Here is a 288,358-nt window from a genome sequence, read left to right on the forward strand (position 1 = left end):
TGGTGAGTGAGAAGAGATTTGTGCACTGAATTACAGTGGGTGACAATTTTGAGAGGTCCGCTCTTGTCTGTGCCATAAAGGTATACGTACGCATATTTACACCTATTTAAAAGTTACGAAGGCGAACGCGGTAGCGCTGACGATTTAGAGGATGGGGGCTGAAACTCCCTTGTCACACATTTGTAAGAGCTTGCCGGGATATGCTGAACGCATAAATAAATATCATGATCAATGGTTAACAGAATTGAAAGGGGAGGGGTTGCCCCAGATTTGGCCAGAAGGAGGGTCTTTTGACAAAAGCGTTCTCGATATGGTATGTACCTGTATTCGCCTCAAGTATAAGGGGAAAAAATGGCAGACTAGGAAGGAGATATTAGATCTCTGGAGATTGTTTGAGGAAGTACCCCCACCCAAAGCCCCAGCACCAAATATTGATTTACCCTCCACCACAGACAATCCACTAATGATTCCACGAGAGGAAAAGGAACAGGTAAGCATAGAACAACCTGCGGAGGTGGTTATGTTGTACCCAATGCTACCCAAACCAGCCCCTGCAACAGGATATAGCGACCCTATTTATGTGCCTCCCCCGTCGACCAGCACACCACAGAGGCCAACTGCACCCCCACCATACGAAAACACCAGAGAGCGCGCCCAGGGAGGCCCACAGAGAGTGGATATAGAGAAGTTAACGAGTGACTTAGAGTCGAGGCTTACAGTGGCAAGAGATGAACTCTCAAGAATAAAAGACATATGTGAACGCACAGCATGCGCCCCTACACAATCTGGACGCACGTCTAGAGCGTCAAGCGAAACTAGACAAATTGAGGAGGGATGGAAAAAGGGGGAAATACTGTTCAGAATTGAGGAAGAACCGACAAGAATAATAGAAGTGGGGACAGCAGAAGGAAGCATTGGAGATGTATCACGAGAAAGAGGGATCAGAGAGGAGTTGTTATGTGATGTCAGAGGAGGGGTGGATGAGAGCGATAGATTGAGCATGGCAATAGGAGGAGAAGGCGAGGAGCTAGATGGTGCCTGTTCACTGGAAACTATAGAAGATGAATGGATGGGACGACTAAGAAATAGAGTGGGGAAGATGGCGTCATTAGAGTCAGCAGTGACTAAGGAAAAGGAAGCTGCAACGGCAAAAGGGAAATTACAACTCCCATTACTGCACAGAGGAGGTGGGAGGCCAAACTATATACCGTGGGCTCAGATGGACAAGGCTAATTTAATGAAATTACTACCACAGCTGTCGGGAGGGGCAAGCAAGTGGATATATGCATTTGAGAAACATACCGCTGGTATACCGCTGGCAGTAGGTGATGTGAAAAGCCTACTAGTGTCCGCAGTAGGGGATCAGGCAGACAGAGTATGGGCTAAGGCGGGTTTTCCAGCTGTAACTTTAGAGTGTGATCGCCATGATGGGGCTTCTTTTAACACTGTGCGAGCAAGGGTGTGGGACGCACTACGGGAAACCTTCCCGGATACCCCTGATTTGCAGTCAGTAATGCAATGTACCATGAATGACGGGGAGGACGCTATGGATTACATTCTCCGGGTGCAGGAGATGTGGAGAGCGGAAACGGGTACGCCCTGGCACCAATCCACATCTCTATTCTATTTCATCATTAAGAGAGGGCTCCCAAAGGAAGTGCAAAAGGCACTAGATAAAATAGCAGGCGTTGAGGCAAAAGGCTGGCCAGAGATCCAAAGCATAATAGTACACCATTGTAAACGGATCAAAGAAAGAGAGAGGGAAGTAGCACAGAAAAGGTTGGCGGACGAGGCGAAGTTGGTGCAATCAAAATTGGTGAAGGTCGCAGCCGCGGTAGCGGGACTCCCACTCACACGGGAGGGAGAGGAAGGAGAGGAGGGGCAAATAGCAATACAAGGAAGAATAGCAGCGAATTGGGCAGGACAAGGGCAACGACAGTGGACAGAGCAGGAGCAGAACGGAGGTCCAACGTGGCAAGAGTGGGCCCCAAGAGGAGGAAGAGGTGGGTACAGGGGTCGAAGAGGAGGACAAGGGTATGGAGGTATGGGAGGAAATGGGTGGCAGGGTCCCAGAGGTCCACAGGGGAGCTGTTGGAATTGTGGGAGATGGGGGCATTACTCAAGAGAATGTAGGAGTAGACAAAACAACGGGTTCCAAGAGATAGAACAATACGGACACCCCCACCCGGGAAGCCCCTACGGCCTCCCCATGGGACAATACCAGCAACCAGAAAATGTAGCACAAAGGAGTAACGCACAACTGCATGGACATCAGTACCGAACACAAACCAGCCCACAGAATAATGACAATGTGCACTACACGCCTGGTAACACTTTCGCAACAGTAGCTAATGGAGCACCCGCCCCCGCACCTTACAGTGGAGTGTCAGTGGTTTCGGGGAACATTTTCGATCAAGGGGGGGCAATGAGACACCCCGCATAGGACAGCCCACAGAGAGCACTTGCGTGTCCAGTACTGTCTACGACCCACAATGCATCAGAGGAACCATTGATAGGAGCGCAGATAGGAGACAAGCAATTCATTTTCATGGTGGATTCGGGAGCGGAGAAATCATGCATTAGAGAGGGCCGGTTCCCGTTATCTAATAGAACGTTAGAGACGCAGGGGTTCTCTGGGGCTGTAATTGAAGTTCCTTACACAGAGGTATTGGATGTGACAGTGGGGGGTAAAACAGTGAAAGCACCCTTACTGTACTATGAAAACTCTCCCATCAACTTACTGGGGAGAGATCTCTTGAGCAAACTAAACATGACAATATCATTCACAGGGAGCGGTATCGTATGCTCAACGCCAGGCATATGCCCCCTCCGCATATTAGCAGTAATACACGGCCACACAATCATGAAAGAGATCAGAGGGGTACCAAGAAATGAGGAGATGTTTGTCGAAGGCATGAGAACATTGGCTCTCATAGTACCAGAACTAAAAAGGGTGGAGTGGAGGATCCCAGCAGAATTCCTTTTTCGCCCCATAGCAAGCCCCGACACTGCTCTCGGGTCAGTGATATCGTTGGATTTGCATGCAATACATGTATCAACAAACAGAATATGTGTGATTGGTATGGACATGGAAGGGTGTGAGTGGCGGACAGTATTGTGTACAAATGCAAATATCCCGCTGAGAGAGCTCTCTGACGAGGAGCTATTTTCTGACACTGAGGGAGATGGTGAAATAGTGATGGAACTGGCAATGCCCTGCGACATTGTAGTTACAGCCAGACAAACTAAGGTTGAACTAATGGCGGTAATAGGAGCACCGCACACATTTTTTGATGAGGACATGAGTTCAGTACCCACTGACTTATGGACTAATGGCCCCCACGATGTAGGGTTGCTGCATGAAGTTCAGCCTGTGGTGATAAAAGTAAAACAGGGAGCAATACTACCCCGGGTGAAACAATATCCACTGTCGCGAGAAGCAGAAGAAGGGATCAGAGAGACAATAGAAGCACTGCTAGCACAGGGTATAATCGTGCCCTCAAACTCCCCATGCAACACATGCATTTACCCAATCAAAAAAGCAAAGGGGGGTTCATGGAGGATGATACAAGATTTACGCCCACTGAACGATGTGGTAATGAAGGAGTTCCCTCTAGTCCCGAACCCGGCGACAATACTGTGCAACATTCCAAAAGTAGCATCACACTTCACAGTAATTGACTTAAAAAATGCATTTTTCTCGATTCCCTTAGCAGAAGAGAGCAGGTACTTGACAGCATTCACATTGGGAGGAAGGAGGTTCGAACATTGCAGATTACCACAAGGATATTGCGAGAGCCCAAGCATATTTAACAGGGTACTACATGAAGATCTGGGGAATTTGTCTGTAGAAAGCACAGTGATTCAGTACGTTGATGATTTATTGGTTTGTGCACAGGCTGAGGAAGAGTGCAGAAAGGACTCAATAACACTCCTGACATTATTGGCCAACAAGGGGTACAAGGTGGACAAAGGGAAGTTACAGTACTGTCTGACAGAGGTCCTATACTTGGGTCAGTTGATATCAAAGGATGGCAAGCGAATTATACCAGACAGGGCACAGGCGATTAGAACAATTGGAGAGCCCAAAACAGTAAAAGAGATGCAGAAATTTCTGGGTATGTGTAACTATTGCCGAGCATGGATCTTGGACTATGCGGCGTACACAAGGCCCTTGTTACAGGCACTAAAAGAAGCACAACAAGAACACAAACACATAGAATGGACAGAGGAGATGAACACAGCATTTAACTCACTAAAAGAGCTGATATCAAGCGCTCCAGTACTAGCAAATCCAGATTATGGGCGCGAATTTTTCTTATTTTCACATTGCAAAGGAACACTGATGACAGCAGTATTGACGCAGAAAACATCTTTAGGGCACAAACCACTCGCTTACTATAGCGGCACCCTAGATGCAGTAATGCAAGGTCACTTCGCGTGCGAGCAATCCCTAGCTGCAGCCGCGTTCGCAATTGAAAAAAGTGCCACGATAGTGATGGGCTGCCCGGTGACACTGTTTGTGGAACACTCACTTTTTGCAATATTAGAGCGAACAAAGAGCACATTGACAACACAACGCGCCACAGCATATGAGATAATACTGTCCAGCGCTAACATCCATATAGTGAGATGTAAAACAGTGAACCCAGCCACATTCATCACAGAGGCATGCACTGTAGAGGACATGCAAAACCATAACTGCGCCACGTACACAGGTGACGAAGGTAAGGATGCAGTGATTTTTGAAAATGCCCTGACCGAGGGTGAGGTGTATTTTGTGGACGGGTCAGCATCAATAGACATGGAGACAGGAGAAAAGCATGTGGGTATGGCAGTGGTACGATTAGAGGAAGATGAATATGAGATACTAGTACAACACCGCCTCCCATCACACTATTCAGCGCAAGCAGCAGAACTAATAGCGCTAATAGAAGCATTGCATGCCGCCAAGGGATGCGCAGTGACCATATACACAGACTCAGCATACATGACAACAACAGTTCACGGTGGGTTGGCCCGGTGGGGGCGGAGAGGGTTCCGACGAGCAGACGGAACACCAGTCCAGCATGCAGAACTATTGAAAGAACTGATTGAGGCCCTGCAAGACCCCACGGCAGTGGCCATCGTAAAATGTCAAGCTCATACCACCAATACAGATCTTGTATCTTTGGGGAACGCGGCAGCAGACGCCGCTGCCAAAGCAGCTTCATATCTACAAAAAGGTGAAATAGGAGAGTACATGTTGCACCACACAGCAAGCCAAGAGGTCCCCACAGGATACAACATGATGTCCACACAGGAGATAATAGAGCTGCAAGAGGGAGCTAGTGCAGAGGAAAAATTGCGGTGGACTAAGAGAGGTTGCAGCAAATCATCGACTGATTTATTGTGGCGACAAGAGAGTTCAGGAAAAGTGGTAATGCCAATTACGCTGTTAGAAATAGCATTTCAACAACTACACTTTCCCGCACACAACACGAAGAAACACATAATGGCAGAGATACAAGAAGATTGGTTTGCACCTTGCCTCCAGGAACACGTCACAAGGTTAGCCCTAGAATGCACGACCTGTCAAATTTACAACTCAGGTATGACCTTGCGTACACTAAGGGGTACGATACCAAAACCAAATGGCCCATTCAGAGAGCTCCACATTGATTATGTAGACATGGGGGAAAGGTGTAATGGGGCTCGGTACATGATTGTGGTTGTATGTCCATTTTCGAGGTGGGTGGAGGCAGGCCCATGTGCCCGCCCTGACGCGAAGGGCGCCGCGAAGTTCCTAGTGCGGGAAGTGTTTCCGCGCTGGGGAATTTGCGACATTATTCGCTCAGATAACGGGACGCATTTTGTTAATGAATTATTTAAAGAAGTGACTACATTATTGGGAATAAAGCACAAATTATGTTCGATTTATCATCCTCAAAGTAATGGCGTAGTGGAAAAGATAAATGGCCTGTTAAAAAGCAGATTATCAAAACTTTGTTTTTCCCTCAAAAAGACTTGGATGTACTGCCTGCCTTTGGCCTTGTTTGAACTGCGAAACCAGCCAAGTAAGGATCACCATTTGTCCCCGCACGAGATCGTCACGGGAAGAAGAATGCATACAGCGCATTCGCCTCTCCGTGAGCGTTCTGATGCACACAGAAGCGCAGCTATATTGGGGGAGGAGTTCACAGAATATCTGCGAAAATTGACACGGGCAGCGCGCGTAATTGCAAAACAACTAGCCCCCCCCTCGACAAGAGAGGAGGGGAACGCAACTGAACCAGACAAATTGCCTGAAAAACCGCTACAACTCATGCCTGGTGACCTTATATATGTCAGAAGCTTTGTGCGGAGGTGGAATGCACCACGTTTCCATGGCCCTTATGAGGTAGTGTTTTGCACACCTACAGCAGTAAAGGTGAAGGGCCTGCGATATTGGGTGCATTTGACAGACGTACGTAAAGCTTACAGCGCTGCGGAAAGTGAGGTGCAAGACGAGGCACAGGCAACAGCGGACGATGAAGTTGTGCGGAACGAATGATTGGAATTTTTGTGCTTTATGAGATGAACGGTGAGCACAATTAGCGCGCGACAAATGTCCTGGACTAAAACATGTACATATGTATGTGTAAAATTTCTTTTTATTACAGTTTTTGAAAATTTTGCGTGGGGTTCTTTTTTTTTCCCCCACGGTGCTCTCTAAGATGTTTTTATTATTTTTGTTCTTATAATGACATGTTTCTTATTATTTATATATATATATATAAAGGTACGAATAATGATGATTGAAAAGCTACCTTGTCTGTCAACACACCCCCTCCCTCACCCAACCCTATATTTTATCATCGAAACGTTACAACGTGGAAATGCTTACATGTTTGTATTTAATGAACCTTTGTGTCTCAAACAGGATTTATCATGGCATCGAATGGGCAGCCTGCAACTAATAGATATGTTAGATTTAGAGAAATGTTAGTGGCTAAATTAACGTATTCATTTGAATGTGGTTTGTCAATGTGTGCTATCGTGTTCTTCATCTCAATGTTTTGTCTGGTATTACACTGGATTATAGCGTTCATCTCTACCGAGATGAACGAGGGGGGAGGGGGGAGCAACACCACCCTTGCCCCTGGAACGAAAACAAGTCCGACTGTAGGTATCAAAGAAGGTGATTTCTTGATCTGGGATGGATCACACTTTGTGTGGGGATACTATACTACACCACCCACTGCTGTCCTCTCACAATTGAGAACCAAAAATGTAAATAATGACACAATGTCCCAACCTGGAACATACAACAACCACACAATCCCTCCCGCCCCAATTTCAAACAACGATCTCTTGTTTATCAAGGAGGATGGAAAAGTGATTATGATGACAGAACACAAGTCCCTATATGAAGAATTAGAAAAGGGGGGTGGGGGGGAGGAAGAGGGGCCTGGTTCTTCACCTACTATAACGAGAAGGTACAGAAGAAGGGAGAAAAGTAGGCGGAAAAGAGAGACTGGTGGAAAAGGGTATGATGAGTATTATGGACTAGGGCTAGACAAAATGGAAGACCCACGACACCCACACCAAGCAAATAAATGGTATGCAGATATGAGCACAACAGCCAAACAAACAACCAATGAGAGCTGTTATGTCTGCTCACTTATCCCCCATGCATCAGGCACACCTAAAGTATTGTTGCCACGAGAATTGCCCATTGTGGATGCCCAATGTCTCCTTCATCTCACGCTGTGTAGAATAAAGAACACTTTCCAAGCACACGATGTCTCTTTCAGAATGCTACAGAACAACAAAACGTGCTATTCGCAGGCGTCTGGAGTGATCTGTCTTAAAGAACCTTTCTTTGCAATACAAGGGACACTGTTTTCCGAAAACAAATGGAAAGACGAAGAAGTGCTGTGCAAGGCAGAAGCGCTGAAAGGTGTCCAACCGGACAAGTTGCGGTGGATGGAAAGAACGTGCTTGCCAATATGGAAAGAACACATCCCTAAACTAACATGGGTAACAGCGATGGAGAAACCCTTCAAGCTACAAAGTGAAATACAAAACGAACTATGTTTCAAGGGAGAAGGAAAAATGGCAATGGGAACGAACACGAACTGTAACAAAACTCTCACCATCCCAGATATGAAAAAAGGGACAGCAGCATTAATGGACACCTACTGGGTATGCGGAAACCAGGCGTACCTGCACCTTCCCCAATCATGGAGTGGTAGCTGCTCAATGGCCACCTTGCACTCGACACTAATGGTGATTCCAGAAAGCCATATTGACAGAAGTAACATGATGAAAGGAGGCTTGAACCAGAATGCAGCTTCTCCAACTACACAAGCGCACCTTTATGTCCTGTCCTCCGGGGGGAAGGAAGAAGAGCTCTCAAGAAACAAGCGAGTCTCGAACTACATATCACAAGCATCATCTGACTTATTGGCACAGATTCCAGACAAGTATCGCCTGTTCAGCTCCGTGGAAACATTCTTTGCTTCGCTAGTGTCCAGTGTCCAAGCAAGAGCAAATGCAAAATGGCTCCAGATCACACGGTGGGAACTGATCCAGTTGGCCAATGACACTGAAGAAGGGTTCAACATAATAAAGGTGGAACTACGAGCTCTGCGACTAATGACCATGCAGAACAGGTATGTTCTAGACCTGTTAACAGCTATCGATGGAGGTGTTTGCCGAAAAATAGGAAGTGCGTGCTGCACGTTCGTACCTTCTGAAGACGCAGAAAATGGGTCCCTGTCCCACGTTATTGAAGCAGTACATAACCTGGGCGAGAAGATGAAAATGGAAGGTGGAGCTGAAGATAGCTCGTGGTTCGACAATATCTTCTCGTGGGTTCCCTCATGGCTTGGAGTGACAATAAAGTTCCTGATACCAATAGTGGTGATCATCCTTGTGATATTTTGCCTGTGCCAGGTGGGCCTCCGATGTTGTGCTAATGCAGTTCCTAACGGTGCAATGATGATGGTGACAATGGGCAACTCTGGTGGTACAATTAAAACAACACAAGAAGTACATGTGCAGACAGGAGCAGACAACACCCCCAAGTACCAGTTAGTGCCTATGTGCCGTGATAAGTACATAGTAGATAAACTATGGCACACCACTATCAAAGAACCACGAGACGTAGAACTGGAATGGTATGAGGAGGTCTGGGTAGATCTGGAAGAAACTGGCGACTGTATATATTTAACATGTACACCAGATGAGTATGCTAGGAGAGGTGAGAGTTTAAGGGGGGTGTGCAGAGCATGGATGCCTATAAAAGGAACCCCTGCATGGGATGGTGCAGTGTTAGAGGAACAAGAATGTAGGAGATTGGAAGAGCTAAAGAAATTCGTTACTTTAAGTAACGAAAGGGGGGAAATGTAGGGGAGGACTGGCCGCGAGGCCCTCCTCACCTACAGCTTCCTCCCCAGGTGAGGACCATGACTCGGTGGACGCCCCCTCATGCCACCCGGGCCCAGGTGGAGGAGGATTCGCCCGCCGACGACATTGCCCACACGCACCTCGTCTTTGCATTTACCAAAAATCGAGTCAGGCCTAGATGCCATCTTGTCTAGCAAACACGGCGTGAGTTTAGCACACTGTAACGAGGCCCCCACCTTTGGAGGGCCTTTCATGCATCTCTGTCGCCTCAGCAGCACTGGCAGATCCGCTGCGAGCGCGTTCCCATGAGAAAGTCGGAGATGAGCTAAACCCGAGATGCCAACACGGCAACATTATATTAGTAACAATGTGATATTGCACCCCGTATGACCCGGACCACAAGGCCGGGGTAGCGAGGAAAAAAGCTGAAGCATCACTATCTGAAGAAGGTAGAAAACAATTCAAGTATTGGTACTAATGAACTACCTCTGTTTTAAAATGTGAATAAGCCATAAAAATGTAACGTTATATGATATCCCTCCAGGTCTGGACTAATGCTGCTATAACCACGGAGAAAGATGTTGACCAAACGTATAACCTCTATCTGTAAAAGTGTTTTTTCCATAGTATGTAGAAACTGGAACTCATATATGTTTACTGAACCACCCAAAGTGGCAAGCATCAATCTCTGTAGGCCATAACCTAGATATCCCTCGTATAACGTCTAAATGTACATACAATACGCACACAATGTAATGAATGTAATGTTAGGCAATGAAAAGGTACTGGAATCGACTGTCTTAAAGAAATGTGTAATGAAATTGAAATATATATGTGTGTCTAAATAACGTCAAAATAAGGCAGAACAGTATAAAACTTCTGCATTTACTGATCAGCAACGCACGAGGAAAATACCTTTGTGGATATGCAAGGCCATTCCCTCTCCCACCCTACCAAGCCTGCAAGATAAAAAAGCTAAGACTTGTGCCGCGCTCCCTCACCTCCCCCAACCAAGCTGGCGTTACTTCAGAGGCCCCGGCGCCGCAACCAAGGCCATAGCCTGCCACCTGTGTTATTTACAGCACGGTAATAAACCCACAGATGAACCCACTGATCTACCAGCACCCTTTCATAAATCCCACGAACCCCCCAAGAATCCTGACCCCGTGTAAGGACGACCCCCATCATTGAGACAAGACACAGAGACCCATCTATATAATAACTTCTAACGCAGCAGACAGACATGTATCATTCGGCCCAGGCCCCAGAGCCCCGTCCTACGACCTAAAGTACCGGTCAATAGGACACAGGTAAATCTCACCCCAACCGATAACCACCAGACCTCTCACGAGGTGCATTCCTCATGTGTTGCGTTTATTTTATAAGATAAGCTACGGAACAATTTATTAGTGAACGTAAATGTCATTTTCTGAATAACTGCAGTGTGCATGGCCTAGGGCAACTAAGACAGGAAAGGTATTCATCATTGTCACAGGCTGCCCCAGCGCACCAACACCGCACGGATGACCTCAAGCCGGCCTGCCAGGCCCAACCCAACCCACGAGGCTGACCAGTGACGTCGTCTTGCCAAGACCAACCATGCTGCAGCAACACCTATAGTTAGTCGACGATACCCAATCCCAATTAACTTGTGCCCCCTATAGTGTTTAGGTGTTGATGACGTTTTCTGTATTAGAAATACGCCTGTCTTTGCTATTGTCAGACAGAGCGCTCTCGTAGGTTGCAGAGTTCTTTGCATGCCTTATCCTTGGATAAACTCCCACTTACGCTCACCCGCACTCTGTCTTGGTCTTATTCCCACTACGGGAGAGTCCCTTATTGTCTCTCATTGCGGGGAAGATCGTGCTGAATTGGGGGCGCTTCCCTTCAAACACCACATTTTCAATTGGAGTGCCACCATGGGCTGTCCTCACTGGCTTATCTACGGCAGCGAGCTAACATGTGGTATTCATCACCAACTTATCTACATCGGTGAACTATGTCCAGGGCCTCCCTTTCTGTTGACTCATGTACCTCCAGCAGCAGTCTATTTCATTATGTTATTATTATGTTCCGTTCAGAAAACATACACTTATATACTGAATGGAATCATGCACACAGCTACCGCTAAGTCTTATTTTTAGCTAGCTTAAAGATGACAATTGCACTGTCTAAACCACTCCCCATATTATCAGTACTGTAATGGTAGATGCATAAATAAAAGAGAAAAATAAAACACACTATCCGTCTGCTTTCAAATATTTTTTGTGTATTATAAAAAATTGCATTTCAACACGATCTTACTCTTTTTACAGAAATAAATGGAAATTGCACAGTAACAACCTTATCTGTAACAAAATGAGAAGAGAGCGGCGAGAACATATTCAATTCGCAACATTAAACATGTTGATAAAACACTGGAGTTCCCTCTTCCACGCTGACTGAATAGTTTCGCACACATACACACTGCCCCCACACTCTGTAATATAATTACCAGGCCTGTTCAGCATGTGAAATTCATCGGCTGGTCGCCTTCTGGAAGTGGTTCAATGAATTCTTCTTAAATCACCCCAGCAAGGACGAGCATCTGTCGTCACTCAAACGGGGCTTATTGACTGGAATTCCCAGTCTCTGCAGCAGTGCAGTGGGATCTGCTTTTTCAATTAGGAAAATCCCCAGCCACCAGCCAGGTCTTTCTCCCAGCTGTGTAAAATGTCTTCTCCTCTCTTCTTCCCCAAGATTCATTAGCACAGCTCTGTTACAGCCTGCCAAACGAGTTCAACCAATGAAATTCTATCATGTCCTACCCTCCTTCTCTTTAACAATGGCTTGGCTTATACAATTGCAACTGTAACCAAACTGATTTCCTGCTTATTTGAGTCTTTGCTTCCTGCAAATACTGTGGACAGAGTGCAGATAGAAGCAAAGAAAAAAAAATCTGGATGCGCGTTTAAAATGACTTTCAGAGCCTGTCATTTTCCATCTCATTTTGTACTGGAGAACACATGATATTATTAATGAGTTAGAATCGTTAGTATTGTTAATGAGGTTAGTTCATTAATCCTCAAATGTGTCTCCTGCAACAGAGGAATTTCAGGTGAGAAAAAAAAATATATGCTTTTAACTGTGAAAAAAAAAATATTTGCATTTTAGATATAGAAATCGTTTTTGACTGAATAGCCTGTTTTCATTTACATGTCCATGTCACACTGGCAACACATGCCTTGCTGTACCATATTATAGCAATGCACCAAACCCATGCAGTGGTGCTGCATGAAAAAAAATGCTAAATACTCTTACATATTCCCTCCTTTTTTCTGAGAATTTGGCAGTCCAAGCCATAATTAGAGGAAAATCAACTTGCTCCCTTCCTTCTTTTAAAATGTATGCGTATTGGGATATCTTTCTCTTCCTGATGTAGTTACTAAGATTAAAAACATTTTCATTTTTACTGATAGCACAATCAACCATCCACCCATGATTAGCACCAGGACAGCTAAACCCACTATTGAACGCTCCCCCATGTTCCCCAATTAAATCTTTCCACCTCCATTATACCCAGGTTACTAACTGTAATATTGTTTTTTTTTCAGATTCATTTTCATTACATGTCTTTCTTTATGATTCAATAAAAACTCCACATCCGGATCTATTGGAAATGTGTCCCTTTGAAAAAAATCGATATTTTCTACTTGGCTTTCCCAAATATTTTTTGTTACGTGAAACAATGATAACCCTCCAATTGATAAAATTGTATCCTTCGGAACCTGTAAGTAAAAGACATTATATTTCACCTGTTTAACCACATATGTTTCATGATTCAAATGTACTATTGTTATGTTCTTTAAATAGGTGCTGACCAACCATTTACCTCTGACCATCTTAGCCTGTGCCAGTTCTTCACTCCCCATACTGCTAATGATCACTTCACATCCTTCTGATATACTTGGGTCAGATTTCAAACCACAAATAGCATCTGTGGCATCAGGAACAAACGGTTTACCTGGACACATATAATTTTGTTCTTTAAATTTGACACACGTTTCCAAGTTTGGTATTAAGTAAATTTCAGGCTCCCATGACTGAAATGCCACCACTTTTGGAGTAATAATCTTAATAAATTTGTCCTCTTGCCAAAACCCCACTTCGTGTACCCACTTGGTTTGATAAATAAGTTCAGGAGCTACATATGGGATGCATAATAACAAACCAATCTCCAACCTTTCCAGGTCCACACATAATGGCATTGCATTACCCATTTCAAATGCAATTTTTACCTCTACCACATCAATTTCCCTCCTGGTCAATCTTTCTATCATTTGATGAATAATATCCTGCGAAACAAAATACAAGGGAACATGTCCTAGAATCAATTGTGAAACTGCAGTTTGAACTTCTCTCATATAATTCGTTAATAGTCTATCAACAGGACTCATTATATTCAATATTTCATTTAAAGTTCTGTCATGCTTCATAATTAGCTTAGTCGCCCGTTGCATCACATCCGCGTGTTCATTTAGAATGATTGCAGTTTCATTTATGAATCTTACTTGTTCATCCAATCCCCCTCTAATCCCATCTAATGTTTTTTGTATTATTTCTAGGTCAACACTCAGTTGTTGCGATTTAGTACTCAGCGTTCCTACCGAAATGGCATTGGCTGTTGATATTGTGGTACCTATTATGGCTCCAACTATAGACAGTACCAATGATATCGCAAGCATCACCGCTCCTCTTGTTCCTCTCCTCTTCTTAATGTCTGCTGAATTCACAAATCATTTTTCCCATTGCATCAATATATCTCTTATTGACTGCTTAGAGTCCTCTTTTCTTGTTTCCAACCACTCTTTAGTGTGTTCAATCTTAATTCCGGTATGGTTCAAATGCTTTTCAATCAAAATCTCAGGGTTCAATGGTATATAGATATTCTGGAAAATCATCCTTCTATCACTCATGATGAATCCTGGTGCCTCTTCTACCGCGATACCAGATGCTGGTCCAGGTTCAATGACAACCTGTGCTTCTGAATTTTTGAAGATTCCTCCGAATATCATCATCATTAACCATATTGTTGATGTCATCTTCAACGCTGACCGCTTTGCAGCCTTGGTCTTCGCCCCCCTTCGGGGCTTTTCCGGGATCCGTCCACGTGGGCTCCAGGACTCCATCGTCTCCCGTGACCTCCGGTACAAATATGTTAATATTCTAAATCAAATAGAAAAGAAACAGATTAAGAATATAGCACAATACTAACTTCACACATTTGCCAAAAATAAAACATGCTTTGTAAAACATTTCGCCCTTTTTCTTTCACCTTCTGAAATTAAGTACAGGTTATAGAGGACAAGCATACATAAAACAACATTCAATATTTAATGCATTTTCATTCTGCACACCGACTCCATAAACTTCAGCTTCTTTTTTATATTATATATATATTTACATATATTACAGTGTTTATGTGCCAATATAATCAACCATCTTTATTTAACTTCTCTGTCACTGCCTCCTGACTGTACCCATTTATTTTACCTTTTTGTGTTCAAGGGACTTTATCTGTTTCTACACGCTCCAGATTTTTTATCTGATGTCTTGGATGACATGGCTTGATTTGGTTTACATGCACAAACTGTTCTGTTGCTGTTTCACTTTCAGTCTTTAATATTTTGTAAACTACAGGAGAGACTTTATCTACAATTCGGAAAGGCCCCTGCCAGGCTTCTAGGAATTTGGAATTTTTCTGTTTACTTTTTCCAAAATGGAATTTATACACCTGATCCCCTACACAATACTCCTTTACTGTTGACTTTTTATCATAATATGTTTTAGCACCATCAGCAGCCCTTTCCAGATTTCTCTGTACAAAAGCAAATGCATGTTGTAAATGCTTCCTCAGCTCATTAATGTATTCATGAACTGTAGATGCGCTTACAAGTGTTTGCTCATGTATTCAGTATAGCAGGTGTTGCGGCAACACCATTTTCCTACCTGTCAAGACCTCATGTGGGCTAATACCTGTTGCTTTGACAGGAGTTGATCTGATTGCCATCAAAACCAACGGTAAATGTAAATCCCAGCTGGAACATGCTCCAGCTACAAATTTCTTTAAAATGTCCACAACAGACCTATTACCCCGTTCAACTCCACCTGAAGAAGCCGCCCGATATGCGATATGTAGTTTCCTTTTCACACCCAGTATTTGCCATACCTTACTCATTAGAGCACTTGTGAAATGACTTCCTCTGTCTGACTCAATTCTTTGTGGCAACCCAAACCTTGAGAACACATGATTCACTAGCAATGTGGCTGCTGTTTGCGCACTACAATCTGGTGCAGGAATACATTCAATCCACTTCGACATCAAACATACCACACTCAAAATATAACGGTTTCCTCTGCCCGACCTTTTTAAAGGCCCTACTATTTGCAAATCTGACCATAAAGGGTTAGGCCTCTTTTCATTAGTGGAGCTCTGTGCATTGGGGAAGCAGGTTTAAATTGGGCACATACTAGACATCCTCTAGTATACAATTCCACATCTTGGGACATATGTGGCCAATAAGCATAATCTTTTAGTATTTCCAATGTTTTTTGTGAACCTCTGTGGCCTGCAGTTATGGCATCATGTGCATGGTGTAGCATTAGCCCTCTAAATGAAAGCGGTACCACCCATTGTATGTGTCCTATTATAGACTCTCTAACCATGAGGCCATCCTGTAGTCTAATTTGTTTTTTATTCTTTAATAGCACCCTCAATTCCTCTTTTCCCACACAATCATCTTCTGTTAAAGGGTTTTGTCCAGGATCTATCAAATGGTTATAATAGATTCCCAAAATTCGATCATTCTTTTGTGCCTCAATCAAATCTTTTTCTGGAGTGTTGTAACTCCATTGTACCACTGATTGTTCTGTCTCCTTTGGTGCTTTAGAACATGTTACTGCATCAATCTGTATTTCACCCAGTAAATGTTCAATAGGTAGCAATTATCCCATCACAGCCCCAATTTTAGCCAGATGGTCTGCCTTATCATTCCCCTCTTTATCCTCTCTTGGAGTTTTTAAATGCCCACAAATATTTCTCCAGTATATTGTCAAATTATTTTCTGACACTAATTTTTCTATTGCTTGTATCATTTTTCCATGTTTAAGTGGCTTTTTGTTGTATGTAATCATGCCTCTCGCTTTCAAGCCAGGTAGATATTCCACAAAGCTGTTTCGTGCATATTCAGAATCAGTCACCAGGACAATTTCACTGAATTTATTATCAATTGCAGTAGCAATGGCTTTAAAAATGGCTGCCAATTCCGCTACTTGACTGCTTCTAGCTCCAATTCTCATCCCTATGCTGGGGATACCTTCACATTTCAACCAGACATTTCCTATTCCTGACACTAATTGTTTATTACTGTCATTTTCAATGTGAAAAGCACAACCATCGACATATACAGTTGGCAAGTCCTTGCATGTTTTTTCATCAAAAGCGTTGTGTGGTGATTGTTCAAACTCCTGTAAATTAGGTTCTATTTCCATTTCGTTTGATGCTTGTTCAGCTGCACAGTCGTGTAAATCTGCTAAACTTTGAGCAATAGGGCTCTTTTTATTTTGGCCATATCTCACTTCTACAGGAAAACCTTGTAATGCTAGCGTCCATGAAGTGATTCTGGACTGCGTTAGATTACCTGACCTAATTCTTTTACTCTCTAAGAATTGCAAAGGTTGATGATTTGTTTCAATAATCACCTTTTCTCCCTGAACAATAGGGCGGAAATATTGTAGCGGCCACACAGTGGTTAATAGGGCCTTTTCACATTCATTGAATTGCATTTTAACTTGGGAAAATGCTTTACTTGCATAAGCAATGGTTTTGTGATTCACATCATGTTTTTGTGATAACACTGCTGACATACAGTGTTCAGAGAAACCTATTTCTATAAAGAAATCTCTATCCTTTATGGGGTATGCTAAACATGGTGCCTTTCCAAGACATTCCTTCAATTTGGCTACTGCCTCAGACTGCTCTTTCTCCCATTTCCAGGGCGTATTTAGTTTTAGCAGTTTAGTCAATGGTTGAGTGATTTCAGCATAATTTTTAATGAACTTTCTGTTATAGCCTGTCATTCCTAATAAACCTTTCACCCCTTTCACATTTTTAGGGTATTTTAGTTTTTGTATGGCCTCTATTTTCTTCTTTTTTGGATTTAGTCCATGTTCAGTTACTTCATGGCCTAGAAAATTCACTTTTTTCTTGCACCATTGTGCTTTTTGTAAAGACACTTTGGCGCCTGCTTTCTGCAATTGGCCAAGCACATGCCTTGTTCCATCAAAATGGTTTTTTAAGCTTTCATTTTTTATCAGGACATCATCCACATAAACTATGGTTCCTCTTTCCGCTGCATCAGGCATGGCCTTCCTCAAAAATATTCCAAATTCACTCCCACTATTAACGTACCCAAACGGAGTTCTAACCCATGCGTATTGAGTCCTGTCAAATGTAAAGGAAAATAAATTCTGTATCTCCTCTGCCAATGGCACGCACCAATATCCAGAGGTGAGATCTAATGTGGTAAACACTTTTGAACCATGTACCTGAGCTAGGCCCTGATCAATGAATGGCAGTGGCCATCTGGACACTGGTACTCTTTTATTTAACTCCCTCAAATCTGCACAAAGCTGCCATTGACCATTTGGCTTTAACACACCTAAAATGGGAGTGTTGGATGTGCTATGGATAGGGCTGATGATTCCTCGCGATTCTACATTTTTAATAATCTCTGCCAATGATTCTAAACATGCCAGCGGTAGTCTATACTGGCGTACAAATACTGGACTTCTGCTACACCCTTCCGAAAGTGTGGCCACATGTAAATTAGTTAACCCGCAATCATAGGCATCTTTTGCAAATACATCTTTAAATTCCATTAATATCTTCCTCAATTAGTTTCTATCCTCATCGTTGTCACACGCATCCGCTAAGGAGATCTGCTCTTCTACCATTTTGGAAAATTCCGGAAAATGTTCTGGTAGTGGAATCCCGGCGCTTTCCTCTGGCTGTGTGGCTGTGTCTCTTTGTAATGCTGCCACTTTTAAATGTTTTGTCATGTCAGCTTCCATTTCAATGTGCTGATTTTCCATTTCATTTTCACTTAAATCAAATGTTATACAACTCTCTTGATAACAGCACACTGTCTCACTTGAATCATAAGGGTACACAGAATGAATTTTAAATATTCCTTTGGGCTGAGAGTCCAGGTATTCTGGCAACTCACCCTTGGCATCTACATACTTTTCAGGGATATATCCAATCACCATGTTATTTAGATCTGCAGTATAATGTGATTTTTGTATGGCCATTCCTAGTGGGGAGTTTTCCTCTAAGTGAATATCTTGACAACCCTTATTATTTACCATAATTCTTACAGGCCCTTCACCAATATCTACCAATGGAATGTATTCATAATCCAGGCCTTGCTGTTTTATGGATTCATTCAGGCACACAAATGCATCAGAGTCTTTCATCTGCTGTCCATTTTTGCATTTCAGTGTTATTGCAAACTGTTTTGTAAATGCAGGAATAATAGTATCTTTCCTCATTTGTAATTCGATTGCATAAGGAACCAGTTGTGCACAATGATAAGCCCTTCTTTTGTCTTCAAATTCAGGTGCCGGCCCACCTAGGCGTGACCATATTTTATGATTAAGGAAATCTAACACCATACACATTCTGTGCATGATGTCATTGCCCATGTAAAAATCATTTTGTGCTCCACTCACTATCCATACATTATGGTAAATTGTTTTCTGCCCAATGCTAATTTTAAGCATGCATCTGCCTGCAATTCAGTTTTCAAAGTCTGGACTGTCCAACCCTGAAACACATTGGTTTTTAATCCTAAATTTCGGGATTTCCTCCCTCTCCATTATTTTTTGCAACAATTTCTCATTAATGAAGCTCCTCTCCTGTTCAAGCGCTAAAGTGGCTTTTATTGTTTTAAAACAGTCATTTATACCAACATGAACCCATGGTTGCTCACCTTCCATGTGTATTTCAGCAAGAGTGGTAATGTGTTTTTCTGAATCTGCTTTAGGAGTAATATTTTGTTTGCATATCTTTTCTTTTAAATAAAATCGTAATGTGTGCTCATCTATGGCGGTCTGCCAATTTTTCCTTGGGTCCAAGTATATTTGTACAGGTAGTTTTTCATTGTCGCTCTGCATTTTGTCTTGACACATTAATATAACAGTGACACTAGGTATGCAACTATTCTGGAGATATACCTCCACAGCATCATTTGTTTTGGCAACGGCGTGACATTAATTTATGTTGCTGTTCTGTGATTTTAGTTTCTTAGGTCTCAATGGTTTTTTGGTTAAGGACCACAGCACTCCATTCACCCCATCTATGAGATGAGATAATCTTTTCAGGCAATCTGTCCCCATCAGAAATGGAATTTCACAAATAGATGTGATCAATACCTCTCGTTTCATTCTGTGCTTTTGTATTTTTATGTCAACTTCAGTTACACCTATGATGGGCACCTCCTCCCCATTAAAGTTATGCACTGGACCTTGATTTTCCTTCACTGTGATCTGATTCTGTGGGGATCTCCCTTCATTGATACTCTTTACCAGCTCCTAGGACATAATTGTGGCCTGTGTGCCAGTGTCAATCATTGCAAATGTTTGGCATTTTTCTTCTACAGTGATGGGAGCATAATACTTGTCCTCAACTTCCTCTAATACACATAAGAAGTGTGAATTCTTACTGATTTCAGGACTCACCTTTCTCAGGCCTTTTTCACTTTTGGCTAAGCACATTGGTAAATGGAAAGACATGTTTCCCTCCTTTTTACCCATTTCTGCGCGAGAGACTTTATTCATTTCTCCATGTTCAGAGGTTTTTTGGAGTGTGGCCACTGTTCGCCTATCCATCCAGGTATCATCAGAGGCCACATTACAACCCTCCAACTGAACATGTGTAACAACATCATTCAGCAATCTGTCATTCTTTAATTCTGTGCATTTGTGATCATTTATTGTGGTACCAGCCCTTTCAGCCTCTTCAAAAATATGTGGCTCAAAGAATTCTTCAGGTGATTGGCATGTACCCTCCTTTGGAGTATTTCCTTTTTCTGCCTGTGTTTGGTCATTGTTTTGACTGCCCAGGGAAGAAATCATAGCATCCCCACTTACTCCCTGTTTACTGGTATTCCCCATGCATCAGTCATTTTCTTAAATCTGTCTCTTTGTTCTCTAGGAGTTTCAGGTTTTCTTATTTCATTTGTACAAATCTCCAATGTTTGATTTAGCTCTAGGTTAAACCGTACCTCTCTTTTAGAAGTATTTTCACTTTCTGTTACATGTTCATTTACTGGCATTTTCACTTTTAAATCATTAGACATCTCAGAGTCATTATGCGAAATTACATCAGAGCAATCTGTCTTTTCGGCGCTGTAGGTATCATGAGTACTTAGACACTTTTCAGAAGAAGCCCCTCGGTCATTGCTATGGCCATCAGACCCCTCCTTTGATGACTGTTTTTGTGCTGTACAAAGCTTCCCTATTTGTTCAGCTAACATTTTCACTTGGGCCTCAAGGCACTGGAACCTTTCTATCTCTGTAGAATCCTCCCTCTGTGGCCTAGATCGATATTGGTTGCTTTCTCCCTGATTGGATCTATTCTGATACCTCTCAGGTGAGTGATTTCTATTGGGATAGTTTCTGAACTCTTGCTTCATTTGTGGAGGGGAGCGGGGTGCACCCACCCTTTGGTTGTAGTCCCCTGGTGGGGAATCATTGTACTGACGTGGAGTATAATTCATGTTCTGTCTCATGTCCTGTCTCTCATGTTTTGGGTACTGACCCCTATGTTGATTCCCATTATCAGCAAATCGATCCACATATCAGGGTCTATCTTGATTACCATATATCATGGTGTTGGGATCAAATTTGCTCTGTGTCCTCAATGTCTGGTAGGGACCATCATTTTTTTTATCTTGATTTTGTCTCTGATTATAGTTCATATCTGACATATCAGGCTTATAGCCTGCCCGGGGCCTATCTCCTAAATACCTAGGACTGATGTAGCTCTCCCTATTACTGGGATCATGTGATTGAAAAATTGGTGCATAGTGTGATGACTTTTGTTGATTAACCCTTTGTTCAGGTGCCGAATTATTTTTACCTGGACTTTGAGCAGACTCAAGGGACATCTTGGCTGACCTGATTTCCATCACTGTTGCTGAGGGTTCTTTATATTTAGGTCTAGTATCTTTCATTTTATCACTTTCTCTACCCTGACAATAGAGTACCTCATATAGTTTTGTGCTTTGATGCACAATCCACTCAAGGGACTTGTCACGATCAAATTCACGAACCAATTGGGATATGATGTCTTTCTGTAGCCCATAGAAGTAGGCGGTTTTAAATTCATTAGAATTGGGGTCAAAAGATACATCAAAGCGAGAAAATGCTCTTTTTAAGTCTTGTAAAAACTGGCGAGGGGATGTATTAGGCCCAGCAGTAAGTGTGTAAGCAACTTTCTTTGCCTCCTGTAATGACTGGAAAGGAGAAAAATGACGCCTAATTTCTTTTTCAAACTCCACCCATGTCATATCTGTTCATTTAATCCCCTTATGATGCTGGCCGTCGGAGCATCTAAAGTTAAATGAAAATATTGTCTGTACTGTTCCTTAGGTATCTGGAGTGCTTTAAACATGTCATGAACCGCTTCTAAGTGATCCTCAATGCAGCATTCCCCTCCTTTTTTAAATGGTTTGATCAGAGCTTTAATAGATTTCATTATTTTTATGGGGCTACTTGTTGCAATGCATGGAATTGCACTACTTGGTGACTCAATCCTGGTTGAGGTGTATGGGATTGGTGGCTGCCCCCAATGGGAGTATCAAATCCCCCAAGGGCGCTGCAACCAAGTTCAGTCACCAGCCCAGTCACTGGAGCTCTAGCTCTTTGGGCAGAACTAGAATTCACATCCACTCCATTGAATGTAGTACCCTGCCGCCTCTCCTGGGACCTGGGAATGCACATTTGTTGTTCTAAGTTTTTGCACTTTTTAAGGAGCCTGTGTGCTTCATTTTGCAGATAGTTGTTTTCATCACTCATTTTATTTATTACCTCCTGCATGTCTCACATTTGCATTTGGCATTCATTGAATTATATGTTTCTCTTGTCTCTTTCTTGAATCATTTTAACCATTTCTTGCTCTGCACCTTGGAGAGCACTTTCTTTTTCAAAATTTTCTTTTTGTAAAATCTGCATTTCTGAAACAATCTCATCTTTATCCTGTCTAATGTGATCCACTAAGGCTTTTAAGTGTACCAATTCTTGCTCACTGTCTTCAAACTGTTTCTTGCTTTTGGACAACTGAATATCAAAATCTCTGCATTTTAATTGCATGTCTTTCTGACATCCTTCTAATTCTGTCTTAACATCTCCTCTTTTTTACTTGCCCCATCTAAGTCAGTCTTTAACCTGTTAATTAGCTGGGTATCATTTTCTTGCATTCACAGGGACCTATTCAAAATAAACCATATTTTGGCACATAGCCGTATTAAACAGTCTTTCTCTGCACTTTTATCGGCTGCATTCAATAACCTTGTAAGGCGGACCTGAATTATGCTGCCTTCTGCAAAAATATTGTCTAGGTTTTCTTTCTGCACCTCACCCTGAATGCGGTCATGCCATTCTGAGGTACTGTTTGATGACCACGTCCCATGTGCAAACAACTTTGCCTCTAAATATTGCACTAAGTCTGAGAATGTGGTTTCCCTTTAGAAATCGTTTTTGACTGAATAGCCTGTTTTCATTTACATGTCCATGTCACACTGGCAACACATGCCTTGCTGTACCATATTATAGCAATGCACCAAACCCATTCAGTGGTGCTGCATGAAAAATGAAAAAAAATGCTAAATACTCTTACAGCTAAGAGGAAGGACGCTGATATGCTACCAGACGGACAGCGAGGATATGTTGAAAAAGAGTGCATCCAAGTCCTCTGCTGAAATCTGGAATGTTTTGAACAAGTCCACATACAAAGACCAGACTTCTGTTCAGGTTAACTCTATTCCAGCCAAAACCTGGTGCGATTACTTTCAGAAAACATGGCATACTCCAATATTGAATTACAATGTGTCCATTAAGAGTGAAAACTGGGATCACGTGATAAAATTTGATCAAGAAGATGTGCTATTTTACATCTCAAAACTGAACTCTTCAAGGGCCCCAGGCCCGGATGGACTTGATAACAGAATGATCAAGGAAAATGCAGGAGTCTAGGCATCAATACTAATGAAACTATTTGAGGAAGTGATGCGTGCAGGAGAGTTACCTGAATCATGGAAAAAGTCTATACTGATCCCGCTCTTCAAGAAAGGGAATAGACTCGATCCTGTTTCCTATAGGACGATTGCTCTCCTAGACTGTCCGGGGAAGATATTTGCCCGATTGCTTCTCTGTGAGTTTAATGCCTGGCTTGATGGAGAGAACTTGAGGGATCCATGGCAGACGGGTTTTCTTAAAGGCTTGGGCATTGGCATTAATGTATTGATGATATATGCGATTATTGCAAAACAATCAAGCAAGAAACTACCCTTGTATGTCGCGTTTGTCGACTTTAAAACTGCATTCGACTCTATCCTAACAGAACTACTCTTCATGAAACTAATGAGAAGCAATTGTCCCTGGAACATCTTAAAGTGGATTATTGAGTTTCATGAAAATACTTCTTTGCAGATAAGGCTAGATAGTGATGGTTCGTTGACAGATCCCATTGACACATCGAGGGAACTTAAAGAGGGATGTATACTTGCTTCAGCAATCTTCAACTTTTTTTATTTTGGGCATGGGCAAATAATTTCTTGATGTCATAACTGATTCACCTAAACTTGGGCATCAGGAGATCAAATGGCTATTATATGCCGATGACCTCCTTTTGCTATCTAATACACCAATGGGGTTGCGTAATATGCTCCAAGCATTGGAGAAATATGCCAAGCACAATCGAATGACCATAAACATCAAGAAAATAAAGGTGATTCAGTTTGGAAATTGTCAACAAAGAAATAAAAAATATGGGTGGTTATTAGATAATCAACAGCTAGAATCGGTGTGCGAGTATACCTATTTGGGTGTAAACATTAATAATATTTCAAATGACATACCGTATGAGACCACTATGATGTTGAAATGGAATAGCTTGACATCACATTCTAGGATTACTAGTGGTAAATAGTGCAAAATCACCATTGCACCTCTGGTAACATATTATAAGCAAAAGGCTCTCCCCATGTTGCTATACAGAGTTGAAACAAGAGCAAGCAAACCAAGCAATTACTGGGATAAAAAAGAAGGGGCTTATTGGAGAAACCTTCTGAAGCTCCCTATATCTACACCTGTGGCCCTCATAAGGCACAAACTAGGGCTCATATCAATACATGCCATTTATAAATGGAAGGTATGCATGCTGTTTAGGAAATGTGCTCTGGAAAATCATCAGAATGGGTTGGTTACGCAGATAGCAAATTATGTGAGGGAGTCAAGGGACAGCTTTATCAAGTCGCAGGCACAGGATTTCATGCAGGAGCCGGGCATAGAGGTTGATTCGCTGTTACAAAATCCAGACAAAGCGAAGCAAAAAATGTGGGAAATGGACTGGATTAGGACTAGGGAATTGTTTCACCTTTATAAAAGCTTTAAACAAAATCCTTTCGCTTTTAAGTCTTTTGGAACCCCTGAAGCGTATTTCTTAAAATCACCAAATGTCATGCATCGGGGAGGACTCCTGCGCTTGAGGCTAACTCAGTGGAAAACTAGAGAAGTTACATTGAAATGGGTTGTTGATAATGAAGGAAACAACATTTGTCGGTTTTGCAATACACACAAGGAATCTTTGGAACATATCATTAGTGTTTGCTCGGAATTGGAGCCCCTAGGAATCAAATACTTTAAAAATCTCTTTAAACATCTACTACACATGGGGCCGAAAGATCTATGGAAATATGTATTTCATGTGCATTCGAGAACAGTAGGTTATGCAACTATGAATTTTTTGAATGAACTAAAAATTGAGATTGACGATAAGCAAGAGGGAAAAAGCTAAAATTGCAATGGTATAATTACGATGTAAGCTGCCTTCTATGTTAGGTTCGAGGTTCATTTTCATGTACTCTGTTGATTGCACTTGTCCATTGCCTATTCTCATCTTTTTAGGCCATCTCTTTTTTTATTTATTTTAATTTTTATTTTTCATTTAGGATACAAATGAATGTGTATGTAGATGTTGTTAATTGATTTTAAGGAATATGTAATTTTTGTTTAAATATTTTGCCCATATATGCTTATATATGTTTTATATGTATGAATAACAGTAGAAATTAAGTAGATTTATTTTGTTTTGAAAAGTTGAATTTTTCAGCCAAATCAAAAAAAAAGAAATCATCAGAAAATCAATTTATGTCATCTGTCATAAAATGTTGGCACCTTCTCACAAACACTGAATGCACTCTCCTGCCCACAACAGTTGTAAGCCTTTTTCTTAACAACTAATATGTTCTCATACCCATGAAAACATTTAGAGATACCCAATACAACTGCTGTATGTACTCGTTTTTCCTGCAAACATCCAATTACTTTTTTTCTTAGCAACTTTTATTTGGACTCCTAAGAAATCTTCACAAAATCAAGTCCAACCCCCTGTCATAAAATGTTGGCACACGCTGTACAACAACTGAATGTACTTTCCTTCCAAATACAAATTCTAAATCATTTTCTACACAGCTATTACTTTATTTGGCCACATCACAAATCATTGACACACAGTTACATTCTCTGAATATAATCTTGTGCATTCCTCCAATCAATTCTGGGATTTTCTTCTCACCCATTTCTAGTCAATGACATGCAATGTCACGGGTGTGTATGTCGTGCAAGGTGGCAAATATGATTCTCACCTCCCCTGATAGTCACTAAAATATGGTGTATCCTGTTAAAGCCAATTTTACGTTTCTAACTCTCCCTCAACTAAATCTTGTTTAAATGTTTTACCTCACCCTCAACAAAATCATATTTGAATACTCTGTCTCTCCTTCAATGAAGTCTATTTTAATGTAATACCTTTTTTCCCTTAACTAAATCATATTTCAACTTCATGCCTCTGTCTCAAATAAAACTTATTTTAAATGTCTACCTCTCCTCCGACGAGCAAGCTGGTGACGCCACCTACAAGGGCGGATAACATATTCAAAGAATTCATGCCCTATTTCTATCAACCTAACCCAACCATTGTTTGAATTTCTTGAACCAAACCTTGTATGATTTACAAGAATGTTCTACTTATGCAAATCTGTCAATATTGTCAATATCGAGTGATTCAGGACTTGCAGAAATGAGGCCTCTCGAGCTTAAGTGCTAACAAGTACATGTCATCATAACTGTGTTGGATCTACCAACGCGCCACTGAAAAATATAATGTTGCAACATTTAAACACTCTGTCCAGCTAGGATTGAACATATTCAAGGGGCATAATGAAAAATCGGAAATACAAATGATGCAATAAAAGGTATTTCATTCAAAATAATTCATCATAAACCTACCTGGTATAATGGAAAATCACACATGCAAGTGATTAACTAAAAGGCAATTTATTCAGAGGAATTGATCATAAACCGTCCTTGAAAAGCAAGACTAAGAGAAACTGGCTTCTAGGAAAATGAGAAACAAGCTGTATCTATTGTCTCGAAGAACCACTCAGGGTTTTAATTCAAACAATAACATGCAAGTCATTTTAACATAAAGTATTATTCGGTCACTTCATATTACTTCATTCAGGGAGCTCATAATGTTCTATAGATCCAACTACCTACTGTTCAGCAAGATTCTCTCAGGACATAATATTTAATTTAGGCTAGGCAAACATTAACCCAGAGTTGCTCATGGCTGAATCCAAAGACACAACTCAAAATAGGGAGTTCACGCAAGATACTGTGACACTCGCTGGCAGCCAAAAATGTGATTTCTGGTCGTGTGCCATACACTTTATTGGATTCTGTTCAGTGAGTCTATCAAAACCCTTAATCACCCTGCAACATTTGGTGTGGTCTGGGAGGTTTTTGTTAGGGAATCCTAGCAAGGGTTTAGAGAGCAAGCCCACAACATGTGAGGCTAAGGTGCAGATAAGATGCAGTATCTAGATTCCAAGTTTACACATCGGGCTAAAATGCAGCTAAAATGCAGTGCTTAGGTTCAGAATTACATGTGATGCTAAGATATGATAAAATGCAATACCTAGATCCCAAATTTACACATAGGGCTAAAATGCAGCTAAAATGCAGTGCCTAGATTCAAAATTACACGTTTAGGCTAGAATGCAACATGGGCAGTACCTGGATTCCAAGTTACACGTGAGGCTAGGATGCAGGTAAGATGCAGTGCCTAGATTCCAAATGTACACATAGGGCTAAAATGCAGCTAAAATGCAGTCCCTAGATTCAGAATGAAAAGTGAAGACAGTGCTGTATAAAACATACCCCGACTGGGCAAATCAAATAAATGCATTGCGATTCCACTGCTAAGAGCTGGTAAATCCCAAGGTGGAATTTTGGGGCACACAGCACAAAGGATGCTGATAGTTGGAAAAATAAACAGCAAGATTTTTGCAGCATGGTGGAGCACTTCAAGCCATGCGGGGCTTACCTAGTAGGGTTCTGTCATAACTTGTGGTTGTCACCCTGGTGGGACTTCATGTGGGTGGCCTGATTCTGTGTCGAGGTGAAGGAAGAACTGAGTGTTTCTGCATCTTATATGTAAATCATTCTAGATTTCACATGATATATGATATGATTTGATATGATATGATATGGCATTTATAACGTGCCTATACACAAGTGTTTCAAGGCGTGACGAGGCACGGGAGGGGGCACAGAGGGAAGACAGACAGCGATCCTACTAGGCCAGGTGTCATTCAGATCACGCAAGTGCATGGGAAGGGGGAAAGGGAAAAGTGTGAGGATGCAGGGAGAGGGGAAAGTGCAGTACATGGGATAGAAGGATAAGAATTAATAACGGCCAGCTAGTGGCAAGTGCAAGGTAAGTGCAGGCATTAGTGCAAGTAGGCGGACTGTAGGGATACAGAAACAGTCTCCAAGTGCAGGGTTGCCAGGGAGGCAGTGCAGGTGAGCAACTGGCAGGGCCTGGCCTGTGAGCAGAGAGGGAGGCCATGTAACCAGAGCAGTTTCAGCCAGGAATCAGCAGGGGAGAGGAAGAGAGAAAGCAGAAGCAAAGAGGAAGGTTTTGAGGTGCTTCCGGAACCGGAGATGGTTCTCCTCAAGTTTCAGGGAGGCAGGAAGGCTGTTCCAGAGGGAGGCCCCTGCCGAAGAGAGAGATCTACCACCAACTCGTTGATTGGAGAAGCGACTAACCCTGGGGGAGTTGGAGGCGGATGAGCAAAGAGCTCGGGAAGGAAGATATTTAGGAAGAGAGAGTTGAAGGTATTTCAGCCCCAGCCCCCAGAAGGCCTTGTGGACAATGCAAAGGGTTTTGAACATAATCCTCGCATCCACTGGGAGCCAGTGCAGATATTTCACTCCTGGAGAGATACGATCCCTGGGCTTGAGGCCAAGGACACGTCTTGCAGTCCTGTTCTGGATAATTTGCAGAGGGCGGAGAGTAGAGGCAGGCAGATTTAGATAGAGGCTGTTACAATAGTCCAGCATAGAGAGAACCAGGGCTCTGGAGACAGTAAGCTTCTGGGGGAAGGTGAGGAAAGGAAGAATACCTCTGAGGAGGTGCAGGTGGTAGTGGGACTTCTTAGAGACGTCAGAGATGTGAGGACAGAAGGAGAGTGTGGAGTTGAAGATGACCCCAAGGTTTTTTGCCTTACAGGTGGGAGCAGGAAGAGGGCCAAGAGAGGCAGGCCAGAGAGCTGCAGGGAAGGAGGGAGTGGGTGTGCCGATGAGTACTCAGTCTTACTGGCATTAAGGCAGAGGTCATTGGCTGCACACCACGCCTGGAGAGCAGACAGACAGTCACAGATGAGGGAAGGAGAGGAGGAGGCCGAAAGTAGCCTGAAAATGAGCTGGGTGTCATCCACATAGCACTGAAAATTGGGGCAGAGAGCAGCGATGCAGTGGGCAAGGAGTGCCAGGTATTGGTTGAACAGCCAGGGAGAGAGGTTAGATCCCTAGGGGACACCGCAGGTAGAGAAAAAGATATCAGAGAGGAAGGACCCAAGTTGGACCTGGGAGGGTCAATCGGAGAGGAAGGAAGTCAGCCAAGCCAGAGCCTGACCAGTGATACCCAGGTTATCACGGAGGCGGTTGAGCAGGATGGCATGGTTGACAGTGTCAGAGGCAGAATAGAGATCAAGCAAGATGAGGACGCAGGGGGTGTTGGAGTTGAGGTTGGAGAGCAGGTCTTCACGGATGTTCAGGAGAGCAGTTTCCGTGCTTCTGGCGGCTCTGAAGCCAGACTGATGGTCACGGAGACATCCAACAGATTCAGTGTGGAGATTAAGCTGGGAGATGGCCAGTTTCTCCAGGAAGGGAGTGATGGAGATTGGGCGATAGTTAGCCGGGCAAGAGGGGTCAGCAGACGGCTTCTTAAGAAGAGGGTGCACAAGGGAGTGCTTCAGGGGGGATGGGAAGACTCCCGTGGTGAAAGAGTGATTGCAGAAATCCGCCAGGGCAGGAGCCAGGGAGTCGATGTGGTCCTTGATGGTTTTGGGCGAACAGGGGTGAACCTGTTTCGACGAGACTTTAATAGATCGGACTTGTCTAGAAACATTGTCTGCGGAGAAAAGGGGGAAGGAAGAGAAGGAGGGAGGGGGGATGGCTGCAGAAGGGCCAGAGGAGGAGCAGGCGATAGGGGGAGGGAGGCAATAGGAGGAGAGTGAGGACAGGATGTCCTGAGTTTTAGAAATGAAGTGAGAAGCCAGAGCCATGCAGAGGGCCTGGGAGGAGACAGAAGAGGTAGAGACTGCGGCGGGATTGGCCAGATCCTTGCAGATTTTAAAGAGTTCAGCCAAGTTGTTTGATGCCGCAGAGATGCAGGCTTGGATATGAGCTCTCTTCTTGGTGAGGACGGAGAGCCGGTATTGCCTTTGTAGCAGGCGGCAGGCCAGTTTGTCAGAGGATGAACATGAAGCACGCCATCTCCTCTTGGCCACCCTGCACTTGCGTTTTAGGGTGACAAGGTCTGAGTCATTACACTTGGCTTTGGGCTTCAGGCGGATTCTCATGACAGGGGCAAGGATATCAAGAGTATCAGATATAGAAAAGTGGAGCGTGTCAGGGTCACAGTCAGCCAAAGGCAGAGGAGGGGTGAGAAGGTGGAAGCGAAAGCCTCAACTGACACGCGATTCATGGGTCGGATGACAGAGAAGGTGGGTGGCAGTGATGGAGGTGGCTTGGCATGAGGGACGGGAAGGGTGAGGTGGGAGGATAGGAGAAAGTGATCACTTCAGGAGAGAGAAGTGGAGAGGGGGACAGAGAGGGGAAGGTCTAAGCAGATCAGAGCATCGAGAGTGTGCCCTGCAGAATGAGTCCAGCCTGAGGGGAGAATGGTGAGTGAGAGAGAGTCACAGAGGTTGCGAAAGAGTGCAGAGGGGGGACAGGAGGCATCCAGGTGGATGTTGAAATCTCCAAGAAGGAGGAGTTGAGTGGTTGAGGCCAGGAGTGAGGAGACGAGGTCCGCCCACTCAGAGAGGAAGGAAGAAATCTGACCAGGTGGCCGATAGATAGTAGCCACAGTAATGGAATGGCTAGGGGAGAGAGAGAGCCTGCAGACGAGGTATTCAAAAGAGGAGTGGGTCTGCGTAGGAATGACAGAGGAAGGAAACAACTTGGGGAAGATAAGGGCAATACTCCCACCAGAGCGGAAAGGCCTGGGAGCAGAGAGGATCTTGTAGCCGTCAGGTAGGAGTGTGTCAAAGCTGGTGACAGAGCTGGCCGTGAACCATGTCTCGGTGAGACCGATGACATTGGGGTCAAGTTCTTCAAGGAGGCGGCAGATATCAGAGGAATACTTGACAGCAGAGCGAGAGTTTAGAGTGGCAGTGTGGAGAAGGTTGACATCCTTGAATGACTTCCAGGGAGGGGTATAGATCAGAGGTACGCCCTGTGGAGGTTTAGAAGGAGCCAGAGAGGGGGCAGAGAGGGAGGGGCAGGGCAAGGTAGCCAAGGAAAGTGGAGGGGGGACAGCCGGAGAAGAAAGGAAGTTGATGAGGCGCAGGAAGCGTCTATCAAAGAGGTGAAGGTTGGCCTGAGGGCCTTGGACCAAGACGGTCCCATTTGAGTAAACATTAATGATGACCTTAGAGGAAAGGAAGGGGGCAAGGAGGGCGTCCTAGCAGGTGCCACCATTAATGGGAGAAGAGGAGAAAGGAGAGAGCACAGAGACCATATGAAGGGTCCATAAGTCAGGAGAAGCCACAACAAAGAGGATGTCGGTGAGAGTTTCCTTGGAGGAGGCACTGGTGTAGGTGTCAGCGATAGGGAGGCCTGGGTTGGAGACCAGGATGTCCTTTTTAAACTTCTTCCTACCAGATTTAGTGAGGAGAGCAGGATAGTCAATAGAGAAGCAGTTTGAGAAGATAGGAGAGACAGAGAGCACCATAGAGTAGGTGGGAGAGGAGAGAGGTGAAGGTACTGGAGGAGGGCACTAGAGTAGGCAGACAAGATCGAGAGGCAGGCAAGTTGCACAATAGGACAGGATGACGCCACTCAGACTTACAGAGCTAACATATTGCGCAGTAAGATAGGAGAGACGACACATCGAAAACGAGAGCGGGGATCCTGAATAGGGGGAGAAAGGCCTATGTTCCACAATGCAATTTAAATACTTAGCCAGTGCATATTATACAGAATAGGAGACACCTAGATTTGAGAATCCTGCACTAGCAATGGTACATTTAAAATGTATTGCACATGCCTCCTATTTTACAAAATGTTTTCACTTTGAATGTGTTTGTGGGGCACAAGAAAAGGGAGAATTGCTTGGATTTACACCTCAAGGCATAAGTAACAATATTATGTTGATGCCCCCTTCAATGAATGGGTTAAATCATTTAACTTCCCTCTGGTTTTGTTTCTGGAAAGTGGATTAAAACATTGAAAAGTCTTCCTATAGTGCAACCATTGTCTATGGTTATTGGAGCTATATAATTGTCATGTTGTTGCAAAGGTTGTTTCACTTTTTTGCTGTCTGTCATATGCATGTCCAATGCGGCTGGCTAGTGCTTGCATGTTCTCCATTGAAATAAACAGTTATTCACCTGTCATGGATATTGATTAAAAAAATGACAATTTAAAAAATATGTCTTCAGATTGTACCATGTGGTGACAATGTGTTGTGTATGTGACAGCTTGGCTTGCAAACTTGAGTGGAACAGTCCTGAACACCAAATGGCGTCCTTAGCACCTGTCTGCATTGGGTGAGTAAACTTAGTACACCCTGTTCTAATTTGAGCCTACTTGGTTGTATATCGATACTGATGTCTGATGCTATCACTCAACTGCCGGACATATCTTAAGAGGCGATTTATTATTCTGCCTTCCTTATGCTGTGTAGCATGATTTCAAAGGGCTATTTAACAAGTTCTATTTAGTTCCATATATCAATAGACTCTATTGGTTTGTCTTCACATCAGTTCCATGTGTTATGTACAATGATATGAGTTCCTAGAGTTGCTTCGAAGTGGGAGCATATCTTTATGATATGCCCATTTGCACTGCATCTCTGAATGCAGGCCGATGCGTGCACAATTTGGCTGAAAATATATTCACACACAACTATTCGCTTAGCATAGCTTTGCTTTGCTATTTGACTTCATGCTATGTTTTAGTATGGCTTGCTATGTTATGACTATGTTATGATGTTATAGGTTATTTATAACTCGTTAATACCCAGATGTTTCTAAGCGCGGACCCGGGGATCGAATCTGTGTTGCTCTGTGTCATCTTGCTTACAAGGCGAGCATGATGCCGCTGAGCTATCCTCCCGAGACTATATTATGTTATGGCTGGTTGCTAATTGCAAGGGGTTATACTGCTGTTGAATGGGTATAAGCACGCTGCGCATAATGGCATACGCTGAATAACTGTTCTGCTTTGCACATTGCCAGATCATATTTAATGGACTGAATGAGCCCATTTTAAATCTAACAGTTCTGGGATCTAGACTCAGTACATGAATATTCTAGATTGTACCAAGAACGTTGGTTACCAGCCCATGTTCTCGATTCAAGGTCTGTTTGTTAGACCATGGCTCCATTCTATGGGTGCAGGATGTCAGCCTCATGTTTCCATTATTGAAATGTATGTTTCCTAATTCATCCTGCGTTTATGATGTGTAACTTATGTTAATTAGCAGTGCCTTATTGTACACATTTGTATGTCTCTGGGTCTGCACTAGAACACAACGAATGCATGGCTGTCTTTCTCCGTATTTGAAAATGGGAGAGGCACCCCTGCTCTCCCGTTTCTCTCTGTCTGCCCGCAAGCTATGTGTCCTTCCCTCCCAGAGCTGCACTCACCTTTTTCCTTGAATTATTCTCAGACTTGGCTTCTGTCTGTAGCACAAAGGTCTCGAATGTGTAAACATTGTCTGCCAGCAGGTTTTAGCATTGCGCATAATTTACGGTTTGGCTTCAGCAAAAGCCATGTTCTCCCACTATAATCTAATGTGTAATTCTGGTTGAATTATGAATGTGTAGCCATTCCAGCATAATTCATGCTAATGCTTTCAAGATCATGTTTTAAAAGTGCGTGTTCATCTTGTGATGCAACATCCTTTTCAAAGGCATTTTAAGTGGCATTTTCAGCACTATGTTTTATCACTGTTAAATCAAGTGATTAACCCGGCCTTGCACTATTGCAAATGCTACACAGGTTTGACTATCAATGGACCACATTTTGTGTAAATTCCTAATGTAGGATGAATGCACTCTGCATGTTTTAGAATGCTTTGGAATACCATTTCATTTTGGAGGCTAGACTTCAGTTATTTAAAGGTACCCATGATTTTTATGTGTAGTTTTTGGTTGCATGTTATCAGAGTTTGAATGTGGACAGCCTTCAAAGGACTTTTTTCTGGTAATCTTTTAGGGAAAATGTTGAAGCAAAACTGAGGACTTTTTGCACCATATGCTGTTACCGAGGAGCAGCTTGACGGTGCTTGCTTCCGAGTTTGATCTAACACCTTCTGTTTAGAGGATTGTTTAATCATCAATAAGACCATTCTAGACACTGCTCACTGCACATGAACCAGCTTGCCTTTATACCTTTTTTGAGGAACTATTTTACCTGATGATGATGCGTGTAACCCTAAGTCAGCTTGTATTGACTCATATGTTATCTCCTGATCTTAAGATTGTAGCATAGAACTATGCTGCCTGTCAGCTTTCTGTTTCAGTGTCCACCTGTTCAGCTTATCATATTGATGGTTTAGGAGGAGGTATTCTCTAGCATCTATTGGTATGGTTAACTCTCTGATGGAAAGAAACCCCAGGGTACCATTATCAGGAGAGTATTGCAGTCCATTCGGCAACCAGGTTATACACCTTTCTTTTGACCCCCAGAGTTCTGGCCCAGTATCAGCTACATTACTAATTTTCACTGAGGGTGTTTTCACAAATGCATATAGTACTGCTGTAGGTAATGAGATCTGTGTTTTTGACTGTTGCACCCGGATCATGAAATCCTGATTGATCTTGCAAATATTATGTGCACACAACCAGGAGTTTACCTGGCCAATGAATAGCAAAGGAATGTACTTGTCATCTGGAAATGACAAATATGTCCCATCCTTTGTCTGTACCTTCCAGACATATTTCTGTGAGATTAATCTATCCCCCATCCAAGCAAGTGCCTAAATGCTTGAATTGCCAACCTTGTATGTATCAGCCGATTCTGTTCCCAGCGATTGTTGTCTCCTTGGAACAGTCTGTCTAAGTGAATCTATCCCCCACCCCACTATAGTAAAGGTTCTGCACAATGTTCTAGGTGACCTGCCATATGAAGCCTGCCTGGATCCTCGCCATGCAATCTACTCACCTGTTCTTTTCACTGAATTCGAACGGTGCTATATAATTGTACAATCCTACACATTGCAAGCTCCCATATGCCTCCCTGAGTACCTCTACCCCCCTTCAGTCTCCTAGTGCCTCGGGCTGCATGCGTGCTCAAGGCACCTAGTGTGCAGCTGTCAATGATGCTCTGTCTCCAGCTGGGGGTGTATCCTCCATCTCCCACGATCCCAGCAACTAGTAGATGTGCCCCCCTGGACAGCGCTGTATCAGCACTTTCATCGCAGAATTGTAAATATGAATTTGTAATGGAAAAACTTTTTTAAAAGAAAAGAGACACACACAACATTCATTATCATATCACCATCACATTGAACAATGTTTAATTTACTCCTGTCCATCAACAGATGTTTAATTCAGCAGCATCTTGTTCACTTGGTCCAGGAATAACGTTAGAGCAAAGGTCAGTGTTTTGTTGACTCCTTCTGACTTCAGCAGCCACCACTCCTCTCCACATTTGTTATTTCTGGACCAAGATGTGTTGTTCTCAACGTTTTTAGCCCTACATAAAATAGGATCAAATGTTTCAAAGTCTCATTAGCATTTGTGCATAATCTGCATCTACGATCCAGAGATACATTATTTTTTCTAAGTCCTTGGCTTTATTAATTTGAAGAGATTTAACTGGAACTTCATGAAGATTGATCTGTGGTATTTACTGGGAAAATGTTCCAAATGGTTTGGTAGCTTATTATAAGCCTTGCATTCCAGGGGCAGCATGTTGCATGCATCTGTCTTGTGCTCGCTGTTTCTACCCTGAACTTGATGGGCTCATGTTGCCAGATATGAGGCAAAATAAGAGTTTGAATTAATCTAACAGTGAACCCTAAATCATGCACTACAGAGAATTAAAATAAATGAAGGTGTAAAGGATGGACATGTGAGGGTGCATGGGATAGAGGGGTAGGTTTATCTTTGTATTCATTTTCAAATCTGCATACAAGTCAAAGAACAGAGCAACCATTTTCTTAAACACACTTGTGAAGAACAATGTTTTCATCATACACATTTCAAGAACGTCCTCGGTAAAAATATAAAGTTTGCATAAGTCGATAAGTGTACTGTTAAATACATTCTGGAACCCTGAAAAAGAGCTGGATATTTAATTTAATGGGAATTAGGGATCCCAAATCACAGACATAACTCTGTTATTCTTTAACTAAACTGTAAAATCAAATGTTGCTGAAAACTTTGATTATGGGAATAGCAGTGACCTTTCCTTGGTCCATTTCCCAATAGAATTTGCACAGACCAATAGATGAAGTCAGGTCATTGTATTATAAGACGCATGCTGAGCAAGTAGTCCATTCAGATTTATTTTTGCCAAGATGCTAACTGACATTTTTCAGCACACTATCTTCAGGAATCCAATAATTGAACCCAAATTGCTGTATTTAAAACACATTGTGGGTCATTATGAGGTGACTGGTAAGCTGCTGGTAGTACCGGCAGACTACCGGAAACCGCAGTTTACCGTTTCTGCTGCCCGATATCCTGGTGTTACTGGGATAGTATATGGGCAGTGGCGGAACAGTATTTCCCATTTCCATGGAGACCCATGAGGCTCCATGGGAATGGGAACAGTGCAGTACTGACACTATTGTTAATGGTGCCGGTGCTTCAATGATGTACCTGCCGGTAGGGGCCTGATCTATCAGCAGGTCAGGCCGGCCGGTTGTTCATTGCCCCTACTGGCAAACCTGGTCCAGAAACAATGCTGGAGTGGGTAGTAACAACTGTTTCACAGGCATTTTTTCTGGACCAGGTTACTCGTAATGAGACATTGTCCATTAAATAATTAATTATTATGGGGTATATATCATATGACTTATTTCAGGTTTGATCATCTTCAGGTATGACCATTTCTGAAAATGTCCACTAGTCAATTTAAAGCAGGATTCACTGTGTAGCAAGGTTAGTGCTAACCTCTATTGGCCCATTCCATTGGGCCTCATTACGAGGTTGCCGGTCCTGTAACAATGGTACTGGTATGCTTGCCGGTACCATTGTTACTGGACCAGAAAACTCTGAGTTGTGCTCGTGGGTGCCTTTCATTCTGCCAGGTCTGCCCTGGCAGAATGAAAGGCACCCGCGAGCACAGCAAGCCTGTAGCACCGGCACCGTTATGAACGGTGCCTGTACTACAGGCATCACCATTCCCATTGAGCCCTATGGGGCTGAACTGGGAATGGAGACATACTGGCACCCGCGAAAGGGCAATAACCAGTTCCAGCAGGGCCAGACTACCCCAGTAATTGCCCATTCGTGGGTGCTGGATTTTCATGCCGGTATGGAGGTAGCCTTGCCAGTAAAACCGGCAAGGCTACCTCCAACCTCGTAATGAGGCCCATTTTAATGTTTAATGATCCCTTAAAAGAGAACATTATTTCCAGTGTCAGAAATCAGAATAAATAGGATTTTACTGAAATCTCTAAAGCCTACTTACCATAAACCAGCCTGCTGGAATGGGGGAGGTAGAACTAGGTGGTTATTCATTTAGATTTCAATAGAATTACCAGCAACGGTCTTAATTATACCAATTGAATAAATAGATATAATGGGCTTAGAGATTGTGGTAAATGGCCAAATAACAATTTAACGTTTATTTGAGGCTAGGGTCTTACACTTTCTCTTACCTGAATGAGGTATTAGATTCCTTAACGTTTGAGAGCATGAGAGATGATCACTCACATTTTACTGTGGTTGTGGATGTCAATACCCAGTGTGTATTCCTATCAACATGAAACTTGGTCCAGTAGGAAGACAATACTGCATATTGAGTTCTTAAAATACAATCTGCTTACCCTATTAGACCCCATGAAAATGGACCAAAACTAGCAGCTAGCTTGAAGTATGCAGGTATTATAGCATGTTATGTACATCTAAGTGGAGTTATCCCAATGAAGTAGATTTTTAGATAAGGTCATACATTTTATATCATATACATTTTGTTTTTGTAGATTTTCCAAGTGTGTCTTTTATGAGTGGATTAGAGGTTGTCAAGCTAATAGAGAACAACTAGATCTGCTTGGGCAAAAATGGCTATGTTTCTGGAACCATCTCCAGGTAATTCACTAGTGATAGCACCCAGCATCAAAAGGTTACCCTGGCTAAAAATAAACCATGTGGTTATTACATTACATTACATTATATTTATAAAGCACACTATGAGCCCATAAGCATGAAGGCACTCACAGGACAAGACAACAGATATGAAACAAACATGATCTCCTATACTATCCTACAAAGGTCCTATCTCAGGCGGTCAAAGAGAAAACCATACCTATTGGTAATATGGTGCTGACCCAAAATGTCAGATGATGAAAAAAGAAAGGTTTTAAGTACTTTCTTGAAGCTGTCCAGGAGTTTATGTTTGCGCAAGTGATCTGGAAGTAAATTCCACAAGATGGGGGCTTTAAAAGAAAAGGCCCCATTCTCCGCTTTTTAGGTTTTCAGTCTGAGTTGCTCCAGAAAATTATGAACTCCAGATCTTAGCGCTCTAGTGTTTACTTTGTCCTTGATATAGCATTGGAGATATGGAGGCATCATTAGCATTCTACACTTGAATGTTATAACCAATGTTCTAAATTTGATTCTAGCCTCCACTGTAAGCCAGTGCAGACCCCGCCTGGCCTCCGAAACATGTTCGCATCTGGCAAGCCCCACTACAACTCTCACAGCCCAATTCTGAACCTTTTGGAGTTTCTGTAGAGCCAGCTTGCTGATGCCTAGTAAGAGACTGCAACAATAATCTAATTAGGCTCTTGCTATAGTTTCAGCACTTTTCTGATATATAAGAGGTATCAGATGTGATAACAGTTTAACATAATAAACTGATGAAGACATGACCGAGGACACATGTGCTTTTATATTGAGGGACTGGTCAAGGGTAACGCCCAGTATTTTTGTTTTTAGAAGTGGGCATATGATATCAACCCCCAATGTGAAGGAGCTGTAGGCATGATCTAAAACCTTCAATGAATGTGGAGAACCCACAACCATGAGCTCGGTCTTAGCTCCGTTAAGAGCCAAATAGTTATTCAGCATCTAGTTTTCAAATAAGCTGAAAATTCTGTTCACTTCTAGCTCATCTAGTTCATGGGAAACGGTTAGATGCACCACACATTGGGTGTCATAAGTGTAATTTGAGAAAGTTACACCCTCCTGCTCCAGCATATAAAAAAATGGGGCCATAAAAAGGTTGTATATACACAGTGAGGTGCTAGCCCCCTGTGGAACTCCAAAGAAAACTAGAATTGGATCAGCTTCAGCAATGTCCGAACAAACACTACTGTGTCTGTGTTCAAGAAAAGAAGCGATCCGAGCAGCAGCCTGGTTAGAGAAATTGGCCACTTCCTTCAACCTGTTATTCAGTATGGCGTGTTCGATTAAATCGAAGGCAGCAGATTGATCCAGGGATATAATCAAAGAGAGGCCGCTCTTGTCCATTTGTGTTAATAGCCTGGATTTTAATTTCAGATGAGAGGTCTCCGTTCCGAAATGTTTTCTGAAGCCTGATTGATGAGAGTACAATATTGGATGTTGATTCAAATGTTCGGCAATTTGCTGGTAAACAACTCTATCGAGAATTTTCAAAAAAAATGGAGTGTTTAAGATTGGACAGAAATTCAAAGAATTATCTCTTGACAAACCTGGTTTCTTGATGATAGGGGTAACTTTAGTTTGTCTAAGTTGCAAGGGAACTTTCTCTTCTTAAGTGAGGCGTTACAAATATACAGATTGCTTTGACTAGGGACGGAGCACACGATTTAATGATCGTGGAAGCACAAGCACCACGTCTGCAATGAGATTTCATCTGACCTATTATTTTTTCTAGTTCACATTTGCTTATTGGATGGAAGTTACAAATGGGGATGTCCGGATTCCTTAAAAAAGCATTCGGTGAGATAGCATCCGAAGAGACCGGAATTAGTTTATTTTTTTCAAGAATAGTGCTCGGATGTTATTCCGCTTAATTTCCAAGCCATTTTGGATTAGTTGACACCAGTCCTTATCATTTGTTTCCACTAAACCATGGGGAGTAGGCGTAGTTTCCTGTTCCTTTAGAATTCTAAACAGTTCTTTAGTATCAGAAACAGCATTATTGATACAAGTGTTATGGACATTTCTTTTAGCCAAGAGTATAGCATTTTTGTAATCCAGGGCATGTCTCTTATAAGAGATTAATGCAAATGGATTAGGATCACGTTTCCAGGCATAATAAGCTTTCAATGATACTGATTTAAGTGTTCTCAGTTCCTCTGAAAACCAGGTCTTTTTGTTGGTGTTACCTTTACGTAATTTTTTAAGTTTAAGAGGAGCTAATTTATCTGAAATCCTAACCAGATTGGTAGTTAGCGAGGTGACCATATCTTGAATTGTCAGAGCTTTTTCGGGTGCAAAATCAAGTGTATTATCAATCAAAGGTTCTATATTGGCAGTGGTCAGTGACTTTGTATTACGTAAAAGTCTTTCCTGCAATATGTGATTCTTTTTGGTTACAAATGGTGCATGAATGGTAAAGTTAACAAAGAAGAGATCCAACCAAGGGCAAGTATTGGAGGTAACCACACTACAGGAGGTATTAAGTACACACAAGCCAATCTAGTGTATGACCCAAGACATGAGTAGGGGACCGCATGCAATGTGAAAAACCCAAACTGCTTAAAGAACTTTGTAATTCTAAGGCCCTATGATCCCGCGCCAAACCCAACCAATAATTGAAATCTCCCAAGATTATAAATCTTGAAGTGATTGTAAGCTGTGGAATAAGGTAATTATTAATTGCTTTAGAGATGTGTACTTTATAAAGCACGTTTCACTTTTTAAGATGAGATTTCCTGTGCTTCTATTTCACATATTGTAAACTTTGGCACGTATAAGACCATGGTCCAACTCATAACTCCATTTGTGGTAAAGATAAATAAATCAATTTCAGATGGACTGCAAAAGCAAAATGGTTGCTCTGATTGTGATTAAAGAGATGCTACATTTAAGCATCTGCAGGTCCATCAAATACATACCAATTGGCCATGGTGGTGAATTACCTGAAAATAACATATAAGGAGTTTACAATTTAGAGGAAAACATCAGAACAGTGCAGTACTGACACTATTGTTAATGGTGCCGGTGCTTCAATGATGTACCTGCCGGTAGGGGCCTGATCTATCAGCAGGTCAGGCCGGCCGGTTGTTCATTGCCCCTACTGGCAAACCTGGTCCAGAAACAATGCTGGAGTGGGTAGTAACAACTGTTTCACAGGCATTTTTTCTGGACCAGGTTACTCGTAATGAGACATTGTCCATTAAATAATTAATTATTATGGGGTATATATCATATGACTTATTTCAGGTTTGATCATCTTCAGGTATGACCATTTCTGAAAATGTCCACTAGTCAATTTAAAGCAGGATTCACTGTGTAGCAAGGTTAGTGCTAACCTCTATTGGCCCATTCTTTTGGGCCTCATTACGAGGTTGCCGGTCCTGTAACAATGGTACTGGTATGCTTGCCGGTACCATTGTTACTGGACCAGAAAACTCTGAGTTGTGCTCGTGGGTGCCTTTCATTCTGCCAGGTCTGCCCTGGCAGAATGAAAGGCACCCGCGAGCACAGCAAGCCTGTAGCACCGGCACCGTTATGAACGGTGCCTGTACTACAGGCATCACCATTCCCATTGAGCCCTATGGGGCTGAACTGGGAATGGAGACATACTGGCACCCGCGAAAGGGCAATAACCAGGTCCAGCAGGGCCAGACTACCCCAGTAATTGCCCATTCGTGGGTGCTGGATTTTCATGCCGGTATGGAGGTAGCCTTGCCAGTAAAACCGGCAAGGCTACCTCCAACCTCGTAATGAGGCCCATTTTAATGTTTAATGATCCCTTAAAAGAGAACATTATTTCCAGTGTCAGAAATCAGAATAAATAGGATTTTACTGAAATCTCTAAAGCCTACTTACCATAAACCAGCCTGCTGGAATGGGGGAGGTAGAACTAGGTGGTTATTCATTTAGATTTCAATAGAATTACCAGCAACGGTCTTAATTATACCAATTGAATAAATAGATATAATGGGCTTAGAGATTGTGGTAAATGGCCAAATAACAATTTAACGTTTATTTGAGGCTAGGGTCTTACACTTTCTCTTACCTGAATGAGGTATTAGATTCCTTAACGTTTGAGAGCATGAGAGATGATCACTCACATTTTACTGTGGTTGTGGATGTCAATACCCAGTGTGTATTCCTATCAGCATGAAACTTGGTCCAGTAGGAAGACAATACTGCATATTGAGTTCTTAAAATACAATCTGCTTACCCTATTAGACCCCATGAAAATGGACCAAAACTAGCAGCTAGCTTTAAGTATGCAGGTATTATAGCATGTTATGTACATCTAAGTGGAGTTATCCCAATGAAGTAGATTTTTAGATAAGGTCATACATTTTATATCATATACATTTTGTTTTTGTAGATTTTCCAAGTGTGTCTTTTATGAGTGGATTAGAGGTTGTCAAGCTAATAGAGAACAACTAGATCTGCTTGGGCAAAAATGGCTATGTTTCTGGAACCATCTCCACGTAATTCACTAGTGATAGCACCCAGCATCAAAAGGTTACCCTGGCTAAAAATAAACCATGTGGTTATTACATTACATTACATTATATTTATAAAGCACACTATGAGCCCATAAGCATGAAGGCACTAACAGGACAAGACAACAGATATGAAACAAACATGATCTCCTATACTATCCTACAAAGGTCCTATCTCAGGCGGTCAAAGAGAAAACCATACCTATTGGTAATATGGTGCTGACCCAAAATGTCAGATGATGAAAAAAGAAAGGTTTTAAGTACTTTCTTGAAGCTGTCCAGGAGTTTATGTTTGCGCAAGTGATCTGGAAGTAAATTCCACAAGATGGGGGCTTTAAAAGAAAAGGCCCCATTCTCCGCTTTTTAGGTTTTCAGTCTGAGTTGCTCCAGAAAATTATGAACTCCAGATCTTAGCGCTCTAGTGTTTACTTTGTCCTTGATATAGCATTGGAGATATGGAGGCATCATTAGCATTCTACACTTGAATGTTATAACCAATGTTCTAAATTTGATTCTAGCCTCCACTGTAAGCCAGTGCAGACCCCGCCTGGCCTCCGAAACATGTTCGCATCTGGCAAGCCCCACTACAACTCTCACAGCCCAATTCTGAACCTTTTGGAGTTTCTGTAGAGCCAGCTTGCTGATGCCTAGTAAGAGACTGCAACAATAATCTAATTAGGCTCTTGCTATAGTTTCAGCACTTTTCTGATATATAAGAGGTATCAGATGTGATAACAGTTTAACATAATAAACTGATGAAGACATGACCGAGGACACATGTGCTTTTATATTGAGGGACTGGTCAAGGGTAACGCCCAGTATTTTTGTTTTTAGAAGTGGGCATATGATATCAACCCCCAATGTGAAGGAGCTGTAGGCATGATCTAAAACCTTCAATGAATGTGGAGAACCCACAACCATGAGCTCGGTCTTAACTCCGTTAAGAGCCAAATAGTTATTCAGCATCTAGTTTTCAAATAAGCTGAAAATTCTGTTCACTTCTAGCTCATCTAGTTCATGGGAAACGGTTAGATGCACCACACATTGGGTGTCATAAGTGTAATTTGAGAAAGTTACACCCTCCTGCTCCAGCATATAAAAAAATGGGGCCATAAAAAGGTTGTATATACACAGTGAGGTGCTAGCCCCCTGTGGAACTCCAAAGAAAACTAGAATTGGATCAGCTTCAGCAATGTCCGAACAAACACTACTGTGTCTGTGTTCAAGAAAAGAAGCGATCCGAGCAGCAGCCTGGTTAGAGAAATTGGCCACTTCCTTCAACCTGTTATTCAGTATGGCGTGTTCGATTAAATCGAAGGCAGCAGATTGATCCAGGGATATAATCAAAGAGAGGCCGCTCTTGTCCATTTGTGTTAATAGCCTGGATTTTAATTTCAGATGAGAAGTCTCCGTTCCGAAATGTTTTCTGAAGCCTGATTGATGAGAGTACAATATTGGATGTTGATTCAAATGTTCGGCAATTTGCTGGTAAACAACTCTATCGAGAATTTTCAAAAAAAATGGAGTGTTTAAGATTGGACAGAAATTCAAAGAATTATCTCTTGACAAACCTGGTTTCTTGATGATAGGGGTAACTTTAGTTTGTCTAAGTTGCAAGGGAACTTTCTCTTCTTAAGTGAGGCGTTACAAATATACAGATTGCTTTGACTAGGGACGGAGCACACGATTTAATGATCGTGGAAGCACAAGCACCACGTCTGCAATGAGATTTCATCTGACCTATTATTTTTTCTAGTTCACATTTGCTTATTGGATGGAAGTTACAAATGGGGATGTCCGGATTCCTTAAAAAAGCATTCGGTGAGATAGCATCCGAAGAGACCGGAATTAGTTTATTTTTTTCAAGAATAGTGCTCGGATGTTATTCCGCTTAATTTCCAAGCCATTTTGGATTAGTTGACACCAGTCCTTATCATTTGTTTCCACTAAACCATGGGGAGTAGGCGTAGTTTCCTGTTCCTTTAGAATTCTAAACAGTTCTTTAGTATCAGAAACAGCATTATTGATACAAGTGTTATGGACATTTCTTTTAGCCAAGAGTATAGCATTTTTGTAATCCAGGGCATGTCTCTTATAAGAGATTAATGCAAATGGATTAGGATCACGTTTCCAGGCATAATAAGCTTTCAATGATACTGATTTAAGTGTTCTCAGTTCCTCTGAAAACCAGGTCTTTTTGTTGGTGTTACCTTTACGTAATTTTTTAAGTTTAAGAGGAGCTAATTTATCTGAAATCCTAACCAGATTGGTAGTTAGCGAGGTGACCATATCTTGAATTGTCAGAGCTTTTTCGGGTGCAAAATCAAGTGTATTATCAATCAAAGGTTCTATATTGGCAGTGGTCAGTGACTTTGTATTACGTAAAAGTCTTTCCTGCAATATGTGATTCTTTTTGGTTACAAATGGTGCATGAATGGTAAAGTTAACAAAGAAGAGATCCAACCAAGGGCAAGTATTGGAGGTAACCACACTACAGGAGGTATTAAGTACACACAAGCCAATCTAGTGTATGACCCAAGACATGAGTAGGGGACCGCATGCAATGTGAAAAACCCAAACTGCTTAAAGAACTTTGTAATTCTAAGGCCCTATGATCCCGCGCCAAACCCAACCAATAATTGAAATCTCCCAAGATTATAAATCTTGAAGTGATTGTAAGCTGTGGAATAAGGTAATTATTAATTGCTTTAGAGATGTGTACTTTATAAAGCACGTTTCACTTTTTAAGATGAGATTTCCTGTGCTTCTATTTCACATATTGTAAACTTTGGCACGTATAAGACCATGGTCCAACTCATAACTCCATTTGTGGTAAAGATAAATAAATCAATTTCAGATGGACTGCAAAAGCAAAATGGTTGCTCTGATTGTGATTAAAGAGATGCTACATTTAAGCATCTGCAGGTCCATCAAATACATACCAATTGGCCATGGTGGTGAATTACCTGAAAATAACATATAAGGAGTTTACAATTTAGAGGAAAACATCAGAACATGGAAAACAACCTTTAAAAACCGGTAGCACTAATAACTTGAGGGACGTTTGGCATATGGTAATAAAGAGCTTCTGGATAACCCTATTGCATATGAATACCATATTGCAAAGGGTATGTGGCATATTCATTTTAAAACACTCTGGGGGTAATTCATAGAATTCAGCGCACAAGTGGCGCACGCGGCTGGCGCACAGTGTGCGCGTGCGAATCCCTGCGCCAGCCGCGTGCGCTAAAATCCATTTCCGCGCACAGCGTATTCATGGATTCCAGCCACCAAAACCAGCCGTGGCGCACAGTGGCGCAGCGACCCTGCAGCAGCGCCAGTTACGCCCCCAAGAACGCCTCTCGCGCAGGGAAAAGCCATCAATATACCCAATCCAGCGCAAAGGGCTGCGCTAACCCTGTACCAGCACGGCAAGCGGGCTACGTGCATCACTGGGGTGCGCGGGAAGTACCTCACGCGAATGGCCCCGTGCGAGCAGGGTATGTGTATTTCAGGGGTGCGCGGGAAGTTCCACACGCGATTTCCGTAGGGTACGCGTATCTCAGGGGTGCGCGGGAATTTCCACACGCGATTGGGCCCGTGCGAGCAGGGTACGCGTATCTCAGGGGTGCGCAGGAAGTGCCACACGCGATTTCAGCAGGGTACGTGTATTTCAGGGGTAAGCGGGAATTTCCACACGCGATTGGGGGTACGCGTATCTCAGGGGTGCGCAGGAAGTGCCACACGCGATTTCAGCAGGGTACGTGTATTTCAGGGGTGCGCGGGAATTTACACATGCGATTGGGGGTACGCATATCTCAGGGGTGCGCGGGAAGTGCCATACGCGATTTCCGCAGGGTACGCGTATCTCAGGGGTGCGCGGGAATTTCCACACGCGATTGGGCCCGTGCGAGCAGGGTACGCGTATCTCAGGGGTGTGCAGGAAGTGCCACACGCGATTTCAGCAGGGTACGTGTATTCCAGGGGTGCGCGGGAAGTTCCACACGCGATTCCATCAGGTACGTGTATTACAGGGGTGCGCGGGGAGCACCACACGTGAATTGCACGTGTGGGTCCTCCCAGGTGTTCCCTCTACACCCTCCACGGCCCCTGCAGGTGGCTCACACCACAGGGGCCTACCCTGCACATGTCCTGCAGGCACACCATCCACCATGGCCATGACCCCCAGCCAACCCACATGTCAACTTGCACTACTGCCCACCAACGCATGTCCCCCTGCACCCCCAGTCACCAGGGGCACCCTCCACCAGGCCCCACCCATGTCTCCCAGCACCCCCACCCCCCAGCAGTGCAGGGGCACCCACCACCAGGCCCCCACCCATGTCTCCCACCACCGCCACCCCCCAGCCACCAGGGGCACCCACCACCAGGCCCCCACCCATGTCTCCCACCACCCCCACCCCCAGCAGTGCAGGGGCAGCCTCCACCAGGCCCCCACCCATGTCCAACTCATGTCTCCCACCACCCCCACCCCCCAGCACTGTGGGGCACCTGCCATCAGGCCCCCACCCATGTCCAACTCATGTTCCCCACCACCCCCACCCCCCAGCACTGTGGGGCACCTGCCAGCAGGCCCCCACCCATGTCCAACGCATGTACCCCACCACCCCCACCCCCCAGCAGTGCAGGGGCAGCCACCACCAGGCCCCCACCCATGTCTCCCAGCACCCCCACCCCCCACCACCAGGGGCAGCCTCCACCAGGCCCCCACCCATGTCTCCCACCACCCCCACCCCCCCAGTCACCAGGGGCAGCCTCCACCAGGCCCCCACCCATGTCTCCCACCACCCCCACCCCCCAGCAGTGCAGGGGCATCCACCACTAGGCCCCCACCCATGTCTCCCAGCAACCCCACCCCCCAGCCACCAGGGGCAGCCTCCACCAGGCCCCCACCCATGTCTCCCAGCACCCCCACCCCCCAGTCACCAGGGGCAGCCTCCACTAGGCCCCCACCCATGTCTCCCACCACCCCCACCCCCCAGTCACCAGGGGCAGCCTCCACCAGGCCCCCACCCATGTCTCGCACAACCCCCACCCCCCAGCAGTGCAGGGGCAGCCTCCACCAGGCCCCCACCCATGTCTCACACCACCCCCACCCCCCAGCCACCAGGGGCAGACTCCACCAGGCCCCCACCCATGTCTCCCACCACCACCACCCCCCAGTCACCAGGGGCAGCCTCCACCAGGCCCCCACCCATGTCTCCCACCACCCCCACCCCCCAGCAGTGCAGGGGCACCCACCACCAGGCCCCCACCCATGTCTCCCACCACTCCCACCCCCCAGCAGTGCAGGGGCAGCCTCCACCAGGCCCCCACCCATGTCTCCCACCACCCCCACCCCCCAGCACTGTGGGGCACCTGCCAGAAGGCCCCCACTCATGTCCAACTCATGTTCCCCACCACCCCCACCCCCGAGCACTGTGGGGCACCTGCCAGCAGGCCCCACCCATGTCCAACGCATGTTCCCCACCACCCCCACCCCCCAGCAGTGCAGGGGCAGCCACCACCAGGCCCCCACCCATGTCTCCCAGCACCCCCACCCCCCAGCCACCAGGGGCAGCCTCCACCAGGCCCCCACCCATGTCTCCCAGCACCCCCACACCCCCCAGTCACCAGGGGCAGCCTCCACCAGGCCCCCACCCATGTCTCCCACCACCCCCACCCCCAGCAGTGCAGGGGCAGCCTCCACCAGGCCCCCACCCATGTCTCCCACCACCCCCACCCCCCAGCAGTGCAGGGGCAGCCTCCACCAGGCCCCCACCCATGTCTCCCACCACCCCCACCCCCCAGCCACCAGGGGCAGCCTCCACCAGGCCCCCACCCATGTCTCCCACCACCCCCACCCCCCAGCACTTTGGGGCACCTGCCAGCAGGCCCCACCCATGTCCAACTCATGTTCCCCACCACCCCCACCCCCCAGCACTGTGGGGCACCTGCCAGCAGGCCCCCACCCATGTCCAACTCATGTTCCCCACCACCCCCACCCCCCAGCACTGTGGGGCACCTGCCAGCAGGCCCCCACCCATGTCCAACGCATGTTCCCCACCACCCCCACCCCCCAGCAGTGCAGGGGCAGCCACCACCAGGCCTCCACCCATGTCTCCCAGCACCCCCACCCCCCAGCCACCAGGGGCAGCCTCCACCAGGCCCCCACCCATGTCTCCCACCACCCCCACCCCCCAGCAGTGCAGGGGCACCCACCACCAGGCCCCCACCCATGTCTCCCACCACCCCCACCCACCAGCCACCAGGGGCAGCCTCCACCAGGCCCCCACCCATGTCCAACTCATGTTCCCCAGCCAACATGTCATCACAATCTAAATCCCTGGTCCCTATGGTCAGCCTCCAAATGCAAAACACCCACCCGAGTATTGCATCCACCTACTCATAATTTGCAATTACATCACAGAACACCAATTGCAAGTTCCGAAACAAACACATTTCCCTCACATACACCCAAAGGGTGTCAGTGAATCTCAAAACACATATCATGAAATGCATGAAACCAATGAGATACCACACATTGAATTTCACCAAAAAAAATATGTATTAAAGGAAACATAAATAGAAAAAAAAATGAACAGAAACGTGAATGTACAAAAATGAATAGAAGCATGTCCGTTAAAAAAAGCACAACCAAAAATAAAATTCCAAAGTAATGTTGTCCAAAGTCAATGTCCACAAAACAAAATCCAATGGGAAATAAAAAAGAAAGCCATTGCTCCATGGTCAAAAAGTGAAAAACAAATACAATCCAAATGTGAACTATGTACATGGGAACAAGCCAGGGTCCATTATCCCAACAAAATAAAGGAAACCTATCTAACTACACTAACTAATAAAATAAACTATATACAAAAATGTGGCCAATGTCCGAAAGGTCCAAATAAAATAAAAACAAAAATGAAACCTAACACTACCTACATAACTATGTACAAGGGCAGCGGGCTAGTTTCACGGCTCACTTGTGGATGTCCCGGGCCAGGGCATCATCGAACTCCTCCTCAATGTCCCGGAGGCAGTCCTCCTCCATGGCCCCGAGGGTCCGCAGGGCCGTCGACGTCTCCACCTCCAAACCCCTGCGGATTGCCTCGAGGCACTCGGCCCGCCTCAGGGCCCTCCGCATGGAGTTCTCCGCCCTGACCATTGTGAGCCGTGCCTCTTCCGCCCGCTGCCGCTCCGCATCTATGGCGTGGCCCAACCGCTGCCACACGGAAGACACTCTCTGTCCTGGGTCCTCCTGCCCTCCGGCCGATGCCTGCCCCTCCGATGTTGAAGGCCCCGAGCCTTCATGGCTCCCACCACGTTGCTGCTGCTGCTGTGCCTCTGCCCGTGCACTGCCTCCTGCTGCCTGCACATCCTCCGCCGGCTGGGGTGCAGTCGTTGATGTGGCCACCCCTGCTGGACGTCCGACTCCCGACTGAGGCAGGTATGCCTCCTCCACCAGCCTGGCCGCACCGTCAGAGGCAGCTCCACAGGGCACCCAGGTGACTGATGGGTGGGAAGATGGCACAGAGGACGACTGGCGCGTAGGGGGTCCAGTTGAGGAGGGAGTCGGAGCAAGCCCCATCAGACGGAGGAATCCGGCCTGGGTGAAGTGTCCCAGCAGGCTGACGTGGTCAATGAGCCATTCAAGATGACTTGCAGTCTCTTCATGAAAAGATTGCAGGTCACCTCGCATGGCCCGTTGACGCAACGCCACACCAGCCAGGACAGGCTCAACCCGGACCTGGATAGCCACGTCCGCAGGCAGAGGAAGGCCAGTTGACGTGAGCTCATCCCCTGCCTGAAAACGGGTCTGGACGTAGGCATCCCTGCTGGTGCAAGATGATGCAGGGACAGGATCGGGGACAGGATTGCACACAGGCACCTCCGCGGCGGCCTGTGCTGCCTCCTGTCCCTGGTCCTGCACTGCACCACTAGCACCAGTGGGATCCCCACCTCCAGAGACCCCGTCTCTGGTGCTTGCACAGCCTCCTCCTCCACCAAACCCCCCACCAACCTGGATGACTCCGTGCCATCTTCCCCTGTTGGGCCCTGTGGGGTCCCAGCTGCCCCTTCTGCTGCCGAGGAGTCCAACTCCAACCTCCGCCTCTTGGACCTCCCCCCGGCAGCTGCGGCCTGGGACGCGGCACCGGACTCCTCACTCCCCGACGAGATGACAACATGGGAGGGGAGCCGGGCCTTGCGTCTCCGGCTGGCGGTGGGATCTCTGCCGCTGTGCTCCACAGCACCTTCTCCGCCCTCTTCATCAGTTGACGCTGCAGACAAGGAGAAACAAAACACAGGCATCAGGGCACTGTACAATGGACACATACACACATGACAGTTGTACATGAGTGGCATTGGCAAACCTCAGACATGTCATCACAATCCCCAACACACATGTCATTACAACTCGCACACATGAGCCATACCACAGCCATATCGCAACTGCCACCACCATCCATACACATACAACAGCATGAGCAGCCAAAGGTGAGCCAGACATCACATGCAACACAGGAAGTCCACCACACATTTACACACACCACCACACTTGCATGCATGTCTACACCTCTGCCAAGTGTCGCAGTGTTCAGACGGGCATCCATGTCACATCAGCCAATCAGGCTTCCACATACCGCTGTCACATGCATCCATGTTGCATCACTGTTGCACCCTTGTCAAATACACACACATGCACATGTACACAGTGCTGATACATGCAGCCAAAAACAACATACATGCGTGACATCAGGGACATGTCTACTTACATACACATTCATCCAAACATGTGTGCCCACACAACTGCATTTGGCATGCAAGCCTACACACACAAGCACCATCCATGTCTCACACATTACAGCCCTCGCATGTGTCAGCCCCACGGCCCTGTACACCCCCACCCATACTCGACCCCATACAAACAGATGTGCAACCTGCACACTACTGAATAATCACCACACGCACTGCTCACAATCAGGATGCATGTACACTCACCGCTCGACTCCAGACGGGTCTGCTTCTCAAGGACCTGGACGTGGAGCGCTGGGGATATGCGTTCCAGGACCCTCATCTGTTCTTCCGACAAGTGGCCCCGGCGCCCCTTGGCATCCGCTGCCTTCAAGAGGTGCCGGGCCTTGTTCAGGGTCCTGTACCTGAAGTCCTCCCAGCGCTTCTTGACATGTTGTAAGTCGCGGACTGCCACCCCCTCCACGTTGATGGCAGTCACGATGTCAGTCCAGATCCGAGTCCGTCCTTCCTTGTCGGCGCGGGAACTTCCGAAGAGGGCATCATACTGCCCCAGGACTTGCTCCACCAGGACACCAACTTCGGTGGCACTGAAGCTGGTGCCCCTCTGCCTCTCTGGCCGGGGGTTGTCAGTGGTCCCAGATGGTGTTTGCCCTGACATGACAACCCCAGAGGCAGGAGTGGGTGGGCAACTGGGTCCTGGGGCTGGGTTGTGGAGCGATGGAATCCCAGTCGGGAGTCTTCGGTTCCAGCAGGGGTGGTCACAGCAACAGCACCCCTGGCTGATGTACAGCCAGCAAATGGCAGGGCACGTGGGCAGCAGGCAGTCAGGCAGCAGCAGATGGCAGGTGGGAGCCTGCTCGGGGCTCTGGGGGGCAGTAGTTTGGCCTTCTGGGCAGGAGCGTGGTCTTCCGTGTGCTTACGCGTGGCCAGCTTGATACGGAGTGATTTGGCACATGAAAAATCTGCACGTCAGCATGTAATTCGAGGAAAGGCCCTTAGCGCGTAAGCGCGTCTGCACGCAAACGCATTTTCATTGGACAGAAGGCCCCTCAAGCGCAAGCGCCCCTGTGACGTGACGCGTACAGACATGCATGGGCATTTCAGCGCGCGTGAAAAACTGCACGTCTGTGTGTAGTACGAGGAAAGGGCCCATGCGCGTAAGCGCGCGTGGAAACTGCACGTCCGCGTGTAATACGAGGAAAGGGCCCATGCGCATAAGCGCGGGTGAAATACTGCACGTCCGCATGTAATACGAGGAAAGGGCCCATGCGCGTAAGTGACGTGACACGCGCATGCGTTTCCCTCAGCACGGGTTAAAGGTGAGCGGGCCCAGCAGTTCGCTGTACGTGCCTTTCGTGGAGACCGACGTGTGTTGCTGCTTCCTGTTGTTTCGCGCGCCATCACAACTTCACAGCTATCAAGGACGTATCTCTTCTTTTGGCGGGGGTATTGGCTACGCGTGTTTTTCTGCATCGCGCTAGTCAGACGGTGAGTCGCACACGCTCTTTTTCCCACTGCGGGTGTCCCTGTGTATCGCACCCATTTTCGATGTCATAGTAGCCTGCGTGTCCCACGCGTACGCGTTATTCGTGTTACTGGGTGCCACCGCGTACTGCGGGAGGTTGAATCCACGCACGTAGGCTGCAGGGTTGCGTGCACGGTTTTACTGCAGTTTTGGGGTGCCTGAGCGTTGCGTTACCCGTCACCACATCACCGGGGTCACATACAGCCTTGCAGGTGCAGGGGGGCTGTTAACATCTTGCTTCCCACCCCCTTCACCCCAATTGCCCAGGTCAATTGTGGTGTACACCTCCCATTGGCACCACTCCATCTGTGCCAGCACTACTACATCTGTGCCATGGATGGGAGGCCACCAAAGGTGAGGGGCACTTCAGGTGGGCGTACTCCTCGTGGTGGGCGTGGTCGGGGACGTGGCCGTGGAGACCAGGGAGTAGGGGGACTCCAGGGTGTCCAGAGCAGCCACAGAGGGGGAAGAGGCAGGGGTGCGCCACTTGAGCACAATGTTGTGCCATGTGTCGGTGCAGCCATGCCACCACCCCCTGTGGTTCCGGGGGATGCAGCTCCTGCATCTGGCACTGGCACCCATATGACCCGGCAGTCCGTTCCATCGACTGCCACGGGCCCAAGGGTAGTGGTAGCTGCAGGTGCAGCTGTGGATGATCACTGTAATATAAGTCCTTGGTTACATACATTGCCTGCCATCTAATCAGCCTTTCCATGTCAACTGTGGCTCAGTCCTGCGTTGCACACATGTTTAGGCTCTGACAATCTGTGTGGCTCACAGGCCTCAGCCTGTTCAATGGCCAATGACTCTGTCCAACTCTTGTTGTGTCTTCTTCACACGTGGGCGGCCTCCGGAGTTTCCATCATGTGTCCTGCCCACTGTCCCAGCATCATTTGCAGTGTTGTAATTTGAATCACATTAAGCTGTTGATGCCAGTCAACACTGCCTGTCAATACACAGGTGTATGGTCAGCCTTTTGATACCATGCTAGGCATCCCTGCTTTGGTACTGGGGTGGAGGGGTGCTTGGCTTCTAGACATGGTACACATTGAATGCACAATGCACGTGATGTCTGAATTTGACATTGCACTGCCTTCACATTTCCTGGCACACACCATTTAGTGCTTGTCCATGTAGGTAGTGAGTGGCGTACACATTTTCTGCACTGCATAGACCCACTTCCATGGAAACTGCCACCTTTCAACAGGTCTGATCACAGAAGCTATTCAAAGTAGACCCAGCATGCATGCCAGGTCATATGTTGTGTGTCACATGTCTGCCGGATGCCTTTGCTGTCGGCGTGTGTGTGCGTCGTGTGCTTCTGACATGTGTATTGACCTTTTTCTCTCTATTTTTCAGGTGATGACGCAATGGAGGCGGAGGATGGTGTTGTCATGCCAGACACAGGGTTGGTAACACCACATCAACCCGGCACTAGTGGGGGTCGTGGGGTGGTAGGCCATGAAAACCCCCAAGTGCTGCAGTCCATCTTGTCTCTGGCTGCCTATGAGTCCAGCCTTGATGACGACTCTGACGTCCATGTTGAGTTGGATGAGCATCAAGTCCATGTGTCAGGGGTGAGTGATTCTGATGTGGACACTCCTGTGTCTGCGACACCTGCACTGAGGGATCAGACAGTCTTGGTTCCTCCGCCCGTGGTGGATCGGGACGCAGGGTCACCCTCCACACCAGTCACTGATGTGCCTGGGACATCACGTCGACGGGGGCATGTAGTCGTGCAGCCGCAGGCGGTGCCAACACAGCGAGGACCCCCGGTCCTTGGGTCCCGCAGGGGTCAAGCCCGGCAACGCGGTCGCCACGCGCAACCGCTGTATACTGATTGGGAGCAAGACATGACTGCCAATTCCGAACGGCAGGGGGCAGCAATGGAGAACATCGCTGAGAGCATGGAGCGTGTGGCCCGATCTGTGCTCCCCACTGCTAGGCAGGTGCTTCTCCAGCAGCAGGCGGCACGGTCCACGGCCCGCTCGCTCAGGCTGGGCATGGCGGCCTCAGACAGGGCACGCCAGGCTGAAATGTCGTCTCTGCGTCAAGCAATTGCTGCTCACGCAGAGGCGCACATGGATGCCCTGAGGGAGGAGTATGCTTCCCTCAGATCCACTCTGGGTGTCCTTATGATGTCCCAGAGGCAGCAGGCAGAGGAGAGGTTTGCACAGCTTGAGCGTACCATCTCGGCTGAGCTACAGGCTTGCCGGGAGGTGCAGCGGTTGTCCAGCCAGGCCTTGCAGGAGGAACTCGGTGTTACACATGCTACCTTGCAAGAGGAAGCACGTGTATCACGTGAGGTTCTGCATGCAGACCTACGTCACATCGCCACACAGAACCAGGCTCACCCGTCCGGCAGACTTGCTGCCGACGAGGGGCAAGCTGCGGCTAGGCGTGGCCAGGCTACTGTGCCACGTCCTCCTTTCCAGGATGAGCCAGACTCGGACGACCATCTATCTCCCACATAGGTCGTGCTGTGCAGGCGTTGAGCCGATGGAGGATTTTTTTTTTTGGCTCAGCATCATCGCATGTGGATGTTGAGCAGCACCCTGTACCTCCCCCCTCCTGGGTGCCTCCCCTCCCCCCCGGGTCGTATGTGGCCATTTTTGATTTTTCTTTTAGTTTAGTTAGTTAAGTTTCTGTTTGATAGTTAGTTTAAATAGGTAATGTAGGTTTTCCATAGTTAGTGTAATTAGTTAATAGTTGAGTTAGTTTAAAATTGCTAGTCTATTGTGCTTTCATGTGACGGTGCGGTGCTTTGTGGCTTTTGAAGGCATCCACTGTCTGTTCCATCTGGGCCCTTCATGGTTGTCTTGTGTATGTGTTTGCTGCTTGGGGTCCTTGACTCACATATGCCACTCCTGCCTCCCTTATCCATGGGCTCGCAAGGATGGTTTGGTGTTACAGCATTTTACACAAGGGCTTTGGACTGTAGTGTCACACACAAGGGCTTTGGCCTTCAGTGTGATGGGAACTCTGACATAGTAATGGTGGTATCCTATGTACATGTTGTGTTCTGCTGATCCATGCCTGTTTATGTGTTGTGTTTTCCTTTCAGGTGCGAGGGGATAGTTGTGGTTTGACATGCTGGGGTGTACACATGGTGGATGTTCACATGTGATGTGTAGGGAACACTGATGGTCACTTGAGTGCACATGCATATGTGGAGTGCATGTCCTTGCAGAACCACACACTTGCACTCTGATGCACTACATGTACTCCCACCCTTGCATATCCACGTGTACACTGTTTGCCTTCTGGTGCCCACTGTGTCCCGGCAGCACATGTTCTGTGACCGATCATGGATCCAGTACATGCCTAATTTGATGTTTGACGTGGTCTGTCACTTAGATGTGATGCTCAGGGTGTGCATCACACACAATGGCTGTTCACTGTGCTGTGCGCTGAGCAGTGTGATGCAGGAGTAGGAGACTGCACACATGAGCTGCAGTGTTGATTTTGCAATGCATAATGTGCATGTAGACAGGCATTCATTGTGATGTTACGTCTACGACTGTTGTAATGCATTTGGAAATGACTTATTTTGGGTGGGAGATTTTGTTGGTCTGTCATTTCATCTGATTCCGGGTCAGGCAGCAGTGTCCGATGCCACTGTACATTTAGGACATGGCAATGTGTACCTTATCGTTACTGCATTGGTGTATGGGTATTGCTTGCCATGTCATGTTGATGTTTGGGAGGGTTTGAGTGACATGACAGTGATGGCCATGGCCTGTTTTGCAGGTGTGTGTGATGCACACCTTGCATGTCCGGGTCATCCGCTTCTCAGAGCAACTAGCTGGGGGTAGATTTCTCTCCGCAGCAGGGCCCTCCCCCTGGAACAGACTTCCGGCCTGTCTTGAACTTGAGGGGAACTATCTCCAGTTCTGGAAGCACCTCAAGACCTTCCTCTTTGCTTCTGCTTACTCTCTGCCTCTCCCTTGCAGAATTCTCCACTGGAACTGCACAGGAGCTGCAACTGGGCCACTCTCACCGACCTCGGTCCCTGGCCCAGCCACTCTCCACTTGCACTGCCTCCCTGGCAACCCCTGCACTGCAGTACTGTCTCTCTATCCCTACAGCCCTCCCTTCCCAGCACTTGTCTGCACTTACCTTTGTAGTTGCCACCAGGCGACCTATGTATTATTTTTTTGGGCTACTTCCCCTGTACTGGACTCCCCCCCACCCTTCCCCTTGCACTTTTCCCATTCCCCCTACCCCTGCACTTGCACGATCTCAATGACACCTGGCCTAGTAGTACCGTTCTCTGTGTTCCCTTGTTCCCCCCTCCCTGCCTCATTGCGCCTTGGACTACTTGCATATGGCCCATATCATGTCATATGTCATATGTGTGCCTTTTGGTCACACAGGATAGCTTGTGTTTAAGTAGCTAGGGATGCAGACGATGTGGCACTTCCATGGCAACTATCTCAGGGTGGTAGGGTTGTGACAGTTGACTGTCTCTTTGTCATCATCGATTGTCACCTGGTATGTGCCAGGCCTGTGTGCACTCCGCAGGGGTGGGAGTTTAGGTGAAAAATGTGGCCACAAGCTGGGTCCGGGCTTCCTCGCCACATGCCCTGTCCCCTCCCATGGGCAGCGCCTGTGCCTGTGGTTGGGGATGTGGGGGCACCACCATGTCCACCGGGACGCCCTGCCGTGTTGCAACATTGTGCAGGACACATGCTGCCACAATGATCCTGCACACTACTGGTGGTGCATAGAGTAGTTGCCTACAAGAGCGGTCAAGGGAGCGGAAACGTGACTTGAGCACTCCAAATGTGCGCTCCACTATGCCCCTGGTTGCAATATGGGCGGCGTTGTATCTTACCTGGGGTGGTGTGGTGGGGTTCCGGATTGGCGTCATCAGGTGGTTGCTCAGAGGGTAGGCTCTGTCCCCTGGGGAGGTGATAATAGTTGAGATTATTAGGGTTTGGATATTTGTCTGTGTGTGACTTGCATGCATGTGCGAGGGCATTTGTACTGACCTAGGAGCCATGTGTCACCATGCTGCCCAGCTTCCAGGGCCCGGCTCAGGGCGGACATTCTGTATATGAAACTGTCATGGGTGGAGCCAGGGTAGTTTGCATAGACAGAGGTGATGATTCCCTTTGCATCACATACCACCTGTACATTGATGGAATGCCAGTGCTTGCGGTTTCGGTAGATGTGCTCAATGGCCCTAGGTGGACGTAGGGCCACATGGGTGCAATCTATGGCACCAAGCACTTTGGGTAAGTGTGCCACCCTGAAAAAATCCAGGACAACGGCCTGCCTTTCTGCGGGTGTTCTGGGCATGTATATGTGCCTGCGGACTGAGGGGCGCGCTGTCATGATTGCCAATACCTGGTGTAGGCAGCGTGACTGCGTGGCCTGTGAGACCCCCCGCACTATGGCAGTGGTCCGCTGAAATGACCCAGTGGCCAAAAAATACAGGACATTGAGCAGCTTCTCCAAGGGGCTCAATGCTTGGGAGCAAAGGGTGGAGGATGTGAGGTCATCTTCCCACACCCTGACCAGGTCTAGGATGATATGGGGTGGAAACCTATACCTGCCATAGACCTGGTCGTCAGGCATCCCAAAAAGGATTGCCCTGGCTATTCTCCTCCTCCTGCGGTGTCCCACGATCAGTGCAGCGACAAATGGGGCATTCATCGTAGCTGTATATATGCGTTTGTTGTTTGCGCGCACTTTTATGCTGTGCGCGGGGACGGCTCCGCCTGCCTTCGTGTGGGCGGACGCGTTGACGCCTGTGCACGTCTTTTGCCGTGCGCGGGTGTCCCGTATTCGGATACGGTCCCAGTGTCATCGCGTGTGATCGGAGGGGAGTGAGCGTACACGCAACTGGCCTGGGTACGTGTGTTTCGGGGTGCGTGGGTAGTTCCACACGCGATTAGCCTGGGTACGTGTGTTCCGGAGTGCCGGGAACTTTCACACGCGATTGGTGGAAATCCACGTGTGTTCTGTCATCACGTGCAATGAGGGAAACACCTGCGCGTGTCACGTCACAGACGCGCTCACGCGCTAAGGGCCTTTGGTCCAATGAAATCGCATATGTGTGCTGCCGTGCATACGCGCTAAGGGCCTTTCCTCGTATTACACGCGGACGTGCAGTTTTCCACGCGCGCTTACGCGCATGGGCCCTTTCCTCGTATTACACGCGGACGTGCAGTTTTTCACGCGCGGTGAAATGCCCATGCACGTCTGTACGCGTCACGTCACAGGGGCGCTTGCGCTTGAGGGGCCTTCTGTCCAATGAAAATGCGTTTGCGTGCAGACGCGCTTACGCGCTAAGGGCCTTTCCTCGAATTACACGCTGACGTGCAGATTTTTCACGTGCCAAATCACTCCGTATCAAGCTGGCCACGCGTAAGCACACGGAAGACCACGCTCCTGCCCAGAAGGCCGAACTACTGCCCCCCAGAGCCCCGAGCACGCTCCCAACTGCCATCTGCTGCTGCCTGACTGCCTGCTGCCCACGTGCCCTGCCATTTGCTGCCTGCACATCAGCCAGGGGTGCTGTTGCTGTGACCACCCCTGCTGGAACCGAAGACTCCCGACTGGGATTCCATCGCTCCACAGCCCAGCACCAGGACCCAGTTGCCTACCCACTCCTGCCTCTGGGGTTGTCATGTCGGGGCAAACACCATCTGGGACCACTGACAACCCCTGGCCAGAGAGGCAGAGGGGCACCAGCTTCAGTGCCACCGAAGTTGGTGTCCTGGTGGAGCAACTCATGGGGCAGTATGATGCCCTCTTCGGAAGTTCCCGCGCCGACAAGGAAGGATGGACTCGGATCTGGACTGACATCGTGACTGCCATCAACGCGGAGGGGGTGGCAGTCCGCGACTTACAACATGTCAAGAAGCTCTGGGAGGACTTCAGGTCCAGGACCCTGAACAAGGCCCGGCGCCTCTTGAAGGCAGCGGATGCCAAGGGGCTCCGGGGCCACTTGTCGGAAGAACAGATGAGGGTCCTGGAACGCATATTCCCAGCGCTCCAGGTCCAGGTCCTTGAGAAGCAGACCCGTCTGGAGTCGAGCGGTGAGTGAACATGCATCCTGATTGTGAGCAGTGCGTGTGGTGATTATTCAGTAGTGTGCAGGTTGCACATCTGTTTGTATGGGGTCGAGTATGGGTGGGGGTGTACAGGGCCGTGGGGCTGACACATGCGAGGGCTGTAATGTGTGAGACATGGATGGTGCTTGTGTGTGTAGGCTTGCATGCCAAATGCAGTTGTGTGGGCACACATTTTTGGATGAATGTGTATGTGAGTAGACATGTCCGTGATGTCACGCATGTATGTTGTTTTTGGCTGCATGTATCAGCACTGTGTACATGTGCATGTGTGTGTATTTGACAAGGGTGTAACAGTGATGCAACATGGATGCATGTGACAACGGTATGTGGAAGCCTGATTGGCAGATGTGACATGGATGCACGTCTGAACACTGCGACACTTGGCAGAGGTGTACACATGCATGCAAGTGTGGTGGTGTGTGTACATGTCTGGTGCACTTCCTGTGTTGCATGTGATGTCTGGCTCACCTTTGGCTGCTCATGCTGTTGTATGTGTATGGATGGTGGTGGCAGTTGCGATATGGCTGTGGTATGGCTCATGTGTGCGAGTTGTAATGACATGTGTGTTGGGGATTGTGATGACATGTCTGAGGTTTGCCAATGCCACTCATGTACAACTGTCATGTGTGTATGTGTCCATTGTACAGTGACCTGATGCCTGTGTTTTGTTTCTCCTTGTCTGCAGCGTCAACTGATGAAGAGGGCGGAGAAGGTGCTGTGGAGCACAGCGGCGGGGATCCCACCGCCAGCCAGAGATGCAAGGCCCGGCTCCCCTCCCATGTTGTCATCTCGTCGGGGAGTGAGGAGTCCGGTGCCGCGTCCCAGGCCGCAGCTGCCGGGGGGAGGTCCAAGAGGCGGAGGTTGGAGTTGGACTCCTCGGCAGCAGAAGGGGCAGCTGGGACCCCACAGGGCCCAACAGGGGAAGATGGCACGGAGTCATCCAGGTTGGTGGGGGGTTCGGTGGAGGAGGCCGTACAAGCACCAGAGACGGGGTCTGGAGGTGGGGATCCCACTGGTGCTAGTGGTGCAGTGCAGGACCAGGGACAGGAGGCAGCACAGGCCGCCGCGGAGGTGCCTGTGTGCAATCCTGTCCCTGATCCTGTCCCTGCATCATCTTGCACCAGCAGGGATACCTACGTCCAGACCCGTTTTCAGGCAGGGGATGAGCTCACGTCAACTGGCCTTCCTCTGCCTGCGGACGTGGCTATCCAGGTCCGGGTTGAGCCTGTCCTGGCTGATGTGGCGTTGCGTCAACGGGCCATGCGAGGTGACCTGCAGTCTTTTCATGAAGAGACTGCAAGTCATCTCGAATGGCTCGTTGACCACGTCAGCCTGCTGGGACAGGTCACCCAGGCCGGATTCCTCCGTCTGATGGGGCTTGCTCCGACCCCCTCCTCAACTGGACCCCCTACTCGCCAGTCGTCCTCTGTGCCATCTTCCCACCCATCAGTCACCTGGGTGCCCTGTGGAGCTGCCTCTGACGGTGCAGCCAGGCTGGTGGAGGAGGCATCCCTGCCACAGTCGGGAGTCGGACGTCCAGCAGGGGTGGCCACATCAACGACTGCACCCCAGCCGGCGGAGGATGTGCAGGCAGCAGGAGGCAGTGCACGGGCAGAGGCACAGCAGCAGCAGCAACGTGGTGGGAGCCATGAAGGCTCGGGGCCTTCAACATCGGAGGGGCAGGCATCGGCCGGAGGGCAGGAGGACCCAGGACAGAGAGTGTCTTCCGTGTGGCAGCGGTTGGGCCACGCCATAGATGCGGAGCGGCAGCGGGCGGAAGAGGCACGGCTCACAATGGTCAGGGCGGAGAACTCCATGCGGAGGGCCCTGAGGCGGGCCGAGTGCCTCGAGGCAATCCGCAGGGGTTTGGAGGTGGAGACGTCGACGGCCCTGCGGACCCTCGAGGCCATGGAGGAGGACCGCCTCCGGGACATTGAGGAGGAGTTTGATGATGCCCTGGCCCGGGACATCCACAAGTGAGCCGTGAAACTAGCCCGCTGCCCTTGTACATAGTTATGTAGGTAGTGTTAGGTTTCATTTTTGTTTTTATTTTATTTGGACCTTTCGGACATTGGCCACATTTTTGTATATAGTTTATTTTATTAGTTAGTGTAGTTAGATAGGTTTCCTTTATTTTGTTGGGATAATAGACCCTGGCTTGTTCCCATGTACATAGTTCACAGTTGGATTGTATTTTTTTTTCACTTTTTAACCATGGAGCAATGGCTTTCTTTTTTATTTCCCATTGGATTTTGTTTTGTGGACATTGACTTTGGACAACATTACTTTGGAATTTTATTTTTGGTTTTGCTTTTTTTAACGGACATGCTTCTTTTCATTTTTGTACATTCACATTTCTGTTTCTTCATTTTTTATTCTATTTATGTTTCCTTTAATACATATTTTTTTTGGTGAACTTCAATGTGTGGTATCTCATTGGTTTCATGCATTTCATGATATGTGTTTTGAGATTCACTGACACCCATTGGGTGTATGTGAGGGATATGTGTTTGTTTCGGAACTTGCAATTGGTGTTCTGTGATGTAATTGCAAATTATGAGTGGGTGGATGCAATACTCGGGTGGGTGTTTTGCATTTGGAGGCTGACCATAGGGACCAGGGATCTAGATTGTAATGACATGTTGGCTGGGGAACATGAGTTGCACATGGGTGGGGGCCTGCTGGCAGGTGCCCCACAGTGCTGGGGGGTGGGGGTGCTGGGGAACATGAGTTGGACATGGGTGGGGGCCTGCTGGCAGGTGCCCCACAGTGCTGGGGGGTGGGGGTGGTGGGGAACATGAGTTGGACATGCGTGGGGGCCTGCTGGCAGGTGCCCCACAGTGCTGGGGGGTGGGGGGGGTGGGGGTAGTGCGGAACATGAGTTGGACATGGGTGGGGGCCTGGTGGTGGGTGCCCCTGGTGGCTGGGGGGTAGGGGTGCTGGGAGACATGGGTGGGGGCCTGGTGGAGGCTTCCCCTGGTGACTGGGGGGGTGGGGGTGGTGGGAGACATGGGTGGGGGCCTGGTGGAGGCTGCCCCTGCACTGCTGGGGGGGTGGGGGTGGTGGGAGACATGGGTGGGGGCCTGGTGGAGGCTGCCCCTGGTGGCTGGGGGGTGGGGGTGCTGGGAGACATGGGTGGGGGCCTGCTGGCAGGTGCCCCACAGTGCTGGGGGGTGGGGGTGCTGGGGAACATGAGTTGGACATGGGTGGGGGCCTGCTGGCAGGTGCCCCACAGTGCTAGGGGGTGGGGGTGGTGGGGAACATGAGTTGGACATGGGTGGGGGCCTGCTGGCAGGTGCCCCACAGTGCTGGGGGGTGGGGGTGGTGGGAGACATGAGTTGGACATGTGTGGGGGCCTGCTGGCAGGTGCCCCACAATGCTGGGGGGTGGGGGTGGTGGGGAACATGAGTTGGACATGGGTGGGGGCCTGCTGGAAGGTGCCCCACAGTGCTGGGGGGTGGGGGTGGTGGGGAACATGAGTTGGACATGGGTGGGGGCCTGCTGGCAGGTGCCCCACAGTGCTGGGGGGTGGGGGTGGTGGGAGACATGGGTGGGGGCCTGGTGGAGGCTGCCCCTGCACTGCTGGGGGGTGGGGGTGGTGGGAGACATGGGTGGGGGCCTGGTGGAGGCTGCTCCTGGGGGGTGGGGGTGCTGGGAGACATGGGTGGGGGCCTGGTGGAGGCTGCCCCTGGTGGCTGGGGGGTGGGGGTGCTGAGAGACATGGGTGGGGGCCTGGTGGTGGGTGCCCCTGCACTGCTGGGGGGTGGGGGTGGTGGGAGACATGGGTGGGGGCCTGGTGGAGGCTGCCCCTGGTGACTGGGGGGGTGGGGGTGGTGGGAGACATGGGTGGGGGCCTGGTGGAGGCTGCCCCTGGTGGCTGGGTGGTGGGGGTGCTGGGAGACATGGGTGGGGGCCTGGTGGTGGGTGCCCCTGCCCTGCTGGGGGGTGGAGGTGGTGGGGGACATGGGTGGGGGCCTGGTGGAGGCTGCCCCTGGTGACTGGGGGGGTGGGGGTGGTGGGAGACATGGGTGGGTGCCTGGTGGAGGCTGCCCCTGGTGACTGGGGGGGTGGGGGTGGTGGGAGACATGGGTGGGGGCCTGGTGGAGGCTGCCCCTGGTGACTGGGGGGGTGGGGGTGCTGGGAGACATGGGTGGGGGCCTGGTGGAGGCTGCCCCTGCACTGCTGGGGGGGTGGGGGTGGTGGGAGACATGGGTGGGGGCCTGGTGGTGGGTGCCCCTGGTGGCTGGGGGTGCAGGGGGACATGCGTTGGTGGGCAGTAGTGCAAGTTGACATGTGGGTTGGCTGGTGGGCATGGCCATGTGGATGGGGTGCCTGCAGGACATGTGCTGGGTAGGCCCCTATGGTGTGAGCCACCTGCAGGGGCCATGGAGGGTGTAGAGGGAACACCTGGGAGGACCCACACGTGCAATTCACGTGTGCTGCTCCCGGCGCACCCCTGTAATACACGTACCCTGATGAGATCGCGTGTGGAACTTCCCGCACACCCCTGGAATACACGTACCCCGCTCAATCGCGTGTGCAACTTCCCGCGCACCCCCGAAATACACGTACCCCGCTCAATCGCGTGTGTAACTTCCCGCGCGCCCCCGAAATACACGTACCCCGCTCAATCACGTGTGTGACTTCCCGCGCACTTCGAAATACACGTACCCCGCTCAATCGCGTGTGTAACTTCCCGCGCGCCCCCGAAATACACGTACCCCGCTCAATCGCGTGTGTAACTTCCCGCGCGCCCCCGAAATACACGTACCCCGCTCAATCGCGTGTGTAACTTCCTGCTCGCCCCCGAAATACACGTACCCCGCTCGCACAGGCCCAATTGCTGTATGTTGCCACTTTTGTGATGCGCTGGGACTCTACCGCCTGCCTTCGTGTGGCGGACGTGTTTCAGCTTGTGCGTGTCTTTGGCTGTGCGTGGCTTTGCCCTATTCGATTCCATGAATACGTGTGGTTCGTGTGCGTGTGGGCGTTCCGTCTGCTTCCCTGCAGTGCATCCCCAGTTACGCCCTTATTTTCGCGCGTTGTTCCCCATTCCGCGCGTTACGCCCCGTGTCCCGCCCACTTTCTGGTGTAGGCGCCGAGGTTGTGCGCTTTCACTGTGCGCGTTGCGCATGCCTTTCGGGATGTTGCAGTGACTTGTGCGCCATGCACGGGTTTGGCGCACATCCCGAGGTGTACACGCGCAGGGACTTCCATGAATCGCACGCGTGTGCGTGCGCCTGTTTTTTTCTGCTTGCGCCTGCTTGCGCGAACATTTTCGGCGCACGTTTGTTCCATGAATTGGCCCCTCTATGTCAATAATGACTGCCTTGATAATACATCGTTTATTGGCATGCCACCATATCAAATCATTGGCAGCTTGAAGGAAAATCAAACGGTCTTTACAGTTAAAGAGGTTTAAAGTTCAAATAATGGAGAAATCTCCTTTGCTATGCCACATGCCTATTGCACTATTCAGTACAGAATCTCATCATCATACTCACTTTATTTGGATAAAGAAAGAATCTATTAAAGTATAAATTTGCAATGTGCACTGTTGCATATAACAACTCGTCTATAAAACCAACCCATGAAATAAACATACAAGTTATGGTATTCGACAAGTGTTAAAATGTTTTCAAAAAACAGCAAAAAACAGCAAAAAATTCCAATTCATTTTAGAATAAGCTCCATCAACAGATGAACAACCCTTTTTAGTTTACAGCTCATAAAATCGTCAAGAATGATTTCATCATCATTTCATTCTAATCAAGATACTCGCTAAGAAGAAAAAATGTGCGTTCTTCTTGAAACCAAGCATAACACATTAAGATACAGGCATCACAGAAAGTTCTAAAAATTATGAATCGGGTCACATTAATATATCAGGCTTTTTACATTAGATGTTAACAGACAGAACTAAAAAAGGAGTGATGCTTAGGATTGGCAGCAGAGATAAGTAAGACTGTCGCTCACAACCTACACAAGGAATCCCAGCTTTTAATAAATGTAATATGGCAATACGACGATGGCAAAAGAGGTTTTAATCGCAATTGTTCTAAGTCTAATGACGGAGCATGCCAGACAAAATAAAAGAAACATGTCCTCTCTTGGGGCCCCACACAGCCCACAACTAGTCAAATCATCTGATGTAGCCTATGATGCAGACACCACTCTCAATGGTAGCTTGATAAATTGGGCCCTTGTGATTAAGCAGATGTCTTTTGACTGGTGAGACCACAGTGAATAAGGTTGTAAGCCATGTGACACGAGCATCAGGTGATTACACTTAGAGGGTTTAACCAGTTTACAGTCTTCTCTAACAGCCTCCAGTAAGCAGTGCCTGATTTGTAAAAGAATACTTGCCAGTTCCCAGAAAATATTGGCTCACTAATGCCATCCCTGGAGGAGCCAGCGGGCTTGCTCAGTGCTAGATTGACCCAGCAGCTACGCATCCCGTGACAATAAAATACCACAAAAATTGAGGATGGTACTAACTAGAATATCCTATTTCTACTCCCAAAACATCAACACAACCAAGTACAATGCAAACCAGGGTTGGGGATCGCTCCTCATAAATTAACACAGAGATGTTGCTAAATGCGGTCTCTAAAGATGTCTGTAGAGATGCATATTCAGAAAACTTGTTATGGACCAAATTTGCCTTAACCTTGCCCATCCTCTTCGTGTCATTCATTGGTGGAAGTGCAAAAAAGGAACAACTAGTGGTACTCTGGCTGCTGCAGCCATTTTCGCATTGCTCTGTGTAAAAATGGCACATTCATAAAACAGAAAGCATAAGCTTCAGCATAAATTAATACATTAGAAGAGGCCCCATTGGCAGGATTTATCATCGTAGTTCCTTGTATAATAAAGGCCTATAAAAAATCACCGTGCTATTCAGTGAAGAAATGCTCGTCTCCCATGTACGCTATAAAGTGATCCTTGTTTACTGTTGCTTTGCTCGAGGGGGGCAGACCATAGATCCGTTTCATATACTGGGGCTGAATTTGGTTTCAACTTCTGTTGTAAAATGACATTAATGTGTCAGTGACATCTGCCTGCGAAAGCACACTATTCTTCATTCTGTGATCCAGGGGCAGGAGCTCCTTTTGACCGTGGGCTACAGGAGCAGCCCACCCATCCCACAGTGTTTAGAATATTCATAGGTAAGCCCTAGTGCTTATTTAGTGCATAAGACCTGAAACTACAACATGTCACTTTCCACTGGCCACAATCGCTGATATTGCCACATCAACAAGCACCAAGAATATTATGAGTAAAGAGAACGCCGTTCTATGAGACGTCCTTATTGCTTCCTGCAAGCCGCATAGGGAAACCGTGAGCTTTGCATGCAGTAAGATGGCCGCCGCCGTTTGAAAATGGCATCTCAACAGCAGGGAATGGCTGCTTTACTCTGATTGGTCTCCCTTCTGCCTTTATCCAATCATGGGGCACCGGAAGGCGTTAGCCGGCCCCCAACAAAGGCACCCAAACAAGGCACCTGTCCTGTGCCTGTACTATTCTTTGTTCTGTGATTCAGGAGCAGGAGCTCCTTTCGACCGTGGGCTGCAGGAGCAGCCCACCCATCCCACTGCATCTTGCAAATATTCATAGGTAAGACCTAGTGCTTTTTTAGTGCATACAACCCGAAACTACAACGTGCCATGTTCCACTGGCCACGATCACTGATAGTGCAACATTAACAAGCACCAAGAATATCATGAGTAAAGAGAACACCTTTATAGGAGACATCCTTATTGCTTCTTGCAAGCCACATCAGGAAACCGTGAGCTTTGCATGCATTAAGATGGCCACCTCCGTTTGAAATCAGCATCTCCACAGCAGGTAATGGCTGCTACACCCTGATTGGTCTCCCTTCTGCCTTTATCCAATCATGGGGCACTGGCAGGCATTAGCCGGCCCCCAACAAAGGCACCCAAACAAGGCACCTGTCCTGTGCCTGTACTATTCTTCATTCCGTGATTCAGGAGCTCCCGCCACATCTTGTAAATATTCATAGGTAAGCCCTAGTGCTTATTTAGTGCATACGACGCGAAACTGCAATGTGCCACGTTCCACTGGCCACAATCGCTGATATTGCCACATTAACAAGCACCAAGAACATCATGAGTAAAGAGAACGTTGTTCTACGAGACATCCTTATTGCTTCCTGCAAGCCGCATCAGGAACAGCAACCTTTGCATGCAGTAAGATGGCTGCCGCCATTTGAAATCGGTAACTCCACGCCTATGGCACCACCCACCGCCTGTTTTGCCAACTCATGATGTACGAGACCGATCTTCAGCTTAGCACAGTAAGACTCACCTAAAACAAGGTGCTGTGTGCTCCTTAAGGACCAGCTACCGTTGCTTGTACCGTGCACGTTGCAGGTCCCATATGCCCAGTGCCCGTTTAGAGATGCACAGATTCACTCCAACTGCAAACGCATTAATGCCCATAATTGTACGTAAGTAACCTGCATTTGCACGGGCGAGCATCCATCTTTTTATTACTGTTTACTATAATGGGGCTGTATATTTGACAAAGCCGTTTATACTTCGCATAACATAATACTCCAACTGCCTATTTCCGCCTGTCATTTGTAATCGTTACTGATGTTCGTTGTTGCCGGATTGTCCAGATGCTAAATCCACAGTGCCTCGTTTGCTATCACGTCTGATGTTCGCTATTGTAGGAATGCCGAAATGTTAAATCTATAGTGCCTCGCATTGCTCATAGTATCGATTGCCAGCTATCAACTGTAATTTGCAACCATTCACTATTGCCCATTTGCGTCTGACTACCTATCTGCCGAAGACTGCCTTGTCTTCGCACAAGCAAAGCCCTGAGTGTCATTTACATAACACTACATCACCCGTACTATTGCACTCACTAAGGCCACAAGATTTTCCTGCGTCTTCCAGACTGCTGCCCTTTGCCGTCACACTGTCCAATAGTCCACCCTCCTACAAACCTTATACTATTGTTACCATCATAAGTAAAGCATTAATTTGCCACAGCTGATCCACATCAGCAGCACTTACCTCACACCAGCCACCAACACCACTCCCAGATGGTTACACAACAAAAACACATCAGCTACACTAAAGCACCCTGCCCAGCATATTTCACTAGGCGAGCCATTCCACTTTAATATACTATCTTTAATACCTCACCTCGCTTACCAGTTCTGTTACTACAACCTTCCATACCCAACATCTTATGATGGCCATCCACCAGGATACCAACCCCCTGGACACTAGGATATGCTCTAAGGGTACATTCATCTACTTAGACCTAGGCCTCGCACGCCTACATTGCCCTAGACACCACCCACTACCATGTCCTACACCATTTCTTACCAGCACCTCAGCCTTCCCACCACTATTGCTGACCAATGCCTACCAATCCAAATTGACCACATCATCATCAGGAGCTATACGCTGCTCACGTCTTTCCACAAGAACACAAAATATGATACATCCTCTCACAAGACCTATACAAGGCCCCACAAGAAGAGTCAGACTCTCCTCACCTACTTTATTTATTTATTTATTTTACATTTATAAAGCGCTCACACAGTCCGCAGGCATCGAGGCACTTTCAAAAACTCTAAGTTTTCTAGACCCCAAACCAACACACCAGACAACAATAATCCACATAAGTGCCAAACATCCAGTGACCGTAAGCCTCTGTTTACTATCTCTTTCCCTGAGCATGACTCTCAGAAACCACAACCTAAATCGCAGAGCGACTATACAACCTACCAGTTAGTCCCACCAGCTCAAACACCATCTACACCAACACCCAAAGCACCTCTAAAGGGCGAGCTACTAAATGTAAGATCTCTAGGTGCACACGCTATATATGCGCATGACATTATCTTAGAACACCCATTAAATTTCCTAGCAGTCACTGAAACATGGCTCCACCCAGCATTCGGTCTTCTCCTCACACTAGCCATCCCTGCTGATTATACCATTCTCCAAGCAGATAGACAAGACATTTCTGGAGGAGGTGTAGCCATCATTGCCAAAACCGCCCTACAATTTAGAGAGTGCAAAACAGAGTCCTTAACAGGATTCAAACGCCTCTCCCTTAAACTAGCTACTGACCCCAAAACCACTATAAATGTCTTAATCGTGTATAGAGCCCCAAACTCAGCCAATCACCCTGACATTGACTTACCTCTACTAATCTCTCCACTCCTCAAACCCAAAACAAAATACATCATATTAGGAGACATCAATCTGGGCTTCAATGATACATTAGATCTCAAAGTCACTGCCCTACGCAATCTGTTCCTAGAAAAGCAATTCACCCAATTAGTCAATGCCCCAACTCAGTTTTAAGGCAGAATCCTAGACTGGATCCTAACTTTGAATACTACAACCACTCTGGAAGTGATCCTAGAGATATCCTGGAATGATGATTCCCTAATTTGGTTTAGCATAACATTAACCAATGATCCAACCCTTCCACACAGCTAAATATGTTACTCTCTGTGGGATGTTTTACCCATGCAACCGAGCCCTACCACAAAAAAAACTGTCCATTACTGGCATTGAAAACATCATGATGGCCAGAACTCCCCAGAAACTGCACATGGAAAACATGAAAAATAGGCTGCCACCCATTTTTGCCTATGTTGTGAGCACAGGAGGGCACTGCCTAAAACCACCATTGGGCTACACACACAGTAGCCTGAAACCATTGGGAATGGCAAGGCTGATTGCCAAAAGCAACCCAGAGCTGTTGGGAATTCATTTTCTTGATGTCAAAAAGTTGCTAAAATCATGGGGGTGCAGTACCAGCTTTGTCCACAAACCGGCGCTAGCGGTCTAAACTCTGACAGGAGAACTGCTACTTCAGAAGCTAATCAGCCTCCTGAGACAGCTGGAAACTTCAAAGGTCCGCTGGTTAATTAAAACTCTTAACCACCTGCTGTTCCCAGAGACAATCTGATTGCATTAACAGACCAAGAGGCTGGGAAACCTTCTCACCTCAGAGACCCACACAACAGCCCAGGAAATCACAGGTTTCTGTTAATCAAATGCAGAGTGCCCCCCCCCCCAATGGTCTGTTGACCTCAGCCTGGCGGACACAACACAATAGACTCTTTCCCTTGAATGGGGTGTCATGATCTCTGCTTCCAAAAGGTCAGGGTTTTCCCAACTCCCTTGGAAGCAGATCCATAACCCAGGTTCCGAGTGCCAACCAGTCCCAATTGGGACCTTTTGGACCCAGTCCTGGCGCCAGTGGCACCAGGCTCATAAATATGCCCAGTCCCAGCGCTGGAAGCGCCGGGCTCATAATGCTTGGGTGGACTTACCTGCAGCAGACCATGCTGCTTACTTGCCTGCCAGTTGAGCCTCTGATCCTCTTCTGTTTGGAACTACTTTTCCTGTTGGGTGGGGCAGGAGCCCCTCCCTAGATTCAGAACACTGGAACTCTTCTGGAAAGCAGGAACTCTTTTCTTACCTAGGCGTGGCTGTGGAAGGAGAGACCTAAGCACTACAGGAGGCTATTTAAACCACACCCGATGGATGAATCTTGCTTTGCGTTATTCTGCATCCTCTGCAGCAGAACGCTCATCGTGTCTTCTGCATCTGATCCTGGGCCTAAGGAAAAAGGCTTACCATCCTGAATCCAGTCTTCAGCAACACCTATAAAGACAAGAAAGAACAGGTTAGCATTACGGTCTTCAGTGACAGCTCTTCACTTACCTGGTCCATCGGCTGTCACCAACGCCTCGCGCTGCATTCCGGCATCTGAAAGACAAAGGCTTACCTACTCTTCGTGCGCTCCGGAGGTCTTCACACTGCATTCCGGCATCTGAAAGACAAAAGCTTACCAACTCTTCGCACGCTCCGGAGGCCTTCGGCGCTGCATCCCGCATCTGAAAGACAAAACAAGGTGCGTTTAAAGACATTGGGGAACTTTAATACTCACGTGCCATTACTCCTTTCCACATCTAACCCAGTGGGTATTCCGGCACCCTGCAGCCGCTCCGAACTTGTACCTGCAAAATAAAAAGACAGTTAGAGCTCATCGTGAAGCAGGCAACAAGCGCTTACTTACGTGCTTCCAGGCGCTTCTATTCATCACACGGGCTCCATCTTCAACTCACTTCAGCCCGTCATCCGCCATCGCCGGAACCCTGCAAAACAAGAGACATCATTACTAAAGACTTTAAAGACATTAGAATTACTCGAAACTTACCGTTCGTGCAGTAAACGACAGACAGCAGTCCTCTGAAGTCAAGAGGCCTGCTCCCCTTATCCAGTGAAGAAACTGGTTACAGCACCCTGCCCCGAGGCAGATGGAGAGCACAGCGTTCACTTACCTAAGGTGAGAGCGTTAACCTTTGGGGTTCTACAGGAGAAGAGAAAGGGAAGAAGAGAGAGACATTCAATAACCCAGTTCCTTAATCCCATATTTTCTATCTGCAGACATCTTACCCTTTGAGTCAGACATACAGTGCACAGAGGTCCAGCCCAAAGAGCCAGCCGTGTGTTACACATCACCTTTGAAGATACGGTATACGCCCAGTCAAGACCGGCGCCTCTACGGGAATCAGGTGAGCGTTACAGAACGCAAAGCCTACCACAAAACTCCCGTCCAGGCGCTATGGAAACCTCGGATACCGACCAGCTAGCCCAGTTACTTGGGGAACTAAGGGCAGAAGTGCATGCAGCCAGTCAGGAAACGAACGCTCTAAGAAGGGAACTGATTATTTCCAAGGAGCGAACAGATGATCTCGCTAGACAATTGCTACAGTCACAAGCCGGACAGACCCCGTTACCCGCATGTGGGGGAAATCTTCCTTCTACATCCTCTATGAATCCAGTGCAGATCAACCTACCTGGGAATGTACCTCTGGCTCCGCCCGAACGATTTTCTGGTGACCCAAAGAGGTTTGCAGTATTTATCGATCAGTGCCGGTTGCATTTCTTATGCTGGCCAGCAGCCTTTCCAACTGATCAAGCTAAAGTAGCTTTCGTGCTTTCGTACCTTAGTGGCAATGCGGCAGACTGGTCGATCCCTCTAGTAAATCAAGATGATCCGGTCCTCCATGATTTTCAAGCTTTTCAGCTCAGTATGGAAAAACTGTTCGCAAGACATTCACAGGGGCAGGCCTTGGACAATGAGCTTCTTTCGTTGCGACAAGGTAATCAAGACCTTTTGGCTTATATTGCGTCTTTCAACAGACTGATAGTGGAAACTCAATGGCCTGAGGACAAAAGGATTACGCTGTTTTATAGAGGTCTACGTGGAGAGCTCAAAGATGTGTTAGCCCAAGTAGTGAATCCCCCACAAGATTGTTCGGACTATATAGACTTAGTCGTTCAAATAGATCACAGACTGCAGAACAGGAAGGCCGATCGTTCCAAGTTTGATGCTCGAGTATTTTCCAAACCGCCAACTCCTTCCAAAGGAGTAGACTCCGGGGAACCCATGCAAATAGGGGGTCTGAAAGGTCCTCTAACACAAAAGGAGCGGGAAAGGAGAAAACAGTTGCAATTATGCCTCTATTGCGGAAACTCAGGGCACTTTCTTCGAGACTGTCCGGTGAAACCTGCCAAGAAGGCAGTAGGAGCTGCAGTTACCAAAGTTACAAACTCTGAGCAGGGAAACGACCTCGCCCGACAAGAATAGAGGTCCTCTTGCCGAGCGTGAAAACCAGTTCCGTGACCTCGCATTTCGTGATACCTATGGTCCTCATTAGCCCTGATAATCCGGATCGATTACATGCAATTGAAGCTTACGTCGACAGCGGTGCCATCGGCAATTATGTGGATCATGAAATGGTTTTGAGGATGAATCTAACTCTTTGTCCCAAGGCTGTAAAGGACGTCATTACTACGGTGGATGGTACGGAGATAGCCTCCGGGCCAGTAACGCATACCACTCAAGAGGTGACGCTAGTAAGTCAAGATGGACACCATGAGAAGATCGTGTTCGATGTGATCAAGGCCCCTCAGTTTCAGATTATTCTAGGAATACCTTGGTTAGAGAAACACAATCCTCTGATCGATTGGCGAGCAAGAACGGTCCAGTTTCCAGAATGTGTCTCTACTTGTCACCCTCCACCTGGTGTTGCACTGGCAGCAATTTCTTCAGAGACTCCCCAGTTACCTCCCGAATACCTAGAATACCAAGATGTTTTCCGGAAGGATCAGGCTAACTCTCTACCTCCTCATAGGTCTTATGACTGCCAGATAGACCTGATACCTGGATCTACTCCTCCTTGTAGTAGAATTTATGCCCTCACCGAGCCTGAGAACCTTCACCTTCGACAATACCTGGATCAATACCTGGCAAATGGGTTTATTCGTCCTTCCAAGTCCCCTGCTTCTTCAGCTTTGTTCTTCGTTCCAAAAAAGGAAGGAGACCTTAGAACTTGTATAGATTATCGCTCCCTGAACCAGATCACCGTTAAGAATAGATATCCGTTACCTTTGATCCCTGAACTCCTGGACCAAGTCAGAAAAGCATGCATATATACAAAGCTGGATCTTAGAGGAGCTTACCACTTGGTACGAGTAAAAGAGGGCGATGAATGGAAGACGGCCTTCCGCACCAAGTATGGGCTATTTGAATATCAGGTCATGCCCTTCGGACTTTGCAATGCCCCGGCCGCCTTTCAATATTTTATGAACGATGTCCTCAGAGAGCTCATAGATGTGTGTGTTGTTGTTTACATTGACGACATCCTCGTTTATTCTTCATCGGAATCTGAACATCGGAAACACGTGAAAATGGTCCTCGAAAGATTGCGTCAACACAAACTTTTCGCTAAGTTGGAAAAATGTGTTTTCAACGTGACTGAAGTTGAATTCTTGGGATTCATATTATCACCTGGCGGAGTGCGTATGGATTCAAAGAAGGTCGATGCAGTTCTCAAATGGCCATCACCATCCTCCGTAAAAGGTGTGCAAAGCATGTTAGGCTTCGCTAACTTTTACCGCAGGTTTATCCCCGAATTCTCTCGAATAGTCCAGCCCATCACTGCCTTGTTAAAGAAAAACAAACGTTTTGAATGGTCTACCGAGGCGGAACAAGCTTTCCAGGATTTGAAGACTAAATTTATCTCTGCACCAATCTTAAAACACCCTCGCCCCGAACTCCCCTACATCGTGGAAACTGATGCTTCAAGCCTTGCCATGGGGGCAGTTCTATCACAAAAGGACCCGCTAACCAATCAGTTGCATCCCGTGGCATTTTGGTCCCGCAAATTCTCGCCTCCTGAAATCAATTACACGATTACTGACAAGGAACTTCTGGCTATCAAGTCTGCCTTTAAGGCTTGGCGGCATTATCTGCTGGGGGCCCGACACACCGTTACTGTGATTACGGATCACCGAAACCTGCAATATTTGAAAACCGCAAAAGCCCAATCCTCTAGACAACTCCGTTGGGCATTATTCTTTGCCGAGTTTGACTTCATAATTACCTATCGACCTGGTACAAAGAACGGTAAAGCTGATGCCCTTTCTCGGATGGGAGTGGAAGAACACTTGATCAACCCTAAACCTGTACCAATCATTCCCGAACAAAGAATTCTGGGTGTAATCGCCACAGAATCCATAGAGGAAGTTAAGGATAAAGCCAGGCAACTTGTAACTCCAGCCGACATACAGAATTGGCATCTGCAGGGAAAGGACTTTGCAGTAAAGGACAACTTATTGTATTTCCAAGAACGATTATACCTACCCAGCACAGATTTACAGAAAAAAGTAATCTCTTGTTATCACGATTCTTTAATGGAAGGACATCCCGGTATGGCCAAGACCTCAGAAAAGATCAAGCGCTACTTCTGGTGGCCGTCTTGGAAAAAAAATATCAGAGACTTTATAATGTCCTGTGGAGTATGCGCCCAAAACAAGAGTCAAAAGGAAAGACCAGCAGGCCTCTTACGCCCTATTGACATCCCACCTCGCCCTTGGCATACGCTTTCTATGGACTTCATCACCGATCTACCTCCATGCTCCGGATACAATACGATTCTAGTAATCGTGGACTTATTCTCCAAGATGGCGCATTTCATTCCGCTCAAAGGCTTGCCAACAGCAGCAACTCTGGCCCGAGAATTTCTCGAAAACATCGTCCGACTGCACGGTTTTCCTTCGGTTCTAATTTCGGATCGAGGTAGTCAATTTATTTCTCATTTTTGGCGAAGTTGCTGTCGGTCGGCTCAAATTGATGTGAGACTATCGACCAGTCACCACCCTCAGACCGACGGACAAACCGAGAGGACCAATCAAACTCTGGAACAGTATTTACGCTGCATGCTGCAACAAACTGAAAAAACTTGGAAAGACATCCTTTGGATAGCCAAATATGCCTACAATAACTCTGTCCATTCGGGAACTGGGAAAACCCCGTTTTTTCTTTTGTACGGCAGTCACCCTCGAACCTCGGAGTTGGATCCCCTCCGAGATCTTGAAACACCAGCAGTAGACTACCTGCATTCTACAATCACCCAAGCCTTTAAGGAAGCTGTTTCTCACCTTCAAAGGGCTAAAGAACAATACAAGAAAGGAGCAGATCAACATCGGAAGGAAGCCCCTCAATATCAAGTAGGGGATCAAGTCTGGTTATCCACCAAATATCTACCTCTAAAAGGGCCACGCACATTCAACCCAAGATACCTTGGTCCCTATTCCATCAATACCATAGTAAACCCAGTAGCGGTCAAGTTGGACTTGCCCCCGCACATGAAGATACATCCGGTCTTCCACGTCTCTCTATTAAAACCCGTGCAACCTCAAACCCGACTAACTAAATCTCCAAAACCTATCCTACTTGATGGAGAACTCGAGTTTGAAGTCAAAAGCATTCTGGACTCCAAGATCTCCAAATCTAAACTATTTTACCTAATTGACTGGAAAGGCTACGGCCCCCAAGAGAGATCCTGGGAACCTGCTGAATATGTCCACGCTCCTCGCCTAATCAAAAGATTTCACCGAACATTTCCTGACAAGCCAAAACCCCCGGAGAAGCCCGGTTTGGGAGGGGCTTTGAGGGGGGGTACTGTCATGATCTCTGCTTCCAAAAGGTCAGGGTTTTCCCAACTCCCTTGGAAGCAGATCCATAACCCAGGTTCCGAGTGCCAACCAGTCCCAATTGGGACCTTTTCGACCCAGTCCTGGCGCCAGTGGCACCAGGCTCATAAATATGCCCAGTCCCAGCGCTGGAAGCGCCGGGCTCATAATGCTTGGGTGGACTTACCTGCAGCAGACCATGCTGCTTACTTGCCTGCCAGTTGAGCCTCTGATCCTCTTCTGTTTGGAACTACTTTTTCTGTTGGGTGGGGTAGGAGCCCCTCCCTAGATTCAGAACACTGGAACTCTTCTGGAAAGCAGGAACTCTTTTCTTACCTAGGCGTGGCTGTGGAAGGAGAGACCTAAGCACTACAGGAGGCTATTTAAACCACACCCGATGGATGAATCTTGCTTTGCGTTATTCTGCATCCTCTGCAGCAGAACGCTCATCGTGTCTTCTGCATCTGATCCTGGGCCTAAGGAAAAAGGCTTACCATCCTGAATCCAGTCTTCAGCAACACCTATAAAGACAAGAAAGAACAGGTTAGCATTACGGTCTTCAGTGACAGCTCTTCACTTACCTGGTCCATCGGCTGTCACCAACGCCTCGCGCTGCATTCCGGCATCTGAAAGACAAAGGCTTACCTACTCTTCGTGCGCTCCGGAGGTCTTCACACTGCATTCCGGCATCTGAAAGACAAAAGCTTACCAACTCTTCGCACGCTCCGGAGGCCTTCGGCGCTGCATCCCGCATCTGAAAGACAAAACAAGGTGCGTTTAAAGACATTGGGGAACTTTAATACTCACGTGCCATTACTCCTTTCCACATCTAACCCAGTGGGTATTCCGGCACCCTGCAGCCGCTCCGAACTTGTACCTGCAAAATAAAAAGACAGTTAGAGCGCATCGTGAAGCAGGCAACAAGCTCTTACTTACGTGCTTCCAGGCGCTTCTATTCATCACACGGGCTCCATCTTCAACTCACTTCAGCCCGTCATCCACCATCGCCGGAACCCTGCAAAACAAGAGACATCATTACTAAAGACTTTAAAGACATTAGAATTACTCGAAACTTACAGTTCGTGCAGTAAACGACGGACAGCAGTCCTCTGAAGTCAAGAGGCCTGCTCCCCTTATCCAGTGAAGAAACTGGTTACAGCACCCTGCCCCGAGGCAGATGGAGAGCACAGCGTTCACTTACCTAAGGTGAGAGCGTTAACCTTTGGGGTTCTACAGGAGAAGAGAAAGGGAAGAAGAGAGAGACATTCAATAACCCAGTTCCTTAATCCCATATTTTCTATCTGCAGACATCTTACCCTTTGAGTCAGACATACAGTGCACAGAGGTCCAGCCCAAAGAGCCAGCCGTGTGTTACACATCACCTTTGAAGATACGGTATACGCCCAGTCAAGACCGGCGCCTCTACGGGAATCAGGTGAGCGTTACATGGGGTATGTTGATTTTCAGTGTGGACTGTAAACAGAGCCCTGCCTTTGGAGAGGAGAGACATGTGGTACTCCCAAGTTTCTGGGGGTGGACTCAGACACTTTTGTGGAATCATATTGCAGCAAATATATGTTTAAGTTAAATGCTTCTAAAATATTGTATTAAGCTCACAAAAATGTGCAATTTGGAGAACCTTAATCTAAGAAATGTACCCACAATTCAAGACTTGATTCAACTTTGTACCATGTTCTGAGGCAAAACCCCGCTATTTATTGATATTACAGACACTGGGTTTATGCTAGAAACCTAGTAAATTACTGGAATGTTTGTAGAAGGAGGGTCTACATTTGTGTAATTTTTGATACAGATTAACATTGGTAAACCAACTAAAAACGAAAATAAGTTGTCATTTCTGAATGCAAGCCCCCAGGAAGATCAGAGTTGGGGTAGAATGTACCTTAAGTAATCTGTAATATGTACATGTAATGTCAAACAACTGTGTATCTGGGAAATATGTGTAGTTATGAAAAATGATTTCCAAAGCAAAAGTAAAGGGGCGTTCTTCAATAGATCATAAATGGCTGACATCACTCTGACACTCCATTTCCTTCCCCCAATCAAGGAAGAGAGGAGGAACTGGCTAATGATAAGTTGAGAGGGTTGGGAATGCAGAATTAGCCGACCCACCCACTTTCTAAACACATAAAAAGAGCCACTGGAAGCCAGATAGGATTTTCTTTTTCACTTTCTGCGGAGCATTTTGACAGACAACTCCACATCCTGATTTCAGACTTCACATCCAGAAATTCCAAGAACTCTAGAACCCAACAGCTGAACTCCTATCAGCAGGCCTTCAAAACCTAGCAACCAAACCAAACTATTCAGACAGCCGGGATGAGCTGTCTGATTCTGGCTAAAACCCTGTGCCAGAAACACCCAGAAAGCAGAGCTGTACCCGGAACCAGAGACCAGACCGCCGTGCAGTGCCAAGAAATTTTGTCAGAACCAGAGATCCAGACCGCTGTGCAGTGCCGCTAGCAGAGCTGACCCAGATCGCTGTGAGCAAAACCAGACAGAGATCGTCCGTGGCGAGAAAACTGCCAGGAGTCCAGTCCAACCGGTTGACCCCACAAGAAGGTCCTAAAATATTTGGAAGCCCAGACAGCAGCAAGAGCTCTATAACAGCATACCTACCCTCAGCCTCCCTGAGAACCCTGGAAGCGAAGGCAATGGGACGAAGCTCTCCGTCGACCCTTTGCTCCAACACCGCACCTATGCCGTACTCACTTGCGTCCACAGTTAGGAAAGCTTTCCTGGATGGAGAAAAGGAACTCAAGGATGGGGCTCGACTAATCTCCTCCTTCAACCTGAGGAACTCTGCCTGGCACTGGTCGGACCATGAAAAATGCGAACCCTTCCTCAGTAAGGACCTCATGCCGACTGTCTTATCGGCATGCAATGGCACAAACCTGCTATAGTACTCAGCAAGACCCATGAAGGATCTCAACTGGTCCTTGCTAGCTGCGCCGGAGCATCGCTCAACGTCTTCACCAACTCGCTCTTGGGATGAATACCCTTAACGTCCAGGGAAAGACCCAAGTACGTCACACTCGGAACACCTACTTTACATTTACTGAGTTTAAAAGTAAGTCCGCTGGCTTTCAGGACGCCCATCACTTACAGATCCCTAGCATCATGCTCAACACGAGATGTACCCCACACTAGAATGTCATCTTGGAAACATTCCACACCAGAAAGACCAGCAAAAAGTTTCTGCATTATCCTCTGAAAAACAGCCGCAGCAGAGGCCAACCCAAAGGGCATCCTACAAAAACGGAATGCCCCAAAGGGGGTAACAAAAGATGTAAGGGGGCGCGACTCTACATGCAAATCTATCTGATGATAGGCAGACGACAGGTCAAAGGTGGAAAAACAGGAAGCACCACACACCAAGGAGAGCATTTCATTGATATTGGGCAAAGGATGTCTGTAAACCCATATGCAAGAATTAAGATCCCTGAGATCTACGCACATGCTCATGCCTCCGTCACTCTTACGTGCCAAAACCACCGGGGCCAACCATTCCGAACTTTCTACCTCTTCGATGATCCCAGATTCTTTACGTTTGGAAAGCTCTTCCTTTAAAGCATCACGAGCCATAACTGGGACCCTTCTGACCTTGTGGACAATAGGCACTGAACCTTTCTTGAGAACAATCTTGTGGGCAAAGTCTTTCAACTTGCCTAACTTAGAGGTGAAAACTGAGGGGAACTTACACTCCAGGACTTCTGCCGTAATTCCCACAGACGATTCAGCTCCCCCGTTCTCGTCAGATACACTCATGACAGGGACTGGTTTCCCTGGTCTAATCTGCAGCTCTAGGGCAGCCTGCTCGTCCCACCCCAACACAGGGTCACCCTTATGGGCCACGTACAACTTTCCCTTGGCCACCCGACCCTCAAATTCTATATTGGCTCCCTCAAACCCTAGAACCTTGATGGGTACTCGCCCGTAGGCACGTGGTTTATGTCAGGCGCAACCAAATCTGACACTCTCTTATGGAACTTGGATTCATACAGCTCGGGGGAAATCATGGTATATGGAGAGCCTGTGTCCACCATCATCTCCAGTGGGACACCATTGACCAAGCTCTCTTCATACAGCTCCCCACACTCAACAGTGAACCTTCAGAAGCACCACAATCGCTCTTGTCTGAACAACCCATGTACCCCACAATGGTCACTTCTTCTGCATCATCACACAGCTCTACCATGTTCATGGATTCTTTGGTAAACACGCCACTCTTGCACATGCGGGCATAATGCCCTTTGGATTTGCATCTTCTACACTCCACGTTGGAAGCAGGACATTCCTTTGCACCTGCCACGTGGCCACGCCAACCACATCTCTTGCACTGTTCCCTTGACGAGGGTATCACCCTACTGTCTTTGTTCTTAGTCTTAGGGCCTCATTACACGGTAGGCGGTGAGCCACGGCGCTATCAGCGCCATGGCTCATGCCAGTAAAATACCAGCACCGCCTTGGCGGAAAGGGGATTTACCGCCCCATTCCAAGGTTGGAGGGGCGGTAAATCCCCTTTCCGCCATTGCCCTTCCCCATTCCCATTTCTGCCCCATAGGGCTCTATGGGAATGGGGAAGGCGCTAATTACGGCACCGCAATTTTGCGGTGCCGTAATTAGCTCCGAGGTCCCTTAGCGGGTTGGATTTTAACGCCTGCAAAAAGCAGGCGTTAAATCCCCCAACCCGCAAAGGGACCTCGTAGTAAGGCGGTAAGGATTTACCGGTACCAGTATTTTACCGGTACCGGTAAATCCTTACCGCCATCCGTGTAATGAGGCCCTTAGTATCAAAAGTTCTGCGGGGAATCACTGCATGCACCGCTTCCCCTTTATCCACTAATTCCCTAACACTTTTCCTGGACTCTTCAATAGCACGGGCAATCTCAATGACTTTTCCAGGGGAGGATTCTTTTCTATCCACAGTCTCTCCCTTATACGCACATCCGAAGTCCGCATCATAACTTGATCCCGGATATACTCATCAATGGTACCAGTGAATTTGCACGTGGCAATCAAGGTGTGTAGGGCAGTCACATAGGCGTCTATGCCCTCACAGGAGCCCTGGGCCCTTGAGAAAAAAGGATACCTTTCAAGTACAATGTTCTCTCTCTTGCCAAACTGTGCTTCCAGCTTCTCTAAAGCTGTCTCATAAGCCAACACCACTCCAGGAACAGCGTCACCACGCTCGCTACCTTCTGCGGGCGCAGTGGGAGCAGCGGGCACATTGGGGCCAGGGAGATGTCTGAATACTCTAAGACCTTCCGTTCCCAAACAATTTAGCAGGCTGCTTCCTTTTCTGTAAACTTGGAGCCACCTGCCGCCCTGATGTACAATTTGAAGGTGTCCACCCACAAGTCCCATGCAATGGCCGGCTCAACAGGGGTGGCCAAAAACGCTGGGGGCGGACGTGCATTGTTGTGCTGCATGTATGGGGTAAACAAACTAGGGGACAGTCAACTGCAATCACTTTAATGTACCTCCACTAAGTTTTTAAAACGAATTCCTGGATGCACAAGTCACTCACAGTTCTTGGGTGGTGAGTGGCAGGGGTCAACTGGCCTTTGGACAGGGAACGCAAAACAATGTCCCCCTTGAAAGGTGCCGACAGGGTTGCTTGCCAGATGATGGGCTTCCCAGATCCTTCTCCACCCCTACCCCTCCTCACCTCTCACAGCAGCAGCAGCAGAAGCGCGCTCGACCCAGACTGAGGAGCGCCAGCTGTGGATACGTAGACTCCGGTGCAGACTTGCGTAGTGGTTTGTCCTCTGGTAGACGAAAAGGGAATCAAGTTGCGAAGAGGCAATCCCGGCAGCATCAGAGGAAGAGATCCTCCCCTTGGCCCTCCTCCTTACGGCAGACACCAATCAACAGTGTGAGGAGGAGGAGCTGAAATAGGACTGGAGGCTTGCCTGTCCATGGCTTCCTCCACTCCGTAGCACTGCGCAGACGACTCCCGACTGCGCGGACTGTCGGCGTCTCTCCGGATGAACACGAACTGTGTTTCTCTCGGCCCCTCCTGCTCACAGCACTGGCTCCAAGCCGGCCTCACCGAAGATTCTCCTCTCCGGGGAACGATGAAGGTACCGGCAGCAAAGCCTCTCCCAGTGGCTCCCGGAGCAGGTCGCTCGATGCGGACGGCGTCGGCAGGGGAGGGCTTAGCTACACGTGGGTTCTCCGACTCTGCTGACCGCGAACGTGGTGCGGTACCAACGGCGCAGGCAACCAGTCTGGTGCGACAACTGGTACGCGAAGGCAACGACCGTTGGCTCACAGGATTGGGCAGCTGGAAGGAGTATAGGCAACTGCTGGGCGGTCGAGGAGGCAACGTGGGTCAAGGCTGGTTACCCTCGTCGCCAGTGTAGTAAAGAGGCGTACACGGGAGGTAAGTGAATGCCCTTTATTGGTAACCAGCCTGAGCCCAGCAGCGCCCAGCCTACACAACCTTCAACACCTCTCAACGTTTCCGAATACGGAACCCTCAAGGAATGTAAACATGGCTCAGAGCAGGAGTGGAATTCTACAAGGTAGAATTCCACTCTAGCACCAGACAGACATTACAACACTAACCTTGCGTAGTGTCCGACCTGCGTCTTGGCTCCAAAAAAGTGCATGCCCTTCAGGGGTGTTGCTAGGTCTAGAAATGATCCAGGGGTACACTAATGTTGGGACGGTCAGGATTCAGGGCTAGCTGGACTTTTGGTTGTAGCCCCCGAGCTTCTATCCGGGGCTACATCCAAAAGACTGGTGGCTAAGGTCCCCCAGCCCCTCCCTAGCAACGCCTTTGCTGCCCTTCATTCAGTGATCCCGTGGTCCTTATTCAAATGATTATATCTGACCAGAGAGAACTTTAGCTGAGCCACTGCATTAAAAAAGGAGGTAGCGAGTCGGATGGCCGGCTAGATGGGAGGGTGGAGGGGCGGTTTATAGACATAATTTCGAAATCAAAAATTTCGAAAGTCAAAAAGTCGAAAAAAAAATGTCGAAAAAAATAATGTCGAATTTATTTTTTATGACGTTTTTTTTTCGAAATGGGGGGGTCCCCCCCCCAACCCCCGTTTTTTTTTTTTTTTTTGTTTTTACCTTTTTTTTAAATATAAACTAGAGCCCAAACAAAAATATCGAAAAAAAAAATAATTCGACATTTTTTTTTTCGACATTTTTGATTCGACTTTTGACATTCAAATTTTTTTTTTCGATATTATGACTGGACACCTGGAGGAGGGGCTTAGGGGACCAGGATCACAAACCTTGGCTGAACAGCGAAGCATGGATTTTAATCCACTCCGCAGATATGAGTGCAACTGCAACCAGCATTCACAACCAGAATATTGATAACGAAACAACCAAATAGCAGCTTTAGCAAGCACATGGTAGCTCTTTCCTCTATTTTGGCGAATTAATGGAATGACAGAAGTTACCTGCTGGACTACAGATGGACGGTCACCACTAGCTCTCGAGTCCCGACACAGGCTCGCTCAACTTGCAGTTGCAAAATACGAAGGCAGCCACGTACCACAGCAGGCCTGGCCACATCTGCTGTTTCCTATGTGCTTGCCTGTGTGCACCAGCTAGGGCTTGCCCACAGCCACTACTCACTGAGCCTGTGTGCCATCCTGGGCCCTGCCTGGGCTCTGCCTGGCTGGCACACACATACACACGCATCCACGTTTGAGGCTGCTCTACTTCCTGGCCTGTCCAATGTACGTTGGCACGGCCCGGGGCACTGCACTCGCAGGCACAGGCACTGAGGCGCACCATACATCTGCAATCTGCACACACACCTGACCTGGCGTGGGTCAGTGGCAGCCTGATCCAGGCTGGGGTTTGGCCGGGTTATTATGGTATGGTAGAAAAGAAAAAGTAAGCTGCTGCGCCACTTGGAGATTGCTCCAGTGGTGCAGCAGTTTTATTAAGGCAGGAGCATGACTCTGCACCATCTGCAGAAGGACTGGCTGAAGCCGAGCACGGAGCACTGGAGGAGCGAGTGGCGAGCCCACAGCAGAAAAACCTAACAGCACCAACTTGCAGGCAAACCAGGGGCCAAGGCAGGCCAAGCACCAGTGATGCACACATCGCACGAGAGCCCTTCGTCACCACTGCTGTGCAGCAGCAGAAAAACTTAACTTGTCTTTCTTTTGGTGGCCCACTGAAAGAAAGACAAAATACGTTTTTCTGCTGCAGTGGCATGCCTGCAATTTATAATCAAGCCAGGGGCCAGGGCAGGCCCAGCACTAGTGCGCACGTCGCATAAACCACTCACCAACAAGTGGGAGTGTGGCCACTGCACTCATTAAAGTACAGGGGGCAGGCATGTACTCAGTGCTGCAGACAGAGTTGCTGTGACCTGGTCCGCAGTGCTCTGGGGACAGCATTAGAGCGGCGGAGTAGCAGCCAAAACTACAGCTTCTAAACAAATGCTAGTGCCAAAAAATCAGTGCCGGTGTTCACCACCAGCAAACACTGCCACAAATTAAGAACTGCCAGTAAGGTAGAGAGATGGGCTAGTATGCTTCTAAGACCAACATTGCCAACATAGGTCAGATCACAGAAAGGGTCTAGAGCATTTAGATATGAAAGCTGAGACTTGTGTAGGAGCCATGGAATGAAATTCGAGCCCAGTTTGTCCAGGCAAGAACGGATAATAAAATGTGTTAAACTGTGCCGAGGTTGTTCTATATCCTCAACCAAAACATGATGGGTTGGCAAGTGAAATCAACTTCCAGGTGACTGGGACTGAGTTCCTTATGTGTGGCAAAACCTGAGATATATTGGGAGAGGCACAAGTCTCTTCATGAAAATATATTTGGCTATTTGTAAACATGATAAAACAGAAATCTAGAATCCAGTCTCCTTCTTTCCAGCTCTCTCAACCCTTCTCCTTTCAAATCACTACATTCTACCTTTTCCTCATATTTTGCATCTTTACTTCAGAACCCTACTTAAACATTATAGATACTCTTATTAGCTGAAGCTGTACCTTTGTGTATTTACCACATATTCAACATTATAATACAGACCTTACTACTAACTATTATATGTAACACACTTCTTCCCCTTTGTATTTTATACATACCAATATAACATTTGACAGTTCTTCCTTTAGTTCTTCACCCATAGTACCTTTGCAACTCTTTCTTTAAGCCACAGCTCCCCATTCTCCATCCTCAGTGCATTTCCCAAATCATCTTCAACCACCATGGCTCTTGAAAAGTTCAACGTTCCCTTCTGCACATTTGGTCCCAACCGTACTTTGACTACTGTACCTTTAGAAATGAGTATGTTGCACACAAATATCAATGTGTCATATCTTTCTCTTGCTACATCACCTGAGTTTCCATCCTCCTTCTAATGTCCTCTTCATCCACCCTCACAGCACCAACCCTATTGAACCACAAAGGAAACAGCCGTGCACAAGCTTTCTGTCTCCTTAGACTCTCAAATCGAGAAATGTTTGTAGTATAATTCAGAACCAACCCATATTAGAAGACCCTCTCCATCACCATATGTACCCAATCACCACCTGTGGAGGTGGTAATTCAGACAAGGCCCATTAAAGTTATATTAAACCTTTCTACCACTGCATTTCTTAGGATGATTAAAAAAACATTGTCGAGTGATATATCCAATTCTCTTTTAAAAACTCCTCAAATTCCTTAGACACAAACTATGGCCCATTATCCGAGACACATTTTTTTGGAAATCCTTTCCTCCAAAAAACACCCTCCAAAAACTGCATTAATATCGTTCAATACGCACACCTCATGCCACCTAGACAAAACTGTTCCAATAAATAGCTTCTTTCAGCTCCCCTTACCACCAAAGATCCCCAAAATTTCAACTTTATGGGTGGTGCTCTGGTCATCAAGTCTTTATCGCTGATAATACAATTCTTTGGTTTTACACAATCCCAAATTATCCTCATGGTCAATTTCCAGAATCCCATCCGTAATACCTTCAAGCACTACTACTCTCTTTTACACTATGTCAAATGACCAGTAAATTCCCTTCCAATCCCAGTTGATTCCTCACCCTGCAAAAACTTGTGAGCTCCGCACACACCTCCTCTATTGGCCAGCCTCCACGTAAAAATGTCACCACTCTTTTATAATTTGCATCTACTTCATTGCTTTCCAACCATGTCCTCTCTTGAATTACTGCAGTGTTCACAACAATGTCTCCATCCTCCTCTTTTCCTTTATACTCTCGACCTGCATTAACCATACACCCTCCTTCCCCTGCATTCTTTGACAATGCACCAGCCACCACATTCTTTCTTACCTTTATGTACTCCATCTAAAAACTGAAATGCTGCATCTCGATTATCCAACACACAATCCTCCCAGAGATACCATTCACACCCTTTCTGATGAATATTAACACAAGAGGATTATGGTCTGTAACAATGGTGGATGGCCTACCCCACACATGAGACCTACATTTCTCAAGTCCCCACATACATGCCAATGCCTCTCTGTCCTGCACCTAATACCTTTTCTCAACATCTCTCAATGTTTGAAAATCAAACACCACTGTGTTCATTTCCCTTCCTTCTGGTTGCATCATCACACAATCTATGCCATTTCTATTAGCAAATGTATATAAATGTACACTTGCATCATGTTGTAACCCCTTCAATAAAGGGGATTTCAACAAGTCTTGATTATAACCCCATATTCTATATCACAAAACTGGTCCCAGTTAAAAATCACATTCTTTTTTATCAAGTTCCTCATACCCTGAGCTAAATACTTTATGTATTTCTTGTAATATTCTGCCATACACAGGAATGATGGCACCTCTGCTTGTTCATCAGCACCTTCATTTTTGCAACATCCTTAATGGTGTCATTCTTTGGACAAACCCCCTGCTCTGATAAGTTGCACCCTAAATAAACCACCTTACTCTTGCCAACTCTCAATCAACATAGTCAAACCTGCTTTCACAAAATCTCAAGAACCCCTTTAAGCCTTTTGACATGTTCTACCAAGTTCTTTCCCCCACAGTAGAATGTCATATTGATAGCAGTGAACACATAGTAAGCATTCTAATAACTCCAGGACCTTCTGGAAAACAGTAAACTCATCCTTTTATACCCATGCAGACCAACACGTTTTTATAAAGGTGGTCAATTTCACCAAAGATGCATGCAGCTTAACGTGGTGATATGCTGACTTCCAGTCCAGAATCGAAAACATACCTGCCCCAGAGATTACAGCAATCAGGTTGTTCATTCTGAGAAGAGGGAAACTATTGGGCACCCCATTCCTATTCAATGCTCTCAAATCTATACACAGTGTAACTACCTCACTGCTCTTCGTGACCACCACAATCCAGCTCACCCATTGTGCAGCTTTGCTACCTCAATTATACCCTCCTTCCCCAACCACATAGGGGCCGATTCATGGAACAAACGTGCGCCGAAAATCTTCGCGCAAGCAGGCGCAAGCAGGCGCAAGCGGAAAAAAACAGGCCTGTGCGAGCGGGGTACGTGTATTTCGGGGGTGCGCGGGAAGTTACACACGCAATTGAGCGGGGTACGTGTATTTCGGGGGCGCGCGGGAAGTTACACACGCGATTGAGCGGGGTACGTGTATTTCGGGGGTGCGCGGGAAGTTACACACGCGATTGAGCGGGGTACGTGTATTTCGGGGGTTTGCGGGAAGTCACACACGCAATCTCATCAGGGTACGTGTATTTCGGGGTGCGGGGGAAGTATCCCACGCAACATCAGCAGGGTACGTGTATTCCAGGGGTGCGCAGGAAGTTCCACACGCGATCTCATCAAGGTACGTGTATTACAGGGGTGCGCGGGGAGCAGCACACGTGAATTGCACGTGTGGGTCCTCCCAGGTGTTCACTCTACAGCCTCCACGGCCCCTGCAGGTGGCTCACACCACAGGGGCCTACCCAGCACATGTCCTGCAGGCACCCCATCCACCATGGCCATGCCCACCAGCCAACCCACATGTCAACTTGCACTACTGCCCACCAACGCATGTCCCCCTGCACCCCCAGCCACCAGGGGCACCCTCCACCAGGCCCCCACCCATGTCTCCCACCACCCCCACCCCGCAGCCACCAGGGGCTGCCTCCACCAGGCCCCAACCCATGTCTCCCACCACCCCCACCCCCCAGCACTGTGGGGCACCTGCCAGCAGGCCCCCACCCATGTCTCCCAGCACCCCCACCCCCCAGCACTGTGGGGCACCCTCCACCAGGCCCCCACCCATGTCTCCCACCACCCCCACCCCCCAGCAGTGCAGGGGCACCCACCACCAGGCCCCCACCCATGTCTCCCACCACCCCCACCCCCCAGCAGTGCAGGGGCAGCCTCCAACAGGCCCCCACCCATGTCTCCCAGCACCCCCACCCCCCCAGTCACCAGGGGCAGCCTCCACCAGGCCTCCACCCATGTCTCCCACCACCCCCACCCCCCAGCAGTGCAGGGGCAGCCTCCACCAGGCCCCCACCCATGTCTCCCAGCACCCCCACCCCCCAGCAGTGCAGGGGCAGCCTCCACCAGGCCCCCACCCATGTCTCCCAGCACCCCCACCCCCAAGCCACCAGGGGCAGCCTCCACCAGGCCCCCACCCATGTCTCCCACCACCCCCACCCCCCCAGTCACCAGGGGTAGCCTCCACCAGGCCCCCACCCATGTCTCCCAGCACCCCCACCCCCCAGCCACCAGGGGCAGCCTCCACCAGGCCCCCACCCATGTCTCCCACCACCCCCACTCCTCAGCAGTGCAGGGGCAGCCTCTACCAGGCCCGCACCCATGTCTCCCAGCACCCCCACCCCCCAGCCACCAGGGGCAGCCTCCACCAGGCCCCCACCCATGTCTCCCACCACCCCCACCCCCCAGGGGCAGACTCCACCAGGCCCCCACCCATGTCTCCCACCACCCCCACCCCCCAGCACTGAGGGGCACCTGCCAGCAGGCCCCCACCCATGTCTCCCAGCACCCCCACCCCCCAGCACTATGGGGCACCCTCCACCAGGCCCCCACCCATGTCTCCCACCACCCCCACCCCCCAGCAGTGCAGAGGCACCCACCACCAGGCCACCACCCATGTCTCCCACCACCCCCACCCCCCAGCAGTGCAGGGGCAGCCTCCACCAGGCCCCCACCCATGTCTCCCAGCACCCCCACCCCCCAGCCACCAGGGGCAGCCTCCACCAGGCCCCCACCCATGTCTCCCAGCACCCCCACCCCCCAGCAGTGCAGGGCAGCCTCCACCAGGCCCCCACCCATGTCTCCCAGCACCCCCACCCCCCAGCCACCAGGGGCAGCCTCCACCAGGCCCCCACCCATGTCTCCCAGCACCCCCACCCCCCAGCAGTGCAGGGGTAGCCTCCACCAGGCCCCCACCCATGTCTCCCAGCACCCCCACCCCCCAGCCACCAGGGGCAGCCTCCACCAGGCCCCCACCCATGTCTCCCACCACCCCCACCCCCCCAGTCACCAGGGGCAGCCTCCACCAGGCCTCCACCCATGTCTCCCACCACCCCCACCTCCCAGCAGTGCAGGGGCAGCCTCCACCAGGCCCCCACCCATGTCTCCCAGCAGCCCCACCCCCCAGCCACCAGGGGCAGCCTCCACCAGGGCCCCACCCATGTCTCCCAGCACCCCCACCCCCCAGCAGTGCAGGGGCAGCCTCCACCAGGCCCCCACCCATGTCTCCCAGCACCCCCACCCCCAAGCCACCAGGGGCAGCCTCCACCAGGCCCCCACCCATGTCTCCCACCACCCCCACCCCCCCAGTCACCAGGGGCAGCCTCCACCAGGCCCCCACCCATGTCTCCCAGCACCCCCACCCCCCAGCCACCAGGGGCAGCCTCCACCAGGCCCCCACCCATGTCTCCCACCACCCCCACTCCCCAGCAGTGCAGGGGCAGCCTCCACCAGGCCCCCACCCATGTCTCCCAGCACCCCCACCCCCCAGCCACCAGGGGCAGCCTCCACCAGGCCCCCACCCATGTCTCCCAACACCCCCACCCCCCAGCCACCAGGGGCAGACTCCACCAGGCCCCCACCCATGTCTCTCACCACCCCCACCCCCCAGCACTGAGGGGCACCTGCCAGCAGGCCCCCACCCATGTCTCCCAGCACCCCCACCCCCCAGCACTATGGGGCACCCTCCACCAGGCCCCCACCCATCTCTCCCACCACCCCCACCCCCCAGCAGTGCAGGAGCACCCACCACCAGGCCCCCACCCATGTCTCCCACCACCCCCACCCCCCAGCAGTGCAGGGGCAGCCTCCACCAGGCCCCCACCCATGTCTCCCAGCACCCCCACCCCCCAGCCACCAGGGGCAGCCTCCACCAGGCCCCCACCCATGTCTCCCACCACCCCCACCCCCCAGCAGTGCACGGCAGCCTCCACCATGCCCCGCCCATGTCTCCCAGCACCCCCACCCCCCAGCCACCAGGGGCAGCCTCCACCAGGCCCCCACCCATGTCTCCCAGCACCCCCACCCCCCAGCAGTGCAGGGGCAGCCTCCACCAGGCCCCCACCCATGTCTCCCAGCACCCCCAACCCCCAGCCACCAGGGGCAGCCTCCACCAGGCCCCCACCCATGTCTCCCACCACCCCCACCCCCCAGTCACCAGGGGCAGCCTCCACCAGGCCCCCACCCATGTCTCCCAGCACCCCCACCCCCTAGCCACCAGGGGCAGCCTCCACCAGGCCCCCACCCATGTCTCCCACCACCCCCACCCCCCCAGCAGTGCAGGGGCAGCCTCCACCAGGCCCCCACCCATGTCTCCCATCACCCCCACCCCCCAGCCTCCAGGGGCAGCCTCCACCAGGCCCCCACCCATGTCTCCCACCACCCCTACCCCCCAGCCACCAGGGGCAGCCTCCACCAGGCCCCCACCCATGTCTCCCACCACCCCCACCCCCCAGCACTGTGGGGCACCTGCCAGCAGGCCCCCACCCATGTCTCCCAGCACCCCCACCCCCCAGCACTGTGGGGCACCTTCCACCAGGCCCCCACCCATGTCTCCCACCACCCCCACCCCCCAGCAGTGCAGGGGCAGCCTCCACCAGGCCCCCACCCATGTCTCCCAGCACCCCGACCCCCCAGCCACCAGGGTCAGCCTCCACCAGGCCCCCACCCATGTCTCCCACCACCCCCACCCCCCAGTCACCAGGGGTAGCCTCCACCAGGCCCCCACCCATGTCTCCCAGCACCCCCACCCCCCAGCCACCAGGGGCAGCCTCCACCAGGCCCCCACCCATGTCTCCCACCACCCCCACTCCCCAGCAGTGCAGGGGCAGCCTCCACCAGGCCCGCACCCATGTCTCCCAGCACCCCCACCCCCCAGCCACCAGGGGCAGCCTCCACCAGGCCCCCACCCATGTCTCCCACCACCCCCACCCCCCAGGGGCAGACTCCACCAGGCCCCCAACCATGTCTCCCACCACCCCCACCCCCCAGCACTGAGGGGCACCTGCCAGCAGGCCCCCACCCATGTCTCCCAGCACCCCCACCCCCCAGCACTATGGGGCACCCTCCACCAGGCTCCCACCCATGTCTCCCACCACCCCCACCCCCCAGCAGTGCAGAGGCACCCACCACCAGGCCACCACCCATGTCTCCCACCACCCCCACCCCCCAGCAGTGCAGGGGCAGCCTCCACCAGGCCCCCACCCATGTCTCCCAGCACCCCCACCCCCCAGCCACCAGGGGCAGCCTCCACCAGGCCCCCACCCATGTCTCCCACCCCCCAGCAGTGCAGGGCAGCCTCCACCAGGCCCCCACCCATGTCTCCCAGCACCCCCACCCCCCAGCAGTGCAGGGGTAGCCTCCACCAGGCCCCCACCCATGTCTCCAAGCACCCCCACCCCCCAGCCACCAGGGGCAGCCTCCACCAGGCCCCCACCCATGTCTCCCACCACCCCCACCCCCCCAGTCACCAGGGGCAGCCTCCACCAGGCCTCCACCCATGTCTCCCACCACCCCCACCCCCCAGCAGTGCAGGGGCAGCCTCCACCAGGCCCCCACCCATGTCTCCCAGCAGCCCCACCCCCCAGCCACCAGGGGCAGCCTCCACCAGGTCCCCACCCATGTCTCCCAGCACCCCCACCCCCCAGCAGTGCAGGGGCAGCCTCCACCAGGCCCCCACCCATGTCTCCCAGCACCCCCACCCCCAAGCCACCAGGGGCAGCCTCCACCAGGCCCCCACCCATGTCTCCCACCACCCCCACCCCCCCAGTCACCAGGGGCAGCCTCCACCAGGCCCCCACCCATGTCTCCCAGCACCCCCACCCCCCAGCCACCAGGGGCAGCCTCCACCAGGCCCCCACCCATGTCTCCCACCACCCCCACTCCCCAGCAGTGCAGGGGCAGCCTCCACCAGGCCCCCACCCATGTCTCCCAGCACCCCCACCCCCCAGCCACCATGGGCAGCCTCCACCAGGCCCCCACCCATGTCTCCCAACACCCCCACCCCCCAGCCACCAGGGGCAGACTCCACCAGGCCCCCACCCATGTCTCTCACCACCCCCACCCCCCAGCACTGAGGGGCACCTGCCAGCAGGCCCCCACCCATGTCTCCCAGCACCCCCACCCCCCAGCACTATGGGGCACCCTCCACCAGGCCCCCACCCATCTCTCCCACCACCCTGACCCCCCAGCAGTGCAGGTGCACCCACCACCAGGCCCCCACCCATGTCTCCCACCACCCCCACCCCCCAGCAGTGCAGGGGCAGCCTCCACCAGGCCCCCACCCATGTCTCCCAGCACCCCCACCCCCAGCCACCAGGGGCAGCCTCCACCAGGCCCCCACCCATGTCTCCCACCACCCCCACCCCCCAGCAGTGCAGGGCAGCCTCCACCATGCCCCCACCCATGTCTCCCAGCACCCCCACCCCCCAGCCACCAGGGGCAGCCTCCACCAGGCCCCCACCCATGTCTCCCAGCACCCGCACCCCCCAGCAGTGCAAGGGCAGCCTCCACCAGGCCCCCACCCATGTCTCCCAGCACCCCCAACCCCCAGCCACCAGGGGCAGCCTCCACCAGGCCCCCACCCATGTCTCCCACCACCCCCACCCCCCAGTCACCAGGGGCAGCCTCCACCAGGCCCCCACCCATGTCTCCCAGCACCCCCACCCCCTAGCCACCAGGGGCAGCCTCCACCAGGCCCCCACCCATGTCTCCCACCACCCCCACCCCCCCAGCAGTGCAGGGGCAGCCTCCACCAGGCCCCCACCCATGTCTCCCATCACCCCCACCCCCCAGCCACCAGGGGCAGCCTCCACCAGGCCCCCACCCATGTCTCCCACCACCCCCTCCCCCCAGCTACCAGGGGCAGCCTCCACCAGGCCCCCACCCATGTCTCCCACCACCCCCACCCCCCAGCACTGTGGGGCACCTGCCAGCAGGCCCCCACCCATGTCTCCCAGCACCCTCACCCCCCAGCACTGTGGGGCACCTTCCACCAGGCCCCCACCCATGTCTCCCACCACCCCGACCCCCCAGCCACCAGGGTCAGCCTCCACCAGGCCCCCACCCATGTCTCCCACCACCCCCACCCCCCAGTCACCAGGGGCAGCCTCCACCAGGCCCCCACCCATGTCTCCCAGCACCCCCACCCCACAGCCACCAGGGGCAGCCTCCACCAGGCCCCCACCCATGTCTCCCACCACCCCCACCCCCCAGCAGTGCAGGGGCAGCCTCCACCAGGCCCCCACCCATTTCTCCCAGCACCCCCACCCCCCAGCCACCAGGGGCAGCCTCCACCAGGCCCCCACCCATGTCTCCCACCACCCCCACCCCCCAACCACCAGGGGCAGACTCCACCAGGCCCCCACCCATGTCTCCCACCACCCCCACCCCCCAGCACTGTGGGGCACCTGCCAGCAGGCCCCCACCCATGTCTCCCAGCACCCCCACCCCCCAGCACTATGGGGCACCCTCCACCAGGCCCCCACTCATGTCTCCCACCACCCCCACCCCCCAGCAGTGCAGGGGCACCCACCACCAGACCCCACCCATGTCTCCCACCACCCCCACCCCCCAGCAGTGCAGGGGCAGCCTCCACCAGGCCCCCACCCATGTCTCCCAGCACCCCCACCCCCCAGCCACCAGGGGCAGCCTCCACCAGGCCCCCACCCATGTCTCCCACCACCCCACCCCCCAGCAGTGCAGGGGCAGCCTCCACCAGGCCCCCACCCATGTCTCCCAGCACCCCCATCCCCCAGCCACCAGAGGCAGCCTCCACCAGGCCCCCACCCATGTCTCCCACCACCCACACACCCCCAGTCACCAGGGGCAGCCTCCACCAGGCCCCCACCTATGTCTCCCAGCACCCCCACCCCCCAGCCACCAGGGGCAGCCTCCACCAGGCCCCCACCCATGTCTCCCACCACCCCCACCCCCCAGCAGTGCAGGGGCAGCCTCCACCAGGCCCCCACCCATGTCTCCCAGCACCCCCACCCCCCAGCCACCAGGGGCAGCCTCCACCAGGCCCCCACCCATGTCTCCCACCACCCCCACCCCCCAGCCACCAGGGGCAGCCTCCACCAGGCCCCCACCCATGTCTCCCACCACCCCCACCCCCCAGCACTGTGGGGCACCTGCCAGCAGGCCCGCACCCATGTCTCCCAGCACCCCCACCCCCCAGCACTGTGGGGCACCCTCCACCAGGCCCCCACCCATGTCTCCCACCACCCCCACCCCCCAGCAGTGCAGGGGCAGCCTCCACAGGCCCCCACCCATGTCTCCCAGCACCCCCACCCCCCAGCCACCAGGGGCAGCCTCCACCAGGCACCCACCCATGTCTCCCACCAACCCCATCCCCCAGTCACCAGTGGCAGCCTCCACCAGGCCCCCACCCATGTCTCCCAGCACCCCCACCCCCCAGCCACCAGGGGCAGCCTCCACTAGGCCCCCACCCATGTCTCCCACCACCCCCACCCCCCAGCAGTGCAGGGGCAGCCTCCACCAGGCCCACACCCATGTCTCCCAGCACCCCCACCCCCCAGCCACCAGGGGCAGCCTCCACCAGGCCCCCACCCATGTCTCCCAACACCCCCACCCCCCAGCCACCAGGGGCAGACTCCACCAGGCCCCCACCCATGTCTCTCACCACCCCCACCACCCAGCACTGAGGGGCACCTGCCAGCAGGCCCCCACCCATGTCTCCCAGCACCCCCACCCCCCAGCACTATGGGGCACCCTCCACCAGGCCCCCACCCATCTCTCCCACCACCCCCACCCCCCAGCAGTGCAGGGGCACCCACCACCAGGCCCCCACCCATGTCTCCCACCACCCCCACCCCCCAGCAGTGCAGGGGCAGCCTCCACCAGGCCCCCACCCATGTCTCCCAGCACCCCCACCCCCCAGCCACCAGGGGCAGCCTCCACCAGGCCCCCACCCATGTCTCCCACCACCCCCACCCCCCAGCAGTGCAGGGCAGCCTCCACCATGCCCCCACCCATGTCTCCCAGCACCCCCACCCCCCAGCCACCAGGGGCAGCCTCCACCAGGCCCCCACCCATGTCTCCCAGCACCCCCACCCCCCAGCAGTGCAGGGGCAGCCTCCACCAGGCCCCCACCCATGTCTCCCAGCACCCCCAACCCCCAGCCACCAGGGGCAGCCTCCACCAGGCCCCCACCCATGTCTCCCACCACCCCCACCCCCCAGTCACCAGGGGCAGCCTCCACCAGGCCCCCACCCATGTCTCCCAGCACCCCCACCCCCTAGCCACCAGGGGCAGCCTCCACCAGGCCCCCACCCATGTCTCCCACCACCCCCACCCCCCCAGCAGTGCAGGGGCAGCCTCCACCAGGCCCCCACCCATGTCTCCCATCACCCCCACCCCCCAGCCACCAGGGGCAGCCTCCACCAGGCCCCCACCCATGTCGCCCACCACCCCCATCCCCCAGCCACCAGGGGCAGCCTCCACCAGGCCCCCACCCATGTCTCCCACCACCCCCACCCCCCAGCACTGTGGGGCACCTGCCAGCAGGCCCCCACCCATGTCTCCCAGCACCCCCACCCCCCAGCACTGTGGGGCACCTTCCACCAGGCCCCCACCCATGTCTCCCACCACCCCCACCCCCCAGCAGTGCAGCGGCAGCCTCCACCAGGCCCCCACCCATGTCTCCCAGCACCCCGACCCCCCAGCCACCAGGGTCAGCCTCCACCAGGCCCCCACCCATGTCTCCCACCACCCCCACCCCCCCAGTCACCAGGGGCAGCCTCCACCAGGCCCCCACCCATGTCTCCCAGCACCCCCACCCCACAGCCACCAGGGGCAGCCTCCACCAGGCCCCCACCCATGTCTCCCACCACCCCCACCCCCCAGCAGTGCAGGGGCACCCACCACCAGACCCCACCCATGTCTCCCACCACCCCCACCCCCCAGCAGTGCAGGGGCAGCCTCCACCAGGCCCCCACCCATGTCTCCCAGCACCCCCACCCCCCAGCCACCAGGGACAGCCTCCACCAGGCCCCCACCCATGTCTCCCACCACCCCCACCCCCCAGCAGTGCAGGGGCAGCCTCCTCCAGGCCCCCACCCATGTCTCCCAGCACCCCCATCCCCCAGCCACCAGGGGCAGCCTCCACCAGGCCCCCACCCATGTCTCCCACCACCCACACCCCCCCAGTCACCAGGGGCAGCCTCCACCAGGCCCCCACCTATGTCTCCCAGCACCCCCACCCCCCAGCCACCAGGGGCAGCCTCCACCAGGCCCCCACCCATGTCTCCCACCACCCCCACCCCCCAGCAGTGCAGGGACAGCATCCACCAGGCCCCCACCCATGTCTCCCAGCACCCCCACCCCCCAGCCACCAGGGGCAGCCTCCACCAGGCCCCCACCCATGTCTCCCACCACCCCCACCCCCCAGCCACCAGGGGCAGCCTCCACCAGGCCCCCACCCATGTCTCCCACCACCCCCACCCCCCAGCACTGTGGGGCACCTGCCAGCAGGCCCCCACCCATGTCTCCCAGCACCCCCACCCCCCAGCACTGTGGGGCACCCTCCACCAGGCCCCCACCCATGTCTCCCACCACCCCCACCCCCCAGCAGTGCAGGGGCAGCCTCCACAGGCCCCCACCCATGTCTCCCAGCACCCCCACCCCCCAGCCACCAGGGGCAGCCTCCACCAGGCACCCACCCATGTCTCCCACCACCGCCATCCCCCAGTCACCAGTGGCAGCCTCCACCAGGCCCCCACCCATGTCTCCCAGCACCCCCACCCCCCAGTGACCAGGGGCAGCCTCCACTAGGCCCCCACCCATGTCTCCCACCACCCCCACCCCCCAGCAGTGCAGGGGCAGCCTCCACCAGGCCCCCACCCATGTCTCCCAGCACCCCCACCCCCCAGCCACCAGGGGCAGCCTCCACCAGGCCCCCACCCATGTCTCCCACCACCCCCACCCCCCAGCCACCAGGGGCAGCCTCCACCAGGCCCCCACCCATGTCTCCCACCACCCCCACCCCCCAGCACTGTGGGGCACCTGCCAGCAGGCCCCAACCCATGTCTCCCAGCACCCCCACCCCCCAGCACTGTGGGGCACCCTCCACCAGGCCCCCACCCATGTCTCCCACCACCCCCACCCCCCAGCAGTGCAGGGGCAGCCTCCACCAGGCCCCCACCCATGTCTCCCAGCACCCCCACCCCCCAGTCACCAGGGGCAGCCTCCACCAGGCCCCCACCCATGTCTCCCACCACCCCCACCCCCCAGCCACCAGGGGCAGCCTCCACCAGGCCCCCACCCATGTCTCCCACCACCCCCACCCCCCAGCCACCAGGGGCAGCCTCCACCAGGCCCCCACCCATGTCTCCCACCACCCCCACCCCCCAGCACTGTGGGGCACCCACCACCAGGCCCCCACCCATGTCCAACTCATGTTCCCCAGCACCCCCACCCCCCAGCACTGTGGGGCACCTGCCAGCAGGCCCCCACCCATGTCCAACTCATGTTCCCCACCACCCCCACCCCCCAGCACTGTGGGGCACCTGCCAGCAGGCCCCCACCCATGTCCAACTCATGTTCCCCACCACCCCCCAGCACTGTGGGGCACCTGCCAACAGGCCCCCACCCATGTCCAACTGATGTTCCCCAGCACCCCCACCCCCCAGCACTGTGGGGCACCTGCCAGCAGGCACCCACCCATGTCCAACTCATGTTCCCACCACCCCCACCCCCCAGCAGTGCAGGGGCACCCACCACCAGGCCCCCACCCATGTCTCCCAGCACCCCCACCCCCTAGCCACCAGGGGCACCCACCACCAGGCCCCCACCCATGTCTCCCAGCACCAACACTCCCCCAGTCACCAGGGGCAGCCTCCACCAGGCCCCCACCCATGTCTCCCAGCACCCCCACCCCCCAGCCACCAGGGGCACCCACCACCAGGCCCCCACCCATGTCTCCCACCACCCCCACCCCCCAGGGGCAGACTCCACCAGGCCCCCAGCCATGTCGACCACCACCCCCACCCCCCAGCACTGAGGGGCACCTGCCAGCAGGCCCCCACCCATGTCTCCCAGCACCCCCACCCCCCAGCACTATGGGGCACCCTCCACCAGGCCCCCACCCATGTCTCCCACCACCCCCACCCCCCAGCAGTGCAGAGGCACCCACCACCAGGCCACCACCCATGTCTACCACCACCCCCACCCCCCAGCAGTGCAGGGGCAGCCTCCACCAGGCCCCCACCCATGTCTCCCACCACCCCCACCCTGCAGCCACCAGGGGCAGCCTCCACCAGGCCCCAACCCATGTCTCCCACCACCTCCACCCCCCAGCACTGTGGGGCACCTGCCAGCAGGCCCCCACCCATGTCTCCCAGCACCCCCACCCCCCAGCACTGTGGGGCACCCTCCACCAGGCCCCCACCCATGTCTCCCACCACCCCCACCCCCCAGCAGTGCAGGGGCACCCACCACCAGGCCCCCACCCATGTCTCCCACCACCCCCACCCCCCAGCAGTGCAGGGGCAGCCTCCACCAGGCCCCCACCCATGTCTCCCAGCACCCCCACCCCCCCAGTCACCAGGGGCAGCCTCCACCAGGCCTCCACCCATGTCTCCCACGACCCACACCCCCCAGCAGTGCAGGGGCAGCCTCCACCAGGCCCCCACCCATGTCTCCCAGCACCCCCACCCCCCAGCCACCAGGGGCAGCCTCCACCAGGCCCCCACCCATGTCTCCCAGCACCCCCACCCCCCAGCAGTGCAGGGCCAGCCTCCACCAGGCCCCCACCCATGTCTCCCAGCACCCCCACCCCCAAGCCACCAGGGGCAGCCTCCACCAGGCCCCCACCCATGTCTCCCACCACCCCCACCCCCCCAGTCACCAGGGGCAGCCTCCACCAGGCCCCCACCCATGTCTCCCAGCACCCCCACCCCCCAGCCACCAGGGGCAGCCTCCACCAGGCCCCCACCCATGTCTCCCACCACCCACACCCCCCCAGTCACCAGGGGCAGCCTCCACCAGGCCCCCACCTATGTCTCCCAGCACCCCCACCCCCCAGCCACCAGGGGCAGCCTCCACCAGGCCCCCACCCATGTCTCCCACCACCCCCACCCCCCAGCAGTGCAGGGGCAGCCTCCACCAGGCCCCCACACATGTCTCCCAGCACCCCCATCCCCCAGCCACCAGGGGCAGCCTCCACCAGGCCCCCACCCATGTCTCCCACCACCCACACACCCCCAGTCACCAGGGGCAGCCTCCACCAGGCCCCCACCTATGTCTCCCAGCACCCCCACCCCCCAGCCACCAGGGGCAGCCTCCACCAGGCCCCCACCCATGTCTCCCACCACCCCCACCCCCCAGCAGTGCAGGGACAGCATCCACCAGGCCCCCACCCATGTCTCCCAGCACCCCCACCCCCCAGCCACCAGGGGCAGCCTCCACCAGGCCCCCACCCATGTCTCCCACCACCCCCACCCCCCAGCCACCAGGGGCAGCCTCCACCAGGCCCCCACCCATGTCTCCCACCACCCCCACCCCCCAGCACTGTGGGGCACCTGCCAGCAGGCCCCCACCCATGTTTCCCAGCACCCCCACCCCCCAGCACTGTGGGGCACCCTCCACCAGGCCCCCACCCATGTCTCCCACCACCCCCACCCCCCAGCAGTGCAGGGGCAGCCTCCACAGGCCCCCACCCATGTCTCCCAGCACCCCCACCCCCCAGCCACCAGGGGCAGCCTCCACCAGGCACCCACCCATGTCTCCCACCACCGCCATCCCCCAGTCACCAGTGGCAGCCTCCACCAGGCCCCCACCCATGTCTCCCAGCACCCCCACCCCCCAGTGACCAGGGGCAGCCTCCACTAGGCCCCCACCCATGTCTCCCACCACCCCCACCCCCCAGCAGTGCAGGGGCAGCCTCCACCAGGCCCCCACCCATGTCTCCCAGCACCCCCACCCCCCAGCCACCAGGGGCAGCCTCCACCAGGCCCCCACCCATGTCTCCCACCACCCCCACCCCCCAGCCACCAGGGGCAGCCTCCACCAGGCCCCCACCCATGTCTCCCACCACCCCCACCCCCCAGCACTGTGGGGCACCTGCCAGCAGGCCCCAACCCATGTCTCCCAGCACCCCCACCCCCCAGCACTGTGGGGCACCCTCCACCAGGCCCCCACCCATGTCTCCCACCACCCCCACCCCCCAGCAGTGCAGGGGCAGCCTCCACCAGGCCCCCACCCATGTCTCCCAGCACCCCCACCCCCCAGTCACCAGGGGCAGCCTCCACCAGGCCCCCACCCATGTCTCCCACCACCCCCACCCCCCAGCACTGTGGGGCACCCACCACCAGGCCCCCACCCATGTCCAACTCATGTTCCCCAGCACCCCCACCCCCCAGCACTGTGGGGCACCTGCCAGCAGGCCCCCACCCATGTCCAACTCATGTTCCCCACCACCCCCACCCCCCAGCACTGTGGGGCACCTGCCAGCAGGCCCCCACCCATGTCCAACTCATGTTCCCCACCACCCCCCAACACTGTGGGGCACCTGCCAACAGGCCCCCACCCATGTCCAACTGATGTTCCCCAGCACCCCCACCCCCCAGCACTGTGGGGCACCTGCCAGCAGGCACCCACCCATGTCCAACTCATGTTCCCACCACCCCCACCCCCCAGCAGTGCAGGGGCACCCACCACCAGGCCCCCACCCATGTCTCCCAGCACCCCCACCCCCTAGCCACCAGGGGCACCCACCACCAGGCCCCCACCCATGTCTCCCAGCACCAACACTCCCCCAGTCACCAGGGGCAGCCTCCACCAGGCCCCCACCCATGTCTCCCAGCACCCCCACCCCCCAGCCACCAGGGGCACCCACCACCAGGCCCCCACCCATGTCTCCCACCACCCCCACCCCCCAGGGGCAGACTCCACCAGGCCCCCACCCATGTCGACCACCACCCCCACCCCCCAGCACTGAGGGGCACCTGCCAGCAGGCCCCCACCCATGTCTCCCAGCACCCCCACCCCCCAGCACTATGGGGCACCCTCCACCAGGCCCCCACCCATGTCTCCCACCACCCCCACCCCCCAGCAGTGCAGAGGCACCCACCACCAGGCCACCACCCATGTCTACCACCACCCCCACCCCCCAGCAGTGCAGGGGCAGCCTCCACCAGGCCCCCACCCATGTCTCCCACCACCCCCACCCCGCAGCCACCAGGGGCAGCCTCCACCAGGCCCCAACCCATGTCTCCCACCACCTCCACCCCCCAGCACTGTGGGGCACCTGCCAGCAGGCCCCCACCCATGTCTCCCAGCACCCCCACCCCCCAGCACTGTGGGGCACCCTCCACCAGGCCCCCACCCATGTCTCCCACCACCCCCACCCCCCAGCAGTGCAGGGGCACCCACCACCAGGCCCCCACCCATGTCTCCCACCACCCCCAACCCCCAGCAGTGCAGGGGCAGCCTCCACCAGGCCCCCACCCATGTCTCCCAGCACCCCCACCCCCCAGTCACCAGGGGCAGCCTCCACCAGGCCTCCACCCATGTCTCCCACCACCCACACCCCCCAGCAGTGCAGGGGCAGCCTCCACCAGGCCCCCACCCATGTCTCCCAGCACCCCCACCCCCCAGCCACCAGGGGCAGCCTCCACCAGGCCCCCACCCATGTCTCCCAGCACCCCCACCCCCCAGCAGTGCAGGGGCAGCCTCCACCAGGCCCCCACCCATGTCTCCCAGCACCCCCACCCCCAAGCCACCAGGGGCAGCCTCCACCAGGCCCCCACCCATGTCTCCCACCACCCCCACCCCCCCAGTCACCAGGGGCAGCCTCCACCAGGCCCCCACCCATGTCTCCCACCACCCCCACTCCCCAGCAGTGCAATGGCAGCCTCCACCAGGCCCGCACCCATGTCTCCCAGCACCCCCACCCCCCAGCCACCAGGGGCAGCCTCCACCAGGCCCCCACCCATGTCTCCCACCACCCCCACCCCCCAGGGGCAGACTCCACCAGGCCCCCACCCATGTCTCCCACCACCCCCACCCCCCAGCACTGAGGGGCACCTGCCAGCAGGCCCCCACCCATGTCTCCCAGCACCCCCACCCCCCAGCACTATGGGGCACCCTCCACCAAGTCCCCACCCATGTCTCCCACCACCCCCACCCCCCAGCAGTGCAGAGGCACCCACCACCAGGCCACCACCCATGTCTCCCACCACCCCCACCCCCCAGCAGTGCAGGGGCAGCCTCCACCAGGCCCCCACCCATGTCTCCCAGCACCCCCACCCCCCAGCCACCAGGGGCAGCCTCCACCAGGCCCCCACCCATGTCTTCCACCACCCCCACCCCCCAGCAGTGCAGGGCAGCCTCCACCAGGCCCCCACCCATGTCTCCCAGCACCCCCACCCCCCAGCCACCAGGGGCAGCCTCCACCAGGCCCCCACCCATGTCTCCCAGCACCCCCACCCCCCAGCAGTGCAGGGGTAGCCTCCACCAGGCCCCCACCCATGTCTCCCAGCACCCCCACCCCCCAGCCACCAGTGCAGCCTCCACCAGGCCCCCACCCATGTCTCCCACCACCTCCACCCCCCCAGTCACCAGGGGCAGCCTCCACCAGGCCTCCACCCATGTCTCCCACCACCCCCAACCCCCAGAAGTGCAGGGGCAGCCTCCACCAGGCCCCCACCCATGTCTCCCAGCAGCCCCACCCCCCAGCCACCAGGGGCAGCCTCCACCAGGCCCCACCCATGTCTCCCAGCACCCCCACCCCCCAGCAGTGCAGGGGCAGCCTCCACCAGGCCCCCACCCACGTCTCCAGCACCCCCACCCCCAAGCCACCAGGGGCAGCCTCCACCAGGCCCCACCCATGTCTCCCACCACCCCCACCCCCCCAGTCACCAGGGGCAGCCTCCACCAGGCCTCCACCCATGTCTCCCACCACCCCCACCCCCCAGCAGTGCAGGGGCAGCCTCCACCAGGCCCCCACCCATGTCTCCCAGCACCCCACCCCCCAGCCACCAGGGGCAGCCTCCACCAGGCCCCCACCCATGGTTCCCAGCACCCCCACCCCCCAGCAGTGCAGGGGCAGCCTCCACCAGGCCCCCACCCATGTCTCCCAGCACCCCCACCCCCAAGCCACCAGGGGCAGCCTCCACCAGGCCCCCACCCATGTCTCCCACCACCCCCACCCCCCAGTCACCAGGGGCAGCCTCCACCAGGCCCCCACCCATGTCTCCCAGCACCCCCACCCCCCAGCCACCAGGGGCAGCCTCCACCAGGCCCCCACCCATGTCTCCCACCACCCCCACTCCCCAGCAGTGCAGGGGCAGCCTCCACCAGGCCCGCACCCATGTCTCCCAGCACCCCCACCCCCAGCCACCAGGGGCAGCCTCCACCAGGCCCCCACCCATGTCTCCCACCACCCCCACCCCCTAGGGGCAGACTCCACCAGGCCCCCACCCATGTCTCCCACCACCCCCACCCCCCAGCACTGAGGGGCACCTGCCAGCAGGCCCCCACCCATGTCTCCCAGCACCCCCACCCCCCAGCACTATGGGGCACCCTCCACCAGGCCCCCACCCATGTCTCCCAGCACCCCCACCCCCCAGCAGTGCAGAGGCACCCACCACCAGGCCACCACCCATGTCTCCCACCACCCCCACCCCCGAGCAGTGCAGGGGCAGCCTCCACCAGGCCCCCACCCATGTCTCCCAGCACCCCCACCCCCCAGCCACCAGGGGCAGCCTCCACCAGGCCCCCACCCATGTCTCCCACCACCCCCACCCCCCAGCAGTGCAGGGCAGCCTCCACCAGGCCCCCACCCATGTCTCCCAGCACCCCCACCCCCCAGCCACCAGGGGCAGCCTCCACCAGGCCCCCACCCATGTCTCCCAGCACCCCCACCCCCCAGCAGTGCAGGGGTAGCCTCCACCAGGCCCCCACCCATGTCTCCCAGCACCCCCACCCCCCAGCCACCAGGGGCAGCCTCCACCAGGCCCCCACCCATGTCTCCCACCACCCCCACCCCCCCAGTCACCAGGGGCAGCCTCCACCAGGCCTCCACCCATGTCTCCCACCACCCCCACCCCCCAGCAGTGCAGGGGCAGCCTCCACCAGGCCCCCACCCATGTCTCCCAGCAGCACCACCCCCCAGCCACCAGGGGCAGCCTCCACCAGGCCCCCACCCATGTCTCCCAGCACCCCCACCCCCCAGCAGTGCAGGGGCAGCCTCCACCAGGCCCCCACCCATGTCTCCCAACACCCCCACCCCCAAGCCACCAGGGGCAGCCTCCACCAGGCCCCAACCCATGTCTCCCACCACCCCCACCCCCCCAGTCACCAGGGGCAGCCTCCACCAGGCCCCCACCCATGTCTCCCAGCACCCCCACCCCCCAGCCACCAGGGGGAGCCTCCACCAGGCCCCCACCCATGTCTCTCACCACCCCCACTCCCCAGCAGTGCAGGGGCAGCCTCCACCAGGCCCCCACCCATGTCTCCCAGCACCCCCACCCCCCAGCCACCAGGGGCAGCCTCCACCAGGCCCCCACCCATGTCTTCCAACACCCCCACCCCCCAGCCACCAGGGGCAGACTCCACCAGGCCCCCACCCATGTCTCTCACCACCCCCACCCCCCAGCACTGAGGGGCACCTGCCAGCAGGCCCCCACCCATGTCTCCCAGCACCCCCACCCCCAGCACTATGGGGCACCCTCCACCAGGCCCCCACCCATCTCTCCCACCACCCCCACCCCCCAGCAGTGCAGGGGCACCCACCACCAGGCCCCCACCCATGTCTCCCACCACCCCCACCCCCCAGCAGTGCAGGGGCAGCCTCCACCAGGCCCCCACCCATGTCTCCCAGCACCCCCACCCCCCAGCCACCAGGGGCCCAGGCCCCCACCCATGTCTCCCACCACTCCCACCCCCCAGCAGTGCAGGGCAGCCTCCACCAGGCCCCCACCCATGTCTCCCAGCACCCCCACCCCCCAGCCACCAGGGGCAGCCTCCACCAGGCCCCCACCCATGTCTCCCAGCACCCCCACCCCCCAGCAGTGCAGGGGCAGCCTCCACCAGGCCCCCACCCATGTCTCCCAGCACCCCCAACCCCCAGCCACCAGGGGCAGCCTCCACCAGGCCCCCACCCATGTCTCCCACCACCCCCACCCCCCCAGTCACCAGGGGCAGCCTCCACCAGGCCCCCACCCATGTCTCCCAGCACCCCCACCCCCTAGCCACCAGGGGCAGCCTCCACCAGGCCCCCACCCATGTCTCCCACCACCCCCACCCCCCCCAGCAGTGCAGGGGCAGCCTCCACCAGGCCCCCACCCATGTCTCCCATCACCCCCACCCCCAGCCACCAGGGGCAGCCTCCACCAGGCCCTCACCCATGTCTCCCACCACCCCCACTCCCCAGCAGTGCAGGGGCAGCCTCCACCAGGCCCGCACCCATGTCTCCCAGCACCCCCACCCCCAGCCACCAGGGGCAGCCTCCACCAGGCCCCCACCCATGTCTCCCACCACCCCCACCCCCTAGGGGCAGACTCCACCAGGCCCCCACCCATGTCTCCCACCACCCCCACCCCCCAGCACTGAGGGGCACCTGCCAGCAGGCCCCCACCCATGTCTCCCAGCACCCCCACCCCCAGCACTATGGGGCACCCTCCACCAGGCCCCCACCCATGTCTCCCACCACCCCCACCCCCCAGCAGTGCAGAGGCACCCACCACCAGGCCACCACCCATGTCTCCCACCACCCCCACCCCCGAGCAGTGCAGGGGCAGCCTCCACCAGGCCCCCACCCATGTCTCCCAGCACCCCCACCCCCCAGCCACCAGGGGCAGCCTCCACCAGGCCCCCACCCATGTCTCCCACCACCCCCACCCCCCAGCAGTGCAGGGCAGCCTCCACCAGGCCCCCACCCATGTCTCCCAGCACCCCCACCCCCCAGCCACCAGGGCAGCCTCCACCAGGCCCCCACCCATGTCTCCCAGCACCCCCACCCCCAGCAGTGCAGGGGTAGCCTCCACCAGGCCCCCACCCATGTCTCCCAGCACCCCCACCCCCCAGCCACCAGGGGCAGCCTCCACCAGGCCCCCACCCATGTCTCCCACCACCCCCACCCCCCCAGTCACCAGGGGCAGCCTCCACCAGGCCCCCACCCATGTCTCCCAGCACCCCCCACCCCCCAGCCACCAGGGGCAGCCTCCACCAGGCCCCCACCCATGTCTCCCAGCACCCCCACCCCCCAGCAGTGCAGGGGTAGCCTCCACCAGGCCCCCACCCATGTCTCCCAGCACCCCCACCCCAGCCACCAGGGGCAGCCACCACCAGGCCCCCACCCATGTCTCCCACCACCCCCACCCCCTAGGGGCAGACTCCACCAGGCCCCCACCCATGTCTCCCACCACCCCCCACCCCCCAGCACTGAGGGGCACCTGCCAGCAGGCCCCCACCCATGTCTCCCAGCACCCCCACCCCCCAGCACTATGGGGCACCCTCCACCAGGCCCCCACCCATGTCTCCCCACCCCACCCCCCAGCAGTGCAGAGGCACCCACCACCAGGCCACCACCCATGTCTCCACCACCCCCACCCCCGAGCAGTGCAGGGGCAGCCTCCACCAGGCCCCCACCCATGTCTCCCAGCACCCCCACCCCCCAGCCACCAGGGGCAGCCTCCACCAGGCCCCCACCCATGTCTCCCACCACCCCCACCCCCCAGCAGTGCAGGGCAGCCTCCACCGGGCCCCACCCATGTCTCCCAGCACCCCCACCCCCCAGCCACCAGGGGCAGCCTCCACCAGGCCCCCACCCATGTCTCCCAGCACCCCCACCCCCAGCAGTGCAGGGGTAGCCTCCACCAGGCCCCCACCCATGTCTCCCAGCACCCCCACCCCCCAGCCCACCAGGGGCAGCCTCCACCAGGCCCCCACCCATGTCTCCCACCCCCCCCCACCCCCCCAGTCACCAGGGGCAGCCTCCACCAGGCCTCCACCCATGTCTCCCCCACCCCCCACCCACCAGCAGTGCAGGGGCAGCCTCCACCAGGCCCCCACCCATGTCTCCCAGCAGCACCACCCCCAGCCACCAGGGGCAGCCTCCACCAGGCCCCACCCATGTCTCCCAGCACCCCCACCCCCCAGCAGTGCAGGGGCAGCCTCCACCAGGCCCCCACCCATGTCTCCAACACCCCCACCCCAAGCCACCAGGGGCAGCCTCCACCAGGCCCCAACCCATGTCTCCCACCACCCCCACCCCCCCAGTCACCAGGGCAGCCTCCACCAGGCCCCACCCATGTCTCCCAGCACCCCCACCCCCAGCACCAGGGGGAGCCTCCACCAGGCCCCCACCCATGTCTCTCACCACCCCCACTCCCCAGCAGTGCAGGGGCAGCCTCCACCAGGCCCCCACCCATGTCTCCCAGCACCCCCACCCCCAGCCACCAGGGGCAGCCTCCACCAGGCCCCCACCCATGTCTTCCAACACCCCCACCCCCCAGCCACCAGGGGCAGACTCCACCAGGCCCCCACCCATGTCTCTCACCACCCCCACCCCCCAGCACTGAGGGGCACCTGCCAGCAGGCCCCCACCCATGTCTCCCAGCACCCCCACCCCCAGCACTATGGGGCACCCTCCACCAGGCCCCCACCCATCTCTCCCACCACCCCCACCCCCAGCCAGTGCAGGGCACCCACCACCAGGCCCCCACCCATGTCTCCCACCACCCCCACCCCCCAGCAGTGCAGGGGCAGCCTCCACCAGGCCCCCACCCATGTCTCCCAGCACCCCCACCCCCCAGCCACCAGGGGCAGCCTCCACCAGGCCCCCACCCATGTCTCCCACCACTCCCACCCCCCAGCAGTGCAGGGCAGCCTCCACCAGGCCCCCACCCATGTCTCCCAGCACCCCCACCCCCAGCCACCAGGGGCAGCCTCCACCAGGCCCCCACCCATGTCTCCCAGCACCCCACCCCCCAGCAGTGCAGGGGCAGCCTCCACCAGGCCCCCACCCATGTCTCCCAGCACCCCCAACCCCCAGCCACCAGGGGCAGCCTCCACCAGGCCCCCACCCATGTCTCCCACCACCCCCACCCCCCAGTCACCAGGGGCAGCCTCCACCAGGCCCCCACCCATGTCTCCCAGCACCCCCACCCCCTAGCCACCAGGGGCAGCCTCCACCAGGCCCCCACCCATGTCTCCCACCACCCCCACCCCCCAACCACCGGGGGCAGACTCCACCAGGCCCGCACCCATGTCTCCCACCACCCCCACCCCCCCAGTCACCAGGGGCACCTTCCACCAGGCCCCCACCCATGTCTCCCAGCACCCCGACCCCCCAGCCACCAGGGTCAGCCTCCACCAGGCCCCCACCCATGTCTCCCACCACCCCCACCCCCCAGCAGTGCAAGGGCAGCCTCCACCAGGCCCCCACCCATGTCTCCCAGCACCCCCATCCCCCAGCAGTGCAGGGGCACTCACCACCAGGCCCCCACCCATGTCTCCCACAACCCCCACCCCCCAGCAGTGCAGGGGCAGCCTCCACCAGGCCCCCACCCATGTCTCCCAGCACCCCCACCCCCCAGCCACCAGGGGCAGCCTCCACCAGGCCCCCACCCATGTCTCCCACCACCCCCACCCCCCAGCAGTGCAGGGGCAGCCTCCACCAGGCCCCCACCCATGTCTCCCAGCACCCCCATCCCCCAGCCACCAGGGGCAGACTCCACCAGGCCCCCACCCATGTCTCCCACCACCCCCACCCCCCCAGTCACCAGGGGCAGCCTCCACCAGGCCCCCACCTATGTCTCCCAGCACCCCCACCCCCCAGCCACCAGGGGCAGCCTCCACCAGGCCCCCACCCATGTCTCCCACCACCCCCACCCCCCAGCAGTGCAGGGGCAGCCTCCACCAGGACCCCACCCATGTCTCCCAGCACCCCCACCCCCCAGCCACCAGGGGCAACCTCCACCAGGCCCCCACCCATGTCTCCCACCACCCCCACCCCCCAGCCACCAGGGGCAGCCTCCAACAGGCCCCCACCCATGTCTCCCACCACCCCCACCCCCCAGCACTGTGGGGCACCTGCCAGCAGGCCCCCACCCATGTCTCCCAGCACCCCCAACCCCCAGCACTGTGGGGCACCCTCCACCAGGCCCCCACCCATGTCTCCCACCACCCCCACCCCCCAGCAGTGCAGGGGCAGCCTCCACAGGCCCCCACCCATGTCTCCCAGCACCCCCACCCCCCAGCCACCAGGGGCAGCCTCCACCAGGCCCCCACCCATGTCTCCCACCACCCCCATCCCCCAGTCACCAGTGGCAGCCTCCACCAGGCCCCCACCCATGTCTCCCAGCACCCCCACCCCCCAGCCACCAGGGGCAGCCTCCACTAGGCCCCCACCCATGTCTCCCACCACCCCCATCCCCCAGTCACCAGTGGCAGCCTCCACCAGGCCCCCACCCATGTCTCCCACCACCCCCATCCCCCAGTCACCAGTGGCAGCCTCCACCAGGCCCCCACCCATGTCTCCCAGCACCCCCACCCCCCAGCCACCAGGGGCAGCCTCCACCAGGCCCCCACCCATGTCTCCCACCACCCCCACCCCCCAGCCACCAGGGGCAGCCTCCACCAGGCCCCCACCCATGTCTCCCACCACCCCCACCCCCCAGCACTGTGGGGCACCTGCCAGCAGGCCCCAACCCATGTCTCCCAGCACCCCCACCCCCCAGCACTGTGGGGCACCCTCCACCAGGCCCCCACCCATGTCTCCCACCACCCCCACCCCCCAGCAGTGCAGGGGCAGCCTCCACCAGGCCCCCACCCATGTCTCCCAGCACACCCACCCCCCAGCCACCAGGGGCAGCCTCCACCAGGCCCCCACCCATGTCTCCCACCACCCCCACCCCCCAGCACTGTGGGGCACCCACCACCAGGCCCCCACCCATGTCCAACTCATGTTCCCCAGCACCCCCACCCCCCAGCACTGTGGGGCACCTGCCAGCAGGCCCCCACCCATGTCCAACTCATGTTCCCCACCACCCCCACCCCTCAGCACTGTGGGGCACCTGCCAGCAGGCCCCCACCCATGTCCAACTCATGTTCCCCACCACCCCCCAGCACTGTGGGGCACCTGCCAATAGGCCCCCACCCATGTCCAACTGATGTTCCCCAGCACCCCCACCCCCCAGCACTGTGGGGCACCTGCCAGCAGGCACCCACCCATGTCCAACTCATGTTCCCACCACCCACACCCCCCAGCAGTGCAGGGGCACCCACCACCAGGCCCCCACCCATGTCTCCCAGCACCCCCACCCCCTAGCCACCAGGGGCACCCACCACCAGGCCCCCACCCATGTCTCCCAGCACCAACACTCCCCCAGTCACCAGGGGCAGCCTCCACCAGGCCCCCACCCATGTCTCCCAGCACCCCCACCCCCCAGCCACCAGGGGCACCCACCACCAGGCCCCCACCCATGTTTCCCACCACCCCCACCCCCCAGCAGTGCAGGGGCAGCCTCCACCAGGCCCCCACCCATGTCTCCCAGCACCCCCACCCCCCAGCCACCATGGGCAGCCTCCACCAGGCCCCCACCCATGTCTCCCACCACCCCCACCCCCCAGCAGTGCAGGGGCAACCTCCACCAGGCCCCCACCCATGTCTCCCAGCACCCCCACCCCCCAGCCACCAGGGGCAGCCTCCACCAGGCCACCACCCATGTCGACCACCACCCCCACCCCCAGCAGTGCAGGGGCAGCCTCCACCAGGCCCCCACCCATGTCTCCCAGCACCCCCACCCCCCAGCCACCAGGGGCAGCCTCCACCAGGCCCCCACCCATGTCTCCCACCACCCCCACCCCCCCAGTCACCAGGGGCAGCCTCCACTAGGCCCCCACCCATGTCTCCCAGCACCCCCACCCCCCAGCCACCAGGGGCAGCCTCCACCAGGCCCCCACCCATGTCTCACACCACCCATACCCCCCAGCAGTGCAGGGGCAGCCTCCACCAGGCCCCCACCCATGTCTCCCAGCACCCCCACCCCCCAGCCACCAGGGGCAGCCTCCACCAGGCCCCACCCATGTCTCCCAGCACCCCCACCCCCCAGCAGTGCAGGGGCAGCCTCCACCAGGCCCCCACCCATGTCTCCCAGCACCCCCACACCCCAGCCACCAGGGGCAGCCTCCACCAGGCCCCCACCCATGTCTCCCACCACCCCAACCCCCCAGCCACCAGGGGCAGCCTCCACCAGGCCCCCACCCATGTCTCCCACCACCCCCACCCCCCAGCAGTGCAGGGGCAGCCTCCACCAGGCCCCCACCCATGTCTCCCAGCACCCCCACCCCCCAGCCACCAGGGGCAGCCTCCACATGGCCCCCACCCATGTCTCCCAGCACCCCTACCCCCCAGCAGTGCAGGGGCAGCCTCCACCAGGCCCCCACCCATGTCTCCCAGCACCTCCACCCCCCAGCCACCAGGGGCAGCCTCCACCAGGCCCCACCCATGTCTCCCACCACCCCCACCCCCCAGCCACCAGGGGCAGCCTCCACCAGGCCCCCACCCATGTCTCCCACCACCCCCACCCCCCAGCAGTGCAGGGGCAGCCTCCACCAGCCACCATGGGCAGCCTCCACCAGGCCCCCACCCATGTCTCCCACCACCCCCACCCCCCAGCCACCAGGGGCAGCCTCCACCAGGCCCCCACCCATGTCTCCCACCACCCCCACCCCACCAGCAGTGCAGGGGCAGCCTCCACCAGGCCCCCACCCATGTCTCCCAGCACCCCCACCCCCCCAGACACCAGGGGCAGCCTCCACCAGGCCCCCACCCATGTCTCCCAGCACCCCCACCCCCCAGCCACCAGGGGCACCCACCACCAGGCGCACACCCATGTCCAACTCATGTTCCCCAGCACCCCCACCCCCCAGCACTGTGGGGCACCTGCCAGCAGGCCCCCGCCCATGTCCAACTCATGTTCCCCACCACCCCCACCCCCAGCAGTGCAGGGGCACCCACTACCAGGCCCCCACCCATGTCTCCCAGCACCCCCACCCCCCCAGCCACCAGGGGCAGCCTCCACCAGGCCCCTACCCATGTCTCCCAGCACCCACACCCCCCAGCCACCAGGGGCACCCACCACCAGGCCCCCACCCATGTCCAACTCATGTTCCCCAGCACCCCCACCTCCCAGCACTGTGAGGCACCTGCCAGCAGGCCCCCACCCATGTCCAACTCATGTTCCCCACCACCCCCACCCCCCAGCACTGTGGGGCACCCACCACCAGGCCCCCACCCATGTCTCCCAGCACCCCCAACCCCCAGTCACCAGGGGCAGCCTCCACCAGGCCCCCACCCATGTCTCCCAGCACCCCCACCCCCCAGCCACCAGGGGCACCCACCACCATGCCCCCACCCATGTCCAACTCATGTTCCCCAGCACCCCCACCCCCCAGCACTGTGGGGCACCTGCCAGCAGGCCCCCACCCATGTCCAACTCAGGTTCCCAACCACCCCCACCCGCCAGCACTGTGGGGCACCCACCACCAGGCCCCCACCCATGTCTCCCAGCACCCCCACCCCCCAGCACTGTGGGGCAGCCTCCACCAGGCCCCCACCCATGTCTCCCACCACCCCCACCCCCCAGCCACCAGGGGCAGCCTCCACCAGGCCCCCACCCATGTATCCCACCCCCCCCACCCCCCCAGCACTGTGGGGCACCCATCACCAGGCCCCCACACATGTCTCTCAGCACCCCCACTCCCAGCAGTGCAGGGGCAGCCTCCACCAGGCCCCCACCCATGTCCAACTCATGTCTCCCACCACCCCCACCCCCCAGCACTGTGGGGCACCTGGCGACAGGCCCCCATTCATGTCCAACTCATGTTCCCCACCCCCCAGCACTGTGGGGCACCTGCCAGCAGGCCCCCACCCATGTCTCCCAGCACCCCCACCACCCAGCCACCAGGGGCAGCCGCCACCAGGCCCCCACCCATGTCTCCCACCACCCCCACCCCCCCAGAAGTGCAGGGGCAGCCTCCACCAGGCCCCCACCCATGTCTCCCACCACCCCCACCCCCCCAGTCACCAGGGGCACCCACCACCAGGCCCCCACCCATGTCTCCCAGCACCCCCACCCCCCAGCCACCAGGGGCAGCCTCCACCAGGCCCCCACCCATGTCTCCCACCACCCCCACCCCCCCAGCAGTGCAGGGGCACCTGCCAGCAGGCCCCCACCCATGTCCAACTCATGTTCCCCACCACCCCCACCCCCCAGCACTGTGGGGCACCTGCCAGCAGGCCCCCACCCATGTCCAACTCATGTTCCCCACCACCCCCATCCCCCAGCACTGTGGGGCACCTGCCAGCAGGCCCCCACCCATGTCCAACTCATGTTCCCCACCACCCCCACCCCCCAGCACTGTGGGGCACCTGCCAGCAGGCCCCCACCCATGTCCAACTCATGTTCCCCACCACCCCCACCCCCCCAGCAGTGCAGCGGCACCCACCACCAGGCCCCCACCCATGTCTCCCAGCACCCCCACCCCCCCAGACAACAGGGGCAGCCTCCACCAGGCCCCCACCCATGTCTCCCAGCACCCCCACCCCCCAGCCACCAGGGGCACCCACCACCAGGCCCCCACCCATGTCCAACTCATGTTCCCCACCACCCCCACCCCCCAGCACTGTGGGGCACCTGCCAGCAGGCCCCCACCCATTTCCAACTCATGTTCCCCACCACCCCCACCCCCCAGCACTGTGGGGCACCTGCCAGCAGGCCCCCACCCATGTCCAACTCATGTTCCCCACCACCCCCACCCCCCAGCACTGTGGGGCACCTGCCAGCAGGCCCCCACCCATGTCCAACTCATGTTCCCCACCACCCCCACCCCCCAGCACTGTGGGGCACCTACCAGCAGGCCCCCACCCATGTGCAACTCATGTTCCCCAGCCAACATGTCATCACAATCTAGATCCCTGGTCCCTATGGTCAGCCTCCAAATGCAAAACACCCACCCGAGTATTGCATCCACCCACTCATAATTTGCAATTACATCACAGAACACCAATTGCAAGTTGCGAAACAAACACATTTCCCTCACATACACCCAATGGGTGTCAGTGAATCTCAAAACACATATCATGAAATGCATGAAACCAATGAGATACCACACATTGAAGTTCACCAAAAAAAATATGTATTAAAGGAAACATAAATAGAATAAAAAATGAAGAAACAGAAATGTGAATGTACAAAAATTAAAAGAAGCATGTCCGTGAAAAAAAGCAAAACCAAAAATAAAATTCCAAAGTAATGTTGTCCAAAGTCAATGTCCACAAAACAAAATCCAAAGGGGAAATAAAAAAGAAAGCCATTGCTCCATGGTTAAAAAGTGAAAAAAAAATACAATCCAACAGTGAACTATGTACATGGGAACAAGCCAGGGTCCATTATCCCAACAAATGAAAGGAAACCTAACTACACTAACTAATAAAATAAACTATATACAAAAATGTGGCCAATGTCCGAAAGGTCCAAATAAAATCAAAACAAAAATGAAACCTAACACTACCTACATAAGTATGTACAAGGGCCGCGGGCTAGTTTCACGGCTCACTTGTGGATGTCCCGGGCCAGGGCATCATCGAACTCCTCCTCAATGTCCCGGAGGCGGTCCTCCTCCATGGCCCCGAGGGTCCGCAGGGCCGTCGACATCTTCACCTCCAAACCCCTGCGGATTGGCCTCAGGGCCCTCCGCATGGAGTTCTCCGCCCTGACCATTGTGAGCCGTGCCTCTTCTGCCCACTGCCGCTCCGCATCTATGGCATGGCCCAACCGCTGCCACACGGAAGACACTCTCTGTCCTGGGTCCTCCTGCCGATGCCTGCCCCTCCGATGTTGAAGGCCCCGAGCCTTCATGGCTCCCACCACGTTGCTGCTGCTGCTGTGCCTCTGCCCGTGCACTGCCTCCTGCTGCCTGCACATCCTCCGCTGGCTGGGGTGCAGTCGTAGATGTGGCCACCCCTGCTGGACGTCTGACTCCCGACTGTGGCAGGGATGCCTCCTCCACCAGCCTGGCCGCACCGTCAGAGGCAGCTCCACAGGGCACCCAGGTGACTGATGGGTGGGAAGATGGCACAGAGGACGACTGGCGCGTAGGGGGTCCAGTTGAGGAGGGGGTCGTAGCAAGCCCCATCAGACGGAGGAATCCGGCATGGGTGACCTGTCCCAGCAGGCTGACGTGGTCAAAGAGCCATTCGAGATGACGTGCAGTCTCTTCATGAAAAGACTGCAGGTCACCTCGCATGGCCCGTTGACGCAACGCCACACCAGCCAGGACAGGCTCAACCCGGACCTGGATAGCCACGTCCGCAGGCAGAGGAAGGCCAGTTGACGTGAGCTCATCCCCTGCCTGAAAACGGGTCTGGATTTAGGCATCCCTGCTGGTGCAAGATGATGCAGGGACAGGATCAGGGACAGGATTGCACACAGGCACCTCCGCGGCGGCCTGTGCTGCCTCCTGTCCCTGGTCCTGCTTTGCACCACTAGCACCAGTGGGATCCCCACCTCCAGACCCCGTCTCTGGTGCTTGCACGGCCTCCTCCTCCACCAAACCCCCCACCAACCTGGATGACTCCGTGCCATCTTCCCCTGTTGGGCCCTGTGGGGTCCCAGTTGCCCCTTCTGCTGCCGAGGAGTCCAACTCCAACCTCCGCCTCTTGGACCTACCCCCGGCAGCTGCGGCCTGGGACGCGGCACCGGACTCCTCACTTCCCGACGAGATCACAACATGGGAGGGGAGCCGGGCCTTGCGTCTCCGGCTGGCGGTGGGATCCCCGCCGCTGTGCTCCACAGAACCTTCTCCGCCCTCTTCATCAGTTGACGCTGCAGACAGGGAGAAACAAAACACAGGCATCAGGGCACTGTACAATGGACACATACACACATGACAGTTGTACATGAGTGGCATTGGCAAACCTCAGACATGTCATCACAATCCCCAACACACATGTCATTACAACTCGCACACATGAGCCATACCACAGCCATATCGCAACTGCCACCACCATCCATACATATACAACAGCATGAGCAGCCAAAGGTGAGCCAGACATCACATACAACACAGGAAGTGCACCACACATGTACACACACCACCACACTTGCATGCATGTGTACACCTCTGCCAAGTGTTGCAGTGTTCAGACGGGCATCCATGTCACATCTGCCAATCAGGCTTCCACATACCGCTGTCACATGCATCCATGTTGCATCACTGTTGCACCCTTGTCAAATACACACACATGCACATGTACACAGTACTGATACATGCAGCCAAAAACAACATACATGCGTGACATCACGGACATGTCTACTTACATACACATTCATTCAAACAGGTGTGCCCACACAACTGCATTTGGCATGCAAGCCTACACACACAAGCACCATCCATGTCTCACACATTCCAGCCCTCGCATGTGTCAGCCCCACGGCCCTGTACACCCCCACACATACTCGACCCCATACAAACAGATGTGCAACCTGCACACTACTGAATAATCACCACACGCACTGCTCACAATCAGGATGCATGTACACTCACCGCTCGACTCCAGACGGGTCTGCCTCTCAAGGACCTGGACGTGAAGCGCTGGGGATATGCGTTCCAGGACCCTCATCTGTTCTTCCGACAAGTGGCCCCAGCGCCCCTTGGCATCCGCTGCCTTCAAGAGGCGCCGGGCCTTGTTCAGGGTCCTGGACCTGAAGTCCTCCCAGCGCTTCTTGACATGTTGTAAGTCGCGGACTGCCACCCCCTCCGCGTTGATGGCAGTCACGATGTCAGTCCAGATCCGAGTCCGTCCTTCCTTGTCGGCGCGGGAACTTCCGAAGAGGGCATCATACTGCCCCAGGACTTGCTCCACCAGGACACCAACTTCGGTGGCACTGAAGCTGGTGCCCCTCTGCCTCTCTGGCCGGGGGTTGTCAGTGGTCTCAGATGGTGTTTGCCCCGACATGACAACCCCAGAGGCAGGAGTGGGTGGGCAACTGGGCCCTGGGGCTGGGCTGTGGAGCGATGGAATCCCAGTCGGGAGTCTTCGGTTCCAGCAGGGGTGGTCACAGCAACAGCACCCCTGGCTGATGTGCAGGCAGCAAATGGCAGGGCACGTGGGCAGCAGGCAGCAGCAGATGGCAGGTGTGAGCGTGCTCAGGGCTCTGGGGGGCAGTAGTTCGGCCTTCTGGGCAGGAGCGTGGTCTTCCGTGTGCTTACGCGTGGCCAGCTTGATACGGAGTGATTTGGACGTGAAAAATCTGCACGTCAGCGTGTAATTCGAGGAAAGGCCCTTAGCGCATAAGCGCGTCTGCACGCATACGCATTTTCATTGGACAGAAGGCCCCTCAAGCGCAAGCGCCCCTGTGACGTGACGCGTACAGACGTGCATGGGCATTTCAGCGTGCGTGAAAAACTGCACGTCCGCGTGTAATACGAGGAAAGGGCCCATGCGCGTAAGCGCGCATGGAAAACTGCACGTCCGCGTGCAATACGAGGAAAGGGCCCATGCGCGTAAGCGCGCGTGAAAAACTGCACATCCGCATGTAATACGAGGAAAGGGCCCATGCGCGTAAGTGACGTGACGCGCGTGTGCGTTTCCCTCAGCACGGGTTACAGGTGAGCGGGCCCAGCAGTTCGCTGTACGTGCCTTTCGTGGAGACCGACTTGTGTTGCTGCTTCCTGTTGTTTCGCGCGCCATCACAACTTCACAGCTATCAAGGACGTATCTCTTCTTTTGGCGGGGGTATTGGCTACGCGTGTTTTTCTGCATCGCGCTAGTCAGACGGTGAGTCGCACACGCTCTTTTTCCCGCTGCGGGTGCCCCTGTGTATCGCACCCATTTTCGATGTCATAGTAGCCTGCGTGTCCCACGCGTACGCTTTATTCATGTTACTGGGTGCCACCGCGTACTGCGGGAGGTTGAATCCACGCATGTAGGCTGCAGGGTTGCGTGCACGGTTTTACTGCAGTTTTGGGGTGCCTGAGCGTTGCGTGACCCGTCACCACATCACTGGGGTCACATACAGCCTTGCAGGTGCAGGGGGGCTGTTAACATCTTGCTTCCCACCCCCTTCACCCCAATTGCCCAGGTCAATTGTGGTGTACACCTCCCATTGGCACCACTCCATCTGTGCCAGCACTACTACATCTGTGCCATGGTTGGGAGGCCACCAAAGGTGAGGGGCGCCTCAGCTGGGCGTACTCCTCGTGGCGGGCGTGGTCGGGGACGTGGCCGTGGTGACCAGGGAGTAGGGGGACTCCAGGGTGTCCAGGGCAGCCACAGAGGGGGAAGAGGCAGGGGTGCGCCACTTGAGCACAATGTTGTGCCATGTGTCTGTGCAGCCATGCCACCACCCCCTGTGGTTCCGGGGGATTCAGCTCCTGCATCTGGCACTGGCACCCATATGACCCGGCAGTCTGTTCCATCGACTGCCACAGGCCCAAGGGTAGTGGTAGCTGCAGGTGCAGCTGTGGACACCGCCACCCAGGCTCAGGGTCTGCCAGCGCAGGCTGCGTTGGCACTTGAAGAGCCCTTGGTAGATCTCCAACAGGCCAGGGGGGAAACCATAGGGGAAGGCTGGGCTGCTCAGACCAAGACACGTGTCCCTGGGGCAGTCATCTCATCTGCTGCCCTGAACAGCCGGGTGTTGGCAAGTGCAGGGGCAGATGCACCCAACAGCACCCCGGTTGTGAGTCTGCCAACCAGGACCGTTGCGGTCAATGACCCTGCCACAGCTGATGTTGCTGCGCAGGGTCCATTAGTGGTCACCCAGCTGCCACTGACACAAGTCAGGCCTTTGGTCATCCCTCCACCTGCCACTCCCTTGGCTCAATCCACCGAACCCACTGGCCATACTGGTCAGGGCGGCATTAGACAGCCAGGGTCTGCGCCACAGTCCAAGAGGAGGAAGGTTGCACCTGCAGCACAGGCTGGGACCCCACACACAGCCACGACCTCCTGCTCATCGAAGAAGAAGCCTTTCTGTAAGCAGGAACTGGACTTCCTCGTGGACTACGTGCGGGGCCACAGCCGTGACATGCTAGTGGGTGCCAATAGTCAGACTACGGCTGCCCAACGTGACACCCACTGGAAGCATGTTGCGGAACATGTCAGTTCATTCGGCCATGAGGTGCGCACGGCGCAGGAGTGCAAAAAGCGTTGGAATGACATCAAGCACAGCACTAAGGCCAAGCGTGCCTCAAATTACAACTTGACTCTGGTGACTGGCGGTGGGCCTGCACCAGAGGAGGAAGAACTCACTCCGCATGAGGCTCTCGTTGCGGAGTTCATACCACCTGAATTGGTCGAAGGAGTGGGAGAGATGCTGGACTTTGATGCCCAGTCCAGTGAGTGTTGATGCGTGTTTGTTGAGGACGTGTGTGTTTCACTTGTGGGATGTGTTGTGCATGATTGCTGCTACATATGACGTGTACATGGTTCTGATGTGTAAGTAATGCAATGCTACCGTCATGCATATCTCCTCCGCCTGCATGCAGGACTCCATGTGGGCATGCTCCCTTGCCCCTCCTCCGCCACTCTGCACTCCAGTTCCACCTTTGCACTGGTCTGCTCCAATCTTGCCAATGTGTAGTTTCTTGTTCATGTGTCCTGTGTAGATGCTAACTTCCAGCGTAGAAACTGCCAGACATCTGCCGTGTGGTACAGCCTTAGTACTCGATGCAGGGTATCTTACTTGTACTGTGCATGGGTCAGATGTCCCGCAGGGACATGAGTGCCCATTCATGCTCCATGTGCATTGCACGCATGCCCCTATGTGTCCTTGACTGGATGATCACTTTAATATGAGTCCTTGGTTACATACTTTGCCTGCCATCTCATCGGCCTCCCCATGTCAACTGTGGCTCAGTCCTGCGTTGCACACATGTTTAGGCCCTGACAATCTGTGTGGCTCACAGGCCTCAGCCTGTTCAATGGCCAATGACTCTGTCCAACTCTTGTGTCTTCTTCACACGTGGGCGGCCTGCAGAGTTTTCATCATGTGTCCTGCCCACTGTCCCAGCATCATTTTACAGTGTTGTAATTTGAATCACATAAAGCTGTTGATGCCAGTCAACACTGCCTGTCAATACACAGGTGTATGGTCAGCCTTTTGATACCATGCTAGGCATCCCTGCTTTGGTACTGGGGTGGAGGGGTGCTTGGCTTCTAGACATGGTACACATTGAATGCACAATGCACGTGATGTCTGAATTTGACATTGCACTGCCTTCACATTTCGTGGCACACACCATGTAGTGCTTGTACATGTAGGTAGTGAGTGGCGTACACATTTTCTGCACTGCATAGACCCACTTCCATGGAAACTGCCACCTTTCAACAGGTCTGATCACAGAAGCTATTCAAAGTAGACCCAGCATGCATGCCAGGTCATATGTTGTGTGTCACATGTCTGCCGGATGCCTTTGCTGTCGGTGTGTGTGTCTGTCGTGTGCTTCTGACATGTGTATTGACCTTTTTCTCTCTATTTTTCAGGTGATGACGCAATGGAGGCAGAGGATGGTGTTGTCATGCCAGACACAGGGTTGGTAACACCACATCAACCCGGCACTAGTGGGGGTCGTGGGGTGGTAGGCCACAAAAACCCCCAAGTGCTGCAGTCCATCTTGTCTCTGGCTGCCTATGAGTCCAGCCTTGATGACGACTCTGACATCCATGTTGAGTTGGATGAGCATCAAGTCCATGTGTCAGGGGTGAGTGATTCTGATGTGGACACTCCTCTGTCTGCGACACCTGCACTGAGGGATCAGACAGTCTTGGTTCCTCCGCCCGTGGTGGATCGGGACGCAGGGTCACCCTCCACACCAGTCACTGATGTGCCTGGGACATCACGTCGACGGGGGCATGTAGTCGTGCAGCCGCAGGCGGTGCCAACACAGCGAGGACCCCCGGTCCTTGGGTCCCGCAGGGGTCAAGCCCGGCAACGCGGTCGCCGCGCGCAACCGCTGTATACTGAGTGGGAGCAAGACATGACTGCCAATTCCGAACGGCAGGGGGCAGCAATGGAGAACATCGCTGAGAGCATGGAGCGTGTGGCCCGATCTGTGCTCCCCCCTGCTAGGCAGGTGCTTCTCCAGCAGCAGGCGGCACGGTCCACGGCCCGCTCGCTCAGGCTGGGCATGGCGGCCTCAGACAGGGCACGCCAGGCTGAAATGTCGTCTCTGCGTCAAGCAATTGCTGCTCACGCAGAGGCGCACATGGATGCCCCGAGGGAGGAGTATGCTTCCCTCAGATCCACTCTGGGTGTCCTTATGATGTCCCAGAGGCAGCAGGCAGAGGAGAGGTTTGCAGAGCTTGAGCGTACCATCTCGGCTGAGCTACAGGCTTGCCGGGAGGTGCAGCGGTTGTCCAGCCAGGTCTTGCAGGAGGAACTCCGTGTTACACGTGCTACCTTGCAAGAGGAAGCACGTGTATCACGTGAGGTTCTGCATGCAGACCTACGGCACATCGCCATACAGAACCAGGCTCACTCGTCCGGCAGACTTGCTGCCGACGAGGGGCAAGCTGCGGCTAGGCGTGACCAGGCTACTGTGCCACGTCCTCCTTTTCAGGATGAGCCAGACTCGGACGACCATCTATCTCCCACATAGGTCGTGCTGTGCAGGCGTTGAGCCCATGGAGGATTTTTTTTTGGCTCAGCATCATCGCATGTGGATGTTGAGCAGCACCCTGTACCTCCTCCCTCCTGGGTGCCTCCCCTCCCCCCCGGGTCGTATGTGGCCATTTTTGATTTTTCTTTTAGTTTAGTTAGTTAAGTTTCTGTTTGATAGTTAGTTTAAATAGGTAATGTAGGTTTTCCATAGTTAGTGTAATTAGTTAATAGTTGATTTAGTTTAAAATTGCTAGTCTATTGTGCTTTCATGTGACAGTGCGGTGCTTTGTGGCTTTTGAAGGCATCCACTGTCTGTTCCAGCTGGGCCCTTCATGGTTGTCTTGTGTATGTGTTTGCTGCTTGGGTTCCTTGACTCACATATGCCACTCCTGCCTCCCTTATCCATGGGCTTGTTACAGCATTTTACACAAGGGCATTGGACTGTCATATCTGTGGCATGTCTGGTGCTGTGTGACTTGTGTAGACACCCCTAGTGGGGATGATTTAGGTGTCATTGTCCACTGTTCAGCTTTTGCTAGATGGGGTGTGTCATGATTAATGTGGACATTGATTCCTATGCATTGTGTAGTATGTTTCTTATCTTTCCTGTACATGTGCCTGTTGCAATTCATGCTGTAGATAGTGTTCCACACTTTGGAGGTGAAAGACGGACTGATGGTGTGATTTGTGATGTGACTCTCTGACATGGTCAAGTAATGAGATGCCTGATGAGACACACACAGATGACTTTGAAGCATTAATCATGTGTTTCATGCCCTTTCTGCAGGGGGATGAGCCTCCAGAGCACCTTTGCCAGCAGACATGGCCCATTGGACGACGGAATTCTGGACCCGTTTGTTGGTGCCCACATGCACACGTGTGCACAAGCAGAGGCACAGTGATTGCAGACCCACATCCTAGAACTGCTGACATGTTCCAAGGAACTCCAGGCAAGGTGAGCATCACAGGGGGGCCACGACACAGCAAAGCTTGCACCAGGCGAGTTGCACATGCAGGCTTAGTCACAGCACTGAGGGTGAGCTTAGACGAATATTGGTGTTGAAGCACACAATGCAGCTCAGATGTGTTTGTGGACTGATGGCTGTTGATAGTAGGGTTGTCTGGGACACATGCAGGGGCAGTGGCACATACCCTCTGGTACACCAAGGTCCATTGAGGCACTTGTATCAACCATGTAGCCTTCCGAGACATGGAAAGGGGCAGCTCACAGGGACATACAGCAAGGGACATACTCGGGTGCAGTGCATGTCTTTTCCACGTACTTCATGATAAATGCACTGCCAACTTTGTTTCGGTCATGGTGGTACGCAACTTGCTCTGTAGTCATGGCTTGCTATATGGGTCTGTCTGCTTACCCAGGGAACATTGCATGTTGTGTGAATTGTGACACATTGGTGTTCCATTTGCCACGCACCCACCAGCGGCTGACTTACTGCATTGACTGTGTATGACCCGTCACAGGGGTGATGTTATATATGGGTACGAAGCATCGAGCACAGATTGTCTGTTTGTAGAGTAGTTTGTTGCTATGGGGCATGTTTGGTGTTGTGTTTTTGTGTAATTGGCACGTACAGGTTGTTGACTGTGGCTCTCTTTGCAGCATTGCAGTGCTCCTGTAACCGGACCTGAGAGTGCGCAGGCAGGAGGCCAGCACTCAGAACCAGAGCTAAGTGTCTTTTTGTTTTTCTTACGAACTGCTCTGCATAGGCTTGCTGGGGAGTGTACTGATGCATGGATGTATGTGTGGTTCAATTTGGTATGTTTTTTCTCCCTAATCACCCGTGATCCTATGCAATTTTGAAACCTGTACCCTCTACCCGGTGTTCTTGCTTCCCGTGCCTATCCAAGCAACGTTCCCTGACCCTCTTTCCCCACTGGGGTTGCGGATGCCTGTGTAAGCCCCGAACTTGCAGGCACCAAAACCCTAGAGGAGGTGGTTGGTTCATACCACACCTGAGCCTGGACTACAGAAGGCCATGACAATGATGTCCAAGTTTGTTTGGATTGTGTATGTGTTCATGCAGGTTGTACATTTTCGTGTATTCCCTAGTTTCATGTGTCATTCCTCCTCCCCTCTCCTGCCACTCATTCCAGTCATCCAGTGTGTCAACACCTGTCCCGACTGCATATCCCTGAACCTCATTCCCCACCAGGGTCTCAGGGGCCTGTGTGAGTTTGACCTTGCAGGCACCCGGGACATGGTGTGGGTGGTTGTTTCGTGACACTCCCGCGCCTGTACAGGGGACCTGTGACAGTACACATCCATTCATGGTGCATCATCCTATGTCATGTACCACACATGTCTCACATCCTGTCGTGACATTGTTTTGCTGTGCTACCTTGGTTGTTGCATCATTGTGGTAGTACTTGGCCTTTGTGAGGTACTGCTACGTCAAGTCATCTACTGGAGGGTGTTCGGGTTCGTTTTTATGGCTTGGATTTTGTGATTTTGGAAATGAGTGTGGATTCTGAGGGTTCAGGCATCTTTTTACACACAAGGTGGGAGATGGTGACGAAGGGTAAAGGTGATCCTGTGGCCAGGTGGAATTGAGGTTTGGAGGCTCCATGACCCAGGTGCAGTTGTTCAGTGGGTCATGGTCATTTGTGAGGGAGGGGGGGTTGTTGTTGATAGTTGCCTTGCCCTGCAGTGTGATGGGAACTCTGACATAGTAATGGTGGTATCCTATGTACATCTTGTGTTCTGCTGATCAATGCCTGTTCATGTGTTGTGTTTTCCTTTCCTGTGCGAGGGGATAGTTGTGGTTTGACATGCTGGGGTGTACACATGGTGGATGTTCACATGTGATGTGTAGGGAACACTGATGGTCACTTGAGTGCACATGCATATGTGGAGTGCATGTCCTTGCAGAACCACACACTTGCACTCTGATGCACTACATGTACTCCCACCCTTGCATATCCACGTGTACACTGTTTGCCTTCTGGTGCCCACTGTGTCCCGGCAGCACATGTTCTGTGACCGATTATGGATCCAGTACATGCCTAATTTGATGTTTGATGTGGTCTGTCACTTAGATGTGATGCTCAGGGTGTGCATCACACGCAATGGCTGTTCACTGTGCTGTGCGCTGAGCAGTGTGATGCAGGAGTAGGACACTGCACACATGAGCTGCAGTGTTGATTTTGCAATGCATAATGTGCATGTAGACAGGCATTCATTGTGATGTTACGTCTATGACTGTTGTAATGCATTTGGAAATGACTTATTTTGGGTAGGAGATTTTGTTGGTCTGTCATTTCATCTGATTCCGGGTCAGGCAGCAGTGTCCGATGCCACTGTACATTTAGGACATGGCAATGTGTACCTTATCGTTACTGCGTTGGTGTATGGGTATTGCTTGCCATGTCATGTTGATGTTTGGGAGGGTTTGAGTGACATGACAGTGATGACTATGGCCTGTTTTGCAGGTGTGTGTGATGCACACCTTGCATGTCCGGGTCATCCGCTTCTCAGAGCAACTAGCTAGGGGTAGATTTCTCTCCGCAGCAGGGCCCTCCCCCTGGAACAGACTTCCGGCCTGACTTGAACTTGAGGGGAACCATCTCCAGTTCTGGAAGCACCTCAAGACCTTCCTCTTTGCTTCTGCTTACTCTCTGCCTCTCCTTTGCAGAATTCTTCACTGGAACTGCACAGGAGCTGCAACTGGGCCACTCCAACCGACCTCGGTCCCTGGCCCAGCCACTCTCCACTTGCACTGCCTCCCTGGCAACCCCTGCACTGCAGTACTGTCTCTCTATCCCTACAGCCCTCCCTTCCCAGCACTTGTCTGCACTTACCTTTGTAGTTGCCACCAGGCGACCTATGTATTATTTTTTTGGGCTACTTCCCCTGTACTGGACTCCCCCCCACCCTTCCCCTTGCACTTTTCCCTTCCCCCTACCCCTGCACTTGCACGATCTCAATGACACCTGGCCTAGTAGTACCGTTCTCTGTGTTCCCTTGTTCCCCCCTCCCTGCCTCATTGCGCCTTGGAATACTTGTGTATGGCCCATATCATGTCATATGTCATATGTGTGCCTTTTGGTCACACAGGATAGCTTGTGTTTAAGTAGCTAGGGATGCAGACGATGTGGCACTTCCATGGCAACTATCTCAGGGTGGTAGGGTTGTGACAGTTGACTGTCTCTTTGTCATCATCAATTGTCACCTGGTATGTGCCAGGCCTGTGTGCACTCCGCAGGGGTGGGAGTCTAGGTGAAAAATGTGGCCACAAGCTGGGTCCGGGCTTCCTCGCCACGTGCCCTGTCCCCTCCCATGGGCAGCGCCTGTACCTGTGGTTGGGGATGTGGGGCACCACCATGTCCACCGGGACGCCCTGCCGTGTTGGAACATTGTGCAGGACACATGCTGCCACAATGATCCTGCACACTACTGGTGGTGCATAGAGTAGTTGCCCACCAGAGCGGTCAAGGGAGCGGAAACGTGACTTGAGCACTCCGAATGTGTGCTCCACTATGCCCCTGGTTGCAATATGGGCGGGGTTGTATCTTACCTGGGGTGGTGTGGTGGGGTTCCGGATTGGCGTCATCATGTGGTTGCTCAGAGGGTAGGCACTGTCCCCTGGGGAGGTGATAATAGTTGAGATTATTAGGGTTTGGATATTTGTCTGTGTGTGACTTGCATGCATGTGCAAGGGCATTTGTACTGACCTAGGAGCCATGTGTCGCCATGCTGCCCAGCTTCCAGGGCCCGGCTCAGGGCGGACATTCTGTATATGAAACTGTCATGGGTGGAGCCAGGGTAGTTTGCATAGACAGAGGTGATGATTCCCTTTGCATCACATACCACCTGTACATTGATGGTATGCCAGTGCTTGCGGTTTTGGTAGATGTGCTCAATGGCCCTAGGTGGACGTAGGGCCACATGGGTGCAATCTATGGCACCGAGCACTTTGGGGAAGTGTGCCACCCTGAAAAAATCCAGGACAACGGCCTGCCTTTCTGCGGGTGTTCTGGGCATGTATATGTGCCTGCGGACTGAGGGGCGCGCTGTCATGATTGCCAGTACCTGGTGTAGGCTGCGTGACTGCGTGGCCTGTGAGACCCCCCCCCACTATGGCAGTGGTCCGCTGAAATGACCCAGTGGCCAAAAAATGCAGGACATTGAGCAGCTTCTCCAAGGGGCTCAATGCTTGGGAGCAAAGGGTGGGGGATGTGAGGTCATCTTCCCACTCCCTGACCAGGTCTAGGATGATATGGGGTGGAAACCTATACCTGCCGTAGACCTAGTCGTCAGGCATCCCAAAAAGGCTTGTCCGTGGTGCGAAAATGCGTGCCCTGGCTATTCTCCTCCTCCTGCGGTGTCCCACGATCAGTGCAGCGACAAATGGGGCATTCATCGTAGCTGTATATACGCGTTTGTTGTTTGCGCGCACTTTTATGCTGTGTGCGGGGACGCCTCCGCCTGCCTTCGTGTGGGCGGACGCGTTGACGCCTGTGCACGTCTTTTGCCGTGCGCGGGTTTCCCGTATTTGGATACGTGGTAAGACTGTAGGTCCGAGTGTCATCGCATGTGATCGGAGGGGAGTGAGCGTACACACGATTGGCCTGGGTACGTGTGTTTTCAGGTGCGTGGGAAGTTCCACACGCGATTAGCCTCGGTACGTGTGTTCCGGGGTGCCGGGAACTTTCACACGCGATTGGTGGAAATCCACGTGTGTTCTGTCATCACGTGCAATGAGGGAAACACCTGCACGCGTCACGTCACAGACGCGCTCACGCGCTAAGGGCCTTTGGTCCAATGAAATCGCATATGCGTGCTGCCGTGCATACGCGCTAAGGGCCTTTCCTCGTATTACACGCGGACGTGCAGTTTTCCACGTGCGTTACGCGCATGGGCCCTTTCCTCGTATTACACGCGGACGTGCAGTTTTTCACGTGCGCTGAAATGCACATGCACGTCTGTACGCGTCACGTCACAGGGGCACTTGCGCTTGAGGGGCCTTCTGTCCAATGAAAATGCGTATGCGTGCAGATGCGCTTACGCGCTAAGGGCCTTTCCTCGAATTACACGCTGACGTGCAGATTTTTCACGTGCCAAATCACTCCGTATCAAGCTGGCCACGCGTAAGCACACGGAAGACCACGCTCCTGCCCAGAAGGCCGAACTACTGCCCCCCAGAGCCCCGAGCACGCTCCCACCTGCCATCTGCTGCTGCCTGACTGCCTGCTGCCCACGTGCCCTGCCATTTGCTGCCTGCACATCAGCCAGGGGTACTGTTGCTGTGACCACCCCTGCTGGAACTGAAGACTCCCGACTGGGATTCCATCGCTCCACAGCCCAGCCCCAGGACCCAGTTGCCCACCCACTCCTGCCTCTGGGGTTGTCATGTCGGGGCAAACACCATCTGAGACCACTGACAACCCCCGGCCAGAGAGGCAGAGGGGCACCAGCTTCAGTGCCACCGAAGTTGGTGTCCTGGTGGAGCAAGTCCTGGGGCAGTATGATGCCCTCTTCGGAAGTTCCCGCGCTGACAAGGAAGGACGGACTCGGATCTGGACTGACATCGTGACTGCCATCAACGCGGAGGGGGTGGCAGTCCGTGACTTACAACATGTGAAGAAGCGCTGGGAGGACTTCAGGTCCAGGACCCTGAACAAGGCCCGGCGCCTCTTGTAGGCAGCGGATGCCAAGGGGCGCCGGGGCCACTTGTCGGAAGAACAGATGAGGGTCCTGGAACGCATATCCCCAGCGCTCCACGTCCAGGTCCTTGAGAGCAGACCCGTCTGGAGTCGAGCGGTGAGTGTACATGCATCCTGATTGTGAGCAGTGCGTGTGGTGATTATTCAGTAGTGTGCAGGTTGCACATCTGTTTGTATGGGGTCGAGAATGGGTGGGGGTGTACAGGGCCGTGGGGCTGACACATGCGAGGGCTGGAACGTGTGAGACATGGATGGTGCTTGTGTGTGTAGTCTTGCATGCCAAATGCAGTTGTGTGGGCACACATGTTTGGATGAATGTGTATGTAAGTAGACATGTCCGTGATGTCACGCATGTATGTTGTTTTTGGCTACATGTATCAGCACTGTGTACATGTGCATGTGTGTGTATTTGACAAGGGTGCAACAGTGATGCAACATGGATGCATGTGACAGCGGTATGTGGAAGCCTGATTGGCAGATGTGACATGGATGCCCGTCTGAACACTGCGACACTTGGCAGAGGTGTACACATGCATGCAAGTGTGGTGGTGTGTGTACATGTGTGGTGCACTTCCTGTGTTGCATGTGATGTCTGGCTCACCTTTGGCTGCTCATGCTGTTGTATGTGTATGGATGGTGGTGGCAGTTGCGATATGGCTGTGGTATGGCTCATGTGTGCGAGTTGTAATGACATGTGTGTTGGGGATTGTGATGACATGTCTGAGGTTTGCCAATGCCACTCATGTACAACTGTCATGTGTGTATGTGTCCATTGTACAGTGCCCTGATGCCTGTGTGTTGTTTCTCCCTGTCTGCAGCGTCACTGATGAAGAGGGCGGAGAAGGTGCTGTGGAGCACAGCGGCGGGGATCCCACCGCCAGCCGGAGACGCAAGGCCCGGCTCCCCTCCCATGTTGTGATCTCGTCGGGGAGTGAGGAGTCCGGTGCCGCGTCCCAGGCCGCAGCTGCCGGGGGGAGGTCCAAGAGGCGGAGGTTGGACTTGGACTCCTCGGCAGCAGAAGGGTAGCTGGGACCCCACAGGGTCCAACAGGGGAAGATGGCACGGAGTCATCCAGGTTGGTGGGGGGTTTGGTGGAGGAGGAGGCCATGCAAGCACCAGAGATGGGGTCTGGAGGTGGGGATCCCACTGGTGCTAGTGGTGCAGTGCAGGACCAGGGACAAGAGGCAGCAGAGGCCGCCACGGAGGTGCCTGTGTGCAATCCTGTCCCTGATCCTGTCCCTGCATCATCTTGCACCAGCAGGGATGCCTACGTCCAGACCCGTTTTCAGGCAGGGGATGAGCTCACGTCAACTGGCCTTCCTCTGCCTGCGGACGTGGCTATCCAGGTCCGGGTTGAGCCTGTCCTGGCTGGTGTGGCGTTGCGTCAACGGGCCATGCGAGGTGACCTGCAGTCTTTTCATGAAGAGACTGTACGTCATCTCGAATGGCTCGTTGACCTTGTCAGCCTGCTGGGACAGGTCACCCAGGCCGGATTCCTCCGTCTGATGGGGCTTGCTACGACCCCGTCCTCAACTGGACCCCCTACGCGCCAGTCGTCCTCTGTGCCATCTTCCCACCCATCAGTCACCTGGGTGCCCTGTGGAGCTGCCTCTGACGGTGCGGCCAGGCTGGTGGAGGAGGCATCCCTGCCACAGTCGGGAGTCGGACGTCCAGCAGGGGTGGCCACATCTACGACTGCACCCCAGCCAGCGGAGGATGTGCAGGCAGCAGGAGGCAGTGCACGGGCAGAGGCACAGCAGCAGCAGCAACGTGGTGGGAGCCATGAAGGCTCGGGGCCTTCAACATCGGAGGGGCAGGCATCGGCCGGAGGGCAGGAGGACCCAGGACAGAGAGTGTCTTCATTGTGGCAGCGGTTGGGCCACGCCATAGATGCAGAGCGGCAGCGGGCAGAAGAGGCACGGCTCACAATGGTCAGGGCGGAGAACTCCATGCGGAGGGCCCTGAGGCGGGCCGAGTGCCTCGAGGCAATCCACAGGGGTTTGGAGGTGGAGACGTCGACGGCCCTGCGGACCCTCAGGACCATGGAGTAGGACCGCCTCCGGGACATTGAGGAGGAGTTCGATGATGCCCTGGCCCGGGACATCCACAAGTGAGCCGTGAAACTAGCCCGCTGCCCTTGTACATAGTTATGTAGGTAGTGTTAGGGTTCATTTTTGTTTTGATTTTATTTGGACCTTTCGGACATTGGCCACATTTTTGTATATAGTTTATTTTATTAGTTAGTGTAGTTAGATAGGTTTCCTTTCTTTTGTTGGGATAATGGACCCTGGCTTGTTCCCATGTACATAGTTCACTGTTGGATTGTATTTTTTTTCACTTTTTAACCATGGAGCAATGGCTTTCTTTTTTATTTCCCATTGTATTTTGTTTTGTGGACATTGACTTTGGACAACATTACTTTGGAATTTTATTTTTGGTTTTGCTTTTTTTCACGGACATGCTTCTTTTAATTTTTGTACATTCACATTTCTGTTTCTTCATTTTTTATTCTATTTATGTTTCCTTTAATACATATTTTTTTTGGTGAACTTCAATGTGTGGTATCTCATTGGTTTCATGCATTTCATGATATGTGTTTTGAGATTCACTGACACCCATTGGGTGTATGTGAGGGAAATGTGTTTGTTTCGGAACTTGCAATTGGTGTTCTGTGATGTAATTGCAAATTATGAGTGGGTGGATGCAATACTCGGGTGGGTGTTTTGCATTTGGAGGCTGACCATAGGGACCAGGGATCTAGATTGTGATGACATGTTGGCTGGGGAACATGAGTTGCACATGGGTGGGGGCCTGCTGGCAGGTGCCCCACAGTGCTGGGGGGTGGGGGTGCTGGGGAACATGAGTTGGACATGGGTGGGGGCCTGCTGGCAGGTGCCCCACAGTGCTGGGGGGTGGGGGTGGTGGGGAACATGAGTTGGACATGGGTGGGGGCCTGCTGGCAGGTGCCCCACAGTGCTGGGGGGTGGGGGTGGTGGGGAACATGAGTTGGACATGGGTGGGGGCCTGCTGGCAGGTGCCCCACAGTGCTGGGGGGTGGGGGGCAGTGGGGGTGGTGGGGAACATGAGTTGGACATGGGTGGGGGCCTGGTGGTGGGTGCCCCTGGTGGCTGGGGGGTGGGGGTGCTGGGAGACATGGGTGGGGGCCTAGTGGAGGCTGCCCCTGGTGACTGGGGGGTGGGGGTGGTGGGAGACATGGGTGGGGGCCTGGTGGAGGCTGCCCCTGTACTGCTGGGGGGGTGGGGGTGGTGGGAGACATGGGTGGGGGCCTGGTGGAGGCTGCCCCTGGTGGCTGGGGGGTGGGGGTGCTGGGAGACATGGGTGGGGGCCTGCTGGCAGGTGCCCCACAGTGCTGGGGGCTGGGGGTGGTGGGGAACATGAGTTGGACATGGGTGGGGGCCTGTTGCCAGGTGCCCCACAGTGCTGGGGGGTGGGGGTGGTGGGAGACATGAGTTGGACATGGGTGGGGGCCTGGTGGAGGCTGCCCCTGCACTGCTGGGGGGTGGAGGTGCTGGGAGACATGGGTGGGGGCCTGGTGGAGGGTGCCCCACAGTGCTGGGGGGTGGGGGTGCTGGGAGACATGGGTGGGGGCCTGCTGGCAGGTGCCCCACAGTGCTGGGGGGTGGGGGTGGTGGGAGACATGGGTGGGGGACTGGTGGAGGCTGCCCCTGGTGGCTGGGGGGTGGGGGTGGTGGGAGACATGGGTGGGGGCCTGGTGGAGGCTGTCCCTGGTGGCTGGGGGGTGGGGGTGCTGGGAGACATGGGTGGGGGCCTGGTGGAGGCTGCCCCTGGTGACTGGGGGGATGGGGGTGCTGGGAGACATCGGTGGGGGCCTGGTGGAGGGTGCCCCTGCACTGCTGTTGGGTGGGGGTGGTGGGGAACATGAGTTGGACATGGGTGGGGGTCTGCTGGCAGGTGCCCCACAGTGCTGGGGGGTGGGGGTGGTGGAAGACATGAGTTGGACATGGGTGGGGGCCTGGTGGAGGCTGCCCCTGCACTGCTGGGGGGTGGGGGTGCTGGGAGACATGGGTGGGGGCCTGGTGGTGGGTGCCCCTGGTGGCTGGGGGGTGGGGGTGCTGGGAGACATGGGTGGGGGCCTGGTGGTGGGTGCCCCTGCACTGCTGGGGGGTGGGGGTGGTGGGAGACATGGGTGGGGGCCTGGTGGAGGGTGCCCCTGGTGACTGGGGGTGCAGGGGGACATGCGTTGGTGGGCAGTAGTGCAAGTTGACATGTGGGTTGGCTGGGGGTCATGGCCATGGTGGATGGTGTGCCTGCAGGACATGTGCAGGGTAGTCCCCTGTGGTGTGAGCCACCTGCAGGGGCCGTGGATGGTGTAGAGGGAACACCTGGGAGGACCCACACGTGCAATTCACGTGTGGTGCTCCCCGCGCACCCCTGTAATACACGTACCCTGATGGAATCGCGTGTGGAACTTCCTGCGCACCCCTGAAATGCGCGCACCCTGCTCGCAGGCTCTAGATGACGAACTTCTATCTCTGCGACAGGGCAATCAAGACCTCCTTTCCTACATTGCAACCGTTAATAGACTAATTGTGGAAACTGGGTGGCCAGAGGATAAAAGAATCACGTTATTTTATCAAGGTCTATGCGGAGAACTTAAAGATGTCCTGGCCCAAGTTGTAAATCCGCCCCAAGAGTCCTCTGAATATATAGACTTAGTGGTCCAATTGGATCACAGACTGCAAAACAGAAAAGCAGATCGGTCCAAGTTTGAGACCCGGGTGTTAGTCAAGTCCCACGCTAACCTCAAGGGGGCTGAAGCCTCAGAGCCAATGCAAATCGGAGGAGTTAAAGGACCTTTAACGCAAAAGGAACGTGAAACAAGATGGCAGATGCACTTATGTCTTTATTGTGGATCCTCTGGACACTTTCTACGAGATTGCCCGGCAAGGCCGCCCAGGAAGGCGGTAGGAGCCGCTGAAATAATCCATGAAACCTCTGTATCGGGAAACGACCCTGTTCGACAAGCGTAGGGGTCTGCTTGCCGAGCTTGAAAACGAACTCTCAGACCTCGCATTTCACTGTGCCAATGGTCCTCGTAGATCCGGAACAGCCCAAGCGGTTGCATGCAATAAAGGCATACATCGATAGTGGGGCTATAGGAAACTACGTGGATCGTGAATTGGTCTCCAGGATTAACCTCCCCCTGCGTCCTAAAACCAGCAAAGATGTCATCACCACAGTCGATGGAACCGAAATTGCCTCGGGACCGGTAACACATTCCACAGCTGAGGTAACACTTGTAGGTCCGGACGGCCATCGGGATGCAGTTGTGTTTGATGTAATCAAGGCTCCACAGTTTCAGGTTATACTCGGAATCCCTTGGTTAGAGACACATAATCCTCGAATTGATTGGCGAGTGAAGAGAATAACCTTTCCAGAGTGTGCACGAACCTGCTACCCAGAAAATCTGAAGGTCAGTCTAGCATCAGTAACCTCTGTCTCCATGCAACTACCTCCGGAATACCAAGACTTCCAGGACGTCTTCCAAAAGGAACAGGCCAACACGTTACCTCCTCACAGATCGTACGATTGCCAAATCGATCTGGTGCCCGGTGCACAACCCCCTTGTAGCAGGATTTATGCCCTTACTGAGCCGGAGAATCTGCATTTGAGACAATATTTTAATCAATGCCTAGCCAATGGTTTCATTCGCCCTTCAAAGTCTCCGGCATCCTCGGCTTTGTTCTTCGTGCCAAAAAAAGAAGGCGACCTTAGAACTTGTATCGATTACCGCGCATTGAACCAGATAACTGTTAAAAATCGTTACCCTCTGCCTTTGATCCCTGAACTCCTTGACCAGGTGAAGGACGCTTGCATATACACCAAGTTAGATCTCCGGGGGGCTTATCATCTGGTACGAGTTAAAGACGGCGACGAATGGAAAACGGCCTTCCGTACAAAATATGGACTATTCGAATACCAGGTGATGCCTTTCGGGTTGTGCAACGCGCCATCTGCCTTCCAATTCTTCATGAACGATGTCCTTCGGGAACTCATCGACGTCTGTGTTGTCGTGTATATCGAAGACATTCTGGTGTACTCCTCTTCGGAATCTGATCACAGAAAACATGTCAGGGCCGTCCTTGAGAAATTGCGCCAGCACAAACTGTTTGCAAAGCTGGAAAAATGCGTTTTCCATACCACCGAGGTTGAATTTCTTGGATTCATCCTGACACCTAAAGGGGTCCGAATGGACTCACGGAAAGTGGATGCCATCCTCAAATGGCCATCACCTAGTTCGGTGAAAGGTGTCCAAAGCATGCTTGGTTTTGCCAATTTTTATCGCAGGTTTATCCCAGAATTTTCACGGGTGGTGCAACCCATCACTGCACTCTTGCGGAAGAATAAACGTTTTGAATGGACCGAGGAAGCTGAACAGGCCTTTCAGGAATTAAAAGCTAAATTTACGTCCGCACCTATTTTGAAACATCCGCGTCCTGATCTCCCATATATAGTTGAAACCGATGCATCCAGCTTAGCCATGGGAGCTGTCCTGTCTCAGAGAGACCCCGAAACCAACCAACTGCACCCCGTAGCATTTTGGTCCAGAAAGTTCTCGCCGCCGGAGATAAATTATGCAATCACCGATAAGGAATTATTAGCCATTAAGTCTGCCTTTAAGGCTTGGCGGCATTATCATCTTGGCGCCAGGCATACCATCACCGTGATCACTGATCACCGAAATGTACAATATTTAAAAACTGCCAAGGCTCAGTCTTCACAACAGCTCCGATGGGCTTTATTCTTTGCTGAGTTCGATTTTGTAATCACCTACCGTCCTGGCTGTAAGAATGGCAAAGCGGACGCGCTATCTCGAATTGGAATGGGAGAAATGGACACAAACTCAGAACCTGTGCCGATAATTCCTGAAAAAAGAATCTTGGGGATAACCACTTTACAAACCCTTGAAGACATTCAAGCATAGGTAAAACTATTCCTGGACTCTTCAGCCTTGCAGGATTGGATCAAAAGGGGGTCTGCCTTTTCAATCAACGATGGCTTACCTTACTTCCAAGGACGTTTATTTTTGCCAGAAAAGGAATTGCAAGAACTGGTTATTTCCCGTCATCACGATACTCTGATGGAAGGACATCCTGGCATTGCCAAAACAGAGGAAAAAATTAAACGACAATTCTGGTGGCCGTCCTGGCGAAAGGATATTAAATCTTTCGTGATGTCCTGTGGCGTTTGCGCCCAAAACAAAGGTCAAAAAACAAAATCCGCCGGTCTTCTTCAACCCTTAGACATTCCACCAGCTCCTTGGCACACCTTGTCACTAGATTTTATCACGGACCTGCCCTCTTGTAATGGATACAATACTATTCTGGTTGTGGTGGATTTATTTTCCAAGATGGCCCATTTTATTCCGTTGAAAGGAGTACCTTCAGCTTTTGTTCTTGCCAAGGAATTCCTCGAAAATGTCATCCGTCTGCATGGATTCCCGTCCATACTAATCTCTGATCGGGGAAGCCAGTTCATTTCTCGTTTTTGGAAAAAGTGTTGTCAACTGGCACAAATCGACGTAAGACTCTCAACCAGTCACCACCCACAGACCGATGGTCAGACGGAGAGAACGAACCAGACCCTTGAACAATATCTACGATGTATGTTGCACCAATCGGAGGGTAATTGGAAGGACATTTTATGGGTGGCTGAATATGCATACAATAACTCGATACACTCTGGAACTGGTCAGAGCCCCTTTTATGCCCTATATGGACATCACCCTCGTACTTCAGACCTGGACTCACCTTTGAGCCTCGAAATGCCTGCAGTCGACCATTTGCATTCTACGATTACTCAAGCCTTCAAGGATGCTACTGCACACTTACAACATGCGAAAGAGAAATACAAAAAGAATGCAGATCTGCATCGCAAGGAGGCGCCTCCATACCAAATAGGGGATCAAGTATGGTTGGCTACCAAACACTTATCACTCAAGGGACCTCGGGCTTTTAATCCAAGGTACTTAGGTCCTTACTCGATCAAAGCTATAATTAACCCAGTGGCAGTCAAACTTGATCTACCAGCTAACATGCGGATTCATCCCGTCTTTCATGTGTCGCTTTTGAAACCAGTGCAACCAGGAACCAGATTAATAAAGCCACCAGAACCAATCCAGATAGATGGGGAGCCTGAATTCGAGGTGAAGAACATTTTGGACTCTAAGAACTCAAAATCAAAACTTTTCTATCTAATTGATTGGAAGGGGTACGGGCCTCAGGAAAGATCTTGGGAACCCAACGACCACGTACATGCACCTCGGCTAGTAAAAAGGTTCCATCGGAATTTCCCGAACAAACCGAAACCTCCTGGGGAAAAGGCCTTGGGAGGGGCCTTGGGGGGGAGTGCTGTCATGATGCCTACCCCCGGAGTACCAGGCCAGGCACAGCACCCCCCGGAGCAGGTATCACGCCCCCGGATAAAAGCCCAGCGGCCCTTTATAGGGACTCTTTGGACTCTGTCCTGGCGCCGTTGGCGCCAGGCTCATGTTGGACATCAGTCCTGGCGCCATAGGCGCCAGGCTCATAAAGGGAAGTGTTTGGTGCACTTACCTGAAGCAGACCATGCTGCACACTCACCTGATGCAGACCATGCTGCATGAAGAACCAAGCCAAATGAGGCTTAGGAGGGACTATTTTTCTGAAGGAACTATTTTGTTACTTGGGTGGGGCTGTGGAAGAATACTCACCTGGAACTTCTTCCAAGGCTATTTAAGCCACACCCGGACAGCCACACGTGCTTCGCGTTGTTCTGCATCCCAGCAGCTGAACGCTCACCATGTCTGTTCCTGCACCTGGACTTCAGCCACGCCCGCCTCGAACCTGGAACACCTGTAAGGGAATAAGAGAAGAGAAAGGTGAAAACCAAGAACTATTTCAACCTTCTTACCTGCATCCGGAATCTTCACGCCAGCATTCGTGAAGGAAGACTTCCATTTAAAAGCACTGCGTTGCTCGCTGCAGCGCCGCGCTTCACTCACCTGTTCTCGAGACGCCGCCCGGCTCCATCGCGGCTCTCCGTGCCGGTCGCCACATCTCTGCACCGCACCTAAGGGAGAGAAGAAGAGACAAAAGGTGAGCCAGGGAACACAAGAGGAAAGCCGGATTTTCAGCCATATTACTTACCGGCTATTCTTGGTGAGCCATTCCACATTTCGGGTCGGCACCACATCTCTGGCAGGTACCGCACAGCGGCCCCTATGGGGAAGGACAAAAGACATTACTGGAGAATTATAAAGACATTTAGAGGGGTCGCCCTCATCACTGACTCACCTGATTTTACCCCGGCAATTTAACCCCTCAACGCATCGCCTTTGTTCTGCACCTGAAATAAAGGACAGAAAAAGACAACATAAAAGGAGGCTCACACTTGAACTTTTGCATCTTCATACTTACGGCGTATCGCTCAGTAAAGTCAAGTGGATTTGTCAGCGCCATTCTGAAAACCAGTGAAGTAACTGGACGAACGCGCGCCCCTGCATCAGAAGCAGGATGGAGAGTTCATCCTTCCAAACCATAAGGTGAGCTTAAACCGGGGGTTTTGGAGGAAGTCAGAGGAGAACGAAGGGGGAAAGGGGGGAGCAAGCACATTATTCAGCAGACAGTTAATCCCCTTTCTCATCTGCAGAAGGATATTCCTACGGGCCAGACAAGCAAGATTTGGGGGTCCTGTTCAATCGTAGGTCCGAATTCTGCGCATCACTCTTGAAGAGGCCACAGCAACCCAGACCAGACCAGCGCCTCCGTGGGAGCCAGGTGAGTGTTACACTCAGCCGAGATGGTACGCTCAAGCTGCTCAAAAATCTCCTCTGACCGCGCCCTCTGGGACATCAAGAGGACACCCACAGTGGATCTGAGGGACTCATACTCAGCCCTCAGGGCCTCCATGTGTGCCTCTGCATGATCAGCAATTGCTTGATGCAGAGACAACATTTCAGTCTGGCGTGCCCTGTCTGAGGCAGCCATGCCCAGCCTGAGCGAACAGGCCGTGGACCGTGCCGCCCGCTGCAGGAGAAGCACCTGTCTAGCAGGGGGAAGCACGGATCGGGCCACACGCTCCATGCTCACAGCGATGTTCTCCATTGCTGCCCCCTGGCATTCAGCATTGTCAGTCATGTCAGTCATGTCTTGCTCCCACTCAGTATTGACACCTGCAGGACCCAAGGATCGGGTGTCCTCATTGTGTTGACTACATGCCCCTTTCTACGTGATGGCCCAGGCACATTAGTGACTGGTGTGGAGGGTGACCCTGCGTCCCCATCCACCACAGGCAGAGGTTCCAACACTGTCTGTCCCCTTAGTGCAGGTGTCGCGGACAGAGGAGTGCCCACATCAAAATCACTCACCCCTGACATATGGACCTGATTCACATCCAACTCGACATGGATGTCAGAGTGGTCATCAGGGCTGGACTCATTGCCAGCCAAAGACAAGATGGACTGTAGCACATGTGGGTTTTCGTGGCCTACCACCCCACGACCCCCACTTGTGCCGGGTTGCTGTAGTGATAACAACCCTGTGCCTGGCATGACAACACCATCCTCTGGCTCCATTGCGTCATCATCTGAAAAGTAGAGAGAACAAAGGTCACTACACATGTTAGAAGCACACAACACACACACACATAGACATCACAAAGACACCAAACACATCAAGCAAACATGTCACACACAAAAGAGAACCTGCCATGCATGCTGGGTCAACTTGACATTGCTTCTGTGATTAGGCATGTGGAAGGGTGTTATATCGCTCAGAAGTGGGTTGATGCAGTGCAGCAAATTTTTACATTACTCACTATCTACATGTGCAAGTACTTCATGATGTGTATCAGAAAATGTGAAGGCAGTGCAAGGTCAACTTCAAGCATCACATGCAATGTGCATGCAATGGGTAGCATGGCTACAAGCAAACCAGCCCTCCCTCAAGTGCAAATGCAGGGATGCCTTGCATGGTATCAAAACGATGACCATAGACCTGTGTATTGACAGACAGTGTTGACTAGCATCAATTGCATCATGTGAGTCAAGTGACAACACAGCAGATGATGATGGGACAGTAAGCAGGACACATGATGAAACCATGTGTGAAGAAGACACTACACCAGTTGGACAGAGTCATTGGGCATGAAACAGGCTAAGGCCTGTGACCCACACAGACTGTCACACCCTAAACATGTGTGCGATGCAGGACTGAGCCACAGTGGCCATGGGAAGGCTGATGAAATGCCATGTAATGTAGGTCACCCTGGACACGTACTACAATGATCATCCAGTCAAGGACACATAGGGGCATGCATGGAATTATTAGCGAAAAGGAATTTTTATTTCTTACAGACAAGGGAACTAGAGTCCCTCTATTCTACATACTACCTAAAATACATAAAGACCCCTTTAATCCCCCTGGGCGCCCTATAGTTTCACTGCATAGCTCCATACTAGAACCATTGGGACAATTTCTCGACTATTTTTTGAAACCCTTGGCATCCCATACTGCGACTTATGTAGCAGATACTACAGATGCCATTAAACATCTTGAAAATGTACCTTTCAATCCAGAACATGAAATGATAATTACTCTAGATGTAGAGTCACTGTACTCTAATATACCACAAGATGAATCTCTAACTGTTATCAAACAATTTTTGGATACCCGCACTGAATCTCAACATATACCAAGTGAATTTTTGATCCAGCTGTTGGAATTGGCACTTACCAAAAATTATTTTAGATTCAAGAATTCCTATTATGTACAGGTGAAGGGTACAGCAATGGGGGCATCTTTTGCCCCCAACTATGCTATCCTCTACATGTGGCAATTCGAGAAATCGCTCATTTTACATGAGTCCAACCCATTTTTTACAGCTATACGTCTATATAAAAGATATATAGACAATATTATCATGATTTGGGATACTACTAAAGGGGACCATACCACCTTTCTCCCCTGGATTAATTCTCTTAATCCACATCTTAAATTTACTATGACCTCTAGCAACATCTCGCTTCCCTTTCTGGACTTAACAGTCAATACTGATGGTGAGCACATTTTTGTGGACTTATTCCGTAAAGCTACAGATCGCAATTCTATTTTGCGGTTTGATAGCTTTCATCCGAAAGCACTCAGAGAAAGTATCCCCTATGGGCAATTTCTGAGAGCAAGACGAAACTGTACCAAAGTAAGTGATTATTCTACTCAGGCTGATATCATCACTACCAGATTAAAAGCTAGAGGATATCCGGATCATTTACTCAGACAGGTTTGCAAGAGAGCTAGATATCAACATCGAGATATACTACTTACCAAACAGAATAAGCCAGATATTACTAATCAACGTATTGTCTGCGTAACTACTTTTAATTCGTATCATAAGGAGATCAAAAAAATGATTTATAAACATTGGCACCTTCTACAACTTAATAATCCAGAATTGGGACGACCTTTGTTTGCCTTCAAAAAAGGAAAAAACCTTAAAAACTGGCTGTCACAGGCAGATCGAGTTAAACCTATCTCTCGACAACCCACATTAACTACACAATGGGGTTTTCAACCCATTATGGGACATTTCCCGTGTGGGTTTTGCAATGCTTGTAAGTCTACTACAGCATGTTCTAAAATATGCCTTAATGATAAAGTCTGGTCCCTTAAACAACATACGACATGCAACTCTTCTAGTGTGATCTATGTTATAGTCTGCCCTTGTAATAAATCTTACATAGGTAAGACAGCAAGACCGGTTAAAACGAGAATTTCGGAGCATAAATCAAGAATTCGGACGAACACCCACAATGCTCCACTAGTGGCTCACTTCTTAGAATTGAATCACAACTTTAATGATTTCAAGTGGTGGGCATTGGAACGAGTTGTGGGTACTGATCGTCTCAATACTGCTACAAGATTGGCACAGAGGGAACAGTGGTGGATGTATCAGACCGACAGCTACCACAGTGGACTTAACCATCAGTAGGAATGGCTCCAGTGTGTGACTTGAGTACTATGGTTCATTTGTTCACCACCAATTATAAACAACCTCTTCCCCTCTTTTTGTACTGTCTTCATCTGTACTTATAGGATGGTCTTCCACCGTTCAATATTGGGGTAGCCATTGATGGGCATATATCATTACACGCATCAGACAGTGATGCTGTAACAATTTAGAGAGTTTTATCAACTGTTTCTCTACCATCTTTTTTTGTTACAGCACCATGGCTGGTCATTTGATGGCTTTTTTCTAATAATGGCACGCTATTGAAGGTTCATGCTTCATATCATTACTTTTGTGTGTGTTGCCCCTGTGGAGGGGATTAACTAATGAAGCACTGTTGCATGACTTTTTGTGGTGGTCTATATGCCAAATTAGAGAGATCATTTTAGCCTTACTATCGCTTGCCTTTCCCTTTTTCTGTTTGCTACTTACTTTCTCTTGTTCCTTTTGCTTCCCGGCATTGTTTCCGGTGATCTGGGGGCCTCGCTGCAATATCGGTATGACAATTGAGGTCCCTGCTATTAGGTGGCTTAAATATGCGCTCTGCCCCTTTAAAATTCACTAGACTAAGGAAACTAAGTCACATGACAATTTGCGTCAGTCACGTGGCACGATGAGGCGTTATTTCATTTAGCCAAGTGTCCTCCTTGAATTCGGAAGCAGCTGCTTTGAGCTGCGTTTCGTTACGGCGGCCATCCTGCACACGGAATTAGCTGAAGCAGCTATTTTGAGCTGCGCTTCGCTACGGCGGCCATCCTGCACACGGAATCAGTGTGAGCAGCTGTTCTGAGCTGCGCTTCGTTACGGCGGCCATTCTGCACACGGAACCGGCGTTAGCCTGAGGAATTTGGCTCCATAACGGCAACAGCTTTGCGACCGCCCGTACTACGTCTTATATGCCGACGCGGTAAGATCGTTTTTGTTTTGTTTTGTACCTTTTTTCCTGTCACTGCTTATTTGCCGACTTTATCGGATTCCGTGGCCTGTTCCCTAGTGTTTACTAGTGTAGGAGGAGGAAAGGGAGGGGGCCAGATTCCATTGTGGGTGCCCTTTCTTTTTCCTTTCCATTTTTCTTTCTCTTTCCTTGTCTCCTGGCTTTCCCGCTATATAGTGGCCTCTGGAACTATAGGAGACATATTGCTTGAGTGGAGTAGCCGGCTTCCAGGAAAATCTCCTAGAGTAGATTTGTACTACCTGAGGAGAATGAGATTTAGAGGCTCTTCCAGCATTGTACCTATTGTATCTATTATGTCTATTATTATTGCCGTTGAGACTGAGGGCCCATTTTTAGGAAGGAATGATATGTTTGAGCGCATGTGATTCTCTCATGGCTCCTTTTCATAACCCCTTCCTATTTTTCCTTGTTTATTTCTTTTCCTCTTTTCTATGCAGGATCGGATCTGCACAGGATTACCGGTTGATGGGATATTTTCCCCACTTAGCCTGAACTACTGTGCACCTGGACAAGATTCCAGGGGAGTATCATCAAGAGAAATAATAATATTTGTTCTCTCTACCCTGATGGCTATTTTTCGAATACACCTAATGGAAATTTTTCCCTTTAAAGGTATGGAAATGGTATTTATCTATGTATGGGACTGCCGGGAGGTCCCTCACTCTGCATTTTAGCTTTATTGCCACCGGGATGGTAGTGGATTCTCATATTGACTCTGGTTTCCCTCTCCCTGCTATGCCATGTTGGATTACATAATCTCTTTAGTATATTCACGGCTTTGACATAGGGACTATAAGCCCCTCTGTCACTTTTTACTAATTCAATTGGGTTCCCCTTGTCTGATTTACGTACAGTTTATGGGGCTTATCCTGGATTATTACTAAGGAACCTAGGATTTTTAACTGCGTGGAGGATGCTACATGTGGGGTTGTTAGATCGGTTCAAGGAATGTTTCAATAAAAAAAAAATTTTTGTATACATATTTTTGATTTATGTGTTACCTTACATTTGTTCTTTTCCTTTTTTTCTTTTCCCTCCTCTGGTCTTTTATATATCCACCTTCAATGTAACCCTTACTTCCGAATATCAACAAGAGGGAATATATTGAACATCTGGGTGAATTAAGGAAGAACTATTTGAAGAAGATTGGATATATGGAATAAATTCAAAAGACACTGTTTGTACTATGTGGCCCTAGAAAGACATTGTTTGTACTAGGTGGCCCCAGATGGCTCTTGACTATTTAAATGCAGAGTATTTGGATGTTTAGATTTTAGAATTTATCACCTAATCTGCCCTGTCCTGAGGAAGACGATTGTCAAGCCTTCTCTCTCCTGCTACGGCGAGAGACAGACAGCTTAGACATTGTTATTTTTATCGTCGAAACTACCTATGTTCAGATACCAGTACAGCCCACGATACGTTTGGGAGCTGCACTAGGTACCGGTTGTTGACTATTTTGGTCAGATTGGGGACAAGCACAGGTTAGCTGTTTGTTCTCTATAAAGAAATGGTGACTATTTTGGTCAGATTGGGGACAAGCACAGGTTAGCTGCTTGTTCTCTATAAAGAAATGGTGGGCTGGACTAAGGCATAACCCTTTTCATCTCGCAGACAATATTGATTATTGTTGATCTGCGTGACTTTAGTGCCTTACATAACTCCTTAAGCCTCACTAACTAACTCTTATATATATATAGAGATTGGTTATAATACATCCCCCTGGTTAAATACAGTTGGGGGTTCAATTGAGGATCTTTACTGTCCACGGAAGTTATGTACTTTTGAATTAAGCTAGGCACAATGCACTTATGCTTACATCCTAGGATGTTCAGTAAAATAATATGCATTTTAACTGGATATGCTTAGCATCAATTATGTGTTTTTATGCTGTTTTTAACTGGACGGTAATTGAATATGTGTTTATTAAAGATTGATTGAATATATCTCTATGTTCCTTGACCTGATCTGTCCCCTTATTTAGCTCCCTCACAGTGGGCAGTATATTCCATTGATTGATTCTATGGCTCTATTCCCATGAACTTCCTTTTTTCCCCCTTGGTGGGTTTGTCTTACTTTGGTTCTCCCCTGGGTTCATGGTGTTGGGGACGCCTATTTTTTTTGATTACATGAAATGCACATGGAGCATGAATGACCACACATGTCCCTGCGGAGCATCTGACATCTGCACAGTCCAAGTGAGACACCCTGCATCAAGTACAAAGGATGTACCACACAGCATATGTCTGGCAGGTTGGCTGGTGGAAGTTAGCATGTAGACAGGACGCATGAACAGGCAAGTACTTAACGGCAAAATTGATGCAGACCAGTGCAAAGGTGAAATCGGGGTGCAGAGGGGGGGTGGACGGGCAAAGGAGCATGCCTATGTGGAGTACCCGCATGCAGGCAGAGGACACATGCACGTCAGTCATGCTATGACATAGTCCCAGGGCTGAGAGGAAGGTCCCCCCAGGCTACATGCAGAAGGGCCAGTGAGCTGGAACATGGACCGGAGGGGCATCCTGGTGACCAGCATGTGAGTAGGGTGAAATAGTGGTGATGCGGACAGTCCCTGTCTGCTCCACATGTCCACCATCCTGCAGAGCAGCCATGCATCAGTGAAGCATTGCATTACTTGCACATCAGGACCATGAACACATGACATGCAGTGGCAGTCATGCACAACACATCACACAAGTAAAACACACATGTCCTCAACAAACACGCAGCAACACTCACTGGACTGGGCATCAAACTCCAGCATCTCTCCCACTCCTTCGACCGATTCAGGTGGTATGAACTCCGCAATGAGTGACTCGTGCGGAGTGAGGTCTTCCTCCTCAGGTGCAGGCCCACTGCCAGTCACCAGAGTCAAGTTGTAATTTGAGGCACGCTTAGCCTTAGCGCTCCGTTTGAGGTCATTCCAACGCTTTTTGCACTCTTACGCCGTGCGCACCTCATGGCCGAATGCACTCACATGTTCCACAACTTGCTTCCAGTGGGTATCACGGTGGGCAGCCGTAGTCTGACAATTAGGCCCCACTAGCATGTCACGGCTGTGGTCCCGCACGTAGACCACGAGGAAGTCCAGTTCCTGGTTGTAGAAAGGCTTCTTTCTCGACATGCAGGAGGTTGTGGCTGTGTGTGGGGTCCCAGCCTGTGCTGCAGGTGCAACCTTCCTCCTCTTGGATTGTGGCGCAGACCCTGGCTGGCACATGCCACCCTGATCAGTATGGCCAGTGGCACCGGTGGATTGAGCCAAGGGAGTGGCAGGTGGAGGGACGACCAAAGGCCTGACTTGCGTCAGTGGCAGCTGGGTGCCCTCTAATGGACCCTGCGCAGCAACATCCGCTGTGGCAGGGTGTTAGGGAGAATTCTCTGTTTAGGCTGAATTTCCTAACCTAGTGAGCCCCCCAGTAGCTTTGCTGGATTTCTGGAGTTTGTTTTTTTTCCATCCTGCCAAGAGTGAGACTCTTTTTCTCCCACTCTTGGACATGAATGTGTGTAATTCCTTGAATGTCAATGTGTTCTATGGGCTATGGGGTCTTTTACTCCATAGGGTCCCATATGTTTTTCTATGTGTGTTACACCGCACCCTCCGTGCCGTGGCACTGAAGCGTCCTAGCGGACCTCCATCATAGACTCCATACCCGGGGACTGACTACTGTCTCCCCGGGCATGTAAAGTCACCATTGGCTTTACTAGACCTAAATTTACTAACAGAACTAGTACAAACCATCCTATTGTGGACGTACTAATAGGGGTAATTCGATTACTCCTGGGTCTGTTATTCGAGGGGGCACTGTCCCGTCCCCCCTCGTCGAGTTTTGGCTGGTGGCAGTGGAAACTACTTGTTATATTCGACCCCGAATATAACCCTATGGGATTCTTCCCATTGTTGGAGATTAATACTTTTTCTCGTTAATCTCTAACATACCACCGGTTTACTTATCTTAAATAAGTCTATCGGATGGTATTTTCTGCCAGAACTCGGTTTTTAAAATGGCGTCTGTGCTAGTCTCTGTGACCCCTAAACCAAAGGTTGAGCCCTTTGTTCCACTTTTGGCGGGCTTCTGTACAGAGACCCTCCAAAGTGGTGCCATTCTGTCTGGGTTACCACAGGGGTGTGGCAGGGGGTTTAGGCACCCTGGACTGAGTTGCCTTGCCAACTCCGGTCACACTCTGGTGTGATTGGCCCAAGTGGTGAGCCACCCCGCTCACCACTTATCATGTTTTGAGTGACAGCTAGGTTGAATGAATGGGGGTTTTCTGCATAAAAGCAGGGCTTTTGGGACTAGATCTTCAGGAGTCGCCACAGGACCTAAGAATCCGACGAGGGTAAAGCTGAGCCGACCTGCAACTACGACACCTCCGGTGGAGCCCTGCTGAACCGACTCACCACCTCCCGACGACAGAGGAGATCTCCCTGCCGGAGAGTCTCTTCCCCTGACTGGTGGGAACAACCAGTCACCTTTGCTTTTTCTTCGCTCCAGGACGCAGTGGTCGAATTGCCCGTGCAGAGCACCTCGGCAACCGGATAGCCACTACCCCTGTAACGCAACCAAAAGGTGGTGCCTTGTGACGGAGCACTCCGCGGCTGGTCTCTTCCCTGGTGGTGCAACAATCTTCCACTTTTCTTCGACGACGACATCATCTCTTCTCTTGGCAAAGACCCGACGTGCATCCACCACCAGGAACAACTGCCCCCGCCGGAGCTGTCTCTCCACAAACAAGGTACCGTGTCCGCCTGGCTTCCCTTTCTGCCGGATAGAGTGAGGTGTCTTAATCCTCGCCTTTCCATTGGGTCACCTCCAAGCGTTCTTTAACTTTCTGTTCTGAACTGGTCCAACCTTTCCATAACAATTTGCGATAAAGACTCGGAGCGCATTTCCACTGAGACACTTTTTGGGACATATCGCTGTGCCTCTCTCCGAGTGGGCCTGGCCTCTGAACTTTGTGATCTGCAGTAGACCCTGCCTTACTTGCCTTGCATTTGTCCGTAAAGTATTGGTGCCGAGTTGATTTCATAACCTGCCTTATTTTTCTCTCCCGTCCTAACGAATACTAGAGTGCCATCTAGGTTAAAGCATATACCTCTGTCTGCAAATAAGTGATGCCGGTAAAAATAGACTTGTTGAACTATTGTTAGGGGGATTGATCTTTTTTCTTCGTATAGTAATTGTGATTGAAGTTGTTTGCGGTATTAGTGCCAGAGTGTTTTCCATAGATGTGTTGTTATAAATAAATACCTTTATATCTTTACACCGAAGCCTTGTTCCGTGTTTGCTTGTTCTACTGTGTAAATTGCCCTATCTTGTATACTCCACATACTGCCTAACTATTCTTGAGAGAAGTCTGACTGCTCAGCCACAGCTACCAAGTGAATCTGTGTGGTACAGACTGCTACCAAGTGGGTTTACTGCCGAACACCTGTAGTCCTAAATCTATTGCAGTGGTCCCAGAGAGAACTGTACAGGTTTCCGCCTAACACTGGTGTACAGCGGTGGGATTTGTATCGAGTATACAGTTTAGAGTGCTTTTCGACACTTTAGGATAACTAACCACAAAGCTTAGCACTAAAAAGCAACTTTCTAAAACTTGTCTACTATGGAAGTTTACAGTCAAGAATCCTTGTCAGGTGAAAATACTGAGAGTTTACGAGCTCTCTGTAGGCAAGAGAATCTTTCTGTAAGAGGCAAGAAGTTAGAACTGATAGCGAGATTGCTGGAAAACCAAAGTCTGGGTACTGGTTCAGAGGAACCAACTTCTCCAGCAGATGTAGATAACAGTGATGGTGATGATCTAAATCGTAATTCTGACGATAGTGATGAAGAGGATGAAGAGGAGAGAGAGGCTAACGAAACTGTCTCCCCTGCCCCTCTGTCTGCCTTACCAGCTGTACCTACTGGGCCTATAACAGGTCCCACACTAAGTCCTCAAGTCCTCGAACTAGAAAAAATGAAAATAGACTTGGAATTCAGAAGGATTACTGCTCAAACCGAACAGAAACACCAAGAAATGCAACAAATTCTTAGGCTCCGAGAAATGGAGCTCAAGCATGAGTTAGAAATGAAAACGTTGTCTGTCGAAACTGCTTCTGTCTCTGGCTCTTCTAGAAGCTCCAGTCCCAAAAGACCCCGGATGCCGAAGGAATTAATTGGTATGTATGAACCGAAGTTGGATGTATTGGATTGGCTGAGTTTGTTTGAGTACAATCATGGGTTCCCGAACATCACAGGTAACGAGTTGCTTACCTGGTTGTTCTCTAGGCTCCCCCCTGTTGCAACTGATGTGGTAATGGAGTTGGGGGAGGAGGATAGGAAAGAGTACAAAAGTGTGAAACTAGCTTTGATAGCTAGATATGGGAAGACCCCTTCCCAGTATCTTAAGAGGTTTAGAACCCTCAAAAAGCATGATGGTACCCCTTGGGCTACCTGAGTGAGTGAAGGGTTGAAAAATTTAGAGGGATGGATTAAGGGTTACAAAGTGAACACTTATGAGGGTATGAAGAATCTTTTTATGTTGGGGTCGATTTATGATGCCTGTTCTCCTGAGCTCAGACAGCACTTGGCTGATTCAAAGGAATTGGATTCCCGGAAGCTAGCTAAGGCTGCTGACTTATGGGTTGCCAACAGGGCTACTCATAAGGATTCTGGGGCAACTCAGAAAAAGGATGAGGGAAAACAGCCTAAAAAAGACTCAAAAGAGAATTTGAATAACTCAAATTCCAAAGAGGGCCCCAAGCAAAACCAGAAGGGTAAGCCACATGGAAAACCACAGCAGAATAGTGTGTCTTCTGGTGCCAAACCGGAAGGAGGGCAGAACAAGCCGCCATTCCAGAAAGCATTCGGTAAATGCTTTGTTTGTGGCTCAACTGACCACGTGAAAGGAGATCCCAGATGTAAGGGTAAACCTTCAGGGGTCCAGCTTGTCTCCTTAGCCTTCGCTCCATAGGAGGAAGTCCAAATGGCAAGTGGAAACTTTCTACTGCTAGCTGATGAACCCATTGGAGTCTCAGCCAGCGTTTCTTTAGTATCTCTGGGGTTGTGGGAACAACAGAATTTAGATGTCTATAATTCTATCCCCAATAATACTAAAGAGTATTATAAGGACAGTGTCCAGGTGAATGGTCAGGAGACTCCTGCCATTAGGGACACTGGGGCCAGCATAACTGTGGTGGATAAATCGTTTTTTCAGGCTGAGGATGTTGCTAAGGCACCCAAACGCCTCACCAAGTTAGCTGGAGGGCCTGTGCAGATGCTTCCCCAATTACCAGTTCTCATCCAGTGTAACGACATGACTGTGAAGATACCTGTCAGCATACAGAGTGAGATATCAGGACGCGTACTGTTGGGTAACGATTTGAAAACTCTCGGAGTTGTATCGCATACTCCCAGACCTCCTAGTAAACGGTTACAGGAGCTAACCAGACCCGCAAGAGAGAGGACCATGCGCGGTACTCTCCAGGAGATGATGAAGAAAGAAATCACTCCTGCTCCACTGGAATTGTCGGCAGCTGTCTCGAAGAAATCAGAAGCGAAAGGGAAACCTAAGACTTCTACCCCGAAACCAGCAGCCAGCATTTTAGTGCAGCCAACAAGGACTTCCCCGCGGTTGTCCAAAGTTACACCCGTAACTCCACCTCCAGCCGAGGCTGAGAGGGAGGTACAACCCTGTTTGGTAGAATTAGACTCTGACGAAGAGCTAATGGAAGGCCAGGAACTCATTGGAGATCTGAATCCTGTTGACCATCCTGAGCTGCAGTCTTTACTGGCAGAAGGTGGACCCAGCAGGGCAGACTTCAGTAAGGGACAGAGAGAATGTCCAACTCTGGAAGGTCTTCGCCACCAGGCAGAAGCTCAGGCTGAAGGGCAAGAGCCTGGGAAATACAGGTTGCACTGGGAAGATGGCCTCTTCTACAGTGAACCGACCGAGTCTGCACCTGGAGACTGCAAGCGGCTTGGAGTACCCCAAGAGAACAGACCACAGTTCTTGCAGTTAGCCCACGAGATTCCTTTGGCTGGTCACTTGAGTTTCAAGAAGACTAAGGAAAGGCTCTCTCTCTACTTCTATTGGCCAAAGATGGGGGCTGAAGTAGAAAAACACTGTAGGAGCTGCCACACCTGCCAGACCTCTGGTAAGGTTGGCTCCAAGAATGTGGCACCTTTAGTGCCTCTCCCAGTTGTGGGAGTCCCGTTTGAGAGAGTAGGGATTGACATTGTTGGTCCCCTTGATCCTCCAACCTCCTCAGGCAACAGGTTTATACTTGTTGTAGTAGACCATGCTACTAGGTATCCTGAGGCAATTCCTATGAGGACTGTTACAGCTCCAGCTGTGGCTAAGTGTAAGAATTCCAATCACTAACCTGATGGTGCAGCAATCAACGAGGCACTTGGGGAGCCCCCTAAGGACTCTGACACCTCCCCTCTCCTAGAAAGGGAAAAAAGGGTTGTGTGAGGGATCCCAGGGAAACCCTCCTGGTGGAGAAAACCCTGCAGGAACGAAGATGTAGCAGGATAGATCCAGTCGTCCTCGGTATGCCGCTCTTGAACGCAGGAATGATTCTATTCGCGGGACTCTGACTGCTTCTGTACTCTACTTAAACAAACAGGGTATGAGCTGAAGGATAGTCATTCGGAAAAATCAGACAGAAGTGAAAAAGAGCAGTACCCAGCGTGTTGGAAGGGATTGACTAATGAAGAGTCTTGAGGAGTCTCGGATGTCGGAAGTGGGAGGCTGGATAAGGACACAAGTCTGTAGGTAGGTAGAGAGAGAAGGTAAGTTAAAGGCGAGGACGTAGGTAACATGCACCCTAGCTGCGAACTTACGGAGCGTCTGGGGAGAGAAGCGACGCGCTGAGCTGTGGTTCCGCTGCACCATATCCGGGATCCCTGAAACAGCGTGGTGACGTCGGAGGACGTATGACTGAACACAGAAACACTGCACCGCTACCCATAGTAACAGGAGCCATGCTGGGAGAGGGAAATAAAGACTTAGTCCGCAATCTCCAGCGCCGCCAAAGGGAGTCGCGGCGCCAGCGAGACATGACAGTATGCCCCCCTTTAAGGGCCACCCCACCGGGTTTGTCGGGGTGAAACCTATGAAAGCGGCGAACAAGCAAAGGTGCGTGGACAGCAGAGGCTGGTTCCCACGAACGGTCCGCTACAGTGTACCCCTTCCAGTGGATCAGATATTGAAGCCGACCATGATGATAACGAGAATCACAAATACCGGAGACTTCGAATTCGGGACCATCATCAGTTGACACAGGTGGAGGACAGACCTTAGAACGGCCGAATCGATCTGGAACATGGAGCGTTAGTTGGGATACATGGAATACTGGGTGGATTCGAGACCATGATGGTGGAAGCTGTAATTCAAAGGTTAGAGAGCCCTTTCGACCTCAAAACTGTGAAAGGTCCAAAGAATTTAGGAGACAATTTAGACGAAATCAAGTGTATGGGAAGGAATCTTGCTGAGAGCCAAACCAAATCTCCCGGAGAAATCTCGGGAGATGGTGAACGATGCAAATCCGCAAAGCGTTTGGAGCTTTCCTGAGCTTCCAACAAAGCAGTCCTGGCCAGAAGGTGTCCCTGTTGGATGTCGCCCATAAGGGCGTCGGCATCTGGAAATGACGAGGCTTTGAGAAGGGAGGAAGGAGAACAGGAGGGATTGTATCCATAGGTACAATGGAATGGACTTGTCCTAATGGATGCATGAGGAGCGTTGTTGTAGGCAAACTCTGCCAAGGGTAACAGTTCCATCCAGTTATCTTGAGCCGCAGACGCAAAGCAACGTAGGTAAGTTTCCAGAGTCTGATTCAAGCGTTTGGTCTGTCTGTTAGTTTGAGGGTGGTAACCCGAACTTAAGGCTCTTTTAATTCCCAACGCGGAACAGACCTGCTTCCAGTATTGGGAGATGTACTGCGAACCTCGATCGGACACTATACTGTCCGGTAGACCGTGCTGAGAAAATATGGAATTGATGAAGTGTCTGGCCATTTGTGGGGCTGTCAGTATAGAGGGCAAAGCCAGAAAGTGCGCCAATTTGGTAAAATAATCGACTCTTACCATAATGGTGGTACAACCTTTTGAAGCAGGTAAGTTGACAATGAAATCTGTGGAAATCAGTTGCCAGGGACGGGTAGGTATCTGTACCAGTGCCAACTTCCCGAAAGGTTTGCTGCGAGGGGTTTTGGCTTGGAGGCAGACCATGCACGATGAAACATAGTCTTTCACATCCTTTCTCAGGGTTCCCCACCAAAAATGCCTTAATACAAGCTCCTGAGTACTGGCTATACCGCGATGTCTGGCCATGACAGAATCATGACACATATGCATCACTTTGGTACGGAGTTGGAGAGTAGGGACATAGGGCCTCATTCCGAGTACGGTGCTAACCAATGGCGCTATTAACGCCTTGGTTGACGCCGTACCCGGACCGGCAGCGCCTTGGTGGATGGCGGAATTACCGCCCCATTCCAAGGTTGGCGGGGCAGTAATTCCCCAATCCCCATTTACCCTTCCCCATTCCCATTCTTGCCCCATAGGGCATAATGGGAGTGGGGAAGGCGTTAATTACGCCACCGTAAATTACGGTGGCGTAATTAACATCAAGGTCCCTTAGCGCCATGGATTTTAACACCTGCTAAAAGCAGGTGTTAAAACCTCCATGGCGCAAAGGGAACTCGGAGTATGGCGGTAAGGGATTACCGCCACCGCTCTCGTTAGCGGTGGCCGCTATCCCTTACCGCCATACTCGGAATGAGGCCCATAGACTCGATGGCCCTGATAAAAGCATCCGTCTTCAAAGGAGAGACCCCACTTTTCCGTTTGAAGACTGATAGAATCCTTGACGAGACAAGTTTGGGATGCAATTGAGTGAAGGAAATCTTGGACTACAGCGATAATTGTAGCCCGAGGAAACAGTCTTTTCGGTCTGAAAACCAAGTTTGCAGGTTGGATCTCTGCGTGATAATGCATCGGCTTGTAGATTGGTATTACCAGGGATGATTGTGAATGTTATGTTGTAGGGAGAAAAGAAATGTGCCCATCTAGCTTGCCGACTGTTACGTGTTTCTGCGTATTGGAGGCTTTTAAGATTTTGATGATCCGTGCGTACTTCGATAGGGTGTTGGGAACCCAAAAGGAGATGTCTCCATTCCTGAAATGCTCGTTTTATGGCCAGCAGTTCCTTTTCTAAAACCGTGTAGTTGATTTCAGAGGGAGAGAAGGTTTTAGAAAGATAGGCCACAGGATGTTCTGGTCCATGTGCCTGAGCCTGTTTCAACACGGCTCCCAAGGCGAAGTGAGAGGCGTCTGTTTCAACAATAAAGGGTAGGCTCTGGTCTGGAGTTCGCAAGAGTGGAGCCGACGTAAAAAGGGCTTTCAAAGTATCGAAGGCTGACTGGGCTTCAATTGTCCATTCAAAAGTCTTCCCCTTCTTGAGCAGCCTTGTTAGTGGCAGAACAATAGAAGAAAACCCTGCAATAAACTTCCTGTAAAAGTTTGAGAATCCCAGAAAGCTTTGGAGTTCTTTGACGGTACGGGGTGGAGACCATTCCAGAATCGCTGTTACTTTGCTGGGATCCATTGAAATCCCAGAGGAGGACAGGATGAACCCCAGATAAGTAACTGTAGTCTGATGGAATTTGCACTTCTCTGGTATACAGAATAGGTGGTTGTTCCGTAATCTGTGTAATACCTGACTCACATGTTGGTGATGTTCTTTAGGGTCCTTGGAATACACCAGGATGTCGTCGAGATAGACGACTGTTGTGTGGAGAAGGAGATCAGAAAATATGTGGTCGATACATCTCTGGAAAACAGCAGGAGCATTTGATAAACCAAAGGGCATAACCCGGTACTCGAAATGTCCAAAGGGGGTGCGAAAGGCTGTTTTCCACTCATCCCCCTCCTTAATCCTGGTGAGGTGATAGGCTCTTCTGAGATCCAGTTTTGTGTAGATTGTGGCTCCCTTTACTGCCTCCAAGATATCAGGGATGAGTGGCATCGGATAACGATCGGGAATGGTAATCTTGTTAAGACCCCGATAATCGATGCAGGGCCTTAATTCGTCTGTGTCCTTCTTTGCTATGAAGAACAAAGATGCCCCTGCCGGAGAGATTGATTCCGTTATCAGTCCGTTCCTAAGATTGGTATCAAGATACTGTCTTAAGACCAATTTTTCCTTCTCCGAAAGGATGTACATTTTACCGAAGGGTATGGGCTGTGAAGATTCAAGACGAATTGAACAATCGTCTCTTCGATGAGGCGGAAGCTCCGAGAACCGAGGAGAAGAAAAAATGTCCTGGAACTCCTCATATTCGGGAGGAAGGAGGCTGATCTGGTCCACATTCTTATGGGATCTGTCAGGAGGTGAAGGAGGAGTGAAGAATCCTACAGAGCTGTCTGCAAGACAGTGTTGAACACAGTATTCTGACCCCAAGAAGATGGAACCGGCTGACCAGTTTATGAAGGGATGGTGTAGCTTTAACCAGGGCAACCCCAAAATGACGGGATAATGGGCGGCCTTAATAATGTCAAATATGATCTCTTCTCTGTGGGAACCGATTGACATTTTTAAAGCGAACGTTTGTTCCCGAATGGGTCCTCAAACCAGAGGCGTACCATCCACCCCTTCCATGGGTATAGCGAAGGCTTTGGGAGAGCGAGGTAAATTCTGTGATTTAGCCCATAAATCGTCTATGAACAGTCCCGCTGCACCGCAATCTATCAAGGCGGGTACCGTTACTACGGTTCTATCTGGTAAGGAAAGAAAGACCCATAAAACTACCATGTCTAATGATGGAGGAATCAGGGTTGGGGAGTGGGAACTAGCACCTGTTGCCCCGACCGTTGTTCCCTTTGCGGCTGGGGTCTGGCGTTTCCCGAACGGGATTGCCGACTAAGAGGAGCAATATGGCATTCTTGTACGGTATGAGAGGAAGAGCCGCAGTACATACATAGCCCTTGACTTTTCCTGCGAGCACATTCCTCTGGAGTAAGAGGTCCCCGTGTGATTCCCACTTGCATAGGTTCATCTGGAGTAGTGGTTTTGGGGACTGAAACAATGTCTGGCCCAAAGCAGTGACTTCTCCCTTTTTTCTTTTCAGCTTGCCGTTCCTGTAGCTGATAGTCCAACTGCATGGTGAGGGAGATCAATTCCACAAGTGTATTGGGCCTAGAGACCCGTGCGAGTTCGTCTTTTAACTCATCATGAAGCCCCCTTCTAAACAATGTTATCAGAGCGTCATCAGCCCATGAGGTGCCGGACGCCAGTTGTTTGAACCGAGTGATGAATTCTAGAATACCTAAAGATCCTTGCTTGATATCTAGCAGTTTCTCTTGAGTGGAGACGTGGTACTCCTTTCTTGAGAACATAGCCTTCAGGCTGGCTGTGAAAGCGGGCACTGAATCAAGAATGGCGTTATTAGAAGTGACAATAGGTGTGGCCCAGGCTAGTGCGGGTCCTGTTAGATGGGAAATCATGTATCCCACTCTGTCTCTATCTGAGAGGAAAAAAGATGTTTTAAAAGCGAATTGCACTGTGCAGGCGTCCAGAAATTCCCTTAGAGATTGAGGATTCCCATCATATTTCCCACCTGGTAATGGACCCGGAGGGATCTCAGAACTTGTGGGAGGCTTCACTGATATTTGCTGTTTCAGGTAAGCGTTTTCGTGTTTCAAGGCTTGTACCTCATGGGACAAACCTTGTACAGCGGTCGTTAATTGCTGCACCTGGGATAATGCTGCTTGCAGCGTTGTCATAATGAGATTTATTTTTTGTGCGTCGCTTGCTGTAAGAATTTCAATCACTAACCTGATGGTGCAGCAATCAACAAGGCACTTGGGGAGCCCTCTAAGGACCCTGACACCTCCCCTCTCCTAGAAAGGGAAAAAGGGGTTGTGTGAGGGATCCCAGGGAAACCCTCCTGGGGGAGAAAACCCTGCAGGAACGAAGATGTAGCAGGATAGATCCAGTCATCCTCGGTGTGCCGCTCTTCAACGCAGGAAGGATTCTATTCGCGGGACTCTGACTGCTTCTGTACTCTAATTAAACAAACAGGGTATGAGCTGAAGGATAGTCATTCGGAAAAATCAGACAGAAGTGAAAAAGAGCAGTACCCAGCGTGTTGGAAGGGAGTGACTAACGAAGAGTCTTGAGGAGTCTCGGATGTCGGAAGTGGGAGGCTGGATAAGGACACAAGTCTGTAGGTAGGTAGAGAGAGAAGGTAAGTCAAAGGCGAGGATGTAGGTAACATGCACCCTAGCTGCAAACTTACGGAGTGTCTGGGGAGAGAAGCGACGCGCTGAGCTGTGGTTCCGCTGCACCATATCCGGGATCCCTGGAACAGCATGGTGACATCAAAGGACGCCTGACTGAACACGGAAACACTGCACCGCTACTCATAGTAACAGGAGCCATGCTGGGAGAGGGAAATAAAGACATAGTCCGCAATCTCCAGCACCGCCAAAGGGAGTCGCGGCGCCAGCGAGACATGACACTAAGGCCCTCCTTGGTATTTTTACCAGGGTCGAGTTTCCTAAGGAAGTAATCTCTGACAGGGGGTCAAACTTTATGTCCCACTACATGAAAGCCATGTGGAAAACCTGTGGAGTTACTTACAAGTTCTCAACGGTTTACCACCCACAAACCAATGGGTTGGTAGAACGGTTCAACCGAACCATGAAGAGCATGATAGGTGCTTTAGAGGAACCCCTTAAGCGTAAGTAGGACCTTCTACTGCCATGCCTTCTCTTTGCTTATAGAGAAGTCCCTCAGGAGAGAGTAGGTTATTCTCCCTTCGAACTTCTCTATGGTCATCCCGTGAGAGGTGCATTGGCCCTGATTAAGGAGGGGTTGGAGAGTGCTCCTTCCCCAAAGCCAGTCAGAGTGACTGACTACGTGATAGGTCTCCGGAGGAGAATGTCACACATGATGACGGAAGCAAGCTATAACTTGAAAGCTGGACAAGCATTGGTCAAGCACTGGCACGATCAAAAGGCTAACATGGTTGAGTTCGCTCAAGACCAGCTCGTTCTCGTTATGATCCCCACAAGGCAGAGGGCCTTGCAAAACAAATGGATGGGACCCTTCAGAGTGGTGGGTAAACTCGGGGAGGTCAACTATCTGGTGGACTTGGGCAATCCCAAGGAGGCTCCGACAGTCTTCCACACCAACCGACTCAAAGCGTATGTCTCAAGACCGGATGTAGGAGCGTTGCTTCTAGCATCATCCGAGGAGGAAGAAGAGAGTGAAGCTCTTCCGGATCTCCTCAGAGGCTTACCTTTAGACGAAAAAATGGAAGGATTAAATCTCTCTTCAAATCTGACACCCGAGCAACAAGAAGAGTGCAAATCTATGTTGAATCAGTTTGCCTCTCTGTTCTCGCTCTCACCAGGCTTGACCCCTTGGGGCCAGCATGACATACTCACTGGTGACTGTCTGCCAGTAAAAAGCAGAGGATACCGAATGTCAGAACACGTACGAACCCACATCAAAGGTGAGGTCAGCAAGATGCTCTATCTCGGGATAATAGAGCCCTCTACTAGTCCAAGGTCTAGCCCAGTTGTGTTAGTACCAAAGGCCGGATCTAAAGAGCTTAGATTCTGCGTGGATTATAGAGCTATTAATGCAGTCACCAAGACTGATGCCCACCCTTTGCCAAGAACAGATGAGTTGGTGGATAAACTTGGCGCCGCCAAGTTCCTCAGCACATTTGACTTGACGTCAGGCTATTGGCAAATAGCCCTGACAGACCATGCCAATGAGAAAACTGCATTTTCTACCCCCGTTGGCTTATACCAGTTTAAGGTAATGCCTTTCGGATTGAAGAATGCACCTGCTACGTTTCAACGGATGGTAAACCAGGTTCTGAATGGGATGGAGGACTTCTGCATGGCATACTTGGATGACATAGCAGTGTTCAGCAATTCCTGGGAAGAACATGTAACCCACCTGAGAGATGTTTTGCAGGCTCTTGGACGAGCCAATCTGACCATAAAGGCGAGTAAATGCCAAATTGGACAGAGTAAGCTAGTCTATCTTGGACATGAGGTAGGAGGTGGAGAAATAAGGCCTTTGCTCAGTAAGATTGAAGCTGTGCAAAATTGGACAACACCTACTACTCAAACCCACGTGAGAGCCTTCCTAGGCCTCACTGGGTATTACAGGAATTTCATCGAGAACTATGGGACCATAGCTTCTCCACTGAATGTCATCTCCTCGCCCAAATTTCCTAAAAAGGTTAGATGGAACGAGGAGTGCAATCAGGCTTTTGAAAACCTGAAAGAGGCTCTTTGCCAAGCCCCAGTACTCAGAGCTCCTGATTACCGCCAACACTTCATTGTGCAGACAGATGCTTCAAATGTAGGAATAGGTGCCGTACTCAGTCAACTGGATGGGAAAGGTAGGGAGCACCCCGTTTGCTTCATCAGCCGCAAGCTGAAGGATCCTGAAACAAGGTGGGCAACAATCGAAATAGAGTGCTTTGCTATTGTGTGGGCTCTGAAGAAGTTTAGGCCGTACTTGTATGGTTCTACTTTTGTCATTCAGACTGACCACCAACCCTTGAGATGGTTAATGCAAATGAAAGGGGAAAACCAGAAACTATTGAGATGGTCGATCTGCCTGCAAGGGTTTGATTTCACCATTGAGCACAGGTCAGGGTATCACCACCAAAATGCTGATGGTCTCTCTAGGATGTATGTCATCGACTAGAGGTATGAGATTCATCCAGGAGTGGATTAAATCCTCCTGTCCCTTAGTCTGGGGGGGGGCGAGTGTTAGGGAGAATTCTCTGTTTAGGCTGAATTTCCTAAGCTAGTGATTCCCCCAGCAGCTCTGCTGGATTTCTGGAGTTTGTTTTTTTTCCATCCTGCCAAGAATGAGACTCTTTTTCTCCCACTCTTGGACATGAATGTGTGTAATTCCTTGAATGTCAATGTGTTCTATGGGCTCTTTTACTCCATAGGGTCTCATATGTTTTTCTATGTGTGTTACACCGCACCCTCCATGCCGTAGCACTGGAGCGTCCTAGCTGACCTCCATCATAGACTCCATACCCGGGGACTGACTACTGTCTCCCCGGGCATGTAAAGTCACCATTTGCTTTACTAGACCTAAATTTACTAACAGAACTAGTACAAACCATCCTATTGTGGACGTACTAATAGGGGTAATTAGATTACTCCTGGGTCTGTTATTCGAGGGGGCACTGTCCCGTCCCCACTTGTCGAGTTTTGGCTGGTGGCAGTGGAAACTACTTGTTATATTCGACCCCGAATATAACCCTATGGGATTCTTCCCATTGTTGGAGATTAATACTTTTTCTCGTTAATCTCTAACATACCACCGGTTTACTTATCTTAAATAAGTCTATCGGATGGTATTTTCTGCCAGAACTCGGTTTTTAAAATGGCGTCTGTGTTCGTCTCTGTGACTCCTAAACCAAAGGTTGAGCCCTTTGTTCCACTTTTGGCGGGCTTCTGTACAGAGACCCTCCAAAGTGGTGCCATTCTGTCTGGGTTACCACAGGGGTGTGGGAGGGGGTTTAGGCACCCTGGACTGAGTTGCCTTTCAAACTCCGGTCGCACTCTGGTGTTATTGGCCCAAGTGGTGAGCCACCCCACTCACCACTTAGCGTGTTTTGAGTGACAGCCTGGCTGAATGAATGGGGGTTTTCTGCATAAAAGCAGGGCTTTTGGGACTGGATCTTCAGAAGTCGCCACAGGACCTAGGAAATCCGACGAGGGTAAAGCTGAGCCGACCTGCAACGATGACACCTCCGGTGGAGCCCTGCTGAACCGACTCACCACCTCCCGACGACAGAGGAGATCTCCCTGCCGGAGAGTCTCTTCCCCTGACTGGTGGGAACAACCAGTCACCTTTGCTTTTTCTTCGCTCCAGGACGCAGTGGTCGAATTGCTCGTGCAGAGCACCTCGGCAACCGGATAGCCACTAACCCTGTACCGTGACCAAAAGGTGGTGCCTTGTGACGGAGCACTCCGCGGCTGGTCTCTTCCCTGGTGGTGCAACGATCTTCCACTTTTCTTCGACGTCGAGATCATCTCTTCTCTTGGCAAAGACCCGACGTGCATCCACCACCAGGAACAACTGCCCCCGCCGTAGCTGTCTCTCCACAAACAAGGTACCGTGTCCGCCTGGCTTCCCTTTCTGCCGGATAGAGTGAGGTGTCTTAATCCTCGCCTTTCCATTGGGTCGCCTCCAAGCGTTCTTTAACTTTCTGTTCTGAACTGGTCCAACCTTTCCATAACAATTTGCGATAAAAACTCGAAGCGCATTTCCACTGAGACACTTTTTGGGACATATCGCCGTGCCTCTCTCCGAGTGGGCCTGGCCTCTGAATTTTGTGATCTGCAGTAGACCCTGCCTTACTTGCCTTGCATTTGTCCGTAAAGTATTGGTACCGAGTTGATTTCATAACCTGCCTTATTTTTCTCTCCCGTCCTAACGAATACTAGAGTGCCATCTAGGTTAAAGCATATACCTCTGTCTGCAAATAAGTGATGCCGTTAAACCTAGACTTGTCGAACTATTGTTAGGGGGATTGATCTTTTTTCTTCGTATAGTAATTGTGATTGAAGTTGTTTGCCGTATTAGTGCCAGAGTGTTTTCCATAGATGTGTTGTTATAAATAAATACCTTTATATCTTTACACCGAAGCCTTGTTCCGTGTTTGCTTGTTCTACTGTGTAAATTGCCCTATCTTGTATACTCCACATACTGCCGAACTATTCTTGAGAGAAGTCTGACTGCTCAGCCACAGCTACCAAGTGAATCTGTGTGGTACAGACTGCTACCAAGTGGGTTTACTGCCAAACACCTGTAGTCCTAAATCTTTTGCAGTGGTCCCAGAGGGAACTGTACAGGTTTCCGCCTAACGCAGGGTCATTGACCGTGACTGTCCTGGTTGGTAGACTCACAACCGGTGCGTTGTTGGCTGCATCTGCCCCTGCACTTGCCAACACCCGGCTGGTCGGGGCAGCAGATGACATTACTGCCCCAGGGACACGTGTCTCAGTCAGGGCAGCCCTGCGTGCACCTACGGTTTGCCTCCTGCCCTGTTGGAAATCTTCCAAGGACTCTTGAGGTGCCAACACAGCCTGCGCTGGCAGAGCCTGGGTGGTGGTGTCCACAGCTGCACCTGCAGCTACCACTACCTTTGGGCCCGTGGCAGTCGGTGAAACGGACTGCTGGGTCACATGGGTGCCAGTGCCAGATGCAGAAGCTGCATCTCCCACAACCACAGGCGGTGGTGGCATGGCTGCACTGACACATGGCACAAAATTGTGCACAAGTGGCGCACCCCTGCCTCTTCCCCCTCTGCAGCCACCCTGGACACCCTGGAGTCCCCCTACTCCTTGGTCACCCCAGCCATGTCCCTGACCATGCCCGCTACGAGGAGTACGCCCAGCTGAGGCGCCCCTCACCTTTGGTGGCCTCCCAACCATGGCACAAATGGAGTAGTGCCGGCACAGATTGAGAAGTGCCAATGGGAGGTGTACACCACAATTGTCCTGGGCAATTGGGGTGAAGGGGGTGGGATGCAAGATGTTAACAGCACCCCTACACCTGCAAGGCTGTATGTGACCCCGGTGATGAAGTGACGGGTCGCGCAATGTTCCTGAACCCCAAAACTGCAGTAAAACCGTGCATGCAACCCCTGCAGCCTACGTGCATGGAATTAACCTCCCGCAGTACGCGATGATGAAAAACACACGTAGCCAATACTCCCGCCAAAATAAGAGCGCGCGAAACAACACAAAGTAGCAACACACAGGTCGGTCTCCACGAAAGGCATGTACAGCGAACTGCTGGAACCGCTCACCTTTAACCCGTGCTGAGGGAAACACCCGCGTGCGTCACGTCACTTACGCGCTTAGGCCCTTTCCTCAAATTACACACATTCACATACGGATGTGTGGTTTTTTCACGTGCTGATCCACTATGCACCCATGTTGAGGGAAACGCCTGTGCGTGCTACGTCACAGATGCGCTTACGCGCTAGGGCCCTTTCCTCAAATTACAAGCCGGCCACACGAAAACACACGGAAGACCATTTTCCTGCCCCCAAGAGCCCCGAACATGCTCCCACCTGCCATCTGCTGCTGTCTGCCTGTTGCCCACGTGCCCTGCTATTTCGTGCCTGCACGTCAGCCATCTGCAGGGGTCCAGTTGCTGTGTCCACCCCTGCTGGAACAGAAGACTCCCGACTGGGATACCATCGCTCCACAGCCCAGCCCCAGGACCCAGTTGCCCACCCACGCCTGCCTCAGGGGTCGCATGTCGGGGCAAACACCATCCGAGACCACTGGCGACCCCAAGCCAGAGAGGCAGAGGGCCACCAGCTTCAGTGAGAAGGAAATTGGTGTCCTGGTGGAGCATGTCCTGGGGCATTATGATGCCCTCTTCACACCATTGCGCGCCGACAAGGAAGGAAGGGAGAGGATCTGGGAGGACGTTGTGGTTGCCAACAACACGGAGGGGGTGGCAACCCGTGACATCAAGCACATCCCGAAGCACTGGGAGGACTTCAGGTCCAGGACCCTCAACAAGGCCCAGCGCCTCCTGAATGCAGAGGATGCAGAAGGGTGCCGGGTCCACCTGAGCAACATCCAGATGAGGTTCCTTCCTGGAACGCATAAGCCCAGAGCTCCACGCCCAGATCCTTCGGAGGAAGACCCATCCGGAGTCGAGCGGTAAGTGGCCATGCATTGCTGTGTGAAACAGGGCATGTTGCAGTGTGCTAGTAGTCAGCTACTTGCCTGTATGTGTAACATAGGCCATGTATGGATGTGTGTGCGCCGGGACATCATGGTAATGCATGTGAGACCAGTAATGCGTGAACTACATGGATGGTGCATGTGTTCCAATGAGACATGGGGAGAGGCATGCAGAATGCACACATGAATGCATGCCAGTCCCTGTTCTTGGACATGGATGGGTGGTGAGGGGTGAGGGATGGGTGCTGCTCTCATGTACATGAATGGTGTGCATGTCTTTGTGTCTGAGAAGTGTGTGTGTGACTTTGAAACGCCATGGATGCATGACACATGTCCGTTATGATGTGTAGATTCACTCATGCAGTGCGGTCACCGTTGTATCCACTGTGTCTGTGGTGTAGGAGCCATGATACATGACCCTTCGGTGATGTGTGTGCATGGGATCAGTATGAGTCATGTTGCATGTGAGTTTTAAGGCAACATTTTTGTTAACAGCGGCCCTTGTACATGGATGCTGATGTTGATTGCATGTGCCATGCCTGTTTCTGCATGTGTGTTGCGTGCATTGACCCATGTGTTGTGGAGGGACAGGATGGAAGTGACGTTTGACAGTGCCACTCATGTTTTATTGCTTCCTGTCTAGGGGACTATTGTACGGTACCCTGACGCTTGTGTTCTATGTCTCCCTCTACGCAGCGTCGAATGAAGAAGAGGGCAGAGACGGTGCTGTGGAGCTAAGCGGCGAGGATGCCTCCACCGGGCAGCGATGCAAGGCCCAGCCACACTCCCAGGAATTGCCATCATCCGGGAGAGAGGGGACTGGTGCCGCGTCTGCCACTACGGCTGTAGGGGAAGGGCCGGGTGAGCCCCATAGGGGCTTGCAATGGCGCAAGACGGTGCGGAGACATCCAGGTTGGTGGTCTCCACAGAGGAGGAGGAGCCGCTACTGAGCCGCACATGGGGCCTGGTAGGGGTAGTACCACTGGTGCGAGTGATGCAGTCCAGGGCCAGGGTCAGGAGGCAGCACAGGTCGCCACGGAAGGGCCTGTGCATGTCGCTGTCCCTGACCCTGTGACTGCACCACCATGCACCAGCAGGGATGCCCCGTCCCAGGCCTGTCCACAGGTATGGGGGAGGCCCATATCATCTGCCTCTCCACTACCTGTGGACGAGGATTCCCATGACCGTATGGGTTCAGTTTTGATTAATGTTGCTTTGCGCATGCGTGTCATTCGTGATGACGTGCATGCTTCCTGGGGGGAGCACGCACGCCATCACGAAGAGCTGCGTGGCAACGTGGCAAAGTTGGGAGGGGCCATGGTCGGTGGGTTCCTACATGTGTCGCGCACTCTGGCGGACCTCTCCTCCTCTGTGAAGACTATGCGCCAGTCATTCTCCCTGCTGTCTTCCGGCCCAGATTCCACCAGGGCCCCCTGTGGACCTGGCCCGACCAACACAGCCAGCTTGGTGGAGATCCCATCCCTGCCACAGTCAGGAGTCGGCGGTCCAGTAGGGGTGGACACCTCAACAACTGGAGACCAGCAGATGGAGGATGTGCAGGCATCATCGGACAGGGCACATGGACAGCAGCAGCAGCAGGCTCTAGGTGGGAGCAATGATGGCTCGGGGCCAACAACATCAGAGGGGCAGGCATCGGCCAGAGGGCAGGAGGACCCTGGAATGGCAGTGTCTTCCGTGTGGCTGCGGTTGGGCCAGCGGATAGAAGCGGAGCGGCGGCGGGCGGAAGAGGCGCGGCTCACCATGGTCAGGGTGGAGTTCTCCATGCGTCGGGCGTTGAGGCGGGCTGAGTGCCTCGAGGCAACTCGCAGGGAGTTGGAACAGGCCATGGATGCATCCCTGCAAGACCTCGGGGCCAGGGCAGAGGCCCGTCTCCAGGAGATAGACATGGAGTTCGATGATGCCCTGGCCCACAACATCACAGAGTGAGCCGGAGGACTTGCCCGCCGCCATTGTATATAGTTAGTTAGTGATAGGTTTCCTTTCTCTTTTTTTTTCTTTTGGGACGCTTGGACAAGGCCCACGTTTTTGTATATAGTTGTAAATTAGGTAGAGTTTTTTATATAGGTTTTATTTAATTTGTTGGGCTCATGGACCCTTGTTGCAATATTTGTACATAGTTGGACAGTGTTTTTTTAAAAAAAACATGTTTTACCCTCACCATGGATCAATGGATTTTTGAATTTTGATTCCCTTTGGATTTACTTTGTTGGACAAGGATTTTCGACAAACTTTATTTTGGATTCATTTGGATTGTGTCATCATTATTATTTTTTTTTTTTTTAGGACATGCCTTTTCTTCTTGTTTCTGATTTTTTACATGCTTTGAATTTTTTTTGATATTTTTGTGCACAATACATTTTGATTTCTTACTTCCATGTGTGGTATTTGCTCTTTGGTTTACTGCATGTCACAATGTGGGTTTACACAATCACTCGCACCCAGTGTGTGTGTGTGACGGACATGTGTTGATGTGCATATTTGACTTTTAGTTAGTGACAAGTAATAGGCCTTTCAGTGTGGGGTGGATGGGAAACTTGCTTGTGTCTGAAGACTGGGGTGGCGTGCAGTGGGATTTTGTTGGACATGAGGCCCATGAATGTGCATCTTTATGAAATGTTGGGTGGGGACCTGAGTCGGGGCCTGCTGGCAGGTGCCCGGCAATGCTAGGTGGATGGGGGTGCTGGGGGAAATGAGTCGGGGCCTGCTGGCAGGTGCCTCTCAATGCTGGGTGGGTGGGGGGCTGGGGGACCTGAGTCGGGACCTGCTGGCAGGTGCCCGGCAATGCTGGGTGGATGGGGGTCCTGGGGGACATGAGTCGGGGCCTGCTGGCAGCTGCCCGGCAATGCTGGGTGGGTGGGGTTGCTGGGGGACATGAGTCCGGGCCTGCTGGCAGGTGCCCGGCAATGCTGGGGGACATGAGTCGGGGGCTGACCCTCAATGCTGGGTGGATGGGGGTGCTAGGGGACATGAGTCGGGGCCTGACCCTCAATGCTGGGTGGGTGGGGGCGCTGGGGGGCCTGAGTCAGGGCCTGCTGGCAGGTGCCCAGCAATGCTGCGTGGATGGGGGTGCTGGGGGACATGAGTCGGGGCCTGCTGGCAGGTGCCTGGCAATGCTGAGTGGCTGGGGGTGCTGGGGGACATGAGTCGGGCCTGACTCTCAATGCTGAGTGGGTGGGGGTGCTGGGGGACCTGAGTCGGTACCTGCTGGCAGGTGCCCGTCAATGCTGGGTGGGTGGGGGTGCTCGGGGACATGAGTCGGGGCCTGCTGGCAGGTGCCCGGCAATGCTGGGTGGATGGGGTGCTGGGGGACATGTGTCAGTGCTCACTTGTGCGTGGTGACATGTGGGCTGGCTGGGGGCTTCGACAGGGTGGATGGGCTGCCCGTAGGGCATGGCCAGGGGTGCAGTGTGTTCCCCTGTGTTGTGGTCTGCATGCAGGCCCTGGGGAGGGGGGAGAGGGCACACCTGGGAGGACACACACTGGCAATTTATTGGGGCACCCCCAAAATACACATACCACGCTCGCACAGGGCTAATCGCGCGTGAAACTTCCCGCGCACCCCCGGAATACACGTACCCCTCTTGCACAAGGCAATTGCATGTAGAACTTACCGCGCACCCCCGTAATACACGTACCCCGCTTGCACAAGGCCAATTGTGTGTAGAACTTCCCGCACACCCCCGTAATACACGTACCCCGCTTGCACAAGGCCAATTGCGTGTAGAACTTCCTGCACACCCCCGAAAAACATGTACCCCACTCTCACAGGGCCAATCACGTGTAGAACTTCCCGTGCACCCCGGAAATACATATACCCCGCTCACACAGGGCCAATCGCGTGTGAAACTTCCCACACACCCCCGAAATACACGTACCCCGCTCGCACAGGCCCTATCGCGTGTGATTCTCCCAGCGCACCCCCAAAATACACGTACCCCACTCGCACAAGGCCAATCACGTGTAGAACTTCCCGCGCACCCCCGTAATACACGTACCCCGCTCGCACAGGGCCAATCGTGTGTATAACTTACTGCGCATTCCAAAAATACACATAGCCCGCTCGCACAGGGCCAATCGCGTGTGATTCTCCCCGCTCACCCCCGTAATACACGTATCTCACTCGCATTCATGGTTTGGGGGCTGTATGCTGGTCCACTGGCCTGTGCGCCATGTACGGATGTGTGCGCTGTTCATGGCGCACAGGGAGGGGTTGGGGGTGTAACTGGCGCTGCTGCAGGGTCGCTGCGCCACTCTGCACCACGGCTGGTTATGGATGTTAAAATCCATGAATACGCTGTGCGCGGAATTGGATTTGGCGTACGCAGCTGGCGCAGACTGCCAAATGTGCACACTGTGCGCCAGCCGCGTGCGCCACTTGTGCCCTGAATTCTATGAATTACCCCCTTCATGTTTTTAAAGAACACAGCATTTTCTTCATCAGTTAGGTGTACTCTGTCATGTCTATAGAAATTGGCCATGTAGAACTAAATGTCGTTGTTTGAAATCCATAATTGGTTGTGGTCTGTCACAAATGCTGGAACTGCTTTAATAACATTTCTCCGGGATTTCTCAATCTTACTATTAAACCTAGTGGTCCACCATCCATTTTTGCCTCTGTGTCAGATTGGAAAGGATAAAGATGGTGTGAGGAAATAGTTCCATTAGTTTTTCCATGTCTTGTTTCATCATTATAGTAAGGCACACACCTCACACATTCCCCAAATCATTGCCTCCACAATGAATTAGTATGACGTCTGGCTGCACTGAAGTTCTCAGACTTAACACTTTTGGAAAAACTTGGTACCAATGCATTCCCCGCAATCCAACCAAAACAGCCAACTACCTCAAATTAGCCACACAGTTTTCAAACCAGCCATGGTATCTGCAGTCTTTTTCTGTTTCCAGAAAAATTATTCCTAGTTTTAAGTTTTAATTTTCTAATAGTTTGTATTAACAGGGTGTGTTTGATGTGTGTGTTTTGAAGTTTTGGATTGGTTGATGGTACTTTTGTGCTTATCCAAGGCTATGCAGCAGCCACTCTGTGTGCTGCATTATTATACGAGGATAAATCTGGCATAGTTTTGTAGACATGTCTATTAAAAAAGCATGTTTGTAGGTGTGCCAATACTGTTTGGTGTTTTCTTAGTTGTGGCGGAACAACAGGTATATTTAAAGCTGCATCTATAAACATAAATGATCTGTGCAATAATCATATTTTTATGTGGATGCTAGAGTAAAGAATTGTATTTGGTTGTGTTATTTTATGTACTTGGTTGTTCACTTATTTGATTTGAAGGTTTGTGGGGCAATTTCGTTTGATTTTGGGCTTGCAGAAAAATGTATGAGTAGCTGCAGATACTGGTCTGATACTGATACTGGACGCAAGGTCTGTAGCCAAGTCAAATAATCACAGCTATGAAAGAGGCTGGTTGGTGAAAAAAATAGATTGATGAGAGTTTCATTGTTTTTTATTGGTTGTAGTTACTGTTCTGTTTGTGTAGCTCTTTGTGATTGGTTGTAGTGAAAATGTGACATTCATTTTAGTAGTTTTATTGGTATATATTCCTCTTTTTTGGTATTCATTTTGGAAAGTATAAAAGCCACCATTAACTGCAGTTGTATCATTTTGATTCCAGAACTCGCTCTGTGCACATGGCAGGAGTGTGGCTGATGTGAACCTAAGTGTTGATACATATGAAATGTTTGAAGGTTTATGTGCAGTGTTGTGTGTGTTATATTAATTACTTCTATCAGATGGTGTTTATTATCATTTTTTTTCATCTGCCCTGATTGTGTGGCAAGTATTGTTTAATGTATTGTTTATCTTTCACTAACATGGACCTATACAATTAGATTTGTCAATCAATGGCATTTTTATGTAGGCATATCGTTTTTGTTTTCATATTAGTGAAGTTGAAGGTTTATTTGATTGTATTTGTTGTAATTTTAATGCAGTTTGAGCTATGCAGTACTGTTAGCTGTTTTGTTAGCTCGTTTGCGTGTTTTGTGAGCTATTTGAATTGACAGTGAACATTTTTCTCAAATGTAATTTGATTTTTAGGGTAAAAATGTTATGGGAAGCCACATCTATTGGCAGTTGATTCAATCCACAGCTATGAACGCTCCAATCGTACGTCGTACTTTATGGCAGGATTTGGTAGTCATTGATGTAAACCCATAGGTTGTACCCAGAGTTGCAGCTGTTTGTATTTTGGTGCAATGAATATGTTATATTGTGAGTGTTTTAGCATAGATGTGTCCATGTGTTTCTGTTTGGATGTTCACATCTGAAGTCTAGTGTGAATTAATTTGGAAACCTTTGTAATATGTGTTTTTTGGCACATTTGAACTATGTATGTGTAACCACGTCTAAAGGTGGATTTTCGTCATTTAACCAGGGTTATAACCAGGGTTATGTAATTTGGTAAATTAGGGAGATTTTTTTTTTTATATAGTTTGTAAATGTTGTATTAAGTATTCTTAGGAAGGATTTTGTTGGGATTTATTGATTGATGTAGGTTTTAATAAAAATTGTGTTCAGCATTATACTTGTTTGCGTTCTACAGTTCTCTTTTTGTGCTATAGATTTATGAAAGATATGAAAGTGAGCTTTTGGTGAACTTGTCACATTCTGGTTCCAGAAGTGAGAGTGTGCACATGTTCTCTGTTTGGTTATTGTGAAGATCAATTTATTAATTGAAGCAGCTGAAGGTGAGTGATAGTGTTTTTTTTTATATATTTCATATATATTTTGAATTGTTGTATTTCTAAGATAAGTGAAGTATGTTTAGGTGTCTGATTTAGTCAAGTTTATAAGTATTGTTTTACTTCCGTGTTTTTCGGAGATTGGTGACGCAGTATGACATGTTTTGCTATGCTTATTTTTGACAACAAATATATTTCTGAATAAAGATAGTTTCTCACCGACATTGGAAGATGTGATATGCATGTGGGTGCATAAGAAACTCTTCTGTAAAGCAAACAATATAAGTCTACCATTGTCAAATATTGTTGCGGTGGGTGTGTTTTGTAGTTGGATATTGAGCTGTTTTTTTATTACCTTGTATTGGTGATTGTGTACTGTCTTAGAATGTTCTCAGGTTATGTATGCTATATGAGCTATATTCCACATTACTCAAGCACTTAGAAGAGAGGTGTAGATCAGGCATTTTTGTATATTGTGGAATTTCCACTCTTATTTAATTGGTTGTAGTAATTTATAAATAATAATCAACAACCACATTTGGCAGTTTAACAATTTGCTTGGAAATGGTGCGCTTTGGAAGGGCAGGACTCTATTTGTGTTTCATGGTATGTAATTCAATATGTTAGTACGCAATGCACTGACATAGTGAGATGTAACATGAATAAGGGTGCATAGTGGGTTGAGCAAAACAGTATTATAGATTAGGTTTGCTAAGATAGCCTTTTGGAACTGCCCAAGGCACTTGCCTATTAAAACCACTATTGGAGTGCGGTTGTGCAGTGAAGGGAAGACATGCATGTTGATATCTTTTGTTTAGTAGTAGTAGTAGTAGTAGTAGTAGTGATTAGTTTGTAGGTGAAATGTAGGATAGTAGGTTAGGCCATTGGCCGTATGATAGCTGAGTAGGTTGAAACAGGTGAGGCGCTTGACTTTACAAGCTATTTGATAAGGATGGCTAAGAAGGACTGACTGATTAAATGGGTGGTAGTAGAAGGAAGGCTGTGACAGGGCACAGTTATGGAGCTAGCAGTAGACTGATTGCTGTGTGTCTGGAGTTGGCCTACAGTTCTTCAAGAAAAGCTTGTAAGGTGTGAGAAGTGTAGTTGGGTGAATCAATTAAGTGGCAGTGCTTTATTTTGCAGTTCTTTCTTTCTTGTATTACATTTCTCATGATTTGGGGGGACACTAGAGATGTGTGAAAACTGGAGCTGGGTGAACCAACTATGTACATGCTGATATGTTTTGTTGAGTAGCAGTAGTACTGATTAGTTTGAAGGTCCCTTTTTGAATCACAACACCCAATATAGAACAGTTTTTTCATGGTCGCTGTCTTCCAAAATTAAGGATTTAGTAGGTGGTGGTGATTTCTTTTTTTTCTTATGGAGATGTGCAATTTCAAATAGGATATTTACCAACAGAATATATTGATGGAACCAAGAATGTTTTTCTTGAAAGTAAAAAAAAGAAAAAATGTATCAAATGTACTAAAAAAAACATTTTTAGAAGAAAAGGTAGCAAATGCGCTATCCATTTGAAACATAGGAATACAGCTATATAGAGGAAAATGTATCAATCTTCAATTTTTACAAATCTTTGGACCAGTGTAAAACCAAAATGTAGAAGTAATAATTAAGAAAGCTTTTGATATGAAAAGAAATGTTCATTTTCATATTGAATACACTTAAGAAATTACTTAGGTTGACTAGACCATTCGATACAGATATATAAACACTTAATGCACTTACATGTGATACCTTTTGTGACGTGTTTGGTGGAGCATGAAAACACACTACTCATACAGAAAGATTTTTTATGAGAGTTACATTCAAGGAAATATTGTTCCACTAGCTAGTGATGAGAGTGGACGTAGCTACGAAGTCTGAAATTGTGTGATTTCTCTCAAAAGAAGAAATTGTACAGTGTAATACTACACAAATAGAAAGTGTAGATCAGTCAAAAATAAAACCAAAGAAGGATTTTGGGGTATGGAAATGCAATCTCTTATGGAATATCAATATGTTTTCTTGTAAAGTGTTAAAGAGATTTTTGCAAGTTTTGCACAGAAATGATGATGTGAAAAGACATATCAGGATGCTGCAAAGAATAGATGACTTTGAAGTTCATTAAAAAACAGGACTTTTAGGTCACTCTCTGGCTTGTCTTGATAAAAGTCGATGTAAGAGTCAGCTTTATCATATACAAATGCTGGCTGCACATCATACTAAAATGAGAAACCTTCTAGTTAACCTGTATAAATACAAAACATGAAGTATGTCTCTTGCAGTTTTAAATCAAATACTTTTGCCTGGAACTGAAGAAAGTTTAGTTTCTACAATGCAAATGATGCATTTAAAAGAGTATGTATATGTACATGAAACACTTATGAGTAGTGGAAATGATGATCATATGATTTCAGCAGTACAACAGAAGTATTGCAATGTTTGAGTTGTCTTCTAGTGAAAGACCTGACATTGTTTGTGTATCTTGTCAATGTACTTTTTATGAGTCTCAAGTGCAGCCAGAGTACATTGATGATAACATTACACACAGTTTAGAACATGTTTGGAAATAACTTTATCTGCATTAATTTGCAGAAGAACGATTTGACACAAGAGAGGCACTATAGAAGTAATCCTCCAAGAAGTGTTGTGTATGACATAGTAGTTCCTGATATCCCTTCTGTGTTTCCAAAATGTAACATGTTTGAAGTGATTGCATTGCAACCTCTTCAACCTTTCCAAGTTATTGTTAGATTGCCAACAAAGATGTGAAATCTGCCTAAGAAATCATTAGTGCAAGGTGTGAGAGGGAAAGTTGTGTATTTACCTCTCAATTTGGAAGAAACTGTGAATACTGTAGGAGTGAAGCGTAACATTGGCGATTCTTTGTTTGTTTTAGAAAATGGTGTTGTCAGTAAAGACGAGAACATTTGGCAACTGCTTATGGATATTAGAAAAGTGAAAAACACGTTGGCGTTTCTATTGGAGCAAAATGATTTATACAAGGGTAGTACGACTGTACCAAACTTGTCTAAACTTAATGTTGAGTGAACAAACAAAAGCAGTGTAGGTCAGTTTCAGCAACTATCTGTTGCAAAAGGGAATCGTTTGTATGAACATTACATTATTCATCTTTGACACTCATGTGAAGTAATGGGCAACAGTTTACAATTGTATCGAATAAAATCAATGAAAGATGCAGCTATCAGTATCTAGCAAAATACGTTAGAACCCCTTTGTTTTCTTCCGCTTTTTCCAACTGATACAGGGAGGAGATAGGATGATTGGAAGGTGTGAATCTACTTCAGAATATCATTGTACAAGAATCTATTCAGAAGATTCACTAATCCGCACCAATGTTGAATATATTTGTCACTTATTTTATGAAAATGAATTTTCACCATTATGTTATGCTGCTGCTCATACAAGTCAGACCGGAACTAGGTTTGAAAAGCATTCTGCATGTGAGATGTTGCAACAGGTAAATAAAATGTTTCAGAGGCTAAATTTACTCATGTTCTTTCTACAATGAGAGGAACTAAATAATGTTGGTAATGGATCTCTGAGGTTAGATGCATGATTAGAAAACTTGGGCTCTCCAACTTGGTTTGTGACTTTAAGCTATACTGAGTATGGTTAGGATGATCTTGCAGAGTAGATTTGTGAAACTAATCCACAGAAAGAAAACTAAACACATGACACCAGGAGAATTGTGTTCCATGGACACTGTAAGTGTGTCGCAGTTCTTTCATCACATATTTTTAGCCGTGCTACACTTTATATGTAATAAAGAAAATGGTCCATTAGGCACTGTGAAACATTTATTTTGGAGGAAATAGTACCAGTCAAATGAAATGGGGCTATACATATACATATGCTTTTGTTTAATTAGAGATGCTCCCCAGTTTGGTTAGAAAAGTGATGGCTATGTGATTGAGGTCATTGAACAATATGCAACTTGTTCCATTCATGAATGCTGATCTACGGAATGCATTGGAAAGGTTTCAAAAGCACACCCGTGGAAAGCACTGTCAGAGAAAATACAAAAGTAAAGACAATTACTACACTAAATTCAGATTTGGCTTTCCAAGGCCTGTGACAGCAGTTGGTCGAGTGAACAGTTTAATTTCATCTGTTCGACACCATGTTAGAGGTCAGTCACCAAGAAATACATATCATTTAAAAAGAAGTTAGGAATGCTGATTCAGTAATGATTACAATCCTGTCATTGCTCAGCTATGGAATGCAAATACTGATGTACAGTTTATTGCTGATGATACAACAGCTGTTTCTCGTCATGCTACAGAATACATGACAAAAGCTGAAAAGAGCAATGCATCTGAAGATGGGAAGATTTATCAGCAGATAAAAGTCTTAGTCATAAACGTGTAAGCTTTAGTATGACAATAACATCACAATGAGAGTGTGGTAGCTACAAAGCTGCAGATTGGCTAACTAGTTTGCCTCTATATGGATATAGAATTAATTCAGTTTGGTTAAATCTTGGACCAGCTAGTATTAGAAATCGGTTACTGGAGCCTTTGAGTGAAATTGAGCAGATAGCTGAAGTACCTAACAGTACAGAGATTTTGATGTTGCAGGATTTTGTTCATATGAAGTATCCCAAAGCTTCTAATATTGAAATATTGAAGCAAACAGTGACCGAGGATGGTTTAAAGTACATGGATGTAGTGGTTGACTAGTGAAACATGAGAAGCCAAGTATCATTAACCACATGAAACTATCTTGCCAAACTACAAAGAAAAAGAAATTTTGTTATTTTTGCCCTTTTTACAGTTGTTCTTCACATGGCATGCAGAAAGTGATTTGCTTGGAAGTTTTGAAACATTTGAAGAATCCGTTTTTGCAACAACAAAAAAATCGTAACTACATATCCAACATTTGAACAGTACTTGGAGTTGCTGGAGAAAGAACTACATCAAGAAGAATGTTTGACAGCTGAATTGGCAAAGGAGACTCCAGAGGAAAGCCAAGATTCTGCAGTAGGAAGTCAAAATGTGCTTGGTGAGCCAATTATTCAAAATGATTTTGATTTTGCAATGTAGGAAGTAGAAAGTGCAATGCAATAATGTAAAGTTGAAGTTGTGAATTGTTGGTAAATTTAATGTAGAGCAAAAATAATTATATTATACAATTAAAGATAGGTTCTTACATGGTTTACTGCATGACAAGCGGGGATGTTCTTGTGTGCAATACACACCTGTATTGTTGTATGTTAGTGGACAAGCTGGAACAGGAACATATTTTTTTAATTCATGCAATAAGAGCTATGATCCAACATACTTTGTCATGTATTGTAAATGCTCCAACAGGTTTAGCAGCATTTAATGTAGGAGGTCTTAATTTACATCATTTGTTGATGTTACCAGTGGAGCATGACAACAAAATAGAGTATGGTAAACATGTATCAAGTGCAGCACAAGAAGTAGGGAACATTCTTAGATTGTTGATGAAGTAAGCATAGTGTCTAACTTGATGCTAGCTTTCATTCACTTGTGAATGGAAGAGGTTTTGAAGACTGACTTTAACATTATGTTTGGAGGTAAACATGTACTTGTTTTTGGAGACTTGTTACAATTCACTCCTGTGTACGGTCAAACAGTTTTCAAAATGCTGCAATATAAGGGTACTCCAAAACATATAGGAAGTATCGGTCATCTTAACCTTTGGAATTGTATTGAATTCCAGCAACTTACCATTAATATGAGGCAATCTGCAGACTTAGAGCATGCAGAAACACTTAATAAGATTTGTATAGGTGTTCTTGAGGAAAATGTGGAAGCAGTCTTAAAAGGAAGATTGATTTCGAACATGTTTCATGAAGATAGCAGGCTCTCTGATGCCATGTTGACTCTTGAGAAAAGAAACATTACTTTTGTTGCTTTGATATGCACACTTGCAGAGTGTAATAAGTTTAACTCTACAATGCTATTGGCAGAGAAACAAAAAATTGTGCAGATAAAATTGTGTGATGTTTTAGATGGTCATGTTATGACTTTAGAGTTGGATGAAAGAGCAAAAGCTTGATTAGGTCAACTAGAGAATTCAATTTCTAAAACAGCAAGTCTGGAAGGAGTTTTAAAACTGTGCATCAATGTACGAGTAATGTTAAAGAGGAACTTGAATGTAGGAATTGGTCTAGTCAATGGGCGATGGTAAGAGTGATGGCATTTCACACTTTTGACTACAAATATTGAACATGTTGAAGTTAAGTTTAATCATATAGAAGGAATTCATTTGATTTCTAGGACCTCTGCACATTTCATGCTTTTTAAGGATACCTTTGTGCAAAGAACACAGTTTCCATTGTGCTCTGCGTATGCAATAACTATTCATAAATCACAAGAGTTGACTTTGGAAGTAGCACTTATTGACATTGGTCATACAGTGTTTAAAGAAGGAATGTCATATGTAGTTTTGTCATGTGTGATCAATAGAGGAGGCTTATTTTTAATAAACTTTGATGAAAGAAAAGGGACACTTGACATTACTTGCGTTGAAGAATATTAAGAGTGTGTACTGTATGTTCCACACCTGAACCTTATATATGTACCTGGAAGCACTCATCCGGGGAACATAAGGATTCTGTGAAAGCACATTCAAATGAATGCAGTCCTTGTAGGACTAAAAAACAACAGAATTTAACGAAGTTGGAGAGTTGTTCAACTATAGCATACTCTCATTGCAGATTTGGTAATGAAACTGGAGTTAATTGCTATTGTAATGCAGCTTTGTGCATGTTGTTTCAAACGACTGCATTGATGCAAGAAATAGCTTCCACAGCAGATAAGTAACGATGTGTGGAACTCCCATTTTCTTAAAATATCTGATGATTAAATCACACTGTCTACATCTGGCAATGTCAATCCAAAATGTAGTAGCTGTTGCAAAATCTAGTTTTTAATAAGTATGCTTTCATTATGTTTCAAAGATACACTGTCGATGGTAGGAACATAAATACGTCAATAATTAATTTTAAATTTGGTAAATTTTCTGTTAGTATGAAAACATTTAAAACGTGTGCAATTATTTTTCATGAAGGGGCATCGGTTGAATGTGGACATTTCACAAGATGGGTGCATACAGAAGTGGATTGTCTTGTTCATAATGACTCTATAGTCGCACACAAAGCTAAATTGCAAAAGGTTTAAAGAATGCTTATCTAATGTTGTTAGAACCAAAGTTTTAAAATATATGTGTAATATTATTTGTGAATACAGACATGTAAAATAAAAGTGTAAAATGTAAGAATAAGCTAATACGTGTTTTACGTAAAGTAAGAGATGGATTTTATATGTTTGTTTGTTGTTGTTGGCTTATGTCTTCCCTTGACGCTCCATCGGTGTGCAGGAGTACTTTGCGCCATTAAGCAGGGTTCTGGCAGGGGAGCAAGAGGTGAGTGGCTGGTTTATTGTGAAGACATCCACTGTTCTCCTAGACCACCATCATATGTCTTGATAATACGTGTGACTGAATGACAATTCATACACAACCTTCCATACCACAACGCACCCTGGCACTCACCATCATTCTTATTAATTCTCTTTATTCGCACATGTCTCCACTGAAGTACTCAACCAAGTTGACAAGTACATGAAGGTGACATCCCTATTGGTGTACAGCTGCTCCTACAGAACCATCATTGCAAACTTCTCCTGTAGGTCTAATGGTTTTGCTGATCTATGCATACTCAACTTTACTGGTGTTTAGTTTCAATCCTCCATCAGGCACTCACTTCTGCACAACATTGCTAATATGACATATACACAGCCTTCTTTACCACCAACATATTTGTGAATAGCTTGATAGCCTTCCAAGAGAAAGTGCTACTGGAGTTGATCCACAAACAAATGTAAGCCCATTAGGGCATTCTTGTGGATGTACGTCAACACCAGTGTGCATTTTAACAGTCCGGAACACCATTCATAATACCCTACTGTCCCCCTCATCCTTGATGTCTCATTTGCTTTTCACACAGTGATGCATTATATCCTCATTTTGATGATCCATGAACAGACAGTGGACCTGCTTATGTCATTCCTGAAAATATATTCCATGAAAACCCCATACTGTGTCCTTTCTTCTGCCCTACTTCAGCTGCCATGATTGGAATCATGCAGGTGTCCATTCCTTTTCCATGCATCTTTGACATATACATTTGCCTGCTGCAACGCATGTTTGGAAAATGTTCATTATGATTAATGTGCTATGATGAGGACAGAGTACTCTTCAGCAGTGTTCCTAGTGACACACTGGCACCCGTATTCGCCATGTCTGCCACACAGTCATCCTGGACTGGTGCCCTCTAAATGACCTTGGTTTGTGCGCCATTTACAAATGTGCATGTCCCGATTGACTCCACTGCAGCCTATTTCTGCCATTGACTCAGTCCTTCCTACATGTTCTCACTCCCTGCACAGTCATTCCAAGGCAGGAATGTGGCCTTAATGTTCAACTACCCCCTTGCATTACTGCCACATATTCATGTGATTGTGAAGGAGTCTGACTTGCAGCTCTTGATGCACACAGTTAACGTACACTTCCACAACATCATGCAGAGGAGCAATGTTACACGTGCTGTGTTACTCTTCAGGCTTCACTACTGCTACTGCCTATTGTACCAACTCCATGCTTCTAATGCAAACTCTGTGTAATTTATTTGGGACAAGAGCGCAAGTATTATGCTTGACGTCAAGGCCAGGGACAACATCTGTCTGCCACTGATTGTCCTCCACTGGCTAGCTGTGGCTGACAGCGTCGAGTCATAGGAAATATGCATTGTGCACTGTGATTTGTGAGGCATGCTTACTCCCTATCTGCTAATGTTCATTCCTCAATGCTGTCCCTCCAGAGCCATTTTATCATGTTACTCCTACCTTCTTGAGGTGAGCCAGTTATTGATGGAGATTATTTCCAGGTGCTCTTTATCGTCAGCAGGGGCCAACCTCTGGGATACCCATCCCGCCGCCCTCTGTTACGACACTCATTTCCTTACTTTCTATTAACTACCCATGTGTTTAATCTTCTACTCTTCCTTATCTCTTCCTCTTCCCTGCTAAGTAATCGCTCTGCTCTCCCACACTCTCCATTCCTTTTGTCCTTGCTGCTTGATGACTGTCTGCTTGATGTACCTCAAGGTCTCACACGCTCCTGTCAACCCCAGATATTTGTGGGGCAGTGGCCTCCGTGACCTGGACTAGTGTCATCATCACTGCAGTTGGTGAATGAGAGAGTTGCATCTCTCTGCACTTACCCGAGCATCCACTGACTGGATGCACTTGAACCACCCCCGAATTTGTTACCACCCTCCGAATACCACACCCCTCTAAACATCTGTGCACTTGCTCCTTCTGATTGCACCATGCAGATACAGTGTCTGTCTGTTCCACTGTGTCTTAGGTCCCTGCATGATGGCACATTGATGCACTTGTGAAAATATGATGAATCACTGTCCGACATATTTGCTGTTACATCCACTGTTAATAGTATAGTATAGTATAGTATACTATACTATGCACCTACTGTTCCTATCCAGAATATTTTAGATCTCTATGACTGGGTGTTAAGTTTGTACTTGTTCCATACATCGTTGATTGCTTTAAGACAATTGTATTATGTATTTGCCATTTATCTATCTACTTTGACATTGCATACCATAGGACAGTCTGGCGATAATTGTACATGACATATGGGACGGTTTATGTGACACACAGGCGATTTGATGTCTAGCTTGGCATGGTGATAGTGGCATACTCCCTCTTCTATGTGTTTATTTTGGAAACCCAAAATTAAATTAAATTTGAATGTGTAACCATCAGCACAGGCTGCGCTTGTAACCTGGTGTAAACTCACTGGGTGTGATATTTTATAAATGGAATGGGTGGGGAATATTCACAAAAAGGCACAACTAATTTGTAATTGAACAAATTTATATGGTGCATTCACATAGATGATAGTGCATAATAAATCAATGTATCAGAAAAACCAATAGAACCATCTTGGTACATGCGGATACATGTTACATGTGAGGACCTTGATACTGAACAATACAACGAAAAGTCGAAAATATCCTCCAAATGCCAAGAAATTCAGAAAATGCCTGCATATTACATGTGAGGACCTTGATACTGAACAATACAACGAAAAGTAGAAAATAACATCCAAATGCCAAGACATTCAGAAAATGCCAACACGTGTTTCAACCTATGAGGTCGTCATCAGGGCATATGGGTACATATGAACCATTAAAATTGGATGCTGATGCTGAACCTAGACTGAATTCAAACTCGAAATCTGTCAGAGTTGGGAGAAGGGTGTCGGAGCAAGGAACGGTCGGAATTGGGAGAGAAAAGAAAAAAGAATGGTATAATGTTAGATTGCTGTGTGCACAATAGAACGTTAGAGGTAAGTGTATAGGCTATAAAGAGTAAAGCATACCGTATTGAAATATTTCTCAAAAGGCTCATGGTCAAGCTATTGGAAAATTGTGGCAGCGGATGATTCCCTTATTCATATAACTGATAGTTTCTGTATGCTGTAAAATATAAAAAGCAAATGGAGCAGATTTAGTCTATTGACGAGTGCTCTCTGACATGTTAAAAGGGTAGTTTAACAGTTTTAAATAACATATAGAGTAAACTGGAGGCAGATATTACCTTCAAACAGGACAAGTTGTGATGTATTTTGCTTTGCAGCGGTACCGTAGCTGTGGCAATGGTGCGATGCAAAAGGGCGTGTTTGATTATTTTAACCGGATATCTAGCCGCAATCTGTGAAATAAATGTCACATCGTGTTTGTATGGAATGGGTTTTGGATACAAACAGTGTAATATACCCAATGTGAAAGAGTAGGGAAAAAGAAAGAAATGCTTACCGGCTTGGTGATATAGCGCGCTCAGTGGCAGACTGTTTCTCACTGAAATCAGTCACAGTGCTAGCGGGTTACTGTAGTAACCTCGTCCGGGTCGGTCAGGTGATCGAATCACCTGACCTGGTTGCTAGGACACTTAAACCAAGCCGGAGGGCAGGGAAATGCTGATCCATTCGTGAAGTATAATGAAATTAGAAACTAGCGGTCTGGTAGGACAGGAAGACTAACATTTGTAAAAGCCAAAATTGACTTGAGCGCAATGAAAATTAGAGTCAATTGATTACATCAAGCGCGGTTATTTACCTGAAAGTTTCTATCATTGGTGTTTTTGTTAGGACTGTGGGATGTTTGGTTGTCAGCTGCCAGGGATTACTATTTACAGGGATCCAGAAATCCAGATGTGTGTTAGCTGTCGCGTGTCAAAAGGCAACAGACAGATTAATAATAGTGTGTGCTTGAGCTGGGGAGCCAATAAATTCAGTAGTGTCAATTTATCTGATAAACACCTCTCACCTCAACAACTTTCAGTCCTTAACCATGGTCTATCTTTTGCTCCAGTTACCACTACAGATATGACTGAACTCCAAATTGACCTGTACAAATTCTCAAGAAAACTCAAACTGAAAAAATTCTTTCACAATAAGGAGGAAACTTACAGACCGTTGGCACCACTCCCCCCCACTAGCTCCAAAAGCATACAAGAAATTGAAAATATCCATCTACTACATAACCTTATGGACGATGACGCAAAAAGCATGAGCGATATACAGGCAGAACTTAGTATTCATCAACGTAACTTGGACATCAAAGAACATAAAAATAGATCAAAATTCTTGCCACCCATCACGGGAGATAATGTTATTGACACGTTTTACAAGTCAATTACCAAAGAAATTCATAATCATATTGATGGTTTTCAACAAAATTGTAGCAGTAAAAAACAGAACCTAACCAAATTGGAACGACAAGCATTACAAGATATCTGTGAAGACAACACTATCATCATAAAGGAAGCAGACAAGGGTGGCAATATTGTCATCTTGAATAAATCAGATTATATTAAAATGGCAATGGAACACCTTGCAACACCAGGATGTTATGAGATGCTTACTGCTAACCCTACCACGCAAACGCTTAAAGAATTACATACCTTACTCCAATTTTGGTACAACCAAGGTTTGTTATCAGATGAGGAAAAAATGTTTCTGTTGACTACTAAACCATTTATGCCAACGATCTACTTCTTACCGAAAATTCACAAACCTTTTTCGACTCTTCCACAAGTCAGACCAATCATGAGTGGACAAGGAGGTGTCACCGAATCACTTGCAGAGTATATAGACAGCAGCATTAAGCATTTGGTACCGGAAATTCCGGCATACCTCAAGGATACAACGCACACGTTACAAATATTACAGGGGATCATTTGGAAACCCTCATATTATCTAGTGACTTTGGATGTTACATCTTTATACACCTCTATCCAACATAAACTGGCCTTGGATACCATCGACTTTACTTTCAGAACCTTTTCTGCTTCGCACTATTCACATGTTCAAATGATCAAAAGCCTCCTAGAATTCACCCTCTCACACAATCAGTTTCTTTTTAATGGCAATTATTATTCACAAAGTAGGGGGATTGCTATGGGGGCTAAATATGCGCCCTCTCTGGCCAATTTATTTATGGCCTTTTTTGAGGCTAGCTATATCTTTCAGAACAATCCTTACAAACGTCAAATTATTTGTTGGAAAAGGTACATTGATGATGTACTGGCCATCTGGGAAGGCAGTAGAGAAACTTTTGAAGCATTTATGCTCTATCTTAATGACAACACCTTTGACATCAAATTCACAGGCCACATTGATCCGCTTTCAATTACCTTTCTAGACTTACAAATCAAAATTGTCTCTGATACCATTGAAACCTGCACTTTTAGGAAAGCTACAGCAGTGAACTCCATACTACACGCTAGTAGTTGTCATAGACAGAGTGTTATCAACAATATACCTAGAGGTGAAATGCTCAGAGCCAAGAGAAACTGCAGTCAAGATGAAATGTTTGACACAGAATGTAAGTCTATAGGACACAGATTTCGGGAAAGAGGGTACCCAATTCAATTAATCAGGAATACAACAAATGCAGTAAAACAAGTACCCAGATCGCAGTTATTGACAGAGAAGACCAAAACAATTCGAGATCAATATCCGACATTTGTCAACTTTATCACTAAATTTTCCAGCGATCACAAATTCATTCAATATATACTACAAAAACACTGGTATATTTTGCACCTAGACTCTGATCTGACACCATATATCACGGATAGACCAAATATTATTTTTACAAAAGCTACCACTTTGCGAAATATCCTGAGTCCCTCTTTCCTTAAACCTGATCCTACAGGTCAAGTGAGTTGGCTTTCCACCAAGTTCAAACCGGTAGGCTTTCATAAATGTGGTTCGTGTAATTTTTGTCATCATGCCTTAGCGCCTACAAAAACCTTCAGTTGTCATAATGGCCTACAAACCAAAATTTTGGACTTCATTAACTGCCGAACGAAATATGTTGTTTATGGAATAGTATGTGTTTGCAAGAAAGTGTATATTGGCAGCACAATTAGAGAAGTACGTTTCAGGATTCGGGAACACCTTAACCATCTCAGCAGTCAAGATACGAGACTCCCACTGGCCTCCCACTGGCAGAAACATCACCAATTGGACAATACTCAAGATATTAAATTTATTGGATTACAACATATCAAACAACATCAGAGAGGTGGTAACAGAGAATTGATTCTACGGCAACAGGAAGCAAGATTAATCTGCAAACTCCGCTGCTTATCGCTTGGTTTGAACCAAGATTCTGAACTTAATGTGTTCATTTAAACAATCAGTTGGTCTGGTGGCACAGAGACCCTACTGTCTAGACTTCTTTAGATTATAGGTATGAACTGTATTATCTACATATACCTTTAATGTGATTCACTTTCAGATCCAACAGGTTCATTACTCTTGTTTTTTGACCTTGGAGCATGTCGATAAACTTCCTGGCAGGATCACAGTTGTATTTACAATACCTAATTTGACTTTGCCTCACCAAATCAGTACCATCACGCACATACGTTATGACATCCGTCCCACTACTGAATTTATTGGCTCCCCAGCTCAAGCACACACTATTATTAATCTGTCTGTTGCCTTTTGACACGCGACAGCTAACACACATCTGGATTTCTGGATCCCTGTAAATAGTAATCCCTGGCAGCTGACAACCAAACATCCCACAGTCCTAACAAAAACACCAATGATAGAAACTTTCAGGTAAATAACCGCGCTTGATGTAATCAATTGACTCTAATTTTCATTGCGCTCAAGTCAATTTTGGCTTTTACAAATGTTAGTCTTCCTGTCCTACCAGACCGCTAGTTTCTAATTTCATTATACTTCACGAATGGATCAGCATTTCCCTGCCCTCCGGCTTGGTTTAAGTGTCCTAGCAACCAGGTCAGGTGATTCGATCACCTGACCGACCCGGACGAGGTTACTACAGTAACCCGCTAGCACTGTGACTGATTTCAGTGAGAAACAGTCTGCCACTGAGCGCGCTATATCACCAAGCCGGTAAGCATTTCTTTCTTTTTCCCTACTCTTTCACATTGGGTATATTACACTGTTTGTATCCAAAACCCATTCCATACAAACACGATGTGACATTTATTTCACAGATTGCGGCTAGATATCCGGTTAAAATAATCAAACACGCCCTTTTGCATCGCACCATTGCCACAGCTACGGTACCGCTGCAAAGCAAAATACATCACAACTTGTCCTGTTTGAAGGTAATATCTGCCTCCAGTTTACTCTATATGTTATTTAAAACTGTTAAACTACCCTTTTAACATGTCAGAGAGCACTCGTCAATAGACTAAATCTGCTCCATTTGCTTTTTATATTTTACAGCATACAGAAACTATCAGTTATATGAATAAGGGAATCATCCGCTGCCACAATTTTCCAATAGCTTGACCATGAGCCTTTTGAGAAATATTTCAATACGGTATGCTTTACTCTTTATAGCCTATACACTTACCTCTAACGTTCTATTGTGCACACAGCAATCTAACATTATACCATTCTTTTTTCTTTTCTCTCCCAATTCCGACCGTTCCTTGCTCCGACACCCTTCTCCCAACTCTGACAGATTTCGAGTTTGAATTCAGTCTAGGTTCAGCATCAGCATCCAATTTTAATGCTTCATATGTACCCATATGCCCTGATGACGACCTCATAGGTTGAAACACGTGTTGGCATTTTCTGAATGTCTTGGCATTTGGATGTTATTTTCTACTTTTCGTTGTATTGTTCAGTATCAAGGTCCTCACATGTAATATGCAGGCATTTTCTGAATTTCTTGGCATTTGGAGGATATTTTCGACTTTTCGTTGTATTGTTCAGTATCAAGGTCCTCACATGTAACATGTATCCGCATGTACCAAGATGGTTCTATTGGTTTTTCTGATACATTGATTTATTATGCACTATCATCTATGTGAATGCACCATATAAATTTGTTCAATTACAAATTAGTTGTGCCTTTTTGTGAATATTCCCCACCCATTCCATTTATAAAATATCACACCCAGTGAGTTTACACCAGGTTACAAGCGCAGCCTGTGCTGATGGTTACACATTCAAATTCAATTTAGTCCAGGTGATAGTGGGAGATCACCTTACCATCCACAAGACCGCAGCTAAACCGATAACTGTGCTAATTACTTCCTGACTTTCAGGTGTGCGCTCTCCTGTTTTGGGCCCCACCCCCACAACTCTTTTGTTTTCCAAAATTAAATTAGTTTTAGTTATAAGGGATGCACACAATGTTGCACTTCTAGGGAAGTCGTGGACCATGGCCTGCCTTTCTAGAGGTTTTCTAGGCATGTAGATGTGCCTGCAGACTGAGGGGCATGCAGTCATTATTGCCAACACCTGGTGTAGGCAACATGACTGTGTGGACTGATTATGCCCCAACTATGGCAGTTGTCCACTGAAATGACCCAGTGGCCAATAAATGCAGTACATTGAGCACCTTTTCCAAGGGGCTCAGTGCTTGGGAGCACAGTGTGGGTGATTTAAGGTCATCTTCCCACTCTGTGACCAGGTCTAATATGATATGAGGTGGAAACCTATACCTGCCATAGACCTGGTCATCAGGCAACCCAAAAAGGCTGGTCTTAGGTAGAAAATTCTGGACTCTGGAAATCTTCCTCCTACTGCCCTGTCCCACGATCATTGCTGAGACAAACGGCACATTCATCGTAGCTGTATAGGATCGTTGGCTGATCGGCAGGCTTTTTATGCATTTGTTTTTGTGTGCTTTGACTTTTACGCCTCCTATGGCGTGACATAAGTGTTTCAGGATTTGCACATATTTTCTGTGCACCAGCGAACCCTGTTCAGTTCCATGAATACAGTTTTTTAGCGCATGTATGGGTGTTGCAAGGATTTTACTGTGGTGGTTCCCTCGTTACGCCCTTATTTTCGCTTGTTGTTCCCCATTCCACAGTTTCGCCCCCTTTTTAGGTGACTGCACACACATGGCGGGCCTTCGCTTGGAGTCTTGAGCAAGGCGTTCTTGGTGTCACAGTAAAGTGTTGGACCGGCGCAGATTTATCGCAAGTCCTTGGTAAGCCCCATACGCATTTTGTTCCATGAATCGACAAACAGGCGCTTGTGTGTGATTTCACGCGCAAGTCCCCTATTTTCTGCACAAATAATTCCATTAATCGGGCCCTTAGTCTTGACCGCCTGCCAAGCTACCATAGATAGGTCTGGCTTGTCTAGAAGGTTCCCCAGTTCCAAAAAACTAGGGTGGCGTCCTAAACTTCTGTTCACCAGGTCAGAGTTTAGAAATCCATCTTATCGGATATGTATTCATGGATTTGACCACGCAACCTCTCAGCAGGTGAATAGCCATTCAACGCCCTGATCTGATCCGCCACCCAAAGTCAGGCGTACAGACACTTGCGCATGGGAATCACAATGCAGATGTGAGACCAGGTCTCAGATTTAGGGCTGCGTGTATGCAGTCGGAGTTCTAAAGTAATTTATGGGTGCGCATATGCAGTGTAGTGTGGTGCAGGAACGGTTTACTTGGGTTTGCACGTGGATTATCTGAGTTTTACCTGAGTCACGATAAATCATACGCATGTTGTTGTGGTGCTGGTAACAATTACGGGTGACCGTGCAGGGTCTCCAAGATGCAGCCCTGCTTTTGGGGGACCTCACACACTGTTTGAAGGGTGCATGTATTTGTTTCCTGGGGAGCATTCAAAGGTAGCTGTTCTGGATGTCTTTTCTTTGCATGGGGGCGTGTTGGGGTAGTTCCGGCCGTGACTTGCATATACTGTTACTTTGCACAGTAAATTCCATGAATACGCAGGGCGTGCATTTTTTTAAATGCGCAGGCTCCCGCAGTGTCATTCTCGGCGTGCTGCCTTATCGGGATAAACGCGCACTTTTCGATGAATCGATGCCTATGTCTTTAGTAAAGCCTCTAGACCGAAGTAGAATATTTCACTGTTTAAGCACTTGCTAAACTCAAGATGTTTTGGCTAGTCTGAAACACTTCTGGAGCGCCATTTTGTTTGGCAGGTATAGCTCTAGGTTTCTTTAAAGAGCTTACACATTGATACATCATTTCCAATACAGAGTCTGACTGATAGTAGAACCAGATGACATCTTTGTTTTGCATTTGACACATGAGTCTAAATAGTGCTTCGTGTTTTTCCCTTTGAGTGTTATTTTAATAGATACACACCACTGTTCACCAGACGGATTCAAGACCAGTTCCTAAGAGTGTAGCTCTCACACAGGCATTGCGTCAAGTGAGATATGTCTGCTATGTAGAAACTTTAAACAACCTGAAAGTCATGCCTTTGGTGCTCGGAGTGTTACTCTCCCTTCAATTCGTTTCATGTCAGTACTGTTACAGCTGTTAGGTTGGGCAGAAGTTGCGCATAACGATTCCCGTACTTGAACAATGCACTAAAACTGCATTACCATGCACTTTGCATTCTAAAAAAAAGAACAATGATACCCTTAGTTATTGAAAAGCGAGCCAGCTACATGAAAACAAAGAGGATAAGTTAAGTTCCTTCAGCGAATATGTAAGGTCCACTTATACATTACATGATTCTCTTGAAGAGAAATGCAGTGAACATTCAATAGAGAGGATACTTTTTTGATAACTTTCTTTGATTGAGCATTGCATATTGAAGAGCAAATCTATTAATATTATAATTTCAGGTTCTATTTTAAAAACACACAAAGACCTCATAGCCCTGCATTAATGCCTGTTGTCACAGTCATAATTTCACATCTACAATTTAAATCGCAGACATAAATATCATCTAAAATCATCCCCCGCACTTTACAACATGGTAATTTGACATATAATGTACGTGATGTTTCTTGCTTTAATTTAATTTAGTCCTTTCATGAATTACAGTCATTATAACAAATTGCAAAGGTACTTACTCGGGTATCAAAGGAAATCTTTCTTCTGTTACCATAGCAACCCGTTGGGTAAAAATACCAGGTTGTGGAGGAAAAAAAACGCATCTATGATCATGCTTGAAGTGTTCTGCAAGATGAGATAATATCTACAGTAGTTAGGCACTGTGAGCAATATTTCCCATCCTCAACATAACGTTCCCTAGTTCCACTGCGATTAATGGCTGTGAAAGAAAATACAAAACTGATCGTTATCTTTCTTCATAAGAATCACGTGGTTGAATCCAATTTAAAGGGACAGTACTAACTGTGCTCTATGGATAATACATTCCCGCAATTAATAATAATGTTTGACAATAATACATGCATTCTGTGATAAGACATTCTACATTATAACACACAAGGATCGGTCCACTATGTCTGATTTTGTTGTTATGATCTTAACCATACCATTGGAGGAACATTCAAGTATGACTGCTAAACGAGCATTCGTTCCCCTCTCGGGAAGACTACAGCACTAATGCATGGCTAATTTAGCTTCAGTGGCTGCATATGAGGGCACTAACATAGCTTAATCGCCCACAACCCAAATGAATGGTCCAGTGAGCATTTAGTGCCCTCCTCACAGGCACTATCCCTCATAGCAGGGAGCCACAATGTCATGTGTTGACATGACATTCACTTTTCGCTTTCAGTGGCAAACACTAGCACCTGGTGAGGAAAATTGACAACACTGTTCCAAACATGAACAAAACTATACATTCGAGAGCCAGGAGGTGATTTAGTTATGAATTGTGAATTTCCCCAATCCATCACAAAGATGGCCCTGGGTACCCTGAAACAGTTTATCGAGAGCATTATGTACACTGCGCCATGTTATATTATGCTATATTATGTTATGTTGATTTATACCATGCACCACTATTATCCAGGTGCTGTTTCCAGGCACTCACGTGGCTCTGCAAGAAAGAGGACGGGGTTGGTCAGTGAGGGTAGAGTGATAGGATTGTCCCAAAACCAGGAGAAACTGGTGTCTGTGTGTTGGCTTGCAGGTGGTTTATTGCGTGCAGTGGCTTGTCGTATCCTTACGGGTAAGGTCCAACGCCTGGGTTGTTTTCCTATGTGAATGTTTGTTATGTTGGGGGTGTGTGTGTGTGTTTTATGTTTAGATTGTCTGGTATTTAAGGTTGTGGTTAAGTGCACTGGTTTTTTATATACATATGGGTAAGTTCCAGTGTCTGTTTTATTTGGTGTATGCAATGTATACACAAACACACAGCCAACATAAGTAACACTTATGTTGGCTGTGTGTTTGTGTATAAATTGACTAGCCCAGTGGATGTTTCTAGTACTTGGGAGGTGTATTAGAGGAAGCAGGAGCAGGGTGAATAGTACATTGGCTAGTCTCTAAATCTTTCTAGGTGGATACTCTACACAATTCCATCTAGTGATACGCATGGTTAATTTCACAATCTATCTAAGTGTGATACATGCCTAATGTTCACAAATCTAAGTGTGATGCATGGTTAATCTTCACAAATCTATCTAAATGTGATGCATAGCTAATCTTCACAATTCTATCTAAGTGTGCTGCGTGGCGAGTACTTGCAATTGCAAAATTCAGAATATTGCTACCTTACACAATCAGGCTGAGTGCAGAATATGGCTACCTTACAATATGGTAACCTTACAGTATACAGCGGAATGTAGAATATGGCTACCCTACACAATTAGGCTAAATGCAGAATATGGCTACCTTACACCATATGCCTAAATGCAGAATATAGCAACCTTACATCATAGGGCTGAACACAGTATATGGATACCTTACACAATTAGACTAAATGGAGAATATGGCTACCTTACACAATTAGGCTGAATGCTTCTCGGTATATGACATTATTTAATAACAGTGGAGGGGTTTTACTGGAGGATAGTAATGGATGAACTCTCCGCTCACACCACAATATCACTGCCTTGAATCCTTCTGTAAAGAGGATCACTTCCTAGTTCAGGCAACCAATCTTGGGCCCAGTGGGCCAGATGGGCGGGAGTGGGGAGGGAAGAGGGCAGGGGAGGGGATGGATTGGTGTAAATCGAAGGGCAGGGGAGCAGAAGCAGAAAAATAAATAACTAAAGGCTGGGGCTACAGGGAGAGGGAATTGGGTCCAGCAAAATTGAACACAAGCACTGGGGAGTATTATGAGCCTAAGAATAAAACAAAATATAACAGAAATAAAATAATAAAACCAGATTAAAAAAAAATGAGAGGACGAGCGCGAGGATGCCAGAATAGAGTAGGAAGCAGGAGAAGTGGGCACAGGGGGTAGGGAGCAGGTGAGGTGTTACTCACTGCCTTGATGGAATATTGGGCACTATGGCACAAGGAGATGACCTTTCTCACCGGCTTGCACTCCTGCACACTTCCTACGTCAGGCAACCATTTGTGGGCTAGATGAGCAGGAGTCGGGAGTGGATGAGGCGGCAGTGAAGAGGGAAGAGGGCACCGGATGGGATGGATGCGTCTAACACAGAGGGCAGGGGAAATGGGGCAGAAAAATAAATAACTATAGGCTCGGGCTGCAGGCAGAGGAAATTGAGCCCAGACAAATAGATCACAATCACTGGGAAGTATTATAAGCCCAAAATAACAACAAAACAAAATACAATGAAAATAAAATAATAAAACTGGATTCAAATAAATAAATAAATGAGAGGACGACTGTGGGTGTGCCAGAATAGAGCTGAAACAGGAGAAGTTGACACAGGGTGCGGGGAGCAGGCAAGGTGTTAATTCCTGCCTTGATAGAACGTTGGGCATTGAGGCTTGCACTCCGGCTCACTTCCTACTTTAGTCAACCAATCATAGACCAGGTGAGCAGGAGTCGGGAGGGAAGGTGCAGGGTATGGGATGGACGGGTGTAACATGAATGGCGAGCAAAGGCAGACACATAAATAACTAAAGGCTGGGACTACAGGGAAAGGAAATTGTATCACAAACACTGGGGTGTATAATGAGCCCAAAAAAACCTGCAATGAAATCCAACGGAAATAAAATAATAAAACCGGATTAAAATAAATATATAAATGAGAGGACAATCGCAGGGTTTGCCAGAAAAGAGCGGGAAGCAGGAGAAGTGGACACAGAGTGCGGGAGCAGGTGAGGGGTTACTTACTGCCTTGATGGCACATTGGCCATCAAACTTTTCTTCTACTATTATTTGATTGTGATTTAATGTGAATAGTACTTACCTTGCTTAACAGACTTGATCTTTTTGTGAATATAGTAAATGTTATTTCTATATAAACTACAAGTGGGTCAGTGTATCTTTGAAGTACCCTGTATGCTCTGAGTCCTGTGTGCCTTTCTACAGCCCTCTTCCCCCTAGGATAGGCCTGGATTCTCAGCCATTGCTACAAAAACTTTGGGTAGTTTGGGCCAAATCTAAGAATTTGAAACCTATACGTCTAAGAGTGACTCTTCTTTAGTCCTACCATAAGGGAACTTTTGTAAAAATCCCTAGAAATTTCTTTGCCCTATGTGTCTACTCTCTAGTTCTTTGTACTGCCTTCAGCCATTTAGCCCTCCCAAGATAAGCCTTGCTGTTCAACCATTGCTACCAACAAAACCTGCATGGTTCAGGTGTATGCTAAGAGTTGGAGCACTGTGTCCCAAGAGTGAGTCGTCCTACAATTGGTAGACTTTTATAAAACTCCCTAACAGAAGGCCAAATTAATATTTAGCCATATGACAAGAGAAAACCGTTTGGCACGGCCGTTTTAGGGTGCTAACCAACCTGAGTAGCCATTTAAGGTCAATGCAAAAGTGCACAAGTAAAATTACCAAAACATAGTACAAAATTAATTGCTGCCACCACCTTATCCCAGCCACATTGTAAAAGTAAGCAAAAAGCCATTACAGAAAAAGAAAGAATACAAAGTACCTAGCGACACTTCACTTTAAGATGATGTGTTCAATTGTGAAATTCACAAAGAGACAGTCTCTCAGTACTGTTAGTCTTATGGACTGACCATAACATTGTATTTGAAATGGATAGGGCGAGCATGTGTGGCTTACGGTGCCCTGGGGGAGGGAGGTGTTAAACTATTTAATTCGATGGACATATTGTTAACTAACAGCAGTTTGTGCCTTCAATCCTTTGAAGGTCATTTGTGAAGGGGCATCTAACAATCCATTGCATGTGCTAATTCCTGTTACAGCTCCAACAGATCACCACAACTGCCTATGTGAACACAGTATGTTTGTGACTGCCCATCATTCAGGACTACCCGCCATTCTCTAACTGAATGAAGAAATCACCCGATCACCCCCTACCTTCTCCTCAGGATGTTTTTCAGGGTGACCTGTTGTGTATCTGTTTAAAGGACACCTTTTCCAACAGCCATTCCTGTGGTGGCATATATTTGGGCATGTTAGGATCATGAAGGGCCAAGGATCACCAGCTCTTTACCAACAATTAATTACAGCCTCTATGTAGGTAGCAATGGATTCCTTAATTCAGTGCTCTATAAAGCTAACAGTACAGAAACACTGACATTGACCACACACTTCAAAATGTAATCTTAAAGCTTTACTTCCTGAATATTGCATACAAAAACATCACGTCTCACTGTAAATATGGCTAACTCTGCCAGTCTCTGTAACTCTCATCACAATGTAAATGATGCCAATGACTGTTATGATCACTCAACATACTTGTTACTTTGCTGTGCTATTAATGATTGGTCCACCATATGATGTGCATTTGAAGTTCATTACTCCGTAACTTAAAGAAACTTGTATTACTGATGAGGGACAAGTGGTTAACCAAAAGCACTTCTTCTGCAGAACACATCCAGAGTCATTAGGGGTTTTGAAGTAGGGTGAAGAAAGCCGTAATTCTGTTGCCGCTATTGTTGGTCAGTAGCAGAATTACTGCCATGTTTGGCAATGCACCAAAATTGGAATATGACCTTGAAATTTAGGATTTACACCCAGCAATGTGCTGAATGTATATCCTCCACTTTTATGTAAATATTTAATTAACACAGGCGAAAGTTCCACCAATATGGAGTCATATGGAGTACAACAATGGGGATTGACATATACATGCCACCTCTTGGCATATGTCATTAAATCCACTAGACCAAATGCAATAACAGTAATCATGTTTTTGTGAGGGTTATTCTACCCAATTGTAGAGTCCCACCCATGCAAAAAGACACGCTGTTCAAGATGGAGAGGTGGTCATCATTCACAAGATTCCTCTCACCATCACAGGCCTATAAAGACCTCCACCTAGTGAAATGAGTAGACACAGAGTCATCCACCCATACTATAAACAATACAAAGTCAAAGTATTGACCCGCTTCTGCTTCCTTCCCTCTCCAAATAAACCACTGACTCAGACCTGCCCCCATCAGATTGTAGCACAAAGCAGTCCTAAAACACAGATACAACCTGTCACACCCACTCAAAGGACTAAGAATGTGCAATAACTTTGGAGAACCATGTCCATCAGACATCAGTGCATTACTGCATTCCACACAGCAATCCAATTCCCCCTGTGACTTCTTTATAAACAGCTACCTTCAATCATGGCTAGTATCCAGACACTTAGAACACTTTCATCACTGTAACATATCCTCAGTGGACCAAGGTGATCCACAGAATTTAAATCCATTGCAGAATATTTCAGACTCTTTTCCAAGTTGGCTCCTGTCCAACGAATGGCAGTTCCTACATGGTTGACAACAATGTTTTTACATCCACTGGGATAATTCTCATGTAGGTGTTTATTGATCTCTAGGATTATCATCTTGTGATCACTTTTAGTCATAGGAGTAGGAGTAATTTTTAAACTATGTGCTCTTTCTAGAATTTCGTTATTCCCAAAGATGTAATCAAGGGTTGATTTACTGTTATTACCCTTCCAGGTATATGCTCTGGGTATATCACCCCGAGTCCTACCATTCATCATCGAGAGCCCCCATTGTCGCAGAGTCATATCCATCCATCGCCCTTGTTGTTCCCATTTTTTTGCATCATGATGCTCTTTTTCTTTACATTTTCATATTCTGCACATTCTCTATTATCATTGCATCTTGCATTCATATCTTCTCCTACTAATATCATTTGGTTCTTTAAATTGATGTTAGTTGTTATTAGTGCATTTTCAATACTATCCTTAAGTTCTTTTAGATCAGTCAGATTCGGAGGTGCATACACATTTACCATTACGAGATTCCATGGTGTTGCTGATGTTTGTTGTTCAATCTCTACAGCCAGTATATTTTTATTTTGAGGGTCAATTGACAACTCATTATCCCAGTGGATGTAAAAACATTGTTGTCAACCATGCAGGAACTCCCATTTGTTGGACAGGAGCCAACTTGAAAAAGATCAAAAAAGAGTCTGAAATATTCTGCAAAAAGTTATTGTCTGAAATAGAACACAAATTCTACGAATTAACTAAGAAAACAGGCGAGAATAAAATGAAGCAACATACGATATGCCAGAAAAATCAGTATATATACGATGTGGCAGTCTGCAATGAAAAACGGGAAATGAGTAAAAAAAACTACGAAAGCTCAAAATCTTGGGGTTAAATTGCAATCAGTATATAAAACGTTAATAAGAGGCTATTATCAACAATGGTTGAGAAAGCATAAATACTCCATGCTAAATCAAGACTGGCAAGTAATGATTAAAATGTTAGCCAGCAAAAATACAAAGAATATATGAGCTAAACTAGCAAAAGCCAAAGGAGATACGCGTGAACAGACAGTGAACCCTATCCAAGGAAACATCTGGGTAACCGTCTTACAACAAAAACAAAATAATAGTTTGGAAGATCGAACTATAAATAATAATGAAAAATGGCTTATGCAGTTCACTGTTGAAAAGCTGAAATCTGCAATCATGAAATTAAATGACTCAAAATCCCCCGGCCCCAACAGATTTGCTAATGCCATTTTTAAACAAAACTCCCATGAATGGGTAGTGATATTAAGCAAATTATTTAATAAAGTCTGTAAAACCCAACAAATACCAAAAACATGGTCACAGGCAATAATTCTTCTGGTATATAAGAAAGGGGCACGTGGACTACCTGAAAACTACCGTCTACTGTCGATGCTCGACGCTTCTGGAAAATTATTTTCTACTTTTGTTTCTCAAAAACTCCAAGAGTGGGCTAATACTAAAGAGATTTTACATTTTACACAAACAGGCTTCAGACCTGGAGCAGGCCATGCACATAACCTAAGGGTCCTAGACTCATGTATTGGTGATATAAGACAACAGACACACACTACATTATACGTGATTTTCGTGGACTTTGCTGCAGCGTTCGACAGCGTAGATAATATTGTCTCCCAATATTATGTCTAACGGTGCAAGAAGATCTATAATTGCATCTACAAAAACTTTATTGCAGTTCACACCACAAAATGAATTTTCACTTTTTGGCACTGATTTTCATATTGCAGTAGAATTGTATGTTTCCACTGTGCGGTTATCACTTTTCTGGCAATGGCAGAAGCATAGAATGTGAATTCCTCTCTGAGCCCTTCATCCGACCTGCCTGTATATAAAGGCCTATGAATTCCCACTGCTACTATTTTTGAAAATACATCATACATCCTATTACATGTGCCTAAACTCCAGATTACAATGACGTCAACTTTCATTGCCTGGTATTTCATCTAGTTTTCAAATGAACTTCTAGAAATAGGACACATAAGCTTTTAAAATATTGTCTTGGCAAATTGTACATGGGAAGATGCATCAGCACCGCTCCATTTAGTTGACATCTATTCAAAAAATGCTTTGAAGTCTCCAAAATGTAAAAAAAATATGTACAAGACAAAAGCAGAGCTGGCCATAAGGCCACTAAAGAAATACCTCTTTATGCATATTTCACTAAATCAGACATCCCCTATTGGTCTCAACAACACGAATTTGTTTGAAATGTGTGTAATTTCAGAATACAAAGAAGCCTGGATTAATCATGATACCACTTGTGAACGAAGAGAAATGAGGTTACAAGTCTCCCTTTTGTTAGTATTTTTGGGGGATCACGCAAAAACCGTGTGTCATGAAGTCATAAACTTCTAAACAAAGCTACTCAATATTAAAATTAAACTAAGCTTTGGCAAAGCCAACAGTGTTGGATTTTTTGTGGGCATGGGATGGGCATTTGCCAGGCAATGCCACAATGGTTCTAACTGTCCATGAAATCACAACAGCTGCAACATGGCGTGATGCAATAGCAGGTGTAATAATTTGATACATATTTGCAACTGTTTGATTTGCCAAAGTCTATTTTCAACAGGATGTTAGTGCTTACAAAGCAAGTGGCTGAAGGCACACTTGGTTACCACATTTTAATTACACCAGTAGCACACATTTCCATACACTCCCAACAGGCTGCTTAGAAATAACACTTGCAGCAGTTTACAGCACACAGGGTGGCAATGGCCATAGGGATTATCAGGGCCAAGAGCAGCCAATGGTTGAGAAAAAAATCCAAACATCTCACACAAGCTGTGTGTCCTTCCTCCCATCTCATCAGCCACGCATCTGCACCATGATGCAATAGTTCTGCCTTAAAGCTGGTGGTGAAACACACATAATAGGTTAAACAAATATAACATTTGCTGCCCGTCTGAACTGTTAGATGACTTAATTTCTGTCAAGTAGGACCACATGATTAGATTTAGAAATGGGTGAACCAGTTCAAAACTGATTTAAGCTGATCTAGACAATGGGGATTCTATTAACAGGAACAGCTGAAACCGTCTAGAGATGCACCTTTAATTTATTCAAAAGGCTAAAGAAATATGTCCAACTGTCAAATAAATAAGGGCCAATGTTGCATCCAGTACTGCTCAGAACGCTCAGGTAAAAGTGACACTGATGATTAGCAGAGAACATGAAAGGCTCTGCCAGATAAAGGGGGCACACAGCCCCACATTCCAGGAGTGGGAGAGCTCCTACTGACACCTGATGAACAAATGCCCATGTATGAACCAGCAAAATGCTGGTCTCAAACTGTGTGGGTTTTGCACGTACTTGGCTAATGACACGCTTTATGGAGCTGATAGAAATTAGGGACAGGGTTGCATTTGAATTGGGCACTCAAAGTTAATATGTGGGTCTATCTACTGATCTTCAGTTCAGAGTGTTCACTGGAGGTTCTGACCATTTATTCATGCTGATTATTGTGACTTTATTTCTTCAACTAGAGGATATGTCTTCTGTTGTCATTCCTTAACTGGACTGTGGGGACTTGCTTACTTTGGGCAATGGATGCTAGAGGGTTGTTGGAGTGCTCTATATTCACCAATTGGCACTTCTGTGAACCGCAAAGGAATGTGTGCATGTGTGACACATTGGCAGTGTGCCCTTTTGTGAAGTGACTCCATTAGGTCAAGAGATAAATGTCATCATGCTGTGGAATCCTTACATCTTGCTAACGTCACACGCCTGACAAAATCAGAATTCGCATATCTCATCGCCAATGCTGTGCTATAACCTATATTCATGTTGGATGGTTTGACTCTTTTGTGTGGTCGTCTTTGTTGGTTGCAAAGGAAGTTCAACCTGCTTAATTCTTCTCCCTATGTTTATATTGTCATATGTGTAATGAGTTTCTATTTGCAAAGGAAACCTCTTGGGGTTTTCCACATTTCAGGAGTTTAAGCAAATGGATTATATAGTAAAGCCAGATATGCTCAATAGTATCTGGGACTGATTAAGAGTTCGACGGTAATTGCACCCAATAAAATATCTTTCGGGAAAAAAAATGTTAACACATACCAGAAAAGAGGCCAGCACAGGTGATTATGACATTACCACCAAGATGGCACTAATGGTATTTATAAAATGCGATAAACTGAAAGCACAACCTCTGATAAAACAGGAAGTTTGTCACCCGAACGGTAATAAAGTCACTGGATTGCGAAAAAAAAATGCTATTTAACACATGAGGTGATAGAGAGAACAGAGACACAATCCATATTGCATCCCAGCCACACTCACTCATCCATTGACAATGAGAAACATGGAAGATGGCACAGGCATTGGTGGAGGGAAAGGAGGTGATGGCAGGCAGTGAAGTCTAAATGCAGTGATCTGCAGCTCACAGTGCTTAGTGATGAGGTAGCAAAGGAAGCATGAAGGCTAGTGGGCCACCACATGTCACAATCTGCCTGAGCCAAAAGGGCACAACTGGGGAACTGGATGTGAGATAAGGTTCAGGCAGTGCCTACCTACCAAAGGTCCCACAATGACTTAAGTAAACTCTGGGATGACCTGAAGTGCCATGTGAGCAGAATCATCTCATAACAAAGGCAAGAGTGCGAGCATGATGCAGCGGTAAGTAACCAACATGCTTTCATAGGTGGAGAAGGCATCAATCATGTTTTACGTAACCTGGATCATAGGAATATGGGATGCAGAGGTTGGTGCAGGAGCCCACGTTGCTGCTGTTGTGCACATCTTCCCTGTGAAATGTATGTCGTGTGCATGTAACTGAACCCCAAGGCACACTCAATGGGTGGCACAATCTATATCATGTCACATGCCGCATTGCACATGCCCCAATGTCTGCAACTCCTTTCCCAGTTCCCTGAAACATTAAGCGTACAGGTACCACAGCAACCATCCTTGCGCAGAAAGGTCCCATCTGCTGTTTAATGAGGTCAATATGCAGAGTCCGTGTGCCTTTTGAACACACCATGAACATGTTCCATGTAACATGTACGCCAACCACCATCCACATTACCTGCTGCCAAAAGAACCACCCAAACAGGTGTTATCCCTTTTATCCACCCATATCTGTTCAGAGTCAGCTGGCACATCGAACATATATCAACACTGTACTCAAGTAGGCCTGTAATTTAAATTATGGCAAGTGCTCATACATCACCAGGTCGACATACTACCCATGTGTAAGGATGCACTAAAGAGCAGTCACAAGCCCAGATGGAACAAGAAGATAGAGTCTAAGTTATGTGACCACTTACCCACTGGAGATGCAAACTGCACTGCTGCAAAGTAGGATATCAAATACAGCACACTCGATTTCCTTAACTTCTGATTTTAGTTTTGGTAGGACCATAATAAGCAATAGGAAGATATATGAGACTGTTGGACAGACTCCTCCCCCAAAATGGATTGCTGTATGCATTGGTTTCCTCACAAGACTGCGGCTGGCACACCAAAGAACAGATGGTTGATTGCGATGTTCTTGACATATTCTGACTCTGTGTTGGTGATGATCCATTGCATTTCTGGCTTGACAAGAGGTCAGTGTGACATTCTGTACTTGTTAAATTAGCTCTGAAATCCCCAAGCATCCCCCATTGTGAAGAGGTATTTACCAATCCTGGGAATATTGTCTCAGATCACTGTAGGAGCCCAACTGGCACACATGTGAGAGCTTACTTTCATAAAAATTAACAAGAATCTTATCACCTAACTTTACACTGGGACGAAACACAAGGGTTATCACTTGGAAAACCACACAACAGAATCTCCAGATGATAACGATTTGTGTGGAAACCAGCTGAAGTCAAGTGGCTGGAGAGAAAGTTCTTGGAAGGTTTTACTGAGACGTGTGTGTTTAGGAGCATTACAAAAGTTAAAGTTCAATGTTCCATCCATCCCCAACCTATTTATTTCTACCAAATAGTGAATCCACCCTCTAAATTCTTATACTGCACTCAGTTGAAGTCCATCCTCAATGAATATGGCTCAAAAGTGCAGAATCATTTTGATTCCTACTACTGTGCTCACTACATCATCAACCTAGTGTTAGATTTGTATCTTTTTAGCTGGCTAATCCCAACATTTGATCAGTGTTTGCACTGCCATGGAGCTACTCCTTATGTGCAAGTTTTGCACCCACAAACTGGAGGTTCTGCCTCAATTCCCTTGGTTCTTCCAACTCTCCCAGCCACTTTGTAAGTCCTAATATAACACTCCCAAATTTGAGATTCTGCATCAATCTATTTGTCTCTGCCAAAAGCAGAGTCACTTTTAAATTCTAGTTATCTGTAGTGTCTGCCTCTACCGAACTGAAGAGCCTCCGGTTCTTTTTTCCAGCACTCTGTCAGTGCACCATGTCTCTACCTTTTCCGACCTCTTGCCTATTGACCACCAAAGGCTAGCCTGGTGCTGAAGCCTGCACTTCTCTATGTCATTGTCTCCTGCCATTAGACACAGCTCAGGCCAATGACAGATTACAGGCATTGCCTGAAGTGCATGCCTGCATTCGTCTTCACTTTCACTCTTCTCCAGTGATATTCAAACTTTTTCATATCGAGCCCCCAATATCCTTGAGGAAAAATATTCTATATAGGCCCAGCCATCTAGGATTTGACCACCCCGGGTGCCAAAATGATGTCCAGGGTGTGGGGGGCACATCTGGTTTAAAATATAAGCAGATTATCTACTGCTTATATTTTGTTTTAAAACAGTCACCTTAATCCTTTTTGTATTAAAAACGGTCATCATAATGCCTTATTGAAGATTCAAGGCCCCATGGACCTCCTTTGGGCCCTCCTAGAGGGCCAGCACCCCAGTTTGAAGACCACTGCTCCACTCTATTGCATACATGTTGCCACACCCTGATTTCCACCACAACACCACCAACAGTATACTGTCGTCCTAGTGTTGGTATAGTTGCCATAATTGTCAATGGTTCTAGTGTTTTTCTGGATCAGACAATGGGGTTGGGAAGATGTTTGGATTGTCAGGGAATAAGGGGTTATATTGGTTGCTTGCTATAATATGACAGGTGACAGACTGGTGTGTTATCCAACACTCCCTCGCCACCAGCACCTCTGGTTCTGTAATAGCAGGGTATGTTGCCCTTCATGTGTGCCACACCTTAAAGTGCTTTTGTTTTGAAGAAGTGCCTTAGGTGCTCTTCTTTGATCCAACTTCAAAACAAAAGCCTGAGCATGTCCTTCTCCTACTGCCCTCTACACATAGACATACAATGGTCTGGTGTCCCAATTCTTCTTCTTCTGAGATATCTGATGGGGGACCATCTCTGGCTCCTCTGCCTAATGTTTTACTGTCTCCTGAAGCACTCTCACCATGTCCAGCTTTCCCGTCTCATCATCATTTATATGCACCTATGTGGCTACCTCTCCCTGTACTGCTGAAGTTCCCCTATAAGTGATTCTTCAGCTACCACAACCTCCTCCTCATTGGCAACCACATTTTCACCAGACAGTTTGCTGCTTTAACTTTAGAAGCCACTAGTCTTTGCCAAGATCTCCGTGCTCTGACACAGCCCCTTTCACCTGCACCTCCTTTTTGCTCAGTCTGCCTCGTAACATGGTCCTGCCTCTCCTCAGCTGCAGCCTTCCTCCCTCCCCCTGAAAAGCACCATTGACATTCCCCCCATTCAAGCACTGTTTCCTCCTATTGGTTGACTTCCTCAACCACTGACATAACACTTAAGGAACAATCCAGTAGCTCATCGTCCCCAATGCTCACTCCTTTCAGATAAAACAGCATGTTGCTGCTTATAATATCAAACACAAAAACAAGGCAAATCTCAAAGGAACATGGATGGATTCATGTAGCGTTTCCATTGAAAAAGATAGAGAAAAAAAGACTGAACACCATAATACCGAACAAGGGCAGCCGGGGTTTATGGGATGGAGGGGCTGCCAGGGTGTCCCCTGCATACATTGAATGCACAATTACATCGTGAGGAAAATTACATCATGAGGTTATTTCTTTAAAAATAACAGTGTGATTTCTGGCCCAAGAAGCTTCTCTCAAAGACATCTGAGATTCTAACACATCTTCTCCAAATCCAAAGAATTCACACCCAGCTTCAAGATCTTCTACATATGGTAACTTTGTATTGATTAAATGCTCCTGGCTTCTTATTTAATAGGGTTTGTTATTGTAGAGTAATGGCAGGACATAATAAAAACTGTTCCAAGCATCAAACCTTGTTTTCAATTAAATGGATAAAACATTTCCACTGATATTATTCCATAACTTTATAAAAAACAATAATTACTTTTATAAAACTCCTCCCTTGTATACTCTAACTGTGATTACCTTCTGTGTTTTTCTGTAAGGGTATCTATCTATCTATCTATCTATCTATCTATCTATCTATCTATCTATCTATCTGTCTGTCTGTCTGTCTGTCTGTCTGTCTGTCTGTCTGTCTATCTATCTATCTATCTATCTATGTTTGCTTATAAAGCTCCAAAGCACTCAGGCATCCAGACACTGAACAAAAAACAGAACTACAGACATGCGATTTCTGGTTCCATTAAACAAACAACCTAGTCTTCACCAACTTCCTAAATACAAAAAAGATTTTCTTCATTCCGGAGTGATTCTGGGAGCTCATTCCAAGCCTGTGCATCCCGAACAGGAAAAGAGTGACCATTACCCCAGTCTCTTTTGAATCGGTTGACCTTTAGAAGGCATGCCTTAGCTGAACGAAGACTCCTAGTGGGGTGATAGATCGCTACTTTATCTTTTAGATATTGGGGAGCAGTCCCAAAAATACACTTGTGTCCCAGTGTCAACAACTTGAAAAGGACTCTGGCTGCCATCGGCAGCCAATGCAGCTCTCCTCAGGCCACTGTCACTGGTTCGCTCTGTGCCATATGATGAACTATGTGCACTGCTTTATTGTGTACTTTCTGCAGTTTCTGTATAGCATCCTTACAGGCACAGCCTAACAGGGAGTTATGTATTTATGTATTTATTTTATTTAGTTACACGCCCAAACCCTTGGGTGTCACAGCGTACATACATCTTATACAAAAACATGTTGGGTTACTTAAGGATTTGGTTACATACAATCGTGGCTCTCTTGCATATAATTTGTACATAGTATTCATACATGTTACTCTTGAGTTACAAGCTGGGTAATTTTGTTACAAAGTAAAGTTAATTAATTGACTTCTGGTAGGTGTTAGTATTTATTGAATAGCCAAGTTTTTAATTGTTTCTTGAACTTTTGAAAAGAAATCGATCTGGAGGGCCGGTTTGGGAGTGAATTCCAAATACGTAGCACAGCTATGGGGAAGCTAGAATTGCCTGCTTTGGAGGTGGTGAAGCGAGGTATGTGTGTATGTGTATTGTTACTGTACCTGTGGGTTCTGGATGTGTTTTGCGGGAAATACTGCAGTTGGGTGAGATGGGGGCTGTGTTGAAGATACATTTGTGAGTGATGGTGAGTGTGTTGTGTATGATTCTAGCTTGTATAGGTAGCCAGTGGGTATCTCTCCTATGTTTGGAGATATGTTCTCTACTGTGTATACCTAGTGCTGCTCTAAGGGCTTTATTTTGCAGAGGTTGAAGTTTGGTCAGGTTTATTTTGATGTGCCTAGCAATAATACATTGCAATAGTCTAGTTTGGTGAGAATGAGAGCTCTGGCTAGAGTTAAGCAGTTATTTGTGGAGAGGAGAGGTCTGCTAAGCCTTATTAGCTTAGCTGTATAGACTGTGGAAGAGGCTAATGCGCTGATATGGTTGGTCATTGTGAGGTTGGAGTCGAGATGAACTCCTTAAGTTTTAACTTTGTGTAAAATGGGGATGGGAGTGCCAGCTATTAGGATGGAGGTATAGTCAGATGGGAGTTTACTGAGTCTTGTTGGAGAGTCTACTATAAGAATTTCAGTTTTTTCTCCAATGAGGCAAAGGGCCTCATTGCGACCCTTACTACGATGTCCCTTTGCAGGACCCGACCTGAACGGCTAGTCTAGACCAGCCGTTAAATTAGGGACCCGCAAAGGAACCTTGGTGCTAAGTACGGTACCGCAATTTGCGGTACCGTACTTAGCGCCTTCCCCAGTCCCACTGAGCCCTATGGGGCAAAAATGGGAATGGGGAAGGGCCAATGTTCAATGGGGAAGTACCGCCCCGCCAACCTTGGAATGGGGTGTTAATTCCCCATTGAACATTAGCGGACTCGTGACAATACCGGCACCAACCATGGTGCTAATAGCGCCATGGTTTAGCGTCAGTATCGTAATGAGGGCCAAAGACTGTTATTCGCCATCCAATTTTGGATCAGGGAGTAGATTTTGTTGATGCAAGCAGTGTCTTGTTCGAGGTTGCCTGAGATGGGAATAAGAATTGGTTTATGTAGTTTATGTAAATTACTCCCATGACATGTAGAGCTGCGAAGAGTAGCTTTGTGTAAGCATTGTATAGCATAGAGGAGAGACAGGAGTCATGTGGTACTCCCAGGGGGACTGGGATGGGATCAGCTGCTTCTTCACCTAGGGCTTCTCTTGAGGTACGGTCTGAAAGGAAGGATTTTATCCACGTTGTGGCTTTCTTAGAGAAGTGGAAACTAGTTGCTAGGGTGAGGCATAATTTGTCATGGTCGACCAAGTTGAACGCTGCAGTGAGGTCTAACAGTAATAGGATGCCTAGTTTGCCAGAGTCCCTAATGAAGTCTATCTGTTCTTTTGGGTCTAAAAGGTCAGTCTATTTACTGTGGCTGGGTCATAATCCGGATTGTCTATCTCCTAGCAGATGAATCTGTTCTAGATGGGTCTCTGTAATATGATAGCCCGTGCTCATTTTATGTGGTTTTGCCTTGTGACCAGAGGACCAACCAATCTCAACACTATAATAGTCGGCGTTACTAACTAACCACGTGGGCATCAGCATTTAGATTAGCCTCCAAATAATTACTGAGGATCTTAACCTTCCTAGCCACCGGGATCAAGCTACCTGCAATATGGAAGCCAGAGTAAACTTGACCTAGACTTTCTCAGGAATACTTGTATCCATAATTCATAAGCTTGGTTTTTCCCAGCATTTAAGCATAACCAATTCATGGACATACACATTTGATGAGAATATAGATAATATTTAGCCTCATCGGCATGATTTCCCCCAATCTCTTCCAAATCCAAGAAAAGAAGCTTGATGTAGATATTAAAGAGACAGGTGGACAAACATGCCCCAAACATGCCCCCTGTGGGACCCTGCAAACTATGAGTTCTGTATCTGTAACAATACACATACACACATACCTCGCTTCACCACCTCCAAAGCAGGCAATTCTAGCTTCCCCATAGCTGTGCTACGTATTTGGAATTCACTCCCAAACCGGCCCTCCAGATCGATTTCTTTTCAAAAGTTCAAGAAACAATTAAAAACTTGGCTATTCAATAAATACTAACACCTACCAGAAGTCAATTAATTAACTTTACTTTGTAACAAAATTACCCAGCTTGTAACTCAAGAGTAACATGTATGAATACTATGTACAAATTATATGCAAGAGAGCCACGATTGTATGTAACCAAATCCTTAAGTAACCCAACATGTTTTTGTATAAGATGTATGTACGCTGTGACACCCAAGGGTTTGGGCGTGTAACTAAATAAAATAAATAAATAAATACATAAATACATAACTCCCTGTTAGGCTGTGCCTGTAAGGATGCTATACAGAAACTGCAGAAAGTACACAATAAAGCAGTGCACATAGTTCATCATATGGCACAGAGCGAACCAGTGACAGTGGCCTGAGGAGAGCTGCATTGGCTGCCGATGGCAGCCAGAGTCCTTTTCAAGTTGTTGACACTGGGACACAAGTGTATTTTTGGGACTGCTCCCCAATATCTAAAAGATAAAGTAGCGATCTATCACCCCACTAGGAGTCTTCGTTCAGCTAAGGCATGGCTTCTAAAGGTCAACCGATTCAAAAGAGACTGGGGTAATGGTCACTCTTTTCCTGTTCGGGATGCACAGGCTTGGAATGAGCTCCCAGAATCACTCCGGAATGAAGAAAATCTTTTTTGTATTTAGGAAGTTGGTGAAGACTAGGTTGTTTGTTTAATGGAACCAGAAATCGCATTTCTGTAGTTCTGTTTTTTGTTCAGTGTCTGGATGCCTGAGTGCTTTGGAGCTTTATAAGCAAACATAGATAGATAGATAGATAGATAGACAGACAGACAGACAGACAGACAGACAGACAGACAGACAGATAGATAGATAGATAGATAGATAGATAGATAGATAGATAGATAGATAGATAGATAGATAGATAGATAGATACCCTTACAGAAAAACACAGAAGGTAATCACAGTTAGAGTATACATCATTTTATAATGAGAGTGGAAAAAAGAGATTGTCAGAGAAAAGTGGCTTAAGAGAGGGATTGAACCATAGAAAGAAAACAATAAAAATGGGAATTCAAATTGCTTAATCAATATTTGGAACGAGGCAGAATGCATAGATGCCTTTGCATTTGCATATTTCGGTTGTGTGACGAAGAGGAAGATGAAGAGTAGGTCAAGCAATGGAAGCACAACTTGAACAAAAGATCAGCATATGGATCAATGTATTGATCATCTGTGCAGAGAGATGTCACAAGAAAGTGGAACTGAAATTAAAAAAATAATAATTAAGAACTCGCTATACCATTATCCACCACAAAAAAATATAATATCTTCAATAGTACTATGAAATACTATGAATATGAACTTGAAGATATGCAAAGTTAGAACATTCTTTAAGGATGAGGAGGACTACAATAACGATAGGACATATACTGTCCAGCCTTAATGTGATGTCACAGATGGCACAGAAATCACTCCGAGTCCCAAGGATGGTTCAATGTTTTGTTATTAAAATCTTTGTGGGGCCTTCGGCGGTTCCTCTCACTCTCTTCTTTCATCAAACCTACTCCCTGACTCAGGCGTCTGCCTGTGCTTAGTTCTACAGGTTGTTGACTACTACAGTTTATTATCAGCCTTATAGAAAATGTATTCTCCCTGAAAGCAGGCACACTATCTCACCTGGGGACATCCTAACTTTCCCTATTCTCATCATTGGAGTTCTAATGAGGACATTTAGGAAGTTTTGCCTTTCTGATGATGTAATCATTCCTTAAATACCGGGATCACAAAATAACGGTGCAATTACAGAGGTATCATTTTCAGTGCATCCCTATGTAAACAATGGAATAGGCAATTTCATTGTTGACAAAATAAATACTGCTACTAAGAGCAAGGAAGGGTCATAAATCATGTTACCCAATGCTAATGTATTTCACAGCACATAACACAACCATTTGAAAGAGGGATCCAAAATACATAATACCATAATTTAAAGCTCAGTGAGAAAGGGAATCATCAAGTGGAACTGTATTTAAACTAATATGCCTAAAAATACCATTTCACATTGCAGGTTAGGATTTAGTTTAATATGAAATATTTAAAAAGTGGCAGTTAACAGTTTCTACCATTCAGCAACCACAGTTGTTAAGGAATAAAGATTTTTTATTTTAATTAAATTTTTTTTTATTAAACTTACCAGGTACTTTATTATCAGCCCATGTTTTGCACCGTTTAGGAATAATGTTTTTTTTGCCATTTTCCAAGAGGAATTACAACAGTCCAAGCACCATAAGAAATCAATCCAAAATCCCGTATACTTGGACATCCAAGTACCCACATGTAATTGAGCGATACAAACACAGTATCCAGAGAAACCATTCCAATAACCAAAGAATCTAGCGAATGAACTACCCGAAAATCTGAAAAAAATATGTTCCCAAACGTTTTCCAGTGATCCAAACTCAGTATCCAAAACATTCCAAAAACCAAGCAATCCAGTGAAGAAATCATCCGACTATGTGAAATATCCAAGTTCCCAACAATAATCCAGTGATCCAATCGAAGCATCCAAAGAAACCATTCCAAAATCCAAAGAATCCAAGACAAAAACCATCCGAAAATGAGAAAAACTCCAAGTTCCCACATGTAATCCAGCAACCCAAAAACAGTGTCCAGCAGTAGCATTCCAAAATCCCAAGAATCAAAGGAAAAACCATCTGACATTGTGAAAAAAGTTATCTGAAAAAATCCAGCAAAAATATGACTAAAACCGAATGAATTATGGAAAAAAATCATCCAAATGTTGAAAAAAAAAGTTCGCCCAAAAAATGCAAGGCCTTGATGAATGTGGCAACGTCTTCTCCTGGAGCCTTCACCAGAAACACTGAAGCATGAACATGGCCTGCTCGGCTAACCAAGAACAACACTACTGTGGAAGCCTCCAGTGGACAGAAAGCGAACTACAGTTGAATAAAATTGTGAAACATGGGAATTACAGCACATTTACACATTAATATAAGAACATATATTTTAGAAATGTTATATATATTTTACATTATATGTATGTGATTGCATTGTCGATGAAAATGTTTTTAGTTTATTTTGTATGGCAATACTATCACTGGTTACCGGTAAGACTTCACCACTAACTTCTACTCTTCCTCCTTCCCCCAATCTCCTCCTGCCAAGTTCCTGTCCCTCCCATGTTCCACTCCTGTGCCTCCCCTCTTTGATATTAACTGTTCTCTTGCTATGTTACTCTACCCTTCCTTCTTCTTACTCCTACTGCTCCTCCAACACTACTTCCTCTTCACCTCCTCCTCCTGCTCCTCTCACTACTTCTCCCCCTACTCCCACTGTTCCTCGTCGCACTCACACTCTGCATACTCCAACTCACTACCCTCACTACCCTCCTTACACTCAGTATCACTCTTCTAACATTAACCACTTAGCCTGTCCTTTCTACACACATGCTTCACACAAATGGACACACACACACAGATGTAAGTGTAACCTGATCCAGTGTATACTGCCCAGAAAAGTTGGATGGACATCACGTGTAAAATAAAACTGAATATTCAAAATCTATTTTGTCTATTATGAATCTTTGCATTTAACAAAATAGATTGTAATATTTCATTGACAACAATCTGCCTGTATATTCCCATCTATAGTGATATCTCATCTCTGGAAATGTTCTCCCACAACAGAAATAATATAACAAGCCAGTACATCAACTGCTCCACAACCTGACGCTCCCTCCTTCATCCTGATGGTCTCTTGGTCAGTGTCCAAACCTCCTCTGACCTCACCCGATACATGTATACTTCCTGTTTCCTGCCCCAGGCTTATATACCCCTTCCCTGATGATGGTTGGTCCGCGGTCTCTGACCAATATGCTGGCTTGTCTATGGAAATGTTTTTCTCCTGGGAAGCATTTTCTGTAACCCCTAGGGTAAGTATGCAAAATTGCCATAAGCCGTTGCTAGCCCCATTTGTTGAGCAGGTACTTTCGGAAGTGACACAGAGGCTCTGTGCTCTCTGGTGACTGGATTCAGAATACTTCCCTGGTGACCGCTCTGCCCCTGCGGTGCTGAATATTTGATCAGGGGACGATTTCTTCTGTTTCTGTTATCGGCTTTCCATGCTTCCCCATCTCTTCATTCTCTTGTGGGTCAGAATCTGACAAGGAAAATTGGTGGCAAGGCTGGGCATATGGTTCAATGCAAATTCAGATTGGTACATGGGGGGACAGGAATTGAGAAACGTTCTACTCCCACTTCCTCCTCAGGGGTATGACTGGCTACGGTATCAATCTTGGTAAGCACCCCAACCCTGGCTGAGAGAGGTTTATGCCGCCTTTTGACAAGGCCCATTTATTCACTTTATCTTCGTGATCATGCACCTCTATCACTTAGACCCAGGAATGAATGTACTTTCTCTACTCCAGGATGCTTAAATCCAGTTACCAGTTGTAGCAATAGAGAAGCCTGTGAAAGCAAATCTTGCTCGTCTAACACTGGTGTTCCTATTAAAAATGCAATTTCTTCAGATCAAATTTCTCTGGGGTGAAGTAACAGGTCAGGCACTATTACCGAAGGAGCCATATTTTGATTGATACTCACATCAGATATCAGGGAGGCCACAGATCTTGTTAGTTGCAGAAGAGGGAGAGAAACTGAGGAGAGACAGATACCCACATTACACAACCAGACATTTTAACACAATTGCAGCCCAGAAAAGTAAATGTGAAGAGAGAGCATAGACACAAAAAACGTCAATAAGTACATCTTTTCTGGGATAATTAATTAATTAAGTAACTAATTTATTTATTGTGCAATTGGTTTCAAAATCAAACCTTACACAAACAAACACACAAACATTGTGTCCAGCCAGTTTACAAATCAAATCAATCCATAAAAGAGCATGAATAACCTATTTCTTATTCACAAAAAAGAGAATCTTCATTCAATATTAACAATTTAGTTATATATTTGTCTGTTGCTCATACCTAGGAAACCAGGGTTCGAGCTAATATCTCAACCCAAAAAAGGGTTCTCTCATAAAATGGTCCCCCTTGCAGAACATCCCCAAAGTGCTTTTACCTTGATAAATAGATTTTGGGCATTCGGATGACAGATGCTCCAGCATTTCCACAACCCACTAGGCTTTACATTACCTACACATACTTTCCCTTGTTGAAATAGTCATACATGCCCCTTCTACCTCCATTGTGGGAAGTAGATTAAAATGAAATCTCATGAACACTTTCCTCCATTTAGGACTTGGAAATTTCATGATGTACATCTGTGGCTTACCAGAGGTTTATAATGACAAATCATATTTTGATGTAAAACATAGTGCATAATATCCTCTCTAGTCTTGTACCAATCTAAATCCCACAAATCCCTGTTTACCTTACAAAATGGCATCATTAACATCTCCTTTAACCGCTCCAGCCCCTTGAAGAGAGACTCACACTCTTTTATCCAAAAAGAGAAATGTATAGAGCTCACATTTGTCATTAGGGAGTTTAGACTCAAACAAAGAGAGCTTTAGTTGGGGGAATCAACACTTTCTGATAGAAGGAGAGTGCTTTTCATTTGATTCGGGCAGCCACATCAATCCAATTGATTGGATTAATGAAAGATCAGCATACTCCTAAATGTCTTCTCATTTGCACCCTTGGAAAGATGCAACACTTCTAGCATGTAATAGACACATACAATGTTAAAGCAATATTGAAGATGTTTTGAACAATTTGCTTGAAAATCCTGAAATACCAGCTCACAGACTTAGAAAGATGGTCATGGGGACTCCAAATGTCACTACCCACCTTGTGACTTTGGATAATGGTAGAGTTTGCATTGAAGATATAATAAGAGATCTCGACAAGGACATCACACTTCATCCCAAGTCCCCCGTTATGCCCCATCTTCCACCAGAAACCCATACAGATGATTTCATAGTGTCTTTTACACATATACTAGGGTATAAGAAAGAACAAATGAAATTCCAAAATTGTAACACAGTCCCCTTCCTGGTTCTTGGGTCAAGGGGCTTCACTTATGGGCATCTCTCAGAGCATGTGGATAATGAGCTCAAAAGCATTATTTGGAGGATCCCCCAGTCACCCTCTTTTGGCACCCACCACTTTGCAGGGGCCAGTTACATGCAGCTATTACCTGAGGCCTCTGCCCAAACAGGGAAACTGTAAAGGGAAAAATGTATTATCTTGCCATATAAGGGTTATTGAAACATGAAAGATGTTTTACAAACATCCATTAAATCTTGCATTTAACATAAAACACAACCATCAATAAAATTAAAGTAAATTCCGCAAGTTGCATTGAGAAATACTGCCAAATTGATTATAAATCTTGCAGAAAATAACATATTATTAGTATTTGTTTCGGTCACCAAGCTCACCCTGGATACTATGTTGTCGGTAAGCAATGACCCGGGAGAGCATTCAGAGCACGTAGTTCGGACATTAATACTCCTTGTCTCTTAGTTGGGAAATCGCTTGACAAGCAAGCAATATGTGAAGTAAATCATCAGAGTTGTCCTGACTCGCTGAAGCATCGCAGACAGACAGGGACATTTACTCAGTCACTAAAGTGAATAAGGGGTACACATAGTATCTGAGTCTCCCACAGGGAGGGCTGGGATTCTTGACACAGTGAAGAAATTATTCTAAATTGGTAGCCGGCCTTTGTTAAAATGCATACTTGCTCACAGAGACCACATCTAGTACAGTTCAGCCTAGAAACCAAAGCTAAGCAAAGCCCTGCCTCTATCACCAAGCGAAGGTAGAAAGTACTTAGGGGAAGCATATAAACCACTATATCAGCTAGGACCCATTCTAATGAGTGCTAAGGAGGTGCTGTAGAAAAGGCGAGAGAAGGAGTCGGATAATGTGGTTTTATCAGTAGGAGGTGGTTGCATCTGGGGGCTGGGTATTAAGAGGAGATGGTTGCATCAGGTAGGGGTGGTTGTCAGGAAGAGATGGTTACATCCAGTGCTCGAATATGAATTCTAGAGAAAGTGATTAGATGGTGGAGGTGATTATCAGGAAGAGACAGTAACATCCGGTGGTGGAGATATTCATCAAGAGATGATGGTGAAGTCAAGTGATGAGGAACAGTTTGTGAATGAAGGAGGAGGACACAGTTAGAAAGGGACAGAAAGGTCCTAGAGGGCCAGGTCAGACTAGTAAGGGTGATATGATGAGAAGAGGCACTTGTTCAAATCAATGAAGACCCACTACAATCAGTCAGACTAGCAGACACGGGTGTGGGCCAGCTGGCATAGGCACAGACAATGGGTCTCATTACGAGCTTGGCAGTGCAGGAATTAATGGGTGATAATGACATTAGTGCCACTTTTCTGGCATTATGCTGATGTAAAGGTTCCACTTTAAGTTGAAATCTCATGAGAATTAATGCAGCAGAATTACTGCTAGTGGTAATTCCACCAAAATCCCCATGTGGTCCTATGGACGGCAAAAATCGGGCTTAAAACTGCCATACCACCACTTGTAATCTCATGGTAACAAACAAAGTGTCTCACTCTAAAATGTCAAGTCCTTTAGTCCAAGGGTGACAGCAGTCTGGTAAGGTAATTAGATACAGGTTCTATTGGGTTCCATAGCTGCTGCTCTCTTTCAACCACTCTCTGTTTTGGTGAAGATCTCAATCCTTTTTTTCCACTCCTATTGGGCTTGAAATGGCACTTCCTCAAGCAGCCTGAAGTATATATAGAGTTGGAGTCAGAGTTAGGAATACCTACCTCCACTATCTAAACTCCAGGGAAATGTCCCAAATCCAGGATTGTGCCCCTTGTCTACCTAACCCTCTACCTCTCAGAACTCACAGTCATAATCCTATCCCCATCTCGTTCCTCTGTCCACTGTCTGATCCTGTCAAAAAGGCTGAACTAGGCCACAGGAATCATCCTGCTCTTACTTCAGATCAACTTCCTCTGACGGTTACTACCATCACCATTAGTCTACTGCCTCCCCCTACTGTTATCATTTGCTCTTATTGTCTACCCCCACTCATGTTGTTCCCACCTTCTCCAAATGGCTACTGACTCTCCAGTTTTTGTTAGCTCTGCCAAAATTCTACCATTTCATTCTGCTGTTGCCACTGCATTCAATGTTCTACAACTTCCTCCTGCTGTTGTCACCTCCTTCACCCATCTACCACTTCATCTAGCTATTACTACCTCCTCCAACCTTCCACTACCTCCTCCTGCTGTTACCGCCTCCAACCTTCTAGCAACTCCTCCATCTGTTTGCACCTCCTCCAAATATCTATCACCTCCTCCTGACTCCTTCTTCCCCCGTCTCCAGTATCCTCTGTTCCTACACAATGCTCATGATGCTCCCCAAACTCCACCAACTAACAACCACAATCCACTCAAACAACCCACACTAACAGTCTGGCTTTTTTGTCTGTTTGTACTTTCCTCCCCCTTCTGGGTGAATCTTTTATTGAGTGTCTACATCTGCTACATTCTATATGCTTATCACATCCACATGTGAGGGTGGGTCTGTAGGAGTAGGAATCTAAACTATGAAGTTTCAACATTTAAACTCTGCATTTCAGCATTGACATTTTAGCAAGGGTTTCAGTTTTAACTAGGGCCAAGGGAGTGAGGGTCATTAATTGACTAAAGAGTATGAGTCTCAAGCTAAATTTAAATAGATGCAAATGCAGAGAACACATGCTAGAACATGATCACTTTGCTCCGTGATGCTATTTCAATGTACTGAGCTACACTAAATATAATACTAACATAAATAACATACAAATTAACCGACCCCATCTAACATGTAACTGATTCCCTTGATAACATGTATTGCAAATTAGTCCATGAAATGAACTTGATGCAGATTGAGCCAGTATATGCTGCTGTTAAATTGGGAAAAAAATGAACTTTAAACATACAGGCTGAAACATGTGAAGATCTGTTCAACTAAAAACATTGCAATTTATTAGAGCAGGATGTGCAAGAAATATATATCACGTTGCTCTTCAGCTAGCACAATGAGAGGCACAGAGGAAATTGTGTGATGTAGGTGGATCTGGTCACGGGGAGGTGTTTTTCTGGAGTGACAGGGAGTTTCATAAAAAAGGTTTTGAGTAGAGGGGCATTCCTCTTCTGGCACTGACTGACAGAGGTGGCAGAGGGCCGGTGCTAGGCTGATTTCAGTCTGAATAAGGCTGTTGCTCTCTCTCTCCTGGGTGGCAATACTTAGCAGAGCTGTGAAGTTTCGAGAATCCTTCATTGGGTTGCAGCAGGCAGAAAGGCTGGGGAAAGATTTACTGGCAAGTTGAGTCAGGAATATCGCCAGCTTGATTTAGGTAAATATACAGTAATTGAGGAGTGTGTGTAGTATACATGAGAAATGCTTATAGGTGGTGTGCTACAATTATGTTTGTTTTTTTAAAGTAATTCACAATCTATATTTTTCATGGACTCCCATTTTGAAGCAAACTTTGTTAAGACAAGGGAATTATAGCTGCCAAGAATTGTATGAGAGAAACATTGAAGGTTACATCAGACCTTGTGTTAGCCAGCCAGCAAATAAATGTGTCACTGAAGCTTATCATTGGAAAAGCTATTTAATGTGTGTGAGCTCTCTAGAGAAGTCTCTATAAAAGAGTACAGTGCAATAAAACTGGTCATTTTCTGAATGTTTACATTTTACAAAGCCATAAAAGAGAAAAACGAATAGCACTGGCATCTTATTATATGTCTGAATTATTGTTAACACATAGGGCCTCATTACATGGTAGGCGGTAAGGGTTTACCGGTACCGGTATTTTACCAGTACCGGTAAACCCTTACAGCCTTACTATGAGGTCCCTTTGCGGGCTGGTACATTAACGCCTGCTTTTAGCAAGCATTATAAAACAAACCCGCAAAGGGACCGGGGTGCTAATTACGGTACCGCAATTTGCGGTACTGTAAATAGCGCCTTCCCCATTCCCATTATTCCTTATGGTGCATAAATGGGAATGGGGACGGGCAATGGAGAAGGAGGAATTACCGCCTTCCCAACCTTGGAATAGGCCGGTAATTCCCCTTTCCTCCAAGGCGGTACCGGTAAATGACCGGCATGAACCATGGCGCTAATAGCGCCATGGTTTGCTGCCTACCGTGTAATGAGGCCCATAAACTGAGGTCCAACAGGTGGTATCCCTATTTTGCCACAGGCTGTAATTCACATTTCAGTACATGTGGCAAACATAAGGTAAATTACTTGTGGGAGTTCAGCATTTCAGAGGTGCTATGGGTATGTGTGTAATTGCAGTGGATTGTTTTACTTATAGAGGCTGACTGCGTGTTCTGTATTTCAATTGCATGCTTTACATTGGTTGGAACACAGCCAAAACGGCATCATCGTGACGTTGTAAAAAAACATCACAAGAGAGCATGAGCCATTTATTCAGGGTGTATGAAGTCCAGTATCTGTTTGTTGGCAGTGACCCGAGTGAAATAATTATTAGGCAGTATTCTGAAGTTAGTCAAACCACTATAAAAATAACACAGCAAAAACCCCACTATAAAAATACCACAAAGTACCAGACATAACCCCAAAATATATCTAACAGGGCCCCCGGAGAAGACATCTACCTACCCCTTGCAGAAATTAAGTATATGGGGGCTAGCAACGCTTCAGTACTGCACTAAAATCACCCAAAATCCAATTGTGCATATATTTGGTGTCTTGACCACACTGGGTGAGTGCTGATTTATGACCCCCCTGACAATAGTCAACATCACAGTTGCCTGTGCACTGCTACCTAAAAGATCCTCCCGTTGTGGCTTGAAAATATCTGCAGAATTATGGCCGAAATGATACAGTTGTTGAGCAGTGAGACACGGAAGCTGGTATATGGGATCCTGGTTTTGAGATTTTTCAACCCAACTGGCATGCATTCTGGTGAAGTTTCTGACTGATTCTTGTGCATCATTGATGAGAAAGTGATATGACCACTGGCCACAGATTGTATTTGACATTTACATCTACATGTCCTCAGTGGTGCACCACCCACACATTATGCCAAAGGTTAGACAATGACCACTTGAGTCTATGGAGCAGTTTGGGGACAACATCAGGCACAGCACATACACAGCTGGAAGCAAGTGCTGACTCAAAGAGTGGCACATTGCCAAAGTATTTTGGTACAACTTCCATATCTCACTATGCTGATGAACCCACAGATACTCCATGCAGAATCCTCCCGGTATCAAATGGGCATAGCACCACCTGTGTCATGAACACAGTACAACTCTACTCCCTGGGCTCATGAACCATATAATGAATGGGACACACAAGATTGCTTCTCAACAAAAAATAATATATTGGTCTTAACCTCAGGCGTAACCTATGTATAGGTACCTTGATAATGTGGGAAGGCTTGAATAACACACTCAAACTGGAATCTCACACATTTAGCTTATTGGCCCCTGGGGTTACTTGTGCACATGGAGCATGCTCCTTCTTAAGGAAGTCTCCCTATGTAGTCCCATCTTGCAGACAATGGTGTAGCAGGCACCCTTGTATTGGTGGATTCCGGTCCTCCAATGACACTCAGAGTTGAGCTCCAAGTGGTGCCTGTTACCAGTGATTCAATTACTGCAGTCATTGACCGATGCACTTCAGACAGAATTCATTTCTACAAAGCTCTAATGTGTTGCCCTGAGCTCCTCTTGAGTGCATTGAGCTAATCTCACAATGCCTGGTAATCCACCAATAATACCTGCACTCATAAATGTCCCTGGACACCTAGCAGTCACTCCTGATGAAAGTGGGATGGGCAGACCATGTCATCTATCCTGTTCCCAGCTGGTGTTTTGGATTGTGTGTGGCCTTTTTGTGCCTGCAATAGTGCCTGGCTGTCTGGGTAATGAGTCTTGCTGTGGCTGAGTTCAGGGAGGGATGATTGGTGTGCACTGACTTAGTCCATCAGTGCAAATATCGGTTCTTCTGTGCCACCAGAGTGTTCCCACATCCATCACTGCATGGGATTCCATAGACGTACCATCGACCTCTGCTGGAACATATTCTTTCTCCAATGGTGACATCTCCTTGCAGCTTCAGTGCGTCAGCATCAGTGCTGTGAATTGAGAATGCTTCATTTTAGGAGGTAACTGCTTAATGCATGTTTTACTATCATTAAAAGGTTGTCACTGCCATAAGGTTTAGGTCACAACTACCATGGTGAGGTATTTCAATGCACTTAACAGGTAGACATTCATTCAACAGTGTCACTGCAATGGCAATACACCCTTTATGCAGACCAGGACCTCTCAAATCCTTCTCCAGCACAATTCTGCGACGGATATCCAGGTGCTGATGGAACCTGCTGCCTTTTACACAATAATGCAAATGGGGCACGAGGCAACAAGGGAGGAAACATGTTAATTACCATCCAGTTGTGCAGAAATGTACTACAAATTGCCCCTGGGCACAGGTAACTTAGAGTTTTCATAGGATTTCACACAATGAGCCTCATTACATAAATGTTTTTTTTAAGATATATTTACTAAGTTACATTAACAAAGAACCTCCCAATGATACATTTTCTGGCGTTGGAGGTTATGGCTTTACAGCACCTTTCAAGACCTCTACAATTCTGCTTGCCTATCCAGGTGCTGGACTTTTCCTCGTAGTGTAATGTTTGCAAAGCCAGCAGCTCTCTGCTCATGTGCTTCCCTTTTCAAGTTTCCAGGCCATTTAGCCAACCTACATTTGTGACGCATACACCAGTAACACGGCAGAGTGTGGGTGCATCATCCGCACTCATTCTGTGACTACTCATCATGGCAGTGGCACATTTCGCTGTCCAAAAACAAGGCTGTGGCTTTCCTCAGTCCACGGTAAATGTGAAAACAGGACCCCATATCATCAAATGAAATGCTGCCAACTTTGACAGGTCCCGCTTGTGTGCTATCTATCATACTTGTTGTCATGTAAATTGTTACTTATATGTGTTTGTATTGTAATATGGTCTCAAAAGTAAAATCTTACGTATAAATAAACAAATATTCTCAAACACTTCATTTCATTATTTACCATTTTTACATATAAAAGAATTTCCCATTACTTAATCTTACTACCAATAATAACACTATAAAAATAGACCTACAAGCATATACATATTCAACACGCATAACATCCATTAATTAATTTATATCTATTGATTATAGGATATTGGTGAACCACCTTTACTTAAAAGAATTCAATCCAAAAATATATTCTGTTAATATGTGAAATTAACTCCTTACTTATGGCCCCACGAGGCCCCTCCACTGTAAAGTTCAAACTATCAAGGGCTGAAACCCTCATTTTAAAGGTATTGACTTATCTTCTAAGAGCAAAAATCTTTATTTCAGAAATGACAATAACGCTAAATTTTGCAACTATTTCCTTCCATTCATTAGACAGCACTAAAACATGTCCATTATTACTTTCCCACCTGTATGTACAAATGTGCCAAAGAAGATCAAACGGCAGGTTTTTAGTATGTTGTAATGTAACAACAAATGATGGAGTGTTTCCTACAAAGTCTGCATATACTCTCTAAGGTATTATTCAGTGTCGTGGCCCCCAGATTTCTATGGTATGTAGTGTGTTAAACCTACATCTTAGGAACCAAGACCTCGAAGTAAAGGAAGGGAATTTAAGATGTATGCCAAAAGCGATCTCAGTACCAGAAGGAAATTAACATATTCCTTATAAAGGTTTCATTTATAAATATGTTCCCTATGCTGCTACTATGCTAGCCCTTTGCCCATGCAGGTTCAGTGGTTTTCTTTGTGGTCCTCCATGAAATTTACCTTAACATCCAACACCTCATGTGTGCAGATTTTTGCATAAAGGCTGTTGTCGCCCTCTTTCCTGCCATTTATGCTTCATAGATGCCCTGTCCACCCTTTGTTTGCCTCTAGATGTGCTGCTGGGCCTTCACATTTTTGAGGGGTTGGGCCAAAACCAGTCGATCATACAAATTAGAAAATATTACATAGGCCACTGTATGAGACATTGATATAAATACAAGAAAAAAAAACCCTATTGTTATATGGAATGTTAACACATTGTTATAATGTTTTATTTGATCAGAAATATTTTGGTTTCAATATTGTTGTTTGGATGATTGAGTTGTGTTTATGAAATCATATAAATGAGATGATTGAATGGTTGTAGTTTATATTTAACAAAGGTTCTTCTATGTGTTTGATTACTTTGTAAATGAATGTATTAATTACACTGAATAAAATGTGTTCTTCAATTGGAATCCCACCCCATTGTTGTAATTGAGGTATGTATATAGATAGATTAATTAGCTTTGTATAAAAAAATTAAAAAAAATACTTCATTATGTTGAAAAGACATTCATTCCTCAAAGGGAACACCCTTGCGATACAAAAGGAAAAAAGTGCAGGAGAAAGCACATAATGGACTTTTGGAGGTTTTGTATTTTCTTTTTACAAAGGATTAAGCGTAAAAAACAGAGGATTAGAGAGGGTGCCTAAAGCACGCACACACACACACACACACAGAAAAAGAGAGAAAATAGGGATAAATATACTTCAAACACTACAACGTTCAATACATAAGAAAGGCTCAAACAAGAATCATACAAGACCACAAACAACTTGCAGACACCTATGCAACACTGCAAAACTCTTCTAATCTTTTCAAAAGAACCCTAAAGCTCCCACAAAAACACACATGTGTTTGCCTGTCCTGTCCAATTCTATGTCTACAGGTAAGTAAAACCCACAATGAAAGCAGGACATGAGCTGGGTATTTTATTGAAAGCTGTATACCCCTGTTTGGCAGGCCAAACTACCATTCAGAGCTACAGGATGCCAATTGGATAGAAGTACTCCAGCCCCCCTCAAGACTTGATGCAGATTTGATCCATTAAAATCACCATGCACTAATCCCATGTGGTGGATGGAATCCATCCAGAAAGTATTAAGCTTCCCATGGAGAATGTTTATGTAAGTGTGTTCACACCTTTCAAAATCCAAGTTCTATGAGCATTATAGAAACTTGAAATGTGGATAAATGATTTCCGATTTGTAGTTTATATACAGCCCCACTGCCCATGGGTGTGAGTAGTGGGGTGTGATAACTTTCATCAAGTGTTTCAGTTGACAGGTTGCCTACCCCTTTTCCACGCCCTGCAATCCCTATACATCTGATTGCACCCCAAAAAATGTAATTGACCTCCAATATTATGTATAATAAATTACTATAAAATTGATACAAACCCTTCTGTAGGGCATACATAACGGTGGATTTGAACCCCTATCCATTTAATTGAATCCACCAAAAAATGTCATTGAACCTCAATAATTTTGATATAAAATGTATATTTTTTGTATATACATTTAATTGAACCCAGTATTTTGTATACACATTTTATATGATGTTTATATAAAGTTGATAAGAACCCCAATTAGCAGATAATATGAGCTGCGTCATGAAAATGCACAATCTTTGTCATGAAAACGAGGTGACACTCTGCGTGCAACAAAAATAAATACATACAATAAAGCATTATTAATAATGGCGACAACCCAAGGAGGGAAATATATATTCCAGAGCACTTACAAATGTGAGCTCTGCTGTAAGATCTATAAGCTGTATATTCACATTGCTGCTCTCAAATATGACAGTGCATATTCTGTAGGGATCACCATGTCCAAATGCTTTGGGGGTGCTGCAATATTGCTAACAACGAAGGCCTTAGTGTTTCGACAATTTTTAATTGATACAGTCCTGTTCGAGCCTATAATTACACTATATTTTAATGTTTATGAGGTTTCACAGTACAGGTGCTCCTATTTGTTTCCTAGGAGACCGGGTCATTTTCTTAGGACAAAGAAACAGATTCAAAAGTCTTCTGAAAATGTATAATTGCTCTGTTTCTTCTGTTGTAGTCGAACTCGAATGATTATAACTTTAAAAAAAATATCAAGACTACGCTGCTTTGTGAGACCTACACCAACACCTCTGTATGTTTGTGAGGAGACATCCAGGGTGTATGTGGAGTGGCAGGGCAGTGCTTGAGGGAGTTTAACTCATTTCATATCATAGCATATCATTTATCATTGTCACATTTGTAGAAGTGCACATTTTTGACTACTTATTAATCGAAAAATATAAACATTTGGTAAGAATAATTGGTCTTCTATCCGCTTTAAAACAAAGTTGTGATATCCTTGGTTTTAACAAGAGGAAAGTATGATTGTGATCATAAGTTTAAAAATAGAAACTTTTTTTTTAAATGACCACTTACCACATTTCAGTTTTATATTTTTCTTCACTCATAGCGCAGGCCTATTTATGGTTGTTCTTCTTTTGTTTATGAAGTGCCTTAACTAAAAATGTGAAATAATTGCTTGGTTCGGGGGCTCTGGATAAATGACTTCCCTGAAAGGCCTAATGAAAGCCCAGTGCCACAAGGCAATGACAGATAGGCACTGAAGCATGAGTTATCGTGGCATCAGAGTGAAATAGCTAGCAGCAGGTAACATGTTTTGCATTTGACAATGAAACTTCTCTGGTGGATGTCTGAAAAGATCCTGTTTCTCTAGCTGGCATGTTGACCAAATGCATCATCAAGATTCTTATGAACTCTAACAAAGACGCATATGAACTTCCAATTTGCTTGTCAAAACAAAACATTCCATGCTGTACTGTCCTGGCTGTGAGCGTGCTTTAGGCTGAGCTGCTCTGGCTATGTTTAAAGTAATGGGGTAAGCTGAGTTTCACATGCACGTGTGCTGTGCAAACAGGAGAGAGCTGGCTGAGACAGTGTGGCACTGACAGTGGAAGTGACAAATGGAGATTGCAGATCTACATTATACGAAGCAGGGAGGTACAGCAAGGCAGATATTAAGCCAAGGCATTCCATTCTCCTAACTAATGTGAGCCTGTAAAGTAGACTAACAAATAACAATTGAAAGGCAGGGACATGTGGGCTTTACGTTTTGCAGGGGTTGAGGGTGCATTTCCAACAAACACCTTAAGGGAAGGAAGCGGGTCAGCATGAGACAACATCGCTACCCCCTCGCAAACCATGTGGACACAAGCTAGTAACCCTTGGCAGTCGGTAATGTCAAAAAACAGAGGGTGTTTCACAATCTAGTCCCCAGGGATCCCTTACTGAGGCAGCCAGGGAAAGGCCATTGCTTTTAGATCCCGACCCTATGGGTGGACAAGCGAGAGAGGATCACCTGAGTAGTGGGTCCTCGGGGGAGTTGGGTAAACGCACCCAATGGTGAGACACAGCATCCCCCTTTTTCCATAGCTCATCTAACCCCTCCCATAATTCCTCCCCACTTTGTATTGACAAAAGTACTGCACCAAGGAAGATGAGGAATGAGGACAGAAGGATTACTTCCCCTGACTTGCATTGGCCCCATCACTGTAATGAGGCCAGTCAGAGTCAGCCACATAGATCTAATCATTTACCCCTGCCAATTATTAAGTCTCCCGATGAAAATAAAAGGTGGCGAGCAAAGACACACTTTGAGCGAGGCTGGGTATGTGAAGAAAAAGCTTTTCCGAGGCTGATCCGAGCCAGGCTGTGCGTGTTGGAAGGCCAACGGTCTGATCAACAATTAAAAGGATCAAGAGAAAGCTAGGCAAGATTTCCAAGATTTCCAGCTGACCAGTGCAAACTCAGATAGGCGATCAGCAGGGAAGAGGAAGAGAGATGGCAAAGCAAAGATGAAAGTATTGAGATGCTCCCGAACCAGACATGGTTCTGATCGAGTTTCAGAGAGGCAGGGAGGCTGTCCCAGATGGAGGCGCAAGCCAAGGAGAGAGATCTGCCCCTGACTCGTTGCTTGGGGAAGCACCTGACCCTCAAGGAGTTGAAAGTGGAGGAGCGAAGAGCTTGAGTAGGAAGATATTTCTGAAGAGATTGTAGAGGAGCAGCCGAATGCCTCAACAGGAAGTCCCGCCCCTATTCTGCCTATATGCTGGAAACCGGAATTTACGACATGTGCAACACCAGTAATGGTATCTTTGAGACAAGGTATCCGTTGAGAAGACCTTAAGTACCCCCAAAACACTGAAGTTCTCCTGAAAGTAGCACCTGAAGAAGTGTGAAGATGTAAAAGGATAAGCTGGTGACGTCACGAGAAGTGAGTGTGAGGCACTGAAAAGGATGACTAGAGAAGAGAATGCATAGGTGAAATAGAATCTGATGACAAAGTAAAGAATTAAGAAGACTTGTATGTGTGGAATGAAGATTGCAAGTGTGAAGCCCATTGCAGAAAACACAAGCCATTTTACAATTGTACAGATGCAGAAACGCAAGTAGAGTAAGTATTCATGAGGCTGGCTATCCATAGTATATAGACTACAGCCGGTTCCCCCAACATACATGTAAATAGAGTTCTGGACATTCGATGATAGATTTTAGTAAGCAAGTCTCCATGAAGAAAGATGGATTGGAAGCTATGTGTGTCGCAGCAAGGAAAAGGCTCGAATTCGAAGCAAGACCAAAGAGGTTGTCTGGCTTGATGTCAAAGACTGGGCGCAGCCAAGAACTGGTTATCAGCTGCCAATAACAGTAAAACATGAGAAGATGAGGCATCTCTTGATATGTTGCAAGGAGAGAACACCATGGGTGAAAAGTTTCTTTTTTTAAGGACGATTTAATACCATAATACGATCTGATCAGTGAGCTGAGAGAGAGCGGAGAGTGAAAAATGGCCATGGTGCACCAGATTGAAGATAGCGAGCGCTCACTCTCCCTTATATTCCCAGAGACGAGAAGCTACTGCAAGGTCGAGTTCAAAGACAATGTGAATGGCAGACAGCATGAGTGATGAGAGATGTCAGGCTAAGTAGGTGGGGAGATATTGCCAAGTCCATCCACCAGCACCTGTGTTACCAGATTACGTGCTGCTAGAGCATCGAATGTTCCAGAAGGGTACAAGCATGCCAACCAATTGTAGAAGGCCATATAACAAAGAGCCTTATAGTTTGAGAGCCAATGAAGTGTTGTGTTTCTAATTACTGTCGAAGATGACTTGCACTATGACTTGCACTAGGGGAAGACATGTGTACCCACCTGACTTTAGAGACCCAATCACAATCCTATCCCATATAGAAAATATAATTAGATTCCCCTTAAGCCAACCACAATCTCCCATATGTTTTATGAAATGCTTCAAGATCATGCTGTGCAATGTCCTTTGATGTCCATTGTGCTCCCTATTTTAGACTATTGTTATTAAAACAGAGTTATTTGCCAACTTCCTAAATCGGTCTTAATGATTGATGTAAAACATTATTCTCTGTCCCATCCGTATTACGACATGTTACCTTGTGTAAAAGGGACACTTGGTTCATCTGGTAGCATGTTGGATGGTTGAAGCAAAGACCCATCGACCAATAAACTCTAGTACTTTGTTCAATCGGGTGCCCTTCGCCATCTAGCCAGAAGATCATGATGTAGAATTCTTGCGAGAAAATCCATACAGGTGGGACGGGTCCGTTTTTGACTAAATCCCTCCTGGTTTACACAAGTGCTTAGCGGACGGAAGGCAAAAATGGTAGATTGGAGAGGGGAGTCGATACCAAAGGTCTTGAGCTGAAATGGCGAATGGTGAGTAGACTAAGGAGAATGGGAAATTGAGGGGATGGGATTGTGGTAGTTAAAAAGTAACGGGGAATGTAGAAAATAGTGTAAGGAAAGTAATGAGTTATTTGCCAACTTCCTGAGTCGGTCGTACTGCTTTGTGTAAGCCGTTATTCTCCGTCCTACCCATAGTACGACACGTTACCTTGAGTAAAAGGGCCTCTAGATTTCATGGGAGCTGGAGGTACTGCAGTCGCTGGCCCTAGAAGGCCTTGTGTACAATGCAAAGGGTCTTGAACTTGATCCTTGCAGCCACTGGGAGCCAATGGAGAGATTTCAGCGCTGGAGAGATACGATTCCTGGGCTTGAGGCCAAGGACCAGCCTCGCAGTCCTGTTCTGGATGAGTTGTAGAGGACGGAGAGTAGAGACAGGCAGATTTAAAACGCAGCTGCTGCAGTAGTCACGCCTAGAGAGAACCAGAGATCTGCATACAGAGAGCTTCTGGGGCAAGGAGAAGAAAGGAAGAATACCCCTGAGGAGGTGCAGTTGGTAGTTTGACTTCTTAAAGACATCAGAGATGTGAGGAGAGAAGGAGAGTGTGAAGTTGAAGATTACCCTGAGGTTCATAGGCTCACAAGTGGGAGCAGGAATAGGGCCAAGGGAGGCTGGCCAGAGAGTGGCAGGAAAAGAAGGTGCAGGTGTGCCAATGAGGAGGATCTCCGTCTTACTGGCCTTAAGGCAGAGATCATTAGTGGCACACCACTCCTGGTTTGCAGACAGACAATCCGTACTGAGAGAAGTAGAAGAGGTGGCAGAAGGGAGCCGGAAAGCGAGCTGGGTGTTGTCTGCATAGTACTGAAAGTACTAGCAGAGAGCAGCAATATGTTGTGGCGAGAGGTGCCAGGTATTGTTTGAACAATCAGTGAGAAAGGTTAGACCCCTAGGATACACCACAGGTAGAGGGAGAGATAGAGGAGAGGAAGCACCCAAGTTGGACCTGGGAGGTTTGGTCCGAGAGGAAAGAAGTTAGCCAGGCCAGAGCTTGACCAGTGATACACAGGTTATCACGGAGTCTGTTGAGCAGGATGGCATGGTTGACTGTTTCAAAGGCAGAAGAGAGATCAAGTAAGGTGAGGACAGAGAGGAGATTAGCATCGAGGTTAGAGAGCACGTCTTCACAGATGTTCAGGAGAGCAGTTTCCATGCTTCTGGATGCGCTGAAACCAGACTGATGGCCATGAAGACAACCAAGAGATTCAGTGTGAAGATTAATCTGGGAGATGGCCAGCTTTTCCAGGATAGGAGTGAGGGAGATTGTGTGATAGTAAACTGGACAGGAGGGGCGGCTGAGGGTTTATTGAGAAGAGGGTGCACAAAATAGTGCTTCAGGGGGGAAGGGAAGGTTCCATGGCAAAATAGTGGTTGCAGATGTCGGCCAAGGCTGGAGCGGGGTGTCAATGTGGTCCTTGGTGGTTTTGGAAGAACAGGGAAGAACCTGTTTTGATGAGGCATTCATAGATTGCCTATAAACCTCATTGGGGTGAAGAGAGGAAAGGCAGACAAGGGAGGGGAGAAAGGGGGCCAGAGGAAGAGGACAGAGTGGAGGGAGAAGCAGAAGAGGACGAAAGGGTGGACAGGATGTCCTGGGTTTTAGAGATGAAATGAGAAGCCAGGGCCGTACAGACGGCCTGGGAGGGGACAAGAGAGGTAGAGACTGCGGCAGGATTGGCAAGCTCCTTGCAGATTTTAAAGAGTTCAGCCGAGTTGTTAGCTGCCGCAGAGACGCAGACTTGGATGTGAGCTCTCTTAGTGAGGACAGAGAGTCGGTATTACCATTGGAGCAGGCGGCAGGCCAGTTTGTCACAGTATATACAATATGCCAAACATTTCCTGACACTGAGACACTACTCTTGTATTTAAGGGTGACGAGGTCTGAGTCATACCAGGAGTTGCACTTGGCTTTAGTCTTCATGCGGATCCTCATGACAGGGGCAAGTACATCAAGAGTGTCAGAGATAGCAGAGTGGAGCATGAGAAGGGCTGTGTCAGGGTGTGAGTCAGCCAGAGGGGCGGGAGGGGGAGAGATCTGGCACTCCTGCTCCTGCAAGTGGCAATAAGGCACCTTCCAGTGTTCCAGACCCCACCTTCCAGTGTTCCAGACCCCAAGGAGACAATTGGGAACAAGGACACCTGCAGGACCTCTCAGTCTAAGGGCACGGCTGCAGCCACCTTTGGGGGCACAAGCATAACTGCTAAAATTGTGACATCAACATCGGCCATTGGAGAGCCTGCAGGAGCACCCCTCACCCAGCCAACTGTCACCACTGTTGGCAAAGAGGCTGGGGTATAAACCACCTATCCTAACACAGGCATTATTGAGGCTGCCGGACAGGTCACTGCAAAGGACATAAACACCCTACCTGTCACCACTGCCACTACGACTGCAGCTGCCCCAGTGAGCCGAATGTCTCTGGACTCCTCTCAACTGTACATAATCTTACCTCTACACTACAGTCCCTGCCCCTTACCATCTTGCCACATCCTGCATTGGCATCCTCCACAAGGCACTGAATTGCTTTCAGTGGATGAAGATGTAGATGGAGCAGGGTCTACAGCGCTGAGGGGAGGCACTGGCATGTCACTCACAGCCCAGTTCTCCAACACACACTCAATGCCAATCGAAGAGGCTTTTGCAGATTGAGCTTTGCCAAGAATGGATTGGCCAGGAACAACAGGGTCACTCCCAGGCAACGTAAGATGCAATGTAGGGTGCTTCCAGGAAGGTGGCAGCTGCCCTTGACCATTTGTGCTGGCAGCAGATGGCACAACAAACACGACACTGATGAGCGAAAGGATGTGGAAGTTGGCGGAGCACATGTATGCTACAAATGAACATGTCTCAAAAGCCATAAACATCACCTTGCAGCACATCCAGGGTGGTGAACGGGCCACTTCAGTGTCAATCCAGAGGAATCTGTGGTGAGCACACCACCAAGGCACTCGCAGTGGCACAAAGGTTGTCTTACCACTCAAAGTCAAAGAAGTGGCATGAGGAAGAAGTAGTGGAAATGTCCATGTGACTGCACACCATGAGGGTTTGGAGCGGGGATGGTGTTGGGGATGAAAGTGTGGGGAGGGGGTGGTGCTGTGGGTGAGGGTTTGGGGAGGCAATGGAATTGGGGATGAGGGTGTGAGGAGTGCATGGGTGTTTTGCACTGAATTGAATACATCACTTGTAAACCTTAACCCATGCAAGGTCAAAGCTTTTTGAGTGAGAGTGTACAATGTAATACATGGCTATGTACACATGGGAGATGTTGCTGCAAACAAATGTGTTTAAAACAAATTGTCTATGAGCGCTTGACACTTCAGATTTCCTTTCCTGCCTTCATCACGCTGATTGCGTGGCAGCCGTTCATCAGCAGCATGTGTGTCATTGTCTTCTGAGGGAGGCATATCCACATCTGTGGGCAGGGGCACATGTCGCTTGATGCACATATTTTGCAGCATGGCACAGACTACACCTTCTCTGGGCTATACATTAGGGCCCCTGGAGTCGGGTGGAGACACCAGAAACTTCCATTCAGTATGCCAAGTGTCCACTCAATGCACAGCCTGAGAGGCCACCTCCTGTGGTATGCGTGGATTGTACACAGGTGTCATTAACCATGGGAGCTGTGGGTATCCAGACTCACCTGCAAGGGTAGAGGGCACAGGTGTCAGTAAACATAAAAAAAAGATGTGTGGCATTTGTTCATGGCATGATCCTCAACACTATCTTCATGATGTTAGAACGCATTGTTGAACAACATGGTTTTATATCACAGAAATATTGTCATGCATGCAATATCATTTTGGAATTCCCATTCCCATGTCTCAACCACCATTTCCAACATTCATACACTGTAACAGGATTAGCAATGTACATGTTGTCTGTAGTAGTTGCATGCTGCCTGCGCTATGCATTTGCCCTGAGGGGGAATACAGGTGTAAGTGTACATTTTTATGGTTTGTCATTTCTGCTCTTGTGGAACAAAACTCATGGTTTGCAGTATACATACCATCACTCTCTGGCAGTGTTGTGTTTTCGTTGTGCAGTGGTAAACAGTACTATTGCCTTTTTAGGTATTGGTTCCCTATGCAGTGGGTACATGTAATTCACTATTAGTGGATTTGTTACTTATTGAGCTATCGTGCTTTACTGTCATGGTGAAGCATTGTCATGCAGGGCCTATTCCTGTGGGTTGGTGGAAGTAATATGTGGTAATATGTGGTATGCATTTATTTTTCTTTGTGTTGTTGCCCCCTTCTGATGCACATTTGTGATTTGTGGTGGCATTGGTACTTACCAAACATCCATGTCTGTTGCCCGCTTTGTCTCTCCATTTATTCAAGCAGTGTGATGTCCCACAGGACCAAGACATCAAGGTGCAGCAGTGTGTGATGGTGAGGTCTGCATCACAGATCAGCTGGACTTTCAGTGAATGGTGCTGTTTCCTCTTGTGTTATACCTCTTCTGCTGCCTACAGGGACTCCAAGGCCACATGGGTGCAGTCTAGGGCTGCTATTATGTTGGGAAGTTGGGCAGCTAAGTAAAATTGTGCCGTTGTAGAATTTATCTGTGCCAAATTGGTGGGAAGGGCAATATGGTGGGGTGCATTTTCTAAGAGTTCATCCAGCCCCTAGTCAAGCATAATTGAAAATGCGGGCTGCAACCTACAATGCAGCATGCCCACAGTGTGCTGGTAGATGCATGTGTCAATAGACTGCAGCACTGACACATGCATGAGCAGCAGGCAGTGACAAGGCCACATGGAGGTTAATCCTGCTCTGAATGTCATTCTGGATCAGGGAGAGTAGCTCAGCATTGGTCTTCCTGTTGAGCTGCTAGAGATTTATGAACTGGCCATCTGTTAATGCCCAGGGTGATGGTCTGACCCAGGGAATTGGCACTTGCCTTCCATGGTGTCTCCTCCTCCTCTCTGCACCATGTAGTCTATGGTGCTCTTCTGCACCTCAATGTACAGCATGAGATGCTGGATTTCCAGGCTGATAAGTGCAAGGGCCTGCATGGTGTTGGAAAGTGTGTTTTGGGCAATGTGTGGGCCAAATGTACCCTTTCTGTGTCCATTGGGTGCCCAATTGCATTACCTGTGTGCATCTACCTCCACCTTATAGTTGGAGGTAAATGCACTTCCATTATAAATTAGCAACTGCGGGAGAGAGCTGGCCGTACTGTTTTCAGAACCTTTCTATCATATTTCTTTGTGTCCATTCATGATACTTACACGAATCCAGGGCTTGCAAAAGTCTACCTAGCCACTCGTATAGTCAAGTAGGTTTTATGTAGGGTGACTACTATTTGCAGGAGATGTTTGAAACTTGCATAAAACATTTATTTTGCAGTAAATGTCAAATACAAGTTTCACTGTGCATAGTTGGATTCTGGGTGGCAGCAGTGTGCCAAACAGTGGGTTTGTGGTGACATTCTACAGAAAGCATGTTAACCTTTTTTGTCACCCGTTGCTATGTGTCACATGCAATTCTTTTAGGGCCAGTAGGTCTGAATATTCTCAGTAATTGTTTACTTCAGCGATACACAGCAATGCTGTATTGATGCTCTTTTTATATCTTGGGTTCAAATAACTTCTGCTGACATTAAACATATTAGTATAAGATTGCTAACCAAATGGGCTTGTTTTCTAATCAACTTTTTAATTAGCAAACTCTGCTAATCAATTTCAGAAAACAAATGTATGCCTTAGGTATGAACCTCTATGTTATGATGTATTTTTATGATTGGAAATCATTTACATTTCAGCAATTACACATTGCTCGGACTAATTCTTTAGTAAGTATATTACAGATGACTTTATTCCTATGACAGCTGTTAGTATGCAAGATGCAGTTCCCTTGTGCAGGTTTTCTGGATATTATGGTTACTAGTTGATCAATGAGGACTGCTATTGCCATGTCTAGATTTGGTATATTTCTTTGCTGTGTTGAAATGTGAGTTTCAGACCATATTCATTGTTGCTTTGAAACTCTGCATATTGTAACAAAACTTGGTGTTCTCTTGCCAAACCACTAGTACATTGCCACTGCATCTAGATCAACTAATAACTCCTTTGGCCTGCAGGTATTGGGATGTGTTGAAGACATGCTTTATTCACAATTCCACATGAAAAGGTTTGTGGGTGCGCTTACATTGACAATTGACTGGAAAGACGTTGATCATAGTAAAATCTCAAAAGGTCCTATAACATCTCCTTCTTCTTGGAAATCAACCACCAATCAGAGGTTGAAGTGGGCAGGAGCAGTCGGGAGCGGTGCTCCTATTCTTTTCATTTTTAAATTTCACTGTTCCTATACTTTTATTTTAAAAAGAAACCATTCTGGAATGGTTAAGTTTTAAAATAAACATGTAGGAAGAAGTTCAAGTTTGCACTTCAGTGCACTGCACTGCATATTCCCATAAAGAGCAGGTGTGTTTGGGGGTTTGAATTCTGTGTGAGAGGGGGCACAGGGATGGGGTTTGTGGGGAGCGGGGCAGACCAACAGGGACATAGTTCCACTACTTCGTTTTGTGTACACCTCGACCACTGCCGCCAATTGATTTTTCTGAAAATAATATACTAATCGGATGGCTAATGTATGGTATATAAAAGTACACAGGGCAGCAACTTAAAATGTCAATACGTCATACTCGTATCTCCATGATTATTCTTGCAACAGTTATTCCTATCCTCTTCATAATGTAAAAACGGGAAATTAGCTTATTTATCATTTATTGCCAGCTCTGCACCTTCAAATGCCTGGCGTACTGTGGAATTTCCTATGTGTGGCTGCCTGCATTTTCTGGCTGAATCTGTGAAGAATTCCATCTCACCACTCAGTTTACGGGCAGTCTGGGATCTTCCCACTACCCGAGAACATATGTAAGTTAGTTTTGCTAAGTTTTTGAGGTTGGGGTTCAGTCTGCTATGTGTCCTGGTGTGAGGCTGGGGCTGCTGGGGTAGTTCCATTGCTCTTTCAGTGTTTCTGGCATCTTCTCAAGGAAAGATAAAATACTAAGGGCCTCATTACACGGACGGCGGTGGACCAAGGTGCTATTAGCACCTTGGTCCATGCCGGTAAAATACCGGCACCGCCTTGGTGGAAAGGGGAAGTGGGGCGGTAATTCCCCCTTCCCCCATTGCCCTTCCCCATTCCCATTTTTGCCCCATAGGGCATAATGGGAATGGCGAAGGTGCTAATTACGGCACCGCAAATTGCGGTACTGTAATTAGCTCCCTGGCCCCTTTGCGGGTTGGTTTTTAACGCCTGCAAAAATCAGGCGTTAAAGTCTCCAACCCGCAAAGGGACCTCGTAGTAAGGCGGTAAGGTTTAATGGTCACCGGTACCATTAACGGTGACCATTAACCCTTACCGCCGTCCATGTAATGAGGCCCTAAGTCTCAGAGAACGTGACAATACCAGGGAATCATGCTACATCCACCCTCTGGGAGGTACATTGGGCAGCACCCAGGTCAACCCAGACTCTTGGGGCATGTACCTCTCATATCAGAGGATGGAGAGTACCACTTACTCACCATAGCGGGTAGCAGCGGGGTGCTTCTATTTTGTTTCCAGTTTGGAAGGTATTCCCTCACTCTCCCAACCTTGTAAATGATATTGAATCACCCATTACTGCCTGGCTGCTTGCTAGACATATTTGAGCTTTACAAATTCCACCTCCACCAACCCACATACACACCCCCACACGCACACACACACACATTGATATTTGTAGAGCACTCAGTCGATACGACATGTACCTATACATTAGACTTGTTCTAGTTGCTTGTTCTGTTTGCTGAGTATCTTTTGTTTAAAGGACTAGAGGCCTCATCATGAGTTGGGCGGTTGTCGGGATACAGCCAGGGTTAATAGCGTTACTGCCAACCCCCCCAACGCCCCGGGTGCTATTAGCGCCAGATCACAGGTTTGGCGGAATGGTAATTCCCCATTCCCCAATGGGCCCGTTGGGGAATTCCCCTTTCAACCCAATGGGGAATTTTTGGAGCATTTACCATCAGCGGTATTACCGTACAGTAATTGCACTGAATATTAGAAAATTCCTGGCGCATTTACCCCCAGCTCATACCTGGGGGTAAATGCTGCCAAACCCATGATTTGGTGGACCCTTAAATGCAGAGTTAATAGCATTACCGCCTCATTTAAGGGTTACCGCCAAACTCGTGATGTAGCCATGAGTAGTGAAAACCTTGACTGCCAATAACCAGCGTGCAGTCAGATAACGGATCAGCTGATTGAATGGTCGCTGATGTATAAGTTGGCGACAGATAGGCTGTCTTTATATTTTCAAAAGCAATGTGCGAGTTGCTGGTTTATTTCCCAAAGAGCTGCCGTGCCTCTCAGGTTTTCACACTTGATGCAATCGTTCCAAACATATACAAATGCATTTCATCGTTTCCTGCTTGCTGCAAATACATCCTACCTATATGTACCAAATATTTGTGAGAGCCTGGTTATAGAGTGTGAATGCAGGTTTGCTAATAAACCCAAGCCATCCTGAAGCCTAACAATGGCTTCTGAAAAGTGACATTCCAGCTGCCTGCCATCAACCATGTGGGTGTAGATACCTCCTTTATTAAGGTCCTTTCACTCGGACATTGTTGCGGTATCCCCTCTCAAATCGTGCAAAGTCATGGCTTTTTTTCCTTGGAATGAGGCACCCCTCACCCAACCCAGTTTACCTCCTCTCAGGACTCTAAAGCCCCCATTGGCACCATCAGCCTGCAGCAGACATTCATAATTAAATGGTCCAGGCCTATCACTCACTAGCTCCTAAAGTTACGCACTAAGGCCGTATTCTCATAAACTACCGCAAAAAAAAAAAAAAGTGCAGAGAATGCACTTTTTTATTAGCGCTAGTTTGACAAATGTCACCTCATTCTTAATGGCGACTTGTGCATTACAAGTTGGTGGACTGTAGTGCAAAACATGTGCTTCCTTGCCCTCTTGTATAAGGTGATGTTGGTAGCACTCTCCCAACACTAATGTGTTACAGGCTCCCATCAAACGCTTTTCACAGTGGCCATGTCACTGTGAAATTGAAAGAAAACAAAATATTCTTCTGGAAGTGAGAAATCATTTTGCTACTATTCCACTTAACAGAAAATGAAATGAAAGGGTTGTTAATGATCCTCTAATACAATGTGCACCCCTGTCCACCTGTTACAAGCAGGCACAGATATATTCTAATACACTTGGCAGTTTTAAATGTCCCCGGGTTTGCATAAATGTCCCCTGGTTTGCAAATGAGCAATATGTGAATTGGTGGATTGAGCACATCCATGTTTGGAGCAAATTAATAGATGTGCCAGTGCACCAAAAACTCGTCCACAAGTAAACAGCCAGACATCAATTCACCAGAGTTTTGCTCTCGGACAAAATCCCATACACAGAACAGTACTGCAAGTCTAACCCGCATGCGCAACTATTTCGAGTGCATCGCTCAACAATGGTGGTGACAGTCCACACAAGGAGCAAGGTGAGATTTAATAACGCTCATGAGCACTGAGGTGTGAATAACACAGCAATTGTGCCATGTTCTCCTATTGATTATGTTATCCTACTGTGGGGCTACAAATGTAATACGAAACGCTTTCCAGCAGCGCACGGCCTCCCAGTGTTTATCACAATAGCCGGCAGCAAATTACTTTTTCTGTGACCTTCTAACATGGGCAAATCTTTCACGGATCATTTATTGATCTGGCGCCACAGCTGCACTATGCATGGGGACACTGTGCTTCATCCATCAGTTCTAAAAGTCAAAATAAGTTATAGTGTCAGAAACCGCCCTCCATTAACATGGCTATGAAACACCCATTATTATCCCAGGTCGAAAGCACAGTAAAACAAGCCTGGCTTCTAAGAGAAGTAAACTTCAAGCAATTTTGAACGGACATTTCTGCTTTAGAAAAAAATTAAAAAAGTATTGTTTCAGCCTGTTGGAACTGGAACCTCCTTAAATCAGAACTGAAGCCAGGTCCCAGAGTTAGACTATGGAACCTGTTTAATTTGCACCATTAACGTAAAATAAAATATTGGCATCAGCCAGTAGCCTTTTAATGAGAATAGCAGCCTGGCAATGGCTGATTTTCATAGCTGAAGCTTTTTGTTGCCATTCGAGCTGATCCATTTGCTGGCTGCTGGTGCAGGATTCTTTGCAAGGTTTTGTTCTAAGAATACCCTGGACACTTCAGGTAGGTAACTTAAGAGTTCCTTTATTGCAGATACATCACGTTTCCTTAAGTTACTTGAGAGGAACCCACTGGCTCCAACCACCCAGACTACATATCTCCAACTCTCTGGGCTGGAACGCCAGCACCACAGCATTCGCTCACTCCTTTGTCAGCATTCTCCCCTTCCAGCATTCTCTCTGACCACATGCATCCAGAATAGCTTGCATCCATCCATCCATCCATCCATCCATCCATCCATCCAAGCACTTCCCTACATGTTTGTATTTGCACCATCTCCTGGGGAGTCCCCATTGAGGGTCAGCCGTAGGTATGGGCACCATATTCCGTTGACCAGGCCCGATGTGCATGGGGGACCTGCAGACACCTGCTGCCACTGGTATACCACCTAGAACAAAGTGTGTTTACAGTGGCTTCTCAGCTTAAAGGCATGAGGCTCTTTTTGTTTCCTTTGCCTGATGAGCATGTGATGTCAACTCTCAAAACCCTGTGGGACTGAGAGGCTATACCCCTCATTCCCAAGTTTCATAGAAAATGCTACACACAGTGGCTTAACACGCATTTATTTTCAGGGGCCCCCTGCAAGTCATGATGAGGCCTCGTCCTCCCCACAAGCTCCTCATCAAAGCACTGGACACGCTACACTCAGAGTCGTTCTGGACCACCATGTATGACTAATGCCATGACGATCATGCTGCTACATGGGTAAACACGCTTTGTTCTAGGTGAAAGATGTAAGAATGTTTTTTAATTGAAGCTTAAGACTTTTACCTAGTGTAGAAACAAAGGGTGGTGCCTGGCTCCTGGCACCCAAATGTACCACCAACCATTGGCGGCTGGTGAATATTTAAATGGGAGTGCCGTACATATTTGACACAAGTATACAAGCTAGAACCAACAAAAAAAGGGTTGGGAAGGATTTCCCCCATGAACATTTTTCGAATAATGGGTTAAAATAGTTCATTAGACCGCATATTTTCTGTAAAAAATTGGGTAAACAGCCAGACAGTTTGCAATCTCCTTTTGTAGGGCTACTCATGAAAGAAATCCCACAGATGCTAGACACAAACAGGAGCATTTTCCAACACGTGTTCATGCCTTTCCCCAGAACATATGCCAGTATAAAACATTCCCATGTTGGCTGTGTCCATACATTTCCATGCTGGTTACACTAATATATGCCAGTACTCCCATTTAAGAACATATACATGTTTGCTTTGCACATAATGCCAATAATGATACTATAAGCAAACATGTCCTACCTGACTCTGCTACTATATGCCAGAACCCCTACATGAAAACATACTACTGCTGGTTTTGGGGTACAAAACACAATGCCATAACAAGAAAGTATGTCCAAACTGTCTGCAATGTAGACTAGTCCAGAAAAGTAAGAACAATTATCATTTTTTTTTGTAAAATATTATTGATATTTCACCAAGGGTCATTAAACGGTACATCACTTCTATGACTTATTCATTGCAACTAGCAACTGGGCTTCAAACTCGTCATATATCATTTTCCACCCCAATCATTTCAGCATTCATAACATGCATTTCTTAACCTATCCAAATCTTCAGAATTTTGTAGGGACAGCCACGAGAATTATAAATACAATACTCCACAAACATACATATATAAATATGAATGAAAACACTTTGTTAAAGGGACGTTATGGTTAAGTTGCACTAATAAAAACCTATGACATTCACTGAAAAAATATTGTTAAAGGGACATTATGGTTAAGATGCACTAATAAAAACCTATGAAATTCACTGAAAAAACTTTGTTAAAGGGACGTTATGGTTACAAGTAAAACTGAAAAACCTCAGAAATTTGCCAGTTATGGTAAGCTAAGCAACCATAACTCACGCCACCACCGTGCACTGCTAAGACTAACACCCAGGTCATCAAAGATGACATCACAAACATCATCAATGACATCACTGATGACAATATCTGGGCCACGTGTTTTAGTTCACTGATAGGCCAGGTGGTTTTGTTCACTGACAGTCAGAATATTAAAATTGAAAAGGTGCTATATTTCTAGACATTAACCTTATCATACGTTCTTAAAGTATGTTTCTTAGGGTTTAGTCTCAACTAATGGTGCACATACATGGGGAAATAAGCAGGCCTCAAACACGCAATTCATTTGTATACATGAAGATAAACTTTAATGTTATTAACATTTTCTGATTAGGCTGTTTCTTTCTTCCTTACTTTAGTTTCCCTGTATGTGCCTCTGATTTGTATGCATTGTGGTTCTTCATATGTACTAGCAGAAGTGTAGTATGTCTTGAAATGTTAGCTAGTTATTACATATTTAACATTACTCAAAACTTGCATAAGGTAGCATTCATTATTGTACTTTCCAAAATGACAATATTATAAATATTGTACTTCTATGGTGCATGCTGCAGCCATTGCCTATGTTTATATTTGATTAGGTTCCTGTATTAACAACAACACTCCAATACAATGTTGTTTAGATAAGTACATTCTCCCAATCGCCCCTGACATCTTCTTAACAACAATATAAACAAAACCGCTTGTAGGGACTTTTCATCAAAATGAATGTCCTGGGTGTTAGTCTTAGCAGTGCACGGTGGTGGTGCGAGTTATGGTTGCTCAGCTTACCATAAATGGCAAATTTCTGAGGTTTTACATTTTTACTTGTAACCATAACGTCCCTTCAGCAAAGTTTTTTCAATGAATATCATGGGTTTTTATTAGTGCAACTTGACCATAACGTCGCTTTAACAAAATGTTTTCATGGAATATCATAGGTTTTTATTAGTGCAACTTAACCATAACGTCCCTTTAACAAAGTTTTTTCAGTGAAATTCATGGGTGTTTACCAGTGCATGCTATTTTCCTACAACTTACTAATATCATACTTACCCAATATAGCAACATTTGTGTGCAATTTACAAAGTTTCACCTTAAAACTCTGCCATTTCCCACCTTCTAGCATAATTTTTAACACTTGTATACACTTTTTGCAACTTTTTCAACTGATTTTGCGTCGGTAGACGTCCACAAACATCTGACTTCACCGTGGACATTCCGGACAGTGCCACGTGACCATACGCTGGCACGCAGCATGATGACGTGTCCAAGAATGCGCCTGCACTTTGCGATCAGATCCGTGTTTCGCAGACAGTTTGGAACTGCGTTTTCTACTGATCTAGGGCATTTCAACTTCAAAATTTCCCTTACACAGCTCCTACACCTATTCTTACTCACTATCCATTAACAATCTCATACACAGTACATACTTGGAAGGATTTTAACAAAACTGCTATTTATCTTAAAAATGGCATCACCTATTGCCATCCCTCCTCCCCAAGAGCCACCAGCACCACCAGCTGGAGGAACTTCACAACAAACAAAAAAACGCAGTACTTCCAAAGACAATGAAGAGGACCAAGAAGATGAGGTAGAAGAAGTGCCTACCTGTAGCACCCAGAGAGAATCATGGGTGTGGCAGTTCTATACCACTATTGGGAATGTACCAAAGGCTAAAGCTGCCAAAGTGAAATGCACTGAGTAGAAGTTGCAGACTCCCCGGACAGTACTCCTATGTGACCACCGCCATGTGCTGCCACGCCAAATCAAATGACCGCAATGCTCTCAGAAAGTTGTTCCTTTTTTAGCAAGTAGGAGGCTACCTTGCTCCACCTCATCTTGCTCAAACAATACTGTAACCACACAGCCTACTACTGTGGGACACAAAATCCTACCAGCTACCTTGCAAGCAATAAAAGATGCTGTTGATCCATACTTTTTTAAGACAACAGTCCTCTGTATATACTATAGCACATAATTCTGCAGAGGGAAGCAATTTTGAAGTGCTTTTGAAGTGGTAATCAAGGAGCATGAGAAACACTGTCCCTACCTTAGAAGTAACACGTGTGCAACATCTTCCCCTGTCCACCTGCCCCTCCATATTAGTGCTTGGTGCCTCTTCTATCTTTTCCCTCCTCACCTTTCGTTCTAAGCTCTCCTGCTAGAAAAATAAATACATCAAAAAACAACAAAAGAAATAAGAGATAACGCGAAAAGGGCGAGTAACACCCCAGCAGACTGTTTGGCGTTTGCGTTTGGAGTTTTCTGCAGGAGTGCAGCTTGTGTTTCCATCCCCTGCTTCCCCTCTGCGGCGGGCCTTGAGCCGCGAGGAAGCAGGAAGAAGAAGTGAGGCCACGCCCCCTGGGAGGCCACGCCCATACACAGAAGTGGAACTGAAAAGGAGCTCCCAGCCACCCTTGTGGCAATAAACCCGAGCGTGAAAAGGGCGAGTGACACCCCAGCTGACTGTTTGTCTATTTGCTGGCTTGCTGGTCTTGTCAGACAAGTAAAAAAAACAACCTCAACATAGAAGATAGACATTCTTGGACCGTAGAGGAGCTGAACAATGTGTGAAAATGGGCCGCCTGACGAGCGAACCTACTGACTCAAGGGGCGAGGTGGTGGTGAAAACGAGGATGCAGGTAAAACAGAGACTAGCTTCCCATCCAGACCTCTTGGTGCCTGCATCACCCACCAGACCCCCGAAAAGTAAACTCTGCCCCCTCTAAAACTATCATGGTTACCATTCACTAAAGAGAGACTCCTCCAGGAGATGCTAGAGGATGTCCAAATTCAACCCCAATCCCAAGACCCAATCAACATACTCATTCTACCTGGAGCACCTGAGAAGGACCAGGTATCGAAATAGTGTGATGAACCTGGGAACATAGCAGACGGAATTAACAAGAACACTGAAACCACCAAAATGGGTGATGAGGATCAACCACCCATACAGCCCATGTCTTTGGAGGGGACCTCTAGGGAACTGGTCACTGGTAACACACCTAAAGCACCATCAAGCAATTTGATACCCCCAAGGAAGCCAGATGGGCCCCCGCTGACACCACAGCGGCGGGCCACTGACATGGAAGAGGAGGGATGTAAGAACATGGCTGAGATGCCTAAAACAATTCTCCTAGATCTGACAAACTGGCCATGTAAGGAAATACTGAATACAAGGTTGAGAGGGGAGGAAGCACAGAATCCTGAGACGATCAGCCCTGTACAACAGGATCATGCTTCCCCCATACCCATCAGGAGACCAGACGTATTAGAGCCGCCAATAGACCTATTAGGCACTACCAACAACACGCCTACTACAACTCCAGTAGCTGTGATACAAGTGGGAGAAAACTCCTCACCTCGGATACTTAAATCTAACCCTGAGGTGGCCTCTCAAAGGGAGAAAATCACTGGTAGTTCATTTTAAGAATCCAGAGCCAATCTTGAATTAAATGCCAGAGGAAAACCCACACTACTAATCTTCAAACAAGCACTCGAAAAACACCAGATGAAGCTATCTTATCAACTCCCACTCTGAAAGAAACTCAACATCAGAAGAGCAAGCACTCTAGAAAGGACACCTTTGAAGCATATGAAAGGCGAACAGGAGAAATCAACAGAGTTAATGACCTGGCAGGACGAGGCCTTCTGGGGAGATATGGATATATCACCTCAAGCCTTGGACCTAATCAAATCCAAAATGGCAAGAAACTCCCGGGCGGCAGAGATATCCTGGAGCCCAGGGAAGAAAAATCACTCAGGGACCAGGACAGGCTCTCCTAATCTCAAGGTCTCAAATGAAGGGAAGGCTATAGAGGAAGAAAAACGCAGCAACTCTGCCTTGGCACAGAAACATGTTCAGGATATCGCAAACCTCACTGGGCAAATTACCACAGAAAAAAGGAAAGGTTTGTCCTTTATTAAAGAAAAAATATCCGCGCTTGGTGTAGAAGACCATGAGGAATGGGAAACTCAGAAACAATAGGGACAAAAAGAAAAACATACAGGGTTCCCTATGACTAAAGGCAAAAAAAAGACAAATAAGGAGGTAAATCAGAGACGAAAAAACAAATTGGAAGCACGGATGGATGAAGATTCCCTTGGAAAAATAAGAGAGATGTGCAATAAGGGGAGAACAGACGATTTTTTGCACATGCAGAATGTGGTAATGGTGGCACCAAATATTACGATGGCCCCTTTTCTCAAGCTGTACGAGAACATCAATGAAACCCTGCACACAGTTTATTCAGTAAACTCTACAACGAAGGATCAGATAACTGAAATCGAAGGAGTGTTAAAAAGATTAGAGCTCAGAATGGACAAAGAAGCAGATAAATCAAATAAGTGCAAGACCATCTAAGTGATTTAGCACGCCATGATGCCAACGATAAACAACTTTTGATGGAGGCGATCCTAGAAGATCACAAGTGGATTTGTACCAATTATCAACGAGACACCCGCAATTTCCCTCAGATCGAGGTATCTCGAGAAGATAGAGGGGAACAGGAAGAAATGAAAGCTCCAACTTCGGTCTTAGTAGGAAAAAATATCATGAAACAAGATAAAGGGGGACCCATGCGACTAGGAAGAGGTCCCAATAAAATCAAAGCAAAACAAGATGGCAAAGAAAATCCAGCTAATGATCTCCCTCAAAAGGCTATGCTGAAAACGGGCAAGTATGAAAGGAATAAATCAAGCTACGCAATTTTTGGTGATGTACAAAATGAGACTAAGAGCAGAAAAGAAACAACCTCAAAGTGACCAGCTAAAGAGCTGCAAGACAATCTGCAAAAAAAGCCAAAAAATCAAAGTATTAAACAAAAGGAATGTGGCTCAAGATCCTTCCTAAGCAATATAAAAATTCCAGCTAGGGAAGAACAAAACCAGCCAGCAAAGAAGCCAGGGCTGGAAATTAAGATCTGCAATTCATCTAGTAAAAATGAAATTTCGAAAAACTCAGTCTCACCTGAAACCGAAAGTGGAGAGAACTCAGATGTATATTTGAGCAACTTAATTGAACTGTTAGATGAAAATAATGAGGATGAACAATGACAAAATATTAGTAAATCAGACTGGCAAACGATTGACAATCAGACCCATCAATATGAAACAGAAAAAAAAGACTAAAGGAGATAAAAAACGAAAACAGCCAGAGAGGAGAGTAAAAACGACGGATGATCAAAGTCACCAGGAGCCCAGGAAATGATCCCGCAGTAGGGAAATGAAAAATAAAACTGAACGTGAAATCCCTAGAAGAGCGGCTGAAAAAAAGGTCTCAATCAGTAGGATCAGTACGAAGAAGAACCCTGCGAAATATCACAAGCCTGCAAAATAACGAGACAAAGGAGAGGACAGAAGGAAATAAGAGGGACTATACGGAGGGAAAAAAAGGTACGCATAGGCTCCATAAACTCAAGCTGGAGAGAGTAGTAAAAGACTCAAAAAAGATCATCCTCAGTAGAAAAAATCTGACGGCTATCATAACACAATTTACATCACTTAGAAATATCTCAGCGGACGACATTTTAATAGTAACATTTCCAGACTAAAAGAGGCCATATGTTATAATAATCCATCTGATACAAAAAAAGAACGGTGGATCTCGTGATAAAATCCAAGGGTAAGCTGGCAGACGGAGGCTTCAGATTAACAGAAGTGGAAGGAGATGAAATAAGCTGCAGAAAGGAAAATCAAAATTGCTCATCACATGAAACTTAAAAATCAAGAGCGGAATGGTGGTATGTAGAACCCCCAAGAAACCATCAAAAAAATCCAGTTAGAGAGCATAATAAAATCAGGCACAGTGAAAGGAATGGGGAAGAAAGCATCGTACAGCAAACTAAAGGAAGAGAGGCCCAGAAAAACAAACTGGACAGGGCAATCCCGCTAAGGAAAGACTACAACCGGACAGAAGGAGATGTGCTGAAAGAAAGGCAGAAGGACTCACAGAGACCGAGAGGGGGAGACAGAAATACATTGGATGAAAAAAGACAGAGAGATGGATTCAGGACCCTCGTTGTTAGCAGAACGGCAAAATTGAAATGTACTGTGGATAACTCCAACTCAAAAACCTTAATGCAAGGCAGTGGAGGTCAATGATGAAAACAAGGAGCCAATGATCTAAAACCGGAAAAAAAGAGACAATAGGCCAATGCTGAGGCATTGAGGGGGAAACCCCTACTGGCCTCATGGAACACAAGGGGCTTTAATCACCTTTACTCGGGAGACAGTGCCTTTCTGGAAAAATATGAAATAATCTGCCTCCAGGAATCTTGGATTAGATTGATTCCTTTATGTGAGGGCTACGAGGTGTACATGAACCCGGCAAAGAAAGGACGACTGGGTGGCCCCCGTGCCGGTCTCCTGACATTTGTAAAAGGTGAATGCGACCTCCAAGTACTGAGTCACTTCACTCCAAACCTGTATGTCCAGATCTTAAAGATCAAGAAAAGGTTTAAATCTCAGGATATCAGTCTCCTCTTAATCAACACCTACTGGGGCCAAACTGACTGCGATACTGAAATATATCTATCAGATATAATGAAAGCAATAGACGAATCCATGATCAAAGGAAAAAATCAATCAATTATTATATGCAGGGACCTAAACTTAAAGCTGCTAGACAAGACGGGAAAACTAAAATCAAATCAGCAGCTGGAAGGAAACGAAAAACGATGGTCGGATGAAATGGAAATTCGAGAGATGAAAATCATAAATGTACAGACAAAAGGAGACCTTGAAGGAACAATCACATGGTCAAACAATTTAAGTAGCGTAGTCCTCAACTACTGTTTTGTTTCAGGAAACACTCAAAAGTGGATAAATACATTCACTGTGAAAAATCAGAAATCTAGCAATCCTGCTCTATTAGAGCTGGAATTTAATTGGGGATCTGGTGGTGCAACATATCAGGCACTCCCGGTATTAGAAGTTTTGTGGGGAAGAAACCGGCTTAGAATAAAAACTCAGGCAATTGCTAAAGTAACGGATGGGTTCAATAACCAGGTAAAAAGAAGCCCAGGAGAAGTAGAATACAAATGGTTATTAAAGGAATACATGGTACAATGTGATGGAAACAAAAATCGCTCCATCACTAGGAAACATGCGTATAATGCCGACCTTGTGATCAGACGAAAGATCCATCGTGCAGAATTAAGAAGCATAAGAAAAAGCGCAATGCCCAACAAAGAACATCTAATACAAAAGTGCAAACAATATTATAATAACTGGCTAATCTCATTGAAGGCCTCGAGAGCTCAATGTGACGCAGAGAAGATGCTAGCTGCAATTCAAACGGCAAATGCGCATAGCCTGTGGGATATCATTAATAAAGGCAACGATTTCCAACCAGACTTAACCATCTCCCAGATCTCAAAAGTTCTATGGGTTAAGCATTATTCTACCCTGTTCCAGCAAACTTTAACTACAGAAACGATTATAAACTCAGGGCAAAAAACACCATGGCTCATAGAATGTGATTTTGGCAATATTCTGGGGAGAATAAAGAGGTTAAGCACTTCAAGGGCGGCCGGGCTGGATGGCATATCAAATCAAACACTTGAAGAAAACGGGGAAGCATGGGCTATCTTTATCCTGCAATTCTTCAATCAAATAAAGAAGTCAAGAACCATTCCATTGTCATGGAAAGAAGCACTGATTGTCCCAATATACACAAAAGGAGACTGTGGAGATCCAAGGAACTATAGACCTATAGCTCTTCTGGACTCCATAGGGAATATATTCTCCTCCATTCTCCCAAGGGACTTAAAAAACTGGCCATTAGGGAGGGCCTTTTGGACAAACGGCAAACAGCTTTCGTATATGGAGTTGGCACGTCTTTGAATTGATTCATTCTGAATTTACTAAAGCTCTGGGCCCTTGAAACAAAAACAACTGTGTACCTGGGATTTATTGACCTAGAACAAGCCTTCAATGGAGTCAGTAGAGAGCTTCCCCAGGAAAAATTGAAGAAATGGAATTGCCCAGTCGATCTTATGGAAGCCATTCAAGAACTATACACCGACACCTCAATCCAAATCATAACCACGAAAGGTGGCGCCACCACGGAAAAGATCCCGACATTCAAAGGAATTAAACAAGGTTGCACACTGGAACCCTTCCTGTTCATTTTATATCTGGCGGATATGTTTGAGTCGCAGAGCAAGATCAGAGCCTTTCCCCCCACAATTGAAGGGGAGGAGCTCCCCTTGATCTTATATGCGGATAATGTGGTCTTCAAATGAAGATCAACATAAAGAAGTCAGTCGTCTTAATAATGAAATTAGCAGGAGGACACCAATAAAGAAAAGAACTTTGTATGGTCAATTGAAAATCAAAACTGGACATTGTAGACTCAATAGTCTATCTGGGAACAAGAATTAACAAAAATATAAATGAACAAGGTCAATATACTCTAATAAGAGAAACATTAAAAAGAAAACTCACAAATCAAGGGCGAGCGCTCCACCGCAGATATGGGGCATACTCCATGTTACCAATATTAACCTTTTTTAAGCAGAACGTGGTGGCGGTGGTGACCTACGGTGCAGAGTGCCTGCTAAACCTGCGATGGGAAACTTGGGACATAGTTGAAGCCTATTTCTTGGGGAAAATCCTAAGACTCCCTCACTGCCTGTCCATCTCAACAATAAGATATGAACTCAGGCTCCAGTCAATGAGGTTGATAGTCCTGTGGAAAACAATTTCTTTCTATAGGAAATGTATTCTGGACCCACCCGCTCCACCAATCGAGATTCTAGCAAAAACAACAGGGAAGCAAGATTCAAACCTGCAAGAGTGGAAAACGAAATGCCAGTAGATTCTATTGTACTATAACATCAAAGCAGAGATATTACGAACAAATCCCGACAAGGCAAAGAGAATAATGCGATAGCATGATTGGGATGAAACCGGCACGCTAAAACTGGCGAACAAACTATGTCACAATATTATCTGAGAGCGGAAGGCAGTCAATGATCCATCCCCACACTTGAGGAAATTCACTTCTTCCCGGCTCAGGGACCTGTTGATATGATGCAGGTTAAACATCCTCCCAACTAAAGAAGTACAACTACAAAGAAAACAGATCACACAGTCTGAAGCTGGATGAAGACATTGTGGAAATGCTGACATAATAGAAACAATCAGGCACCTGTTAGTATCTTGCCCAGAGCTCTCGGCTCAAAGGTGCAAATACTTGGGAAACTATGCTTGCTTAATTAACCCAAGCACCGAGGAGGCATATTGGGAAAGGCCTGTTAACAGTGGAAAAAACTGGAAGAACACTTGATGCACTCCCATGCCTGAACAGTAATTAAACTATAGCTGTCTTGCCCAAAACTAACTACTGCCCTAAAGGATCAGGGTAAAAGAGGACAATTTAATCACACCCATCAACTAGATGCCGGGGATTGAATTGTTGATGGGCGTATTGGATGTGGGATCTTCTTCTTCTTTGAGACTAAAAACTATGTGAAAGGTTTAAAATTGTCTTTTGTAACCAATAAAACATATAAATAAAAAAAAACAAAAAAGAATGTTCCTTTAGGAACCACCTTTCACAGTTAAAAATAGAACAAATGGGGTTGGGGGCACGATTAATGCCGGCAGTAATTGTGCCAGCGGAATAGTGCCGAAATTGGCAAAAACTGCCAGTAAGGGGACATTTTATTCCTCCAGCAAAAATGCTGGAGGTAAAACTCCCAGTTACTGCCCGACTCATGATTCGGCCAAACCTTAAATGCAGAGGTTAGAGCGTTACCACCACATTTAATGGCTAAGGCCCAACTCATGATGAGGCCCAATGATAGAATTCAGTCATAGGCAAGTCATATTTAGTTTTGAGATATTGGAATGAAAGCAGGTTCCCTTTTTCTACTATATCTACCAAAACAAGAATATTATTTCCGATCTACAATATGGGAATGCCTATCTTATACATTTCTAAGAGTTCTGTATTGTGCCAAAGCAGTTGTGAGAGTGTGATTTTACCCACCAAGCCCATGTGAACAGTAACTTCTCTTCAAACTTTGATGACTTGTCGTGTTGCTACTGGAAGTGTATACATCCCTTTCCCACCATATTGGATCTGTAGCAGCGAGGCGCTATTCATCCAGGCACATTGTATCCTTATGGTAGGTAATTGTGGATCATCATGCAGCCATTCATTGGACATCGCCAGTTGGCCCACCCAGTAGTATGTCCTAATATTAGGCAATCCTATCCTGCCCATACCGAGTTCTGTAGAGTTAGTAGGTCAATTTGGGGATGGGAGCCTTGCCAGATGAGGTCCATCAAAACAGCATCCACTCTATCAAATTCTGATTTTGGTACAGTGATAGGGGTATTTTATAGGACATGCACGTATTTGGGAAGTGTCAGCATCATGTACAACGTAGCCCTCCCTAGCAGGCAGTTATCAGTTCTAGATTGTGCTTGATAAACAGGCTCTGGTCCCTGCACACGCATATGCCCAGGTATTTAGATGTGTCTTGGGCTATTTGGTTGTTACAATTTGGGAGAGCCCTAGGTCATCGTCTTGTAGGGGAAAAATATTTTGTTTATGCAAGTTCACCGTAATCCCACAGAGTATTCTGTATTTGCTAAGAATTTGTATCACCCTTGGTCAGGAGTAAGTGAGGTCTGCAAAGAAAATTAGGAGGTTGTCAGCATACAGCACCACTCTGTCCTTGTCTCCAGTGGGCATACAAAGCCATCCCATGTTGGGTTAGATCTCAATCATATCTCCCAAGGTTCAATGGCTAGGGTGAACAGGAGCGGGGAGAGGGTACAGCCTTGTCTAGTCCCCCTCTCCAGTGGAAATGATTTAGAAGATGCCCTGTTCACACCCACCTCTGCCACAGTTTCTCTCACAACAATTTTATCCAATGTAGGATTTCAATGACAAATACCATGCATTCCATAACTTGCCATAGGAATGCCCATAGCACTGAATCAAAAACTTTCTTAAAGTCAATTTAGAGGATTGAGAGTGGGCTCGGAATCAGAGGGGCATGATCTATTGCCACGTGGATTCGCCTAATGTACACACAGCTGGATCTGTTGGGTAAAAACCTGCATTGATCGGGATGGATTACCAAGAGGATGACCTGTAATAATCAATTGGTCAGGACGGTGGCCAAGATCTTAGCTTCTCCATTAATGAACGAGATGGGTCTGTATAAAGAGAATTTAGTAGAGGGTTTGTCTTTCTTGGTGATTACCACAATGGTAGCTTGTCTATGGTCTGGGGACAATTCACCCATTTCAATGCTCTTTTTCGAAAAAGGTTGAGCAAAGTTTTTGAGATGTTATTACCAAGCTTCTCCCACACATTCACTAGGAATACCTTCGGCCCTGGCAATTTCCCAGGTTGGAGATCTGAGATTGATTAAGCAATCTCTTCTTCCCTAATATCACAGTCCATATCGTTTTTTATTTGCTCATCTGTGATTTGAGGTAGCACAAGATCATTCAGAATGTTCGATACACCCTGAATATGTGTAATATGGGGTATCCGGTAGAGTGATTTATAATATTCTGCAACCGTGTTGGCAATCTCCCTATCATCTGATATTCTAACTACTGTTCCATCCTCCAATTCTCTAATATATCTTGATTCATTGCCTCGTTTCTCCAGCTATGCCATGAACTTCCCAGCATTGTCCTCAACCTCATAGACTTGGCTTATTTTAGCCCAGTGTGCTTTGTGTGGTGGGTCAAGAACTTGATTTTGGTACTTCTCCCTCATCTTGAGAAGCAGTCTATGTGTGTCACCGGAGTTTGAGGAGAGAAATTTGCTTTCCAGATGCATCAAGTCAGTCTCTGTTTCTTCTGTAATCCTCATCTGGTTTTTGTGTTGTGGCCTGAGTCTTGAGATTGTCTCCCCCCGCAGTACTGCCTTGTTACCCTCCCAAAGTGTTATCAGATTATCAAAAGATGGCGTATTAATTGTGAAATATTCATCTGTTTGAGCTGTTAAGCCATCAATACAGGTAGGGAACTGCAGGTAATAACTGTTCAGAGGCCAGTTTTCCCCAATCTCCTTATCCCGATTAATAACTTTGTGTGGTCAGAGAGGTCCCTGGGTAGAAATTTAGCTGATGTTAATCTGTGTGCCTCGCTGTATGGTACAAAATGTAGTCAAGCCTTGACATGGATGCACGCACCCCAGATTGGAAAGAGAACCCTCTAGTCTGGTTGAGGAAGGACCTCCATACTTCATCCATGCCCATTGCCAAGGCAAAGGTGTACAATTTAGTGTGAGCATCCACGTTTCTACCACAGAGGTCAGTGCAGTCCATCCAGTGAGCAATTCATTACATCATTAAAGTCGCCCTGCCATGATCCACATATTGATTGGATGTTGCACTAACATATTTTGGGTATCCTGTAGGAAGTTCCATGGTCAGTGGAGGTGGGGCATACACATTAAGAATGTGAAGAAGCTCCACCCAAACCTCTCTTGTCATCAAAACATATCTGCCCTATGATCTTGTATAGCCTTTTGTGACTTTAAATGGTAACTGTTTGTGTTTCATGGTTATAATTCCCCTGAGCCCCTGAGAAACATGAATATATAGTATAACTGTAAGAATCTTTTCAGAAGAACTTACATTCCGTCTCTGAAAAACCTGTCTCCTGAAGTAGCGTGACATCTGTCATGTGCCTGACAATGTATTGTAGAACAGTCCCTCTTTCAATCCGGTTACACAAGCCGTCAACATTCCATGTGAGGAATGACAGCTCTCTCTTTCAATCATCAAACATTTATGTAATCCTGTGACCATTGGGCAAGATCAGTATATAGAATCAAGGTGTAATGAGCGTTTTCACTGCAATCCGTTATAGAAACCTTGGTAACCGCCCTTACCCATAACAAGAACAGTGCAACCTGTTTCCCCACCCCATATGTCATCCCAACTTGAAGTATTGCCCAAACTTGCAACCCTCCAACTAGACGGGCATAACTATAAACAATAAGTGTAAACTGTGAGGGGAGCTATGCAGCCGTCAAGACCATCCTGCTCCGTAGTGGGGCACTATGATCGAAATTAAGCATTGTCCATTACATAGTATCTACAGATAGCCCATCTCTGAAGTGAGGACCATCAACCTGTATTCCAGTAGGCACAGGCCTCTCCATCCAATGGGTCCATAGATCATGCTGATAGGGGGGATGGAGGTAGAGGATGTTTTGGCTCAGCTTTACGCAGATTCCTGCACAATCTTTGTTTAGCGATTTCCCCTTCATCCCAATGAGTCTGCATCCATGTCCACGTCTCCTGTGAGACTGTGAAGATAAGTGTTCTTCCGTTCAGGAATATCTTAAGCATAGCCGGAAAAAGGAGGGCATATTTTACCTTGAGAGATTATATTTCTTTTTAACAGAGGCAAATGACTGGTGTGCCTTCTGAAAAGCTCTGGTGTTATCCAGAAAAAAGCCAATCCTAGATCAATTTTATGTTAAAGGATTCTTGTTGCGTGCCATATGTAGAATCGCATCTCGGTCATGGGATTTCAGTAGTTTTGCTACCACCATTCTCGGTGGGGCACCGGAGTTGGTGTGCATTTATGTATTTATTTATTTATTTATTTGAATTATTGTATGTCCCCCACATGCCCGGCCTCAAGGCGCACATAAAACAATACAAACCGAACAACAAAGGAGAGAATCAAGGTGCAAAATCAGAGTCAGATTGCGAGCAGCAGACGCAGAGGTTTATTTGTTTTTCAGTGAGCCCATTCTATGGAACAGAAATGCAAAAGCCCTCTCAGTTTCAGGAGTTCAATAAGCCATTTCTCAAGAAACAGTCCCAGTATTTTAATGTATCTTCTGTGGACTCTAACTTTGGCTTTGTTAACCCTATCTTCCATTGTTTTCATATTTTTCCACATGTCAGTCATCTGACGTACACATATGTGAAAGGTGTCTTCGGATCCGAAATATGTGATATTTTCTAAAGGTCATGCGATCGCAGATTCACATTCGAACTGATAGCATCAATTTTTCCCTCCGTGGACATTCCGGAGTCAGTGATACCCATCGTGACATTTTAGGGAAAAAGAGTAATAGGAAAGGGTCGTTCGCCATCCGTGCTGGCCATGGATGCAGAGGCTGGTGCAGGGCAGAGTGGGTCACTGATTATTGGTACATTTTGTGCTGCCTTCACCTGACACTTAACCACGATCAAATATATTGGTGGGTTGCAGCCAATGCGCATATCTGATTTATAAAGATAGCCTGGACCTTTAAACCAGGAGTCATGGGTGAAAAGTCCAAATCATCACAGTTTAGTGCACAGTTTGGAGCGTGATTTCAGCCTTTTAATCCTCTCAGGGAATAGTCTCCTTTCCATGTGATGGTGTTGTAATTTGTGGACACGTCTATGTCCACACAGTGATCTGAAAAGTTTGCCGAGGTTTACAAGCCTAAATGTTGCAATTGTGGGTGTGGTTGACAAGAACGATGAATGGGCTGGAATTTTACAGGTGTTTTCAAAGGTGCACACTAAGTTCACACGAGGCTTGGCGATATCAGCATCTGGGCCCAACTTGCATGATCGGCTCCCTGAGATGCCTAACATCCCTTTGTCATTACCAGCCTGCCATGATCCTACCAAGGAGCCCTGATCATCTGCTCGGCAAGATCTCCTGGTCTCGGCTCCCCGGTGGAGATATTTGGTGCTCAGGGTGATAAGGGGAAGCGGGGATGGGACCAGCCACCCCACCAGGAGTGTCTCTGGGCACTCTTGGTCCACTTCAGGCCAGTTTAGCCACATCATAACACTCATCTCATTGACGCCTCCATCCGCGCTGAGTGAGACGACCAAGATGGCATCACCTCCCACTGGCCACAGAGGCCTTGATCTGGTACACCCTTCAATAGGATGTCCTCCCGAGGGGTTACCAGTTGTACCACTTCTCTTCTGCCTCCACAACACATCACAACAGGAATAATGTATGTTTGTCTTCAGTAAACACGATACTAGGGCAGGATATGGCAAGGCAGGCACAGAGCCTCAGGCGCTCATAACTGCATGGTCCAGCTATGCAACCACACCCCCTTTTTCATAGAGGGTCAGTAAAAACAATGTCATGCTACAGTCTGGCCATTCAAAATTACATATCAAGCTTGTGTTATCATAAAGTCCCATTACAATATGTCATGCCACAGTAAAAAATGGCTAGACTTATCTAGGTATGTAAGAACACTTATCATGCTTGCTTTGCCATACATTTCCAGTAAGGAATGTCATGCCACAGTAGGAGATGGCTAGATTTGCTGTTCAAAATGCCAGTCTAGTCATGTAACATCAATTATCATGCTTGCTTTCTTTATCATAGATGTACAGTAGACAATGTCAATGTTAGATTAGCCACATAATAACATTCATCAAGTTGGCTTCGCCCAAACATATGAGTAAAACATGCCATGTTTAAAGAAATGTCAACAATTTTACAGTGCTCCCTCATCCCCCAGCATTGTTTGCACACACACATAATTGCATTGAGAGCAATTCACCCATCAGTAACTCACCCATACGCCTTCTCTCACAATCACTCACCCTACATTCTCCACATGAGCAGCCACCCAGAACATTAACACATAATCAGATTCATACCCATTAGCCCACCATTCACTCATCCAGACCACTACTCTTACAATCACCAACACACAGAGAACATTCACACTGCATTCATCACAGGAGTACCCCCCGAGAACATTCACACACACAATCAAAGTTACTCATTCACACACCAGTCACTCGCCCATATACTTTCTCTCACATTCACAGTTCATTCTCTACATGCGCATCCATGAAGAACATTCCAGCACCACCAGATAGCCGCAGTCGGCTCCAGCTGAGCACTTACCCTGACTTTGGTGAGGGTGAGGATGAGGTGGGCACGTCCCAGGGAAATGTGGCATGGGTGCCCCACTATGCCACTGGATGCACGCCATGTTTCACTGGAACTGCACAGATACTTCACCTCTTAGCCCTCTATTTTTAATGGCAGCCCATTTATATGGGAAGCTATGTGTGAATAATGGTTCCTTTGAGTCACCTCTATTTTCATCACAACTTGGACTGCACCAGTTGAATAGACAAATCTATGCCTTCTTTCAAGACAATTAAATATTACACACAAAACTGTTTTAAACTATGGGCCTTGTTACGAGGCTGGCGGTAAGGCCGCATTCCGAGGTCCCTTAACGAGAGCCGCTAAGAGACCAGGAGCTAATATCGGGCCCGTATGGGGGCTCGAATGGGAATGGGGAATGGTTTTCTGAATGGGGACTTATTGGGTCCTCCAAGGTTGGAATGACCCGGTAAGTCCCCATTTAGAGAACCCATACCCGGACACGAGTTTCGAGGTATTATCTCCATGGCTACCTCCTAACTCGTAATGACCCCCTAGTCTCTTATTTTCTTTGAACCTTACTTGACACAGCAAAACTTTACTTTTTAGTAGATTGACACATTTTCCTCACATAGTATATTAAGAAAGTCTTTGTCAAACAATTAAAAAAACAGATTACCGTTTCACACATTGGAGCTCATGTTCCAATGAGCTGTAAATTGAATGAATGTAGTAAAATCCCTGAATAATCCCTGCGTAATGCTTTAATGCTTTCCATTCATGCCTTGTCAGCATGCCATGCAACAATTACTCACTTTTTTATGTATTTATTTGTTTGTAACACGCTGTAAACCCTCAGACATCTGGGTGCACAAAAACACAAAATATACAACGGGACAAGAGTAGGGGCATTAGCATTGTGACAAAGGAGCTAGGAGACCAAAAAACACAGAGAAGGTCAGAGAAGTCCATCGAGCCTACGAAAAGAGTCTAGTTTTCAGGGCTATTGTAATTGGTTATTTATAATGCACTTAATATCGAGTGGATTGTAAGCACATACAGGGGATCGAACCTTTGTTGTTCTGTGTCGTTTTGCTTCCAAGATGAGCACTTTGCCACTGAACTATCCTCTAGAGCTATGCAAAAAAAACTCCTCAAGTTTTGATAAATCATAGTTCAATTACACGGCGGAGTGCAAATGCGCAGGCCACAAGTGTATGCCGCCATTTGCTCTGCATTTCTGCACTCTTCAGTGCAAATTATGAAACTTTTGAATCTGGGAACTGGCTATGCCTGAATGCAAACGTACCCTGTCCCCGCTGTCAAAGCCCCATATTGAATTGCAAACTGATATTTGAAGCATTCAAGATGGAAATCAATGTACTTTTTTGCTTAACTTATCTCTCTAAGAATGTATACTGCATCAGCACCATGTTAGTACAGCTCCAAAATCAAGCAAAATCCAAGTTTCAATACCCCTGTTTTTTTGTTTGCCAATCATTTCACTCTATATCCTCTGATGAAGAAGTTGGGACTTTGAAAGAGAATGCATTGTTCCATCGCTGCATAATCGTTTTTGTTCAATAAAAAGTATTCACACCTGCATTTTGATACTCTGGATTTACCCGTTTGTCCAAGTGATTTATTATAATGTGTGTACATTTTCAAGTCATCACTATATAACAATTGTTGTACGCAAACACGGTGGTCGGAGGGGAAGGGAAGACAAGGTAAGTGAGTTATGATGACGTGGGAAGAGAAATTACTGGACTGAAGACTGGAGCGGCTGTTTTGAGCAGTCTCGGACCTCTGTTGATTTTGTTTACATGTAAGGGCCTGCAGAGTTGCTTCCTCTCACAGACCTCCACAGTAGATAGGTTGTGCTTCATTCAAACAATAAAGAAATACTGCACCAGATTCACTTTGCCTTGTCTGCCCAAAGCCAGATCCATGCCATTAGTTCCTTGAAAACTCTGGTCACAGCAAGAGGCATACTTTAGGTTTGAAGCTTGCTGTATGTCATAAATAATAAAGTGAAACTTGGAGAGTAATTTCTTTTTACAGTCACATGAATCCTTATCTCAAGCGTCTGAATGAAAAGCATATGGTTAGTTTGGACACATATACACACCATAAAAATTAAAGCAACCATGAAGTGGCCTTTAACTTCTGGTAGCAAAACAAAACAAAATCACCGTTTGTTTGCACTGCATTCCAAAGTCAAATAGTGTTTTTGAACCAAAGTTACAAAAGAATTTACTGCAAACAATAGCTCTACAAATTACACCTGGAAAGATATGTTCAAGTGCTTCAGTTACAGACTTCTCTTCAACACCGGCCTCACAACGTAACCAGAGTGAGTACTCCCAAGCAAAGGATTTTCATCTTACTACTCCTTATCAGTCAACAATAAAAGGCTCTACAAGTGATACAGCTCACACTGTCACCTACTACAAAATGATCTCACTCATTCAATTTCCCCATGTATATAAAAACGGTGGCCTTTTATATATTGGACATCACAAAGTTTGTCTCATGACATATCCTGTGAAACTTCATTTCATGGAACTCTTCCAGCATCAAAGTCTCATTATGTTATATAATTTTCTGTAATGTCAGTGATGCCACTACATATGCAAAATAGGGGGGCCTCAAATATTATCATTTTATGCAGAGGCCCCTTCAAATCTGTCACTTTCTACAACACAACAGTGTTCTTCATAAATGGCTTTGGGAGATCTCAAGTCACGAGTTGCAGGCTAATGCAATTGGAATGTAAAGTACATGATGCACAGTGTGTTCATCAGCATCAAATGAGATAGTGACAGGAGACTAGTACTTAAAAACTGTCTTTATTATTAAACTCAAAGGGCAAGTGCAATCTTAGCAGTATGGTGGGTCAGAATCAACTCTCTGCACTCAGCCTTCCATGCGCATGCAACCTCTCGTGGGTTGTCTATGGGTGAAATGCCTTCCTTCTGGTTCACAGTGATCTTTTCTTCTTTATTGAAACTGTGAGATGATTCCATGATTTACATTGTGAGGAAGAGGAATTACCATCTGCTAAGTATGTTGAAGCCCTAGCGGTTTTGAATTCTATGAAATAATAAAGGGATGTAGCTGATGTAAACTCAGCAGTGAGGGTCTGCTAAACAGACACCCTTTTCAGAAGTATCCATGCCAAATGTATAGTGTACTGTTCTCTCCTTCATCAGCCTCCTGATCTGCAGCTTCTACTCTTCAGTAGCAGAGACCAGGGCAGTTTCAAAGGTCACAGGTGCCATGTTTGACAGGTGCTGTGACAGCAAAGTCACTGTAGACAGACACTTCACCTCTGTTCCAACTCCATAATGAATATGAAGAACTATTAGTCTGGGGCCAGGATAATCACTAATAATAAGCCATTCTTGGGCTTTGTATGGTGACGGTTAGTTCTCACAATTATGAAAGCCACAAGTGCATCAAGTGCAGCTGTCAGCAAGAGGCTTTGGAGTCAGAGTTCTGTGGGCTACGGTGAGTGCTTTGTGAGCGTAAACCTTGGGTAGAGCTGGGCCAGATTGAGGAGGCCTGGAGAAAAACCTGCCTTCTGGCATGGAGCCTCACACAGACAAGGGTGGCAATGGCAGTTGTCAGTAGGTGTGCCCTAACAGTGGAAAGTAGAGTTGTGTGTGACTTTGGATATTTGGATTTTTTCCTTTACCTTTTGTGTTTAGAAATTATTGAGCTGGCTTTGCCGGTTTACAATCTGAGGAGTAAGGTTTTATAATACAATGGGCCTCATTACACGGAAGGCGGTAATCCAGGGTGCTATTAGCACCCTGGACCATGCCGGTAAATTACCGGCACCGCCTTGGCGGAAAGGGGATTTACCGCCCCATTCCAAGGTTGGAGGGGCGGTAAATCCCCCTTCCGCCATTGCCCTTCCCCATTCCCATTTCTGCCCCATAGGGCTCTATGGGGATGGGGAAGGCGCTAATTACGGCACCGCAATTTTGCGGTGCCGTAATTAGCTCCGAGGTCCCTTAGCGGGTTGGTACTTAACGCCTGCAAGAAGCAGGCGTTAATTCCTCCAACCCGCAAAGGGACCTCGTAGTACGGCGGTAAGGGTTAACGGTCACCGTTGCCATTAACGGTGACCGTTAACCCTTACCGCCGTCCGTGTAATGAGGCCCAATGTTTCAGTCCAAAAAGCTCAAAAGCATTATATGGTTATAACTTGTCTAAATATTCCCTGGTGGATTCTACATCTCATGCAGCAACACTTTGTTCTTCCTCAAACCTCTCACCCTAGCCCCATTTGCTCCCCTACCGCCAATGAGAATCAGTCACCTGGTTTCAACACCTCCCCTCTGTCATCCTTTAACACTGTTGATGGAAATAATAATAATAAAATCACAGGCTATTTCCCTAAAAAGATTACTACTGGAAACCTGGGCCGGGAGGACCTAACAGACCAATGGAACGTTTTACAGCTGGCTGGACAGAAAACTGTTATGGTGAACTCCTACTCTACAGCCTTGTCAATTATACAAGTGTGCAAACACAACACCTTTCATGGAAAGTGATCCAAAAAGATCTAAACTTGGCAGTTTATGCACTCTCGTAACCAGTGCACACCAAGATGGGGACATATGTTCCTAATTTACTGATATTTAGCACACTGCAAAAGATGAAAATATGTCACATTCATCTTCAATACATTGGATTGTGCTTCATACACAGCAGACAGAGGTTTATTTTGCTCCTCTTTATCCCCTGCCTTAAATCTGGTACTGTAGTCTCTGGTCATACGCTATGACAACATAAACAAGGAGATTAAGGTACAATACAGTTCTTATTGAACTTATGAAGAAAAGACCTGGCACTTTGATCAACATACATATTCAGGATAACTGGAAGAGGTAGAAACAGTGTCAATGACTACTTTAAAGGCACAATCTCTTCAATCCCAAATGGTGGACAAAGGTGTCACCTCAGTTTTGTTCAATAATTTAATGACTTCACTAGACATGCATTCTAATGGTAAGAAGGTATGGAATAGGATTACTAAAGGTGAAAATAGAATAAAAAGTCCTGAATATGTGAACACACTAAGTATGAACAAAAACTGGTCTTTGCGAAAATATGTATTCTCCCTAAAACTGGTAGAGCGAGCATCTGCGCCACTGAATAACAATATGCAACTCAACAAACAGAAAAAAAAAACAGTGAAAACAAAAACATTTAGGAAGAGGGTTAAGGGGAAACGAGGAAAGGATTTTCCTTGCTATATAAATGGAACAAATCAGATAATTGCTAGCGAAGGGACTCATGCATGGAGGATCCCAGGGGCCTACATTTCCCTGTCATAATATCAAAGGGGTTGTGCTAAAACCTAACAGCCTGCAGAATAATCATTTTTTGCCATCAAGTTAAATCAGATGGATGAATTGGGGAGGTGCTACCTTCTAAACATCCTGATGTGATATTACTTCTTCAGAGGTTTTTTATTTGTTCTCAACGTCTCTGCTGAAAACTTAATGACGTTCAACAATCTTCCTTGTCAGAAATTGCGAAATCTGAAAAAAGAAGTCTGAAAAGTTTTTGACCCCGAATTGCTCAGATCTCGTTAGTTGGAATCAAGTACAAACGAGCTCTAAAAAATGTGTTGCTAACATTCTTGTCAGGGAACTGCTTCAGATAGTCAGAGACTGTGTTTAACTTCCAGTCTTCTGGAGTCAACTGGGCTACAGATTGGTAGCTGCTCGCCGCCTCCACCGTTTAGATCCAGTCGTGGTCTTATAATGTATTTTTTACTCTTGTTGGGTTAGTCACCAGTTGCTCTAAAGAGCTCCCAATCACTTCGAGCTGATTCAACATTCTCAGACCCCAGCTATTCAAGGTAGGGTTACCATCGGACATCATTTCTTTGTACACAATCTCCAGGATCACTGGGCTTGAGAGCATGCAGCATTTCCCAAACAGAGCAATTCTATTCCAATCCACTTGCACTTCAAGGATGTAAGGATCTTTTGAATGTTATGTTGATGTCTGATCCATACATTGTCACTGTAACCTTAAGAAATGCGCCCAGATGCCTCTGGGCCAGGCTTTCTATATAAATAAATAAAATACAAATACAAGCAAGGCCCAGTTCTCTCCAAATGATGGTGATGGGTGTCGACTGGGAAACACCCAGTACTCTTTTCCAGAATGCACCTTCAAGACGAGGCCATAAACATAGCTTTGGCCCCATAAGTCACCATAGGGATTACGTTAGCTCTATAACACCTAAGCACTGGTAAGATGGAAAAGCGACCAAACTTTCTGTTCAGTGCCCATGCTTGGCTGGTAAGAGCTTTCATCTTCTCAAATAGGTAAGCTGACATCGGAGCTTCAGGTCTTGATTTACTCAGCCAAACACCCAAGTACTTGACATATTGCACATGTTCAAATTTATCACCAACAAGGGAGCAGGAAAAGGCATTTTTCTCCCTGCTGGAGTTTCCAAAACTCAACATTTTTTTTTTCCTCTGTTGATTTCAAGTCCGTTTTTTAGAATATAACTTTGTAGGGCATTCAGTTACCTTTGTAGGCCCACTGGAGTGTGATTGATTAGTACAATATCATCGGTGTACAATAATTGTGATAATTGACCTCCTCCTACCTTGGGGGGGGGGGGAATCTAGTTGTCAAAAAAGCATCGGGCATAACCTCCGGGAAGAAATGTAAAAGGGCTGGTGCCATAGGACACCCTTGCTTAACTCCTCTTGAAGTTTTGATTTTGAATTTGTTGGAAAAATCCCCTCTTTATTTAATCTGACTCTTAAGGAGGTATTAGAGTACATCGCCCTGATTGCATGAAGTATTGACTTAGGGCAGTTTTTCCTCTCAAGTTGCGACAATAGTTTGCATCTATCAATTTGGTCAAAAGCCTGGACCACGTCCACAAAAGCCATAACAATACTGAGTGAGTTGCTTCCTGAATTACCTTTCAACACCTGTAGTAACAGGATGTTAACTGAGATGCCCAGGATCTTAACAAAGCCAGTTTGGATTGTGGCAAAACAGTTGGTTAGCCAACACAAGCTGTGGAACTGGTCCAGGTTGATTGTACTATATAACTTGCTGATGACGTCCAGGATGGCGATAGGGCGGTACTTCTTTGGATTTTCTCGTCGCCTTTTTTATGAATTGGTACCACTAACGCTCTCTTCCATGAACCTGGCAGTTGATGAGAGGTGGCTATTTCATTAAGCAAGATGGATATGAAGATGGCCCAGTCTTCGGGGAAATCTTTCAGCATGCAGTTGGTGAACCTGTCAGGACCAAGGGCTCTCGAGTCTTTTAGCTTTTTAATTTGTGTTACAATGTTGTTGATGTCGTTTGAGGATACCCACGGTTCAGGACTCTCACAGATGTTGGCGCTTTCACTGATGTCCAAAGCCATGGTGTACAGGCTTCTAAAATGATTCGTCCAGGAATCCTCACTGATCGGATTTGATTGATCTTCATTTAGCACAGTTTCGTCCAGTTTAATCAATGACCCACATTTTCTCTGGTCCTTACCACCTAGCACTTTAAGCATGGTCTCCGAGTCATTCTGGTATCTCTGATATTTAGTTGAGCAAATAAATTAATTTAAAATACACCACATAATATATTTACACTCTGAAAAGGTCTTCTTTTACATACAATAGCCCATGTATACGGGCTTTTCCACTAGTAATTATTTCACTTTATCGATCATTTGTTTTATCAATTAGTAAAGCAAGACAACATATTCTTGTTTAGAAGCAGCATTGCAGGTGAACTTGCTGCACACACACAGACTCCCAACTGGCTGAAATATAACGTTTTTTACAGAAATCAAATATTGTCATATGTAAAAAAAATGTTAAGGGTCGTAGTCCATTGTGCTTAGTTATGAGGCAATGAAGCGAAAACGTACAAAGTGTAGCAATAAGTAACCTTCATCAAGATGCAATAACACAGTGCATAATAATTAACATGACACCACACATAAAGTACACAGAACTGTAAGAGGATTCAATTCAACACTACAGCTAAGTCAATGCCTAGTCTGGGATACTGAATGGAAACCCTTATTGATATATCTTTATGTCCAGTTCATGCGTTCTGGATGACTACCCCTATATAACACCCCTCTCTTGGAATCCCCCTGACCCCACTGAGCCAAGAAGTAGTTCTGTTTTACAAGTTAAAAGGTTTATTTGATAATTTAAACAATAGATATATATATCACACTTTATAATAATTTAATAATTGAATATGACAATTAATCTGAGCAGTAATCAATAATGGATAGTCCGGCACTAGCACACTTCTTTATAATCAATGATGAGTGGTTATAGGATGGATAAGATAGCAACAATACTTTGATGGTTTCAAATGGATGCAATGTGGAATGAAATGCAGTACAGAAAATAACTTGATAGGATTTCAGCAAAAGACAATGTAATCACTTTCTTGGACAATTCACCCCCCCTTTTATGCAATGCAAGGAAATGGAAGGAAAGCACACAGTTCTCAGAAATGCAATCAAATGTAATTCAGTTCACCCCAGCAAGCTTAGACTACAGAAGTTTGAAACACAGGCCCAAAGTGCTTTTATATGTGCTGGCAATGAAGTGAAAAATATGCTAAAATGCTTTTAATTCCCTCTAGAGGTTCAGGGTGAGTGGTATCAAGTGAATATTAGTCCAGGCTCACTCTAGCAATGAATCAGGGATGGTTCTTAAGAGGCAAACGAATTTGTAGCAAGGAAAGCAAGGAAGCTGCTGTTTTCACACGTGGAGAAATTTGCAAATCGCGGCAAATTCGCGAGTGCGTTTTTCGCGATTGCGGCGAATGTATAGAGAATTGGAATGCGTTTCTAGGTTCGTTGAAAAGCCAGGATTCCCAGCTTTCAGAGAAAAGTTACTGCAAGTTCCTAGCACAAACGGTTACGGAGTTATGAACGATTTTGTGAAGTTTGTTTTTCGGATTTGAAATTTTAAAGTTCAAAGTGACAAGTGACAGCTAGCAACTAGAAATGACAGGTGGCAGCTTTGCAAATGACAAGGTACAACTTCTAGGAGACAGTTCTGGTTAGATTAAAATAGATTGAATTATATTATTTTAACTAAGAGATTGGTTCTGCACAGTTCTGCTAGGTACTCACAATATACTTAGAACAAAATGGGCCTCGCCACGGATCTGGTCAGGTTTTCTTCACTCGCCACGGACGGTCTCTGCGCACAGCGTCTGGGTCAGCTCTACTCTGCTGGTCTGGTCTGGGTCTCTGGTTCTGATCAGGTCTGTGGGTCCGGATACAGCGGTCTCCGGCCCAGCTGGTCTCTCTCTGGATACAACACTGCTCTCTGGCAAATGGCAAGAGTTCTTGCAAAGAATTCAAACAGCTCGCCTGGCTGTGATAATGGCAATGATTTGAGGCCTGCTAAAGAGGGATTTAGCTTGTAGTTGACCTCTCTGCTACAAATTCTGAAGTAAAGTCTTGGTCTCTGAAGGTGGATAGATTGAAGTCTCTATGTTGGCTCTCTGGAGGTTGATGGAGGTAAAGTATGGATTTTCCCGGCAGAGCGTCCCGCAGCAGATGGAATAGAATGTCCCTATCTGTCCTGACTGTCTGCTTTTATGTGTTTTGAAAATGGGTGGAAAGGCTAGCTTCCTAGGCCCTACCCCTCTCCACTTGCCATTGGCCACTTCATCCTCTTCCCCTTGATTGGGGGAATGAAATGAAGTGTCATCATGATGAGGTCTGTTTATGATACAGAGAACCCACCCCTGTCAACTTTACACACAATCTATATTTGATCAAAAAGACATATTTCATAGCTACACAGTGGTTTGAAATTACATGCACCCATCATGCATATCACATGAGATATACCCTGTTTAAATCTGCTCTTCCTGAGAGCTTGCAAAGAGAAATGGCAACATATTTCACTTTTTGGTCAAGTTACCAATATCAGATTCTTACTCAAATTTACCCAAATGTGTGCAAGGCATGCAGGCATTAATTGATGAAGTATCAGACTTTTCACATGCAGACATTTTAAGTAATACCCTCTTAACTGCTAGTTTGCCCCCAGATCATGCCACCGGTTCTAAAAACCTCTTAAAATGTGGGCAGAAAAATCACAAGAATTATGGTATCATTTAAATAATTTTCACAAGTCCGCTCTATGAATGATCCATCTTTTTAGAGTTATGTTCTGGCCCCAAAGGGGTGTGGTTTCCCCCCAGCACAAGGTTGAATTTCTGGTTTTTCCAGTTCTGCCAAGCCAGCTTGCTCTCACAGGCAGTGCTCCTCCCCTTTCCTTACAGGAGGAAGCCACTTTTACGGCCCCCATAATAAAACATTTGCCTGAGTCAGGACAGGGCTTTGTTCAATTTCCTGCAGAGCCCAGGTAATTCAATCAGAGAAGTGTCATATCCCTTTTGGTGGGAGCAGCAAAAGGCAGCTAGGCCTGGGAACACAGCTGTTGTGCAAGTCTCAACTCCTGTCGGGGGTAGCTGGTAGGCAGAATTCAGTTCCTTAAGCCAGCCCCCAGCTAATGTCACTTTTAGTTACCCAGTTTTCTGCATTCAAATAAAACTAACCATTTTACATATGCAGCTAGAATGCTGATTCTAAGTTTAAAACTATGACATTTAAACAATTGCAACCTATGTGACACTCAAAAGTAGGTCACTCATTTATTTTAAACATTTAGATTTTTAGTGTCCTTCAGTCCAAATTTACTTAAACTGCTGAAATCCACAGCTCAGCCAGTCTTGTTATAAACCTTCAAGTCACTTCAGAATATAACTTTACATTGTATCCACCTCTCAGTAAGTCTTTCTTTGGCCTGCTTTGGGTTCATTTATTCAGTTTTACACACAAAAAAAAAAAAAAGTCTGGTGTTGTTTTAAAACGCCGGCTTTCTGATAGTGGTGAGTACTGGTAATGCAACCATTTTTGGGATTTAAGAAAATGAATTCCCCACAATTCTAGGTTGCTTTTGGCAATCAGCATTGCCATTCCCAATGGTTTCAGGCTACTGTGTGGGTAGTCCAATGGTGGTTTTAGGCAGTGCCCTTCTGTGCCCATAACATCGGCAAAATGGGTGGCAGCCTATTCTTCATGCACTTCCCTGGGCATTTTCTGGGAATCTCTGGCCATCATGATGTTTTCCATGTCAGTACTCCACAGTTTTTGAGGTAGGGCTCGGATGCATGGGTAAAAACATCCCACAGAACTCAATACATGCAATCCAGTGCATATGCATTGATTGTCATTTGGTGGGTGTGCATACATATGTAGATGTACATAGGATCAAGTCAAAGCAAAAACAATATTCAAAACTCAGTTCAACCTAGCAGCGGGTGACAGCCAGTTTATTTCTTTCAGATGCAGAAAACCAGATAGGGAATCACGCAGAGTACCACCATGCCCAAAAATGCCTGACCCACATATCAATTCAGTGACTTGTTATAGGGTGTTAGACAAAAACATACATTAACGCGATACATTTAGAAAGTTACATTTGAACATCACGCTTAGTAACGAAATATCCTTTGACCTTAAGGTGCACATTAGTGATGTCACATCTCCTACTTACTTTTCTCTACCTTTTCCTTTTGCCTCAAGTGGTTCGCACCACTAAATGTAAGAATTAGGTGGCCACTTGACATTCCTACCTCATATACAGCGAGGCCAGGAATCATAGTGATGCCTGATGTTCAGTTATCCCTATATGGCGCATAGCTTCCTATTGAACAGGGTCTCACTTTACAGCTGCACGGCCTTTTGGTAAGTGGCATTTCCATGCCAACCAATCATAGGCTTTAGCAGCTTGGCTGCTTTATACAGCAGACGTCATGACTGCGATGCTGTCTCATTCATGACAAGCAGTGCCTTGATGAAAATCATAAAATATTCATTCAGTTCTCAGAGCCCCATCTTTTGTGATTCTAAGCAGAATTCACATTTGCATATTTTCATATGTTGATTGCATAGTTCTAAAAAGCAATCACTGGCTGGACCCTTCAACAGGAAACATTATTAGTCGGAACCTGCCTAAACAGTCAACTAAATCAAAATATTAAATAAAAAATAACGTGTTTCATTTTTTTGTCAGATAATCAACATCATTGTCAAGGATTTCTTTATCAATTCTTTCCTCTCCTTACATGCAATAATTTCGAAATATTCTACTAACCTAGGAGGGGGAGGAGTGAGCATGGGGCGCACATCACTGGGGAGCTCATTGATTGGCTAGTATACATTTGTAATTTTGGTGCCCTTTCTGCGGCAATACCAATAGCAGAAACAAATTATATCAGTGACCACTATAACAATGTTAAGCAAGCAAAGGCTTCAGTAACAAAACTAAAATTATCTTTTGAAGTAAAAAAGAGTTGACAGTCTTTGAGCTACTTTGGAAGCATTCTGCAATGTGGGAACATTGGCCTTACAAGTCTCAAAAGAAAGAGACATAGGGCTATTTGAGGTCCTGTGTTCATTCCTCTCCACCTGTCTAAACTCAAAGTAATCTCCAGGGCCCCTGCTCAAACCTCCTCTCATAATCTGGTCCTGCCTAGTGCCAATCAGCCACACAGGAACTTGCTCTTTTCATTTGCTAGCTGTGACTTCTCCCTATCCTCCTAGTCTTTTCCCTCACTATCTGATGTTCCTGTTTTGGATTTACTTTCTACCCCTGTTATTATTCCCCAGTCTACGATGTAACTTTACCACTTCATCCATGGGATATTTTCCCTTCATCTTCACCTGAATCCATCTTACCTCCTGATGTAACTTCCTGCATGCCACTAACCATTTTCAATTGTGCCTCCTCCTCATGCTCCTGATGTCTCATCACTTCCTTCTGCAACCTTGCTCCTACCACCGCCATTAACACCCATTCTCATATCTGGATGTTGCCTTATCCCCATGCTTTCATCATTACCTTGATGTTATTCCCTCCCCTCTTATTCCCTTACTTATAATTTCCTTCTCTTTTTTCTGTTCTCATGCTGTTTTACCACCTTCTCCCTTGTTCACACCTTCTCCTGTCCACTCACACCCTCTGATGTACCATCTCCTCCTCCACATTATTTCCCACCACCTCGTTCTGCTCATCCTCATCCTCAGATTTTATCACCTCATGGTTCTCCTTGTCAATTTTCAACACATCCTTCAGTCCACCTAATCCTTGATCACATTTGCTTTCTCTATCTCCTCTTATTCTCCATTGTTGCAACCTCACCACTCTCCTCTGTCTTTCCATCTTCTGCTTCATCCACTGCTCTCGAGTCCCTAGCATTCTCCAAGCACAACCCTCCACTTGCTACAACCCACATTGAACAACTGTGACTGGGGACATCGAAACTGTGCTCCCTCCTCCCCCGGGACAGGATTTTAGTGAGGGTTTGCAGATGTAACTGGTAATACAGAGAAGACTAGGATTGGCTACTCTCCCTGAGTGCACATAGGATTGAATCGGGCTCAAGAGGCTGGGTTAAGCCTGTAAGAGGACTGACATCAATGTTCATGGTAGTGTTTCCCTCTGCCCAACCCTGTGGTTGTCTGTGCTGAGATGGAGTCTTCTGTGTGTGCAGCCGGTCAATTAGAAGCTCGGATCACACTTTGTGTGGTTCCATAACATGTAACACAATCCCTTGTGCGCGTGGCGAAATCACAACTTTGTATCCCTGGTGTGAGTATGTATTGTCGAGAATAATAATTTGGTGACTTTGTTTCCTGTTCTGCTTTTATAGCATTTGTGAAATCGCAGACTGGCAACATTGAGTCAGTAGAACAACTGAGTTCACTGACACAAAACACTTTCTACCATTGTCAAGTTGAAAGAATCCTTTTCACTTAAGGGGAATGTTGTCAATTTCATTATTAAGTGTGTGGGATTGGTTACGTGAGATTTAGGCTCTCTCAATACAGGAGGGGTTACACAAGTATTTCCTTGAATGGTTTTACAGGGTGTGAGTCATATCTCCTTCTTGGGGCTTGGCCTGTCCAACTAGGCTTTTATAGTGGATTGCATCCTGACCCCCAGGACTAGACCTGTGGCTATGGTAGAGTGACCAGGGGATCCCCCACATACCATCCCTGGGTGCAAACATGTGCTTGCTTGGTGTGGCACCAAGCCCCCACAGTGACCACCTTTCTGGTTCACAAAGCCAGGCAGGAGGATTCAGCGACAGCCTCCTCCAAAAGAGAATGTCTAATGAGCACAATCATTTATGAGAAACACAATAGACTCAAATGTCGGTCCTGGCCCAGCAGGATTCTGCCTCTAGACAAGGAACCAAGCACCCTAGGTCATGGCCTCCAATAACCAACTTTCCCAACCAATGGACATCTCATAATTACTCTCCCTCTGTCCACTGTGCACTCCTTAAATCAGTTTATAAAACACATACTCATGCACAGCAGTGGCTTGTTCGCTCAAACAATGTCTTACTACCCACTCACCAATCTTTTCATTGACTAACATGCTCGCAAAATAGAAACCCCAGATATACCCATGTTCACAAGGGGAAATCTGTTAGTACACAAGGACACAACAGCCCCTAGGAGTCCCCTCGAGCAACACACTCGCCACATGCTGTAGACCAACTAACTAACACCGACAAGGGGTACTTCTGATCTGCTTGCATCGACATCTTATGTATTCACGAAGCCCTCTACTAGTAGATCCAAGCGCCAAGAGGCGGACAGCATTACATAAAATGTGCTATTGGAGTCATTTTGCGTTACAAAATAATACAGTTTGGTCTTCCTTTCAAGTACCAGGGGTCAGATTACATAACTCTCTCAGGTGTTGTGTAATATTTCACCAGTGTATGGAAATGTGGCACTAACCTTTGCATGGACACAGTGCAGCAAAATGTTATCTTTGCACTTGTCAGTCGGTGGAAAGTCGTTTTTGAGCTGATCATTCACTACAAATGTTTTTACAAAACATTTATGCCGCATTGTAAAAAATGCACAGACTAGAACATCGAAACAATTCATGATTTCTGTCCACAAAAAATGTGGCAGTTTGGTTTTGATCAGGGAGTATATTTTTTAAACAAGTCTGCATTGCATTGATGAGTTCGTTTTATGTGTTGTGTTGTACTTGCCAAATTTCGCATTTCCGGAAATGATGGAAACACATCAGAGGATTCAAAGTATTCTCTGAAAGCAGAGGGGAACAACTTGTTTTCCTTTCATCAAGACTTTCTATCCCCAGCAGGGGTGTTGCTAGGTCTGGAAAAGATCCGGGGCTAGACTAATGACGGGAATGTCGGGGCATTGGGCTAGCTAGCCTTTTGGTGGTAGACCCTGAGATTGTATCCGGGGCTACAACCAAAAGACCCGGGGCTGTAACCCACTAAGCGCCCCCACTCCCCCCCTAGCAACGCCTCTGCTCCCCAGTAGCTGACATCATGCATCAGCCTCCATGTGCACAGAAATTCATTACATACGCAGCCTGGTTAGAAAAGAAGAACGTTTCTATTACTGAGAGTATTTTGGTTCAGGTTTCTGCAAAATTAATACGGCATTTGTAAATGCATAGAATCCAACATGTGAATGCTTTAAAAAATGTATGATCTGTAAGTTGTGGTCTGTTTTCGATCAAGCTTCTGTAGATTGAAGTCATGCCTGCCACCTCTGGCTACCGGAAAGGAATCAACGCAGTTGATAATGCTATTAATTAAACAGATTGGGAGATCACATTTCTGTTAGGAGTTAGATTAATAAAGAGAATGTTACTGATAACCTAATCAGCGGAAATGTGTAATAACAGTCACTTTAATGTCAGATTACTCTTCAGCAAATGTATTCCTTTTATTTTTAGAAATACAGAAAATGAATCATCAAAGGGCGCCATGTCCCCATATCCAGGCGTAGTCTCACAAATGTGCCACTTAAAAGGCAAGGATGTGGTTAGCCCAGGGAAAGGTAGAAGCATGCAGTACATTAAGGCCTGAGAAGATGAGGTTACCCACTGCTCCAAAGTCACATAGACATTTTGAAACATGAAAATAAAAAGATCGCTCTCTTGACTTCTTTGACTAAACCATCTAGAATGAATTAAAGACAGATGATCTAGGCGCATGACTGGAATGCTTGGATCCTGAGAAGCAATCGGGATCAAGAGCCTCAGGACAAAAACCACTGGTGAAGCCATTGATCCAATCAGCCCTCAAAATTGCAAGTGCCACGGCAGGTGCTGTGGCAGGCTCTGCTCCCATGCCATGATGCCTGGGCGTCTTCTCGCCTGTCCCTTCTCTTCTTAGGTGCAGACTCTCAAAGCAGCGCCCGTTCTGGCTTTCTTCTTTCAGTGAAAAACATGATTGTGCAATTATTCAATCTCCATAGCCAGGTACTTTCTCGGAGCAGCTGAAAATATAGATTATACTTCTAAAAACAGTGTTTTACACTGGAAGAAGTGCGTGCCGACCAGGGGTCAAGTCCTAAAAAATAAAGTGGGGGGACTCGTTAACAAACGTAATGGGATGTGACTGTCACCAGAAATTAGCAAATCAAGGTTAAATATGCACATTTCATTAACTTGGCTTTGCAATATCCACCAAAATTGCATAGGATGAAGGGCATTTGTCTTTCATAAAATTAACATACACACAAAACCAAGAGAGGATATTTTCTTCTAATAGTGTTTTTGAAAACGTTAAAAAAGGTGTGTATTTTTTAAACTCCAAGAACCTATACAAATGTTTTCTGTGGAACTTGCAAACTCGAAATGGAACATTTCACCTTTAGTTGTGTGTTATTTTTCATCAGGTTATATAGTGCAGTGGTGAAGTGTCCAGGCCTACAAACCTGAGACTGCGGTTTGATGCAGAGGAATTCATAAATTCAAAGAAGGCATTCAATGTTTCTCATTTTAGCTGGGGGGGGGACTGAGTCCAACCTCTAAAAAAAAGTCCCCGTCCACCCACGTGTACCCTTGACTTGAGCCCTGGTCCCGATCCGCTTGCTTTTCTACTCTGAATGAAGCCAGTAAGCCTAGTGGCTATGCAGCAAATGACTATACTGGGGATTGAAAAAGATAACCCTCCGATATCTAAGCCCCTGATGTCGCCATTAAGGCACAAACATACTGACTGTATAAAACTATCGAAAGCAAGCAATAAAAAAACACGAAGATCCACTAGCTGAATTTCAAATGCCCATGAACAAAGACCAAGAAGGTGGTAAAAACTATAACATCCATGCTCTGGCCCATGTTAATGTGAGTCCCAACCACTCTTCAGACAAAGACACAGATACCAGCACAGTTCCATTTTTCCCTACAAATGCTGATGCCACGACATTGGCGAGGAACATATCGGCAACAAACATGTCCTCTTTGCTGAGCACTCATCAAGATCAAGAGGCAGATGAACCATCTGCCCTAATCGTTCCTCTAAACCTTTCACCCAGCACCAATATGCTGTGAAAATTGGATACTGTAGTCGATAATGAACTAATTACTTCAAACACCAAAAATTAGTGTGCCTGGTGTTAGCAGGAACCAGGAAGAAACATGTATGTTTAAATGTATGGATAATGTGATTGAATTGGAGGAATTGAAAAAAATGGTCTGACATCTCTGTCTAGGAAAAGCACTGCTTCCTGATCAATGTTCAGCCCTGTGGCTTAAGGGCGTGAAAGCTCCACCTTTGCCTTCTTTTGAATGCTCTGGTTAGAAGTAATGACATCATGATCAAAACCCCAGCAGAAGATGGATGGGCCACTGGTCTTGAATAATGGAGCAGCAACGGCCCCAGAAGAAAACACTGTGCATGGACTTAACTTGGGGGTGCGCAAAAGTAAATAATCCTGGGACGGAAAGCAATCAGATACACAGAAAACCATCTAATACTTTAAAATAATCTACTTCTGTTGGGCACTTCAATAGGTTTAACCTCATTTAACACAGCTCATAACCTCAAAGCATAATGTGCTACCTTGCCCACATAACAGATTTGTCTACATGCATAAGGTCCCTAGACCTCGTCCAAATGATGTAGAATCAGGTACAAGCAGAACACATACATGCATTTACTGGATATGATTGGTCAGGGGATGTCTTTCTGTGATTCGTAATGATATAACGTGATGCACAAGAGCACACACTCCTGACTCACCAGATACAGGCTACGTTTGCATGGTATTTAGAGAGGTAATCTTGGTCCAAGGTCTGGTCTTAGAATATATTTCATTTCCATTTCCTAACTGCAATATTGAGCTAAGATCGTACCCTGCGAAAACCCATTGCACATAGAATGACCATCAGTACATACTCCACTTCTGAATACACTTCAAACAAGAAAGTAAGACTTGGCCCCCCACATTCTAACATGATCAAAATTAGCACCGAACATGGGTGCTAATTTCGATCATGCTGCATGATGAAAGGTGACGTCTCATTGCAATTCCCAGTATGCCATTGACCACTCTTTGTTCCTTTAGAACAAAACGGATAGAGTCAATGGTGTGCCCCCATTGTGGTGTGGCTTTGTGCAATTTATGATGTCATCTCGACAACAATGGGTGCACTTATTAATTAGAGATCCCCTAGTTTTGCGGTGGTCAGGCCCAAACCCTTGCAGGGCCCTCTTGCTTTTTCTTGCTCTGCCCCATAACTGTGCTGCAGTCTCAGACCCCTGTGGCTGGTAACATTGAGGGTCAGATTGAATTCTACATAGTCTACCCTTCCACACACATTGTCACCCAAAAGAGTGGCTCTGGACCCCTGATCAGCTTGCCCACATGCTATCTGATGTGATAAGTTAGCGCTTTGGTGCTATTGGCTTAAGATTTGGGTGCAGATAGCAAGGTTGACTGGTAAGACCAGTATTGTTGACAATAGTGTCAATCGGGTTGGAACGGATCGCTCGGCTACTGTCGGCTGTCTCCGCTGGTATCTGGAGGGCCCTTGTGTAACGCTCGTTTCTTAGTTGGTATTAGTTTAGTTAGAATGAGGTTACATTGGCATCCCATCTGTGAACCCTCGTCCACTTGGCCCGGTGTGGGGGCGGTGAGCATTCCTGCGAGGGCTAGTAAACAGGGAGAGTAAGCACCTAACTGATGCCAATTTGTTATGCATGTCTTTCTGATCCTTAAGGGCTCCTGGTGATACTGGTGGTAATGGGGGTCTGGTCATAGGCGACAACAACCCGCACCCTCCAACCTTTTTAGTGACAAGCTATGAGACGCATTCTGGCTTATAATGTCTTTGACTGTAGCAGGGGTGGGCATGGCCATATCAGAATCAATCGCAATGGCAGTAGTAGGTTTGCTGGCATCTCTTTGTCTCTGGAGTTCTCCAAATTCCAGCAGAATTGAAAATGGTTGGCTCAAGGCCACCAGGGTTGGCATTGACTTCGTTGAAGCCCGCCCCAACTAGGTCGATCCTTGGAGATGATCTCAGGGCTGGCAGCGTAGTAGTCTGTCCCTCCACTCCCTGCACTGCAAGTAATTGCTCTGCTGATGTTGCTAATGCTGCTGATGGCATTGCTGATATATTGATCACTTTCTGCATTATGTTCAATGATTTCACTCCCCATGACATCCATCTTTAATGAGCTTGTAGGCATTTGTGTGATCCTGACAGCATTGCAGGGGATGCGCCTTGGTGCTGCCAGAGACGCGTCCGATGCGAGAGGCATCACCAGCATTTAACTATAAGTATTTTCTGCTTCCATTCAGTGAACACCGGGAGACTTTGTGGCGAGGGGGGGCAGCTGGCCCCCTCTGTGAAAGCCGGTACAATCGAGGCTGCCATGCCATGTTAGGTAATGAAGGAGGTCAATTAATACTTCAATGCCCCCCCCCCCCGCCAATTCCTCACCTTGCCAGACGAGTTCTGCTGCACGGCAAATCCTTGCAGGCAGACAGCAGGTGGGCAGTTCCTTCCTTTCTGCAGGCTCCTAGCTGCCTGCAGGCCCACAACACCTGCAGCCGTGTTCCAGAAGGTATTCCACAGTCCTCTTGTAGAAGGGTGGTGTGATCAGCTAAACGAGGAGGAAGTGATCAGCAAAAGGCCCCCAGAGGAGCTGGGAACGCAAAACCAGCGCCCTTGTCCAAGATGCAGCCATAATACAGCAAGTCCCAGTGGGTCCAAAAACCTCTCTGCAGGCATCCAGTGTCCTCGCTTCTGGGATTGCTGACTTTTGGCTCCTGAGGCTCCTTCCTCTGCCTGTACTTCCCCACCACCCCATGCTCCGTCTTCACACCAGGGCTTTTTCACTCCTTCTCCTGATCATCCCACCTCCTCAATGTGAGCGGGACCCGTGACAGCTGGGCAATAGCCCGCACCGCAGCCGCTTCCTCAGCACTCCACTGCGCTTAACGCCGGGGCTTTTTCACTCATGCTCGTGCTCACCCTACCTCCTCAATGTGTGCAGGGACCATGACAGCTGGGCAACATCCTGCCCCCGCAGCCACTCCATCAACACTCACCACCAGGAAACACTACGTAGTAAGTAAACACCACATTATAATTTTCCAGGAATCCTGGTCAGTGACTGATCTTCACGGAGGGCTTAAATCGAGGGTACACTTTTTTTAGATGACACTTTGACATGATCATTTCTGGTGACACCACATTCAATCAGTATGTTAATGAGTCCCACCACTTTTATTTTTAGTTTTTTAGGACTTGACCCCTGTGGCTATGCATCCTTTCACGTGACAGCTAGTCAAAGCATTAGAGTTTTGCCCCCAGGAATAGTTACCGACTAGGGTGGATTCAAGGTTTAATTGTGAAATGATCACCCAAGAAACGGGCTCAGAAGAGAACCAAGAGCAACACAAAGACAAGGAAAATGACAATTTCATGATCTTGTTCAATCAACATCTACAACCATCCGAGCAATCATACTTATACAAGTGGAATTAGCTAAAGAGAATTATCCGAGAGGGCCATGCATACTTATGTATGTGACTTAAACCTACAAATAGAGCCACTAAGATTCCTGGAAATGTACTAGAAGAAGAGGAAAATACATGGGACATTCCAAAGGAATGCATAAGTCAGCCTTTGAGAGTGTCCTTAAATGTATTAATCTGGAGCTCTGGTCCTGCAATGGAAGAACTGCCAGTGATCAACCGGCAAAACCAAGTTTCTTTAGTGGTAGCAAAAGTTCACATATAGATAATGTGCTTATTTGCATTAACGATTGGAAACTGATCAGAGACATGTATGTCGATGATAGGTCTAATAAGGACCACAGGCCAATTTGCTGCCAACTGTCTATAACAAGGGAGGAAACTGAACCTGTTCCTAAACTTGATACCAAGGCACCACTAAACAGAAAATAAAAAAGATTTAGTTGCCAAACTATGGAACCAATATTTTATTGTCACATCTTACCTCCACTTGAAACCTTGCTTTCTGATAGTTACACTAACCCATTTATAATCACAACGTTTGAGGAAATCATCAAGAGCATTGATCATTTTGTTACCAGACCTAACAAGCAAGTGCATGATTTGGCCATATGCCACTCCTCATGGAACAACAATGATTGCCATAAAGCAAAAAAGGCCATCATGACAGAGCTCAAGTATGGTCAGAATAGACATATTCTTCAGATGTTTGCTTAGGGCCTATTACAAAGATGTGATTAAGAGGAAAAAAAAGCGAATTTGCGGTGAAGAAATTGCAGGGTCTTTTAGAAACAGTTACCAACAAAGACAGCAATTCTTGTGCCTCTTTATTAGAAAGGTGGCCAGGAAAACCCTGGCAACTATAGGCCGATATTCCTTTTGGATGCTACTGGCAAAATCTATGCACAATGTCTGTTCTTCCACTTGAAGAATTGGTTGCATGACAATCGGATAATCAGTAATTACTAGGCAGGCTTTCTACCTGGCCTTAGCACCATCGATCAGACCTTTATGCTGGGTTTACTACTATGAAAATAAGTATCCCTAAGAAGGACGAACTTATACATCATTTGTACTGATCTAAAATGAGCTTGTGATGGCGTCCTGAGGTAGAAACTCTGGAATGCCCTTCAAGAGTCAGCCATTCCTACTGAACTGTTCCAAGCCATTAGGAGTCTCTTTTGTAAGAACACAGCTGGAGTCCACTGGGGCATCTGTGGTGACACTACGACCTTCTTTACCGCAGGGGTGGGGCTAACACAGGGTTGTGTCCTTGCACCTTCCCTATTTTGTATTTTTAGAAAGCGACTAAGAACTACAAAGTGATCCCCAGCCTTTTGTTTGCAGATGATGCAATCTTACTATCACTGACCCCACACCCCCCTCGATTGGCCTAAGAAAACAAGTGTCCATTTTTAGCGAAGGATATACACAGAATGCGATAACCATGAATTATGATAAGAGCAAATTTAATGTCTTTTGCCCACTACAGAAGAAAACAAAACCCAGGTTACATGTAAAAATAGAAGGCCAAACAATAAAACAAGTTAATAGCCTAGATTCTAGAGTCATGAATAATGGTAGCTGGTTAGACTATGTAGAAGAATTTTTCCTTTCCCTGGAAAGGGCTAGCAAAGCAATGTTGACTTTTTCCCACAAAGATGGAAGTGGTGCACTATCACCGGCTTTGCAAGGGCAGCAGCAGTCTATGGTGCAGAATGTGGTGATACATAAAATCCGTGAGGCTGGAAGTAGTTCAAAGCACTGCAAATATGACCGTGCTTCTCGACACCACCCAAAAAAATATTCCAGATGTAATATCATTGTAATGTTCCCTATTGGGCACGTCTCTGGGCCTCTCTCCACGTGGCTATAAATAAGGAGTTGCTAGTGGGCTTGCCAACACAAAGTGGTGGATCAAGTCCATCGTGGTGTAAACACATCAAGTCAGTGCTCACCTGCACCTATGGAACAACCCCGAAGCAATCAACAATACAAAGACACTTCTACATCAGGGCCATGCTAATACACTTAAAGACAGAATCTGCATGCTTTGTAGCTCATCCACTCAGGGCGCTGAATATTGGAGCTGCATACACATTAGCGGATATGAACATTATTAATGTGGAGCGTGGTCACTTTATGTGAGATTTCGTCTAGGTATCCCTAGCTGCCTTCCAGTATGCTTGGCACATGGTTGACTCTGATATGCGTCCTATATGTCACCATCTGATCTAGCGGCAAGCAAGAGGATGTAAGTGTAACATTTAAATCACCAAATGTAATTATCACACAATTAGTCTCCATCTGCTCAGTCTGTTCAGAGCAATACACGAGTACCATATTTTGTCTTAGTGTTCGAAGTTTACTTGGGGTGTAACTATATGCTAGAAATGAAATTTAAGCATGGGCATAGATCGGGTGTGCTGACACAACATCTGCTGTGCATTATAGTAAATGTTACAAAGTAAACACCAATGTATCATACCAAAAGAATAGTGCCTGAAATCTCACAGAGGTTGGGAGGATATAAAGGGAAGATTTTTTTTTTTGTTTTTATATGAAAGAACAGCCCAAAACAGGAATGAGGAACATCAAAATAGTGAACAATGAGGAGACACAAAGAGATTGTTGCAGCCAGTCACTATGCTACATACATGGCAGTGTGCAGAATTTATATTGAAATTGTCAGTGTTATTCTTCAAGAGTACTAAAGACATTACATACAGCAATATATGTGCAAAACTCATGGCCCTCTGGAGCAACAATAAAGACCATTGTTTTTGACTTTCTTTCTGGGAAACTATAGCTCATATTTTGAATACTTTACAGAAGATTTTGCAAGAGCTATCTGTGAGGAGTCAGAATTGAGAACAGGGCACAAGGAGATTATGTTTGAACAAAAGAGATTTATTAAAAGAAAATGGGTTGGACAAATAACTCTATCCCCCAATGTTAAAGAGGGGTGTCCCTGCCTGTGAACTAAAAACTAAGGATTCCACAGTCCTCTTGTAGAAGGGTGGTGTGATCAGCTAAACGAGGAGGAAGTGATCAGCAAAAGGCCCCCAGAGGAGCTGGGAACGCAAAACCAGCGCCCTTGTCCAAGATGCAGCCATAATACAGCAAGTCCCAGTGGGTCCAAAAACCTCTCTGCAGGCATCCAGTGTCCTCGCTTCTGGGATTGCTGACTTTTGGCTCCTGAGGCTCCTTCCTCTGCCTGTACTTCCCCACCACCCCATGCTCCGTCTTCACACCAGGGCTTTTTCACTCCTTCTCCTGATCATCCCACCTCCTCAATGTGAGCGGGACCCGTGACAGCTGGGCAATAGCCCGCACCGCAGCCGCTTCCTCAGCACTCCACTGCGCTTAACGCCGGGGCTTTTTCACTCATGCTCGTGCTCACCCTACCTCCTCAATGTGTGCAGGGACCATGACAGCTGGGCAACATCCTGCCCCCGCAGCCACTCCATCAACACTCACCACCAGGAAACACTACGTTGTAAGTAAACACCACATTATAATTTTCCAGGAATCCTGGTCAGTGACTGATCTTCACGGAGGGCTTAAATCGAGGGTACACTTTTTTTAGATGACACTTTGACATGATCATTTCTGGTGACACCACATTCAATCAGTATGTTAATGAGTCCCACCACTTTTATTTTTAGTTTTTTAGGACTTGACCCCTGTGGCTATGCATCCTTTCACGTGACAGCTAGTCAAAGCATTAGAGTTTTGCCCCCAGGAATAGTTACCGACTAGGGTGGATTCAAGGTTTAATTGTGAAATGATCACCCAAGAAACGGGCTCAGAAGAGAACCAAGAGCAACACAAAGACAAGGAAAATGACAATTTCATGATCTTGTTCAATCAACATCTACAACCATCCGAGCAATCATACTTATACAAGTGTAATTAGCTAAAGAGAATTATCCGAGAGGGCCATGCATACTTATGTATGTGACTTAAACCTACAAATAGAGCCACTAAGATTCCTGGAAATGTACTAGAAGAAGAGGAAAATACATGGGACATTCCAAAGGAATGCATAAGTCAGCCTTTGAGAGTGTCCTTAAATGTATTAATCTGGAGCTCTGGTCCTGCAATGGAAGAACTGCCAGTGATCAACCGGCAAAACCAAGTTTCTTTAGTGGTAGCAAAAGTTCACATATAGATAATGTGCTTATTTGCATTAACGATTGGAAACTGATCAGAGACATGTATGTCGATGATAGGTCTAATAAGGACCACAGGCCAATTTGCTGCCAACTGTCTATAACAAGGGAGGAAACTGAACCTGTTCCTAAACTTGTTACCAAGGCACCACTAAACAGAAAATAAAAAAGATTTAGTTGCCAAACTATGGAACCAATATTTTATTGTCACATCTTACCTCCACTTGAAACCTTGCTTTCTGATAGTTACACTAACCCATTTATAATCACAACGTTTGAGGAAATCATCAAGAGCATTGATCATTTTGTTACCAGACCTAACAAGCAAGTGCATGATTTGGCCATACGCCACTCCTCATGGAACAACAATGATTGCCATAAAGCAAAAAAGGCCATCATGACAGAGCTCAAGTATGGTCAGAATAGACATATTCTTCAGATGTTTGCTTAGGGCCTATTACAAAGATGTGATTAAGAGGAAAAAAAAGCGAATTTGCGGTGAAGAAATTGCAGGGTCTTTTAGAAACAGTTACCAACAAAGACAGCAATTCTTGTGCCTCTTTATTAGAAAGGTGGCCAGGAAAACCCTGGCAACTATAGGCCGATATTCCTTTTGGATGCTACTGGCAAAATCTATGCACAATGTCTGTTCTTCCACTTGAAGAATTGGTTGCATGACAATCGGATAATCAGTAATTACTAGGCAGGCTTTCTACCTGGCCTTAGCACCATCGATCAGACCTTTATGCTGGGTTTACTACTATGAAAATAAGTATCCCTAAGAAGGACGAACTTATACATCATTTGTACTGATCTAAAATGAGCTTGTGATGGCGTCCTGAGGTAGAAACTCTGGAATGCCCTTCAAGAGTCAGCCATTCCTACTGAACTGTTCCAAGCCATTAGGAGTCTCTTTTGTAAGAACACAGCTGGAGTCCACTGGGGCATCTGTGGTGACACTACGACCTTCTTTACCGCAGGGGTGGGGCTAACACAGGGTTGTGTCCTTGCACCTTCCCTATTTTGTATTTTTAGAAAGCGACTAAGAACTACAAAGTGATCCCCAGCCTTTTGTTTGCAGATGATGCAATCTTACTATCACTGACCCCACACCCCCCTCGATTGGCCTAAGAAAACAAGTGTCCATTTTTAGCGAAGGATATACACAGAATGCGATAACCATGAATTATGATAAGAGCAAATTTAATGTCTTTTGCCCACTACAGAAGAAAACAAAACCCAGGTTACATGTAAAAATAGAAGGCCAAACAATAAAACAAGTTAATAGCCTAGATTCTAGAGTCATGAATAATGGTAGCTGGTTAGACTATGTAGAAGAATTTTTCCTTTCCCTGGAAAGGGCTAGCAAAGCAATGTTGACTTTTTCCCACAAAGATGGAAGTGGTGCACTATCACCGGCTTTGCAAGGGCAGCAGCAGTCTATGGTGCAGAATGTGGTGATACATAAAATCCGTGAGGCTGGAAGTAGTTCAAAGCACTGCAAATATGACCGTGCTTCTCGACACCACCCAAAAAAATATTCCAGATGTAATATCATTGTAATGTTCCCTATTGGGCACGTCTCTGGGCCTCTCTCCACGTGGCTATAAATAAGGAGTTGCTAGTGGGCTTGCCAACACAAAGTGGTGGATCAAGTCCATCGTGGTGTAAACACATCAAGTCAGTGCTCACCTGCACCTATGGAACAACCCCGAAGCAATCAACAATACAAAGACACTTCTACATCAGGGCCATGCTAATACACTTAAAGACAGAATCTGCATGCTTTGTAGCTCATCCACTCAGGGCGCTGAATATTGGAGCTGCATACACATTAGCGGATATGAACATTATTAATGTGGAGCGTGGTCACTTTATGTGAGATTTCGTCTAGGTATCCCTAGCTGCCTTCCAGTATGCTTGGCACATGGTTGACTCTGATATGCGTCCTATATGTCACCATCTGATCTAGCGGCAAGCAAGAGGATGTAAGTGTAACATTTAAATCACCAAATGTAATTATCACACAATTAGTCTCCATCTGCTCAGTCTGTTCAGAGCAATACACGAGTACCATATTTTGTCTTAGTGTTCGAAGTTTACTTGGGGTGTAACTATATGCTAGAAATGAAATTTAAGCATGGGCATAGATCGGGTGTGCTGACACAACATCTGCTGTGCATTATAGTAAATGTTACAAAGTAAACACCAATGTATCATACCAAAAGAATAGTGCCTGACATCTCACAGGGGTTGGGAGGATACAAAGGGAAGAATTTTTTTTTTGTTTTTATATGAAAGAACAGCCCAAAACAGGAATGAGGAACATCAAAATAGTGAACAATGAGGAGACACAAAGAGATTGTTGCAGCCAGTCACTATGCTACATACATGGCAGTGTGCAGATTTTATATTGAAATTGTCAGTGTTATTCTTCAAGAGTACTAAAGACATTACATACAGCAATATATTTGCAAAACTCATGGCCCTCTGGAGCAACAATAAAGACCATTGTTTTTGACTTTCTTTCTGGGAAACTATAGCTCATATTTTGAATACTTTACAGAAGATTTTGCAAGAGCTATCTGTGAGGAGTCAGAATTGAGAACAGGGCACAAGGAGATTATGTTTGAACAAAAGAGATTTATTAAAAGAAAATGGGTTGGACAAATAACTCTATCCCCTAATGTTAAAGAGGGGTGTCCCTGCCTGTGAACTAAAAACTAAGGATCTGTCTTTGTCAGTATGTCTCTAAGAAACACTGTCCCTGTGTCCAAAACATCCTAACCTGACCCTCACACTACATTAAAAAAACACATGGTGCAAGGACATTTCTCTAACTTGATGTTGGCAAAAAAGTGTTAAAAAAGAAAAGTATAAAAAATAACTCCAACAAAAATGTTCTCCATGGTAAAAACCTGCAGATCACGAGGTTGGGCTCCTTGCCCTGGACTCTTAGGATGGTAAAACAATTTCTCCTTGGATAACAGTTCCTTTGGGTCTTCACTGGGATCACTAAGTTTAAACAATTTGTTCTGTAACAGTTGTACAGTAGAGTTTCTGATAATCTTTCAAGATCACATGGTATATTCCTCTGCCAGGAATCTTTACAAAATAGCAGCTGCCTGGTATACTCACCTGCCTGGACTTCTGTCATGGGCTTTTCAGATCGCCTGGTCTAATTCCCTGGCAGGAATATTTTATTACATTTCATCTTTCTTGTGTACACACCTGCTAGGAATTCTTATCTGTTTCACAACTCTTTAGTTTACTCAACAGTTCCTTCTTGTGTCTCTGATCCTGCTCACTCTTCTATGGGGTGATTTCTTCACCCGCATTCCCCTTAGGAGTGTGTGGACATTCTTCCAGCATTCTGCACAGCTTCGTGGTCATACATCGACTTTCCCTCGCAGCCCGGACGGGAGAACGCTGCCTCTTCAAGCAGTCGCACCTCATTGTGCTTCAGCTGGCTCCCAGCTTCTCCACATCCCTCTTTGCATGTATTCGTCATCCCGCCACCTGTCCAATCAGTGTTCTCTGCTCCAGTAGCCTGGTTTGTGTGCCCCATCTCTATAAGCCTCTGCACTGGTTTTAACGCCCTCTCCAGCACAGCTCGTTACCATAGTGCCATTGCCATCTATAAATGTCCCTCACTCTGAAGGTTTGGAAAAACAACTAGCCTGCATGTTCTACTTCGAGTTACTGTTAGTCTGCACAAACTCTCTCCTCTTCCTCTTCCTCTTCATATCAGTACTTGAGTAGTTGTTTGAGTTGGAATCTATGAATATCATTGGACCTTTAACTCTTAGTTGGTTTTTCTCATAGGTTTCAAATAAAGGCACATAAGACACAAATGTTGTTATGTGTGAATTATGGATGTTTGAGTCAAAGTGTACTTGACGAGAGTAGTGTAGAGAAGAGCTTTCTTGACATTAAGATCTTGGGGTGTTGAGGGTCTCACTCATGGGAAATGGGGAAATACCATGTCTCATCCAATGGCAACATGAAATCTCCCTGGTGGTTGTGTCCTCCCTTGTGATCCTCACTCATATAGTGGCCCCCAAGGTCAGGATCAGGCAGCGGCTACCTTCCCCAGGCCTCATGTGATGAGGTTGCTGCTGGGGCTATCATCTGGATGATACTCATCAGTCTCCCCCAAATATGGTAGAGGCTCCTTTCAATTGGTTGCCCACTTTCAGTCATGACTTTCTGAAGAAAAACCTGCTCTTTCCATGAGAAGATTGGGTAATATGGGAGGGATGTTTTACTGGAGTTTCTTTGGATTTCTTCAAAGTTGGGAAAGTCCGTACCAATAATTGGGCCTCATTAAACGGTAGGCGGTAACCATGGCACTATTAGCGCCATGGTTGCCGCCGGTATTTTACCGTGTCCGCCTTGGTGGATGGCAGAATTACCGCCCTACTCCAAGGTGAGCGGGGGAGGTAATTCCCCATTCACCAAGGCCCTTTCCGATTCCCATTTTTGCCCCCATAGGGCATAATGGGAATGGGGAAGGCGCTAATTACGGTACCGAAAATTGCAGTACCATAATTAGCACCAAGGTCCCTTTGCGGCACCCTACTTTAACGGCTGGTAAAACCAGCCGTTAAAGTCGGGTCCCGCAAAGGGAACGCACGCTAAGGGTTAACGGTCACCGGTAGCATTACCGGTGACCGTTAACCCTTACCGCCTTCCGTGTAATGAGGCCCATTATCTTTTCGGATAGTCCTGGAATGACAGAAGCATTCATTTTAGTGGACCCACCTTGAACCCTGATGGTGACTGGAGTTTCATGATAAATCTCCTCATCTCCATGTACGCAGGTGAGTTTGATCGGGCTTTCCTTTCTCAGGTCCCTGTTAGATATCAAATTGGATCTCACTGTTGTCTGCTTACTGCCCAAATCAGCTATGGCTCCAACCGGGACTCCATTTACTAGCGCAGAATCACAGGTTAAAAAGAGATGGATTCTCCACAGCAGGAGCATATTTGAGGTGCTGATTACTTTGACAAATATTCACAAAACTTTGCAAAAAATACAAAAAAGACCCACTTTTCATGATGTTCTGTTAGGTGGGATATGAAGCTATTGGTCAGGTTCCAAATATTTCATCTTGCATTGCTCATGCAATTTCCGATAAATCAAGATTTTCCTCTTACCCACAATGTAAACCAATAGAAGGATTTGCACCAAACATTCACAAGTAGTGGGTATCTGTTTGCCAATGTGTGCATTAGAATATTTGGAACAAATGTGTTCGTTGGTTTCTTTAAGATCTGGCCAAAAGTGGTCAAAATCTAGTTATTGATATCTGTGTTCATATGAACTGTCCACTGACTAACCCCAAAAAAATGAAAAATCTTTGGGTCAACAGACTCGATACACCTTTCATTTCTTTGTTTTGGGGTTCCTTGCATACCTGTGCAGAGAAAAGGAGGGCCACACATGAAAATAAATGTCTAGTTTGGCCACACAGCCTGTGGATAGACCCACATGCTACCAATTGGCACGGCTTAGAATCCATGGGCCAGTGGTGTCCAAGGGCACACTTGCCAGGTCTGTGGACATAAGACATTGTAACATTGTCCCCTGGACTTACTAATGCCCTTGGGGCATGTACGTGGGCCATCCCATGCTACAGCCAAACTATTATTTAAGGACACTATGAGTGGCTTGGGTGGGTGGAGAACATGGTCAGATGTCATGCCCCATCAAAAGTGATCATTAGCCAGGGCAGCAAACAATTGTCGGTACTCAATACGGGAGGTTAAGGAGCATGATCCAAGCAATGTTACCATGACCAGTGCCTATTATGGGTGGCTTGAAATGCCTGAAGCAAGGCTGAAGGTCCTCTCCTATGCAATGTGATCACTTGGAATGGCTGAAGGTCATATCATGTGGCCACTAAGGGAGGCTTGGCATGCCCAGGTCATGACCAAAGGTGCTGTTGGTATGAATGTGTATATCATTAAAAAAATAAGTGAAAACCTTTTGGTAAAGGTGATGTTAATGTTAGGCTTTCTTTAAAAACACTGCTGAAACATAGGGACTAATTCACAGAGGCGTTTTATAATGGCAAACTCCCATTGGAAAACCCTTTGTTAATAAGGTCCTTAATGTGGACTGTTTGGTATTGGCAGGTTTTCGCAGATGTTCACTTAAAATTCAGTGCAGAAACATTGTGAGAATGATTTTGCAGTGCGAAACAGCAAAACCTCCCACCGTAGTTGTAAGACAATCATAATAGCCACATGTTCTGCTCATAATGCCACAGTTGTCGAAATACATGTCACACATGCAACCACACTTTGTGGAGAACTTGAGCAACTAAAAGAAACAGTTTAGGAAACAGAGGAGAACTGCAAACTGTTTAAGAATATTATAAATGTAATGTGATGTCCAATACAACAAAAATTACTATAAAAAATGTGTTTCAATACCCGATTTCTCTGGGGAATTAGTACCATGAGAGACCTGTGAGCAGTACATTGCAATGATATAGTTGTTTGTTTTCTGATGGTGGTGACAGAAGTATGTTTTATTTTGTAAATTTTTTTAATAAATGTGCCCAGCGATTTTCTTTGAAAATGGCGCCAAAATGTCCAATATGCCCCTGATTAGTCTGCCGGCCTCACACGTTGTGGTTTGAGTATTCTGACGCCGTCTTGCCTTTTCCTGTTATTCCCTACCTCACTTCCGGGTGCAGAGGTGGCATCCAATGTCTACCGATTCCCCTTTTCACCTGAAACTGCTGTTGGCCCGCTCGCCTGTCCTTGCCACTTCACCTGTCCTTTCCACTTCACGTGGAAGACAAAGCAAAGAAGACCAATCTGTCTGGCTGCCCATATTGTCACTCCTTGTGCTACTCACTCACTACAACGTGAAAACACTGCTCCTCCACTGCTTCTCTCAACAAATATGGTCTTATTTCACAATGTTGCCCCATAACTTGCAGTGTGCTGTAACCACTGATCAGACGTTTCGCAGCCTGTGCTGTTTTACATTTTACGTACCTGCACCCACTCAACTGACTTTTCACAGCCTGTGCTGTTTTGCATTTAAACCATTTTGATATTTGATGTAGCCCCCCTGCACCATGAGGTGAGGTATTCCAATGTTGCTTTTTACTACTTGTACCTGCATTATTTGATGTAGCCCATAAACCGTGATATGAGGCTTTCCCAATTTGTGCACCCACTCTTCATTTCCAGCCTTGTGATTTTTGTTCAATGGCACTTATGTTCCCTTCTCTTCCCTCCTTAAGTATCTCTTTCCTCCCCGTCCTGCACATTCCCTCCTGCCCTCTCTCTCTCACTTTTCATGTTACAGCACTTGCAGGATCTGAATGTCTCAAAGACTAGTAGGAACATTTTTGTTATGTTTTTTCTTCATCCAGCTGATGGAGTGGATGGAGTGGATGGAGCGGATGGAGCGGAAACCACCATATCATACTACCACGCTTACTCTCTCCTATACACCACCTCTCATAGTAACACCTGTCTCTTACTCCTCAACATCCTAATTAAGCACTGCTAGCTGAGCAGTCTGGTGTCAACCCTCCGGAATGAACACATATTACTGACCTCCCAAACACCACACCTAGTGCTAAGAAGCAGCTATCATGCAAGTGCTACACCAGCTGCACACATATCCGGTGAGTTTTAGAACTCTCTTTCTCTCAACTGACTTGAACTACAGTTCCCGAGGAATCAGACCAATGACACATAAGGCGCTATATAAATGCAAAGTAACATAACATAACAAATATGCCAAAGGTTAATTTCCATTTTGTGTTCACAGAACCACATCAGATCAGAAAATTGTAGTGAGGAGCACCCAGATTTTCAGTTTAAAAATAGATAATCTCATTGGTTTGAGGTGTGGAACATTTTTTTTCAAAATGTCAGCCATTTGTATTCTATCACTTTTCTGCAGTCTATGCAATGCAATTTGTTTGAAAAGTTAGAGATGGTGTTGGGCCATCTCTAACTTGATGCAATGTCCAGCGAGGGGATCACAGAGTAGTGCAATATGCACCCAAAATATAAAAAACTGTTTTTTTCAAGAGGATTAAGCCCAGCCCACAAACCCATGGGTCAATCAACAGGACTGTGTGTGAGCTTGTGTGTTGGCCTTTGGCTTAGGGCCAGTGTTCGACCTGGCCAAATCTTGATTCAACCCCACAGACTCTGCTCAGACCCACAGGGTTTGCCGAGGAGCAAGTTGTAGCTGGTGAACACGTCAGGCATCCTATGGTGTTAATCACCTTGCAGGGGAGCCAGGCATGTAGAGATGCTACTTTGGGTGGATTACTGGGGCCACACGGTTTATAGTAGCTAGTGGACCTGTCATGGAAACTGAGAGTTCACATGGGCATGAAGTGGAAACAGATCTTTGC

The 288,358-nt window shown here is 48.0% G+C and overlaps 1 protein-coding gene across 1 annotated transcript; it reads right to left on the reverse strand.

Annotated features, from left to right (window-relative positions):
* Positions 1-11,751: 11,751 nt before the first annotated feature.
* LOC138581883 (uncharacterized) lies at positions 11,752-190,340 on the reverse strand. Its single transcript, XM_069652852.1, has 2 exons — positions 190,162-190,340; positions 11,752-14,577 (listed from the first exon to the last, which is right to left on the reverse strand). Exon 2 carries the CDS (start codon positions 14,094-14,096, stop codon positions 12,939-12,941), a length of 1,158 nt encoding a protein of 385 aa, XP_069508953.1. The 5' UTR covers positions 14,097-14,577; positions 190,162-190,340; the 3' UTR covers positions 11,752-12,938.
* Positions 190,341-288,358: the final 98,018 nt, after the last annotated feature.

This window comes from Ambystoma mexicanum, chromosome 3q (genome assembly GCF_040938575.1).
Source record: "Ambystoma mexicanum isolate Mex_15411 chromosome 3q, UKY_AmexF1_1, whole genome shotgun sequence".
NCBI classification, from domain to species: domain Eukaryota; kingdom Metazoa; phylum Chordata; class Amphibia; order Caudata; family Ambystomatidae; genus Ambystoma; species Ambystoma mexicanum.

Coding starts and splice junctions, on each gene's coding strand:
- LOC138581883 (XM_069652852.1), bottom strand. CDS start 14,096: ATGCTTGCGATATCATTGGTACTGTCTATAGTTGGAGCCATAATAGGT.